This window comes from Lontra canadensis, unplaced genomic scaffold, assembly GCF_010015895.1.
Source record: "Lontra canadensis isolate GAN:19392208 unplaced genomic scaffold, GSC_riverotter_1.0 scaffold12, whole genome shotgun sequence".
NCBI lineage: Eukaryota > Metazoa > Chordata > Mammalia > Carnivora > Mustelidae > Lontra > Lontra canadensis.
Window position 1 is genome coordinate 6827891 of NW_022631006.1, and position 278339 is coordinate 7106229.

Here is a 278339-nt window from a genome sequence, read left to right on the forward strand (position 1 = left end):
AAAAAAAAAACAAACCTCTTAGGAGAAATTCTAACACCTGAGAGAAATCAAATCAGGTTGAACTGGAGTTGGGGGCGTCAAGAGCTTCTACCCCTGAGCCCCCTCCCTCTTGGGGTCCCAGCCCACAGCGCCACCTCCCTGCCTCTACACCTTTCTATATATACATGCTCCCTAGTACTTCTTGGAACCCGAAGGAACACAGTTTGACAGTTACTGCCCTGGGACATAACCTTGAGGGTGGAAAGAGAGTTGAAGAGTGAATTCTTTTCCGTGAATGAGCCTAGGACTCCCTGGCCTGTGAAAGAAAATTAAGTCTGGAGATAAGAGATGGTCTTGAAGCAGTGCTCCCCTAGCCCAGTTTCTGTCTCAACGGCCTGCTTTGGCAGTGGTCTGTCTGTGTAATGTAAGCACCCATTCTGCACCGGCTGAGGCCTTATGTTCAGGCAAGAAAATGCACAGCCGTCTGTCCCATGTTCTGTTTTGCATGTGCCCGTTTCTCTTCCTGGATCTTGGATAAAAGAAAGAATGAATGGAAGAGATGGCGTTGTGGTAGGTGTTCTGGAGAGAAAGTAGAGCAGGGGTAGAGGAAACTGCAAGGGTCTAGGTCCAGTCATGCCCAGCCTGGGTAGTCGTGGCTTCTTGCTGCGTGCTGGCAGGGAGCTGGCTTGGCAGGGATGTCGTATGTCTCCACTGTGTGGGGATGATGGATGCCTCACAGCGCTGGAGAGATTCTGTCGAGTGGAGTGGACCAGTTCGGGGACTCCCATCAGATTCATTTCCCAGTGCAGTCCTCTTGACAAAGGATGATGGAAAAGAAATTGCCTTAAATAGCTGGAAGATTAATTTCTCTTGGCAGTTCCCAGGCGTCCATGGGACAGGGCTCTTTAAGTGATGTCTGACAATTTCTCCTCCTTCTACAGATAGCTCCGTGACACCAAAATCTGACTCCTCAGGGTAGGTAATGGGATTAATCTGATTAAAAAGAGCAAACACTCCTCCAGGTCTGGGTCTCTAGCAGGGAATGCTGTGGGCTTGAAGGCAGATGAGAGGGCTTTGTGGGGGTAGAATGTTCAGGAGGGAGAGGGAAAAGATAGGCGAGGACAAGGGGGAGGGGGAGGAAGGGCACAGTGAAAAGAAATCAGGGACCAGAGCATAATAGTTACTGAGTGTTCCCTCTTTAGGCAAAACCAGAAGGTCAATGTCTCTTGATATCCTCAGCTCGCAAATGAGAAAACTGTCAAAGCCATTTGGGGAGTGGAAGGTTACATCCTTTGAGGGAAAATAAAACAACTGATTTATTCTGGTCCATGGATTCCGTGTGGTCTGTTAGGGGAGAGGAGCAAGAAGTGGGATGAAAAGGGAGTAAGGTTAAGAAAAAAAAAAATGTGGAGGGGAAACTGGGGGGGGAGCAGTTCCCTTGTGTCAGACGGTGCGGAGGATGATTGGGTGAGTGAAGGATTTACGTGAGCGTATCTAATCTGGTGAGTACAGTTAGGGGTTTTGATATTGTTGCTTGTGTGTGTTTCGCTAGAAGAGCCCCTCCCACCAGGGCCAGAGCCAGAGAGGAGGTCCTCTGAAACTGACCCTCAGCAGTGACCTCAGGATATGATTAAGTGCTTTATGATTAAAATATGCATATATTGCAAACAAGCACCTCTGCCTTTTTTTGTTTGTTTGTTTCTTGTTTGTTTTCAAAATCCTGGTTTCCCTTCAGGAAGCCAGAATCACATCAGGAAAGCTTTAATTAGAACAGGCAAGGGGAGAGAGCACACACAGCATCAGCACTACCACAATCAGCAGCTGCCTGTTGCCCCCTCCCTCCCGACCCTGGCAGGGCCCTCCTTCCACGCCCCCTCCCTCAAGTCCACGCACAGTCCACATTCCTGCGGCGCTCCCCAGGCCTAGCCTCTGAGCCAAGTTCTGGCTTCCAGGGGCTATGCCCCACTGAAGCATTTCAATAAAAACCATTTCTAAAATGTCCTGTTCACAGTTGTTAGTGGGTCAGGCAGAAGAAATTCTACCCACGTCAGCTTCTCGGGTTTATTTAACCCAACTTTTTTCTCCCGGAAGCTTTTGCCTCTGAGTGAGGTGCCAAACCTAACTTGGGACTTAACCCTTGATAATCCAGACTCTGCGGTCCTCAGCCACAAATATCCTCCCTAGTTTATTTGAAGGGAAATAAGAGCATGGGTTCCACGTCTTGGGGAAATAAGAGCATGGGTTCCAGGTCTTCTGATGCCTCCCTCTCCAGCCCCCACCCCATCCGCTCAGGCTGCCTGCCCCTTTTCTCTATGCTCTCTCAGCTCAATTCTGTTTTCTCTCTGCTCTCTCACTTTGTAAAAAAAAAATTCCCTTTTCTTGCCTCCCCAGAATTTAAATAAAACCAATCAATAAACCAAGTGCTGCGGTGGACTTTAATGTAACGAGAAAAGGTTATCACTAGCTGCGGGGTACCCAAAGCGTTCATACTGCAGAGGGAAACCCAGATGGAACGAGAGAGAACGGGAGCTAGAGAGAAGCAGACACATGAGAGAAGCAGGAAAGCAAGTCCCCTGCAGCAAGTATGAGAGTGAGCACAGTGGCCATCCTGGCAGGAAGGATGGCAGGAGACAGCGATGGGCAGAGCAGCACTGTGGGGGGGTGGGGAGGGAGGGAAAGGAGACTCCAAAGGACAGTGATGGAGAGAGAGTGGGCAGAGAAACAGGGAGGAAGGAAGCGGCTAGAAGCTAATGCACAATGAAACATGTCCCCCTGGAGACAGATAATTTGTCCAGCCATACATAATGAACACGTGCCCCTCTGTGTGTTGCTCTGTACTGTCACAGTCGCTTATGTTCCGTGAGAATCTCTCCATGTCTGCCCTACTTGTACAGGTTAGGAAGAAGATTTGAGCCCTCAGAAGCACCTTCTCAACCCAGCCAGGCCAAAGACAGGAAAGAACTCTGTCTCACAAGAGGAACTGGGTCACAGATTCAGTCCCTTTTACCTTTTTTCTTTTAGGTTCATGAAGAGACCCTCTCTTACCCCTCTCCATATCCCCCAGCCACACCCATCAGACATGCATAACTCATCCCATTTGTTTTTCTCTAATGCTCACAGGTCAGAGCCAAGGCTGTACAAATGGAGAGAGGAAGGACACAAACTCCCAGAAAGACCAGAATAGTGGGTGTTCCCAAGGAGGGGATGTGTGCAGACCAGAAGGGACCAAAGTCAAGGGGCTGTTTTTGCAACTACTGCAGCTCTTTTCCCAGCTTAGCCTCACTGCCACCGTTGTCCCAAGGACATCATGTGTCGGAAGCTTCCCCATGCATACAGAGTTTCGCGCCATACATAGGCTGTCATGGCATGGTCGCTCATCTGCAGCAGGGATGCAGAGGGAAGCCAGTGAGTGCCAGGGTTCTGTGGGGGAGCTCATAATCAGCCTGTGTCTCTTGAGTCCTGAGGCTGCACCGCCAGCTTAATCTCTGGAAAAGAGAGCAGTGGAGCATTTTAACCCAGAACAACAGATAAAGCATAGTCCCACAGGAGCCCCCGAAGAAGCAAAATGTGCAGAAGGGTGGCTCAGCCTTGAGTCAATAGAGCCTCAGTGTGGTCCGTGGGTAGGGGTAGCAGAGTTCCCCCAACTCATTTAAACAGTCTAAGGCACGTGGCATATTGGAGAGCGTCTCTGTTAGGGTCTCTGGTTACTTTGTGATCTATCTTCCTTTTCAGTCAAACATTTACTATACTGTACTTTCTGTTTGTTCCCCTATGTCTAGCACAGTACAGGCTACTCAGTAGAGATAAGATAATACATGTATTTTATTTTATTTTATTTTATTTTATTTTATTTTATTTAATACATGTATTTTAATGAGTAAATGAATGAATGGATTTCACTATGTGTCCTTATGTCAATGATGCTTTCTTACCTTCTCAGAACTGTGACTCCCTATAATTGTTGAATTTCAAGATGCTGTTTGCTGCTTTGTTTGTCTGTTTTTTAAAGATTTTATTTATATGTTTGCCAGAGAGGGAAAGAGCACTTGCAGGGGGAGAGGCAGGCAGAGGGAGAAGCAGGCTCCCCACTAAGCAAGGAGCCTAATGCGGGACTCGATCCCATATGACTTGAGCCAAAAGCAGACACACAGACGCGTAACTGAATGAACCATCCAGGCATCCCTGCTCATTTGTTGTTGTTGTTGTTTGTTTGTTGTTTGCTGTTTGCTGTTCTTAAACATACTTTGAAACATATATTAATTTTTTTTAAGATTTTTTAAATTTATTTGATGGAGAGAGAGATCACAAGTAGGCAGAGAGGCAGGCGAGAGAGAGGGGGAAGCAGGGGCCCTGCTGAGCAGAGATCCCAATGCGGGGCTTGATCCCAGGACCTCGAGATCTTGACCTGAGCCAAAAGCAGAGGCTTAACCCACTGAGCCACCCAGGTGCTCCCATATATTAATTTTTTAAAAAGATTTTATTTACTTGAGAGAGAGAGAGAGTGAAGGGGGAGGGGCAGAAGGCGAGGGAGAGAGAGAATCTCAGGCGGACCCCAGGCTGAGCACAGAACTGACTCGGAGCCCCAGATGGGGCTCCATCTCATGACTCATGAGATCATGACCTCAGCCAAAAGCAAGAGTCCAATGCTTAACCGACTAAGCCACCTAGATGCCCCTAATTTTTTAATTAAGACAAAATTACTTGCATTGAGGAGTTTTTAAAAAATGTTATGCCACCCCCTCCTTATAAATGCAGACAACTAGGTGTCATAAAAAGCAGTTTTTATTCTATTTTTAAGTAATCCCTACACCCCACATGGGGCTTGAACTCACAACCCCTAGATCAAGAGGCGCATGCTCTGCTGACTAAGTCAACCAGGAGCCCCAGAAAAAGCAGGTTTAAGGAGCAGTCGTGCCCGTTCCCACTTTGCCCAGATTCTGCGGTCCTGCTGTCTTTCCCTTCAAATGATAACATTAGTCTCATACAAAATATGGTCAGACCCTGAAGAATTCAGTTCCCAGGGTAGCTCTGTAGGGCATCTCTCTTAGCATCTCTCTTTTGTTTTGTTTTCTGTTAAATCAATGGGCAGAGGCTTAGTCGATACTCAAGTCTGGTCCCTGGATATCAGGTGCGTGAGCGAGTTGGTCTTTACAAGGGAAGGACTAATTGATGGTGAAAGGGAGGTTCATGTACCACCAACCCCAGCACCTTAAAAACAAAAGCCACTTTTCTTTGGGTTTTGGTCTTTTGCATAATCTAGAATTGTTGCCACTTGTTCTTCTTCCACCTGTCTGTTTAAAAACATTCTTTGACTTTCTAGGTGTTCTTGATTTACATGCTCTTTTAATTTTCTGAAGCATTGTAACAAAGTCTAAAATAATTCAGGGAATGCCAGAGTCCATGAGACCATTTCCTTGTCTCAAGTAAGGGCTGAGTCTAAATATCTAAAGTGAAAACATGATCTTTTTTTTTTTATTTTTTAAATTTTGAAATGTTTCAAAACCAGAAAAGTTGAAAGAATGGTACAACACATGCCCATATACCCTTCATATAGGTTCGCTAATTGATATCATTTTGCCACATGTACGTTATCTCTAATGTATATACCTATTTATTTGTTAATATATATCTTACCGAATTATTTGAAAGTTAAGAGATCATGACATTTTGCCCCTAAATGTGTCTCCTAAGAACTAAGATATTCTCCTGTGAAACCACAATAGCACACCCCGAAGTTTAACATTGATATAATCATATTATCTTGATATCTTGCCCATATTCGGATTCCTCATTTGTCCACATAGTGCCCAGAATAGTTTTCTCGTTTCCTGATTCAGAAGTTGATCAAGGCTCACTCATCACATTTAATTGTCATATCTTTTTAGTTTAGTTTAGAACAGGCTCCCAGGTTTGCGCATGTATCTCTTATGACATTTATACTTTGAAGAGTCCAGGCCATCATCTGTCATGGGCAGCCCAGATTTGTCTGATTGTTTGCTCCTGATTAGAATCAGGTTAAACATTCTTAGCAAGAATATTATCTAGGTGATATTGTATATTCCCCATTGTACTGTACCAGGAGGCACATGTCAGTTTTTATGTTACTGTTGATGTGAAGTTTTTCTGATAGACTTCTCTACTGTAAAGGCATGTTTGTCCTTTGTAATTAATTAGTAAACTAATAATTAGTAGAGTGATCATTTGAGATCATGTGAGTATCCTGTTCTCTGACAGTCTTGCACCCAGTGGATTTAGCAACCATTGATTATCCTTCCTGAAACCATTTTTGCACTGATGGTTGACAAAGGCTGATTTTCCAATTCCTGTCATTTCTTTTACATACATTAGCTGGCATTTATCCTTCTTCTCCTCCTCCTCCTCTTCTTTCTCATTCTCCTCCTACATTTTCACATTTATCTATATTTAATTTTTTTTTGCATTTTAATTGTTTTGATAGTATTGCTTTTTGCTGGCCCTTAAGAAAGACTTGCCAGCTATTTTTTTTTTAAGATTTTATTTATTTATTTGACAAACAGAGATCACAAGTAGGCAGAGAGGCAGGCAGAGAGAGGAAGGGAAGCAGCTCCCTGCAGAGCAGAGAGCCCGATGTGGGGCTCGATCCCAGGTCCCTGGGATCATGACTGGAGCCGAAGGCAGAGGCTTTAACCCACTGAGCCACCCAGGCGCCCTGCCAGCTATTTTTTTTTTTTTTAAGATTTTATTTATTTATTTGACAGAGAGATCACAAGTAGACAGAGTGGCAGGCAGAGAGAGGAGGAAGCAGGCTCCCTGCAGAGCAGAGAACCCGACGCAGGGCTCGATTCCAGGACCCGGGGACCACGACCCAAGCCGAAGGCAGAGGCCCAACCACCTTAGCCACCCAGGCACCCCGACTTCCCATCTATTTATACAATTTCCTTTGCATTTAATAATCAGTCCGATTCAGACATTTTTTTCCTTTAAAATCTAATCTGCCTTGGAGTGCCTGTGTGGCTCAGTGGGTTGATCATCTGCCTTCAGCTCAGGTCATGATTCCAGAGTCCTGGGATAGAGTCCCCGGAGCCCCATGTTGGGGCTTCCTGCTTGGCAGGGAGCCTGTTCTCCCTCTCTCTCTGCTCCTCCCCCTGCTCTTGCTCTCTCCCTCCCTCACTCACTCTCTCAAATAAAAAATAAAATCTTTTAAAAAAAAGAAATAAAATCTAATCTGCCTTCATATCTGCTGCAGCATAAACTCCTTTACTGGCTGTTCCTTGAATACCGTTCTCCGCTGCTTGCCTGTCGTCCTTCTCTTTTCCTTTGCATTATCTTCCACCTTTCTGTAACCTCTTTCATCTCTTCAAACCTCAACTCTTTCAGACAGTTCCCTCTCCAGTGCCTCTGAGGACATACTCCCCACTGACTCTGGATTTCCTTCCACTACTGTTCTAAAATGCTCTCGGGTGTGTTAATGAATGACGGTTGAAGCAGCTCCCCGGCCTCACTCCAGGGGAAGTTAGATTTCACTGTATGGGGAGCCTCCCATGGGATCTCACTGAACAGAAATAGCTTAAAATGAAGAGATCTTCTTGATTTGAAGCCAAATGAGCAGCTTTTCCTCAATCGACAAGTCATCTATAAAGTTTAACATTTGAAATCTCCAGTGTTTTGGAGTTCAATATTGTAATTTTTTTAGGTGAAAAAGGTACATTTTTCTTTCTATTCTCATTACCTAATAGCACAAAAATGCTTTGCTCCAACTTTCTATCAAAGGTTCCTCTATGGCCATAGAAGGAGAAAAGAAAATTAAAATGAAATGGCTTTTCCAACTTAATTCTGGCCTTTGTAGAAATGGACTCATAATTTAAAATGTATCCCAGGAGTGGTGCCGGGGTGACTCTTGGTTAAGCGGCCAAGTCTTGATTTCAGCTCAGGTCATGACCTCAGGGTCAAGAGATCTAGCCCTGGCTTGGGTTCCCCGCTAGGCATGGAGTCTGTTTAGGATTTTCTCTCTCCCTCTCCCTCTGCTCCTCCCTCCCCGCTCCGTACTCTGCCTCTCTCTAAAATAAAACAATAAAATAAAATACACCCAGGAGACATTGGTGGGGGGGGGGGTATGAACATTCTATTGATCCTCAGAGGGAGGACAGCTTATCTTTCATGGACTCAAAACAAGAGACCAAAAGAGAGTTAACACAGAAAGGCAGAGTGGATTTCAATTCTGGCAGAGACTAATGATTGCTCAAGAGCACAGGTGCTGAAGTCAGGAGGCCTGGATTCAAGATCTGACTCCACCATTTAGTGAGCTCCGTGACCTTGAGGTAAATCACCTTCTGTCTCTGAGTCTGTTTTCTCATCAGTAAAAGTGACAGTATAATAGTATAATAGTGACAGTATAATAGTATAATAGTACTTATCTCATAGAACTGATTAAATGAGGGGTGGCTTGATGCCTCAGTCATTAAGCGTCTGCCTTCCACTCTGGTCATGATCCCAGGGTCCTAGGATCAAGCCCCAAATCAGGCTCCCTGCTTGGCAGGAAGCCTGCTTCTCCCTCTCTCACTCCCCCTGCTTGTGTTCCCTCTCTTGCTGTGTCTCTCTCAGTCAAATAAATAAATAAAATCTTAAAAAAAATAAAAAACAACTGATTAAATGAAAGAGAGCCTGGCACCACGTAAAACTTCAATAAATGTCAATTATAATAATTGTCATTAGTAATTCTATTTTTCCTTCATCCTAACATTTTGAAAATGGCCACCTGTATGTTTGCAGATATAAGATGTTATACTTGTTTTTTTTAAGATTTTATTTATTTATTTGAGAGAGAGAGAGAGAGAGAGAGAACGTGAGCAGGGGGAGGGGCGAAGGGAGAGGGTGAGAAGCAGACTCTCGCTGAGCACAAAGCCCAACACGGAGCTTGATCTCAGAACCCTAAGATCATGACCTGAGCTGAAGTCAGAAGCTTAACCAACTGAACTACAGTGCCCCATGGTGTCTGACTCTTGATCTCAGCTCAGCTCTTAATCTCAGGGTTATGAGTTCTTAAATAAATAAATATATATATACACACACATATATTTCCTAGTGATTTCCTGCCTGGCTTGTATTATTTAAAGAAAACATTTTTTTTTTTTTAATGGAGAACATGGGAAAAGAAACAAAATCTGTAACCCTTAAGAATATAAACACTGTTGGAGCACCTGGGTGGCACAGTGGGTTAAGCATCTGTCTGTCAAATAAATAAAAATATAAAAAAAAAAACCAACCAAAATCTTTAAAAAACAAAAAATAAAAGCTATGCAGTGGAGACAGAGAGGCATAATGATTAAGAACTTGGGCTATTGGGGCGCTTGGGTGGCTTAGTCGGTTAAGCGGCTGCCTTCGGCTCGGGTCATGGTCTCGGGATCCTGGGATCGAGCCCCGCATCGGGCTCCCTGCTCATCGGGGAATCTGCTTCTCCCTCTCCCTCTGCCTGCTGCTCTGCCTACTTGTACTCTCTGTCAAATAAATAAAATCTTTAAAAAAAAATTAAAAAAAAAAAAAGAACTTGGGCTATGGAACTAGATCTTCTGGGTTCGAATCCCAGGTCTACCTCTTCTTACCTACATAACCTTAGTCACTTATTACAGATGGCCCCTGACTTAGGATTTTTTTTTTTTTTTAATTATTTATTGGTCAGAGACAGAGAGGGAACACAAGCAGGGAGACTGGCGGGTAGAGGGAGAAGCAGGATCCCTGCTGAGCAAGGAGAGATATATATACCAGTATACCCTGGGATCATGACCTAATACAAAGACAGATGCTTAACTGACTGAGCCACCCAGGTGTCCTCCCTGACTTAGGACTTTTTTGACTTTACATTGGTGTAAAAGTGATACACATTTTGTAGAAACCATACTTGGAGTTTTGAATTTGGCTCTTGTCTGGGGCTAGTGATAAGCAATAGGATACTCTCTCATGATGCTGGGCAGAGGCAGTGAGCCACAGCTCCCAGGCAGCCATGCTATCGCAAGGACAAACAACCAATACACTTACAACCATTCTGTTTTTCACTTTTGGTACAGTATTCAATAAATTACATGAGATAGTCAACTCCTTATTATAAGATTGGCTTGTGTTAGATGATATTGCCCAATTATAGGCTAATGTAAGCGTTCCAGGCACTTTTAAGGTATAAAGCTCAGGTTAGGTGTATTAAAATCACTGCCAACTTAATATTTTCAACTTAGGTTCATCGGGAAGTAACCCCACTGTAAGTTGAGAAAGATCTCTATACCTCTCTGTACTTGAGTCTTGAATATAAAATGGGGATAGGTGTGCCTGGCTGGCTCAGTGGGTAGAGCATGCAACTTCTAATCTCAGCATCATGAGTTCAAGACCCCTGTTGGGAGTGGAGCTTACTCAAAATAAAACAAAATAAGAGAGAGAAATACATCATGAAGTGGGGGGAAACATACTATCCTCCCCACCACTGAGGAGATTAAATAAATTAATATTTGTGAAGTGTTCAGAACAACTCTTGCACAGTAAGTGCCCATGAACTGTTACTGGAGAAGGCACATTCTTGTTGTGGGGTCTGAGTTTCAAAATTTGTGTCTTAGGCTAGAAGAAAATACACTCATTTAATTATAAATGATTTTTTTTCCCAGTGCTTACCAAATGTCTACAATTATGCCAGCTGCTGAAGTAAGAATCAAACAACAACAAAAACAACCAGTTCCTGAATGGACAAAGAAGTTTAAGATACGATCTCTGATCTCAGACAGCTTACTAGTGTGAAATCACTCAAGTATGTGAAACAATCAAGGTTAAGGGCTGCTAACCCCAGAAAGCCTGAAGTTGATGCCGACAGGAGAAAAGGAAGTGGTCTGCGCTGACTGAAATAGCTGAAGAATGGATAAAAACTGACTAGTCAGAGAAGAGGAAACAGGCATTATTCCACGCAGACTGGAGCACTTGAGCAAAGGAATAATTCGGGGTTGAAAAGGTGAGGGCAGTGGGAACCAAGAAGGAACAAGGGTGTGGGGCCAGAGTGCGGGCGGTTTAATGTTCAAGTACAGGCCACAAGGTCCTCATGCAAGAGGTAAAGGGGAGCCATTTTAGGTTCCTGGGAATGCTATTTTAGCCAGGTGAGAAAAACTGGAGACTCAGGCTGAGCAAAAGCAACGCCAAAGTCTATTTTGTCCTTCCCCTTGCTTGAAATGTTCGTTCCTTAAAGAGGGGAGTGTCAAGCAACAGACACGACCCAGGGACGTTCTACCTGGAAATCGTGAGCTCAGGCCGACGCACCAAGCCCTTGATGCCTAATTCCAGTCTGGGATTTTACTGACTAGCTAGCTAACAAAGTTTAGTAAATTGTCAGAAGGAGCTTGCTCACTGAACTGTTATTCGTATTGATGCCGGGGTTGGGGGGGGGGGTCCTCTTTTCACTGAGAAAGGACGATGGGAAAGGGTGAGGAGGGAGAGAAAGTGAAAGGAAAGCTACAGAGGTGGGGAAGGGGATAGATATGAACCCACGGCGAGGGTCCAGCCGGGTGGGCGTCGGGGTCGGGGGTCGCGGGGCCCTCAGGGGCCCCCTGGGGACCGGGCCTCGGGCGCGGCGCGTGTGCTCGCGGGCGGGGCGCCCCCGCGGCCGCCGGCGGCCAATCCGGGAGGGCGTCCGGGGAGGGGCGGGGCTTGCCGGCTCCGGCGCCGCGAGCCCTCCTTTTTGCACACACACGAATACAAAGAGCCATACGACCTTCGGGTATCCTTTTTCCATTTTTTTCCCCTCCTTAATCTTGTGTGTGTGTTCAAAATTTTTAAAAATAGAGATCTGTGGCAGTGCTGGGGTGCGGAAACTGTTGCTAAGGGGAATTTGCGCTTTCCCCCGTTTCTTTTTCTGTCTCTCTTCCTCTTTTCTTTTTTCCTGGTCAAGGTTTTAAATATACCAAGAAGTTGAGAAGCAGGATGGCCGTGTACAACTATTTCCAGCCAAATTTATAGAGTTTTTTTCTTTTTGTTATCACAGTTTAAGAACTGGTAAATTTTTGTGGTCGAGGTATTTAAAAATTTTAGCTGCTTGGGGAGTATAGATTTTTTTTTTTTTTTTTTTTTTTTTTTTTAAGGCGGGGTGAAGGGATAATGTATATTTCTGCCACGGGCAACGTCAAGGGCAACGTTGAAAGAAGCGGAGAATTGAGACTCCCTCACAAAGCTGTTTGCGTGCGTTTTACACACCCTCCCCCAGAACCAAAACCAAGTGGCTTGAATGTGGCAATTGTCCAAGGCCAATAGGTTAAAAATGTTTGGATATTATAATTGAGACACTCACCTCCCCGGGGAGGTGGGCAAAGCCCTTCTTACAAATGTGTCTTACATTTTCATGAAGACATTGTGTGTGTGTGTGTGTGTGTGTGTGTGTGTGTTTGTGTGTATTTTGAAGCAAATGATTTTATAAAGATTTATCTTGGGGTTTTGTGCTTTGTGTATATGTACAGTATGTGTATATGTGCCATATCAGATTTTGTTTTCGAAAGAGATTACCGTTGATTTTATGTGTGCAAAGTAGCCCTTATTAGGCTGTGATTTTTTTTTTCCTGTTGTGTTCCCACATGTGATCCAAACCAGATTTCGTGTGCAAATTAGAGCTTAGAAAATCCTATGCTCCGCATACTTAGGCCCTTTCATTTTATGTGCATTTACTGTATTTTTCTACTCCTCTTTTAAAGTACCAGATTAGTGAATAATTAAATAATTCCCAGGGAGTATATAGTCCATGTGGCAAATAAGGGTAGGCAATTTATTGAATCTGTGGTTCGAAGCCTTCTTTAGTGACTGTTTTGCCTTAAGTGGTTTTGCTTTTTATTGTCTCACGTTCTTAAATGTACAGCTGTGTATATTTTGGCCTTTATGTGTGGTTTGGTTGGTGTGTTCAGAAGGGAAGTTCTCTCTTGGCTTTTTGACAAAATGGTCGTTTATAGGTTGGGATTTGTTCGAAAAGCTCCACAGCTGGCGAAGTGTCAGGAAAATAATCCAGTCAAGTCCAAATCTCAAAAACCATTCATGGTGGTTGTGGTGGGAGAGGGGCAAAGAGGAGGCAAAGGCAAATAATACATAGGAGGGGGATAAGAAATGCATTGTGGTTATCGTGTTGCATTTTTGGATTGAGTAGCCTTCTCCCCAGGTCTAAGAGTCACAGAGAAAAGGGTAAGAAGAGGAGGACAGAACACGCTTAGAGCAAAGTTTCCTGTTACATGAGCCTTCGTCTCACGAGCCCTCGTCTTAACTTCATTCTGTTACTAAGCCACTGTCTCCTATGAGGAGTCATAGGGAAAATATATTTAAATCTGTATTCACAGATTGGAGTGAAAGCATAGGAAGTATATGGGATGATGAGGGAGAAACTGGAATGTCACCAGTGAAGCAGCAATCAGGATATTAAAAAGGATCTACTGTAGAGTTCAAATTTAATTACAACAAAGCTTCTGTAGGAGGATGGAAATACATTTCCATTCCTCAGCCAGAGCCCTACTCAGTTTCAGGTAGTATTTAGGCGCCTAAACAACAGCTTTAGAATTACTTGTCCAGGTCTTGAAATTCATTATAATGAAAGTGGCCCTCTGTGGGCTCTCTGGGCTTCTCACTTGTACTGGGTGTTATTTTTATTTCCTAACAATGCAAGCCAGATCAGTACTTAATAAATACTGTCTCAAATGTGGATCATTCCACAAGTTTAGACCTGCATGCAAATCTCTGAAATCTAGTCAGATTCCAATGACTCTGTGGTGGCAGCAGTGCTGGGAATTTTTAATGGAGTTTTGTTCTCATTCTTTTCCACATCACTGCAGGTCGTCACTTTTTAGCTTCCCCGGGAGAGAGAGCTTGTCCCAGAGAGGTACACAACCCAAGCTTCTGACTTGCTATTTGATTTTTACTAGGAACCTAGGCTCATGCCCAGTGTCCTTGCGTTGAGTCCCACGAACATATCGTTGGTTTGGCCTTCCTACCAAAGCACAGCTAAACTCGGTTGACTTTGGGAATCCCGGGGCTCCTAGAGATGAAAACTTTGAACTAAGGGGAACTTCCACTTTTGCTAGTGGTATCTGAAAGATCCGTAACCAAGGCCGACAGGAATTAAAATCCTTCCACCACCAAATGTTTGAGGCCTGTTAGTGGCACTGAATTTATAATCGTGTACACGCAGCTTTCTAAGCAGCGACGAACAAACCCAAGTAAACAAAACAAAACAAGCCAAAGATGGCGCCTCATGGCCTTGAAAAAGCTTCGCAGTCGTGTCCCTCCCTGAAGTGGCCCCTCCCTTCCCTGGCTCGTTGAGTGATTGTGGATTGCAGCCAATAACCTCCCCGGCCCTGCTTCCCCCGTCGTCCAGTCGCCAATCACCGGGAGCCAGAGGACAGGCGGGGCGGTGCCTCCCCGCGAGCGCGCGTTGGCGGGGTACACGGGCCGGCGCCGCAGTCTTCTTCAGCCGGTCTGCGCGTTCGTGTGGGCGCCGCTGAGTCAGCTGGAACGGCGGAGCGGGGCACACGCGGTGGAACACCGGTGACGGAACACCTGTAGGGCTGCCAGAGGGAAGTTCCCGGTGGCTCTCCGCCCAAGTCCGCAGAGCTTTTGCGGCCTCGAGTCTACCCACGGTGACCCGGCAAGATCCCCGATCGGGCCACGGGGCTGTTTGCTCCTACACCCCTTTCCCCGGAACCCCCAGGCCCCTACTGCGGTGAGGCTCAGGGGCGAGTCGCCCTCACCCGTGCGGCCTGACCCAAGGGCAGTGCTCGAGCTGTGTTCTCCCAGTGTCGGAAATGGTTCTGCTGTCCCTGGTGCCCACCTGTCATCTCTAATATTTAATCAACTAACATTTACCGAGGGCTCGCAGGGCGCATGATGTGGCTTTAGGAGCTAGCTTTTCATTTTTCAGTTGATCCAAAAGTGCAGGACTTGTCCTTTTTGTCAGGCACATTTCTACGGAAATCTTAAACCGAGAATTTTAATCTTAGCCAGTTGCATTTTTAACACATGTAAATAAAAGACCGGCGCTAGGCTAAAAACTCTTAAACCACTCTACAAGTATACTTGGAATCTTCGGATTAGTGGAAGCCTTTTCTTAGAATCTTATTCTCCCCTTAGGTCTACATCTCTGTCTTTTTTAACCCCTGAAAATTAGGTCCTAGACTTTCTCTGCAAAGCAGTAGATGGGTCGATCTTTCAAAATGTAGTAAAGTAGTATTTTCCGGTATTTGCTTTCCTGCTCTGGTGTGATAAAAGGGCTCTTTTTTGATAGGAACAGGTATGCCGTATTGCACCTCCAAGTGGAGGAGCAGGGCTGACCAGCACCGTTGGAGCTTTAAGTGGCCATTTTCCTTTTATTTCTTAAAATGAAAATTACGGTATGAATTGCTGTGCTTTCAGTAATCACATTTAAGGAAGTCCACTGCTAGCCTGACCCTGAATGAGTCAAGGGCCCATTACAAAGACATACATCATCAGAGTGATACCATATCATACACATCTATTAAAGAGTGAGGAAACTTTTATTTTTCATAGTTTGAGGTGAACTCAGTCATGCAGAAAATTCAAACTCAGAATGGGTTGAAAGCAAGCAAGGGAGCTGCCAAGAGGATGATATATTTAGTTCTAACACAAATACATGTGACTGGGGAGGAAAGGGGTAGTTAAGATTATGGACAGTCTCACCCTGAACTGTCTAAAGAAGATGACTTTTCTTTCTTTTTTATCTAAATATTTATGAAGAAAATACCAAAATTATTGGAAAGTACATTTTCTGGGCCCCTTTCACATGTGTTAAAATTAGACCAACACTGAATGAACCCCAAACATGTATTTTATGCAAACTTAAGTTTGGCAGCTGCCATCACTTTGTGTTGGCAACTCATCAAAAGAATAAAGATCTTTTTCTTAAAACTCAATTCTAAAAGTTGATAGCATTTTGCAAAAGACTGTATATTATTCTGTGGTGGTCAACCTTAGTTTATTCCTTTTCTTTTTTCCTTTCTGGAATGAAAATATGAATTCTTGGCTTGCAAATAAATTAGCAATCTGAATTGCAAAAGTTGACCATATTAAAATGTTTGAGAACGATGGTTTAGACACTGCCCACATAATTTACTATATTTAACCATTGGTTTGCCAAACAGTGCATGAATGGCTTCATGTGTTATTCAATTAAAGTTATACATCTTGAGAAGTAAAATAAAGATATCAGAATAAAGTTTATATACCTTAATAATATTGACAGTGTTAAATGGGCTCTAGAACCATAAGCCAGTGCTGGAAAAAAGCAAGAATAATTAATTATGTTAGTTTGGAAGCATTAGGAAAGGATTTAACAGGTTTGTAACAACAGATAATGCTGTACTGTTTATAGTAAAGTTCTATTATCAATTTGGATTATTCATACTGAGGAAAATCTGCCTCTAAGTAAAAAGAGAGTCTTAATACTGTATCTCTTTGTCTTCCTCTCTCCACCTCAATGAATCTTTGCTCTGTATTAATTTTTCTTCTCTGTAGTTTTAGGGAAAAGTTACTGTTCCTTCCTTCTAACATTGGGAGGATCATTCCTAGAAGAAAACTTTAATTCTTTTCTAATATCTTCATCTTTTACTTTCTCACAGCCGCCTTCTTTTAAGTCTTGTTGTCCTTCTTTTCACTTCATTTTATTTTTTAAAGTTTTTATTTATTTATTTGACAGACAGAGGTCACAAGGAGGCAGAGAGGCAGGCAGAGAGAGAGGAAGGAAAGGAGGCTTCCTGCTGAGCAGAGAGCCTAGTGCAGGGCTCAATCCCAGGACCCTGAGACCATGACCTGAGCTGAAGGCAGAGGATTAACCCACTGAGACACCCAGGCGCCCCCATTTTATTTTATTTTTAAAAGATTTTATTTATTTATTTGACAGAGATAGAGAGAGATCACAAGTAGACAGAGAGGCAGGCAGAGAGAATGGCGGGGGGGGGGGGCGGGTGGTAGGAGCAGGCTCCCTGCTGAGCAGAGCCCAATGCTGGGCTCAATCCTAGGATTCTGAGATCTAAGCTGAAGGCAGAGAGGCTTAACCCACTGAGCCACCCAGGCGCCCCATTTTATTTATTTTTCTTTTCTTTCTTTCTTTTTTTTTTTTTTTTTAAAGTAGGCTGCACGCGCAACCTGGGGCTTGAATTCACGACCCTGAATTCAAGAGTCATATGCTATACTGACTGAGGCAGCCAGGTACCATTGGTAGTTCTATTTTTAATTTATTGAGGAACCTCCATACTGTTTTTCCAGAGTGGCTGCACCAATTTGCATTCCTAACAACAGTGCACAGAGTTCCTTTTTCTCCACATCCTCACCAACACTTGTTGTTTCTTGTGTTTTTTATAGCCATTCTGAGGGGTGTGAGATGATAGCTCATTGTGGTTTTGATTTGCATTTCCCTGATGAGTGATGTTGAGCATCTTTCCATGTGTCTTTTGGCTATCCGTCTGACTGTCTTCTTTGGAGAAATGTCTCTTCACGTCTTCTGCCCATATTTAAATTGGATTATTTGGTTTTTTTGTGTTGAGTTATATAACTTCTTTAATTTTGGATACCTTTATTGGATATGTCATGTGCAAATATCTTCTGTCATTCAGTAGGTTGTCTGAGTTTTGTTGACTGTTTCCTTTGCTGTGCAGAAGTTTTTTGTTTTGATGTAGTCCCAGTAAGTTTGTTATTGTTTGTTTTTTTTTGGGGGGGGAGGCAAGGGGAAAGAGAATTTTTTTTTTTAAAGATTTTATTTATTTATTTGACAGAGAGACAGAGAGAGAGCATGAGAGGGGAGAAGGTCAGAGGGAGAAGCAGATTCCTTGCTGAGCAGGGAGCCCAATGTGGGACTCTATCCAGGGACTCCGGGATCATGACCTGAGCCGAAGGCAGCTGCTTAACCAACTGAGCCACCCAGGTGCCCTGAAAGAGAGAATTTTAAGCAGGGTCTACACCCAGTGCAAAGCCTGACCTGGGGTTCTGTCTCACCACCCTGAGATCATGGCTTGAGCCGAGCCACTTAACCTACCGAGCCACTCAGGCACTCCCCAATAGTTTATTTTTGCTTTTGTTTCCCTTGCCTCAGGAGATATATCTAGAAAAACGTTGCTGTGGTTAATGGCACAGAAATCACTGAACTTTTTCTTTCTGCTTTGTAAATATAGTGAAGTTCTAGAGCCTCTTCTGATTTCCTTGTTATTTCCTTCCTTCCTTTCATAACTAAACTCTAGAAAACTTGACGTCATGTCTTGTTTGCATTTTCTCTCCATCAATTCTTCTTTCACCTACTGCTTTGTATTACTTTCACTGAAAAATTACCTCTCTGGTCATGACCAGTGACCATCACAGACAAATAAAATGTATTTCCTTAATTTTCATCTTCTTTAGTCATTCTGCTGCACCTGTCACAGTTGATTAGATCCACATTCTTGAAATTCTTTCTACTTTGGCTTTCATAACACTCTTTTTCTCCCACCTCACTGACCATTCTTCTCTTTTAATGAAGCCTCTTGCACAGATTGGCTTTAAGCGCTGTCTTTGGCCTTTACATTTCACACTTTATCCTTACTCTGTGGAGAATGCATTCACTCTCAGGTTCAACTACCACCCTCCAGCTAAAGATTCTAAATCTGCATTCCAGCTGTGACCTTCCTCTTGGTGTTTTGTTTTCTTTTCTTTTCTTTTCTTTTCGGTCCTAGTCATTTGCTATCAGGACATCCATTTAAAGATGTTGCTATCAGTTTGAAATTTAACTTGTCAAGTAAATACACATCTGGGGTGCCTCGCTAGCTCAGTTGGTAGAACATGTGACTCTTGATCTCGGGGTGGTGAGTTTGAGTACCAAGTTGGGCGTAGAGCTCATTAAAAAAATAATAAATACATACATACATATATACACACACATTTTTTCTAACATGATGGTGCCTCCTCTCAATGTCTTCATTTCCTCTTTTTTTTTTTTTTTAAGGTTTATGTAAGAGAGAGAGTATGTGCGCATGTGCGTACATCAGCGGTTTGGGGCGGGGGGTGGGGGTGGGAGGCAGCGGGAGAGGAGAGAATCTCAGGCAAGATTCTCTGAGCACAGAACCTGATGTGGGGGTGATCCCACAACCCAGAAGATCATGACCTGAGCCAAAATCAAGAGTGGGATGCCCAACCATTTGAGCCACCTCAACATTCTCATTTCTGTCATTCTGTTAATGGTACCATCTGCTGACCGTCAGGTTGATCTTGAAGTTGTCTTTGCCAGTATTTCTGTGCCCATATTTATTAAATAAAAAAATATTTCTGTGCCCGTATTTATTAAATAAAAAAATATTCCGTCAGAATGTTGAACCTTCATATCCACAACCCTCATTCTCAACTCACTTCCGGATTGAAAAGTCTCCTAATACTATCTAACCCTTCCACTTTAGGTGTCTAAGACAGGGGTCAGCAAATTACCATCCATTGGCTAAGTCTGGTCTGCCATCTGTTTTTGTATGGCCCATGACCTAAGAATGGCTTTAATATTTTTTAATGTAAGTGTTAAATATAATATCTTATGACATTTCTGTGTTTATAAATAGATTTTATTGGAACACAGTCATTGTTTATGTATTGTCATGCTTATGTATTGTCCATGGCTGCATTGTGCCGCAAAGGCAGAGTTGAGTAGTTATGACAGCAACCACATGACTTGCAAAGCCAAAATTACTCTGTCTGGTCCTTTATAGGAAATAGTTTGCTCACCCCTACTCTAGGAGTTTCCTTAACATGGCTTTCAGAGTCCTGTGTCAGCTTTCCATACCTTTGCTCTGACCTCGCACACGTACAGCGTGAATTCCTATAATGTTTGTTTTTCCTCTCATCTCTCATGTCTTCCCACCCTACCAGTTCCTTTTATACATTGCCCAAGGTTTGGTTGGAGGTTCTTCTACTGTAAGACCCCTTTCTCATATGATTTCGTTTTGTTGATCTCTCCATTATTTTGAACTATCTCCTCAAGAATTTTTGTCTGCACGCATATTTTTAGGCACTTGTGTATATTCTGTTTTGTTTCTTAGACATTCCATTCTCACATATGCTGTAAGCTTTTTGCATGTAGGGACTTTGTCTTCCCTTCATTTGAGTATTTGGTGGTGGCAATCCATTTTGGTGACTCATCCTTCAGCATGGCCTTGCATAGAGAATTTTTAGAAACTTTTTTTTTCAACTTGTTTTTCTGTAATAGGGATGTATGTAGCTAATGAAATGTGTGTGTTTTGTTTTTAATCCAACTTATCCAGCATTTAGATTGTTATCTGGTTAGGAAATATTATAATGTGAAATATTCCTTTATTACTTACCTACTGGCTCTCCTTTCTTTCCTTGTCCTTTCATTTCAGTGTCTTAGAGCTTAAGTAAATACAGGAGCCAGGAAAATTAAGTCAGCAGGAATGTCCACAGAAACCGAGTAAGGGTTATTTGAATACCCGTTGTGCTATAGTGCACTGTACTGAGTTTATATAGACCAGTTAATAAAAAAACAAACAAACAAAAAAACAACCAATTATTGCTCTGAATGTGACATTCTAAAATAGACATAGTTAGGGGCACCTGAGTGGCTCAGTCAGTTAAGCATCTGACTCTTGATTTTAGCTTAGGTCATGATCTCAGAGTTGCAAGATTGAGCCCCACATCAGGCTCTGTGCTGGGCATGGAGTCTGCTTAAGATTCTCTCTCTCTCTCTTTATGCCCCTCACCCCAAATAATAATAATGAAAAATAAATAAATAAAATGATCATAGGTTTTTTTCTTTTTTAGATTTTATTTATTTATTTATTTGAGAGAGAGAGCACAAGTTGGGGAGAAGGGCAAAGAGAGAGAGAGAAGCAGACTCCTTGCTGAGCAGGGAACCTCACACAGGGTTCGATCGCAAGACCCTGAGAGTGTGATCTGAACCAAAGACTGAGCCACCCAGATGACCCAGACGTAGTTAGGTTAATATACAAAATAGAAAAGCAGAAAGAATTGAGGAACAATATTACAGAGACAGTAGAATTATAATTTGGGATGGGGGAGGGGCAAAGGGAGAGGGAGGGAGTGATTCTTAAAAGCAGGCTTCATACCCAGCCCAGAGCCCAATGTGGGGCTCAATCTCTCAACCCTGAGATCATGACCTGAACTGAAATCAAGAGTCGGACACTTAACTGACTGAGCCATTTAGGCACCCCGAATCATGATTTTTTTAATGTCAACACAAATATGAAAATATATCATTAAAAGCTAGCAAAGTTGTATATTATCCCCAATCTAAAGCCGGTTCATGAGACTAAGCAAATTGCAAATACTTTGTTTTCTCAATTACCTCTCTAATGTATACCATAGAGGCTTTTATATGCATACATGCATCTTTGTAGACTTGAATTTATTGTTGCTTAGAAATTTGGTATTAAATTTAGGGGGGAAATCCCTCAAGTTCCATTTCAAGGCACAGCATTTTTTTTTTCAAGATTAGGAAATCAGGATGGAGCTCCAGGATGGAACACAAAATATTTCGGGAATAATCATCCTACCATCCAGCTGCTATTTGCGGGGCACTGACTGCGTGCCAGCACTACATTACATATGTAATGTAGGTGCCTTACCTACATTACATATGTGTAGTCGTCACCAAAACACTCCAAGTCGGCAGAGAGGAGATCGCTGGGGCTCAGAAGAGGGAATCATTTTTCCAAGTTCACACAGCTGTTAAGTAGTGGAGCAGGATGAGAAACACATATCTTTTTTTCTTTTTCTTTTCCTTTTTCCCTTTTTTTTTTTTTTTAACACTTCCAGTTCAGTGCTGTTTTGGAATGATGACCTAGGAATGACCATTCAAGGGGGAGGGAATGGCTTGAGGCAGGCACAGCACTGGGAGGGGTTAAGGCCCTTGCAAGAAAGAGTAAGAGTTTGGGGCAAGAATGTAGCTGTTGTCATTTTGGTACCAGAAGGGGTACCCACCCAGTGTGCCAACCTGATGCGTCTTAGTATCTGATTTTACAAATACTGAACCCAACTGGCAACCATTTGTATCTTATCTTTTACATAACTGTCTTTTTCTCACAACAGCCGTGTTTCAGGTGAAACTCCTTGCATGATGTTGGTTAAAAACTCTGCAAGAACAGCGAAGGCCCTTATTTAGGAAGGGAAAGGATTTATAAATGCTTCATCCATAAACTGACACTGGACTCGTTTATTGCCTTCCTCTAACCTTTAGTTTCAGGTTAAGCTTACCTTCCAGTGACTCTAATGACAGAGAAGCTGCAAATGGATATGAGTGAAGTTCTTACATGTCAAAACCTGGCACAGAAACATTTTTGTTTGTTTGTTTGTTTTTTATGTATAAAAGGTGGAAAGAGCAAATCAAAGGCTATTCTTTAATAGCCAAATGTAATTAAAATGCATGGTCAGATTTACATTTTAGTACCACAGAGGCATTGATATCACCTGTTTCTGAAATGAGATTGCTGATTCAAAAAAAGAAACCCAAATCTCAATATGTAGAAAATTCTCTTACCGGCCTCCTCTTTTTTTTTTAATTGTGATGTTATGATATCATTTATAGGGTAAGATGGAAATGTATCTCTTGTGGAAACTGTAAACATACTTAAGATTCTATCACTTAGGGAGCTTCAGACAGAAGGATTTTCTTTCCCCTATAATCAAGTATTTAGCAAAGACAACATGAAGCTCCTTGGACTATGCTCAGTCGTACAATCCAACCCTCCCATACCTTTTTTCTTTTTCTCCTAGAGTAGTTTAGTTGCTTACCTACAGTGATTCAAAAGTGAGACACTTTGGTTTATCATCAGTATTTTGGTTTCGTCTTTGATGGGGCTGGTTATGTGGGGACTGAGCTATTTCGACATGCCTTTTGAGCTTTGTCCCTCCGTCAAGGAGCTTGAGAAGTGGAGATGAGGGGCCTCAGAGGTGATTTCTCCGACCTACCAGCTTAGGATTCAGAACAGCTGGATTTCTTTTCAGAGGCTGGAGGCCCAGATGCACAACCGTGAGAGCCAGGGGGCGGGGTGGCCCGTGGTCACCGCAGCTTGATTCTCTGATCCAGCTTTTCCCTTCCTTTCCCTGCCCCATCCCCAAAGCGCCAGTGATAGAATCGTTGAGGTTGGTGACGTGTTGAGGGCTGTCGGCATATTCCTTACTTAGGAGTCTTACTCTGAATGCATGTGTAAGAAAATTATAGAGAGGGTAGAATCGTGATTCTCTATGTCAACAAAAAGTGGTTATCAGTTAAAAAAATAAGCACTAGATTGAAAGTGGCAATAACTGGATTCTGCCGTCTCCCTTGACCTTGAAAAAGATCTATAACTCGTCTGCATGTTTCTTCGGTGGACCTGGGGTAATATGTGTTTCCTAGAGCTTCTGTGTGGTTGAGATAACCTGCAGGAAGTGTTTTGAACTCCTTAAGGAATGATGTCAAGGAGACAAAAGGCAATGACTGTTATTACCACAAAGACAGGGAGGAGGTAAAGACAGATCTGCATTTTCTTCCTTAATCTTCTCATCTTTCCAGATGCTTATGGGTCCTTTTGAGTCCCCTACCCTACTCTGTCCCTCAGGTTGGAGTGGTGGTGGGGTTCCATGCTTGGGTGCAGGAAGAATACCTTCTACCCCTTGACACTGTATTCATCAGGAAGGCCTGTGTAGGCACCACCCTTTGGGTCAGCATTGAGTGGGACCCCCACCGCGCTGTGCTGGGAGAGCACGGGATCTGCAGATAGAAGAAGGCATCTCTCTGCAGGCTGAGGACAGGCAGCCATGGAAGGTATACTCCTTCCTGGCTTGCCTACTCTTCCTTCATCCAGCCCACCGCCTGGTACCCAGGCTCCTCTGGTCACCTGCCATGACACAGGAAAGTGAATCCAAAGAGGCTGGTGCTTCCTACCTGCCTCGAGTGGGGCCGGCTGGGAACACCTTTCTGAGCAGCCCAGCAGTGTGAGCACACTTGTTCACGCTGCCATCAGCCATGTCCTTCAGTGCCACCATCCTCTTCTCCCCTCCCGGTGGCAGCGAGGCTAGATGCTGCTGCTGTGCTTGCAAGAGCGAGACAAGCGCGAGCAGCTCAGGGTCCCAAGGCGGGAACCCTCCCGCCAGCACCCCCATCACGGTGACTGGACACGGTCTGGCCGTTCAGAGTTCCGAACAGCTCCTGCACATTATCTACCAGCGGGTGGAGAAGGCCGTGGGCCTGGCCGAGGCCGCTCTGGGGCTCGCGAGGGCCAACAACGAATTGCTGAAACGTCTCCAGGAGGAGGTGGGTGAGCTGAGGCAAGGGAAAGCCTCTGCCCCCGAGGATGCGGACAGCCGGGCGCACGGCTCCCCGCCCGAGGAGCCGGGGCCTCTCAAGGAGAGCCCCGGGGAGGCGTGCAAGGCGGCGGCCGCGGCGGAAGAGGAGTGTGACAGCGTGGGCAGCGGCATGCAGGTGGTGATCGAGGAGCTGTGGCAGGTGGGAGCCGCCTCGGCCGTGGGGCCCGGGCCCTTGGGCTTCCCAGCCGCGCAGAGAGACGCGCGGCTCCCGGGGTGCCCCCTGGCGGCCGGAGACGCGGCCCCGCTGCTCAATCCCGTGAGTAGGGCCGCAGAGCGGGACGCGCGTGTCGTGGGGTGGCTCCCGAGGGCTTCTCCGGGCCTGTCGCTCTTCCTTCTGCCTCCCTCTGGCTTCTGTCCAGCCTTCAGCCTCGCTTTTGGGGGTTACTTGTGCGCAAACAGGACAGCCCCGGTCGTCCCTTCCCGGCGGGCATATGCAGCCCTCGTGTGCCTGGCTCCCCACCGCAGCCCGTATGGCAGGAGCTGGACTCCGGTGTGCGGGGAGCTGGCAGTGCCCTCCCCTGCCTCTCAGGAGTTCTGCGTGCCACCCTCTCCTCCACAGCTGGCTCCGCTGCTCCAGGGGCTCTGCCTCTCCTGGCGAGGAGGCCTGCCGCGCACAGACGGCTCATTCATATTTTATCACGGGCCCTCCGCCTGCCAAGAGGAATTCAGTACAGAGAGATGGGAATTGAGGGGGGGCAGGCAGAGGTGGAGAGAGAGGGAGGGGGACGGGGGAGGGACGGAGAGGGAGGAGAGGGAGAGGACAAAGGGAACGGAAGGACAGGTGTAGGGAGGGAAGGAGGCAGGTGGAGAGGAAGGGTTGAGGAAGGAGGGAAAGTGAAGAGAGCACAGAGGAAAGGCGAATCTAAATGGGAAGAGAATTGAGGCGGGCAAGGGAACGTGGGGGAAGATGGGAAAGAGGTGGAGGGAAAGGGAAAACATGAGGATGAGAAGTGGACAGCTGGGAGTTCCTGGGAAGAGAGAGACGTCGTTGTGAGAGAGACGTCGTTGTCGGGAGAACAAGGGGAGCAAGCGGGCATATTTTGTGAGCAGGAAAAGACACAGAAGTACACTGTGATATTTTAGTTTCTTTACTGCTCAGGGCCATCTGAGCAGGAAAACCCTGGCTGAGTGGAGTAAAAACTGCAGAGCGTGGCACATGGAAGTACGAAAAGGAGATGGAGCAACTAGGGAGATCACAGAGATGGGAAAGTAACAGATGTGTCACCACTTGAGAGACAGTGGGAGGTCTGTCAGCTCTCCTCCCCCATGGTCCCTCCCCCCCCCCACATCCTCTCTTTCCTCCTCCCTCACACACAACAAGGTCCAGACACCCAGGAAAGAGAGAAGGAGCAGAGCACACAGGGGAGATGGAAGGGAGGAAACTCCCAGCCCATCTGCTAGATCTGAGAAATGAATGTAGAAGCCCCTGTCCCCCTCCAGTGTCACGCTGTGGCTGGTCACTGCTCCCTGAAGGCCTAGCCATGTGGTGGGTGAAGGCCACTGCCGCTTGCCCCATTCAGCCCAGCCAGGACTCTGGAGGGGGGAGCTGCAGGGAGGTAGGAGGAGGCAGGGGGCACTAGGTACCAGGCTAGGCGGTGCCCTGAGCTTTGGTTCTGTCAGGCAGAGAAGGCTTCCAAGCCGACAGGATGGAATTAGATTTCACAGCGCAGAAAGCAGCTCACAGGTCTATAAATCTCAGCCTCCTCCCCCGCTTCTTTCTGTGTTTTTTTTTCCCCCCACTTTCACTGTTTTGTTTTCTTGGCTGCAGAAATCCCCCCTCCTTTCTTCCTTCTCTCTCCTTCCTCCCTCCTTCCTTTCCCTGCCCTGTATGTCCTTGAGTGAGGGCACAGGCAGCAAGTAGATGTCAGGACAATGACAGTCGGTGCGGCCAGGGCAGGATCAAGGTGGGGGCACAGACAGGTCCTGTGAAGGGAATGGAGGGGGGGACAGTTGGTGCCAGCCTCTGAAGAAATTTATGACTTTTTTTTTTTTTAAGATTTTATTTATTTACCTGACAGAGATCACAACAAAGCAGGGAGACAGGCAGAGAGAGGAGAAAGCAGGCTCCCTGCTGGGCAGAAAGCCCAGAGTGTGTGTGTGTTGGGGGGCTCAATCCCAGGACCCTGAGATCATGACCTGAGCTGAAGGCAGAGGCTTAACCCACTGAGCCACCCAGGTGCCCCATTTTATTTATTTTTTCTCCTTTCTTTCTTTCTTTCTTTCTTTCTCTCTCTCTCTCTCTCTCCCTCTTTCTTTCTTTCTTTCTTTCTTTCTTTCTTTCTTTCTTTCTTTCTTTCTTTCTTTCTTTCTTTCTTTTTAAGTAGGCTGCACACCCAACCTGGGGCTTGAATTCACAACCCTGAAGGCAGAGGTTTAACCCACTGAGCCACCCAGGTGCCCCGAAATTTCTGACTTTATATCTCTCTTCTTTGCTCCCATTTTTCTCCTGTTTCTCCTGTTTGTGTTATCATTTTATTTTCTTGTTCTTTCTCTGGCTTGGTGTTCCTTTCTTATCACTTCCTCCCCCAATCCTTTTAGACAAAATATTTGCCTGGCTATGATTCTTACACCCAAGAGCAAATCATAGATGATTCCTCACAAATAGAGCATCAGAAACAAGCTTTGTCCTTGTAATCAGTCCTGTGGGTAACGATTCAACTCGAGAGGCCGTGTATTTCTAAGAAATATTTTCCGACACTCCCGTAGGAGTCCCCGAGAAACAAGCTGTTGACCATTAGAGACTGTGCTGGATTCCCCCTGCTTTCTGCTCTCTCTGTTCACTGCCCTTGGCCAAAGAATGATGGTTGACTGAGTTCCCCTAAGCCTGGATGGCTAATGGACTATTCTTTTTTATGTTCTTAGCTGGTGGATGATTATGTGGCCTCTGAGGGTGCAGTACAGCGGGTCCTGGTCCCTGCTTATGCCAAGCAGCTCTCACCAGCCACACAACTGGCTATCCAGCGGGCAACCTCAGAGACAGGGCCAGAAAATGGAAGCAAGCTGCCACCACCCCGCCCCGAGGACATGCTCAGTGCTGCTGCTGCGCTGGAAGGTGCCTTGGAAGAGTCAGGCCCTGGAGGAACAGGGGAGCTGAGACACTCTCTAGGGTTTACCGCTTCCCCATGCAGGACCAGAGGGAGTGGGCAGAAGAACTCCAGGCGCAAGCGGGATCTGGTACTCTCTGTGAGTGAGCTCAATTCTATACATTTTTCTTCAGTCTGGAGAAAGAAATGAAGAATGAAGTGTGGGTTGATTTTAAACGTCCCATATTGAATGAATGGTGTCCTGGATCCTACTGGAGGGGGAGGGAAAACAAGGAGACAGGCTGGTCCATGGCCCTAAGGATGGGCAGGCCCCCTGCTAATCAGGGAACTTTAAAAAAAAATTTATTTATTTATTTGACAGAGATCACAAGTAGGCAGAGAGACAGGCGGGGGTGGGGGGTGGGCAGGAGGAAGCAGGCTCCCTGCTGAGCAGGGAGCCATATGTGGGGTTCAATCCCAGGACCCTGGGATCATGACCTGAGCTGAAGGCAGAGGCTTTAACCCACTGAACCACCCAGGCGCCCCATTGGGGAACTTTTTAAAGGCTTTTCCAAATAGCTTGAAATATTCTGTTTAAAGAGAAGGGTTTTCTATCACCTCTCCTCCCCATGAACTAATAGTCCTGATGGGAAGATCTTTAAGGGATTGAGCAGACTGACCACTGAAGGGTAGCACGGGGAACAGCCTACAGATAACTGGTGTTCAGGGTAAGCAGCAAGGGACCCCTTGGCAGAATGGCCAAGGAATGCTGAGGTGGCCACAGCCCAAGGGCGCAGAGGGCCCCTCATCTCTCAGCTCGGTTAAAAAGGTTTGGTGAGTCTAGGGATTCCAAGAGCTCTTGGCAGGGAATGTACTGGGCTGAACCAGTTGAGCCTAAAACTTGGGAGTGGCTTGGAGCCTCGGGAGCACCCCTAAACATCCTTCAGTGCACAGGGCAGCCACTCACAATAATTCGACCTAAAATGTCCGTCATGCCAGGGTCAAGAAACCCTACTCTAGGGTGACCATAGTCCCTTGGATTGCCTCTGCATCCCCAGACATCTTTCTGATAACTGTGGGGGTGTTCTTTAGCTAGATCCTGTTCATATGGACTGTAAGGCATTTCCCTTCTCTGGCTCATGGCTGATAGAGTCATTGGAGAGTTCTGAATAGGAGGGGAGTTCACCATTCACACCCACTGGAAATCTCATCACAGTGTAGCCCTGTTCCTCTTGTCACAATATTAATAAAGGTTGAAGCCCACCCAGTACTGTGCTTACCGACTTCATCTTAACTGAAGATTCTTCTTTCATTACTTCTTGCTTCTTTTCCCCTTGTCTAAGGGCTCCTGACTCTTACCCTTCCTTTCCTCTGGTTTGTTTTTACATTAAGGGCTTCTTTTCTTCCCTGGGAAGGAAGACACCATTCATAATCAGAATCAGCTGGTTTCTAACCTTCATTTTAAATTTTGGTTATGTTCAGGGATAGCTCACTTATCAAAAACAGGGAATGGGTTTAGTTTTTCTGTCAGAAACTTCTGGCCCAAGAGGGCAACTCTTGCTGGCAGTGACAGAAATGGAGGCATATACCTAGAAATGCATTGCAAGGGGTTTCCCAAAACTTCATAGTGTTTAAATCATGAATAAATGCATAATAATTACAGTTTGCTTAAAAATGGGTCTTTTGACCACTCCCAGTTCTTTCTACCTCCTCCAGCTAGAGGCTGCTGCCTGCCTTTTGGAGAGCCCAGTGGAACTGAGGACCTTACAGGAGGACAATGTGCTCACCCCTGCTGCTCTGTTACAGATGCTTGAAAGGGCTCTGGAGGACCAGTCAGGGGATTTTGCTGCCCATCCCAGAGGAAGGTTTCAAATGTACTTGTGCCAGACTGGTTTCGAGGGAGAGAGTTAGCTGCAGGCCTTCAGTCTTCCAGCCTTTAGCTCTGGGAAGGAATCAAAGAGGCATCCCTCCAGTCTGCTTGGGTCGCTGGGGATTGCTGCTAGGGATCCAAAAGGACCAAATGGGAACCACAGACTTCTTGGAATGCGGCAGATCCCAGCCACCCCTTGGGGAAATATATTTATTTTTAACTCGCTCAGGAGGTAGGTGAGCCAGCAGCCTTTACAGTCTTAACACTTATTATTGTCTTAGAGTATTTTCTCTTTCCACTTCGAGCCTGGTTTGATTTTTATCAGCTGATCTCTTCCAATCCACTTGAGTTGGAAGCTGTGCACCTCCTCTCCCTTTCTTTTTTTTCCTCCCTCCCTCCCTTCCTTCCTTTCCCTTCCCTCCCTCCCTCCCTCCCTTCCTTCTTCCTCCTCCTCCTTCTTCTTCTTCTTCTTCTCCTTCTCCTTCTTCTTCCTGCAACACTTTCAGATTCTTTCTGAAGCATTCACCTATCTTTTGTGATTCCTTAGGTTGGGACTCTGAAGAGGTAAAATAACCATATCAAATATGAAGCTAATTTAATAACAGTCCTTTTTATAGAGTGGAGGCCCTAACCATAAACACTTGATGGTACTTTCCTAAATGGATATGGTCAGTCAGTCCTAGAGGCAGAAGGGTAAACTGGGGACTCCTCAGCTGCAGCTGACGTCCTGATATGAGTCCATCGGTTTGGGACTGGCAATTTCCACTGACCGAGGGAGCTTGGGATGAAAATACCACCAGAAACACTGGAACTAAATTTAACTGGAAGAAATGTAAAGTCCTGCATCAAAGTTAAAAAAAAAAAAAAAAAAAAAAAAGGTTGCAGAATGGCATAGATAGTAATCCATGTGAAAAAATGGACTCGAGTTGACTGTAAGCCCACTAGGAATGAAAACTGTGACCTTAGGAATAGGGGTGGCATTGCTAAGAAAGGTAATGCCATCTTGGGTTTCATTCCTAGAAGTGTAGTGTGCCACTCAGCGAAGTAATGCTCCCTTTGGCCTGGTCTCCACTGACGCATTAGATTCCGTTCCCACTGCCACGTTGTCCGGGGACACTGGCAAGCCAGAGAGCCTGATGGTTTTGAGAGGCGTCTGTCTGGAAACTGTGTCATGAGGAATGGCTGAAGAGCTTGGGGCCATTTAGCCCGGATAGAAGACCTGGGGAGTACATGAGAGTCTTCAAAGATTTTAGGTGCTGTTAGGGGCAAAACTGGCAAGATTTCGGAGTCTGAGACAAAACTTTTTAACAATCAGGGATGTTCAATAGTAAAATAAGCTGACTCGAAAGAATAGTGAGAACCCATTCTTAAAGGTATGCAAGCAAAGCTGAAAGTAAGCCTGTAGAATGTTGTGAGGTTGGGAGTTGGGTGATAGTGTCTCCAAGATCCTTTGCATTTCACATTTCTGTTACTTTAGGTTTGTGTTTTTTAGACCATGGTGTGTGTACCCTTGAGATTTGTGGTAATGTGCAAAGGAATATACTTAGGGCATTTTCCTGGGTCCTCAATTTTATGAGACATTAGAATTTCTTAGACATTCAGAAGACATTTTTAAAATTTTTGTTTTATTTAAGTTCAATGAATTAACATATAGTGTAGTGTTGTTTTCAGAGGTAGAGTTCAGTGATTCATCAGTTGCATATAGCATCGGGTGCTCATTACAAGAAGACATTTTTAGATTAAAATAAATAGATACATTGTAAAGAAAACTTGAAAGTTTGCAAGAATAGGGGCCCTCAAGGAATGTCCAGGTGCAGTAATCCTGGTGTATATTTGCTCTCTCCTGGTTATTAGGAAGGATTATGTTTGTGAAAATGTCTGAGACCTTTTCCCCTAGTGGATTATATTCCCCAGAAAAAGAAGTGAGACCAGGGATGATCCTGGAGTCCTCGTACAAATTAAATGAAAAGGACCACAAAAGGGAGGACGTTTGAAATACTGACTTGAATAGGCTCTCTGGCTAAGAAGGGGCACCAGCAATGGTGCCCAGCCTATGGGAAGGATTCAGGCAGAGAACCCCATAGGGGTTCAACCCCATAGGGATGATGCCCAGGGGACAGAGGAGGGTTTCATCATATCCACTCCCAGCTTGAATCTGTATTTGTTGTGTTTGTTTGTTTTTTTTCCCCTAGAAATTGGTCCACAATGTGCATAACCACATCACCAATGACAAGAGATTCAATGGGTCTGAAAGGTATGATCCCCTTGAGGGAAAAGAATCACAGGGTACTCTGCCTCTTCCCCGGAGGGCAGTAGAGGGTTACTCCAGTGTAACAGTGAGGCTAAGGTTGCCCCCTGCATCCTGTCCTTGGCCATGGGGGAGTTTATCTCAAAGTTGATTTGTGCCAGGAATCTCTGTCTGGCTTTTAAAATGCTGACTGCCTCGTTCCTGATCTTTTTTGTGGCAGCATCAAGTCCTCTTGGAATATTTCAGTAGTGAAGTTCCTTCTGGAGAAGCTCAAGCAGGAGCTGGTGACCAGTCCCCACAATTACACTGATAAGGAACTGAAAGGTGAGAAAAATTGAATTAACCCCCATCCTTTTTCCACTCACTGTTCTTGGTCAGAGAAGAGTTGTAATGGAGGCGATTTTGAAAATAGTGGACTTAAAACATTGTTTTTGGCTATTCTCACATCTTTACAGGATTGTTTCTCTTCCTTTCTTTCTTTGAGAGAGAGGGAGAGATTGAGTGGGATGGGGGAGAGGGAGAAAATCCCAAACAGACTCATTGCTGAGCACAGAGCCCCAACACGGCTTGATTCCGGACACTGAGAGCACAACCTGAGCCAAAACCAAGTCGGAAGGTCAGCAGACCTTCCAAGCTGCCCAAGTGTCCCTTTTTCTTTCTTTCTTTTTAAAAAATATTTATTTATTTTAATAATTGAATATTTAATTTAAATATTTATTTATTTATTTATTTTAATATTTATTGGGGAAAGAGAGAGAGAGTGCAAGTAAGGGCAAGAGCAGAGAGAGACTCCCCACTGAACATAGAGCTGACTCGGGGCTCCATCTCAAGACCCTGAGATCATGACCTGAGCCCAAATTACTCAACCGACTGAGCCACCTAGGCACCCCAGGATTGTTTCTAATTGCCTTTTTATTCCTCTATCCCACTTGAAATGAAAATAGGAGAAGGAAAGGACTAACACCAGCAGGAATGATATTTCCACAGGGCCTGAATCTAGGGCATTACAAAAAGGAAGTCAGAATCCAGGCCTGCCCTTTTGTCCCTAAATATTACATCCTGGGTTTTCTACTTTCCTTACTCTTCTCTTATTTGCCCATAGCTAACCCTGCAGCATTAAGAAAGCTTCTGCTGAAAAACTGCTGGTAATCCACTACCGGAAGAGTAGAATAGGGATGGGTTTGATTGATCAAGCCCAGGTCGGGGGAGGAAGCTACAGAGCTTGGACTTGTTGAGTGCCAGTGGGAGATATGGGGGGAGTCAGTGCTGGACAGGGAGGTGAGCAGAGACAGCCAAACCAAAGAGGAGTAAATAGATGCTGATGAGTCTGTGAGAAAACCCACCGTCCAGAGTGATTCTCACCTTCCCAGCCAGTAGTATTAGGGCAGAAAAAAAAGGGCTGAGGACCTGCTCTCTGCCTCCTCCCATTTCCTTCCTCACCAGGAGCCTGTGTAGCCTACTTCCTTACTAAGAGGCGTGAGTACCGCAACTCCCTGAACCCCTTTAAAGGCCTGAAGGAAAAAGAGGAGAAGAAGCTTCGAAGTCGCAGATACCGGGTAGGTTTCTAGGCCTTCCTTTCAAGATACTAAACACTAAACCCTACTAAGCTGCAGTGGGACGGGCCAAAGGACATGGCATCTGAGGATAGGGTTGAGATCCAGGAATGTTGGCAGATAGAGGAGGGGGGGGCAGTTCTAAGATGACTTGGGGGCTAGGTTCTCTCAGACACAGATTTTATACGGCCTTCTTCCTACGAGAACCCTCTTCCCAAATCTAATCCACAGTTTGTTTCTCTTCCTGTCTCTACCCTGGGCTCCTTCCTTAGCTTTTTGCCAACCGATCCAGCATCATGAGACATTTTGGACCTGAGGACCAACGCCTGTGGAAGGATGTGACAGAGGAGCTGATGTCAGATGAAGAGGACAGTCTTAATGAGCCAGGTGTCTGGGTGGCCCGGCCTCCCCGGTTCCGGGCCCAGCGCCTCACGGAGCTCTGCTACCACCTGGATGCCAATTCTAAGCATGGCACTAAAGCCAACCGTGTGTATGGGCCTCCCTCAGACCGATTACCTTCTGCTGAGGCCCAGCTCCTTCCACCAGAACTTTATAATCCTCATTTCCAAGAAGAGGAAGACGAGGGAGGTGATGAGAATGGACCTGTCTCCCCATCTTTCGACCAACCCCACAAAACCTGCTGTCCTGACTTGAACTCATTCATTGAAATCAAGGTGGAAAAGGATGAATGAAATCTATAACCAAGAATAACTCTGGATTCTGCCATTCCCCATGTCCCAGGAATGGGACTTCCCAGAATAACAAGATGTCCTCTGCAGTCTGTCTCTCTTCTCACCACAGTCCCCAGTGGAAGTGAAGCTGGCAGCTGTGGTGGGATAAAAAGACTTACCTAGGAGGGGGACCTCCCTGCTCCCTGTGAATGGCAAGCCAGAAAATGCTTATTTCTAAGCACACACAGTGCCTCGGGGAGCCTGGGCTGAGAAAAGGAGGAGGATGAGTCTAAGAAACATGAGGCCTTCTTGACATATGCCCCATCTTGGAGTTTTTTTGTTTTTTTTTTTTGTTTTTTCTGGTTTCACTGAAATCTCGGGGAAGCTACCCTGGTTGCACATTCTGCTTCCCCCTGACTGCTTGTTTGGCTCTGCGGTGGCTGCAGCCTTGGACCAGGCTGGGGTCCTACTGCCCCCTGGTGGGCAGTTCCGTCATGGGCTGGAGTCTTCTGAGCACCACTCCATTCCTATTTGGGAATTGGGAGACTAATATAATAGCTGCTGTTTATTGAATTATGTAAGGCAGATTTTATTATTCCCATCTTCCACATGAAGAAATTAAAGCCTAAAGAGTTCCATGTCCCACTGGAAGCTGCTGTCCCCCTGTGTGACCCAGCGGTATAGGGGGCTTTGTAGGTATTTTCTTTGTCGTGTCAGCCAAGCTGTATTTCAAGGAAGGGGTGAGTGTGTGTGTGTGTGCGTGCACATGCATGAACGTGTGCACACACTCTCGCTGATGCACACACACACACACACACACACACTTGCATACAAACTTTGTGCCTGATGAATGGAATGTGAAGTAAAAATGGCTTTCTGTTCAGTCAGTCATACAACAAATACTGATTACTTCCTAGGTGTCAGGTACTGTGTTAGGTGTTGTGGGTACCCTGTGGAGCAGGTCAGATGCTGATTAGAGGTTTCATTATCTAATCAGGGAGCCAGGCAGTTAAGTATACAGTGAAATGAACTGCGATAAGGGTGATGATGGGGGAGTGTAAGGGGCAGCTGCAGCAGACAGCAGGGCTGGCTGACCTATTCTGGGGGTCTGGAAAGGCTTCTCAGAGAGTGGCGCTTAGACTGGCACCTGAAAGATGGTGAGGCATGAACCAGAGGGTAAGGGTAGGCCGGGAGTCTTCCAAACAAGGGAATAGCAAGGACGAAAGTCCAGAGGCAAGAGAGAGCACAGAGGAGTTGCCATCGTCCTGCAGAACAGTTTGAGGAGGGGCTGGTGCATAGAGAAGCTGGAGAGACACAGAGACCTCGTCAGGTATCTTAAAGAATATAGACTTTAGTTCGAAGGCAGTGAGAAATCATTCAAAGGTGGCTGGCAGGGAAATGAGATGATCAGTTTTGTGTTTGAGAATAATCCCTTGTCCTCGGTAGGAGATGGATGGCAGGGAGGAACCCGGGCCTGGGTGTGGGGCTGCTGGGGGGGTATTCTGCAGTGGCTCAGGAGAGGAGACAGCTGGTCAGAAAGTGATGGTGAGAGGAGGACAGATTTGGAAGTTATTTAAGAAGCTGAACTGAGAGGATTTGGTGACTGACAGGCTTGGTGATGAGAGTTGGTTGGACCTGAGATGGAGGGAGGAGGACAGAGGTTGGTGTTCCTGTTTCGGGCTTAAGCAGCTAAGTGTGTAATGGTGCCATTTCTTCAGGGGACGCTGGGGGAGCCAGTTTTGCGAGGCAGGGAAGGTGAAGTCAGTTGAGAGTGTTGTATGCCTTTGAGACAGCCAAGTAGAGATGCTAGTGGTCGGCTGAGTTTTTAAGTCTAAGACAGTCTGGGCTAAGGGGTGCCTTGCTGGCCCAGTCAATGGAGGCATGCAACTCTTGATCTCAGGGTCACGAGTTCAAGCCCCAGGCTGGGCGTAGAGCTTACTTATAAAAGAAAAAAATGTCTGGGCTAGAAATAAGGATTTGGGAGCCATCTGTGTACACAGTTCATAATTCAAGTCTTGAGGAGAGAGAACAAGGCCTGCGGAGCTCCCGGCTCTAGTCAAGACTACGGAACGGTTATCCTGAGGTCCTAAGCACTCTGGAGCGTGCCTTCAGTGCTTCCTTCCGCCCCTTCACTTGTCTCTGGTTCTTGTTATCCCCTGAAAACACAGGTGGTTGGTCCCAGCTGTGCCCATTGCTGCCACCACCAGCTCCCACAGGGGCTTCCTTTAAAGGCTTCTCAACTTTTCCTAAGGTTCACTCTCCCATCCCCACTCCAAAGTGGGAAAGCTTCCAAATATAAGAGGCTCTGTGGATATTTTGATTGTAAGTAGTAGGAAGGAAGAATCCAAGTTCTCTTTCCCCATCTGGAGACAGGAAAGGCAGGAGATGTCACAGCGGGTTCTGGATGCAACCTGATAGCCCCTCTCTGTTACTAATGCTTTCAGTGTTCCCTGCTTCTAGTCTGATACTGAACTCTCCTCTGGATCAGAGAAAAGCTGTAGGCCTGACAGGGAAAGAGCGAGGCTGGTTCTCCAGAGAGATGAGGTCAGGGAGACAATGCAGCTAGGACAAAGAAGCCAAATAGTTTGTGCCAAATTAATTTCCCCAAAGATATTAACTTCCTTTGCTTCCCCATTCCCTAAGGCTACACTAAGATTATGAAAGGTGTTCAAAATGTTGAAATGAAAATAATATGCATGATTTGTTTGCATATAATTTTCATGCTCATTTACTATCTAAATACAAAGGAATCATTTCCTTCCCCATTCTACCTCCTCTACCCCTTGCCCCTGATATGCTAGTCAGGGCAAAATCAGTTGCACTGGTATTTAATTAGACACGTTTAGCTTCAGCCACCTTTTCTTCCTTTCCTTATTCTTCATTTTACCAGTATGTCCAACACTAGAAGCCGCCTCTTTCCCTTTTCCACCCTGATCATTTTCACTTGCTAGATCGTCTAAATGACATTTCCTTTCTTCCTTTTTAATGCTTACCCTTTATCACAATCTCCTGTGGGCCCACCAACGGGAAGGCGTCCGCTAGCCCTAACACCAGGCCTCCCATCCCCCTTGTCGCCTGAGAGAGTTGCTAAAAATCTCTTTTCCCAACACCAGACACCAGGGGGTGTCTTCTAGTCCTCTATCTGTCCTACCCGGACGGTAGAGATGAGTCCCAACCCTCTTCCTCACTCTTTTTGCATAGACACTAAAGTTCCTTCCCTCCCTACCGTCGCAGAGCTTTGGGTTCAGAAAGTGGTGTCCTTTTATTGCAATTTATCTGTTGGGCTCTCATTCTGTCTGGACTTGCACAAATCTGCCTTTTCCTCAGTCTGCTCAACCTTCGGTCTGCGCACCACCCACGATTTCCTCCCTGTGCTCCAGCTCCCGCTTTCTTTCGCTACCTGTCTTCCACCACTTCTCTACGTGGGCTTCCTCGCCCTTCTGGGCTCTTCCCATTACGTGTCTCTGACCGCTTTATGTATCTACCTTTCTCCCTGACCCCCTCTTTGGGGGTCTCATTACTTCTGTGCCGGTCTCTCTTCATCTCTCCCACAGTCCCCACAGTAGGAACAAAGTCACGATGTTTGCGCAGAACATGCCTCGCGTCGCCCCGTCCCGGACCGCGACATTCCACCGTGCCCCTCCGCGCATTCCAACTGCGAACAAAGAGTTCCTTTCCCCCTCCCCCACTTTTCCCGGTCCCACTTCCTTAGAGATGTAGTAGCAGCTGCCCAAACTGCCCCTCAGCCTCCCCTCGCCTCCGGTCGGCGGGTCTCCACCTCCAGGGCCAGTTAGCACCAGCACCAGCACCACCCTCCCCCTCCGGCGCACCAGAGATCCCTGCGCAGGCACCCCCGTTCCTCTCGCACACAGCGCTCCGCCCCTCCCGGAAAGTAGATCCGGCCAGGCAGACAAAAGTTTGGGAGAGAAGTTCGGTCTGTGCTGAGTGTGAGAGCGAGGGGGGCGGGGGCCGGGGGCCGGGGAGAGTGGGGCGGCCCGGCGAGTGGACGCGTGAACAGACTGACCTGCGGACGGGACAGCCGCGGCCGTAGGCCCTTCTAGCCCCGCTTAACCCCTGATGCGCGGGGGGAAGCAGCCCCTCTCCCTGGGGGATGCTGCGGAATTCCCGGCGCCGGGCATCTGGGCCACCCGCTAACCCCCTGTGCCTACCCCGTGCCCCCGGAGAACCGGAGTCCGGCCGCTGGGAAAGAGAAGCGGCCGCCGAGAAGCTGCAGGGTGCCCGGCGGGGAGGGGGCTGGAGGCCCCAGGCCCGAGGGCATGGAGCGGTTAGGGGAGAAAGCCAGTCGCCTGCTGGAGAAGTTAAGGCTCTCCGACTCCGGCAGCGCCAAGTTCGGCCGCAGAAAGGGTGAATCTAGCCGGTCTGGGTCTGATGGGACCCCCGGGCCGGGCAAGGGACGCCTGAGTGGGTTGGGGGGGCCTAGGAAATCAGGGCCCCGTGGAGCTACTGGGGGACCTGGGGATGAGCCGTTGGAGCCAGCCGGGGAGCAGGGCCCCCTGGACGCTGAGCGGAACCCGCGCGGCTCCTTTGAGGCGCAGCGCTATGAAGGCTCCTTCCCCGGGGGGCCGCCTCCCACCCGGGCCTTGCCTCTACCTCAGTCATTGCCCCCCGACTTTCGGCTGGAGACCACGGCCCCAGCTCTAAGCCCACGCTCCAGTTTCGCCAGTAGCTCAGCCAGCGACGCCAGCAAGCCGTCCAGCCCCCGGGGTAGCCTGCTGCTGGACGGGGCGGGGGCAGGCGGAGCCGGAGGTAGCCGACCCTGCAGCAATCGCACCAGCGGCATCAGCATGGGCTACGACCAGCGCCACGGCAGCCCCCTGCCCGCCGGGCCCTGTCTGTTTGGCCCACCCTTGGCTGGGGCCCCAGCGGGGTATTCCCCTGGAGGGGTGCCGTCCGCCTACCCGGAGCTCCACGCCGCCCTGGACCGATTGTGTGCTCACCGGCCCGCGGGGTTCGGCTGCCAGGAAAGCCGCCACTCCTATCCCCCGGCCCTGGGCAGCCCCGGAGCTCTAGCCGGGGCCGGAGTGGGAGCGGCAGGGCCCTTGGAGAGACGCGGGGCGCAACCCGGACGACACTCAGTGACCGGCTACGGGGACTGCGCCGCGGGCGCCCGATACCAGGATGAGCTAACAGCGTTGCTGCGCCTGACGGTGGGCACGGGTGGGCGAGAAGCCGGCGCCCGCGGGGAACCCTCGGGGATTGAGCCGTCGGGTCTCGAGGAGCCACCAGGTCCTTTCGTTCCAGAGGCCGCCCGGGCCCGGATGCGGGAGCCGGAGGCCAGAGAGGATTACTTCGGTGAGTGAAATAAGTGGTTAGGGATGGGACAGGACGGGACCCATCACCGTCTTCCTTTCCTCACTGCCCCGACGGCCCAAATTGCCGGCGCCGGGAAGTCGGAGGCGGAGACGCGGAGCTAGAAGAGAGGCAAGAGGGATTTCCCCTTCCCACCAGGTCTCAAATGGACCGTGGGCTCATTCCTGCTACACTCAACCCCCTGATTATCTCGTGAGTCCCAGTTGAAGCTTTGGAGCTTCCGTTTTTCGCGGTAGGAGGCCTCGTGGGGAGGGGACCAAGTGGGGAGTGAGAGCATCTCCCCATCCTGCTCCCCCCTTGGCGGCGGTGCCCCGGCAGGCTTCTGCGCGCCGCGCCCCTACCCGGGCCCAAGCTCCGCCCGCAGGAATTCGGGGAATGCGCGGGTGGGGGGCGGGGCGGGCGGGCCGCGTGCGTGCCGGCTCCTGCCCGGGCGCTCCAGGTACCCGCGGGCGGGGCCGGCCGCGCGGCGCGGGGCGGAGGGTGGGGTGAGGTGGGGCGGGGTGGGGGGGTGCTGCTTGCTAACACTCGCGGAGCTGTGGCAGCGCCCGGGGAAGTGGAGCCTGGGAGAGAGGGTGAAGCTCTCGGGGACGGAAAGCAGGGATCCTGCTGTTAGCTTGTCCCAGTCATGCTGGCTTGTTGCGTGCCTGAGCATTTAAGCAGAGACCTGGTGGTGGTCTCCTATTTACCCCATCCTCCGGGGGAGTCAGGGCAGAAGCCATGACCTCCTGGAAACTAGCATCCCTAGCAGGTTAACGACCTTGTGTAACTGCCAGAAATAACCTGGCCTTCGGTTTGGGCCACAACCTGCTCAGAATTCAGGCTAGAAACAGCACGTTATTTTCTGCCTCTGTTAAGGAAACCTGGTCGCTCTGTCTCTCACACGCAATTACCTTTAAGGAGTCTTTTTTTTTTTTTTTTTAAGATTTTATTTATTTATTTGACAGCGAGAGAGAGAGAGAGAGAGAGAGAGAGAGAACACAAGCAAGGGGAATGAGAGAGGGAGCGGGGAGCCCCAGCCCAATGTGGGGCTCGACCCAGGTCCTTGAGATCATGACGGAGCCCAAGGCAGAGGCTTAACGACTGAGCCACCCAGGCACCCCACGTTTAAGGAGTCTTGATTGATAATATGTCTCAGCTACCAGGGGATATTAGGATCTTGAAGGATCTTTTTAGCTAAGACCCACAGCCACCAATTTGTTATAGAAAGAAATGCTAATGCAGTGGGAAGAAAAACAATGGAAGGCCTTGGGCTTATCCTCTCCTTTCCCATCATCATTCATGTTCCTGCCCTGGACCCAGTGCCCTAGACCACCTCTATGGCTAGAAATGTGGCTAGAAATGTAAACAGGGAGAGGAACCTAGCCCAGGAGGGCAGATTGAGGCAGAAGTTGAGAGGTAGCAGGGCGGAAAGGGCCCTTCCTGCCCGGTTCAACCCCCATCCTCCCATCCTAAGAGAGGAAAGCCTAGAGTAGATGATGCTTTGGTTAAGGGAGACTGAGTGACAGGATCCTTTTAGCAGTTCTTTTGGGGCCCATAAGAAGTGGCGGTTGAGTGGAAGGAAGTCTCTTTGGCCAAGCCATCAGAGTGAGAAGGAAGAAATGAGCTTGGACAGAGTGCAATAAAAGGGCAGGGAGAACCTAGGCGTGGATATGCTGGGTTAGAGGAGGCCAGGCGGGCATGCCTGAGCAGTTTGCGCCTGTCTTCCCATAATGTCCAGGGCTTCCTAAAGAAATGGTTCTGATGGGTCCCCCCCTGGCATGGCAATCTTGGTTCACTCTTTTGGGCATTTTGACCCCAGAAGTAGAGGCTGCTTCTCCCCGAGAGTTAGGTTGTCTCCTCTGACAGAATTCCCAGCGTGACTGTACCCTTCTACTTGGCCCCTAGTTAGGGGCCCTCTTCCTTGGCTACAGCCTTGCCCAGCTGCCAGAGGGTGGGAACAGGACAGGCCTGGGCCCATCAGTCACTGCAGCTGCCGCACGGGCTCCGAAGCCCCTGGGCAAAGACTGGGATGGGCCCCAGCAGGCAAGGAGTATGGCAGTGTGCCGAGGGGGAGAGGTGGGGCGGGGTGAGGCGGGCCCCGTTGGGATCTGCTCCCCAAAGACAGGCCCTAGCCCTCACTCATGGGCCTGGAATTGGGGAGTGGAGGGAGGAAAGAACACACCCAGGAAAGGCGGGTGCCAGAGCCAGGTGTATGTATTTGGCAGGGGTGGGGGGTAGGGGGCTGTCAGGGAAGAACAGTTCAGCTCTATCCATCCCATGATAGATTTCAGGGAGACCTTAGGGATTCTGTCACCCTTCCCCCACCTTCCCGTGCAACCTCCAGACCCTGGAACACACCCTACATTCTTAGCAGCCACCTCCCCACAGGAGTCATGCTCACATGGTCCGCTCTGCCCAGGGCCCTCTGCTGAGCCATATCCTTCTTTCCATCCTTGGAAGCCTCGAGGTGTGGAGCAGTAAGAAGTCATTTTGTAGCTATATGGCAGCTCATTTTACAGATGGGGAAACTGAGGTCCCAGAGAGGCTGTCTAGGCCTGGCCTGCTTTCTCTGGGAGTCTGCTCCTGGGCCATGATGGACTGGCATCTCTCTTTGTCCTACACAGTGCAACAGGGGTCATACCCTTGACTGTTAGTCTTGTCTCCCTGACAGAATCTGCACATTTGAAAGTCAAGGATCATATCTTTGACTCTCTCCAATTTTGCACAGTATCAGGCACCATATTTTTGCTAGGCACAAAATAGATGCTCAGAAAATATCTGTTGATTAATCAGTAAACAATGATGGGTCTGCTCAGCCAAGACCATGTCGCATCCCATTTCTTGTTCTCCTCTCTTCCCAGGAGAGAGCCCGTGAAAGGAAGGCTGGGACTGGTGGTCCTCTGGAACAATCAGGAAAGAGCAGTCAGGAAAGATCCCAAATCCCTATTTTGAGCTGGGGGTATGTGGGATATGATGCTGACAACCTCTTCTCTCCCCTCAGGCACCTGTATTAAGTGCAACAAAGGCATCTATGGGCAGAGCAACGCCTGCAAGGCCCTGGACAGCCTCTACCACACCCAGTGCTTTGTCTGCTGCTCCTGTGGTGAGTGTATCCCCTAGGCCTTGTGCAGGGGGCGGGCTGAGGCCTCAAGCATGCCCCACACTCATACACCCTCAGGAGTGCCTAGGGAAAGCAGAGCTTGTGCCTCTTCGGGTCCGCCCCACCCTCATTTGTCTGGATGCCCACTGTTGCCCGCCTTCCCTCCTCTGCTATACCTGGCTCTCCAGCCCCCATATTGCGTCTGCGTTCTGGAGTCAGCCCTCCCTTCCTCCATTGAGCCTCTTTTCCTCCTCTCTGTTCCTCCCTCTTTCTTCTGCTTCCTTGCTTGCCCAGCCTGGACTCCAGCCCAGCCTCGGCCTCTCCTTGGTGGGGTTTGGTCCTGGGCAGTCTGAGTTGCCTGGGGCGACAGTGAAAGACTGGAATGTGGGAAGGGTGGGGGTGGGCTGGGGGAGTGGGGAGCCATGGGGGGCGGAGAGAGGGGTTTTCTCTTGGCTGGTCAGAGTTCAGCCACCTCGCTGGAGTGCAGGCCACAGGGCCATGCCAAGCTGATGACATCACGCTCCAGGAATGCCCGCCACTGTTAGCTCAGGAGGCCCGCCTGGGTGGGGGGTGCTCCCAGCAGCCTTAACTCCCCAGCCCTTCCCTCACCTCCCTCATTACCCCTCCCCACTGCTTGCCCACTCTTGATTCCTTTGCTAAACCTTTAATCTCTTATCTCTGCCTGTCTGACTCCAGCACTCAGCTTTTCTGTGCCCCTACTCCAGCCACCACCACCACCGCCAGCCCCCACCTCTGGCTGGTTCTCTTGGGTTCATCCATCTGTCTTGTGTATAGGGCCTTTTCTGGGTGTGTCTCTTTCCCTCTCTGTACCCCCACTGTGTCTCCTGAGTCTCTAAGTCAGCTTTTCCAAACTTCTGGTAGGAGGTAGAAGAGATTTTGATCAGAAGAGGGCAGAGGAGGTGGCCAACTCGCCCCTTTCTCCACCTTGGGTCTCACTCCTCCCCTCTCCCTGACAATTTAGATACCTTGGAGCAGTTCCTAAGTGTTGGTCACATGCCTTGTCAGCTCACAGAAGATCCTGGATTCTCTGGGTTTCTCTGTGCTTGGGGGAGCTGCCTTGTGCAGCGGGAAAGGGAACTGACTTTGCTCCCGAGAAGAGCACTTTGTCCCCAACAGTAATGCCAATATTTCCTGATCTCTGCTGAGCCTGTCCCTGGAAGAAGACGGACAGGGCTAGGATAGCAGGAAGGCTATACACAGGCAAAGAGGTCCCTAGATTGAAAGGTCCCAGAGGGCAAGGTCCATAACAATGCGACCACCTCCATGGGCATTGTACAGTACCTTATTCCCAGCTCCTTTACCTTGTACCCCAGCCTGGGGTTGGCTCCCCCAACCCCCACCCCTGGGTGACTCCCTGTGCCCTGGAGAGGAAGGCATTCATTGAGGGAGGGCAGGATCTTAGAAAACTGTTGAGGCGAGAACTGGAGGAACAGCGAGCAGAGAGGGGAAGTTTGCAGGAATGAGACCAAAGTAAATTGGAATCGCATCAGATAGGATTTTTGTGTAGAGAGGGAGGACACACAGCAGTGAGGAGCACTGGCACTAAGGTCCAGATTAAATATGTCATCCTACATTGGAGAGCAGTGTTCCTGGGGCGGGGACGCCCTGTACGTGGACACTGGGATGGCTCCAGTCTCTTGTCTGTTGCTCCTAGGGCGAACTTTGCGCTGCAAGGCTTTCTACAGCGTCAATGGCTCCGTGTACTGTGAGGAAGATTATCTGGTGAGTGAGGGGTCCCCTGGGCCTGGAATTGGCTCCCATACTGGGACCTTTCTTGGTGGCCCATTGGGGTTGCACCCATCAGGTCCTTCTCTGCTTATAATATCCTCCCTTGTTCTTTCTCTCTCCCTAGTTTTCAGGGTTTCAGGAGGCAGCTGAGAAATGCTGTGTCTGTGGTCACTTGATTTTGGAGAAGGTAAGCAAAGTATCTTCAACTGTGACTCTCTGTGAGGCTGAGCAACTGAGGGGTAGAACCAGGGGCTAAGTGGGTACTGAGAAAAGGGGGAGGGAGGAACTCCATCACTACGAGTGGCTTTCCTCTCATTCTTCCCCAGAGCAGCTATTTGTAATGCCTTCCCGCTGCTGGTTGGATCAGCACCCCTAATCCTGCCATCCCCACAGCCTCTGTGATCTGGTCCCTGCCTACTCCTGCAGTCACAGCCAAGCTAGGAGTGTGGGGTCCCAGGTCTTAATCCCCTTCCTGCTACTGGCTGGGATCAGTTAGAACTCAGGGTTGTTGTTTTTCCGTAAGCAGGGGGAATAGGATTAGAGCAGTGGTCAAGCCTAGCAGATCACCTGGGAAGAAGTAAAGAAAATAACCAGTGCCTGGGTTGTCATCGGAGACTGTGATGAAAACCTCTGGGGTGAGGCCCAGGCACTGATGGGTTTTACAAGCTCCCTGGGTGAGAACCACTGGCCTGGATGCTAAGACTGTGTTCAAAGTTTCTGCCTCTATTTTAAGCATCCTCTGGGCCCCTCAGATTACAGAGCATTGTTCTTGGAGGAGAGTGGGGAGTTGGAGGAGTTTGGGGGAGCTGCAGGGAGCACCACGGGTAGCTGGAGAATGAGACTGGAGGGAGACTGATTGTCTTCCCACCCCGTGAGCCAGATTCTGCAGGCCGTGGGGAAGTCGTACCACCCGGGCTGCTTCCGGTGCATCGTTTGCAACAAGTGTCTGGACGGCATCCCCTTCACTGTGGACTTCTCCAACCAGGTGTACTGCGTCACTGACTACCACAAGTGAGTCTGCCCCCTAGGGGTGTGGTGTGGGACTGGCCTCAGGGTTCCCCAGCCTCAACTGTCTCTGCCCTCTCTTCTTCAGAAATTACGCTCCTAAGTGTGCGGCCTGCGGCCAACCCATCCTCCCATCAGAGGTCAGTATGCCGGGGTTCTCTTGTGGGGCAGCCAGTGCTGCTGCCCCTGGGAAGGGGGTGGGGACATATGGGCCCGGCTTCCCGCGGGAGGCGGTGGTGTTGAGGAATGTGCTCTGCGAAGATTCCCGTGTGACTCTGCTCTCAGGGTCACCACCCTGACCCTGACATCCGGGCCTGGACATTTCTGACAGCCTCACTGGGTCCAGGCTTCATCCTGTCTGTCCCAGTCCATAGAAGGAGACTTTTCTTTTGAGGTCAAGTCAGCAGATCCCAGATGTAGGGGCTAGAAAAAGGTGGGAAGAATCCTCAGGTCTGGTAGGAAGATGTCAGCAATGATTTATTCTGTGTGTGCTACGTGTTGGCCTGGGGAGAGAATCTGAAAGCCAATAAGGAACCAGACCCTACTGGAACTCCTTGTCCCCAGCTTAGCTTACTTTGCTTAGACTGCCGGCCTCTTTTCCCTCCCCACAGCTCGGAGAGGTAGGTAAGGCCAGAGCTGCTGGACAGAGGGAAAACTGTGAGAGGACAGGCCTTCCTGGAGGCAGTATCAAGGAAGGGGAGGGAGGAAAGTTCTAGTAGGATTTCCAAAGGCCATCTGAAAGCTACAGGTGATTGCAGAGAGTTCTCCCTGGAGGCCTTTGAATGATCTTCGCATTGGGCTGGGAAGGAGCCCAGAGGAGGGCAGAACTGGGGTTGTCATGCTACACTCATCCCATGGGGGCCTGCATCATTTCAGGGCTGTGAGGACATTGTGAGGGTGATATCCATGGACCGAGATTATCACTTTGAGTGCTACCACTGTGAGGTGAGTGTGAGGAGCCAGGGCTCCTGGAGGAGAATCTGGAGAGGGAATGGGGCTGGGGAGGAGGCATGTCCCTGGACTGCTCAAGTCTGTGGGAGCAGTCTACAGCGTGGAAACCAGGAAGGTGCTCCAACCCATCTCCAGTATCTCTGCCATCCTTCATCCACTCTGTCTGGTCCTGGGTGTTTAGTCCTTTCTGCATCTGGCTTTCCCCAAGGCAAGCCTGAACTGGGGACTCCTGGTAACCACTGCAAATGGGAGTCCGCCTCATTATTTCCGCTGTAGCAGCGACACCTGCTGTCCAGCTGAGGTATTTTCTCGGGCTTCTACTCGGAGGCCATCGCCTTCAACCAACCCCACCACCTTTCTTCCAGTCTACTAGGAGGCTGGTGTGGATCAGCACAGTCTCCCAACATGTCCCAGTGCCCGGGCTGAGGTGAACTAGGTGTCCTTCTTTCCTAGGACTGCCGGATGCAGCTGAGTGATGAGGAAGGCTGCTGCTGCTTCCCTCTGGATGGGCACTTGCTCTGCCACGGCTGTCACATGCAGCGGCTCAGTACCCGACAGCCCCCTGCCAGTTATATCTGAACTGTGGTCTGTGCTGCTGCCTTTGCTGCCCCTGGCAAATCCCTCTGGCCAGAGGGCCCCTCTGAGGCCAGCCAAGGCAAGGAACGCACTCCCAGGCCAGGCAGAAGAGTCCTCTGGGGAGGGCCCCGGGGGCCAGAGACCCAAAGATACACATTCCAGATGGACTGTGGAGAAGGAAACTTCCAATTGACATGGGGGGGTGGCGGGTGTGACTGGCTTTCTTTCAGGTGCGCAGCCTGTGCTGTAGCATATACTCAGGCATGCACAGGCAGGTTCCAGGACTTTCTAAAGGTCTGATTCTAGTCTGTTTCTCTAGTACCATTTATGCATAAGCCAAACAACGTTCTGGCTTTGGGTTACAGAAAGAGAGGACACCATGAACACGCCTCACTCTGGCATCCTTCACATGGGTCAGATATGGGGTGCCCAGATTCTTACCACAATGTCTTATCTCTGTATCTGGATGAAGAGGTGGAAACTGGACCTTATCAATGAGTTGTTTCTTGGCCACCTTCTCTCTAAGGACCAGGAGAGCTGCTCAGCCCCATGAAGGAAGGGGGGCAGCTCATGTGGACCTGCTGCATGTGTTGCCTGTGTCTCAGGGACTCACGTGGGCCTGGGAAGGCTGGGTGGGTGGCTGTCCTGGGTTCCTCTTCTCCTCAGCTTGGGGACATGACAGGAGAGTCTTTGGGGGTAGAGGGCCAGGCAAGCCATGCAGGGAGCCTCAGGCCCAGCCACGTACCCAGGTGCAGGCGCACGGAGACTTCCAGCCCACTGTGTACACAGGCACACTCACAGACACACACTCGCTCCCTCACTCCCTTCTTCTCAGGTCACTGTCACCCACATTCCCTCACAGTTGCTCACCACTCCAGACCTGCCACCCCGCAGAGGGATCTAGGGTTCCAACCAGTGCAGCTCCCAAGCCCTGAGGTTCCAGGGAGCCAGAGGGGCAACACACTTTGACATGGTTCTAGTCCACTTGGCTAAAATTGGTCCCTTCAAGCCAATCCAAGACTTACTTACTTTCAGTTTGCTTCACCAGTTTTTTTTGTGGGGTTTTTTTTTTTTTTTTTTTGTGGTTTTATTGAAAATCCGGGGACAGGACCTATGGGCAGAAAGAGCTGCGAAAGTTTACGTCACTTAATTACAAGTTTGCCAAAAGTACGGTTCCCTTTGGGGTGTTTTTACAGCCATTTAGTGTTGGGTTTTTTTTATATTTTGGGTGTTCTAAGAATTTTTATCTATTCATCCGACAGTAGTTCTGAATCATTGTCAACAAAATAAATTTATCAAATTTGCAGCACTTTGTAAATGATATTTTTTCCTAAGTTTATGGAAAACGTTACCTATGTTATCTACTTTTCAGATACTTTCAAAAAAGTTTAAAGTAGCTAGCAATAAATATAATTGGCACAGACATTTTGTGTATCATTTTTTGTGTTTCTTAATATTCCTTTACAAATTAGATACCTTGGAAAAGTTAATGGAGCTCTTAAGATTTTGGTGCTTTGGCCTAACTTCTACATTCCTACTGTGAAAAATGCCCATAAATTCTAAACAATTGAACAAGCATGTAGCATAATCAGTTGACTAACACTTAAAGATTACCCAGACAAGTACAATAAAAAGTGAAAGCATGAGTCTACTAAATCCTTTTGAAATGCTGCAGATTTGATAAATATTTATTTGAGACTAATTGCCCCTGGGTGACTTGATTTTAGGCAAATTAATCTGATAATCTTTGATCCTTAGTCCTCATTCTCTGTCACTTAGAGTTTCATCCTGGAAACGGTGACTTGTGGGAACAACAGTCCCACATTTAGGGGGTTTCTAAGGTAGCCCGTGTCAGCCAAGCTGGGGTCGCGGAGAAGAGGCCTGTGCATGAGGGTATGATCTAGAGAAAGAGCTCACATTCATACCACTGAGTACTGGAGGGGATGCACTTTTGGGTGAGATAAATGTTCTGAAACTGGATAAGTTGGTCTACAGCTGGGATTTCTTCTTCTGAATTATTATTATTAAATAAGTGAATACAAAGACTGTGACTGGGCAGTTTTCTCACCGGGCCACTCCAGGCCTGAGAAATCCAGGCAAACACATATAACTTTATATCTACCCTTTCTTTGACTCTTGGGGGTCTTGTCCACTCCAACCCTGCGTTTCTAACTCTGACTTCAGCCTCGCATCTGTTGCTGACTGGCTGATTCCTTTCTGGGTCTATGCTCATCTATGCGAGCCCTGGAGCTTCCCAAGACTGTTCTTGCTCCCGGGGCTGCTCCCTCCTTCCCAAGGAAAAAAAAGTGCTAACATCTGTTGAGGACAGGCCCAGGGAGGGCAGGCCATGGAGAAAAGCAGCCCCAGCCACCCCTCATCATCACTGGCAGGCTCCCAAGTGTACCCTGCATTGCAAGAGTTTGCCTTCTTGCTGTTCACTGGGACACTGCTTGTCCTTAGTCATGCTGTTTCATATCTATAGCTGATGATTCCTGGGGTGCTGCAAAGGGTACAGTAATAAGTAGACCTTGTTTGGCCAACTAAGCACCCGATTTTCATCAACAGCCACTAGGCCTGAGATGGGGAAAGGGAGAAATGGAAGAATTACAGATCCATTTCGTGTTTCTAGATGAGAGTTACAGTACGGGGTGGGGGGAGGGCAGGCTTTCACAGCCGACATCAGCCATGTGCTCTGCTCAGCCTGTTAAGCACAGGCCTGAATGTGGTTTGTGAGGAATAAGGCTGGTGGTGGTTCTCTCTTTTTGCCTCACTCTTTAGAGATCTGTTTCCCCCTTCACCACCTGGCGCTCTCTAGGCCAGGGAAGCGGTAAGATTCCATTTGTAATCAAGCTGGAGACTGTCCTCAGTCAAGAAAGTAGAGAAAGCTATTTTCAGGCATGTAAAGCCAGCTGGAGGAGGTCCTTGAGACTACCTATAAAGAAGGGCTAACAAGAGGGAAAGCAGAATGGTAGAACCGAGACAAAAGGATTGGGAAACCCAGTGAGCAAAAACATTTTGTTGTTTAGAAGGATCCAGACCCCAGAGTGGGCCTGGGGTCATTTGGAGCCCTAATGTTAGGGGACTCCACAAGGACAACCCCTGTCCGCTGCCTTCTGCCATGCCAGTCATTGGTGTCGAGCTGTCGGGATATCCACACTTGGCCCTGGTTGTGAAGGACTGAGGTTGGACCTTGAAAACAAGAGCAAACTGTCACTGGGACGGATGGATTAGAGCAGTCTAGCTGGTTTTTGGAGTCGTCCAAGGCAGATTCTGACCACCTAGGCTTCAAAAGGACAGCACTGCCCCATGTCAAGGAAGCCAGGGAGCAATCCAAGCAGGGAGACATGGCTTAGAACATCTGAAAGGTACAGATTCAGGTCAAATGCTACAGACTTACAGCCGAGCAGGGTGTGACTTTAGAGAGAACCCAGTGACCTCATTTTACCAAATGAAGAGATAGTAACAGTGATAATGGCATTTACCCAAGGTCATGCAGCTGGAAAATGACTTTCCCACTTTTGAAGACTAACAGCTTATTTCCCCTCTTCCCTCCCACCCCAGCTCTCATCCTCATCACAGGGACTCCCACAGCACAAGCAAACTGTAAATTAGATCAGCCCTTCATTATGATAAATAATTAGATAAAGTTTTAGTGGGAAAGCCAGGGAATCCAAGAGACAATAATGAAAACTTTTGGTTCTTTATAGTGCTTCCCCCACCCCCGACCCACTGATTTGAATTAGTAATAGTCTAAAACACCTTTAAAAGCACACTAGGAGAAGCAAAGGATGGGGCGCCTGGGTGACTCAGTTGGTTAAGCATCTGCCTTAGGCTCAGGGGTCATGATCCCAGCGTCCTGGGATCAAGTCCCACATGGGGCTCCCTGTCAGCAGGGAGCCTGCTTCTCCCTCTCTCTCTGCCTGCCACTCCCCCTGCTTGTGCGCGCTCTATCTCTGTGTCAAATAAGTAAATAAAATCTTAAAACAAAAACAAAAACAGGGACGCCTGGGTGACTCAGTGGATTGAGCCTCTGCCTTCGGATTGGGTCATGATCTTGGGGTCCTGGGATTGAGTCCCACATCGGGCTCTCTGCTTAGCGGGGAGCCTACTTCCCCCCCCCCCGCCCCTGCCTGCCTCTCTGCCTACTTGTGATCTCTCTCTCTGTCAAATAAATAAAATCTTTAAATTAAAAAAAAAAAAAAGAAGAAGCAAAGGAAAGACTCTGCAGGAGAGTCCCTGCCCTTGAGGAGGTCACAGTCTAGCCAGGGAGACAAGTACACACATAAAATACCTTGAGAAGATTACAAGCAACATGTCACCAAGTGCAAAGTAATTGATTGTTACAAACGAAAGACCTAATGCTTCAGGGGACCAATGACAGGGGGAGACTTTGTTGGGCTTACAATGTAGATCAGAAGGTGGCTGCCCCAAATGCATTCTTTGGCCTACTGGGAGTTATTTTTGATAATATCAATTTGAAACCTCGAGGAGGGGGAAAACGCCAACTAACAAATGTAGGAAGAATGACACAATTGGGAGAACAGCATTTTGTGAACTTGAATACATGACTGATCCTGGCAGAGATTACTAATTGGAGTTATGACAAGTGAAATGGTTGGTGGACAGCTGGACATTGCCAAGTAACCTCTCAGCGCATGGTCTTGGCATCACTCATTTCCTGGAACAGGTCTTGGTGTCATTAACCAGCCCACCAGTTCTGGTGTGAGGCAAACACATAACCCCACAGTGTTATAGAGTCTAGCTGCTCCCCTCCCCTCAGAGAGGTGTTAGAGTTTAGAGTTTACAGGCCGTGCTGGGAACAAAGTAAAGGATGCCAAGAGGAAGCAGCTAGATGCACCTAGAAAGGGAGGCATTCTGCAGGGCCACTGGCTAACTCTCTTCAGCAAGTCAGTATGATTTTTTTCTTTTTTTTTTAATTTAAATTCAATAAGCGTGTGCCTTCAGCACAGGGCTCGGGTCATGATCCCAGTGTCCTGGGATCTAGCCCCACATCGGGATCCACTCCCCCTGCTTGTGTTCCCTCTCTCGCTGTCTCTTACTGTCAAATAGGTGGATAAAATCTTTTTAAAAAATTAATAAATTCAATTAGCCAACATATAGTACATCATTATTTTCAGAGGTAAGTTCAATAATTCATCAGTTGCATAGAACACCCAGTGCTCATCACGTTGCGTGCCCTCTTAATGCCCATCACCCAGTTACCGCATACCCCTACCCACCTCCCCTCCAGCAACCCTCAGCTTGTTTTCAAATCCGTATGATTTTTTTTCTTTTTAAAAGATTTTGTTTATTTATTTGACAGCAAGAGAGATCACAAGTAGGCAGAGAGGCAGGCAGGGGATGGCAGGGGAAGCAGGCTCCCTGCTGAGCAGAGAGCCCAATGCAGGGCTCAATCCCAGGACCCTGAGATCATGACCTGAGCTGAAGGCAGAGGCTTAACCTGCTGAGCCACCCAGGCAACCCCCAAGTCCGTATGATTTTCAAAAAATGCAAAACTGCTAGATTGGAGAGACTTAAGCTATCTAATGACGATACAATCCGTGGTCCTGGATTCCCTCTGGGTGACTCAGTCCGTTAAGCTCCGCCTTCGGCTCAGGTCTTGATCCCCGGGTCCTGGGATCGAGCACCGCACCGGGCTTCCTGCTCCTTGGGAAGCCTGTTTCTTCCTCTCCCACTCCCCCTGCTTGTGTTCCTTCTCTTGCTGTGTCTCTCTCTGTCAAATAAATAAATAAAATAAAATAAAAAAGATATTTGGAGGGGCACTTGGGTGGCTCAGTTAAGCATCTGCCTTCGGCTCAGGTAATGATCCCTGGGTCCTGGGATTGAGCCCCGTTTTGGGCTCCCTGCTCAGCAGGGAGCCTGCTTCTCCCTTTCCCTCTGCCTTCTGCTCCCCCTGCTTGTACTCTCTCTGTGTCAAATAAATAAATAAAATCTGAAAAAGGAAAAAAAAAAAAAGATATTTGGAGTCAACTGGAAAATTTTTTATATGGACAGGGGATTAGATGAAGTGAGAATTTACTGAGATGGAAAGGTCAAAATCATTAACAAAATGCCAGTTCCGAAACCAGTACAGGGGACTCGTATTTTGTTTTCAAAATGTCTGTATATGTATGGGGGAAAAAAAAGAACTGAAAGGATATGCATTAAGGTGTTAACAGTGGTGATCTCTGAGTGAGAGAGTCTGTTTTATTGTTGTTGGCCTACATTTTCTATTTTTATACAATGCACGTGTCCTGCCTCTGTAGTAATAATAAGCTGTTGCAAATAAAATAACTGGTTGCCAACATTTACAATTCAGGAGATTTCACATAAAAATCTGGATATTGTATATGAAGAAAGGGGTTTCTAAGGTTTTTTTAATAATCAAAAAAATTTTTACCCCCCCCCCCCCCCCCCCGCCCCCAGTCCAGTGTCCAAAGGCAGCAACTAGGTGGAACCAAGTGATGGTTGCTCCTTTATTGGTGTATTGTCTTCTTCCATTTGTCACGGTCCCTACCACTGTGTGCGCTTCCCAGCCTGCTTACCTGCCTGGCTGCTGTAGATTTTTGATGATTTCCATGATCCTGATAGGCTCTCCATCCACAGAGCCTCCCATTAATAATCATTTGAAGGTTATCAATAAATTAGTTTTGAAATGCTGCCCAAGAAAAGCATCCATTCCAGAATGACCTATGGCTGGGTTTTTCGTCGCTGTTGTTTTAAGATTTGATTTTCTGAGAGAGAAAGAGAGAGTGTGCGCGCGCGTGCGCGCGCGAGCGTACAACTCGAGGGAGGGGCACAGGGAGAGGGAGAATCTCAAGCCGACTCCCCACTGAGTGTAGAGCGCCACACAGGGCTCAATCTCGTGACCCTGAGATCATGACCTGCATTGAAATCAAGAGTCAGATGCTTAATCGACTAAGCCACCCAAGCCCCCTATGCTTGGGGTTTTTTTTAATAAGGCAACCCAGTCACGGGAAATCCAGCTGTAATACTTAATCTACTTAGCTACCGTGGTTGCAAACTGTAAATTAGTTCAGCAAAATTTCTCTTTGCTAAATGGAATTTAGAAAGTGTACTTAATTGCTAACTTCCTCAAGCTTTTGCCTTTTTTTTTTTTTTTTTTTTTTGCCATAACACCTTAATCTCAGGAGGCATTTCAAAATTCACAATGTATGTTCTTCCCAAGAACGAAACTCCAAATGCCCTTTGGTTGGTCTGTTTCTCTCCCTGGTTCTGTTACAGTTTTTAAAGGAGAAAATCTCTTTCATATGCAGCTCAGTATGAGACAGTGTCACCATCAGTTTAAAATCCAGGGAAATACTTTTATCAGCCTGGCCCATGTTTTCTCATTACAGCAGCACACTCAATCCTTATAACAAGAACTGCACACGTTGTGCCTCATGTCTAGCTTTTTCAAAAATGATACTAGTCTTCTTCTAAATCAATTTCCTTTACTGTCTCATATTCCTTTGGTAAAAATTGTTTCAATCTGTCCCATTTTTTGAGCCAAATTTCTTAGCTTCTCTTTGAGATCCAAAATGTCCTATCAGGCCTTATTTATATACTAGTTCACAATGGTGTCGTGTCTCAAAGTAAAACCAGGCTCATTTCAGTTTGTATAACAAAATTTCCATGAAGAGACAGGCAACCCTTGAAGCTACGAGGGGGCTGGGTTTGAAATCCCCTTGGAATGGTTAAGCAATTGAAAAATGGCAAATTATGAACATTTGTTCTAAAATTTTCTTTTGATGTCATAGGTTGATTACATATTTTCTTTATCCACTTGTTTCCTCCTTAAATCATGTACTTACAATGGGCATGGAATTTCCTAGCTTAATCACCAATAGTTGTGTCTCTGAATACCTTCATTTTCCAGTGAACACCCTTGAAAATAATTCTAAAACCTCTTGACTGCCTGTAAATTTTATTCCTGAAACTGGTTTCCGGGTCCATAATACAAAAACATTCTTGCTACTTGTCTTCGGATACTTTCAAAGTGGTATGGCTCTTTTTCTTTTCTTTTCTTTTTTTTAAATTTTCTGAACAATTGCTCAGTTAAGTGTGGTTCCACAGTCCAACAGCTATTTTAACATCCTGGCTTTGAAACTGGTTATTTAAGCCTGAATTTTCCATGTGAGACCATATTCTACCTGAAAGTTTCCATTAGTTTGATAAATAGGATATGTACTAAATACTCACCTGAAATTTCTATCTTTGTGGCACCATTTTGTTTCCCAGCTAGAGTGTGGGAGGCAGAGTTCTTGCAGGTGTTCTCAGCAAATCTCCGTTCTTCTCTGTAATACTAAACAATGCAGCAAAGGAATGTCCAAGTCTGAAAGGTTAAGTAAACTTTTTCTCAGGCTTCCATTTACATTTATCATCAAGTCAAAAACATACGCGTTCATATTTTTTGGATACTTGATCGAGAGCAATGTCTTCCAGAAAGTAGAGCTAAATTGTGGGCAGGGGTTTGCCTAATTTATCTTTCTACGCCCTCCCCCTGCCCCCAATTCCCTGCAGGAATCTAGCTCAGGAACACTTCTGAGCATGTTCTTGGCTTTATCATTAAAGAACACTTAAGACGTGAGCGATTGTATTTTGCATATGGCATAGCAGAATGTGAGATGAACAACACTGATGAAGAGACAGGCCTATAAAGGTCAAGCATTCCACTGAACAAACAAAACTATATAAGGAATTAGCATTGTGGGGGGGGCCAAAATTCACTCCTGCGACAAGTAAGTGCCTCCGGATGCCAAGCACCGGGATAGGTAACTTAGGGTCATGGAGGAAACACCTCCTTAACTACAAACCCAAACAAGTGAAGGTTTTTTAAGAGGATTCTGTACTACGTCTCAGCAATAAAAAGATATGAACTAAAAAAATGGATTATTGATACTAGCAACAACATGTATGAATTGCAAAATTATGCTGAGTGAAAGAAGCCAGACAAAAAAGAGTACATCTTTATTTGATTCCGTTTATATAAAATTCTAGTGAGTGTGGGCTAATCTATAGTGAGAGCAGATCAGTGGTTGGGAGGGGCCCGAGAGAATTACAAAAGCACACAAGTAAGTATTTAGGGGTGATGCCTCTGTTCACTGTCTTGATTGTGGTGATAGTAAGTATGTAAGGTTAAGGTTAAAACTTAATGAATTGTACATATTAAATATTGTGTGTCAAAATACCTAATTAAACTCTGTGTGTGTGTGTGTTTTGTTGTTCTTTGTTTTTATTTTTTTTAGTAATCTCTACACCCAATGTGGGACTCAGACTCACAACCCTGAGATCAACAGTCCCATGCTCTTCCCACTGAGCCAGCCATGTACACCTGTGTGCATGTTTTTTTGTTTGTTTGGTTTTTTAATCTGGGAGGGAAAAAAAGGAGAGAAGACGGAAGAGGGAGAGAAAAAGAGAATTAATTCTAGGGCTTCTCTTGCAAATCTTACTTGCTCAAGGACACCAGATGGTGTGTGATTGTAAGATCTTTTTTCAGTATTTTGCTGCAGTTTTTATTGCCAACATGGTCTATAGGCTCAGTGTTCTAGTCTTACGCAGAACTGGCCTATAAAGCCCCCTTCCCTTCAGCCAGTCCCATCTCCTTTTGAACCCAGAAGGCAACTTGGACTTCCTGTCTCTGCTTCTGCTTGCTGAGGTGTTTCCTCCACCCTAAATGATCCAAATTTTCTCTCTTTTATGCCCAGCTAAGATTGATTTCATAGTCTTTCTTATCCATTCCTGCAGAAAGGATTTTGTAACTTCTCTTAAGTTTCTCAAGTATTTATTTTTTTGAAGATTTTATTTATTTGTCAAAGAGAGAGAGAGATGGCACAAGCGGCGGGGGGCAGCAGGCAGAGGGAGAAGCAGGCTCCCCGCTGAGCAAAGAGCCCAATGTGGGGCTCCATTCCAGGATATTAGGACCTGGGCCAAAGGCAGATGCTTAACTGACCGAGCCACGCAGGCAGGTGTCCCAAGTTTCTCAAGTATTTATAATCTAAACTGCTTTCTTGACACCTTTTTGCCGTGTTGTGTTATTTCCTTTTCATGTGCATGTCTTAATCTTCTCAACTAGATTATGAACTTCCTCAGGGCAGGGACTGGGTCATATTTATCTCTGTGTCTCCCCAAGGCGTGTAATACGTGCTCAGTAAGTGTCAATTTTAAAATACCTCACTCCGATAGTCTTCCCACAGCACTTTCTCAGCCATTATCTCATTTGATCATTACATCAACACTCCGAGATTGGAGGAGCTAGAAATATGTTATTTCCTCCTTCTGACAAATAAGAAACCTGAAGCCCAAGGTTATTGAGAGAGGGAGAGGGAGAGGGAGAGAGAGAGAGAGAGAGAGGGAGGGAGAGATGGAATAGATAATTGCATAGGACGGTTTGATCTGATTCAAGGCTTCCCATGGCTCTCTCCCTCCCTTCCCTTCTACCCTATCTGAAGACAGGCCTCTGCACACTTCTCCCATTCCCCAAGTCCTTTAGAGTTGCTTAGCCAAAGCTTGTAGTACCCTATTATAAAACTGGACAAATATGAGACATGAAATTTCAGTCGATTTCTGATCATCTCTGAGTCACCAAAGCATGCTTGCTATTTTGTTCCAAGTATCGTTTGTTAGGAACATTATGCCTGATATTTAATGATGTCGCACCACAGAGCTGAGGAAGCATAAATGATTTTTAAAAGCCGTAGAAAATGACAGCACTTTAATATTAAGCATGAAAGGTGGCAGCTGACAAGATGACCAGAGATATAAAATTTCTGCTCTGGATCACACTATTCCTCTAAGTATTGCTATTAGAACTCTCTAGTTAGCACAAAGGAAACGATGAAACTCTCTACCACTCTACATGCCTAACCAAGGCTCCTTCCCCACCACCCCAGACTATCAGCTTCTCTGATGCAAGAGATTTAAGAAACTTAGTGTAATTTACTTAGTATCAAATACTATTTTTGAAATAATTCCCTTAATGACTACATTCCAGTCCACTTTGAAAAGAAGGTGGGAGTGGTGTCAGAGGTAATTGTCCCCCTCCTGCCATGCGACCTCCTGCTGGGATCCCTCTTGGCTGACAGCAGTCAGAGAGTATGGAACCCTGAAATACTTACTGGTCTATATAGGGTGTCAAAAAGCAGAATGTGCATCTGGGGGGCAAATGGAAGACATCTAGCTCATTGGTCTAGAGATGGCCAGTGACCCAGTCTGGCCAATGAGACATAGGGGAAAGTCTGCTGGGTAGTACTTTGGGAAAGGGTTTCTTCTCTGACTGAAGGCTCCTCTCCTTCCTTCTTGCTTGGGATGCTGTTGAGTTGGATGTGCTTCTTGGATTTCTGCAACTACCCTGTGACCATGAGGGAAATGCAAAGAGAACTACAAAGAACACTGCCCACAGAGCTGCTAAAAAGCTCTGGGACCTTCAGCTCCAGATTTATTCTTAAGCAAACAATAAATGCTCCTATAGTTTAAAAAGGAGGCAGGGAAGGTAGGAGGGAGGGAGGAAGAGCGAGAGAGAGCACATGTGACAGAGCTAGCAAGCTGAAGGATGAGAGATAATGGAGAGGTTAGAGGAGCCTGGGGCAGGAAATTAGAGAAAAAGCTGACCTAGGGGGCTGTGCCAGAGCTAAGAGACTGGCAGGCTCAGTGTGGGCAACAGGTCTGGGAAGGTTCAGAGGGCCACCGGGTCAAGTTTAGACGTTGTGAGGTGCGACCTCAAACAAGTTACTTAATTTCCTAGCGCCTTAGTTTTCCCCTCTGTAAAATGGGTATGATTGTGACTTCCTCATAGGACGCTGTAGGAACTTACAAGAGATCTAAGCGAGGAATGGCAAGTAAACCCTTGCTTGAAACAGTTCCTGACTCACTGTAGGCCCTCAATAAATGTTAGCAATCATTACCATTTTTCTCAACATTTGCCTTCAGCAAGGGGGAGGTACTCAGAAAAAGGGGCCAAGAACCCCTCCCGGCTCACACTCTAAAAGCCGGGTTCCCAGGCGGTTGAGGACCCAGGGCTCGCGCTCCGCGCGGGGCGGACCCGCCGTTCCCGCCTCGAGCGTGGCCCCGCCCCTCTTCCCCTCGCTGGTGGACTCGCGAGCACTTCGGGCCTTTCCCGTACCTCCCGACCTTCCCGCGCGGTCCTCCCGGGCCTATCTTCCCCCAGCCTAAGCGGCAGGCCCGAGTGAGAAGTTCCGGAGCCCGGGGGCGGGCGTGGTTTCGGTGTCGACGCTTCGGGCCAGCTCGCCCCAGCCGGTTCCGCACGGCCGCGGGAGCTTCAGCTGCCCTCGCGTGTGCAGGTTTGCCTCGGAGAGTCGGCGGGCCGCGCTGAGGGGAGGCGGAGTGCTGGGAGGGTTAGTGCCGGCCCCTGGCCGCTGCGGCCGCCCTCGCCCTTGGGAATCCTTGGCTGCCCAGACGGAAGGGAAGTAGGCGCCAGAGAGCCCGCTCTGCATTTTGATTCATCTCGGGCCCTGTAAGGGTCACATCTTGTGAAAATACCTGTAAAATCAATTTAACGTTCAGTGCAGCGTGTAAAGACAGCTCTAAGAATTTAAAAGACGCCTGAGTCAGAACATTTAAATGCTTGGGTCCGTGTAGCAGCGTTTTAACACGTCTGAGTGCAGAGGGTGGAGAATCGAGCCTGATCGCCCGCCTTCGTTCACTCCCTGTAACATTTTAAAAGGGTGAAGAAACGCACCCCAAGAAAACCCAAGTGGGCAGTTCCCCTAGGGAGGGAAGAACAGCTGACTTTTTTTTTTTTTTAAGATTTTATTTATTTGACAGAGAGAGATCACAAGTAGGTAGAGAGGCAAGCTGAGAGAGAGAGAGAGAGGAGGAAGCAGGCTCCCTGCCCAGCAGAGAGCCCGATGCAGGACTCGATCCTAGGACCCTGAGATTATTACCTGAGCTGAAGGCAGAGGCTTAACCCACTGAGCCACCCAGGCAGCCCCAAGAACAGCTGACTTTTAAAATTTGTGTTGGTCCTCATTTCCGTGTGTGAAATTTGCCTGTAGAACTTAGGTCAATGATAAACAGAATTGTTAAAACACTGGACTTAACTAACTAGTGGCTTTTGTTGACAGGTCGATTGTGTTGTTAATTCTTGGTGTCTCAGCCACGGCAGGATTCATTATCTCCGTTCTGCAGGTGGAAAAAAGTTTGGCATAAAAAACAAAAAACGTTTCCCTTAAATCCACACAGAAGGAACTGCAGAACTGCAAATTAAGTCTTAGCATTCCGACTCCTCATCTGTGTTCCCCTCTGGACGAAGTTGCAAAATAAATGAGTACTTACTTTGATGCTACTCATAAAACGAGGGAGTAAACCAAATGTTCTGTGAACTTAAAGTGTTAAATCATAATAACCTTCGATGTCTTGTGCTTTGGGAGACTCAGCTGCCCTTTGGAGTTGATATCTTACAGAGAGGAGTGGGTGGAGCAAAAAAAAAAAAAAAAAAAAAGAGGAAAATCACCTCAAGGGAAAAATTTAGTCTCCAAAGTCCACAAAGTGCCCACCTTTGCTTCCCCTTTGTGTTGATGTCATACTTTTCAGTGTACTCCGTGTTCTGGCAAAACACCTGACAGCTCCCATCCCAGCCTCAGCTGCATTAACCACACTTTTGCCTTGCTCTTCTGGTACTGACCTTCCTGTCAGTCTTCTTGTCATGCTCTTTCCTTAAGGTGCTCCTTACTAATGCTGTTATGTGAAAAGCAGTTGTAGTTCAAGTGCGGAATGATTTGTCACTCCTGAAGGATGATTCTAGAGTTAATGATCAAAAACTACCAACAGATTTTAGATGAAAGGACAAATTAAAGAAGCTCAAGAAACTATTTTGTGGAATTTGATAGTGGAGTTATTTGACTGGGGGGGGGGAAGCGGACATTGGACCCCCCCGCCTTTCCCCAGTTCACTCATAACTGGAAAGCAGCAGCTCAGGTTTAACTTAGACATAATGTTGAGGGGAGGGGAGCATCCTTCTGTTTAGTGAATTGGAAAATTTTCTTTCTGAAGGAGGCTCCTTTTTCGACAGCTTGGAACAAATGGAAACGTTTATGTGCTTAGAATGCAAATTGTTTTGCCACTTGTAAGTCTGCCCTTAAAACTTGTAGAGGAGGGGCGCCTGGGTGGCTCAGTGGGTTAAAGCCTCTGCCTTTGGCTCAGGTCATGATCCCAGGGTCCTGGGATTGAGGCCTGCATCGGGCTCTCAGCTCTGCAGAGAGCCTGCTTCCTCCTGCCTCTCTGCCTAGTTGTGACTTCTCTCTGTCAAATAAATAAATATTAAAAAAAAAAAAACAAAAAAACTTGTAGAGGAGCTTGGGACCCAGGGTGTGTGATATAGTCTCTCCCTGTAAGAGGCTTCCCTGTGGTTCCTCCCCAGGTTGCAGACAACAGAAATGTGAACCCAAGGTAGTTTTCTTGAAGAAGCCACCCAACTTATTCACTCCTTGTTCTCTTTCACTCAGTTCCACACATTAAGAATTTCGAGAAAATCAGATGGCATCCGGGGATTTCTGCTTACCCGAAGAAGGGATGGAAATACTCCAACAAGGTAAGGAGGCCATTTGAAGGAGGTTTGATGACTTACCCAGAGAGGTCGGAGCCAATTCTTGCTTTCTATTTTGAAAAGGATTTATAAAGTTCACCAGTATGGTTTGTCACATAAAATCCGAAGTTTCTGGGGAAACTAGGATACATGAAGACTCTTGGACACTCTCTTATTAGAAAACAGACAACACCGGCTCCTGTTAAGTACTCCTGTTAAGTACCCACCTGTGCAGTAGACTAAAAACTCAAATTGCTTCCGTGCTGTGTCAGCAGGCATAACCTGAAGAGAAGAGTGGCCAGCAAACTCTGTGAAGGCTTCCTTCCTACCTGGGTCTTGAATTTTCTCATATCTTGTACTCCAAAATCTCAGATCCTTACGTATCTTGAATTCTTCCCCTATCTCAAACCCTTTCTATATCTTGACTCCTTCTGTATCTTGAATTCTTTCCCTATCTCAAAGCCTTTCTATATCTTGAATCCTTCAAGAACTTGAATCTTCTATATTTTGAACATTGCCATGTTGATCTTTCAGTGCCTGAGGGGGAGAAAAAAGAGAGAGTTCTTATTTTCCAAAAGGACTTTCTCATGGTCCAAAGAATGAAAGTTTGATTGTTTGGTAAGTAGGAATGAAACAGAAGACCACAGCAGAAAGTATGTAGGAATAAGAGATGGAAAGAGAGGCCCTTGGGCTGATGGAATAACTACAGGATCCCAGTTTCTTGCACTTTTTCTCATGTGTGTGCTGCTCTGAATCCACTTGGGTTACTCAGCTCTCTTTACAATAAGAACTTAGTTCAGTTTTTCAGTTAGTCCTGAGTATACCTTCTTGCAGTCTTGCTTATGCAACTAGAGAACACATCCATAGTTGGAACTTTACCTTTGGGGTTTTTTTCCCCCTTCCTCAAGAATTCTAGTTATTCTGTGAGTGAGACATTTGGAGTACTATGGTGACCCCTACTAAAAGGTCCCTTTTTCCTGATTGTCTCTGTCTATTACTTTCCAAATATACTTCATTTTCTAAGCTCTTGGTTTCATTAGTGACTCATTCCCTAATTCTTGATTAATATCTTTATGTGTATGTGTTTGTGTGTATGTATATATAGGTGCTTGTTACCTTTGAATATTGCCTCGAGTTTATTTGTGGGGTTTTTTTTTTTTGAACATTTTGTTATATTTTGAAAACTTCCCTACCAAAAAGCAAGAGGTTTTTGGAAGTGAGTATTAAGCCAAGAGTGATACTGAATTAATATAATGATATCTTCTTTGCTTTTTTTTTTTTTTAAATTTCTTTTGCTCCTGTGGGGGACATCCCATAAAGTGTGCAGCAAACAGCTTCCTCCTTGTAACCTGAGTGAAGAGGACCTGTTACGGAACCCACACTTCGGCAAACTGCTGCTGGGTCTGTCACAGCACATGGATGAGAGTGGCTTAAGCCTCACCCTGGCAAAGGAGCAGGCGCAGGTAAGAGCCCTGGGAGGAGGGATGAGAGGAGAAAGGAAAAATCTTTCAAGAGAGAAAGAGGTTCCTACCTGGGATTTTTTGGTTTCCTAGGCATGGAAGGAAGTTCGACTCCATAAGACAATATGGCTGAGGTCTGAGATTTTACAGAGAGTCATTCAAGAGCTGCTTGTGGACTACTATGTGAAGACACAAGACACAAATTTAACTTTGGACGACAAAAAGGTGAAGCAGGAGAGATGCAGTAGGGGGTGCTTACCACCTGCAGGAATGACCAAGCCAACTATGGCTTCACCTCATTGTATGCTCTGGGGGAAATAGGAGCTTCGAGTAATAGTTATCAAAGAAGAAATGGACCCGGGGGTCCTGGCTGCCTCGGTGGGTGGAGCTTGTGACTCTTGATCTTAGGGTTGTGAGTTCAAGCCCCACGTTGGGTGTAGAGATTACTTAAAACACAAAATCTTTTAAAAGATGAAGAAATAGACTGTGTGTCTATTGTAGTTATTTTGTAGTTATAGCAGAAGAGGTGGGTGTGTTGTCAAGAGTTTTGAAAAGAAAGATTGATAGGAGAAGGTACTGGCAGCTGAAGGGGATAACATGTTTGAGGACTTTGAAAATGTGTGAAGAACTGGTTTATGAGGATGGAGGAGGTGGAGTGGGAGAAGTTGTATAGTAACTTCTTTTGTTTTTTATTCTCTCTCAGTTTCACGAGACCCTTGAACAGCGGCTACTCGTGACTGAACTGACACGACTCTTGGGTCCCAGCCGGGAGAGGGAAATGCCTCCACTGCTGGGGCTGGAGAAGGCAGACCTTCTGGAGCTCATGCCCCCCTCAGAGGTGGGGGGTGAGCAGATACTGGGATCAAAAAAGTGAAATGGCTTAATTTCTCCCATATATTTAAACTTTTTTTGTTACACTTTATTGTTTTTGTAAAAATGATACACATTCGTGAGGGCCAAACTCAAATAAATAAGAAAAATGTTAGACAGAAGAAAGTAAAAGCTGAAATTCTACATTTAGAAATAAATACAGTATATCATATACAGCTCAGCCTAAGTGGATTGTAGCCTCTATGCTTGTATAGTGAATGTAATCTGTTTTCACTTAATATATTTGGGACTTTTTTCAAGTCAATAAATAAATGTAAATAAGATGATAACTTCTAACGCACACTTAACACAGTGCCAGGCACATGGTCTGTGCTCAGTGTTCTTTTTATATCATAAGTTTATTTTTAAAATTATTTATTTATTTATTTGAGAGAGAGAGTTCAAATGAGGGGAGAGGCAGAGGGAGAGGGAGAGGGAGAGAGAATCCCAAGCTGACTCTCTGCTGAGCCTGGAGCTGACTCAGGGCTCGGTCTCACAACCCTGAGATTATGACCTGAGCTGAAATCACAAGTCAGATGCTTGGGCACCTGGCTGGTTCAGTTGGCTAAGCAACAGCCTTCCGCTCAGGTCATGATCCCGGAATCCTGGGATTGAGTCCCAAATCGGGCTTCCAGCTCCATGGGGAGTCTGCTTCTCTCTCTGACCTTCACCCCTCTCATGCTCGCTCTCTCTCTCTCTCAAATAAATAAATAAAGTCTTTTTTTTTTTTTTTTAAGATTTTATTTATTTATTTGCCAGAGAGAGAGAGGGAGAGAGAGCGAGCACAGGCAGACAGAATGGCAGGCAGAGGCAGAGGGAGAAGCAGGCTCCCTGCCGAGCAAGGAGCCCGATGTGGGACTCGATCCCAGGACGCTGGGATCATGACCTGAGCCGAAGGCAGCTGCTTAACCAACTGAGCCACCCAGGCGTCCCTAAATAAATAAAGTCTTAAAAAAAAAGTCAGATGCTCAACCAACTGAGCCACCCAGGTGCCTCTATATCATTAGTTTAAATCACTGATAGGATTCCATTGTATGGGGGCGCCTGGCTGGCTCAGTGAGTAGAGCTTTCAGCTCTTGATCTCAGGGTGATGAGCTTGTGCCCCACATTGGGGGAGGGGGTACAGATTATATTTAAAAAAAAAAAAGGATTCCATTGTATGGATGTAGCATAGTTTGCTTAACCTTAATGACAGATATAGTTGTTTCCACATTTTTGAGCTTAGAAACCACACTGATAGTAACAGACTCGTTCATAGGTGTATTTGCCCATGTATGATTACTGGTCAGAGGATATATACATTAAACATATTGGTATGTATTGCCAGTTCCCCACCTTTTCTTCTCTCTTTTTTTTTTTTTAAAGATTTTATTTATTTATTTATTTGACACAGAGGCAGAGAGAGAGAGAGATCACAAGTAGGCAGAGAGGCAGAGAGGGGGGAAGCAGACTCCCTGCTGAGCAGAGAGCCTGATGGTGGGGCTCCATCCCAGGACCCTGAGATCATGACCTGAGCCGAAGGCAGAGGCTTAACCCACTGAGCCACCCAAGTGCCCCCAACATGGGGTCTTGACCATCATTTTGTTCTTTGCAAATTTGATAGGCCAACAAAAATGAATCTCCCTGTTGTCTCTTGATGCATTTTTCTTGGTTATCATTGAGAGTGTTACCATCCTGTACTCACTGGCGGATCTTAGTTTTAACAATCTATTTGCATCTCTCTTTTTGCTTCTGTGGTTCTAGGATTTTGTATGGATGAGAGCTCGGCTCCCACTGGAAGTGGAGGAGCAGCTCAAAAGGAAATGTTTCACCCTACTCTGCTACCATGACCCCAATTCAGGTAAGGATTGGCACTCTGCTCTGTTCACAGCTGACCTTCAGGGTCCCTGGTCTGCTCTTCTGCGAATAGTGCTTTGAATTTGAGATTTGGGACAGAAGCTAGGAAGCACTGGAGATGCTTATTTGTTTGCTTCCTTGCTGGTAGAATACAGGCAAGGAATTGCGTGAGAACTTTTATTCAGCAAGGTACCAAGTGTCCTCTTACTGCAGGGAAGGATGAGTTCATTCGTCTCTAGAGAATTGGAATGGAATAGGGAAGAACGTTCAGGCTAATAGGTATTCCCTTTATCTTCATTTCTATGCCTTAAGAATGAAGGGCCAAATCTGGTCTTAAAGGTAGGAGTGAGGGGTACGAGGCTGGCTCAGTTGGAAAAGCATGTGACTCTTGATCTCGGGGTTATGAGTTTGAGCACCATGTTGGGTGTAGAGATTATTTAAGTTAAAAAAATAAAATAAAAAATAAGGGTAAGAGCGAAGAGAACTTTATGAGAACTAGGCCATTTTAACAGGACACCAGGAGAAAACCTAAAGAGAATTTGTAGGGCTAGATATGGGATAGTACGCTGAAAAATAGTCTCAGAAGGGCAGTAGCAATTAGGGTTTTCCTGTCTAGTCTTCTGTCTGTCTGTCTGTCTCTCTCTCTCTCTTTTTTTTATTTATTGGGGCACCTGGGTGGCTCAGTGGGTTAAGCCTCTGCCTTCAGCTCAGGTCATGATCTCAGGGTCCTGGGATCAAGCCCCTCACGCATGGGCTCTCTGCTCAGTGGGGAGCCTGCTTCCCCCACCCCCCGCCTGCCTCTCTGCCTACTTCTGCTCTCTGTCAAATAAATAAATAAAATCTTTAAAAAAAAAAAGAAACCTTCAAAAAAATTTTATTTATTTGAGGGAGAGAGAGAGTGAGCGAGGGAGCAAGAGAGAAAGCACAAGTGGTGGTGGGGGAGAAGCAGCAGATGAAGAGGTAGAAGCAAGTGCCCCACCGAGCAGGGATGCCCATGTGGGGCTCAACCCTAGGACCCTGAAATCATGACCTGAGCCAAAGGCAGACGCTTAACTGACTGAGCCACCCAGGTGCCCCAGTCCTCTGTCTCTTTGCCTAGATTCAGACGGTGAAACCTTGAAGGCAGCAAAGGTGTGGAAACTGGCAGAGGTCCTAGTGGGTGAGAAGCAGCAATGCCAGGATGCCAAGAGTCAGCAGAAGGAGCAGATGGTGCTGCTTGAGAAGAAGAGTGCCACCTATTCCCAGGTTTGTCAGGGGACTGGGATAGCCCCCTCTGTCTTTTATCCTGGCCCTAGAGGATCTTTTGGGGGAGCCAAGGAGTTTTGATTTGCCTTCTTTTCTACTCACTTGTGGTTTTGCCTTCTCCCTGCCTCCTGGGGGTTCAGGTGCTTCTGCGCTGCCTTGCCTTGCTGCAGAGGCTCCTTCAGGAGCACCGGCTGAAGACTCAGTCTGAGCTGGACCGCATCAATGCCCAGTACCTAGAGATCAAGTGCAGTGCCATGATCCTTAAGCTGAGGTGAGCCATATGACTCTTGTGGGTCTCAGGAACTCTGTCTCACATACCAACCCGTCCAACCCTCTCCCTCAACTCTCTTTCTTCTCTATGGGTCTTGGGTTAATGCCACACAGCAGTGGTAGCCATTGGATTACCCAGAAGTGTCCCAACTTTTTTTTTTTTTTTTTTTAATTTTGGGACTCCTGGGTAGCTCAGTCAATTGAACATAAGCCATCAGCTCAGGTCATGATTCCAGTACCCTGTGATTAAGTCCCAAATCAGGCTCCTTGCTCAGGAGGGAGCCTGCTTCTCCCTCGCCTGTGGCTCCCCCTGGTTGCATGCTCTCTCTCTCTCTGGGAGATAAATGAATAAAATATATATATATTTTTAAATATTTTATTTATTTATTTGACAGACAGAGATCACAAGTAGGCAGAGAGGCAGGCAGAGAGAGAGAGGAGGAAGCAGGCTCCCCGCTGAGCAGAGAGCCCGATGCGGGGCTCGATTCCAGGACCCTGGGATCATGAACTGAGCCGAAGGCAGAGGCTTTAACCCACTGAGCCACCCAGGTGCCCCTGAATAAAATATTTTTTAAAAAGATTTATTTATTTTGAGGGGCACCTGGGTAGCTCAGTTGTTAAATGTCTGCCTTAGGCTCAGGTCATGATCCCAGGATCCTGGGATTGAGCCCTGCGTCAGACTCCCTGCTCAGTGGGAAGCCTGCTTCTCCCTCTCCCACTCCCCCTGCTTGTGTTCCTTCTTTCACTGTCTCTCTCTCTGTCAAATAAATAAATACAATCTTTTTTTAAATGAATAAATAGATGGGGCACCTGGGTGGCTCAGTGGGTTAAAGCCTCTGCCTTCGGCTCGGGTCATGATTCCAGGGTCCTGGGATCGAGCCCCGCATCGGGCTCTGCTCAGCAGGGAGCCTGCTTCCTCCTCTCTCTCTGCCTGCCTCTCTGCCTACTTGTGATCTCTGTCTGTCAAATAAATAAGTAAAATTAAAAAAAAATAAAAAAATAAAAAAAAAAATTTTTTTAAATGAATAAATAGAGAATCTCAGTTAAAAAAAAAAGATTTATTTATTTTGAGAGAACACACAAGCATGTGTGGTAGGAAGGAGCAGAGGGAGAGGGAGAGAGAGTCCCAAGCAGACTCAGCGCCGAACATAGAGCCCAACTATGGGTTCTATCCCACAATGCTGAGATCACGACCTGAGCCAAAACCAAGAGTCAGATACTCGACCAACTGTGCCACCCAGACCGACTGTGCCACACCCCCATTCAACATTCTTGAATCTTCTTTTATTTTTAAATTTTATTTATGTATTTATTTTAGAGAGGGAGCATGCCAGCAGGTGGCTGGGGAGGAGGAGGAAGGAGCAGAGGGAGAGGGACAAACAGACCCTGCGCTTAGTGCAATTTGGAGCTGGATCTCACCACCCTAAGCCAGAATCAAGAGTCGGACGATCAACCGACTGAGCTACCCAGGTGCCCCTTGAGTTTTATTTTAAAGCTTGAAATAGGTGCTTTCTTGTGAGATACATTACTCAGGAATTCAGAGGGATCTTGCTTTTCCGGTCACTGCTTAGCACACGTCTTGACCATGGGCAGGTACCGTGTCCTGTTCCTAACTCTGCTGCTGTCAGGGACCCTCAGCATTTCTTTCTTCCCTCTGTCAGGATGGAGGAGCTAAAGATCTTGTCCGACACTTACACTGCTGAAAAAGTGGAAGTTCATCGTCTCATTAGGTGAGAACTCCCAAGGGCCTGGTCCTGCTGCTCAGGGTTGGTCCCACACTCTCCATACCCGTTCATGTTAACATATTCACATTCTTGTCTGCTTGCTGAGGAGCCAGATCCTTACGTTGTATCTTCTGTTTCCCGGGCATATAGGGACCGTTTGGAAGGGGCCATTCGCCTACAAGAGCAGGACATGGAAAAGTCCCGACAGGTCCTGAGCACCTATGAGGTCCTTGGGGAGGAGTTTGACAGGCTGGTAAAAGAGTACACTTGCCTTAAGCAGGCAACTGAGAACAAGCGCTGGGCCCTCCGGGAGTTTAACAAGGCCTGCCGCTGACCGCCACCTCGCAGGGGTCCGGAGGTGGACTTCCACACAGGTGCGGCCTCCCCCTCCTCCTGCTGAAAGGACCACCTCCACCTCAGGCCCACTTTCACTCTGGGAGTGTGGGGATGCTTGCTTGAAACACTGCAGTGGGCTAGGCACCATCCTGGTTTTTCTTCCTTGTTTACAGTGACTGAGTCTCTTCTGGGAAATGGAGCAGATTTATATAATTCTGTGTGCAACTATTTGTCAGTGTCAGCCCTGTGTTATATTTGATTATCTCCTGAATAAAGTGATGATGCTTCCTTCAGGCACAGATGAAAAAAGAACATCAAAGACTAGGTGGGTGAGGAGGGGAACTGAGTGGATCCAGACAAACAGATGTGTAATGCTTACGCTAAGAGTGGGAGGTGGGAGTACCGGCCTGCCTGCCCAGAGTCTTAGAGGCCTCATTCTTGGAGAGCAGACATGGATTAAATCTGGGCTTGCTGGGGCGCCTGGGTGGCTCAGTGGGTTAAGTCTCTGCCTTCGGCTCCGGTCATGATCCCAGGGTTCTGGGATCGAGCCCCGCATCGGGCTCTCTGCTCAGTAGGGAGCCTGCTTCCCTTCCTCTCTCTCTGCCTGCTTCTCTGCCTATTTGTGATCTCTGTCTGTCAAATAAATAAAAGTCTAAAAAAAAAAAAAATTGGCTTTAAAAAAAAAAATCTGGGCTTGCTTTCGAAGAACTGTAATATCCAGAGGACGGCTGGACGCCACAGTGGATAGGGGTAGGGGATGATTCTGTCACCAAGGCTCTCAGTGGGGCGGTTAGCATAAAGCAGCAGGGCATCTAGCCCTGTTACAGGGAAGGACGCAAGCCATTTGTATTCCTGGTTCTTGCTGGTGTGATTTGAGGGTCACTTTTTTCTCTGAAAGCAGACAGTGGGAAGAGATCACCCCAAGGAACCAAGTTTCCCAGTCCACTTAGCTTAGAGCAAGGCAGGGCCCTGATGGCATCAAAGTCAGAAACTGAGAACAGAAGCAGAAGACCTCCACCCTTATTTAGAAGAGCTTCTCAAACTACCTTTTTTTTTTTTTTTTTTTAAGATTTTATTTATTTATCTGGTAGAGAGACAGTGAGAGAGGGAACACAAGCGGGGGCAGTGGGAGAGGGAGAAGCAGGTTTCCTACAGAGCAGAGAGCCCGATGTGGGGCTTCGTCCCCAGGACCCTGGGATCATGACCTGAGCTGAAGGCCGATGCCTAATGACTGAGCCTACTTTTTATTTTTATTTATTTTATTTTTTATTTTATTTTAATTTTAATTTTTTTAAATTTTTTATTTATTTTTATTTTTAAGTAATCTCTACACCCAGTATGGGGTTCGAACTGAGCCACCCAGGTGCCCCTCAAACTACTTTCAAGGGAGACTGTCTTGAGGTGTTCTGCTACAATAAATAATGATGGTCTTGGATTGGTTCATAGAAAAAACTAAGGTCTTTAACATAATTTAGATTTTTTTCTATAAATGGTACTTACTGCCATTTATCTACAAGGAAATGTTGGCCTATATGAAATTCACAAATCACAAACAGGTTAATGGAGAAAGTCAGAAATAGTCAATATTGCTTAGTTTTATATGTTTTCTTTTCCCCAGAAAAGTGGGGTAGTTTCAAACTTACAGAAAAATTAAAAGAAAACACCAGGATAGTCTTAGCAACTAAACACCAGCATAGTTTTAGCAACCCAGATTCAACAATTATTAACATTTTTCTTTTTTTTTTCTTTTTTCTTTTTTCTTTTTTTTAAGATTTTATTTATTTATTTGACAGACAGAGATCACAAGTAGCAGAGAAGCAGGCAGAGAGAAAGGAGGAAGCAGGCTCCCTGATGAGCAGAGAGCCAGATGCGAGGCTCCATCCCAGGACCCTGAGATCATGACCCGAGCTGAAGGCAGAGGCTTAACCCACTGAGCCACCCAGGCGCCCCTGCTTTTTTTTTTTTTTTTTCTCTCTCTCTCCCTCCTCCCATACAAACTGATATATAGTTATACAGACTTTTTTCTTTCAGAGCCATTGTGTATAGTATTTGTAGATGTGATATATCATTCCTTAAATACTTAAGCAGGCAACTTTTTTTCTTTTCTTTTCTTTTTTTTTTTTTTTTTAACATGTAATGTATTATTTGCTGCAGGGGTACAGGTTTGTGAATCATCAGGCTTACACATTTCACAGCACACACCATAGCATATACCCTCCCCAAAGTCCATAACCCAACCACCCTGTCCCTCCCACCCACCCCACAGTAATCCTCAGTTTGTTTCCTGAGATTTAGAGTCTCTAATGGTTTGTCTCCCTCCCCATCCCATCTTGTTTTATTTTTTCCTACCCTACCCCCCACAACCCCTGCCCTACCTCTCAAATTCCTCATATTAGAGAGCTCATATGATAATTGTCTTTCTCTGATTGACCTTTTCACTCAGCATAATACCCTCTAGTTCCATCCACGTTGCAAATGGCAAGATTTCATTTCTTTTGATGGCTGCATAGTATTCCATTGTATATATATACCTCCTCTTCTTTATCCATTCATCTGTTGATGGACATCTTGGCTCTTTCCATAGTTTGGCTATTGTGGACATTGCTGCTATAAACATTGGAGTGCACGTACCCCTTTGGATGACTACATTTGTATCTTTAGGGTAAATACCCAGTAGTGTGATTGCTGGGTCACAGGGTAGCTCTGTTTTCAACTTTTGAGGACCCTCCATACTGTTTTCCAGAGTGGTTGCACCAGCTTGCATTCCCACCAACAGTGTAGGAGGGCTCCCCTTTCTCTGCATCCTTGCCAACATCTGTCATTTCCTGACTGGTTAATTTTAGCCATTCTGGCTGGTGTGAGGTGGTATCTCATTGTGGTTTTGATTTGTATTTCCCTGATGCCGAGTGATGTGGAGCACTTTCTCGTGTGTCTGTTGGCCATCTGGATGTCTTCTTTGCAGAAATGTCTGTTCATGTCTTCTGCCCATTTCTTGATTGGATTATTTGTTCTTTGGGTGTTGAGTTTGATAAGGTCTTTATAGATTTTGGATACTAGCCCTTTATCTGATATGTCATTTGTGAATATCTTCTCCCATTCTGTCAGTTGTCTTTTGGTTTTGTTAACTGTTTCCTTTGCTGTGCAAAAGCTTTTGATCTTGATGAAATCCCAACAGTTCATTTTTTAGCAGGCAACTCTTAAAAATAAGGGCATTCCTCTGTATAACTAATAAAATTATTATACCTAAAATTAATAATTTCATAATATCTATTATCTAGGTCATATTAAAATTTTCCTAATTTGTTTTCTTGGTCTAGGGTCCATTGAAGGTCTGGGTATTACATTTGGATGTTAGATTTGTATTTTCGGTGTGTGGTTTTTTTGTTTGTTTGTTTGTTTGTTTGTTTTTAAAGATTTATTTGTTTATTTATTTGACAATGAGAGAGCACAAGCAGGGGAACAGGAGAGGTTCAAAGCACACTCCTCTCTGAGCAGGGAGCCTGACGTGGGGCTTGATCCCAGGACCCTGAGATCACTACCAAGCCAAAATCAAGATGCTTAAGTGACAGACACTTAACCAACTGAGCCACCCAGGCACCATGTTTTCTTTTGTTTTTAATATGCTCTGTGCCAAATGTGGAGCTTGAGCTCATGACCCCAAGATTGAGAATCACATGCTTTACCAACTGAGGCGGCCAGGTGCCCCTGGATATTAGGTTTCTTTAATATCTTTTAAAATAGAACATTCCTCCTACCATTTATTTATTTATTTATTTTTGGGAGGGGAGAGGAGCAGAGAGACAAAGAGAGAGAATCCCAAGCAGGTTGCATGCTGAGCACAGAGCCCATGTGGGGTTTGATCCCACAACCCTTCAATCATGACCTGAGCTAAAATCAAGAGTTGGACACTCAACTGACTGAGCCACCCAGGCATCCCACCTAAATTTTTTTTTTAAAGATTTTATTTATTTATTTGACAGAGATCACAAGTAGGCAGAGAGGCAGGCAAAGAGAGAGAGATGAGGAAGCAGGCTCCCCGCTGAGCAGAGAGCCCGATGTGTGGCTCAATCCCAGGTCCTGGGATCATGACCCCAGCCGAAGGCAGAGGCTCAACCCACTGAGCCCCCCAGGCACCCGTAATTTTTTTTTTTTTTATTGAAAGTGGTTTTTTAAAAAATCCAGTCTGGTTACTTTGTAGAATGTTCCATTGTCCAATTGTTTCTGGTGGTGGTAAACTTGATCTTCTCCTGTTCTGTCCAATATAGTAGCCACTAGCCACATGTAGCTATTTAAATTCAAATTTAAGTTAATTAAAATGAAAATTAAAATTCAGTAGGTTGGTGGTTACTGTATTGGGTGGTGCAAAAATAGAACATTTACATGATTATAGAAAGTTCTAGAGCACCTGGGTGGGTCAGTTGTTGGGCTTCTGCCTTCAGCTCAGGTCATGGTCCCAAAGTCCTGGAATTGAACCCCATATGGGGCTCCCTGCTCTGTGGGAAGCCTGCTTCTCCCTTTCCCACTCCCCCTGCTTGTGTTCCCTCTCTTGCTGTCTCTCTGTTAAATAAATAAATAAAATCTTTTAAAAAAACTTTAAAAAAGAAAAGTTCTAGGGGCTTCCAGCTGGCTCAGTTGGTAGAGCACATGACTCTTGATCTTGGGGTCATGAGTTCAAGCTCCATGTTGGGTTAGAGATAACTTAATAAATAAACACTAAAAATAAACCAACTATTAAAAAACGGTTCTATTGGACAGTGCTACAAGCCTACATTTCCTGTAAACTGGAAGTAGGTCTACAGGCTTTATTTGATTCAGGTTAAACGTTTTTGCAAAGAATACTTAATAGATGATATTATGTACTTCACATTATATCACCCTGGATCCATATCAGGTTGGAATGTCTCACAATTAATTATGCTGAGTTTGATTGCTTGTTTAAGGTGGTAACTGCCAATCTCTCTTATATATAGAATACATTTTCCTTTTGTAGTTAGTAGCAACTAGAGATGAACAACAAAAATCTCAAAATAGTTTTTCCTGATATTTATTATGGCATTCAGCATTTCCTCGTTTAATTAGGTACTCATCTTAAACCAAAGTAGGTTTTAGTATTTGAAATAATAAGGATAATAATAAAAAAGAAATGGATCCTGTCCTCAAGGTCTAAAACTTAATAGTAGACACATAAAACAGTCTAAGAATATAAAGTAATAGGAAGTGCAAATGAATATGGTTGAAAACCAAGAGAAGTGAATCAGGAATTATAAGGTGGAGTCTTAGTAGGGAAGAGAGCTTTAGTTCATGCTTTAGAAGTAAGTTTGGGATGGCATTTTGGAAAAAATGACAAAGACAAAGAAGGGAAGGGGTAGTGGGGGAAGGCACAGGGTTATAAATGAGTAAATCATGTGCCAAGGAAAGACTTCATCTTAAATAACCAAAATTTGTGAAAAATATCCCATGGCTTCAATCAAATCTCTGGAAAGCTGGGGTCTGAGAAATGTCTAGATTTCCAACTACCTGTTGGAAAATGAGAAACCAAAATGGCTTCCAAAGCAATGGTTCCCAGCCCTCACTCCCTAAATGACATGGAGCTGGACAGCTAGCTGTTCCTTGTGTTTCCCAAAACCCAAATAAGACCGATAATTTGCTTGCAACCGTGCTGCCCAACTATATAAAAAAATATATTTATTGGCTTAACTACAACAAAATGTGTTTTATAAAAATGCTCAGACAAAACAAATACATAATAGTAAAAAGTAAAAGATTTACCACATCCCCTGAGACACACACACACAGCCCTTTACCCCAATCCACTATGCTACAGTAACCAGAGTGATTTGGTGAATATAATGCCAGAGCTTTTTCTAAACATTTGCAAACATATGTACAGCAATATTATCTCATATTGCTGTAGTATGGCTACATCATAATTTAACCATTCCCTTCAGGAGAGATATTTAGATTGCTTCCAGTTTGCCCTACTACAAAATGCTTAATGAATATCATTGCATCTGTACCTTGTTCAGGTATCTTTGCTTTTTTGGTATTACAGAAAGTATATTAATTCTAGTAACTTCATGAAAAAGTAGTTACCGAGCTTATGAATATCGCTTGGTAGGAAAAGCTTCTCAAAAGTGTGCCATGGAGGTGGGAGAAGGGACACAAGAGGTGTTCAGTGCTGCCTGAAGTGGGCATTACAGCGGTTTGTCCTGGTCCTTTCATTCCTCACAGTGACAGGAGATGGCAGGAAGTGCCCTACGTGTGAGGTGTTGGCTATTGTGGAATAGGTGGGAAGGGGATTGGAGGGCCAGTGGAGAGGCTGGGTGATAGTGACAGCTGAATGATAGCGTCTTGGACTTCAGTTGCCCTTGCTCCCCCTCACACTTTTCAGAAAAGGCTTATATTTGCTGCCTGTCCTTTCTCTCATAGGCATCTCTCTCTTCACTTGTCTTTTACCCCATCTGACCAAGAACCCAGTCTTGGTGATTCTTCCTCTATAATGAGAAACAAAATAAATCACCTCCGGAGCTCGAGATAGGATTGTTCTCCATAAGGAAACTCTGGGGCTCTTGGACAAACACAACCTGTCCCCTCAAGGTTCTCAACAAAGGGTGACTATCCAGGTCTCTGGAGCGGTGACCCTGCCTTCTTCCTCAGCCAGCACAGAGGAAATCTAGCGCCATGTAGAGGCCAGCCTGATGCTCCCGAAAAGAGAGGGAAATCCCTGAGGTCCAGCCTCTCTGTGATGTCCCTCACCCCTGAACAGTCTTTCCACGTTACCCATCTCGAAGGACCTAGGCTAGGTTTTGTTAAAGGAACTGGTAGATTTCCTTATATATTGAGACAGTGAAAATTTAGGAGTCAACTGATAATGGACAAGATTAGCAATCTGTAGAAATATTTTACTGTGAAAAGTGGTTTGTATTTGAATGGTTGAAGTCTAGCCTAAGTGGCTTTCCTGGTCTAGAAAAATACAACTGAAATTTAGAGAGACCTAAATGTGCCAAGCCTGGCTGAAGAAAGAACATATAATCAAAAGTAAACAATCAGCCTAGAATTTAGAAAAGAGTTATCTTATAAAGAGCAAGGTCAGGGTTCTCCAGAGAAAAAGAACTTATGTTTTATATTATATTGTATTATTATTTTTTCTATTTATTGTATTATATAATATGAGATTTATTTTAAGGAATTGGCTCATGTGATTTTGGGGCTGGCAATTCTGAAATTTGCAGGGCAGGCTATAGGCAGGCCACTCAGGCAGAAGTGGTTCTTGCTGTCTTGAGACAGAATTTCTTCTTCAGTGGGAAACCTCAGTTTTTGCTCTAAAGGCCTTAAACTGGGGTGCCTGGCTGGCCAGATCAAGAGCATGCAACTCTTGATCTCAGGGTCTTGTTAGGGACCCCATCTTAGGAGCAGAATTTACTTAAAAAAAAAGAGAGAGAAAAAAGGCCTTAAACTGATCAGATGAGACACTTTTGCGTAATCAAGAGTACTCTACTTAAAGTCAGCTGATCATAGATGTTAACCCCATCTACAGAACGTCTTCACTGCAGTGCCTAGATTAGTGTTTGCTTAAATAACTGGGTCCTGGGGCACCTGGGTGGTTCAGTTGGTTAAGTGTCTGACTTTGGCTCAGGTCATGATCTTGGGGTCCTGACATGGAGCCCCATGTCAAGCCTCCCTGCCCAGCGGGGAGTCTACTTGTCCCTCTCCTCTGCTCCTCCCCCCCTCAAATAAAATCTGAGCACCTGGGTGGCTTAATTGTTGGGCTTCTGCCTTTGACCCAGGTCATGGTCCCAGAGTCCTGGTCAGCGGGAGGCCTGCTTCTCCCTCTCCCACTCCTGCTTGTGTTCCCTCTCTTGCTGTTTCTGTCAAATAAATAAATAAATAAATAAATAAAATAATTACTTAAAAAAATAAATAACTGGGTACTATAGGCTAGCCAAGTTGAAACACATAAATTCACCATCACACAAGTATTCTGGTTTTCTTCTAGCCCTAAACCTGTTTGAAAGAGACACTGAACTGGGGATATAAGTTAGGTTACTGGAGAGAGGGGCTCACTAGGGGCAGGAACAAGGCCTGATTGCAAGCTCTCTTCATAAAACAAGAGCTCTGAAACCTTATTAGGTGCCAGATAGGATTTCTAAGTACTTTGTGTGTAATAAGTCATTCGATTATCACAGCAAACTTCCGAGGTGAGTACTATGACCATCCCCAGCTTACAAATTGGGAAACTAAGTAAGGTATGGAGAGAGGGGGTAACTGTTGCAATGTCACAAAACTTGAAGAGGCCTGGCATGAACCCATACAGTCTGGTTCCAGAGCCTGCTGTCCTAAGACCCTCTGGTACCTTAGGTCCAGGTATGTCTTTTCCAAGCAACAACATGTTTACTGATTTGCTTATCCCGGACTCTGGGACGAGGATGCCCCACACATCAGATGGACATCCCTTCCACTAGAAAGTGCTATCCTCCCAAGTACATTGACACAACAGTACAGATACTGGGCTCTAGTGAGTGCAGGGAGTTGAAGACACAGGGGACTACTGGCAGATGCTCTGGGTCTACGAAGCTGAGGCCAGATCCTGAAGACCTCGCCAGTGTCCTCCTGCCACCCTATGAGGTTGATGGACACCTTTCCTGCCACTGCCCCATCCTATGCAGGTCCTCCTTTAGAGGCCTTACCAAGTGTCCTAACTGTCCCTCCTCTCATACCCCTCTGCCGGGCCAATTTTTATGATGATTCTAATTTGCTTTTCTTACGTATTTTGTAATTTTCACTTTGTTTTGTCATTTCTACAAAGAGAGTCCCCATGGCTTAGCTGTGGATTCAGGTCCTTGAGGTGAAGCTCCACTTTCCAACTTTTACCCCAGTTTTCACTCACCCCTCACCCTCTGCCACCCCCGTGGGCTTCCTCACCCCTTCATACTTTCCTGTGCTTGTTACAGTTCTATCTACCTGGCAGAACTCTTAGCTCATAAAATCCTAGCATCTCTGAGGCCCACCTCAAGTTCTGCTTCTCCATTGTCATTCCAGGTGGAAAAGGTCTCCCATTTAAATCCCCACATCTTGGGCGCCTGGGTGGCTCAGTGGGTTAAGCCGCTGCCTTCGGCTCAGGTCATGATCTCAGGGTCCTGGGATCGAGTCCCGCATCGGGCTCTCTGCTCAACAGGGAGCCTGCTTGCTTCCCTTCCTCTCTCTCTGCCTGCCTCTCTGCCTACTTGTGATCTCTGTCTGTCAAATAAATAAATAAAATCTTTAAAAAAATAAATAAATAAATCCCCACATCTTTGTCACAACTTCTTTAAGGGGCTTGCCATGTGAGGTGCTTGAATTTGCATCAAAATATTGGGAGGTAAGGTTATTGATTTATCTATTTCGAATGGGTATGGTTGTATCCCAATAACACTTTTTTTGCAAAAAACAGGCAGCACGCCAACTTCCAGAGTTTGCTAACACCTGCCCCAGGACTCTTCTGGCATTGGGAAAAATAGGTCACCTTGACACTTATTTCTTCTCAACTCGTTACCCACCCTCATGCCTCTGCCTTTATGAAGGCAGCAGTCTCCTGCATGGGGATGGAGAACAGAAAGCAGATACCACCCATTTCGCCTGGTGGTTCTTCCAGGATTACATCGGGGCTCTGATAGGGATGGAGGCCAATGGATAGGGAACCCAATCCAAACCACCTGATTTCTTTTTAAAGTATCGAGACAGGGTGCACTGGAACATTTTACCCTCGAGAGGGTCAGTGCCCTTGGGAACTCGGGGAGGTATGTTTCATCCTATCTACAGCATCAAAAGTTCTTGGTGGGGGCACCTGGGTGGCTCAGTTGGTTAAGCAACTGCTTTCAGCTGAGGTCATGGTCATGGAGTCATGGGATTGAGTCCCACATCAGGCTCCCAGCTCTGCGGGGGAGTCCGCTTCTCCCACTGACCTTCGTCCCTTTCATGCTCTCTCTCAAATAAATAAAATCTTACAAAAAAAAAAAAAAAAAAAAGAAAGAAAGAAAGAAGAAGCTCTTGGAGGGCAGCTGCTAGTAAACCAAGGGTTCTCAATCTTTCTGATCTCAGGACTCCTCTACTCTCAATGATTTTAAAGGACTCCAAAGAGCTCTGTTTATATGTTTTATCTGTAGATATTTTTCATATTAAAATAAAAATGGAGGGGTGCCTGAGTGGCTCAGTGGGTTGGGCCTCTGCCTTCTGCTCAGGTCACCATCTCAGGCTCCTGGGATTGAGCCTGACATCGGGCTCTCTGCTCAGCAGGGAGCCTGCTTCCCCGCCCCCCCCCCCACCTGTCCCCTGCCTGCCTCTCTGCCTACTTGTGATCTCTACCTGTCAAATAAATAAATAAATCTTTAAAAAATATCAAAATGGAGGGACGCCTGGGTGGCTCAGTCAGTTAAGCGTCTGCCTTCGGCTTCGGTCATGATCCCAGGGTCCTGGGATCAAGTTCCAAATCGGGCTCTCTGCTCGGCACGGATCCTGCTTCTCCTGCCTGCTGCTCCTCTTGTTTGTACTCTCTCTCTCTCTCTCTCTCTGACAAATAAAATGAATAAAATCTTTTATTTTTATTTTTTAAAGATTTTATTTATTTATTTGACAGATCACAAGTGGGCAGAGAGGCAGGCATAGAGAGAGGGAGGGAAGCAGGCTCCCCGCTGAGCAGAGCGCCCAATGCGGGGCTCAATTCCAGGACCCTGAGATCATGACCTGAGCTGAAGGCAGAGCCTTAACCCACTGAGCCACCCAGGCACCCCTAAAATAAATAAAATCTTTAAAAAAAATGGAGAGAATATCAACAGTGATCAAAAAAGTTATTTATTTTTTTTAATTGAGCATGGAGTTTCTTGAATGTAACCCTTTGCCAAGGTGGAGTCATATAGTATCCAAGTTCCATTAAGTCACAACTGCTTTGATCTTTAAGTATGATCTTGGGGCACCTGGGTGGCTCAGTCGGTGGCTCAGTTAAGTGTCTGCCTTGGGCTCAGGTCATGATCTCAGCATCCTAGAATCTAGCCCCACCTCAGCAGGGAGTCTGCTTCTGCCCCTCCTTCTGCTCTACTCCTGCTCTTCTCTCTCTTTTTCTCTCAAATAAATCTTCTTGAATATGATCTTTTTTTAAAAATAATGATTTTTTCCCTTAACTCTTTTTTTTTTTAAGATTTTATTTATTCATTTGACAGAGAGAGAGACACAGCAAGAGAGGGAACACAAGCAGGGGGAGTGGGAGAGGGAAAAGCAGGCTTTCCACTGAACAGGGAGCCTGATGTGGGGCTTGATAGGACCCTGGGATCATGACCTGAGCCAAAGGCAGATGCTTAACAACTAAGCCACCCAGGTGCCTTTTGAATATGTTCTTGATTAGATCTCAAGTTTGTGAACGTAGTACGTAGTCCCTGGTGGCAGACATAGAACCAAAAGGACTTTCTGCATCATGTCAGAGGGGAAAAAACAGTAAATAATGAGTAAGGGCTGAATAGTTTTCTAGTATTCATTGAAATTCGATTTCCTTCTTCCTATTACAGATAAAATGCCATGTAGTAATATCAAATATATGAATTTTAAGCCTATGTCTTAAGAACAGAAACTTTTTATTCAGAAAAAGTTGAAGATAGGGATGCCTGGGTGGTTCAGTTATTAAGCATCTGCCTTAAGCTCTAGTCATGATCCCAGAGTCCTGGGATGGAGCCCCGCACCCCCCACCCCGCCTGCCTCTCTGCCTACTTGTGATCTCTGTCAAATAAATAAAATCTTTTAAAAAAAATAAAGAAACTAATAAAATATAGAAGGGTCTTAGTTGTCATTGTTAGAGAAGAGCAAAGAAAAAATCCAGGTAATCTAAATTGGACTTTGAATTGTGATTGGATATTTATATATTGAAATGATGTATCTGATATTCCAGACATTCACAATAAACTGAATAAACCGAATATTTTCCCAATCAAAAAAATTAAAACTGAGAAAATTTTAAAGAATTTATTAATTCATTAAAAAAAAGCTCGTTGCATGTTAGCATAAATAATGCATTTTTAAAAGATTTTATTTAGGGGTGTGGGAGGTTGGGGGAGCCAGGTGGTGGGTATTAAGGAGGGCACTTATTGCATGGAGCACTGGGTGTGGTGTAAAAACAATGAATACTGTTACGCTGAAAAGAAATAAAAATAAAATAAAATAAAGATTTTATTTATTTGAGAGGGACGCCAGGGTGGCTCAGTTGGTTAAGCTGCTGCCTTCGGTTCAGGTCACAAACCCAGGGTCCTGGGATGTAGTCCCGCATCCCATCGGACTCCTTGCTCAGCAGGGAGCCTGCTTCTGCCTCGCCCTGCTGTTCTCCCTGCTTGTGCTTGCTCTCTTGCTCTCTCTCTGACAAATAAATAAAATCTTAAAAAGATATATTTTATTTATTTGAGAGAGAGAGAGAACGAGCAGAGGGGAGGGGCAGATCGAGAGGGAGAAGCAGACTCCCTGCCGAGTAGGGAGCCTGATACAGGACTCAGTTCCAGGACCCTGGGATCATGACCTGAGCCGAAGGCAGACACTTAACCAACTGAGCCACCCAGGCACCCCAAAAATACATTTTAGTAAAAGAAGTATATTTTCCGAAACAAACAAAATTTAACAACAAGAGTAACATTGTTTTTTATTTTTATAAATCTCCTTGATACCTGGTTTAATAGAAGACAAGTGAATTCCTTTATCTTCTTTCTGTGGTGGTACATGGCTTTGGTTGAATAAAGAAAACTTGGCCTCACACAGACATGTAGGAGATCCTTAAGCACCTCCTGAAAAGGGTCTCAGGGAGCCCCAAGGTCCTTGGACCACATTTTGGGAAAGGTAAAAGAAAAAGCAGTGAGCTGGGAATTAGAAGAACTGGATTCTCATTCTGGCTCTACCATTTAACCAAAGCATAACTTCATTCAAGATACTTAATCTCAGTTTTCTCATCTACAGAATGGGTATATCAGTAATTCTTTCCCCAGAAGATTATGTCCTGAGGATTAAGTGAGAAAATATATTTAAAGTGCCTGGCATAGGGGCACCTGGGTGGCTCAGTGGGTTAAAGCCTCTGCCTTCAGCTCAGGTCATGATCCTTGGCTCCTGGGATCGAGCCCTGCATTAGGCTCTCTGCTCAGCAGGGAGCCTGCTTCCCCCTCCTCGCCTTTGCCTGCCTCTCTGCCTACTTGTGACCTCTGTCTGTCAAATAAATAAGTAAAATCTTTAAAAAATAAAGAAAGAAAGAAAGTGCCTGGCGTAGAGATAGGACTGAACAAATACTAGTCTGTGTAGGAGGGCTATTTTAGTGCTTTGAGGTGAGAGTAACTGCTGAAGATGGGGCTTTAGGGGCCTGGAGACAGGGAAGGGGTGGGGTCTTCAACAGAAAGAAGGATCTAAACAAGTAGAAAGCCCAGAGGGAGGGCACAGGTCTTATACTCTTTTTTTTTTTTTTTAAGACTTTATTTATTTGACAGAGTGAGAGAACACAAGCAGCAGGGAACAGCAGAGAGAGAGGGAGAAGCAGTCTCTCTGCTGAGTTGAAAGCCAGATGTGGGGCTTGATCCTAGGACCCTGGGATCATGACCTGGGCCAAAGGCAGATGCTTAACTGACTGAGCCACCCAGGCACCTTGGTTTTATACTCATTTTTAAAAATGTCTTCCCTAAGGGAGATAAACCATAAGTGACTCTTAATCTCACAAAACAAACTGAGGGTTGCTGGGGGGAGGGGGGTTGGGAGGGGGGGTGGGGTTATTATGGACATTGGGGAGGGTATGTGCTATGGTGAGTGCGGTGAAGTGTGTAAACCTGGCGATTCACAGACCTGTACCCCTGGGGGAAAAAAATATATGTTTATAAAAAATAAAATTAAAAAAAATATTATTAAAGCCATTACAAAAAAAAATGTCTTCCCTATAATATAAACATGTTTATTACAGAAAATTTGGAAAATACCATTTTTCCCCACATATCAAAGTCATTCTGTATGTACAGTTTGTAATTTGTGTCAGAAGAGCATATCATTGAGCGCCCCTCCATGTTATTAAATTTTCTCTGGCTACATTGATTTTAATGGCTGCTTAAGATTTCATTGCATGGATGATTTATTTAACCATACCTCTATAGGATATCCAACTTGTTGTTTTACATTCTTTGTAATCATTTAAAAAATGTTACACTAAGCATTTCTCTTAATTAATCTTTGTCCTAGTTTGTGCAGATTGTCTAGAATAGCTTTCTGGAAGGAAAATTATAGCTAATATGCCTTAAGGTTAAGATCAAAGGCTCCAGAGTCAGTTGACCTAAGTTTGCATCCCACCTAAACCCCTTCTTAGGGGGGCAACTCACTTTATCTTTCTAAGACCAAGAGAATAATACCTCCTACCTCACAGAGTTCTTGCGAATGTAGAGTGCTTTTCATAGAACCTGTCACAAAATAAGGGCTCAGTACGTTAGCTGGTTTTATTATTACAAATCAAATCATATATTTCATCACAAACATGTATACACATATAACTGGTCTGTTTCTGGGCTGCTGGTTTAGCTCTTTTAGTCTCTCTATTCTTAAACCAACTGCACATTGTAGCCCTTTATTTATTTATCTACTGCTTATTTCATAAAGGGTTTAAGGCAAAGGGCTTAAAGTATAGAGTCAGTTCCTTCTCCTTTCTCCTCCTTTTTTGAATTTTCTTTGCTTTTCTTGTCTGATTTTTATTACAAATGAACAGTAGAATCATTTTATCAAGTACAAAAGATTCCATTAGAGTTGTGATTAGATGTTGTAAAAGTGAGAAATTAATTTGGTAAGAATTGACATCTTTATAGGATTTTTTTTTAAAGAACATGGTTTGTCTCTCCATTTTATTTCTGTCTTTCAGTTTTTCTCTCAGCAAAAGTTTGTAATTTTCTTTATATAGGTTCTTCACATTTTTCAGGAAGGCTCTAGCTAAGTATTTTATAGCAATGTTCTTGTTATTGTTGTGAATGAGGAAAAAACTAATCATAGTATTGAAGGCTTATTATGTGCAGGGTAGGTTCTCAATGCTTTAGTATTTGTAACTAATTTACACTTAACTAATCCTGGGGTGCCTGGATGGCTCATTTGTTGAGCACCTGCTTTTGGGTCAGGTCATGATCCCAAGAGTCCTGGGATCCAGCCCCTCATCAGGCTCCCTGCTCGGCTTGCTTCTCCCTCTCCCACTCCCCCACTTGTGTTCTCTCTCTCACTGTCTCTCTCTCTGGCAAATAAAGAAATAAAATCTTAAAAAAAACCCCAACAACCCCAAAACTTAACTAATCCTCTTAACAGCTTTGTGAGTTAAGTACTATTATTTACATTCCCATTTTATGGACGAGGAAACCGAGGCCAGAGAGGTTATGTTCATGTAGTTAGTAAGTGGATAGACAGAGCTTTAACCATCTGGCTCCACAGTCCATTATCTTAACTATCATGTTGTTGGGATATTTTTATTAATTATGTCTTTTGATTGTTGATTCTCAGCATTTGAAAGGCTACAGATTTGTATTTGTCTTGTATCAAGTGACTTTTCTGAATTCTGTTATTAATTCTCATTTTAAAATTGATTCTCATGGATTCTCTATGTATACAATCATATCATCTGCAAACAGTGATAAATTTGTCTCTCTTTCCAAAAGTTACAACCCTTTCTTAAAATTTCCAGATTCTTCACAGTAATACTAAATGACATAGTGATGAGACTAGACATTCTTGTTTTTACATACATTGTTGACTTCATATATATACATATATGCATTTATATATGAAGAATATTAAGACTATTAGGAGTGTTTACAGCAAATGGAATTGATTTGCCATGTTCTGTTTGGTGACTCTTAAAAATGATCAGATGTTTTTCTTGTTTGGTTTATTTTTGATCTTTTATTTAAATAAATTTCTTCAGACCTAACCTTAAGTCCCAACATTAAACCCCAATTGGTTTTGGTATGTAATTATTATGTTAATATACTGCTGTCTTTTATATGTTAAACTTAAATATTTTAGGATTTTTACATATATATTCATAAGTGAGATTGTTCTATAGGGTTTTTTTGGGGCAGGGGGCTTCTTCTGACAGGTTTTGCTATTCGGTATGTTCTGGCTTTGTAAACAAATCGGGTAATTTTCCATCTTTTCCTGTGTTCCAGAACAGTTTCTACTTTCTATTCATTTTGACAGATAAACACTGTATAATAGAGCTGACAAGGAAGAGAATGCAAATCGGCACAGATTATTTTGCCTCAGTAACTCTGCCACTTTGGTAGCTGCAGGACAGCCTTGATTGTACAGAAGCAATTGGGAGCAGTAGGAGGGTCAAACGGGCCATTATTTTGGTGTTGAAGAGTCTAGCTGGCTGGGCAGGCACAGAGGTGAGTGAAGGGGTGCTGGGGAGGGAGGTAAGTGCTGAAGGAGGAGCTGAGCACCAGAGATGAAAGGAGTGTTTACAATGGGCTGGAGGTGTTTAAACAAGGTCACAAAAACAGGATCAGGTAAAAGAACTGGGCTTGGAGGTGAGGAATGTGAGGGGAAGGGGGTGGAGGGACAAGGGGAGAATTCTCTGCAAGAGGATACTCTTTCCTTTCCAGAGAAGTTTCCAAGGGTCTGCCTGTTGGTCACTGGCTCCTGTTGGAGAAAGTAACATTATTTCTCAAATACCCAGGGTATTCGCTCTGACCTACCATCTCCCTACCTTTTCATCTCAGCAAAGGCTTGCATCCAGTAGGCGTTCCAGTCAGTGATTTACATGCTTCTGAGCACAAGAGTTCAGCATGGAGGGCGGGGCAGAGGGAGGCTGAACAGAAGACAGACTTCTTCACTAGCTCTGACTTTACCAGGTACTCTATTTCTTTTTCACTCCTTTGCTTTTGCTTCTCTCTGGCTCATATAGGCAGACTCATAGTACCTGCTATTTCTAGAAGTCACAGGAAAGTGCTGTCGGAAAGGCGGGGAGCAATGCGGTATGGAATTACTGGGAACTGTTCAGCATCATGCTTGCCATAGACCTGGGGCCATTTTGAATGGAAAAAAAAAAAAGAAAAGACATCACAGACAAATGAAATTCAGTCCATATGAAGTTATTTTAAGGCCAGCCAGACATTCCAGGCTCTTTTTGCACAAGTTCTTTCGAAAATTATTTTAACCAATGGCAAAACTTACATTACTGTTTCATAGATATTCCTCCTTCACTCTTACCCATGGATGGGTTAGTTAACAACCAACAGAGCAGCCACCAGCTTGACATCAGGAGGAAGATGCCAGGAGCACAGACGGTCCACAGCCCAGATAATTAGCTTCTGAAGAAGAAACAACATCTAATAAGTCTTCTCTGAATGTAGAATTTGGTTGGGCACAGCTGGGGCACAGAACAAGCAGGCCTCCTCCAAACTCTCTTTTACCTCTTACAGTGTTGGTAGAGCACTCACCCACTTCCTTTGGACAGTCACCTACTCATAAGACCTGCAGGGAAGAATTCCAAATAAATATTGTTGACACTCCACCCTAAAGGAGGGCCAGCATAACTCCCTACCCCTTAAGTATGGGATGCACATGGTGACTTCCTTCCAACGAGCACAGGATGGAAGGGGGTGGGGAGAGTGTAATTTTACAGTAGAGGAACCTGATAAACACTACTTTTGCCAGGTGATAAAGGTAAACATCAATAGTCATAAATGATGTTGATAGTACCTACTATTGACAAGACAGTATGAAAATGACACTTTATCTCTGTGATCTTCCTCCCCAAACCCATAATCCCAGTCTCATCATGAGAAAACAATCAAACAGATTCCAATAGAGGGGCATCCTATACTATGCCTGACCAGTATTTCTCAAAACTATCAAGGCCATCAAAAATGAGGAACAACTGAGAAACTTGACACAGCCCAGAGGAGCCAAGGAGACATTAGGTAAACACTAAGGAAATCTGTATAAACTATAGACTTTAGTTATTAAAAATGTGTCAGCATTAGTCCATGAGTTGTAATAAATGTACGATATATGTTAAGATGTTAGTAACAGAGAAACCTGTGGGGAGGCATATGGGAACTCCCTGCACTGTCTGGGCAACTTTTGGGTAAATCTAAAACTGTTTTCAGAAATAAAGCCTGGGGAAACCTGGGTGGCTCAGTGAATTAAGCCTCTGCCTTCAGCCCATGTCATGATCTCAGAGTCCTGGGATTGACCCCCACATCTAGCTCTCTGTTCCGCGGGGAGCCTGCTTCCCCCTCTCTCTCTGCTTGCTGCTCTGCCTACTTGTGATCTCTCACCTCTATCAAGTAAATAAATAAAAATCTTAAAAAAAAAAAAAGCAAGCAAGCAAGCAAACAAGCCTGGGTGGCTCAGTCAGTTGGATGTCTGCCTTTGGATCAAGTCATGATCCCAGGGGATCAGGTCATGATCCCAAGGTCCTGGGATCCAGTCCTGCATCTACATGGGCAATGGGCTCCCTGCTCAGTGGGGAGCCTCCCCCCCCCCCCCCCCCCGCCTGACACTCCTGCTTGTGCTCTCTCTTTGACAAATGAATAAATAACATCGTTTTAAAAATAAAGCCTAGTAGTAGTTGTTGTTGTAGTAGCTTTAGCAGTAATATCTGCAAAAACCAAATGAAGACTAAGATGAGACAAAAGCACTTCCAACCCCTTCAGGCTTCATAGATATTTTCTTAACTTGTTTGGCTTTCAGAATTTCATCCTTCTGGAGCACTTACATTGCACCCATGGCTCTTTACAGCTTATCCTATCCAAACCCTTACCAAGGACTTTGTCCCAGACGAGCCAGGATGATCTCATTCAGTCTGGTGGCTTCTGTCACTACCTCTTTTCTGGCCATTTCCAAATCTTGTCTGGTTCACCTCACTGTACATCCAACTCTCTATTACACAGCGCCCCCTAGGCGTCCAATTAATTCAGCTTTCCAAACCCGACTCTGACTGTCCCTAAACCCACTTCTTTCTTGTTTCACTCAGAGGCCAGAACCCAGACTCCTCTTTCTTAAGGCTCCTAGGCAGGCAGTTCCGAAGTTCTGTCAACGCCTCCTCCTTCGGGCCTTTTGTACTGTGCTCTCCTTTCCATCTCCGCTGCCAGGCCCTCAACATCTCTGGGCTCCCTGCCTTCGGGGGTACTCTCTTCCCTGTGTCTTTCCTGGCTTCATTCCTCTCCTTCCGTTCTGTCCCTCTAACAAGAATGAAGATATTTTCCCAGGCCTCCGCTAGGCAGTTCATGACTCCTCTCCGCTGTAATGCTTCACTGTGAAGGAGTGCGTGCGTGCGTGTGCGTGTGTGTTTACCTTTTGTGTTTTGAGATTTAGAATCATGAGGAATTAGTGGCTGAGTTGCCACAATCTATTTGTAACTATACTAAGGCCCTACAAAGCCCATTTTAAGAGCACCAGCCAGAGCCCCAATTTTTTCGAGGTTTAGATGGACCCAAGCAGTGATACAAGACCAACTCTGAATTAACGGAAAAAAGCTGATATAGATGGCTGCAGAACTCGAATTACGACCTGAAAAGTGAAAGCGTGAAGAACAAGAAAACTTCGGAAAGTGTTAAGGAAAGGAAGAGAGACTTAAAAGATCCTGCTTCGCACAACATGCAATAAAGAAACCTTAGTCCCACCGAGCCAGCCAGGAGTCGAACCTGGAATCTTCTGATCCGTAGTCAGACGCGTTATCCATTGCGCCACTGGCCCTGAGACAATTACGCTTCTTTCCACGATGTTACTTCAAGCTTTGACTGCAGGGTTTCATGGGAGGTGTAGTCCCTCAACAGAGGCCCATGAATTCACGAAGCATTATGGGAGATTGAAGCTCGTCGAGAATCAGACCCTGAGATTGGTGGATCTTCCGGAGCCACGTCGTACGTCACTGTGCAGCCCGCGGATTGGCGGGAAGAACCACTCCCCACCCCTACGCCTCCTGCTCTGAAGCCCTAGAAGACGCTCTGGTTGTTAGGGCGACTTATCCCGCCTTCCGGGGGCTTTTTTCTGGCTTTGTGATTGGCTGCTAATAGCAAGGAATCCCGGCGTGGACAACGCGAGGGAAAAGATGGCGGCGATGGCGGTCGGAGGTGCTGGTGGGAGCCGCGTGTCCAGCGGGCGGGACCTGAACTGCGTCCCCGAAATAGCTGACACTCTGGGGGCTGTGGCCAAGCAGGGGTGAGGGCCCAGACCTCCGCAAGCGGAATGCGGGCTCCGAACTCGGGGTCGAAGAGGGACAGACTAGTCATCCTCAAGAGGCAGGGGTTAGGGGGTCGGAGTGGGTAAGATTAGGGCGGGAGAAACCATTACTCCTTGGGGGAGGATCGAGAAGCCTTAGAGCCTGGAGTGTGGGGAAAAAAAGAAAAACAAAACCCAACCAAACAAAAACTTGCTGGGGCATATGGTCACTGAGCCCCAAAGTCAGGGGAGTTGTCAGGTAAACTCAAAAAGGGGACTACAGACCTCCAGGGCCCCGGAGAGCGGGATTATAGTCTGCGAGTCGGGGGAGTGTTAGAGGGTTAGGAAGAGAAGAGGTAAACCCTGAGGGGGAAGGCATGGGCGGTACTGGGGCAAATCTGGATGTGACAGTCTTGGAAAACCCAAGACAGCAGAGTAGAAAATCCACTTGGCGTGGTTTTTATCTTTTCTCCTTTTTCATGCCTATGTTGTGGGAAGAAAGTGAGGCACAGTGCAGCGGAAGTGATAGGCACCAAGGTGGGCTGAATTTAGCAATCCAGTCGGGTGACTGATGGTGGCTAAAAGGGTTGTGCAGAATTGAGCTAGCCTAATCCAGTTGCTTGGATTTTTTGGGCACTGCTACTCTCTTTACATGACGATTCTGGGTCTGTCGCGGTTGTAGGTTTGATTTCCTCTGCATGCCTGTCTTCCACCCGCGTTTCAAGAGGGAGTTCACTCAGGAACCTGCTAAGAATCGGCCGGGCCCCCAGACACGATCAGACCTACTGCTGTCAGGAAGGGGTAGGGACCATCCCATATGCCCCTTAATTATTAGAGGCAGTAACAATTGCTCTAACAGTGCCCTTATTCTCCTTTCCTGACTTGGATATATTGATTAGTTCTGGGACATAGATAACTCTTGTTTTCTTCTTGCTTACCTGCTTAAAAAGCCTTAGTTTATTCTGCATCGGGCTATCCCACATCTCTGATAGAAAAAGTCTCTGTCTCTCAACTCTACTCTCTATTTCCTGTTAAGAAATAGAAATTGAACAAGTGCTGAACCTCATTTAGTCTTTGTCTTTCTTGGATGGGGGGAGTGCAGACTGGAATACGCTAATTGTGGGAAAGCTTTCCCCATGGATTCGTCCAGACTCAAAAGTGGAGAAGATTCGCAGGAACTCTGAGGCGGTAAGACTGTTTGACCTCTCCACTGGATCTTTTCTAGAGATCAAGTCCTTAACCCGGCTGGGTGCAGAGAGCCTTTTTTTTCCTCCCATAACTTAGTAAATCTAATATAATGCAGTCAAAGTTATTTGGGTTGCTAGCTCTTAACCTTTTCCTCTTGATCTCCATTCCAGGCCATGTTACAGGAGCTGAATTTTGGGGCATATTTGGGCCTTCCAGCTTTCCTGCTGCCCCTAAATCAGGAAGATAACACAAACTTGGCCAGGGTTTTGACCAACCACATCCACACTGGCCACCACTCATCCATGGTATGGCTGAGAACCTCATTTCCTGCTGCATATTATGGTAGTCAGGCTATGCTAGGTACCTTCTTGTTCCTAGCCATTCAGTAAAGGGTGCATTTGGCAGAACTGAAATGTCAGTACTGCCTACCACCATCTAAAAGTAGTAAGCAGAGGGGTAGAAAACATACAGAATGTGCAATTATTTCTAGAAACTTACAGTTGCAATTAAGAACAGGACAGATATTTACATAAGGATATATACAAGATATGAGTATGGGTACATATAATCACAAGTTGGGAAACACATATAAAAGGATTAACTTGAGATCTGGATCAAGATAATTGAAGGAAGCGTTCTGGACCCCATGAGTTCAAAATAGAATTCTAGGGGTACTTAGAACTAAGGGTACTTGTTCATGTGCAGTTCTGGATGCGGGTACCCTTGGTGGCTCCAGAGGACCTGAGAGATGATATCATTGAGAATGCACCGAGTACACATACAGAGGAATATAGTGGAGAGGAGAAGACATGGATGTGGTATGTCTCCTTTTGCTGCTGTACCAGGGCAGAGGGGAGGAGGAGGGAAAGTACAGGGTAGAGCCTGTAGGGTAGTCTCCTCCAGCTATGGTGATTAGTGGACCATATATATTTGATTGTATTTTTGTGTATTTCACCCTGGACAGGTGGCACAACTTCCGGACCTTGTGTGACTATAGCAAAAGGATTGCGGTGGGTAAGTCTACAAGGGTCTTGGGTAGGTTTTCCTTCTCTGACCTCCTGTGACTAAGAATCAGGAGTTTCAGAGATGCCAAGTGGAGTGTGTGCATTTTTGATAACTCTGTACTTTTGGTGACTTTACAGTTTGAAATACTGCTTTTTATCAATTTTTATAAAAAATGCAGAATTTTGTTTTACTCTTTTTTAAAGCTATATTGTTAGCACACAGAACACTTCATTGTTGTTTTGGAGGAAGGGCATATGTCACTAATAGAATATCTCCAAAGCTAGATTAATACTGGGAGAGTGGCATGGGGAGGGGGAACACCTTCCCTTCTAGTTTTGAGAAGCTTCCTCTTGGTTCCCAGGAGAAGGGATTCCTTTTTTTTTTTTTTTTTAAGGATTTTATTTATTTTTTTTTGACAGAGACATAGTGAGAGGGAACACAAGCTGGGGAGTGGGAGAGGGAGAACAAGCTTCCCATGGAGCACGGAGCCCAAGGCAGGACTCGATCCCAGGACCCTGGGATCATGACCTGAGCCAAAGGCAGACGCTTAACGTGCCACCAGGTGCCCCAGAGGAGGGATTCCTTGATGTTGATACATATTAGCCACCTTGGCACAGATGCCTTGTGGTGGGGAAAAACTAAAATTCATTTTTTACATCCTCTTTTCCCCTCTATGCCTTCAATAGACCTGACTCCCTTAACCCAGGGACCTGTTGGAACCTGACCCCAAAACGTTGTTCCTAGTATGTCAAACAATATGGACTTTGGATTATCACCACAGAGGTGGCATCCCTCAAAAGAGTTCCTCTTTTAGCTTGTGGATCTTCAGATTGAAAATTCTAACATTTTCATTTAATTTCTTGAAAGTCAGGGTCAGCTTGTGAAAAGTTGTTAAACAACATGCTAAATGTGAACTGTCAACCTGCACTCTAAACTTTCCCTATTCAGAGCATCACATCTTTGGGATTTACTGTAGCTCTCTGATTTTGGTAGTCCACTGAGGAAGAGAGTTTGAAAGTAGTTGTATACTGTTGAGGATTGTCTGCCCATGTCCTGCCTGAAATGACCATGATTGTTTATGAAAAGTATCTTTAGTGAAGCTGGATACAGCTAAAAAAAAATCAGGAGTTTCATGTATACTTGGCTGCTAGGCAGTTTTGCTACTCTGTGCCTCAGTCTGCCTTGCTCTTAGGTAGTCTACAGATCTTGCAGAAAAAAGCACAAAGGAAAGCTGTCTTGCCTAGCAGTAGGTTAAGTGGTCTTTCTTTATCTTTTCATAGCTCTTGAAATTGGGGCTGACCTCCCATCTAATCATGTCATTGATCGTTGGCTTGGGGAGCCCATCAAAGCAGCTATTCTCCCCACCAGCATTTTCCTGACCAATAAGAAGGGATTTCCTGTTCTTTCTAAGATGCACCAGAGGCTCATCTTCCGGCTCCTCAAGGTGGGTGGTCAAAGGGTTTCAGAGGTACTCCAGCTAATCCTCTTGCCTTACTCCTATATGTGTGATGTTTTTTTTCCTGTGGGACTGATTGTCTTCTTCTCTGGTTTCTGGAGAGCAATTTCAGCAAAGTTGGAGGTCTTGAGAACAAAGAGGCAACTGGCAGTAGGAGTCCCAGAAACATTTCAAAAGGAACTAGATCTTATGAGAACTTCATAGAGGGTTTCATTTAAGATGTTACAGCGAGGATCCACGGGGCTGTTTGAGCCATGATGATGCTTACATGACATAGGAGGGACATAGAAGGGCTTTTTGAGTTTACTGAAGCCTCATGCTGCTTTGTTGATATCTGGAGGGATTTGTTGAACTGGAAGACTGCCAGTCCAGGCCTTATTTTATACTAGGGTTCTCTGGCCATAACCCATACAGTATCCCAGAAGCTTGGTTCAAGGACTGTGTCTGATTGTCTGCCCTCTCTCACAGCTGGAAGTGCAGTTCATCATCACGGGCACCAATCACCACTCAGAGAAGGAGTTCTGCTCTTACCTCCAGTACCTGGAATACTTGAGCCAGAACCGCCCTCCACCCAATGCCTATGAACTCTTTGCCAAGGGCTATGAAGACTATCTGCAGTCCCCCCTCCAGGTGGGTCTGGAGTGCGCTGAGAGGAGGGAGCCATGGGGAAAATGTCTCTGGCAGTAGGTGCCCTAAAATCCTACCAAAGCTCAGGAGGCAGTGGGAAAGTTTTTGGTATTCTGGCACAGTGCCCCTGCCTGAAGCGGGCTGCCTCACTTTGCCTTTTGAACCTCCGTTTTCATCCCTTTCAGCCACTGATGGACAATCTGGAATCTCAGACATATGAAGTGTTTGAAAAGGACCCCATCAAATACTCTCAGTATCAGCAGGTATAGTTTGGGTCCGGGTCAAGTATAGGGCCGGGTTGACCTGGGTGAAGATGGGATTATAGCCATGAATTCTTCTCTCCCTCCTTGCCCAGGCCATCTATAAATGTCTGTTAGATCGAGTGCCAGATGAAGAGAAGGATACCAATGTCCAGTGAGTGCTCCTCCCCATAATCCCAAAGATTTGCATACCTACTTCTTCATCTGCCTAGTCAGTTTGACCCTTCCCCTTTCTTTCTTAGGGTGCTAATGGTGCTGGGAGCAGGCCGGGGTCCACTGGTGAATGCTTCCCTGCGGGCAGCCAAGCAGGCTGACCGGCGGATAAAGCTGTACGCTGTGGAGAAGAACCCAAATGCCGTGGTGACGTGAGTAGCAACCTCCTTGCTGGGAAGTTTGTGTCCAGTGCCAGTTTTTCTTTTCAGAATCCTCACTCGCATTATCTTTATCTTAGGCTAGAGAACTGGCAGTTTGAAGAATGGGGAAGCCAGGTGACAGTAGTTTCATCAGACATGCGGGAATGGGTGGCTCCAGAGAAAGCAGACATCATCGTCAGTGAGCTTCTAGGCTCCTTTGCTGACAATGAACTGTCGCCTGAGTGCCTAGATGGAGCCCAACACTTCCTAAAAGGTGCCTCCAGGCTGGGATGTACTGAGTAGGGGGAATGGATTATCAGCTAGAAGGCTGTAGCAGGTTGTGGAGGGGGAGTGTGTGTGGGGGGGTGGTATAGGGCAGCAGCCGTGGAGGAGGTTACACAGTTTAGGGGAGGGGCGCCTGGGTGGCTCAGTGGGTTAAAGCCTCTGCCTTCGGCTCATGTCATGATCTCAGGGTCCTGGGATTGAGCCCCGCATCGGGCTCTCTGCTCAGCGGGGAACCTGCTTCCTCCTCTCTATCTCTCTGCCTGCCTCTCTGCTTACTTGTAATCTTTGTCTGTCAAATATATAAACAAAATCTTTAAATAAATAAACAAACAGATAAATAAATTTTAAAAAAAGATTTAGGGGAAGGTGGGTTGGATGTGGGTCAGTGCCCTTAGCAAATAAAGCAATCTTTCTGAACCTCAGCATTTCCATCTGTAAATGGGAGGAGTGGACTAGAGCAGAGATTGTCCGTCTGTCTGTGGATTCCCTGCACTGACATGAAATGTACCTTGGGCTTAGCTTTCATACAGATCTTAAGGATCTTTATTGACCCACAGAAGAACCACTAGATTAGAATATCTTGAGTTCTTACCTAGAAGTAGCATCTCCTATGACAGGACTTGGGGAGTAGGTTGGCCTGGGAATGTGATGACACGGAGCCGACTAGGTCTGTTTTGTTTTTTGTTTTTTGTTTCGTTTTTTAAATTTTATTTTAAGTAGGCCCCAGTGCGGGGCTTGAACTCAGGACCCTGAGATCAAGGTGCTTTGGGCTGGTTTGTTTTGATGTGGGAGGTTTGAACCTGCATTTTCATCCCTTGGGAACTTATATGACCCTCCTGCTCTGCAGATGATGGTGTGAGCATCCCTGGGGAGTACACCTCCTTTCTGGCTCCCATCTCCTCCTCCAAGCTGTACAATGAGGTCCGAGCCTGTCGGGAAAAGGACCGAGACCCTGAGGTAAAAAGCCACTCTCTTCTGGAGAGCTCTGTTTTCTTTAGTCCTCTTTTTTTTTTTTTCTTCCCTATATTAACATCAACTATTTTCTTCCACTGGAGAAGGTGAAGAGGTGAAGGAGATGGGGATGTGGGAGAGTGGTTGAAGTGAAAATGTTTTTATCTTTTTCTGTGTCCGGGAGGCTCAGGCTTCTTTCCCTGGGAGAGTGGTGTGTCTTGCCTATCTGCTCTACCTCTTGCTCGGTCTCTCGGGACAGGCCCAATTTGAGATGCCTTACGTGGTGCGGCTACACAACTTCCACCAGCTGTCTGCGCCCCAGCCCTGTTTCACCTTCAGCCATCCCAACAGAGGTGGGTTCCTTTGTGACTGTCCTCTGACTAAATGGGTAAGAGCTTACCTTCTGGTTTCTTGCTATCCCGGGTCTGCTCTCTCTAAGCTTCCCATGTTCTTGCTATTACTTTACCAAGTTATCTAGAACTTCTGGTCCCTTGTCATCCACACAACTCTTCCCTAACAGATCCTATGATTGACAACAACCGCTACTGCACCTTGGAGTTTCCTGTGGAGGTGAACACAGTACTTCATGGTTTTGCAGGCTACTTTGAGACTGTGCTTTATCAGGACATCACCCTGAGTGAGTGTCTGGGGGTAGTGGATGGCAGGGTATGAGTATGTTACCTGGGCAGCTTATGTACATGCTTCACTTAGAGTCACAGGGAGCCCAGGACATCTGTGAATGTGTGTCTTTGATTACTTATTTCTCTGTTCACAAAAGACACTCCCCTCAATCCAGGCAAAAAGTAGACTCACAGAGACCACAATTTTTTCATTTCTTTTTCACATAGGTATCCGTCCAGAGACTCATTCTCCTGGGATGTTCTCATGGTTTCCCATCCTTTTCCCCATTAAGGTAGGAATCACCTTCTACACTCAGTGGGTTAAGGAAGTAACTTTTGCCATCGGTATTCTGCCCCTTCCCTACTCTCAGAATGATGCTTGACTGTGACCCATGTTCTGCTGCTCCCACATGCTCCTGGAGCCCTGTTGTAGGTCTTGAGTTATCTTCAGTGCCTTCTACTTGGCTTCCCCACATCTCCTCTGTCTACTCTTCTGTCTAGTCTCTACCTTTTTTTTTTTTTTTTAAAGATTTTATTTATTTATTTGACAGAGATCACAAGTAGGCAGAGAGGCAGGCAGAGAGAGAGGAGGAAGCAGGCTCCCTGCCGAGCAGAGAGCCCGATATGGGGCTCGATCCCAAGACCCTGGGATCATGACCTGAGCCGAAGGCAGAGGCTTTAACCCACTGAGCCACCCAGGCGCCCCTGTCTAGTCTCTACCTTAAGCAAGAATCATCTTTTAAAAACCCAGATCTGATCATGTCTCTGTCCTCCTTAAAACCCTTCAACAACTTCGGGCTGCCTGGGTGGTGCAGTTAAGTGTCTGACTCTTGCTTTCGGCTCAGGTTGTGATTTTGGGATCCTGAGGTTGAGCCCAGCATGGGTGTTGGGCTCCACACTAAGCATGGATTCTACTTGGGATTCTTTCTCCCTCTCCCTACCCCTCTGCTTGTGCACACAAGCTCTCTTTCTCTCAAATAAATAAATACATCTTAAAAAAACAAAAACAAAAACAAAACCCAACCCTTCAAATGACTTCCTACTGCCCTCAGGATAAAGATTTAACATTGTAAGACTTGGTATGATCTAGTTTTAGGTGGTTTTTTCAGCTGCTGTCCCCTTGATTATATTGCGTCAGCCCTATGGATCTTCTTTTTTTTTTTTTTAGCTGAAATATAATTAACAGGATTACATTAGTTTCAGATGTACAACATAATGATTCAACAAATCTGTACATTACTCAGGGCTCATCATGATTCTAATACCCTTTTTTCCTGCTTCAGGCATTCACACCTTTCTTCTTTCTGGAAAGTTCTTTGTTTACCTTTTCACCCAGTGCACTTATCTTCCAGGTCTCCTTAAACATTCCTCTTGTCCAATAACTTTCCGGGACCACCGGGACTAGGTGCGCGCTCCCTCTCCTAGGTGCTCTTGTAGCGCATGTTCTCTGCATGTTCACGGCACTCATCACACTTTGGATGATCTGTTCAGTGTCTGATGGTTCAGTTCTGACTAGTCATTCTGAAAAACTTCAAATAAACTTGATGAGGGTTGGAATGTCACATTTTATCCTTTTCTCTCCATGCTCAGCTCAGCAGTACATTGCCACAGAGAGTTCATAAGCTCTACTCTGAACCTCCCTGTCTTTCTTCTTGCAGCAGCCCATTACGGTACGTGAAGGCCAGACCATCTGCGTGCGTTTTTGGCGATGCAGCAATTCCAAGAAGGTGTGGTATGAGTGGGCTGTGACAGCACCAGTCTGTTCTGCTATTCACAATCCCACAGGCCGCTCATATACCATTGGCCTCTAGCCCTGCTGCAAGTGTTCCAAAGCCTTGGAAGTAGCTTCAAGTTCTGCTCCTGTGGCACAGAAAGTACAGTACATCTGTCCATCAGAGCGGAGCATTTCGGTCTGCTTTCCTGCCTTCCATCAAGGTGGGCAAAGGATGAGAATTAATTGCAGGGCTCAAGCCACCAATCTGAAGACTTCAGGCGAGGGTGGGAGGAATTAGTGCTGGATCTGAAGCTGTTCCAACAGGTGCTGTGCCTCAAGTGCTCCCTGGAATAGCCCTGAGAATGTGCAGATTGAACACATTTTCAGCCCTTTCCCTGCCCATCTCTGTTCCTGTTATGATGGTTTTGTGTGGGAGGAAATACAAATAAAGTGAAGTTACAGCTTTTCCTGCTCCAGCCCTGCTGCCCTGTGCCTCTGCTTTCCCATACTCTACTTAAACCTATGTGTTTTCAAATCTATGCCTTTATCCAAGACCCAAAGGGCCCTCACTTTGTTTCCTATTTAGGAATTTTATTGGTCACTCTTGGGACTCCTGGGTGTAGGTTTTTCTGACCACCTGCAAGGAGGTGTTGTCCATTTAGATTTGTGATTAGGCTTTTCTCTGGGGAGAAGAGATTGCCCCAGTGGAGAAAGATGGGAGTAGTGAGTGAAGCCAGCTCCCCTTCCACTTTGCTGAGCCATTGTACTGATAGCTACCTCTTGGGAGGGAAGCTGGAAACCATGCAGGTATCACCAGCAAGAAGCCACCTGTTTTGTTTGAATAAAGTCACATGGTTAGGGGCACCTGGGTGGCTCAGTGGGTTAAAGCCTCTGCCTTTGGCTCAGGTCATGATCTCAGGGTCCTGGGATCGAGCCCCACATCAGGCTCTCTGCTCAGCGGGGAGCCTGCTTCCCTCTCTCTCTCTGCCTCTCTGCCTACTTGTGATCTCTCTCTCTCTGTCAAATTAAAAAAAAAAAAAAGTCACATGGTTAGAGTTCGAAGTCATGAGTCCTATTTCCATTTTAAGGAATTTGAAACTGACACAAAAATGTCATGTTAGTATTCAGATCTAGACTGGAACACAGATCCCTGGCTCTCTCGATGTTCTAACCAGCTACGTTTCTGGCAGCTAATAGATGGGAAAACTAAAGTATGGGGATTCTGGAAGCCGTTGGAACTTGAGAGTGGACATCAGTTTCTTCTCTTTCTGGGTAGTGGGCTGAGTATTGCTGCACCCAAAGAGTCACCGAAGAAACTTCCAACTTTACTTTTGCAATGGGAGGTGTGTGGCTGTGGAACCAGGCAATAACCATTAGACAGCGTGCGAAATATGTGGCAAGACTTGTGTTTCCTGGAACCCAAGCACAGAGGGCAGGAGGAGATAGGAGGGTTGTGTAGACAGCCCGCTCAGAATGGGGATGTCTGGTCCAGCCTCCTTCCTGACAGGAGACAAATGCAGCTGCTTATCCCGAAGCTGTAGCCGCTAAGCAGGACCCGTGACTCTTAGGATATCAGGAGCGGTGTGTAGCACAGAAGTCACTTGTACCTCCTCGTTGGCTCCGCCCACGGCGGTGGCCTAGACACCTGGAGCCAGAAGTGGGGCAGGAGAGTCCTCGCTGGTTCTTTGCCCGCGTTCTCCGCCTTCCGCCTGTCATCTAACCAATGAGAATGATGGGCGGCTGCCTTAGGACGTTTCCACTCCCGGAGAGGTTAGCCAATCCGTGGGAACTTGGTGGTTGCTAAGAAACATTTGAGTTTGGCTCCACCCATGCTAGGGTTTCGGCCAATGAAAATCTGTACTTTGGACTGTTGCCGCGAAACCAGTGTGATTAGTTCCACCACCTGAGTGTTTCGGCGCCTGCGCAGATTGGGGAAAGTTCTGGAAGACGGCAGAGCTGCCGCCATTTTGCGGGAAGACGAGTGGCTCTGACGGCAGTGCTTGTTTTACTGCTGAGACTCTGGAAAACAGCCGTGCTTCGAGCCCCCAACACACCCAAAGGGACGGCGGAAACCGGGACCCCCCCTGTGGGGACCCGGAACTGGTGAGAAACCCCGAAACCCGGTCCTCCCGCGACGTCACCTATGCGTGACGTTGTCGCACGGCGCCTCCCCCTGACGTCACAGGCAGAAAATGGCGTCAAGAGCAGAACCAGGCAAACTTTTAAGACAATATTGTTGTTTACTTTGGTCTGGAAGTGTACTCTCCCTTAATGTAGACCGCTGGCATGACTTTAGGGATCGGCACTCTTCGTTGCTCTGTCTCTTAAAGATGAAGATGCTGTCTCAAGGATCCTAGTGACCGATCTCTTTCCAGGTCCCCGAAGCCCTGACGTTTAGGGTCGCCCGTACTGGGGCGGGGATGGGGGTGAGCATCGATTCAGCCCGTTATGAGAGGGCTCGCAGGATGGGATTTCAGCACTTAGTGCCAGCACTCCGAGAGAGGTTAGGGAACTGAGACTTATTTCTCAGTCGTTAGGCTCTGGAAGACTCCTGTTCATTGTGTTGGCCTCTGAGGTTTTCCCTGGGTTTTTTTTGTTTTGTTTTGGTTTTGTTTTGTTTTGTTTTGTTTTGTTTTTTTGAGCACACGTTCCGTGGCGGTACAGGAGTATAGTGAGGCCACATATGAGGTTTTAGCATTGGGACACTGGCCCTCGCAGGGACAATGCGAATCGGTTACTTACAGGACCATTTTTTTAAAGTGTAGCCTTGGCTTATTGCACAGCGTGGGAATGTATTTTACCTTTCTCATTATTCCTGTTCTTGATTAAATTGCCTTCAGTTTGAAGGTGTTTTTGCCCAGCTCTGTGACTGGACCCATTACCACATGGGTCTCCGCATGTGGTGAATTTTGCCTGAACTGAGCCGACAGCGGTTCTTGACTCTCCTTTGTCCCTTCAGCAGTGAGGCCTAAGCGCTTGTTGGGGTTCTTGACTGTTGTGACAAAGTCCAGACACTTGCATGCACCCCTAATGCAGTTTTTGGAGCAGGGATGGAAGAAGGCTCTATGGTTTTTTAGTGGATAGGGTTGATGGACTTTGACCTTAATTTAGGACATGGGAAGAGTGAAAACTACCAACCTGAAAATGCAGTGTGTGAGACTTTACTGCTTGTAGGACACCTGAAGAGATACACCAAACAGAGTGAGGTTTCAAGTTTCAAAATATGCTTATGTTCTGTATGTCTGTGCTTAAATAGATTTCATTCATTTCTGAGTACCTGTGGGAAAACTTTACTTCATAGGTGGTGGCTCATTTGTCAACTTGAGTGAAAGTTTTTGTGCATGTGTTGAATTACTCCTACTCTGTACTAGCAGTCAACAAAGAGCAGTTGTTGAAATCAGAAGCATTTCATTGGGGAGGAAAAGCAGATTTAAAAAAATAAAGAGCTGTATGACATTTAGAAAACTTGTATAGACTTGGCAGGGAAAAATGACTGGAAAGAACAGAAATGATAGATTGGAACGTTTTATTTTTAAGAAGCAGTTTTCCTCAGTCGGTCAAACAGTATGTGTTACAATGAGCTTGGTTCCTGATATTTTGAAGTTTGAAGTATATGCTGCTTCCTATCTAGAAGCCACACAGTAAGGTGTGACTAATGGGACTAATGCTTTTGATAAACCTTTTAGAATAGTAATTCCTTAGATGAGCGCATATTTTAAAGGAGACATCTTGGGGGGCACCTGAGTCGGCTTAAGCCTCAGTCAGTTAAGCAGCTGCCTTCAGCTCACATCATGGTCCTGGGGTCTTGGGATCGAGTTCTGCAAGTGGGGAGTCTGCTTCCCCCTCTCCCTCTGTCTCCCAGCTTGTGCTCTCACTCTTTCTCTCTCTGTCAAATAAATAAAAATCTTTGAAAAATGAAAATAAAAAATAAAACATCTTGGGGTGCGTAGCTGGCTTAGTGGGTAGAGCATGAGACTCTTGATCTCAGGGGTTGTTAAATTCGAGTACTACAGAGGAGGTAGAGATTACTTAAAAACAAAATCTTAAAAAAAAACAAAAACTAGATCATGCTGCGTGCTCTTCTTTTTAAAATTTCTTTTAAGGCTGAGGTATAAAGTACAAGAGAGAGACTTATAAAGTACAGGAGGGAGATAGAATGGATAAGACATTAGAGTTTGGGTCAGGAGACCTTAATCAAGAGTCAGCTCCTCCATTTAAGTTTTGTGATTCTGGGCTGTTGACAGAACCTCAGTTTTTTCATTGTGCATTGGACCTGATAGCTGCTTATAGCATATATTACCTTCGATTGTTAAATGAATGTACTGTGTCACTGGGGCTCTTGGGTGGCTCAGTTGTTGAGCATCTGCCTTTGTTTGGCTCACGTCATGATCCCAGGGTTCTGGGATCAAGCCTCAAATCAGGCTCCCTGCTCAGTGGGAGGCCTATTTCTCCCCATCCCCCTGCTTGTGTTCCCTCTTTCGCTGTTTGTCAAATAAATAAAACTTTATTTAAAATTTTTTTTTGGAAATATATAGGATCTTTATTTTTATTTTTTTAAGATTTTATTCATTTATTTGACAGAGAGACACAGCGAGAGAGGGAACACAAGCAGGGGAAGCGGGAGAGGGAGAAGCAGGCTTCCCACCAGGCAGGGAGCTGGATGCGGGGCTGGATCCCAGGACTCCAGAATCAGGACCTGAGCCGAAGGCAGACACCCAATGACTAAGCCATGCAGGCGTCCCTAAAAAAAATTTGTTAAAAGTGTACAATGTTATTATAATAAGAGATTGAGTTTACTGTTTTTTTATTTTAAGATTTTATTTTTAAGTAATTTGTACACTCAACATGGGGTTGGAAGGCACAACCCTGAGATCAAGAGTTGCAAGCTCCACCAACTGAGGCAGCCAGGCGCCCCAAGTTCACTGGTTCTTAGACACACCTATTTGATTTTGATTTGATTTCCTTTTTTTTTTTTAAGAGTTTATTTATTTACTTGACAGAGATCACAGGTAGGCAGAGAGAGAGAAGGAAGCAGGTTCCCCACTGAGCAGAGAGCCCGATGCGGGGCCCGATCCCAGGACCCTGAGATCATGACCTGAGCTGAAGGCAAAGGCTTTAACCCACTGAGCCACCCAGGCGCCCCTTGATTTCCATTTTAAGGCTTAAATTTGATTCCAGTTAATTTTTGTTTGGCTCTTTCCAAGAGTCTTGTCTCTGTAACAGGCTTAGTACAGTGCCTAGGAATGTTAGGTACCATAGGAGTGATTAGTCATATTTTTATATTACTTATTTTGTATTAGTTATTACTTTTATGCTCCTGCTTTACTCTTAAATCACCAAATCTGAGGGCAGCATCATTGGATGATACATTAGCTGCTTTGAAGAGGAAAAAGCTCAGTTGCCTGGGTGGCTCAGTCGTTGAGCATCTGGCTTCCGCTCATTTATTTGACAGAGAGACAGAGCAAGTGAGGGAACACAAGCAGGGGGGGTGGGATAGGGAGAAGCAGGCTTCCCGGAGAGCAGGGAGCCTGACTGACCTGGGGATCCCTGGGATCCCAGTCCCTGGGATCATGACCTGAGCCAAAGACAGATGCTCAACGACTGAGCCACCCAGGTGCCCCAATAAATAAAATCTTTAAAAAAAAAAAAAAAAAAAAGGATAGGGCACCTGAGTGGCTCAGTGGGTTAAAGCCTCTGCCTTTGGCTCAGGTCATGATCTCAGGGTCCTGGGATTGAGCCCCACATTGGGCTCTCTGCTTGGCGGGGAGTCTGCTTCCCCCTCTCTCTCTGCCTCCCTCTCTGCCTACTTGTGATCTCTGTCAAATAAATAAAATCTTTAAAAAATTAAAAAAAAAAAAAAGGACAAAGCTCTTGTGGATATGGAAAGTCTGATTATGATTAACCTCCTTCCACAGAAGTTTTTCAGATTAGTTGGGAGTTTTTTTGGTTTTTGGTTTTTAGTCAGCTTTATTGAGGTATAGTTGACATAAAGTAAAGCTGTACACATTAAGGTACAAAGTTTGATGGGTTTTGATGTTTAAACACCCATGAAACCATCACCGTTAAAAGTTTCTTCTGCTCTTTTGTAATCCTTTCTTCCTAGCCCCTCTCCACCTCCTGCTATCCCTAGGCAACCACTGATCTGCTTTCTGCCAGTACAGGTTAGTTTACATTTCCTAGAATTTTTTCCTTTAAATGGAAGCACACTGTATACTTTTGTCTTTTTTCTTTCACTCAGCATAATTATTTTGAGATTCGTGCATGTTTTGTATATTGATAATTCCAGACCAATATTTTTAAATTATTTATCCTATTGATCTTGTTTGATATTTTGTTTTTCTTTTTTCTAATTTTTTTTTTAATATTGTACTTATGTATTTGACAGAGAGAGCTTGAGTGCACGCACAAGCAGGGGGAGCAGCAGGCAGAGGGGGAAGGAGAAGCAGGCTTCCTGCTGAACAGTGAGACAAGCAGGGGCTCAGTCCCACGACCCTGGAATCATAACCTGAGCTGAAGGCAGATGCTTAACTGACTGAGCCATCCAGGCATCCCTGATATCATCATCTTTTTTTTGGTCTGGCCTTTGGTGGACAGACTTGGGAAAGATGATTGCTAGGTGTGAAAGCTTGGAGGAGGCAGGAAGTATTACCCTTCCTGCCTAGACAGGCTTCAGGGTGAAATTGTTGAAGGTGGTCTTAATCATTATCTTTCGGAGTTAGCTGAATTCTAGTTGGTATTATATGGGAAATGCTTAGTGCTGAGTCTTCTAATGTTTTGATGTTTATGTGGAGGATGTGGAGAAGAGCTTAGGCCCGATTTGCTTTCTGGTGTTATTTTGTCTTGTTCCTGATTTTTAGTCTTACATCCTTTTCTTTTTATTGGAAATACATGTTTATTTCTATGATTTAAGCTTAAACCAGTTATTAACACAGAATTTTGAACTATAGAATGGCGGTCTAGTCCATTGTCAAATGAATAATAATTTTGAATGCCAACACTTTTCTCTTCACAGGACAGAGTGTGTATTATATTTTGTTTCTTTTTTTTTTTTTTTTTTTTTTAGTTTTTTAAAAGATTTTATTTATTTATTCGGCAGAGAGATCACAGGTAGGCAGGGAGGCAGGCAGAGAGAGAGGGGGAAGCAGGCTCCCTGCTGAGCAGAGAGCCCATTGTGGGGCTCGATCCCGGGACCCTGAGATCATGACCTGAGCTGAAGGCAGAGGCTTAACCCACTGAGCCACCCAGGTGCCCCTATATTTTGTTTCTATCTAGATATTTATTTTCCTTCTAGACACTTGACTTTTTAAAAGCTACAGAGTGAAACTAGTTCAGATTTAAAATGTGCAAAAATAAACCTAGAGTAAGCCACAGCCAGGAAGATCCCTTTGGAATTCAAGAAACAGAAGTCTGTGTCTTGGAGGAGGAAGGGAATGTGGGGTGCCAGCAGGGATAGAAAAATATGAGGTTCTTACGTATCCATGTCCTCTCCTCAGATCTGCTACTATGGCATCCGATGACTTTGATATAGTGATTGAGGCCATGCTGGAGGCGCCCTATAAAAAAGAGGAGGTAATATTCTCCATCTCACTCCTGGAATTGGGTTGGTAAGAAGAAGCAGTTATAGATCATAAGTTTCAACACTTTGTAAATCCTCTTTCCCGGCATGTTTCCTGTGTATCGTGGCTAGTCATAAAAGTCATATTTTTTTAGTAAGCGCCACTCCAGCTTCTGTACTCAAAGGCATGCTGGCAGAGAGGGTCCCAAAGCAGGGGAGAGGGCTGGGAGGAGGTTGGGGTAGAACGTGCTGGGAATAAGTGCTTTGCTCTTAGCTCTCAATGACAGAGTAGAAAGTCAGCGTATCTCAGATGTAAATAATTTCTCACTCTTTTGGGAAATAGATTGTCAGTGCAACAAATGTCAAGTAGCTAAAGTTTTGACATTATAATCTGTCACTCTGATCTCTTCTTTTTGGGTGGTTTCCTTCCTTCTTCTCTTACTCCCTTTGTCAGGAGATCCAGGTACTCACAAACTGGCCAGATAATTGTGAGCTTTGATTTCATAAGCTTTCTTCTCTGTCCACTTTTGTTCTTCTCTTGCCCAATGGAATGTGTGTGTCTACCACCTTGTATCTGGTGACATTTTTCCTGGCAAACCCCTCAGGAGGAACAGCAAAGGAAAGATGTTAAAAAAGATGGCCCTAGCACCACCAGCATGAGCAGTACCGGCACCAGTGGCACCAGTGGGAGCAGCGCCGGTGGGGAGGCGAGCAAGTAAGTGTGGCATGAGGAAGCAGCTGCGTCTGTCATTGGAGAAACAGCCAGAATGGGGAGGTGGATTTTTAGTGATGCAGATTTTTAGTGGTGGCTCCGCTGGGTCCTGGGAATCACAGTGACTTGGTTTAATGATCTTCTCCTCTTCATATTCCAGCATAGGCTTGTGGCTCTGTTCTAGCATCTTTCTGTTTCAGTTGAAGAAAACAGCCAGGGACCCCTGATTTGGAAACAGCAGCTTTTGCTGCGCTTTGGGGGGAAATGGCCACTTCAGATGCCTGACAGCATTCAGGGCTGTGTGCAAGTTGGTGTTGCTGTGAACTACTGCCAGGTCACCTGGGGCTCTTTGGTCTTTTATCGCTGTTCTACCCTGGCCTTTCTGTCACTCCTTTTCCTTGGGGGAAAGGAGAAAACCTTCTTGATAATGAGAATTTATCCCCTCCTTTACAGGAAGAAGAGGAGTCGGAGCCATAGTAAAAGCAGGGATAGAAAGCGCAGGTCAGTTGTTCTGGGGGCTTTTGTGTTTTGAGAAGTCTTCTGAATGGGAAGATAGCAGGGAGAGCTATCCTCAGAGGCCAGAAGAGGCCAGAGTGCCCTTTAGCAAACTCAGTAGTGCCTCCCCCTGTAGTCGCAGTCGGGACCGGGACCGGCACAGGCGGAGGAGCAGTCGGAGCCGAAGTCGAGACCGGCAGCGGCGCCACCGCAGCCGGAGCTGGGACCGGCGGCACAGCAGTGAGTCCCGCAGTCGTGACTGGCGGCGTGAGGACCGTGTGCGCTACAGGAGCCCGCCACTTGCCACTGGGTATCGCCTCTTGCTCATACGATGGCGTTTGTGTTGGAGTCTGGGTAGGCCCTGTGTGCTGTGGTTCCTGCCTGCGGGTGCTCGCAACCCACTGTGGCGGGCAGGAGGCCCCAGGACCAGAAGGGTGGTGTTGACAATTCCCATGTGATGAGGTGCTGGAATCTAGCTTTCTCGTGCTGGAAGTCCAGGCATTGGACTGATGTGGGTGAAATCGGATGACACGATTTTCCATTTGTCGTTGTCTGTTCCACAGGCGCAGGTATGCACACAGTAAGAGTCCTCATTTCAGAGAAAAGAGCCCGGTCAGGTGAGTTGATAGTGGACGGTCTTCCAGGGACTGTGAGGTCTGACTAGAAAGCCGCTTGAGCCGGAGCCCAGGAATGCGTGGTACTTGAGGGGAGCTGGAGAGCAGTAACTGTGTATCAAGAGCGGGTGTCTCACCGAATTGCACTCGCTCTTCAGGGAGCCCATTGATAATCTGAGTCCCGAGGAGCGTGATGCCCGCACTGTTTTCTGTATGCAGTTAGCTGCCCGTATTCGGCCTCGGGACCTGGAGGACTTTTTCTCTGCTGTTGGCAAGGTAACCCTCCCCCACCCTTACCTGTCTTCCCTGTATAGCTGTCTTCTGTCTATCCTCTTTTATGCCCAACTCAGAATTTTCTCCTTGCTCTGGATAGGTTCGTGACGTCCGAATCATCTCTGATCGGAACTCCCGTCGTTCTAAGGGCATCGCCTATGTGGAGTTTTGTGAAATCCAGTCCGTGCCGCTGGCCATTGGGCTGACCGGGCAGCGGCTGCTTGGAGTGCCCATCATTGTCCAGGCTTCACAGGTGAGCGAGCTGTGAAGCTGACAGGAGAAAATGGGTTTGGAGGGAGGAGGTTTGGGATGCAAGCTATGGGTTCCTTCTCGCCTAGGCTGAGAAAAACCGACTGGCAGCCATGGCCAACAACCTGCAGAAGGGCAGCAGCGGGCCAATGCGCCTCTATGTGGGCTCCTTGCACTTCAACATCACGGAGGACATGCTTCGGGGCATCTTTGAGCCGTTCGGCAAGGTGAGTAGAAAGTGATGGAAACCTCTGAAGGGAATTGGGAAAAGCGGGGAGGGTAAGCCTGCCTCTTTGTTCTGTCTGACCACAATTGGCCCACCGCACCTGCCAGAATGTGCAGATTGTCCGTGCCATCGAAGTGAGGCTCCATCTGTGCAGTCAGAGTGCTCGGTGCGCACGTGAGTCCAGCACCGGGAGCTCAGATAACGGGGTCCAGATTCAGTAAGATGAGCAGGGAGAGGTGTTACAGAAAGAGGTGGCCTTTGTCTCTTTTTAAAGTGATTTGGAGAGTTAGAACTAGTTGGCTCCAAAGTTAGAGATAGTTAGAACTGGCAGGAAAGATCACAGGTGCGGGTACCCCAAAACTGCTAATAATTTGTCCTCCTCTTATAGATTGATAATATTGTCTTGATGAAGGATTCAGATACAGGCCGTTCTAAAGGTTATGGTTTCATTACGGTGAGTCTCTGGTCTTTAACTTCGGAATTTCATTGTGGTTTGTCCACTTGTCTGATTTGCAGCTTAGCTTCGTCCTCCTCCTTTAGGAACTGTCTAAATGACCCATAAGCCCCGGTGCCTGAAGCCTGGACTAGCCTTCTGCCCCTTGAGATGAGTGCATTGCTTGAGATCTTGGCTTTGCTCCTGCACACTGTCAGTGGCCCTGGTGTGGGTGTGTCCAGGCGTTCAACCAGCCTCCCTCGTGCCGCATCTTGCTCTTTGGGTAATAGAAGTGACTTCAGGCTGCAGCTGCAGGGCTGGGGGCCTGAGGGAGGTTAGGTGTGGGCTTCTGTAGATATGCTTTATGAAATTGGTATGTTTTCATGATAGGAGCAGGAATAGGGATTTTTTTTTTTTTTTCACCCTGGTCCTACCCCCATTAAAAGCAGTTTTTCCATTCAGAAATATCTTTATATTCAGGGACCGCTGTAGGGAGAAGAGCGAGGCCACATCTTACCTTTTCCTGACACTCCCAACACAATTGCTTCCAGTTCCCATAACTGGTTCTTCCAGCCCTGTGTGACTCCAGGTTGGGGACTGGCTGCTAGCCCCCGAGTCTCATGGAAGCCAGTATTTTCTAGGTTCAGTCCAGGCAGCATACACCCCCCCACAGTTGCCTGCAGGGCTGAGGAGAGTAGGTTGTGTTCCACCAGGGGCATTGCTCACCTCAGAAGTATCCGGTGAAGGCAAGCCACCTACACCGCCTGCCTAGGAACTGTCAGTACTGCATGCCAGGCCCTAGGGCAGGTGCTACCAGAGGAAACAAAGCCAGCTCCGGTGCTCACAGTGGCAAGTACCTCTTCTATCTCCTGGGTGACTCAGATGCAGAAAAGCTTTTGAGGCCTTTTTGCCCTTGTGCTGCCACCTTTTTGGTCAATATCCTTGACACGTCAGCAGCAGACTGGAATCTTCCCCATAGCAGGCTGCTCTGGTGCTGCTGGGCAATAGAGCCCTATGATCAGCTGCACTGGTGGAGGCGTAGGGCTGGGGTGCCGTCTTGCTCTCCATGCCAAGGTGCACTCCCTCCTACAGTGGGGCTTTGGAGTTCCAGATTCCTACCTCTTGGTTGAGAATTGCAACGGACGAGCCCTAAAGGCAGAAATAAAGGAAGCTGGACTCTCAGGCTGTCTTACTTCCGTTGCTGTGCTTGTTTGTGCCACAGCCTGTGCCACCCTATAGATAATAGACTTTTTGCATTATTAGGTTCTTAGTGGAGCTGGAAGATTGAAGTGATTGCCATTGAGTCAGTTGGAAAAGGTCCTTTTCACATGATCATTTTGGGGGCTGGGGATCTTTTGTCACATTCCCTGGGACAGAAGAATTTGTGCCACAATGAGCATGCATTTTTCCTGGGATAGCTTGGCTAGGTGGTGGTAGTGGGGCTTGGAGAGCGTGTCCGCGCCCAGGAGGTGACTGATATGGCCTGGGTTTCTTGTAGTTCTCAGACTCTGAGTGTGCCCGGCGGGCCCTGGAACAGCTGAATGGCTTTGAGCTTGCTGGTCGACCTATGAGAGTTGGCCATGTGACCGAGCGTCTGGATGGTGGCACAGACATCACTTTTCCAGATGGGGACCAGGAGCTGGATCTGGGATCAGCAGGTGGACGTTTGCAGCTCATGGCCAAATTGGCAGAAGGTGGAGAGTGTTTCTCTGCAGAGTGAAGAAGAGGGGTGGGATTTTAGATCAGGGGTTGGGACTTAATGCCAACTTCTCTTTCCCTTTTAGGCTCTGGAATCCAGCTGCCTACCCCAGCTGCAGCTGCTGCCGCTGCCGCTGCCCAGGCTGCTGCTGCCTTGCAGCTGAATGGGACGGTGCCCTTGGGGGCCCTGAACCCTGCGGCTCTGACCGGTAGACTTGGACTTGGGAAAGGGAGGAGGGGTTAGGGCCTGGAAAGAAGAAATGCTCTGTGCTCACTAACTTGTGCCTCTCTCTGTTGTAGCTCTGAGTCCGGCCTTGAACCTCGCCTCCCAGGCAATTGCCTCCCAGTGCTTCCAGCTTTCCAGCCTCTTTACCCCTCAGACCATGTGAGTCTCAGGGTATGGTTCAGTTTAGTCTTTGGTCGTTTTCTTTCCTTTAGCTTTCCCTGATCTCTTCTCCTTGCCATAGGTAAATCAGTGGTGCAGTACACTGCCTCCCTGTGCCTCTGGGTCCTGCCACTCCCTTCTCCACATCTACCCTTCCACGGCCCCTTCTCCATTTTGCGGACCAAGCCATCCTGAGCGCGTGGATGTTGACTGTGCAGGAATTGGGGCCACCCTTGAACTCAAGAAGAGCTCCTGCCCAGAGCCCCATTGGAAATGGACTCTGCTGAGCAAAGCCACTAGTCAAAGAGGACAGAATCTGCACCTGCGTTGAACACCTGTTTCTCCATGTATGTCGTCTTCTAGGATGACCTTCATTGCTCTTTCCAACCACCTCTTAGTGATTCCTCGGTTCCTCCCCTGTTGGGAAGGCCATAGGGCATTAACTGAAGGAACTAACCTCTCTTCTCTTCCTATACCTTTACCCTACAGTCTGTTGAGGAAAACCCTTAAGACCTCTGGTCCAAGAGGACTTTGGAGTCTAGTGGGGGGAGAGTGAACGTTGAAGGTGCTGGCTTGCTGCTGCACAGGTCCCAGAAGATGGCAAGGACATGCATGTTGTGAAGCCTGCCTTAGGCCTCACTTGGGGCCAGAATCGCTCCTGTGGGCTCAGCATCTTGCTGGGAGGTGTGGGAATGATCTGTCCTGCCAGGCATTTTGGATGTCTTAGGGGCGGGGCTTTCAGGAGTTTAGCGAAAGGTGGGATACCTTTCTAGTATCTTCTATCTTCTTTTGTATAGTTGTCCTTCCTCCCAGGTCCTTCCTGTCGCCCAGGATGGGAGGATGGAGAGGAGGCTGCTACTCTCTACCATTTCCCATGTGCCTCTACTGTGGGCTCAACCCCATCTGTTAAAGCTGCTCCTGTCCCCTACCTGGGCACATGTGAGCCCTTTTCACTGGATTTTATACCCTTGTGTCTGTGTACATAAAAATATATGTATATGCATGTGTACATACATGTGCATATGTACACATACACGTGCATATATGCATATAAACTTTGTATAAAAGGCAGGTTCCACTGTTGTGGCCGCTGCCCATACGTGTGTGGTCTCAGTCAGTTGGTGTGTTTGATGCTAATAACGTCTTATGAGCCAAAACCATGAATGGTTCTAGGGATAGAAAGCATTTGTAAAGCTTTTGTGTTTTTTCCCTTTATTTTAATTTTGTTTTATCTAACCTTGCTTAGAAATTAAAATGGATGGAAGGCACACACCTGGATGGAGTTCCCCATCTATCTGCATTATACTCTCCACCCCATGGGTCTCCTCCATATGTCTTCATCTTAACTATTTCCTTTTTTTTTTCCTCCCCACCCACCCATCCTAAATATTTCCAAACCTACCTTGTCATTGGACACATGAACAGGCTGTCTCAGTGCCCAAGGACAGATCTTGTCTTTCCACCAGATGGCAGTGTGACGGTAGTACATTTTTGCACCTTTGGTTAGAGGTGTTTTGTGATCTTGAGTTTAAGTACCAGAGAAGCCTCCTAGGATCACCAATCTTACCATTAGCCTCTCTGCCCACCTGTGGCTCTCTTTGTAGCAGAACTCCCAGTCCAGTAACCAGAGTGGTTGGGGTATCATACATCGGGGCTCCCCAGGCTTGAAGTCGGTTATTCCTCAGTCAGTCCCCTCAACTGTTGTTTTCCATATAGGACTCTGCTTGGCACAACACGGGCTTGGGACCAGTGAATTCCAGAATGCTGAGTATTCCAGGAATTGCCCTGAGGAAGGGGAGGCGCACATCTTCCTCCACCTGCTTTGTAAGGCTTATGACAAGGGGCCTGCCATAACTCGGCTTGCTAGGTAGGGACCAGTCTAGAGAAGAAGGTCTGAGGTTCAGGGGCAGAGTTCTGTGGGACTCCTCCATTCTCTACCAGTCTCTATGGCAACAGAATGTTAAGATTTTATTGTAATGCTAAAAATATGGATAATTGCTGTTCGGTTTTAATTTGTCAGCTCTTAGACTTCTAAGCAGAGCAAAGGTTTACTGGTGATACTAGCTTCTGCTGTTGCTTTTCACACTGAAATATTAGGTACTTGGCGCCTGCTTGTGGCAGAAAAGGCCACTGGGACCCAGAACTAGCTCTTGATCCCCCCACCATATCCCCCTCCCCCTCCCCGGGCTGCTGCAGCCTCAGCCTCCCTGCTCCTGGTGCCTTTGCCGCCACCCCCACCCTTTCCCTGTCCTGGTTTGCTCTCTTGGCCTGGGGGAAGGGAAGGAGGCTGCACTGATTTTAGGTAGTAGCTGGCTAGGGCCCAGTCCCCCTATAGTTATTGATTTGGCTGCTAATGCATCCTGAAAAACAGCGTGGACCATTTTTGTTAGTTATCCTGAGGCTCAGGACCAGGCTTCCTCATGGTGGTCTTGAACTTCTCCAAACTATAAATAACCACAGGCCTTGCCTGCCTCCCTGCCTTCATCAGATGGGTGCCCGTCTCTGTTTGGTTTCCTTTCGTTCCCATGCTTGCCTACTTTGGCCTGCCTTCACTTTGCTTTCTTTCAGCTTAGTTCTCCCACCAGTCCTTTGTTCCTCATACAGCTTCTTGCTGGGGGAGAGATAATGGTGGAAGTGAAACATCTAGGACAACTACTCTAGTCTTAACCCATATAAGGTGACAGCATCTAGTGGGTGACAGCCAGAGTCACTACATGTGACTCAGTGCCTCTAGTTACTCATTTCTGCATTGGGGGTGAGAGGAGGGGGTAGCAAACAGCCTCCTAAGGTAAAAGAAACCTTCCTGAGGCTCTGTTGCCTGGGCATAGTGGCTCAGGTGTGGGTAGAGGAGAGACTGGCCCAGATCCTCTTCTAGCATAGAATTGCCCAGCTGTCCTCTGTTCTGAAATGACATTCACCTGACTTCTGACTTATAGCCTATACTTCTGTCTTCTTTAAGGCAGTGGTATTTCCTCCTTGTTCTTTAAACTTACATGTTCTTAGAATTGGGTTTCTGCCTACGTCCTTCTTAGGCTCCCAACAGCCCCCAGATGTGAGTGACCAGAGGAAGCAGGGGTTTGCCATTTGAATCTTTAGTCCTAGAGGACTAAAGATTAGTCCTCCCTTGCTTAGGAGGAAGGGAACTGAGTTAACAACTTGAAGGGAGATGGTCATCCACAGCCTCTCCTTTCTGTTTATGGAAGGTGTGTGGCGAGAGTCTGGAAGTAATGGTTGGACAGTGAGGAGGGGCTGTGCTGGCTCCGAAAAGTGGGAGGTGGTACAACGGTAATTGTCGACACGGGCACAGGGCTGTCTCGGGTTAGGCATTGTTATAGTCACTTGGTGTGTACTAAGTTCTTAATCCTCACAACAACCCTCTCACCATCTTTGCTTTGTGAACAAGGAAACGGGATACCCAAAGAGGGTAAGTAACCTGTAATCGCGGGCGATTACACAGCAAGTTTGGGATTCCAATCCAGGCAGTCTAGCTTCGGATTCCTAGATCCTAATCTCAGCCTGCCCCTCTGAGAGCCAAGGCCGGGGAGTTGCTTTTTCTACCTCTGTACCCTGAGTTCTCAGTACGTCCTGCGCTTTTCCACTTCCATGTTTATTCATCTTGTTCTCTCTGCCTGTCTTCTGCTGGTCAAAATCCTGTCCTCTAAGACTCTGAAGCTTTGCTAGCTGATTTCCCTTTTCAGGATTGGTTGTCCTGTTACAAGTCTCATTCTGCCTTTATGTACAGTTCTTTGTAAACTCTTACTAAAAGATGATTACAGCCCGATGAGGCCAGCCACAGACATGTCTTCTTCATTATTGCTTTGCTTTGCACATATTAGGTGTCTGTTAATTCCCTCTCTGTTCAAGTCAGAGCTAAGCTTTCCGACACCCTTCCTTTCTGGCCTGCATTCCCTGGCATCCTCCATTCCTTCCTCACCCCTCCAGGAGAGAAGGCAGCTTTACTCTTTGGTGTTACCATGGTAGCCTCTGATGCTTCCTGTCAAAAAAGTGCTGCCTGCCATCCAACAGAGACTGATGTTTCCATGGCAACCAGGTGATGTGATAGGTGCTAGCTGGCTGCAGGAAAGAAATTCTGGTCTCAGAACTGGGTCTGAACCTTCAGGCTTCAAACATCCCTTCTCTTCCCTCCCAACTTCTGCACTTTGTATCCAGGACGTATTTGCTCTCCATGTGCTCTTGGTGGAGAGTGTTCTGTGAGCGGTGAAGCAGACCAACCGATTTAGAACATCTGGGAAGGTGGAGGCAAGGAAAGAGCTGATCAAAGCTCACTTTTAAAAGTTGGATGAGTTCTGTTAGCTTTCCCACATGATCTCCTCTCAAGAGCCCTTAAGGAGTTGGCTGCAGTTCCTGGAGGGCCATTAAGCAGTTATTTTTGAGGGCAGTGGTAGATGGATGAGGGGCCTGAAGACTGGCAAGGAGCCAGTCAGTGCTGGCTTGCAGGGAGGGGAAGCAGTGACCTTGGAAATCAGGGACTTGTCAAACTCTAGCCAATGTTCCAGAATGGAAGGCAGCTTTCAAGCATCGTGAAACCTCCTTGTGTAGAAAGGGAATGCCAAAAATTAGCCTTTTCTGAACTCCTGGGCCCGTCTAAGCCAGAGGGCTTTCACCCTGCAGCAGAACGGTCACACTCTGGAGCAACACCGTGGGCTGCAGATGGCTCTGCTGTCCGAGAGCAGTTGAGTAAACTGGGGGTTCGTCCCTCTGTGACTCGGACTCCTCATCTGTGAAAAGGGAGAGCTAACAGAGCTAACAGCAGCACCTGTCTCTGGGACGGTGTGAGGCTGAGATAAAACAGCCAGTGGAGAGGGCTCGGAACTTGAGATCTTGTTATTACTACTGGCCATCATTATTCCCACTTCCTTCCTGACCTCAGAATGCTCCGCATGTGCAGGGAGAAAAGTGAGGGTGAGGCAGTGGTGGAAGCAATTCTTCCTGGACTGAAGTCCCCTGCTCACAAGGTCCTGGGTCACAAGCAGCCTGGATTCAGAAGAACAAGTCCCACTGGTCAGTCCCTTTTTGTGCCTGAAACTGTACATCAGAGGGGCCGCTTAGGGGGCCCAGCCAGTTCAGTGTATGCCTTCGGCTCAGGTCATGATGCCAGAGTCCTGGAATGGAGTCCCACATTGGGCTCCCTGCTCAGCCGGGAGTCTGCTTGTCCTTCTGCAACCCCCCAACTCATGCTCACTCTAAAAGAAAAAAGAAAAAAATACATAAAATCAGATAGCCATCAGATGGCTTCAAAAAGTCAAAGTGATTCTCTCCTCAGCCACCCGGTCAGGTACCTTCAGCAGGACTCCTACCATTTGCTTTGGCCAGGGAAACCTCGAAGTGTTCCCTGCTACCACCCTTTGCTTAGCGCCCCTCCTCGCCTGCCACAGGTGTCTGCTAGCACCTGCCATCACTGCTCTCCAGGGCTCTGACGACTTCCTTTCAGAGAAAGATTTTAAATCAGCTCAGGTCCTCTAAAGACAAATCATAACTGGAACAAAAAAATGGAAAACTGCAGTATAATACCATCACTTGGGCTTCAGTTGCCAGTCTTTCCCCCTGTCCCCCAGTATTCCTCAAAACAATAAATCTAGTAATGGGGGTCCATTGGAGGCAAGTTGGACCTTTGACAGACACAGCAAGAGAGAACACAAGCGGGGGAGAGGGAGATGCAGGCCTCCTGCCAAGCAGGGAGCTTGATGTGGGGCTCGATCCCAGGACCCCGGCATCATGACCTGAGCTGAAGGCAGACGCTTAAAGACTGAGCCACCCAGGCACCTCATCTATTATTTATTTCTTTTCTTTTCTTTTTTTTTTTTTTGGATTTTATTTATTTATTTATTTACTTATTTATTTGACAGAGAGATCACAAGCAGGCAGAGAGGCAGGCAGAGAGAGAGAGGAGGAAGCAGGATCCCTGCTGAGCAGAGAGCCCGATGCGGGGCTCGATCCCAGGACTCCGAGATCATGACCTGAGCCGAAGGCAGCGGCTTAACCCACTGAGCCACCCAGGCGCCCCTATTATTTATTTCTTAAAGATTTTATTTATCTGTTTGAGAGAGAGCACGAGCAGGGGGAGGGGCAGAGGGAGAAGGAAAAAGTAGGCTCCCTACTAAGCAGGGAACCCAATGCGGGACTCCATCCCAGGACCCTGTGATCATGACCTGAGCTGAAGGTAGACACTTAACCGACTGAAGCACCCAGGTGCCCCTCTTTATTTTTTAAAGTAATCTCTACACCCATTGCGAGGCTCAAACTCACAACCCCAAGATGAAGAGTTACGTGCCCCAACAACTGGGCCAGCCAGGTGCCCCCTTAGATTTGCATCTCCGGGGTGCTGATGTGCCTTGAGAAGTTAGTAAGCTGTCAGGTACCTGAATAAGGGATCAGGACACGGATCATGGAAAAAAAAAAAAAATTCCAAGGCTCATTTCTATAATGTTTGACAAATTACAAAGATGTTTCCATTTGCATTAGTTCTCATGACCATCCTACAAGGTAGGTATTGTTACCTTTATTTTATAATTGGGAAAGCTGAGGTCCAGAAAGGAAGGGAGATTGAGAGTGACTCTGCATCCAGAAAATAGTGGGACTAAGTACTAATTAAAGTGCTGGCAAGGCTCCCATGGAGTCTGTATGGGCACATAGAGTCTACCAGGCCACCAAGCCATGGAGTATGTCTTTTAGAGTCAAATGGATAAGGGACACTTGGCTGGCTCAGTTGGCGGAGGGCGCAACTCTTCGTCTCGGGGTTGTGAGTTTGTGCCCCACACTGGGGGGTGAAGATTCCCTTAAAAAAAAAAAAAATGACAAGTACCTTGAGCATATCCACCAGAGAGCCACCAAGATGATAAAGAACTAAGAAGCAGGATGCTCTTACCTGGTGTTGGAGTCCCTTAACAACTGGGCTATACCATCCCCTCAAGTTTTGCTGCCTTCTTACAGGGAGAGTGTCTATCTCACACGCGGGACTGCCTACCCTGTCCCATGTCTCCTGTGCACTTGTTCACATAGTTTCTCCACAGGGAGTTTCTTCTTCCCCCAATCTAGCCTGCATATATCCTTTAAGACCCAGTTCCTAAAATTTGTCTCCAAATTCTGTTTCTTCATTCAGAATTCTTAGAGGACATGACATAGCTCCCAGATAGATAGTCAAACTGTGGTCCAGTTTGTCTCACATTTCCAGCTCAGTTGTAAGCTCCCGGAGGGCAGCAGTCATGTCTTAACCTGTATTTGTTTTTCCCATAGGGCCCAGTGTGGTGACTGGCATTTGGCAGTACTTGAGGGGAACAACAAGGATTTGTGAATGGATGTCCAGGAAAAATGGACTTAGAGTGATGTGGCTAGAACTATGTTAGATTAATAAGATGATGTATGCATGGGTGGGCTTTCTGGGAGTGAGGGTTTAACCCAGAAGACTTGTGAAATCCTCTTCCATGACTGGCAGGCTTTTAGAAGAGGAAAGACCCTGCCCCAGTCTCTCTAGAGAGGGTTAGATGCAGCGGGGCATAACAGCCCACCTTGGAGCAGAGCCCCCGAGTAGAAGGATGCCCTCTAAGATGCAGGACTGGCCTCACCTCCGGCCCTTCCCAGCAGAGCGCACACACTTCCTGTTGTGGGCCCCTGAGGATGCCTTGTGGGAGTGCGGGGCTGGGAGCGGGGAGGGGCAAGGGCTGGCTCCTAAAGTGGCACAGACAAAATTGCATGCTTAAGAGGAGCACGAGGGTGGAGAAGCCTCGGCTCTGGCCCCAGGACTCTTCGCTGATCTCTCACACCAGCAGATCAGCCCCCATGGGCGACTCTGTCTTGCCCAGAGAGAGGGAGAAGAATGGCTCTCAGAGAAGACCCTACCTTCCAAGTCTGGCGGGAGCCTGGCTTCAGCTTCTGTCTGTTCTGAGCTCATCCCTGTAGGCATCTGGAGGGAACGCACAGATGGGTTGGGCTGATGGGGCTGGCTGAGCGAGGGGGAAGGATGCTTATGGTGTGTGTGGCACCCCTCACGGGGGAGGCCCTGCTATCACCATCTTCAGGATGCATATTTGAAGCTTCAGACACATGAAAGGCACTGGGCCTTTTTCCTCATCTTCCCCTTTGGCCACATTTAACCATTGGTGGTAGTCTTTCCTTGGAAAAGCCCTTTTCCTGGGGCGCCTGGCCGGCTCAGTCAGTAGAGCATGCTACTCTTGATCTCAGGGTGGAGAGTGTGAGGCCCACTGTGGGCAGAGAGTTTACTTAAAAAAGTGAGCCCTCCTCTCATGGCAGAACCACCGCAAGTTCTAGTCCAGTTCTTCTGCTGCCTTGGTGGTGGCTGGGTCTCCACCTTCCTCATCTCCTTATCCCCAGGACCCTGTCTCTGGGCTCTCTTTCTCTGCAACATCAAGACTTTGTTTTAAGTTATTTTGTTTTTGAACAGTAATATGTGCCATTGTCAAACATTCAAACAGAAGAAGGATATACAATGGAAAGTAAACCTCTCACACCCATTCTCCATGCACCCAGTTCCCCATCCTGGCAGCCATCAGGACCATCAGTGGTTTGTAATTTGTTAGGTCACAGACCCCTTTGGCAACCTGAGGAAATCTGTGAACTCTGTTCTCAAATGTGCCACTGCACAAACACATCAAATTGTCCCACTTCACAAACATCACAGACTCCTAAAGCCCATGTGTGGTTTGAGGTTAAGGATCCCAGCCTGTATTGTATTCCCTTCCTTAGTGCCTCAGCATAATTTGTGGGTCCTGATGCAAAATAAAAACGCAGGGCTTGGGGCACGTGGGTGGCTCAGTTGCTTAGGCGTCTGCCTTCAGCTCAGGTCATGATCCCAGGGTCCTGGGATGGAGCCCCATATCGGGCTCTCTGCTCTGCGGAGAGCTTGCTTCTCCCTCTCCCTCTGCTGCTCCCCCTGCTTGTGCTCTCTCTGCCAAATAAGTAGATAAAATATTTTAAAAATAATAATGCAGGGTTCCTTGTTCAAAGACATTCAAGTCTGCAACAGCAGTGCCTCAGACCCAGCACGTGGTGCTGTGTGACTGCACTTCTTCCTTCTAGCTCCTCTATTACCATCTTTACGTGCATTATTCTCACAGCTGTGTCTCTCACCCTAACTTGTTCTGAATTTCAGGGAGCAGCTGTTCAGGGAGCTGCTGAAACTCCATATGGATGTTTTTCTACCATCTCAAATTCAAGGGTCTCCAAAATGGAGCCATTTACCCACATCCTCCTCTGCCCCTTAACTCTCAGTTCCTCACCATCCTCCCACTACCTGTGACTCCTGCCTGTACCCAGCTGCTCAGTTGCCAAGTTCCACCAATTCTGACTCACACTGCTGGTGCCTCTGCTTGCCCCCACCTTCTCCCTTGGGATGGCCCTTCATTACTGTCCATATGTATATGACTGTTAATCGTCCCCTCAGCTTAACTCTTCAGGCCTTGCCTCTGCTGCTCTAGTCCATGCACACCTCTCCCAGCCTCCTCCTTCCCAAGGACAGTCCCGATTGTGTCACTTTGATACTCAAAGACCTTTGGTGACTCACTGTCTGCAGGCTTGGGCACAAACTCCTTTGCTTGCCATTTAAGGTACTTAATTTAAAAGTAAGCTTCCAAACCTCCTACTTCATGCTCCTCTCCTATCCCTCCTCTTAATGTCCCTGAGGTTTCAACCCAACCATCGGTCCCCTCAAGCGGCCAAGTGTGCTTTTCTGCATTTTACATTATGAAGTGCCTCTGTTCATGGTCCCCAGGGTTTAGACCTGGCTATTCCCCCATAATCACTTAATTTCTCTGGCCCATTCACCACAGCACCTACCCCTGGCCCTGCCCATTGCTTCCCTTACATTTCTTCTAATGACCTTCTTCCTCTTCCTCTCCTTACTAGAAGGGGAACCTCAGATGCAAACTTGAATAAAATCATTAAGTATCAAGCAGATATGAGTGGGATCCCCGCTCTGTTGCTTACTGACCCCAGGCAAGTTACTTAAACTTTCTTCCACAATAAAAGGTGCAATAACACCTTATATAGTCATTAGAGAATGAATAGAGAAAGGGAATAAAGTTCAAAGGGTAATGTCACTATTCATATTATCGTCTCATAACCTCCCATGCTGAGCTGGTCCCCCTTGGCTCCTTCCCTGCTGTAGGGATCAGGAGACCTCTCATCCCTCTTTCCATCAAGTTCTGGGAACCTGGGTGGGGTGGAGTGGTCTGGCCCTCAGGTGCTCGAGTAGCTGTGCTGTAGTCTGGGGTGAGGGGAGCTGCTGCCTCTGCTCTCTTTGTTCAGACTCTAATGGCTCAGGCAGCAGTAGGCGTAGGCGTCCCCAGGGGAGGCACTGACAGCTTCAGTTCTCACAGGGCTTTGCAGGTGACAGTTGGGGTGGTGGGGGCCTGTCAGGGGAAGTGCGGGCCATCTTCATCATGCCCCAGCTGATGGGCCTCCTTGGTGGATGTGGGCCCCTCCTGAAACCAGCCCGGGGCATAGCTCGGGGTAGCTCTGGGTGCTAAATGTGGCCTCCAGCTCACTCTGCAGAATAAGGGGAGGTAAGGTGATGAGGTCTAGGGTGTGGATTTGGTCCCATTGTGTCAGGAAGTTACTAAACCTTCTAGCAATTCTTTGCTCCTCTCCAGGATTGTTTGCTCATCTGCAAAGGGACGAGTTAGACCCAGATATTTCCAAGGCCTGTGGCTCCTTTCTTAGACTACACCAGGACTAAAGTTCTGGAGCCTCCGTGGAGATTTAGGTTCCTTGCTCCTCTAGGCCTAAGCTTTGTAACAGTTTCCATCTACAACTACCCCTTATGCGGGGCTTTTGAGAACAGAGTCAAAATGAGCAAATGTAGAAAAGTTCTTTATTGAAAAGGGAAGGGTGGCTCCCTCGCTGGGGGCTCCTGGGCCCTGGCCAAAGGGGGCGGTGCCACCTGCTCAGCTCTTCGCTGTGGCCTCTGAAGGCAAAAGTCTGTCCCAACCTTACCTTTAATAACCTTAAAAGGGAAGTGCCCTGGTGTGGTGGTGAATCACAGAATCAACTCTGATGAACAGCGCTTCCAGGCCTTTGCCTTTAAGAAGTTCTTAAAGGCAAAGTGGACAAGTGCCGCAACTAAGAACCAGCACGTTTTAGGAAAAGTCTCAAAGAAGCGTCTCCGTGTCTTTACCTTTAAGGATCTCTTAAAGGTGAGGCGTGCTCGCGCGGAGTATAAAGGTGGAGAACTGGAAAGGGGTCTACGAAGCACTTTCCCTGTTCTCGCTTTTAGGATCTCTTTCCGGGAGAGGTGGTCAAGCCGTGACTTAATAATTAAGTCAAAACAGCTGGCGGAAGTATAGCCCCTCTGGCCCTCCAAAAGCCGCCTTGGCCCTGGCCGCAGCGCGTCCGCCCGCAGGTCTGCGTCCTCGCCTTCTAGGCGCTCTGGGGCGGAGAGGTAGCCGGGGCGCGCGCGGTGGTGGAGGGCGCTGGAGGAGACGCGGGCGGGTGGCTGGGCGCCCTGGGCGTTTTTGGTTTCCTAGAAGGTATTCGCAGAGGAAGCCGGACGGGGGCGGGGCAGGGCGAGGTGGGGACAGCAGAGGGCGCGGTGACCATGGCGACCGCGGTGACCATGGCGACCGCGGATCAGAGCACGGAGAGGTCGTGACACGACCTGGAGCGCTGCTTGAAGAACTTGGCGTTGCGCGGCACCAGGTTGGCCAGGAAGCGCTTGGCCTTCTTGGTGAGGCTCTCTCGGCGCGCGGGCGGCGGGGGGCCGTCTGGACAGCCCCACTCGGGCCGCGGGCCCCGGGCGCGGCTCCGTCCCCGGCGCAGCCGGATCTGGCGCACCGCGCCCTCGAAGAGCTCCCGCGTGTTGTGGTGCAGCGCGGCCGACGTCTCGATGTGCTTGCAGCTCAGGGTCCCTGCCAGGTGGCGGCCTTCTGCGGGAAGGGACGGGTTGAGGCGCCCGCGGGCTGCACGGGATCCCGGGCGGGGTGGGGGGTGGGGTCTGGGGGAGGAGGAAGTGCCGGGTGCCGTAGAGAGGGGTCGTGGCGTGTGAATCTCCAGAAACCGAGAACAAGGCAGGGATCACGCAGAGGACCGTGGTGGTGCGGAGGGCGTAAGAGACAGAGGCCTTGGATTGGAGAAGAGGGGAGGAGTGAAGGGAAGGCGTTCTCCGGCCCTAGGCGTGGGCACTGAGAGTCTGTCCTTAGCCTGCTAAAGGGTAAAGGCAATTGTTTGCACACCTGGAATGGTAAAAGGGCCCTGCGGAGAAGAGGCTACCTGGAAGGGAGAGATCTCAGGTATGAATGAGGTACAGGATACTCACCCTCCAGTGAGACCTCCCGGGAGCGGGCCAAGTCACTCTTGTTTCCCACGAGGATGACAGGGAGGTCGTGGTGGGGCCTCTCAGCTCGCAGCCGAAGTAGGGTCTCTGGAACTTTGGAGAAACTTCGCCGGTCGGTGACTGAGAAGACGATGAGAAAGGCATCCCCGGTCTGAAGGCAGTGGTCCCGCAGCCACCCCCCTGCGTCCCCCTGCATATAGGGCAGAGAGTGGTGGAATGTCAGGGTTGGAGGCAAGGGAGCACCTGTCCAGCACCTGCATCTCAAGGATGAGGAATCTGGGTGTGAGGGAGAAGCCACCTGCTTAGGACCATAGAGCTAGTTAATGGCAGAATCTGCATAACCTGGAGGGTGCTTGTGGAGGAGAGGGTGGTTTATAATGTGAGCCCCAAATGGGAGAATTGGGGACACAGGGTCCTAGACCAGGATAGCCCATCCTACTTTCTTACGCTTAAGCTCTTAGTTTAAAAATGAATACTCTTCATCTGTATGTAATCTGGCCTCTCATTTCTATGTAGTAATCATTTATGTTCAAATATTCACAAATCCTCACTTTCCCCCCCTTCCCTGGTATTCCAGAGCCCTGAGCTCTCCTCCTGTCAGATCAGAGTCTTCCAGGCTGGAAAATCTATGGATGGGGTTGGTTTGAAGGTGTTCAGCCTCGCTCACAGCTGCAGGGTTTGTCAAATTCAGATCCTCACTTCCCTCCGGGTCAGAAGATCCCAGAAAGACAGAGGCACTCAGTGCCATGGCATGCACATTGATGTGGGCCTCTGCTCTCTGAGATGATCCTTGTGAAAGGCCAGGTTCTAGAACATAACTGGAACCAGGGCCTGCAATGCCACCAGCCTTTGGCCAGACTCTGCCCCTCCCCAGCTCTCCTAGGTTCTTACCTGTTCCCAGATGTCATAAACAATTAGAGTCACTTCCTCCTTATCCACCGTGATGCGTCTTTCATAAGTGTCCTCTGTTGGGAAATAAAGACAGAATAGAGCCCATTAGGAGGCTCCCCAACACTTGTGAGACCTGGTAACCAGGGACCCTCTCCAGGGAGGTTGCCACAGAAAAGCACTGGAACAGCTTCTCTTAGGTTCTGGCCTCCAGGGAATGCCCTTGCCTTGAGCTCTTCCATCCCTGACTAGGGCTCCACAGGTGTGCCCTTGACCCTTACAGGGCTCCCCCAAATACCTGGGTTCTCCGGCTCATGAGCACTGTCTCCCTGGAGACCACCGAAAGTGCCTGCTAGGGTGCTCTTGCCCACGCCGCTCTCCCCTACCAGCATGACTTTGAAGATGCCATCCTTTTGGGTGGGGCCTGCCTCCCCTGAGCCCAAGGAGTCAGAGGAACCAGAGGATGAGGCTTGAGGTGGCCAGTCAAGTTCATCTATGGCCTGGGCGCGCCGCAGCTGGTGCTTGTAGGGGACAGGCATACTGCCTCTTCGTCTGGGGGCCCCTGGGGCAGGGGGTGGCCCACCCCGGTCCAACCCTGCCAGCAGCTTCTCTGGCTTCTTCAGCAGTGAGGCATCTGTTTCTGGGGGGGGGGGGGCAAAGAGAAGGAAGCTATGAGTGGGGGTATGCCTAGCCATCTGTAGAGGGCTCAACCCTGCCTGCTGTGGCCTCAGAGCCCCAGTGGATGGCGACAACCCAGAAGGAGCTGAGAATGTTTGGCCTGACCTCTGACACTGAACTCCCCCAGAAGCCTGAACTGTTAGGGCTCAAAGGAGCCGAACTAGAGGCTTACGCAATGTGGGTCCAGCCACAACATGTTCAAAACGTGCCCCATGCAGGGGAGGCACCTGTGTGTAGGCTTGCACGCCCACAGACCTCACGCTGACACACAGGCACACCCCCAGACTAGGCCTCTGGCCCCGGGGGGTTCCCCTCCTTCTACGGAGAGGCCCTGCCTTCTACTGCCTCCCTATCCGGGTAATCCCCCCCAACTGGGGAGGCGTGAAGGGGATGAGAAGCTGATGCTGCTGCCCAGGATCTGGGGGGGTGGTGGCAAAAACTTTGTGGGAGCCTGTTCCCAGGGAAGGGACTTTGCTAGTTATGATGTGTGCAGTGCCCCTGCCCCTGTGCGTGAGAAGAGCAGCCTCTTCTCATGGCCCCACGGGTGAGAATCTCCCAGTGCATAGTTGTGTGTGAGAATCTTTCTGGATCTCTGGCAGTCCCTGTGAGTCCCAGAGAATCTTCTGTTCGTGGTGAGGTAGAGGGAGGGAGGGAGTGGGGGAGAGAGTGAGAGTGCGGGAGCATGAGGCATGAGCGAGAGGGAGAGTGACAATGCATGGGTCAGGGTAACTGGAGGAAGAACGACAGACACAACAAAGGGGGATGGCGAGAGGCTGGAAATAGCCCAGGATCAATAGTTGGCTGGCAGCCAGGGCCTCCAAGAGCCAGTGAAACCCTTCGAATAGGTCCCCAGGGCAGCCCCCAGCCGGTGATTCCCAGGCTGGTGGGCTACCCCTTCCCTTTCCCTCCATCCCTCCTGCCCATCCCAGCCTCTTAGGAGTGAGGCTGACCTAGGGGCTGAGCACCAGTTTCCCCAGCGAAGCCCTGGGAGTGATGGGGGAGGGGGCGTTTAGGCAGGACCCCGGGGGGCCCCCAGCCCAGCCCTGCCTCAGTCCTGGTGTGAGCCGGAGGCTTCCCCACTTCCTAAGTTGCTCTTCCCCTTTGCTGTTTGGGTTCAGGCTCCGTCAACCCCCAGTTCTGACCTCCCCACCAGAGCTTCAGCCCCCACCCCCATGGTTTTAGCTGGAACCTACCCAACTCAGTCCTCACCTGGTGTGGGCGTCCCTGGAGGGGAGGCCTGGTGGCTGCCAGAGGGGCAGAGTGCTGTGGTTTCTGTGTCCGTGTCCATGTCGGTGTCGAGGTCCGTGTGCATCCGTGTGCGTGTGCAGCCCCGCGGCTTGCAGTACCCACTCCCTCACTCAGCAGCACTGTCAGCTTTTCCCTTAAATACCACCCCCTTGCCCTCCTCCCCCGACACCTGGGGAAATTGTCCCGCCCCCTGATGAGGTCACACATGCTAATGAGCAGTGATGTCAGCGGGATTCCCTCCTTTCTGCCCCCCTCCTTCCTTTGTGTCGCTTCCCTCTCGGAGCACACACACTGCGGAGTCTGGTTAAGACCTGACCAGAACGAAGTCAGAGGGGCAAAAGAGACAGGGGTTCAGAGAAGCTGGGTGAGGGTCTGGTGGGTAAGGGAGCTGAGAATGGCAGGAGGCAAGGACCCAGGAACTGGGAGGTCTTTCTCCAGGTGCTGGGACTGTGAGTCATTTTTCTGTGGACTTCCCGCCTCCAAGTCCTGTGTCCAGCTCAGAGTGGGTGCTCAGTGGCTAAATGGACGGGCTAGAGGCAGAAACCAAGAGATTTGGGGTCACCCTGGCACCAAGTTTCCCCATCATCCTCTCCTTCCCCATACCACCCCTTCTGGGCTAAGACCCACCACAGTAGCCATTTCCCAACTTGGCCCCTAGGCAGATGGGGGCTCTGAAGAGGAAGTGATGGCTGCCTGCTTCAGGCAGCTTCATTGGTCACTAGGTTCAAGCGGGTACAAACCATGGGGGGACTGCCTCCCCTTCCCTCCCGCACTGCAAGGCCCACCAACCTAGTGTTAATATGGGCAGGACAGAAGAGGGAGGTTGAGCTAAGCCCTCTAAAAGTTCCAGATCCCCAGTGCCAGCCCCGCTCTCTGTGCTCTCTGGGGCACCACCAGCCCTCTGGGCCTGCACAACGTTCTCTGCCCCTTTGTTAGAAGCCAGGATTGGCTCTGCTGCTCCTTTTCTGCCTGGGTCCATTTCCCTTCAGGCTCCAGCTCTTCTCTTTCCTTCCTGACAGGGCAGGCACCCACACAGACCTGACAGCTCCCTGGCTCCTCACACTGTGTCTGTTGCCAGGTGCTGCGCTAAGCTCCCTCCTGAGTTTTCTCCTTTCATCCCCATGACCTGAAGGCTCAGAGTGGTAGGTGTCTGTCCCCAGTGGTCGGTGCCTGTCCCCAGATGGATTGTGCAGCTGGAAAATGGGGACATCAGGATTCCCACTCTGATTTTTCCAATACCAAAGACTGTTTTTCGTCTCTTAAGTAGCCTTGTCTTAAATATTCCAGTTGTCTCCTATTATTGGTAATAATGGTATGTATATGTATAATAATTACTGTATGGTAATCTTTGGAGGACTCCTCCAGTGGAAGAGACATAGAGTGATCTTGGACTGATGTGCAGGGATCACTTATCTGGATGTGAACTACAGGGCGACGTTCAGGGTCTAAGGGGAGCCAAAAGGACTCCTGAGAACTACCATACTTTCGCACCTTTCTCAGTGGATAGACTCTCCAGTCCTCAGTCACAGCCCACTTGTCTTTCCTTACTCGCAGTTTCAGAATGTCCCTGCGTATCCCCATACTCAACATTTAGAGTTGCAAGGGGCCCCTGGTAGCCTGGCAAGGGAAGCAACACTTCAAAAAACTTTGAAAGCAGGCAGAAACATTTAAAAAGTGGTCGAAGGGCATTTGGCAAAAAGGAAAACCGCTTCCCTGACACTGTGACAGCCTCTGAAAGCAGCGTTATGGAGAGGCCACTGGTTTCTCTGAGGGATCCTCAGCGCTCCACAAATGTATAGCCTATTGCAGAAGTGCTGAAGAGCAGTATGCTTAGAATGATTTCCTTCCAAAATGAGTTTTAAAAGTTTCACACTGTAGGGGCGCCTGGGTGGCTCAGAGTTTAAAGCCTCTGCCTTCTGCTCAGGTCACGATCCCAGGGTCCTGGGATTGAGCCCCGCATCGGGGTCTTTCCTCGGCCGGGAGCCTGCTTCTTCCTCCTCTCTCTCTCTGCCTGCCTCTCTGACTACTTGTAATCTCTACCAAATGAATAAATAAAATCTTAAAAAAAAAAAAGTTTCACATTGTAAAAGGGTGAGCTTTGTGTATCTGGAAAATTCACTTAGGTGGTTGGATTCACTTCTAGGATATGAGATGAGAATAAGTCAGGGTATCGCAGACCCCAGCAGGACTCAGCCAGCTTTGGGTCCTAGGAGCAGGCTGGCTTTCACCTTGAACCACCATCTCTCTTGTCCCACTAGCAAGAGGTTGCGCACTGGCCCTGTCCCGGCTTCCTCAGGAATGGGAGGTCCTGTGGAATAGTGGGGGCAAAGGTAGAGATTTGGAACTGAACCAATCCAGGTTTCACTCTGCATCTCTGTAGAGGCTGGGTTCATCTCCTATCTCCTCAGAGAACTTGTGAATTGGGTTGATGATGCTCATGGCACAGCCTTGTTATGAGGGTTCACAACGCATGAGAAAGGATCTGGCACTCGGCAGGTTACCCAGCTCTCTGGTGCTCCCACAAAATTAGGTTGTGGTCCCTCTCCCCTTGAAGCCAGGCCTGGGGCTTGGTAGATTCTCAAAGACTGAATTCTGGTCTGTGCTGTTATCTCAGAGTCCCAGGCTGATCTCCATCTCGTGGTGAGAACACCTCTCTCCTCCACAGGCAGAGCCTTGGCAAGAGTCCCACACCCTGACACTGAGCACTTTGGATGGCGGTGTTTCAGTCCTGATAGATTGTGAGGTGGTCCCGTTTCTTTTCCTTAGGCCATGGTGCAAGTAAACTTGGATGACTGCTCCCCAAGGCCCACCTCTCCTGAGTGGATCCTCTTAGTTTCCCCATGCTGCCTGCACAAGGCTGATCCCCTCTCCACCGACCTGGTGTCCCACTCCCATCTTCTAGAGCATACACCCAGCACCTAAAGAAACTTCTTTGAGGCTCAGGAATCCAGACACACAGCCCTTCCCAGTGAACTCTACCCTCAGGTCTTCCCTCTCTGGCTTTCTAAAGCACTTCATCCTGAGGAGCTTTCTTTTACCTTAAGTCTTTCTCCACATTCAAGTTACAAATACTACCCAAGAGGTAAAAGGTCTGGAACAGGACAAGGGATGAAGCTATGGCCTGAAGGTTTTTTTGGAAGGCTATGAAGAGAGGAGCAAGGGAGAGGCACAGACCATTGATGGGGAGGTGTGGGAGGGAAATCAGCACTCCCTGCTTCTCTGGGCCTGACACTGGGGGAACCCAGGGACTGTGAGCACTCAGGAGGTCCCAAAGGGGCAAGAGTCAGCAAGGATGGGGATCTCTGAAGGCCCTTCCCCAGTCTCTGGAGAGTGGAGTGAAAGGATTCTGGCTCTTTCCCAAATCAAGATCCCATGATCCTATGACTATACCACATTCACCCTCTGCCACTCCTCTAGGCTCTTGCTCCCCGGGAGGAGGAAATATGCGGTTGGGGCTGGGTTGTGAGGATGCTGACAGGCTGTGATCAATAGGGCCCCTCCACCAGGGTGGGAGAGGCCAGGCCTGCCAGGAAGGGTAAGGGCGAGCCTGAGGGAATTCTGCTTCTGTGGGGGAATGCCTCCTTTCCAATCGTGGGGCACCTGTGCCCACCTTTGGATTTGGTCAAAATGATGCCAGCATCTTCACACCCCAAATGATTATGATTTTTCCCTTGATTTTTGTCTCGCCTAGGACAGACTGTAACTGCTTGGTGGGTGGGGTGCAGGGTGGAGGCCAGGAGTCGTGGCTCCTGTCTTCCTCTAGGGACATTCTGCTTCTGTGATCTGTGTTCTAGGAGAACTCCATAAACGGGAACCTTCCCAGCTACACAGCTCAGCTGGCTCACCAGACTTCTGGCCTGGCGGTGAGTAAAGAGGCTTGGTGCTTATGCCTAGTGTCACTCACTATAAGAGCTGAGCCCCAGGGGTAGGTGGGGGCTGTGGAGAGAGTTGGTCCCTAGGGTTCTGGGAGCTTTCTTACCCTTGGAGTGGTATAAAAGCCAAGGGTATGTGGTTAGAAAGTGAGTAGGAAGAGGGCAGGAATGGGAGGGCAGACCAGAGGCCTTCGTAGGGAGGAGCACAGGGAGGCAAACATAAGTTGAGATGGGTAGAGATGGGGCTGTGGTCATAGCTCATTTACAAAAATCTGAGATTTCTTGTTCTTTTATTTTCAACCTTGACTTGCTGGGCAATGACCTAGCTATGGGACAAAAGCATTTTTTTGTGCTCTTTTTATGAGCCAGGCCTGGTAGGAAGGATTATAGTTGGCAAAGCCTCAGGCTCTGCCCAAATCCTTCCCCTGAGGGCTGGAGGTCTCCAGCCAATTGACATTCTGGTGCTTAAAGGCCACTTTTGGGTAAGGGTTTGGTAAGGATGGAGTGTCCAGGCCTATAACCCTTTAAGAAATTTACTTTTTAAAAACAGCCACATGGGTGGTGGTGGTGTGGAGAGACGGTGGTGGTAGAGACTGCGGTCTTGGGCATGTGCAGAGGGAGCTCTGTGGGAGCCCTTTCCCTGCCTGAGGGATACCTAATTTTACAGCAGCTACACAGGGTCAATAGGAGGCTCACCAAGGCCCCTCAGACGGAGGGTCAGGGAAGGAAGTAGGGGAAGGGAAGCCGAGCTGCCCTCTAAAGGGCTGTCGTTATGGCGACCAGAGCCCCCATGGGTGCTGGGTCACCTCAGGCAAGCAGTGGCTCGTCCTCCGCTTCGACCACCCAGACCCCCGGCTCAGCCAGTGGCAACAGAAGCACATCATCCTCGTCCTCCGGAGAAAAGACTGTGCTGTGGGGTTCAGGTGGGGTTCGAGGTGGTCCTGGGGGCCGAAAGCTGGGCAGGAGGCGGCCTCGCAGGGCCTGCACCACTCCAGACAACAGTGACGGCTCTAGGGGCATGGAAGGCAGTGGCCCTGGGGCCTCGGAGACAGTAGTGGGGGCTGGAGATGCGCTGGTAGGTGGAAGGGGAGCCTTGACAGGCAGTGGGGGTGCCTGTTCCCCATCCTGCCCACCCACCGCCCCACCCTCACGGGCAGGACCTGTGTTGCCATCCGGAGACTCAAGGGGAGCGGAAGAAGGTGTGACCTGTGATCTGGTCTCAGGGCTCCGGGCCGGGGGATTGGCTCGAGGAAGCAGGCCCCAGCGGCGGAGCCGGCGCACCAGCCTGCGCACAGAGCGGCCCCGCTGGCGGCGGCGGGCACCTGAGGCACCCCCTGGAGTCATGTCCTGCCGCAAGATCTGCAGCAGGGAGCGCAGATTGCCGAGCACTGAGTTCTGCAAGGAGAGGAGGCAGATGCCAGGGTCAGTTGCGGGGAGGGCCATAAGCCTAAAGAAGGATGGTATGGTGGTGGGGCCTGGAAGGCTTGGAAGCAAGAGGGATGAGGGCTGGGAGGTCACTTACATCGTTAGGGTTCTCTGTAGGGAAGTCCTCTACAGGTGGGATGGCGCCCTGGGCAATGAGCTGCCCGTAGGAGGGTGGCGCCTGCTGCTGCACGATCTCAGCCTCCATCCGGGACAGGGGGGCAAAGATGCTGGAAGGAATGAGGGCTGCTCAATCACAGGTGGTGCCAGCCAGAGCAGCCTCTCTGAGCCCGGCCGCGTCTCTTCCCTCCCCACCCAGGCCAGGACAGCTGAGCTAGGCCCTGGCTTTCCCAGAAGTCCTCTAAGGTTCCCCTCCTTCCTTGAGATTGCTTTCAGCATCAAGACCTGTCCTCAGAGGAGCACCCTGTCCCCCAGCTGGACAACTCCAGGAGCCAACCCATAAGCAGGTCCCCAGAACATGTCCACGGTGCAGGCACCGTCACAGTCTCGCCCTGGGTCCCCCACTCCCCAATGGCTGGGTGCACCCTTACTGACCTGTACTCCTGCGTGCGAATGGCATAGAGCTTGCAGGTGCAGCCCAGGGCGATGACCAGCAGCAGGCCGCATACCAGGCTGCCAATGACGGCGGCTGTGATGACCTTGCGTGGTAGGGCGTAGGAGCAGTCCCACTCATCGCTGCCGTCGGCGCAGTCTGGCTGCCCGTCGCACACCCAGGTCTCATACACACACTTCTCATCCCGGCAGCGGAAGTTGCCAGGTTGGCAGTGCCGGCAGCGTCTCTCGTCCGCTCCGTCGGCGCAGAAGGTCTGGTAGTTGCAGCGGTCTGCAGGCAGGTAGCAGGCGGTGGCCCCAGGGGTGCCGGGCGCCCCGCAGGGGAAGTGTCCGGGTGGGCAGCTGGGGCAGTTTTCCTCGTCCGTGCCATCGGCACAGTCCCAGGAGCCGTCACAGCGCTGCGCCTCACTGTAGCAGCGCTCCCCCAGGCCCTCGCTGGCCCCCAGGCTGGCGCCCAAGCCGCAGGGTCGATCCCAGGGCAGGCAGTAGCCCCGCACATGGTAGGTGGCGTTGAAGCCGCGGCCATTGCTCCAGGCAACTGTGTGGTAGGCCACGATGGCCTGGCCGGATAGCGTCTCCACAGTGACAGCCTTGCCGTTGCTGAAGTGGGTGAGGCTGCGCAGCAGCCTAGAGGTCTTGGGAGGCCCAGGGCCATCATACACATGTACCGCATCTCCGAGGCCCAGGTCCAGAGCCGTGAAGCGCACTGCCAGCCGCCGACCGTCATGGGGGTCCAGCAGCCAGAGGCAGGACTGGGGGTGGGAGATGGAGGCCAGGTGTGTGTAGCCCGGGGAAGAGAAGACCCCATAAAAGTCTTCCAAGGTGTGATTGCAGGGTGGGGTGGGGACAGGGGCTGGGGTCAGGTCAGGGAAGGGGTCTGAGCTGCAGCCTGCCTCATCAGAGCCATCGCCACAGGCATCGATGCTGTCGCAGCGGTGGGCCAAAGGCACGCAGCGATGGTTCAGGCACTGGAACTCTTCGGGCAGACACATCAGCCAATCTGCAGGACGCATGGAGAAGGTGTGAAACGGGAGCTGGTGGCATCCTCCCCTCCTCCCTAGGGCTTCTACTACCTGTTCTTCTACTTCTAGAGACCTCCCTGTCTGGCGTACCTTGGCTGTAGGAGAGCAGGAAGCCCTGGCCCAGGGGTGCTCTGGCCCCGGCATAGCTGTAGGTGATGGTGACGTTGCCCCCAGGAAGCTGCAGGGGGCTGGCTGGTGCCTCACACAGGGAGATCTGTGGCTGGAGAGGGGAGCGCAGAACTAAGCGTTCTGAGCCACAGGCCAGGTGTAGTTTTTGGAACCTACAGGAGTGGAGGAGAGTGGGACAGGATTTTTTTTTTTTTTCATTTTTAATATTTTAAGTAACCTCCACACCCAATGTGGGGCTCGAACTCACAACCCAGAGATCAAGAGTCCCATACTCCACACACCGAGCCATCCAGGCGCCCCATGGATGGGAGATATTCTTGACCACCACTAGCTTCTTCCACTCCCGGTGCTGTCAGGTCCTTTCTACCTCAAGAAGCACAAACCCCTGCTTATCCACAACCCAAATCAAACAGCCAAATGAACTCAGCCAAATTTCTGCAGTTAATGGCAGTAGTCCTAACAGAGGCCAATGGCAGCATGGCGTTCTGCTTCCTTGATCTCTTCCCAGACAGCCCCCTTTGCCCTTTCTGGGTAAATTCAAGAGAGTGACTCTATGAAGCAAATGGCTAGGTACTTAACATGGGCCCTAATCCTATGGTCAAAGTCAGAGGAGACTGGGGAGACCTATACTGCTTAAAAGATATGGGGGGCTGAGGAAGGTTCTATGCTAATTAGGAATAGCTTTTGAAACCTAGGCGAGGATATGCAATGGATTGAAGGACTCCTCAGAGCACCCATATTGGAGCCCAAGGATTGTTTCTGGAGTGCCTGCTGTCCTTCAGAGAGGGCCAGAATCCAAGCTAGATGTTGGCCCCAGCTCAGCTCCAATGCACTATGTCTGGGCCAGAACTGGCCAGGCTTTTAGGGCAGACTCGGCCAAATCAAATTCTACTCTTCCACCCGGTGACAGGGAGGGAAACTCCATGGAGAAGTAATTCCTGAAGGCTTTCCCATGGTGAAGGAGGGAAGGTGATAGGGTCTTGCCCTGCTTCTCACCTCACTGTTACGGTCTGCTCCCTGCTCCCCAGGATAAGCCAGGTGCAGTTGGCAGGTGCACTGTGGCTGTCCCGGCCTAGGGGCCTCTGTAAGGTGCCCTGCACTTCCAAGAGCACTGCCGGAGGGTCCTCACAGGCTGGAGAGGGAGAAAGGTATAAGGACACTGGTTGAGAGCCGGTTACTGTTATACCCCTACCCGCCACCCCCCCCGGGTCCCCCTTGAGGGCTCTAAGGGCCTGAGCTCTTTAAGGAGCAGAGAAACTCCCCCTCTACACCCACACTCTAGAATCATAAGGGCCCTCTAGAATCATAGTCTTTAGCAGGCCCCCTTCTTTCCCATAGTCATTAATATCAACACTACAAATGAGCTGAGGTCTGCTTTGTGCCAGCCACTGGGCCAGGAGGAAAAGGAAATACTGTCTCTACAATCAGGGAGACTACATTCTGGCTAGGGAGATCAAGAATGGATATTTGGAAAAAAAAATAGTATGTAACTACCAGGTGAGAGCTCACACTGGGTCTGTTTCCCCGTTTTTAAAAGAAGGATGGATGATCTCCATTCTAAAACTATGGTAGATGCCAGAGGAATTCAGAGAAGAGAGAATCCTCATAGGTCTTCTCTTATTCCCAAGCCCTTGGGGTCCCAGCCGCATCATCCACTCACCGGGATTTGGGAAAATGATCCGGTCTGGATGTGCCAGAGCGCCTCCTAGAGGAAGAACGAGAAAGGGCCGGGGAGTAAATCGGCCCTAGTTTTCTTCACCTGAGCAACTCAAGGAGGAAAGAAAGGGAGCCATCTGGGACTTCCGGGTAGTTTAAAGGAAGGGGCAGCGGAGCAGGGGGAGGCTGCGCTGTGTGACCTCGAGGGAAGGTACGGCAGCACGGCCTGGGGGGTGGGAATGGCGATCGAGGGAAGCCCGAGGGAGGATGAGGGCTGAGGGGAGCGGCTGGCAGCTTCCCGGACGCTGGGGCAGGCAGCGTTGGAGGCGGCGGCAGGGGCTGGGAGACACAGGCAGGCAGGGGAAGTGAGGGGCGGCAGAGGAGGAAGGCAGTGAGCTCCCGGGCTCTGTGACAGCCCTAGGGGCGGGGTGCCGGGTGAGTAGTCTCGTTTCGGTTTCTTACCCAGGAGGAGGAAGAGGAGGGTGGTGGGCAGCATCCTGAGCCGTCCGGAGGTGCAGGAAGAGTCCCGGAGCTTCCTTCGCCTATCCCGTGGGGAGGTGTCGCCGCTCCGGCAGTCCAGACCCCCCGCTGCCGCTTCCCCGAAGGGGCTCCATGGCCCGGACTCCCCCACCCGTGCTCTGGATGCCAGGGCTGGGGGCGGGGAGGGGGCGGCCGTCCGGGAGCAGGGGCGGTGCCTCTCTCCAACTTCGGAGTTGTTTTCCCCGGCCGCCGCCGCGCTTTCCCCCAAGGCCAGCTCGCGAAGTCCCGGGAATCGGTTCGAGGCCCGGCGCTTGAGCGCGCCTTCGCCGGCAGTCCGCCCGCAGGCCGCGAGCGCCCCTGTCCAGGCCCTGCCGCCACCTGCCGGGGCTCGAAGCCACTTCCTCTTCGGGCCAAACTTTAACGACGGTCAGCCCCCAGGGCCGGCCGGGGCGCGGCACAACTTCTCCTGCGCGTCCAGCCGGCGGGACGCGGCAGGGGATTGGGGGAGGGGGACGGGAGGCTCGGCCCAGTTCCCCGGCCCTAGCCGGGGCGGTACCCCCTGCCAGCCCAGAGGTTGGAGAAGCCGGGGCGGAGGGAGGGGGCGGGTGACGAGCCTGGCCCCACCCCTGCCAATCAACGCGCGCGCCCCGCCCACCCGCTCGCCTTAACCCCTTTCTGGCCCTGCCAGGACTCGTCAGACCCGCCCTCGGCGAGGCGCTCAGACTCCTCTTTGAGCTCTGCTCTGTTCCCGTCCTTTCGGGGTGGCACGTTTGTTACAGGACATGTTAGTCAGAGATCCACTGCTTGTTCCGTAACTGTCATGTCTTTCCTTTGGACCCTTAAGCTCTCAGTGTTTGTTCCAGTGTCTGAGATCCGGCAGCACTTTTTGTTGTGAGCCTCTATTCTAGCAATTACCACACGGTGTTCGAACTATTTGTTTACTCCTCTTTCCCGCCCCCGCCCCGCCCCGCCCCTTCTCTGGAAGCAGAAACTTCCTGTAGGTTGGGGCCTAGGCTGTTTACCTTTGCACTCACCGGGTTTCCTGCTGAGACACCGTAAGAATTGCCAATAAATGGTAAATAAACGAGTAAAGTTCTTTCCCCGCGTGCCGACTCTGTGACCTTGAGAAAAACACTTAACCTCTCTGTGCTTCTTGACTGTAAAGTGGAATTAATAGTGAGACTCTCTTTTAAGGTTGTCATCAACGCTTAAGGAGGTAATGCAAGTTGAGCATCTAGGAAGTGCTCTGTACCTTGGAACAATTATTATGATTAGTCCCAGAAGATCTTTCTTATTTATGTGGGCTGTTATTACTTCTTATTCCTGTGGTACTAATAGGTATTATTAGTAAACAGTAACAATAGCAAATAACTTTTTGAGCTTTTTTCACATTTCAGGCACACATCTAAGCACTTTTCAAGAATTTGCTCTTTTTCGGGGCGCCTGGGTAGCTCAGTGGGTTAAAGCCTCTGCCTTCCGCCTGGGGTCATCGGGGCTCTCTGCTCAGCAGGGAGCCTGCTCCCCCCCACCCCCTGCCTCTCTGCTTACTTATGATCTCTGTCAAATAAATGAAATCTTAAAAAAAAAAAAAAAGGAATTTGCTCTTTTAATTCTCCTCACAGTCTTTGTGAAGTAGAAACTATCTTACTCCCATTTTACAGATAAGGAAACTCAGGCACAGAGAAGTTAAGGATTTTGAGCAAGGTCATGAATCTAGTAAATGCTGAAACAAGGGTTTGAACCTAGGCGATCTGGCTTGGGACAGGGTGTACGTTTGGATCCTTACTACTTTCTCCTCTCAACAAATAGTACAAAGCACTTTTTTATCCATGACATTTGTTGTTGGCATCAGTTTTTATATTTTCAAAACTTGTACCACGAAAGGACCTGAAGCCATAGAGTTGGCCATAAAAAGGCCCTTCTTCCACTTGGACCTTGGTCCTGTGCCAAGGGATTTGGGTCCCTCAGTCTCTCTGTGCCCTCTGCTGTGCTCCCTCTCTGTGCAGCTCTAGGAGTGAAATAGGATCCTGAGTATGGGAAAAGGATGTTGAGCAAAGGAAAGCAGGGTGAAGAGGTTGGAAAAATAAAATATTTAAGTTCTAAAAGTGATCATGAAGGTTTTAGTTGAGTGCTGGCTCCATGTTCTCTATGCTTCATGGATGCCTGAAATTCTTTTTTTTTTTTTTTTTAAGATTTTATTCATTTGAGACAGAAAACATGAGCTGAGGGAGAGGCAGAGGGAGATGGAGAAGCAGAAGCAGACTCCCCACTGAGTGGGGAGCCCAAGGACAAGGATGAGATGATGAGATGATGAGATGTGCGGCTGGATCCCAGGATCCCAGGACCCAGAGATCATGACCTGAGCCAAAGGCAGCCGCTTAACCATCTGAGTTACCCAGGTGCCCTGGGTGCCTGGAACTCTTAATTTGTTTCACTTGAACTTCAGGAGTTTACTGTCTACTTGGAAAGAGAGGTCAGATACACAAATGAGAAGCCAGACAGCCTTGGGGAGTACCCATGGGAGTGGCATGTGGGGGAATGAGGAATTATAGAAAGGAAATGGAAAAGGTGGTCCTGAATTGGAAAGAGTTGTGGGAGGCCGGGAAAGGAGGAAGGGAGCCCATGGTCTGGGATGCCGAGTAAATGAAAATTGGCCAAAAAATACAGTCAAGGTCTAGTCTATTGGGAGTGGTCATCATCATCAGGAAGAAATGGCACCAGTGTAGAATAGACTTGCATTCTGTAAATATTTATTAGAGTGCCTTCCAAGTACAAGGCACTAGACAGTGGGGACTCATATTTAAGAGTGAATTCAAGCCCCAAGATGATAGGAAAAAATTAAAGAGGACTTAGGTGCTTAAAATGAATTTAAGCTTTAATTAGTCTAGTGAGTTTCAGTGTCCGGGCCCATATAAATCACACCCTAGACCATCAGGTACACTTACGAATGGGCCTGTGGAGATGTTCCTGGAAATCTTTGAGGAATTATAAAAAATAGTGGAAACGGGCAGATGTTTGGTTTTCAAAATGATAATATCTAACTTTGGTAGACTACTTGCCTGTGGCAGGCACTGTTCAAGCACTCCATGTGTATTATCTCAGTTAATCCTCATCACGCCTCTAGGAAGTAGGTGTTATTTTTGCCCTCCTTTTATAATTGAGGAAACTGAGTCATAGGTAGGTCATATAACTTCCTCAAGATGAAACTAGCAGTACATGCAGGAGCCAAGCTGCTATGGTCTAAATGTTTGTGTCCCCCAGCCCCCAGATTCGTATGTTGATTTCCCAAAGATGATAGTATGAGAAGGTGAGCCTTCGGGAGATGACTCTGAGATGGAGTCCCTGAGATGGAGCCCACAATGGGACTAGTGCCTTTTATAGAAGAGGCCTGTGCACTATGAGAGGGCACAGTGCGGTGGTGTGGTAGTGAATCAGGAAGAGGGCCTTCACCAGCGGGTGCCCAAGCTGGTGCCTTGACCTTGGACTTCTCAGTCTCCAGAACTGTGAGCAATAAATCCACTCAAAATACCAAAATGGTATTTTGGTATATCAGCCCAAAAGGACTAAGAGTCAACCGAGAAGTTGGGGTGCTGCTGTAAAAAAATATTTAAAAATGTGGAAGTGGTTTTAGAACTGAGGAATGGTCAGAGGCCAGATGTGCGTGCTTGGAGAAAGCCCTTGCTGTGGTGAATGGACTGTTAGGGGAGATTCTCGTGAGGGCTCGGAAGAAGAGAGCTGTCTGGACCTCAGACTCCTTAGATTACCTCAGTGGTAGTGCACAGAATGTGAATAGAAGTATAAGTATAGTTGGTCAAAGTCACTTTGACTGGGTCCCAGATGGAGATGAGGGACGTGTTAATTGGAAACTGGAGGAAAGGAGATCCTTGATACAAAGAGGCAAAGAGCTTGGCCAGATTGTGTTTGTGTCTTAGTATTTGTTGGAAGGTAGAACACACGATTGATGAAACTGGATATTTGGCTGAAGAAATTTCTTTTTTTTTTTTTTTTAACTTTTTTCTTTTAAGATTTTATTTATTTGACAGAGGGAGAGAGAGAGAGAGATCACAAGTAGGCAGAGAGGCAGGCAGAGAGAGTGGGGGAAGCAGGCTCCCACTGAGGAGAGAGCCCGATGCAGGTCTTGATCCCAAGACCCTGAGATCATGACCTGAGCTGAAGGCAGAGGCTTAACCCACTGAGCCACCCAGGCACCCCTGGCTGAAAATGTTTTGTAGCAAAGTGTTGAGGAAGGTTCCTGGTTTCCCTTGGATACTTTTTTTTTTTTTTAAGGTTTTTGTTTATTTATTTGACACAGAGAGAGACATGGAACACAAGCATGGGGAGTGGGAGAGGGAGAAACAGGTTTCCTGCCAAGCAGGGAGCCCGATGCAGGGCTTGATCCCGAGGACCCTGGGATTATGACCTGAGCTGAAGGCAGTTTATTTTTTTTTTTTTTTAAGATTTTTTTTTTTTTTTTGACAGATCACAAGTAGGCAGAGAGGCAGGCAGAGAGAGACAGGAGGAGGAGGCAGGCTCCCTGCTGAGCAGAGAGCCCCATGCAGGACTCGATCCCAGGACCCTGAGATCATGACCTGAGCCGAAGGCAGAGGCTTTAACCACTGAGCCACCTAGGTGCCCCTGAAGGCAGTTTTTTAACAACTGAGCTATCCAGGCACCCTTCACTTTAATCTTATAGTAAAATGCAAGAAGAGAAAAATGATTTAAAGGGGGAATTGTTCATCAAAAAGGATGCAGAACTAAGATTTGGAAAATTCTTATCACTATCTAATATTCTGTATATATTTTACTCATTTATCATGTTTATTGCCTGCTCCTCCCACAAGAATATAAGTTTGCTGGGGCAGGGATTTGTTGGTTTGCTGGTGTATCCCCAGTGCCCAAAACCATGTCTGACAGAAAGTAGGTACTCAATAAATATTTGCTGAACGAATGCCAGTCCTAGGCATCACACAGATTACATCCTTGAACTCACTCAACTACTCTTTCAAGTATTAACCCCATTTTAAAGATGAGGAAATGCAAGCACTGTAAAGTTACCTAATTTGCTGGCCTCCAAACTAGTAAGTTGTAAAGACTGGAGTCACACTTGGCTTGTGTGACTCCAGAGCCGTTGTTCCTAACCATTATGTGACATGGCCTCTCTCTGTGCTGCAGGCGATGTATTAAAAGATCGATAAAATGGGTTGCCTGGCAGCTCAGTCAGTGGAGCACAAGACTCACTGCATTGTGAGTTTGAGCCCCACGCTCAGTGTACAGATGACCTTAAAATAAAATCTAAAAAAAAGATTGATAAAATGAATCAATCTGGAGGAGGGTGTTAGAACTGGTGAGGGGTCTCTAAGCCATGTCATATAATAAGCTGTTTATGGAACTAGAAAGTCTTTTCACCTAAAGAAAAGCTTAACTTGAGTGAAGGATTGAATATATGAAAACTAGATCCAAATATTTGATGAGCTATAGCATGGAACAAGAATTGGTTTGTTTTGTGCAGTGAAGGGCAGAGCCTGGAATTAACAGAGCAAATAAAGAAAATTAATCTATTCCCTGCCTGAGGTTCAGAAGCTCAGGGTACAGGTAGGGTTAATGCAGAGGGACAGATGCCTTGGACCTTCAGGATTCCTTGGCAACTCTGTGAATCGTGAATTTCACGATGGCATAACTTCCCAGAAAACAAGGGCAAAGAAGCTTCTAGAAGCAAGTTGTGTATGATGCTAACAGGAACCCAACACAGTGAAAGTAGAGAAAAGATCTGGGGTGGGAAGAAAGAGGTCATGAGGGCCCTTCAAGGAGAAGTTTCAGTGCTGAATTTGGCAGCACATATACTAAAATTGGAACAATACAGAGAAGATTAGCAAGGCCCTGTGCAAAGATGACACAAATTCATGAAACACTCCATATTTTTATTGTACACCTGAAACTAATATAACACTGTATGTTAATTAAACTTCAATTTTTAAAGAAAGATTATTTATTTATTTTGAGAGAGAGAGAGAACATGAGCATTGGGGAGGGGCAGGGGGAGAGGGAGAAGCAGACTCCCTGCTGAGCAGGGAGCCCCAAGAAGAAGACAAGGACAGGGCTAGATCTCAGGACCCTGAGATCATGACCTGAACTGAGGGTAGACATAACCTGCTGAGCCACACAGGTGCTTACCTCTCCCTTTTAAAAAAAAGATTTTTATTTATTTATTTGACACAGAGAGAGAGAGAGAGAGATCACAAGTAGGCAAAGCAGCAAGCAGAGAGAGAGGGGGAAGCAGGCCCCTTGCTGAGCAGAGAGCCTGAAGTGGGGCTGGGGCTCGATCCCAGAACCCCGGGATCATGACCTGAGCTGAAGGCAGAGGCTTTAACCCACTGAGTCACCCAGGCGCCCCCCTGCTTCCCCCTTTTTTAAAGAAGTTTCAGGGGTGCCTGGGTGGCTCAGTTGGTTGGATGTCTGCCTTGCACTTGGGTCATGATCCCAGGGTGCTGGGATTGAGCCCTGTGTTGGCCCCCTGCTTATGTTCTCTCTCTGTCTCTGTCAAATAAATCAACTAAAAATCTTAAAAAAAAAAAAAATAGAGGAGAAGTTTGAGTAAATGCCTGGGTTGCTTCCACAGATATAGAAGTTAGTTTAAAAAGAAATGACTGGTTGGGGGGCCTGGCTGGCTCAGTCAGAATAGCATGCCACTCTTGAGCTTGGGGTTGTGAGTTCGAATCCCATATTAGGTATGGAGATTATTTAAGTGAATAAATAACTTTAAAAAACTTTTAAAAAACGACTAGTGAAGGAATGCAGACAGCTGTTGACAGAAAAGGGGGATATGAGGGAAATAATTCAAGACTGCAACAGTATCCAGAAGAGCTTTTCAAGATGTGGAAACCTCTGTTTGAAGGAGTGGGGATTAAAGACCCTGCCATATGGTTATAGGAGCAAGTTTCCTTGTGCTTTGGAAAGAATGAGATGCTGGGTTGGAGACACACTCGGAGGTTTGGAGCAACCTCAAATCATGTCCATTTTGGGGGTATCTCGTATATCACAAAGTTAAATACTAAGACAGTTTCAAAGATACTTTGTATGTTTTATTTATTTATAAAGATTTTGTTTATTTATTTTTAAAGATTTTATTCATTTGGAGAGAGCAAGAGCGAAAGAAATCACAGAGGGAGAGGGAAAAGCAGGGAGCCCAATGTGGGGGCTCTATCCCAGGCCCTGAGATCATGACCTGAGCCAAAGGCAGACGCTCAACCAACTGAGCCACCCAGGTGCCCCAAAGATTTGATTTGATTTTTTAAAGAGATTTTATTTATTTGACAGAGAGAGAGAGAGAGAGAGAGATATCACAAGCAGGCAGAGCAGCAGGTGGGGGGCGGGGGAAGCAGGCTCCCTGCTGAGCAGAGAGCCCAATGTGGGGCTTGATCTTAGGACCCTGAGATCATGACCTGAGCCAAAGGCAGAGGCTTAACCTACTGAGCCACCCAGGCACCCCAAGATTTTATTTTTTAAGTACTCTCTAAACCCAACGTGAGGCTTGAATTTAACAACCCTGAAACTGAGAGTCACATATTCTACTTGACTGAACCAGCCAGGTTCCTCAATACTTAGTGTATATTAAATGTTCCTATTTAACAAATGAAAACTCTTAAAGATTTTATTATTTATTTGACAGACAGAGATAACAAGTAGGCAGAGAGGCAGGCAGAGAGAGGGTGGGGGAAGCAGGCTCCCTGCTGAGCAGAGAGCCCACTGTGGGGCTTGATCCCAGGACCCTGCGATCATGACCTGAGCCGGAGGCAGAGGCTTTAACCCACTGAGCCACCCAGGCACCCCAACAAATGAAAACTCTTAGCATAAACACAGCAATAATATGGTGATAGTTACAAAATACCTACAGGCATTTTTTTTTTTTTCAAGTACAAAATTGAAAAGCTCTATAAATGTGAGACTTGGATTAAAAGATCCTCCTGTGGTAGGGATGAGGTTAGGAGGATGGGTGCAGGTTAGAGGAGCCCCAAGAGGGGCATGATCTCCAAAGGCCTCAGGGGAGTGACACAGAAATGCCCACTCTGGGGATAAAGGAGTCAGGGAGGCCTGCTTGCCTTGGCATGAAGGAGTTCTGTCAAAGCATTCCGAGGTGGGGGCCCAGGGGAAGGGCATCCTGGGGCGATCAGTGTCTGAGGCCTCCACAGGGGGGCAGCGTGGCGACTCGGAGGAGCTCCGAGAGGCACCCCATAGTGCCCCCTTACTTCCTCCTGCACCCCCTCAACTCCACTCCCTCTTCCTTCCCATTGTTATTTGAGGGCTGCCCACCAACCCCTGCACAGGGACAGATGAGGGAAACTCTGACTTTTTCTTCTGGGCAGCTGGAAGACTAAGGCTTGTCATCCCGTTGCGCCCATAGTCCCACCCCTGTAAGTACAGGTGTCCTGGGTGGAAACATGGAAAGTGGAAAGGGGGAAGGAACAGGCTGGCCAGTGGCCTTTGTTGGGGGGCTGTCTTGGCCCCTGCCTCGCTCAGGCTTGGAGTGCAGTGCCAACACCCAGCACAAGGGGGCGCAATCGTCCCGCAAACCCTGCCCGGCTGGCCTCTGCCGCAGAGGGGGTGTGGGGGTGTGGCCAGCCGGAGACTGGGGTGGGTGTTCTTCTGGGCCTGTTGTCCAGTTTTCCTTCACCCAGAATTTAGATGGCGTTTTGTGCAGGCAAGGGGTGGGGAGCTCCGGAGCACGGGCCGGTAAAGTGGAGGAGAGACTTTGGGGGCAACTGGCATGGAGCTTAGAGAGGTGTCAGGAGGAGAGACCTGGGTGTGGGCCCCCTAGGTCAGGATCTGGGAGCAGGCTGGCCTGAGGGTGCAGTCTGTAGGATTGGCATTTCCAGAAGCTCTGGGTTAATACAACCCAATATTGATCACTCCTAGATTAAGGGCAGGCTGTGGAGGACACATGGGGAAACCATAGGGACAAAGTAGTTGCTTAGGAGTTATGGAATCCATGACATTGATATATTTCTCTCTCTCTCTTTTTTTTTTTTTTTTTAACTTTTAAGATTGAGGTGGAATAGGGGCACCTGGGTGGCTCAGTGGGTTGAGCCTCTGTCGTCAGTTCGGGTCATGATCTAAGGGTTCTGGGATCGAGCACCTCATCGGGCTCTCTGCTCAGCAGGGAGCCTGGTTCCCCCCCCCCCCCTCTGCCTTCCTCTCTGCCTACTTGTGATCTCTGTCTGTCAAGTAAATGAATAAAATCTTTAGGAGAAAAAAAGATTGAGCTGGAATAGACAGTCAAGCTCATGAAGTGTAGTAAAACCTACAGCTTGATGATCTTTTTTTTTTTTTTTTAAAGATTTTATTTATTTATTTGACAGAGATCACAAGTGGGCAGAGAGCCCGATGTGGGGCTAGATCCCAGGACCCTGAGATCATGACCTGAGCTGAAGGCAGAGGTTTTAACCCACTGAGCCACCCAGGTGCCCTTGATGATCTTTTGACCTTACATATACATAACACTTGTGTACATACATGTACAGTATTTACACATTTGTAGCTACAGCTGTTGGCTTGTGTAATTCACAGTTTTCACTGGCAATTTAAGTCAACAAACTTTTTTTCCCCTTTTTTAAAGATTTTATTTATTTCTTTGTCAGAGAGAGTGAGATTGAGAGCAGGAGCAGAGGCAGAGGGAGAAGCAGGCTTCCTGCTGAGCAGGGACTCAGTCCCAGGACTCTGGGATCATGACCTGAGCTGAAGGCAGCTGCTGAAATGACCGAGCCACCCAGGCGTCCCTTTAAGTCAACAAACTTTCATTAAGGGGCTTTTGCGTGCCTAGCACCAGCCTACTCCTTTGTAAGGAAGTGAGGACAGAACGTGTTTGTCCCGTGGCCTCAGTGGGGACAGTATTATTATGAATCATAGTCATTCCTTGATAGAACTATCCCATCAGTGCCTTGCAGGGCTGTGGCGGGCTGTGTGAGCTGCTTGCAAGTGGCCATATTTTTGGGATCTAAACTCGGATGAACTGTCTGCCATACATGAACACACAGTGAACGTGAATACATAAATGCACAGAGCCTCAGGAAGATATTATTATTGGATCCAGAATATACCGTCAGGGCAGCCACGATCCTAGTGCAGAGCCAGACGCTGAGTGGCCAAGGAGAGCATTTTTGGGAATTGATTTTGCTCTCTGGCCTAGTGCTCCAAGTCTCTGGAAGCTGAGAGAAGGGTGACGTCTTTGACCACAGGCTGGATCAGAATGAGCTGGAGCTTGTCGCGTGTGTGTGAATCCGCTAGGCCTTCGGAGGCACCGGTCTTTTCCCCTCGCTTGTGGTCATCCTGGCCTTGCCCCACCCAGACCCCATCCTGCCCCAAATCAGGGAAGTGTCCCTATTGGGAAGTGAAGTGTGTGAGCAGGAAGTGACCCATGATGAGGCAGCTCCCAGACCTGGTCTGGTCCCTGAGTCAATGAGCTACTTCAGGCACTCAAAGGAAGTCCTTCCGCCAATTCACTGCAGTGTGGACACCTCTTCTGTGCCCTCTATTGGTCCTCCCCACCCAGGTGTGGGTCTCTGGGGACAGGAAACTGGTCTTCTCCTCCTCTAAGCCACAAAGGGCCCATTGGGGAAATAAGGTACCCTTCTGGAGGGTAAGGTGCTGCCTCAGCATGGAAGCAGGGGAAGCTGCAACCTTGGGGTGTGGCAGTAGCCCTCTTTGGGGTGCCTGATCCTGCTGTGAAGCCTCGGTTCCAGGATTGGTGAGGGACAGCGGAGGACAGAGGGGGCTGGGCCTGGCTGGGGAAGGCTGGCCTGGAAGGCGCTCAGCCTTCGGCCCTGGGCCAGGGTGGAAAGTATGTGTGTGAGCTCATTTGGAAGGTGGCTTCTGGCCAGTCAGGCCTGCCTCCTCTCCAGGCCTCAATTGCCCAGCCCCCTTGAAGACCGCCACTGGGTCTCCCCAGTCTTCCAAGACTGTCTGAGGGAGGAAGGCTGAAACCCCTAGGTTAAGTGTGCAGCCCCTGGTCTCCTAAAGAAAGTGAATTCAGATTTGGGAGGTGGGTGAGAAGAGAGTACAGGGACATCAGGACAATGGATTAGCCTTGACTGGGGTTTCCTTGGAGCCTCAGGGAATGGGAACTGTCCTCCTAGGCCCTTGCACAGCCATTCGCCACCCCCACCCCATCCCTCCCCTAGCTGCGACCACTGGTGCCACTCAGTCCTTCTGGAATCTGAGTCCTTCCTGCTTCTTCCTTCTTTCCCTCAGAGGGGGACCTGTTCCTGTCCCCCCAAAAGGAGGTGACTGCAGGCAAAGTGGGTTTCTGAGGAAGAGCCCTTCTCCTGCTGCATTTCTATGCCCCATGCTGTTGCTGCCGCATGGAGTAAGAAGCAAGTACTCATGGGCTGTCAGATCCCCAGAACACACACCACCACACACACCCAGCCAGGCAGGGGCCACATTGGAAAAGACACCCAAAGACAAGGGCAGAATCTACCCGCACAGGGAAAAAAGAAATCAGACAGACCTGGGTTTTCATTTTGGATTAAGGAGCTACGACCTTAAAGAAGTCTTATTTGGGTCTCAGTTTCCAAACCTGTAAAACAGGGGCAGTGATCGTGCCTGTGTCATTGGGTGTCATGAGGAACTGGGCCAATGTTGGTTTATTTTACCACCTCCCTTTGGCTGGAAAGGGAAGTGGGAGTACGGAGGGGAAAGAGGACTAGGAAATCTGTCAGTGTCCGGAGAAGGGGGCCCCAGGGGAGGGACAGTGGAGTTCCAGCAGGGCTGGCCAAGTTTTTGCTTGAGGGGTCACCCTGCTCAGTCCTCCCTTCTCTAGAAGGCCCAGCTCGTTCTTTGATCCTCGATTCTCATGTCGCTGACCCAGCACCTGGCTGGCAGCCTTGGAGGTGTGGGCCCAGCTGGTGGCAGGACCCCTGGGGAAGGGCTCAGACGTGTGGGGTGCCATGGGGGGCAGAGCACTGCCTCTGCTCAGCGCTTGCCCCTGCCGCAGGCTCCTTTGAGGCCGTGTCCCTGGGTTCTGCCCAAACCTCCTCGCAGATTCCCCTTGGCTCTCCCCGGCTGCTCTAGCTCCATGTGCTGCTTTCGAATACAGGAACTTGGAACCTTAGAAACTGGGTCAGGCCCAATGGACAGAGCGGGGTAGGGCCAGTAAAAGCAGCATTTTCAGGTCTCTCGGGAGCCACAGGGACCTCTGTTCTCCCCTCACCCCGCCTAACCCTGTGCGATCAGCAAGGCACCTCCCAGCGTCTCTGGGTGGCCTCCCTAGGCTGGACCCCTCAGGCCCAGGGCATGTCAGAAGCACGGGACCTTGCGGGCCTCCACCCCACATTTCTCCCTATTCGGGAAGCCTTTTCCGCCTCTTTCCCCCTTTGTCTCTGGTCCTCCATTCCCATCTCTCCCCCTTGGCTTCAGAGAGCATCTTGTGATTCCAGAATCAGGGCCAAACAATTTCCTCGTGATGGGGAAACCGCACTCCAGCCGTGGCAGCCCTAGGCTCCCCCTCCTCTTCCCTCTGGCAGTCCCCCCTCCCCAGGCTCCTCCACTGGCTCCAGCTGTGTTTTGCAGAACTCCCACTGGATAACATCTGTAATTGCCTCCAGATGTGGGCCACAAAAACACAAAGGGGCCATGAGCTCATCTTCGAGCTCCTTGCATCACGCACAGCCCCCCGCCTCCCCTCCCCGCAGACAACCCCTGACTTTCCCATGCCAGCTTCCCTGGGTCCCCATCCCCTCTGGTGAGGGTGGCTGGGAGGTGTCCACATCCACTGAGATACATAGGCTGTGCCAAACAGCTGTTGGCGGGAGAGGTGGAGGAGGCCAGGCGCAGGGTCAGGGTTCCTGGCTGGCAGAGAGGTGGGGTACCCCTTCTGCCAAAGCAATCACACCGGCCAGCCCTGAAGAGCAGCTGGAGAGAACCGCTGGCCTACATGGGGCCAGCGCTCTCGTGGAGGAAGGCTGTGGAGGGGGCCTGGGCTCCAGCCCAGGGAGGGCTGGGCTAAGGCAGGAAGGGAAGGGGAGGAAGAAAGAGGGCCTGCTCCCCTTCAGCTGAGCTGACTCAGCAGCTGAGCTATTCCTCCCTCCAGGCTGGTTTCGGAGGAAGGGTGGGTCAACAGCCTGGGAACCCTGTCTGGGGCAGCAGTTTCGGAGAGACAAAGCCTTGTTATTCTCCCCTTCCGCCCTGACCATCCTGCCTCTCCTGGGCAGTCCGGTGAGATTCCTGTTTTGCCAGAGAGAGGCTGCTCCTCACTGGCCATGGGACAACTGTTTGGCCTTCCTGGGTGTTCCTTCTGCCCCTACGGCAGAGCCCCCTAGGCCTGGAAGAGGCTTAGATGCACGCAGGTCTGGGTTAACGGGCTCAAAGACATCCAGGGAGTCCCCAGCAGCAGAAAGAGAGGTCTGAGGAAACAGAGGGTCTGCGGCCAGATCACAGGACAGGGTAATGCAATTTAGGAAGATTTTCCATGTGGCCTCAGCTTGACCACTTCCTCTTGCTCTGGGCCTCCAAGGTAACCTCTTGGCTGGGTAGGAGAGAGCCCCTGGGCTCTGGGGACCACTTCCCTGCCGCCACGGAGTGTGTATGCCTTCCTTCCCAGCTATGGCCCTGAACCCTCACTGTCCACCAGGGATAAACATATTCCTTTATGAAAAATACCGAAACCCCAGGTCACAGAAAACACAGGTTATGGGCATGCTTTCCATTCACCTCTCTGAGAGAAGGCAGCCACACAAAGAATGTGAAACACCATTTATTCTTTGTGGAAAGGTTGAACAAGGTCAAAAATGTCCTTAGAGGGCACTGACCCAGCCCCGCCCTGCAGGTTCCTGGGGTCCGATGCCTCTGCACCCCCCACCCCCACCCTTCCCCTGCCCCTTGTTAACAAAAAGGAACGATTTGAAGGGAATTCATATATAATAATTATAATAAAAATATACATTAAACGAAACAAAAAAAAAAAACCAAACAAGACAAATTTAGCCGAACTGCCAGCACCGTTCATCCCACACACCCCCACCCCTCCGGAACTCCCCCACCCCTAACATCCCTCTCCTCTCCCCGTCCCCACAGGGTCTCACTCTCTCAAGTCCCAGGTACCATGACCACCTGTGGTGGCCAGAGGAGACTTCGAATGGGCGGGCTGGGTGGGGGAGAGGAGGCAGGACATGGGTAGGAAGGGACGAAGACGAGGGGTGGGGGTATCAGGCAGTGAGGGGCTAACCTGACAAGACCCACCCAGGCACCTGCCCCCTCACTGAAGCCAGCTGAGGCTGCTGAGTGCTGTCAGCCCCTGGTCACCTCCCAAACTAGGTGGCCACCCTCATGAAGGTCCCAAGTCACCAGTCCCTGGATGTGTGTCATCTCTGCTCCTTTCTCTGGGCTCCCTACCCTTCCCATACTTGTATGCTGGCTGGAGGAAGGACACCAAAGTGGAGTAGGTGTGCCCTTCTCCAGCCCCTCCTCAGACCTCCAATAAAACATGGCCTCCCCTGGGGACCACTGCCCACCTGGTGGAGTCCCTGCTGGCCTGGCCCACCTGGCCCCCCTCCCCCCATCCCCTGGCCCTCCACTCCCACTGCACCTCCCTGGTTAGCCTTTTGGTCCTGTCCTATCCCCCTGACTGCTCTGCCCCTTGGTCCCTATCCCAGCTGCCTGCATTTGAGTGAGATTCTTCTTGTCACCTTCACGCTCACCCCCGGGGTCCAGACAGTCCCTCTCCTTGGCCCCAGCCATCCTACCCTGGGAGCTGCAGCCTGTGCTCTCCACTCCTCTAACCCAGACATCCCCAATCAAGGCTGACATTGTGGGGGTAAGGCATTTGTGGGGGTAGGGCCGTCAAGGGTTTTTACAGCCCCTTAATGGCTCAGGCTCCTGGGGATGTCCTTGGGGCCAGGTGGGGCAGAGGCAGATCTTTGCAGAGGGGACTGACTCTGAGCTTCCCTCCCAAGGTCTTAGGGTGGCTGTGTGGCCTTCCCCCCCCACCACTCCTACTCTCTTAGGGTCTCCCCTCTCAACAAGATTAGATTCCTTTAAGCCAGAAAGAGTGGTAGGAGGTTGCCACGGGGGTGCACCAGGTGGGGGGGGGGCTTGTGGGGCTGGAGTGCCCAGAGCCTCCTGAGGTCAGAGTTCAGAGGTTAAAGTTATATCAGGGAATGGAAAAGGAGCAGATGACCCCATTTGACCTTTGCCAGCGAGGTCTGAGGGTCCTGCCTTCAAGTGCAGAGCCAAGACATTCAGATGGGGCTGGGCACACACCAAGCTACAGAGGCCCCTGGGGGGGAGCAGGGGCTGAAAGGGGCAGCCCCTGATCAGCCCCCAGGGGACTCCATCTAGGGAAGAAGCAATGCCAGGGTTGAGGTGGAGAGAGGCAGTCAGGGGATAGAAAACAAGGGAGGTGGGGGGCAGGGTAGGGAGAGGGCCTGGGACAGGTGGAGCAGCCCACCCACCACCACCTGCTGCCACTGGCCTTCAGAGGCAAAGTCCTCGTGGTAGGAGTGGGTGAGCGGCCGTGGGGGTCAGACCTTGTCCAGCAGGGAACGCTGGCAATAGAGCAGTCGTTTCGGGGTCCCATGGCGTCTGAAGAAGAAGACGGCGAGGCCCACTGCCAGCACCAGGAGCAGCAGCAGCACGGGCAGCACCACGGCGGCCGCACTCACCGCCCCGCTGCCCTCTTCGTCCACCTCGATGATGATCACCTCTGTCTCCTCCTCCGTTCCCTCGTCCGGCCGGCCCCCTGACGTGGGGCAGCCCATCCAGTCCCGCAGGGCTGACTTGGGGTAGCCTGGCTCTACTTTCAGCTTCTGGTTGTTGAATTTCCAGTATTTGTTCCCCTTGTAGAAGTACGTGAAGACTGCAGTGGTCAGCAAAAACATGGCAGGGAAGACCCACAGGGAGGAGAAGAGCGGGAGGGAAATCTGTGAGCCATGCAAGCTGGCTGAGTTAATCCCTTACCCTCTGTGAACACAAGTCACCTTAGCTGTAAACCGGGGTAGTTCTAGTACCAGGCTAGTAGGGCGCTGGGGATTAGGGATCCAACATGCAGAAAGCACTTTGCTCAGAGCCTGGCATGTGGCAAGGCTTCCAGCCCCCTTGTCATCACTGCTTTCCCCACCATACTGTTCTGTCCGGCTTTCCTCCTGTTCTCCCTTAATCCGCTGTCCCCATCCTCCCCTGATGGACACCTCCCTTGCCCCTCACCTTCATCGCTGCCCATGAATGACCCTCTGGGAGACTCGGGGATTCCTTCCCAGACCTTGATGTTTTTGGGGTACTCGCTGTCCACTGCCCTGAGCTCCTCGTTGAAACGGTAGTACCTGGGAGACAGGAGGGGAAGGGACGCAGTAGGGCACTGGGCCTGTCCTCAGAGGGCAGCAGGGCCCAGACTGAACCCACCAGAAAGCAAAGGGTGCCGACGGACGGGGTGCGGGACCAGGGTTTTGAGTAATGAGGGCCTGTGGCTGAAAGTGGCGGAAGGTGGGGGTGGATGGGAGGTCCCAGGCTGCAAGGAGCCACCGGTAGCCTTTAATGACAGTGCCTGGCTGCTGGGGTGGAGGCACCGTGCTGGGGGCAGGAGGCGCCAAATGACCGGGTCTGAAATGGTGACCCGGTCACTTCCCACTCACTCAGCACCTAATGGAGGCCGTCTGTTGCTAGGCAATGGCAGAGGCTCAGCCAGCAACTAACTTCTCCAGGGTAATATCCCAGGGAGAAGTGGGTCTTTCTCCCCAACTGAGGGAATCAGTGGTGGCATCTGAGGAGGGAGGCCTGGGGTCAAGGGGCTGAGGTCTCACTTGTTTCCCCGGAAGAAGTAGGTCTTTCCATTGGGCATCCAGAAGAGAGCGGCGTCAATTTTGTCAGTAGGCAGTCCTCGGCCCAGCTCCTTGATATGCTTGGGGTAGCCAGGTTCCAGGGAAGCTTCGTCAAACACCCAGTGCTTGTCTCCTGGTGGGGAGAGGGAAGGGCAGGATCAGGGTTCCCCTCGGGCTCTTGTGTCTTTGGAGGAGTCAAGTGGAATCCAGTCCTCCAGGGAGACTCTCCGCACACCTGGAGAACTAGGGCAGAATGCCCGGTTACCTTTGAAGAAGACAAACTTGCCATCCTTCCTCTCATAGGCAGTGTTGATGGATGCGGGCAGGCCCCGCCAGAACTGGCCGATGGGCATGGGGTATCCATCCATCACTTGGTTATTCCTCACCCTCCAGAACCAGCGCTCCTAAAAGGTGTCGAGGTGGGGATGGTACATTTTGTCTTACAGGGAGTCCTCTGCCTTGGTCCCCAAAGCTTCCCATTGTCTCAGTTCTAGTTCTTAGTCCTCCTGCTGCTGTTTCCACCCAGCCTGCTGGGCTTGGAACCCTCCCATCCCCTATACTGGCCCACTTCTTCCTCTTACCTTGAAGACAAACATCTCCCCTCGGAGCACAGCCACAGTGTCGAAGTTACCATCACAGATGTTGGGCCCATAGGTGGGGTTTTTGGGCTTATCGGGGACAGAGGGCCTGGAGGTCGTCCTGGGTTGCGGCGGCATCTTGGTGGGGGACCCTGACTGGCTCCCTGGTATAGAGAACATGAGAGTCACTTCAGACTTTGTGGCAGAGGGGGCAGAAAGAACAGGTATATGGGCAGACAATCCCCTTGGAAAGGTGTGGATGGCCCTATGGGGGAGGCTGAAGCAATCAGGTGGGAAAGGACAGAAAAGGTGGAATCAAAAGTGGGAGAAGAATTAAACATGTAGGAGAGATAATGTGAAAAAAAGAAAGTGAGAGTAGGTGGTGGGTGGAGGCAGGGTCAAGTGGGGTTGGGGGTAGATCGTAGGGCATGGGGGAAAGGAAGGGATGCAGAGGTCAGAGAGGAAGAGCAGAGGAGGAGCAGAGAGATGTGGGCATAGATTACTCACCGTAAAGTTGCTGGATGCCCCGGCGGTCGTCATCAGGCAGCACAAAGTTCTCTGTGTCCATCCACTGGTAAAAGGGTGCCATGATGGCTGAGGGATCATTGGAGTGCTCAAGGCCCAGGGCATGGCCCAGCTCGTGCACAGCCACCAGAAAGATGTCATTCCCTGGAGGGATAGCGATGATTATGAGGGCAGCCTGGGTCCCTTACCTCAGAAGCCCTGCTTTCCCACCAGAGGCTTGTTTTTCACACCTGAGCCTGCCTGTCACGTTTTCCACCCAAAAAGCCATGAAGCCAATCAGCAATCTATTCTGGGCAGAGATGAGAGGGTGCTCTGGGGACAGATCCCGATCCCAGAGAGACATGTATTAAGGGAAGCTGAGGTCCCGTCTGGGCCCCAGGTTCTGCCAGGAGCTAGAGGTGACATTTTCCTGGAAAGTGGGAAGTCTTTGACTGGGAAGTCAGTTATTGGGTGAGAAAGGGACCAGACGTAAATGGAGCAAAATAAGAATCCTGCTTTCACTGGAAGTCAGATTAGGAGATCTCTCTGTAGTCCAGAGACTTGGGGGTTTGAGGTTTTGGGAGGAGGCAGGATAAACAACCCCCCAAATGATCGTTGACTCTCCCCAGAATAAATGAGTCCCAGGGCTACTTTGCTCACCATTCAGATCCTCATTCCTGACAGTCCAGGGCTCAGCAGAGTCAAAGTGGGTATCCCCTCCGATGTTGGGGCCCGGGAAATAGGCATGGGCCAGGAAGCCACCCTCGCCATCGAAAGGTGTGCTGTCACCATGGAAACCCTCAGCGAAGAAGATCATGATGTCTGCTTGCTTCTCATGGCCCTCGCGGATATAGGCATAGGGCACCTCTCGGAATCGAAGTGGTGTGGCGCTCTCCCACACGCGGAATGCCTTGCGAATGGCCTCGAATGTGGCATACTCACCTACCTTGGGCGTGTAATTCTGGATGCTGAGGTCCAGCCACGTTGGGGGGAGAAGGGGAGCGTGTTAGCATCACAACGAATACAATTCTCCTTCCCTGTACTTGCCCAGGTCTGACTGAACTACCCAGCTACCTCTGCTGCCCCGGCTCTTCCTGCTGCCTCATGATGCCTCTGCACCAAGAACTGAGGGCTCAAGACCCCCCGCAGGCTTCAGCTTCCTGGCCCTGGGGCACACCCCCCACAGGCTGCACCTTCCTCCAGGATTACAGCCACGTTTCTCCCCACTCCCAGGGATGCTTCCCAGGGACAGAGGTGAGTAGGATAGGAGGCCTCTAAGTCTATGAGCACAACTGATAGGGAGGGAGACCCTGATGTTCTGAGGAAGGCAACTTGCCTGTTGGACTCACCAGAAAGTGATCTCATTATGCTGCCATTTGAGGCCCTGGATAGCATAGCGCTTCCTTCGAACATTGGCCTTGATCTCGGCCCCAAACTTATCTGGAACGCCACAGCGGGGACGCCTCATGGCCCTGGGGTTTGAGAATTGTGGCCATTAAAGAGAAAGGTCTTCTGAGGAGAGGGGGAGTGCCTGGCTTAGGGTCAGTGTGGAGAAGGGGAGAGGGCAGGAGTCGAGCGCATAGGTAGCAAGGTCTCTGTGCTCAGTGTTGTCACTGGGAGGTGGGTGCCATGCAGGATTCCCACCAGGGTCTGGCACTTACTTCATGGTGTCCGCATCAGCCTTGCCCGTCACGCGCAGACCGTAGAACCTCTGCATGGCAGCGATGGCAGCTGAGAAGGACTGGGGTGAGCGGTGTGTGTGCGTGCGCAGGTCCCCGGGGGGCAGGTAGCCATACTGTTGCAGCCAGGCCTGCAGGGAGAAGAGCGTGGCTTAGAGCATCTCCACTTGGCCCAAGGGGAGCCTCTGCCTCCCCCTGCTATCTGGCATGCACCCTTGGCTTAGGAGAAAAGGGCAACAAGCTCCCAGCCTGGCTCTGGCAGTGGGGCTGGAGGAGTTCCCAGGCTGGACCTGCACTCTGGCCCAGGCCCCAGTATGACTTGTCCTCTCGGGGCTGTGGGCTCAAACAGGGGTGGGGAGCCATGGCTCCGGACTTTGGCTGTAACTCTTGAGAATGGGAGCCCAAATGGCTTAACTGAGTCCTAGGATAGCTTCTCAGAGCTGATTCCTTCCAGCACTTTTCTTCTCTGTGTCAGTATTCTTGTAAATATAGCACGTCCTACCTGTGAGTGGATTGTGCCCATGGTGGATAGAAGCAGGGAGGCTGAGGGGGGCTCTCTTTTGGGTCCCGTATGAGACCCTCTTGGGACAGGAATGCCATGCCTCTAGGACCCTCACAGCTGACATCTTTTTAGAAAGGAGGAAGCAGAGCAGGAGCTAGGGCTGAGGCTGGCTGATGAGACAGGACGCTGGGACCTTTGGAGGTGGTGGGCTGGGACCCAGCCACAGAGCTGGGATCCTGCCACTGTCCCCATCCAAGCATCTGACCTAGGGCTTGGGACCCAAAGGCCCATTTGAGGTTCTCAGGAGAGGGAGTGGGAGATGGGGGTCATGGTAGAGACTTGGTGGCAGCACTGTACTTGAGGTATATTGTGAATTGTTCATAAGATAAAGGTTGGCGTATTGCTTTAACATAAAGTTAGGTTTTCGGTGTTCGATTGAAAGGCACACAAAATACAAAGCCCCATTGGGGAAAAAAATCCAGCCTTTATTTTCAGAACAATGGAGAATTTTCCTAAAGCCTGAAAAGTAAAGCGAGCCAAGTTATACATGGGATATGAAAACGCTCGGATTCTCTGATGGAGATACTACGTTGGTCCCTGCTCCAGCTTTGCCTTCCTTAGGAGTTCGGAGGGGGCCTGCAGGTTGCTTAGGATGGAAGTCTGGAGGGCAGAGTGGGTAGAGGCTGCTGCTGGGTGCCACAACCCCCATCCCAGGTTGTCACAATGGATCTTCCTGACGCCCTTCACCTCTAGGCCCAGGCCCTGCTGGCGTAGCAGTGCTCCTGCATTGGGGCTGGGGGTGATTCAGGAGCAGCTGACTGGGGACATGTGCCTGTGGGGCAAGAATTGCAACAGGGTTCTGGGAAGTGATCCCCTAAGGCTGATGGGAGTTAGGGCCCAAGATGTAAACAACCTAGCTTTCCCCCAGCCAACAGGCCTTGTCAGAGCAACCTTAGCACCACCCGCCTCTGAGAGCCCCTCCTCAGGGGTAGAGGAGGGAGCCAAGTTTAACCTCTGGGAGACCACAGGGGAGGAGAGCAGGGTGCTACAGAACCTGGTTGATCTCCCCAGGAGCTGTGGTCGTGCCCTGACCTGTGCTGGCTGATGCCACAGCTAGTGCCCGCGGGAGGCCTGCTGTGGCCTGTGCCCAAGTATGCGGGAAATTCCCTTTGCCCTTCGCCTCACCTGTGGTGTACACACACACCCCAGGCTTCTGACCCCTGGTGAGGGAGCGGCTGCTTCAGCTTTGGAGAAGGATGGGAGTGGCCTGCTCCTGGAGCTGGAAGTCAGGAGGACTTAAGTCAGGCCTCCTCAAGCCTCAGGGAAGGAAATTGAGGGGAATTCTCTTAGGGCTGAATAACAGAATGGAGGGTGGCAGAGAGGCGAGGAGAATCCACATCCAGGAGCTCTGGGATAAATCCCTCTTGAGAAAGTAGGCAGGTCTAAATATTCCCACCCACAAAGTCCACCCCATACACGATAGAGAAAAATGGAGACTTAGGCAAGAAAGGGACTTCCCTGCATTCAAGAGAGCCTCGAGGCCTGGAAAGGAAGTGCCCCCATCCCTCTCCTCCCAGGCCTAGGCTCTGAGCAAAGCAAGAACCACAGAGAAGACTAGGAGGTGAGGTAGGAACCACAGAAGAGAAGACTCTTGTGTCTGCGGCTGGGTGGGGGAAGGGCCAAGTGCCAGAAGGGGCTACCGGGAGGAGAGGGATGTCCTGGAGCTGGTGCAGGACTCTGGAGGCCTGGTGGGAGGAACCCGGCTGCCTGAGGCCTGGCCACCCCAGCTTGCCCTCTAGACTGGCCTGGAGAGGGAGCAACTATGTTAGGTCCAAAAACTCAGTTGGCTGGCTTTGTCTTGAAAACTGAGTGGTCTGGAGGTATTCCCCGAGAGGGGGGAGGTCCAGAGAACCCCTCCCACCTCTGGCCTAGAAGTCCTGGAGAAGTTGGGTGGGTTGGGGGAAATGCTGGCAACCTCCAGCAGGTCCTGGATGAGAGCCTCTGAGCTTGCTCCTCCCTCCCTCTGCCTCCCACCCCTCCATGGCCCAGAAGCAAATGGTGGTTCTGGCACTGGGACTGCCCATGACCCACTTAGAACAGAGCCAGGGCTGCTGCCCCTCCCCTAGGGGGCCTTGTGGGTCAGGGGAGGGAGGGCAGGGCAGGCTAGGTTGGCAGTGGGCAGCCCCCTGATGCCCAGGCTTATTTTGTTAGGAGTTTTCCTTGCAGGCCTGCGATGAAGACTCCAGGCCAGGGGTGAGGATGACTCCTCCTGCAGGGCCCTGTCAGGCTTAGCCCCAGGTCAGAGCTGTACTCTCCCTGGTCACCCCCACTCCTAGGGCCACACTTCGCTTTTTAGCCTCAGATCCCTTTGGGACAGAGAGAGTGTGTTCTTTCTGGAGATGTTTCCTCCAGGGGTGGGTCTGGGGCCAGGACGGAGAGGGAGGAAGCCAAGTCCAGATCCCCTCCCCCTTCTGGGGCCCTTCCCAGCCCCTCCCGACCGCACCCAGGCCCTGCCTGGCTGAGTGGGTTGAGATGGCCCAAAATAAGAAGCTGATCAAATTCGTCTCCCACCTTCACCCCAAAATAAGAGAGAGAGAGCAAGAAAGAGAGGAAAAACCTCCCTAGACAACTCCCACGCGGCTTCCTCCCAGGCGGGTGGGCCAGCGTCGGGGAATGGGTTGGGGGGGCGCCTGAGACCTGTGCGGGTGCCCTGGGCCCGGCCCTCTCCCCACTCCCCAGTGCGATGCCTTCAGTCTTCCTGCACAGAAAAGCAATTAACAAAATTAACAAAAAAGCAATTAACAAAGGCAACTAGAAGAGCCTAAAGGCGCCACTGGCGGGGGGTGGGGTGGGGTGGGAGGTTTGGGGTGGTGAGGGGGGTAGAGGGAGGAGGCGGCCTCCCTGCCGAACCCCCCGCTCACAAGGAAAGCTTTGTCTGTACGGAAAGGCGGCCGGGGCGCCAGCCCTGCGCGACCTTCGACGCCAGGGCTCCGGGCCGCGACACAGAGGGGTCCGAGCGGGGAGGCGGAGTGGGGCGGGGGACTGGACCGCTCGGCGGGTCTAGCCCCGACCCCACCTGGTGGCGGCTGCACCCGCGGAGGGCCGGGACCGCCCGGGAGGCGCGCAGCGTTGGGGGGCCCGGAGCCGCGGCGCGGGCCACCGAGCCTCCCCGGCTGGCGGGTGCGGGCGGGAGAGCGCTGGAGGGCTGGAAAGTTGAAGAAACAACGGACTGGCGCATAGGACAAGAAAGCAGGGCAGCGCAAGGGCTGAGCGGAGTCAAAGTATTTACCAGGCTCCCTCCTGGTTCTGCAGCTGAGCTCAGAGCCCCGGGGAACCGGGGACGGTGGGCCCCAGCTGTAAGGCTCTTCCCAGGAAAGAACTGGGAAAGAAAGGCGGGGGGGGGGGGGGGGGGGGGGGGGGGCGGGTTGGGGAAGACAGAAGTTGGATCGACTTGTTAGTTTGGAGATGAGGAGGGAAAGCAAAAGGAGCGGGTTGCTGCTGCCCGGAACGGCCAAACGCCCGAGCTTGCTGCTCTCCAAGGAGGAGCCTGTCCCTTTGGAGACCCCCGGCTCGCCTCCCCGGCGGGCGCGACTCCCGGCTGGGCCAGGGGAGCTCACTTACTTCGGGGCTGAAGCTGCTCTGGGCCGAGCTGAGGGAGGCGAACGCGGTGGCGAGCGTGAGCAGGGGGAGCAGCAGACTGCCGGTGGGCCGTGGGGCAGGAGACATGGTCCGTGACCGTCCCGGCAGCCAGCCGTGCAGGCTCCGCGGCGGGGGCCCCAAGCCCTGGGGTCGTGCCGCCACTCCCTTGGGGCGCCTTTGTCTTCGGTGGGCACTGAATTTGGATTCCTAGAGCGCTGTCCGCTTGGAGATGGGGGGATTGTTCTTGAAAGTGCCTGTTTGTTCGTCCGCTCTTTCCCGTTTTTTGATCTTTCTTCTGCTTAGTCTGCGAACTGCATCGCGAGTCCTCTCTCACTCCTCTGGTCCCTCCCTTCTCCCACAGCCTCTCCGCCCCCGCCCCAATGCCCTCCTTTCCCGGTGCGGACGTGGTTGTTTCAGCCTGAATCCAATTACAGCCAAGAGTCGGGTTAAAAAAAAAAAAAAAAAAAAAAAGAAAGAAAGAAAAGGAAAAGAAAAAAGCAATAACAACAAAAAAAACCCACCCTAAGTTGCCTTTTTGTGGTGGAGGCTGCCATCTGCAGGGGTTGAGGCCACAGCTAAGGATGGGGGTCTGTGTGTGTGTGTAGGGGGGTACCTAGGGGATGGGATGTGGGAGACTTTCTCCCCCTAAGCATATTTTAGGTGGCTTGATTCCCCTGGTATTCAGCGTTTGTCTCACCTCAGAGTGGGAAGTACTGGGAGGCTTAGTGTCCCAGGCGGACAAGTTGAGAGTCTGGGATGCTGGTGGTGGTCTTCATGTCTACCACACCTGGGTTGGAGATTGTCTGCTGGGACCTGTGGCTCAACCAAACTGAAACATTTGTCCCTTGTTCTTGACAACCACCTCCATCCCTATCCTGCCCCAAACATGCAATAGTAACAAAACCCAACTATCGACCGACAAACTCCACAGCCACATTGGTCCCGTCCTTGCAGAAAAGACAAATGCCGTCCCTTAAACACCATCATTTGCAATCTGGCTATTCCTTATACTGGCTTGGGAGGAAGGAGGTGCAAGGCCATGGAATGTGGGGAAAGGCAAATCAAGTTCGGGGAAACTGTTAGACAAGAGAGACTGGGAGTTTGTGGACTTTGGGGTTTGGTTTTCCCCTCTACAGTGAAAAAAGGCAATTCCTTGAGGAGTAAAATGTTCATGGACTGAAAAAACAGAGAACAAAAGGTGGAGGTATGCAGGGAAGGGGGAGGGAGAGCTGAAGCTGACAGCGGGGAAGAGACAGATAAGAGGCTGAGAGCTAGATCTGGAAAAGCCGCCCAACAGAAGCAGGAAAAGTGTGGGAGACAGAAAACTCGACCATCAGCGAAATCTAAGATCCCAGAATTGCATTGGTCAGCGAGAGAGGAAGGAGGTAGTAGGGGGAAAGAAGGGAGGGAAAGCCAAGCAAGGAATAAAGGAGGCTGGAAAGAATTGAGGTCAGGTAAGAAGCTCCAGCAATACTAGAGATCTGGAACTATTACAAGTTTGTGGCAGAAAAATGGAAAGCCCAGTGCTCTGTATTATAATGGGAGCAAAGGCCCCTTTCTCCCAGAATCCATGATCAGTAACAGGAAAGGTTTCCCTGCGTCCTGGGAAGCTTATGGGTTTGTGGGAGATACACATGGATATTGGATACCTATGCCACAATGACTGATTGGGGGCTGAGCACCTCCAGGGCTCCCCTACACAAATTGGGGTGGAGAGGTATAGATCTCTCTCTGACCAGGCTCTGGAATTCAGCCAGAACCACAAAAACCTCAAGATCCTACTCTTCAGACATGCAACACCCAAGTCTGGTTCTTCCCATGTCAGCCTTCCCAGTGGGGGTAGCCTCTTGGGCCATCTATCTGAAGTTTAGGAAAAGTGACACCAGTTGTTTGCCAAGAAATGGACCTCAGCCAGAAAGCCTTTTTCATCAGAACATTTATTAAATGAGTAACTACATGCAGTCTGAGCTGTGTATAGGCCGTTAAAGGCCTGAGTGCCGAGCTAAAACCAGGAGAGCTGCTGCCCCATTTTCATGTACGGAGAGCAGCTGCTGTTCTCAGTTGGGCCAGTCCTATGGCCTGCAAAGGTGAGCAAGGATCCCAGAGCAAGATTCCACTGAACTGGAATGGAGCCAGGGATGAGGGCACTAAGCCAGCTCCTCCAGGCAGTGATCTTACAGGCGGTTCTTCCCGGTGTCCACGTTCTCGTGCTCTGAAGACAGATGGGGAACGTGAAGGCTCTCTCTTCTGGCTGGGGATGAGGCATGTAGGTGATAGAGAAGAAAGCCAGAGAGAGGCCGGGAAAGGGAGACAGGAACTGCTTTTTATTGATTTGGTCGTGGGTTCTGCAGGAGAGCCCCTTTGGGTTTAAGAGCATTTTTCTGCTTCCTTTCTTCTTCCTGCAACTTCTCCTGCTGCCTGAGCTGCCATGCCTGTAATCCAGCATCCATTTCCTGTGACAGCAGTACAACTCGTCTCTGAAACAGACAGGAAAACAGGGTGGATAACATCTGGGGCTGGAGCTCTACACCATATATCCTTTCACTCACAGATCAAAGCTGGAGGTTTCAGCTGGAAAATGACACTGCTGACTGGGGAAGGGGACTGGGTCTTGGAATGGGAAGCGGAGGAGGCAAAATGGGTAGCAGAACGGCTCTACTACTGGTTCCCGCCCTGGGAGTGCCCCACTCTCTTCCTCCCTTCTCCCAGCTGTTAAAATGCTGGTGAAGGGGCCACATGTGAGCTTAGGTGTCAGCACAGCTCAAGCCAAATTAAAATGTTCATTTTTTTCCCTCCTAGTACACACAGGTTGCCCTGACTAGGCTCTAGCCACTCACTGCAAACTTCTCCCTTTGGGCTTTTCTTCGAAGTTGGCCTCTCATTGGAGGTGCGGGGCGGCCATCTGTAGATGGAAGTGAAGAAAAAGATAGGTATTAGAGATGGCTGGCAGCACCCTGTGAAGGCACTGGGATAGGAACAAGGGAAGAAACAGCCGCTAGTTCCTCTCTCCCATTTCATACCCGGGGTGGCTTCATTCTCCAAAAACCCGTCCCTCAGTGTCAAGGGTAAGGCATGCCAAGAATAAACTCTTAAGGCATAGTCCTACTCTATTTCACTTACCCCTCGTTATCCTGGAATGATCCTTTGTAGGGCTGAATCTCTTATCTCACACCCCCAAGTTTTTATTTGAGAGGGTGGGCGGGGGGGGGGGGGGGCAGAGGGAGAGACTCTCAGGCAGACTCCCTGCTGAGTGCAGAGCCCGACCTGGGGCTCATTCTGGGACTCAGTCTCAAGATCTCAACTGTGATCATGACCTAAGCCAAAATAAAGATTCTGATGCTTAACCGACTGAGCCACCCAGGTGCCCCTCTCCTGTTTTATCTTTAGAAACCCCCTACTCAGGCAATCTGATCACTGTTCTACTCATCGTGAGTCTTTGCTAAATTCCATCTCACTCCTCAATGAAATGCTCTTTTCCTTTCCTTTCAGCCCAGTTCTCGTACTTAGGCCCCCCTAAAACCCTATCTGCCCAGAAATCCTCCTCAGACCTCTTTAACTCTGTGAGCTCTCTCCTGAAAGAAGTGCCTGTCAGGGTGCCTGGGTGGCTCAGTTGATTAAGTATCTGCCTTCGGCTCCGGTTATAATACTGGAGTCCCTGGATGGAACTCACCTCATCAGCCTCCCTGCTCAGCAGGAAGTCTGCTTTATCCTCTCCCTCTGCCCCTCCCCCTGCCTGCGGTCTTTCTGGCTCGCTCCCTCTTTCTCTTAAATACATACATAAAACTTTTTAAAAAGTGCCTACCAGTGGGGCACCTGGGTGGCTCAATGGGTTAAAGCCTCTGTCTTCGGCTCAGGTCATGATCCCAGGGTTCTGGGATCGAGCCCTGCATTGGGCTCCCTGCTCAGCGGGAAGCCTGCTTTCCCCTTTCTCTCTGCCTGCCTCTCTGCCTACTTGTGATCTCTGTCAAATAAATAAATCTTAAAAAAAAAAAAAAAAGTGCCTACCAGTGATTTAATATTCATCTAGTTGCCTTGGGACATTTATTGTACTTTTTTTTTTTTTTTTGCCTTATTTGGCTATCTCAAATTCTTTTAAGCTACTAAATCTGTGGTATTTTTTTTACCAAAACAATGGAAAATTAATACAATTTCCATTTCAATTTCTAATAAATGTGAAGTATTATTATTTTTAAAGATTTTATTCATTTGACAGACAGCATCAGTGGGGGGAGGGGCAGAGGGAGAAGCTGACTCCCCACTGAACAGGGAGCCCAATATGGGACTCAATTCCAGGACCCTGACACATGACCTGAGCCAAAGGCAGACGCTTAACTGACTGAGCCACCAAGGCACCCCCATTATTTTCTAAAATGTCCATGCTGTTTTCCCAGCTAGATTTTACAGATTATGTCCCTAGGTTTCACTGTAGTATAGTGCAGACACACAAGCATATCACACAAATTCTACAAATATCTGCTGACTTGGTGAAAAACATAGTATCTGACCTTAAGTCGTTTATAATGAAGAAGAAAAAAAAGGACACTTACTTTCTACAAAGTAAGAAACAGTGAAAACTCTGCCCAAAAGTTTTGTGGAAACGGAGAGGTACAATTAAGTAACATGTCCAAGACCACAGTATCAGCAAGTAGAGAAATCTTAAATAAGAATCAATTCAAGTCTTTCCAATATTCCATACTACTTTTAGGAGACGCTGGGTTTCCTGCAGTAAGTAGCAAGGGGAAAAAGTCTTTACCATCCTTCTTGGGATCATACTCCTAAAGAACCCAATAGGGTATGAGTATCCAGGTCTCTGTGCTGTGGAAGAGGGCCTCGCCCCTACCCCGTTCTAGTCCTTGCTTTGCGATCACACACACCTAGGTGTGTGATCACAGGAACTCTAAGGCCCCAATTTTCCCACCTGTAAACTGGAGTCCCATATTGGGTGTGGGGAGTGGCTTCAACTTTTCTAAGATCCATCCCTCTCTTCTAGGAGTAATAGCTATATTTTCTTTCTTTCCTTTTCCTTCCCCTCCCTCCGCCCCAAGTAAAGAGAAGAAACTTCTGAAGGGAGCTCTTCATTCTCAATCCTCACCCTTCTAACCCCTCTCTCTGCAATGTTCATTTAGGCAAGTTTTCAAAGAGCTCACCTTGCATTTGGTACCAAATTTTCAACAATGTACTCACCACACTGAACGTTGAGTCTTTCTAACTTTTAAAAAACCATTCCACCACGAGAAATATAAAGATCTTATCACTCCCTCCACCGGGGCGTCCCAAATTAGAATTATCTTCTGCTCATCCTCACAAGATCCTGAGCTAGCTTTACTTTCCATAGGCGTAGTTTAATTTACAAAACAAACAACTGGGCTCCTTCCCCCCGAACTCCAAATATAAAGTTCAGGACAGCGGCGCCTGGGTGGCTCAGTCCTTAAACATCTGCCTTGGGCTCAGGTCATGATCCAGACTCCTGAGATTGAGCCCCGCATGGGGTTCCCTGCTCTTTGGGGACCCTGCTTCTCCCTCTCCCACTCCCCCTTCTTGTGTTCCTTCTCTCACTCTGTCAAATAAATTGAAAAAAAAAAAATTTTTTTTAAATAATAAAAATTTAAAAAAACCCAAAGTTCAGTACGTTGGCCACTCAAACACATGCCCACCTCGACCCCCTTCTCCTCCCCCCGCCACCCCGGCCTCGCTCCGTCTATGGGCGTCCCCTCTGGGAGAAACTGAGTTAACTGTCAGGTCAGCGCTCACCCGCGTAAGACCAGTCTGGGAGCTCCGTAAGGGGCCCGTAGCCGGAGGGGTTGGCAGCCAGGCCCTGCCTGGGTGGAGAAAAATAGTCGGGTGAGGATTCGGCCCAGCTTCCGGCTTCGCAGTACTCCGCGCCCCAGTACCCCCCCAGACCCGCACTAGACCGTCACTCACTGGAGTCGCCACTGGCTACCCGCCTGAGCCGCCACACTGCTGTGCAGCCTCCGGACACCTGCAGGAAAAACAGAGCAGAATTGGAGCAGAGGCCATGGAGTCATTTCAGGGGTCCTAGACCTGCCCCAGCGGGCTCCCGAGCCCACCGGCCCCACACCCACTTACTCAATATCAGAGAACCTAAAGCAGCCATACTGAGGCCGCGGTGTCGGAAGTAGGCGTGGCCTCGGTGGCTACGCGCGACGCTGCAGGGGAAGTCGGAAGCCGCCATCTTGAATCTGGGATTCAATCACGGGCCCCGCCATCTTGGGGCACTGTACGGAAAAGAGGACAGAACTGCGACCGGGGTTTTGGGGGGCAGAGTGATTGGTCTGCGTGTGAATCGCCAGTAATGATTACATCCTGTGTGGAAGTCGTGTCCTAGACTGAACCATTTGAAACTGCTCCAGCCACCTCTGCGCAGCGATGTCTAGTCCTTCGGAATATATGTCTTTGTCTTAGAGGAGTATTTACCTCATTCTGCCTTCTTCCTCATCACTCTAACGTTTTTCTGAGCCTAAGAGTCAAATCTAGAATGAATAAGAAAATCTGAGTTTCAGTCCTTATTTATTCAACAAAATTGAAGAGCTTATATGTGACAAGCATTTTATTAGGTGCAGGGGATTCTATGGAGAGCAAAACAGACGTCATCACTATTCTGATAAGAGCTCCGGGTCTAGAGAGAGAAGACAAAAATAATCACACACATTACTGTAATAGTACCGCTGAGATTGTAGAGGGTGCACAGGGGTGCAAGAGCACCTGGCCGCAGGGATCCCAAACAGACTAGGTTCAGCCACTTGCCACTGACAAAATCCAAAGGCTGAAAAACTAGTGGTGAAATAAGAAAGGAATTCATTTCAGTGTGAAGCCAACATTGGGAAGACAGCAAACTAGTGTCTCAGAGACTGTCTCCAAAGTGCCAAAATACTTTGGGATTTATATAAGGAAGATGAGGGGCAAAGGTGGGTGAATAGATGCAGGTGGGCAGTGAAGGTCAAATAAATTCTTGTCTTAGAGTCATTCACAAGTGGGATCTTGCTGGCTCAGGACAGTCCTTATTTCTTGAGGGGTCATTTCCTTCCCCTAATAGGTGGCTTTGCCCTCAGGGTCTTCCATCTGAGCCCAGAGTGGAGCTGGAAAGAAGAATCCAACTAGGAAGTCTGAGGCCAAAATGGGCGGAGTCATCCTCTTTCAGGATGAGTGTTGGGAAGGAAAGTACTCCTTTGTAGCTACAATGGAAACTTGATCTAGAGAAGGCCATTAAAGAAGGCTTTCTTGAGGAAGAGGTCTTGAAGCCAAGATCTGATTTTATCTTTGTAAGGGCTAACACCACATATTATCTAGAATAATCCGTGCAGGGCACCTGGGTGGCTCAGTGGGATAAGCCTCAGATCATGATCCCAGGCTCCTGGGATGGAGTCCTGCATCGGGTTCTCTGCTCAGCGGGGAGTCTGCTTCCTCCTTTCTCTGCCTGCCTCTCTGCCTACTTGTGATCTCTGTCTGTCAAATGAATAAATAAAATTAAAAAAAGAAATTGAATAATCCGTGCAGCCACCTGTGAGGCAGGTAGAGAAGTTCCCCCCTTAACCATGGTTTGGCTTTCCATGGGTTTAGTTATCCACATTCAGTTGCTCTGTGGAAGCAGATGATTTTTTTTTTTTAAGATTTTATTTATTTATTTGACAGAGAGAGATCACAAGTAGGCAGAGAGTCAGGCAGAGAGAGAGGGGGAAGCAGGCTCCCTGCTGAGCTGAGAGCCCGTAGCAGGACTCAATCCCAGGAGCCTGGGATCATGACCTGAGCTGAAGGCAGAGGCTTAACCCACTGAGCCACCCAGGTGCCCCAGTCTTTCTGACAAATCATGGGAAGGCCAATAGTAGTCTAACGCTAAGTTCCAATGCCTAAATCATTCACTTCTCTTCATCTTATCATCTACAAAAGAAAGATGAATACAGTCCAATAAGATATATTTTTAAAGATTTATTTATTTATTTGAGAGAGAGAAAAAGCACAAGTGTGAGGGGCAGAGGGAGGAGGAGAGATAATCCCAAACAGACTCTGTGCTGAGCATGGAGCTAGATACTGGTCTCATTCTTACCACCCCGAGATCAGGACCTGAGTAGAAACCAAAAGTAGGATGCTTAACTGACTACACCACCCAGGTGTCCCAGTACAATAAGATATTTTGAAAGAGACCACATTCACATAACTTTTAGTACAGTATATTGTTGTAATTTTTAATTATTGTTGTTAATCTCCTACTGTGCCTAATTGATAAATTAAACTTTATCATAGGTATGTCTGTATAGGAAAAAAACACCCATAATATATATGGAGTTTGGTACTATCTACGATTTCAGACATCCCCTGGGGTTCTTGGAAAGTATTCTCTGTGGATAAGGTGGGACTATGCTGTATTAGTACATAGTAAACCCAGATCTGTGATTCCTTCCCTCTTTTTAAATCATTATTTGTCTTGGGGAATTAATTTATTCTTAATTTCTTCATTAAAAAACCCTTAACATATCACATTTCTGAAAACATTAAAAATGATAATGTAAGAGCAAATGCTTTATAAATGATGAAGCTCTTACAGAAGTGCCCATTACTTTATGCTAGGCTAGACACTTAACACGGGGGGCTGGGGGGAAACTGAGGGAGTGGTGCAATGGCCTATCTGGAAGTTTATCACTTCCTTCTGCAGGACTGGGAAGTTTTTCCACAGGAGGTGGCTTGGAGCTGTGCTTTGAAAGAGGGGAAGGGTGGATCCTGGTTTAAGAAGTAAAAGCAGCTGTTTCAGTAACAATAATGGTATAGGCTGGGGCTGAACCAGAAGAAAGGATGGGAACAAAAGAACCTTGGCTCTAAGCCAACAGATGGATCCCCAGAATGAAGCAAGGGCAGTAGGACAATAAAGAACTATCAAAGAACTATCACTGTCTTACCTTCATACACTTCATTTTCACTTATGGAAACACTTCTATATAAATGATTTCACATGATTTTCATAAAAACCTGTAAAGTAGATTAGACAGCCCAGGAAGCAATCGCTGTACAGATTGCTTGTAGTTTTCAGAAATCAGGAAATTTAATCAAAACGTGGCTGTGGATTTATTGTTTTAGAGTTGCAATCATGATTGAAGGCCACTTTCCCGGGCCTGGCTTCATATACCTTTGGCTTCATATACCATGGCTGGTTCTGAGATACACGGCTAAGGTAGACAGCACCTGGAATCCCATTCCATAGTTTACAGTTGGCAAGTCAAACGGTAGAAGGTAAGGGCTGGAAAAATAACCTTAGTGTCAACATTCAAGATTGATAGGAAAGATGACAAGCTAGACTACCACCAACATGATAGAAAGTAATCGAAGCAGCAATACTCCTACCTTCCAGAAGCTCACACACTAGGGGGACACCAAATTATAAAAGAGGGCACACACAAAATAAGGTGAACAAATACCGTGAACCATGTAAGTTCTGAAGGCAGGAATGAATGCATGTGATAGTTTAATAGCTGTGGGAGTCAAGGAGTCAGAGCTGGAGAACTTTGGGGGCAGGATGGGAAGTTTAATTGGGAAAACTGAGAAATCTGGGAGGGGAAAGGTCTTTGGAAGGAAGACAAGTTCAGCCTTTGACGTGGTTGGTGTGATGTGGACAGCTCGTGGGTTGTAAATAGCAGGAAATATGGGTGAGGATTTTGAGAGCGAGAGAGAAAGAACATTAGTGCTGACAGCTAACATCAGCAGCATTCTCAGCGACCTCATGGAACACCGTGGCAGGGGTGGGGGGTCTGGCAAGTGGACAGCACTCCTTAATGACTTCACTAGACTCAAGCCACAGGAAAGCAGCTTTCTCATCCCAAACTAGATGTCTTTCAGCCTCTTGACTTCATCTGGGAAAGCCTGGCGTTAAGAGCAATGAGAAGCATTAGGAATCTGAGCTTCATGTCTTTCCTCTCTAAACCCCTTTGCCTCTCAAGGGTGTCACAACCTGTATTTGGTTTTAATACTTCATTGTCCATTAACTTTTGTACAAGGGCACTGCTCTGAGAATTAGGTGCTTTTAATTTTTAATTTTTATTTATTTATTTTTTAAAAAGATTTTATTTATTTATTTACTTGGCAGAGAGAGAGAGAGGGAGGGAGACAGTGAGAGAGGGAACACAAGCAGGGGGAGTGGGAGAGGGAGAAGCAGGCTTCCTGAGGAGCAGGGAGCTTGATGTGAGGCTCCATCCCAGTTCCTTGGGATCATGACCTGAGCCGAAGGCAGAGGCTTTAACCCACTGAGCCACCCAGGTGCCCCTAAAAAAATTTTGAATCACGTAATCACTGTGCCCAACGTGGGACTCAAACTCAGGACCCTGAGATCAAGATCAAGAGTCACTGACTAAGCCAGCCAGGTGTCCCTGGGAAATTAGGTGCTTTTTTAAATTGTTGAGATGAATAATAATGGCATTGGAGAAAATGTCACTGAAGCTGACTCAGGGTGGCCAATTCCATGTCATTTTGTAACTTGTTCTCCTTTTTGCATGCTTCTCACCAAAGTGAAGTTTTGAGAAGAACAAACTATTTGGGAAGTGGCTTATTTTACATTCCTTCATTATTTTCCTCCTTAGGACAGCTCAACAATTAAATCACTGTCACCCCATGCAGGAAGTGTGGGAGCTAAAGGCTAGCCCTCACATAATACATTTCTTTGCTTATTATTTCCTTATCACATAATTTATTGGTAACATATTCCCTTTCTTTTCCCATGGCTGCTAAATCAGTTCTGGCTAAATTTTGTGTTAAATCATCCAGCTTCAAGATGGGTAAATTATGACTTCGGACTGCACTCTTTTTTCTTGCCTGGCAACTGGGAAGTCTCTCAGCTGTGTGCCTTTCCACCACGCTGGGCTTTCAGGTGGGTGGCTCTTTGTAAATCTCTGCAGAGTGACAATGCTGGCTTTAAAAATGCTGGAGTTTGACCGGAAGGTGTAAAAAAAAAAAAAAAATCACAGTATTTACAAGTCATCTTTTAGCCTTAAAACATGGTGAAAGGGGGCGCCTGGGTGGCTCAGTGTGTTAGGCCTCTTCCTTTGGCTCAGGTCATGATCTCAGGGTCCTGGGATCTTGCCCCACATCGGGCTCTCTGCTCAGCAGGGAGCCTGCTTACCACCCTCCACCCTCTCTGCCTACTTGTGGTCTCTCTCTCTCTCTCTGTCAAATAAATAAATAAAATCTTAACAAAACAAAACAAAACAAAACAAAACAAAACAAAACATGGTGAAAGGAGTGTTTCCAGATCCTTTTCCTTGAATCAGCCCAGCAACAACCTCTTTTGTTGTGTCCACGCTGTCAGTAGGACTCTTTAGACGGAAAGATACTTTGGGGACTCCAACCTCTCTGGCACCCTAAGACAGGATATTTTTGGTTAAGTGCTGCCTCCTGGCGGCGGCTCTACTGCCGACACCTTCCCGGCCTGGTGGAGACCACTTGCTTTTAGCTGGGGATCTCGGAGCTGATGCAACACCTCCCCAAGGGGGCGGAGAGTTGAAACGTCCATCCCAGAGACCCCTCCCCTGGGTCCCGGCGGGCGCCGCTCCCTTCCCCCTCCCCCACGGGCTTTGCAGTCCAGAGTCCCTCCCGAGTTTCAGCCTGGCGTCTCCGGACTGAAGGCGGGGTTGCCACGGTTTGGGGCTCCTGCCGGGACCCCCGTCGGGCCGCCAGCGCGAGCAGGACTGGGAGGGAGGGAAGAGGAAGCTGAGCGGTCTTGGGGTGGAGGACGCGTCTAAGGGTATCCGCAGTCACTTTCAGGCAGCGCAGCTGTACCTGAGTGAGGAGAAGGCAGGGGAGCGGGTTGCGGGGCCCCTGGGTTCTCGGACCCTGGCAACCTTCGTCTACACGGTCCCCTTTCCCCCCGCCCCGGGGCTTCCCGGAGCCCGGACGAGGGCTGCTCCGCTAGGTGTAAGGAAGGAAAGGAAGGGACGCCGGGTGGGGTGGGTTCCTGGCCCCCCCAAGGCAGACCTGGACATTGGTGGCGACCGAGCTCTTAAGAGGGGCATTGGGGGAGGGTGGTGGCTGGGTCGGGATTTGGGAAGGTCTCCGGGCTTGCCGACTCGGAACAACCCGGGGTTAAGGGAAAGATGTTAATAAAGGGACCGGCGGGGGCGACGTTAAGGGCCGGGCCGGGTCAGGCGAGGCGGAGAGGGGAGGAGGAGAGCGTGGGAGAGAGGGGCAAAGGTGAGAGGCCGGGCGGCAGCTGGGCGGAGGCGGAGAGGTGTGGGGCCTGGGTCACCGGGAAGGGAAGGGCTGCGGGAGAGCGTCCGGGAAGAGGTCACGCTTAAGGTTTTGCGGTTCCACCCTTGAACTCGCCTGCATGCTCGTGAACCTGAGCCCTAGCCTCGCTCTGCCTCGTCCGCCTTCTTGCCGCACCTAGATCGGTCACCTGAGCCGGAGTGTGGGACAGCAGCGGTCCCAGAGGGCGCGTGAGATAGTGGCTTTTTGTTTTTCCGCGACTGAAACGAAACGTTCATTTCAAACTATTCTAGGCCTCGCAGTCAAACTGAAAATCATACCCTCCCTCTCCCTTCAACCCATTACTGTCAAAAAGGATAAATACTTCCAGATACTCCTTGCTTAGTTGAGGAGCCAGACCAGCCGCAGCATAAGTGGGCCAGAAGGGCAAGTTCAAGGAGGTTCCCAGAGCCCAGGCTCCTGGGAAGTCAGTCTAGCGGGAACAGCGTTGTTCGTTCGTTCGTTCATTCATTCATTCATTTATTCTTCCAGCAATTTTTCTTGACTCTGTGCATGTGCTCTGCCCTGGGGACACAGGATGAAGAGCAAGCGCTCTGGTGGGGCTTGCATTCTAGTGAGGGAGATGACAACCAACAGAACAATGAGCTCTGAATGGTGGTGCCCTTGCAGAAAAGTCTAGAATGCTGAATGAATGAAGAAGGAAGAAGTTGCCCCTTCAGAGACTCCTCAGGGAAGGCCTATGGTAGTGTGGTGTTTAAGCACAGTCCTGGATGGAGTGAGTGAAGGGATGAACAATGTCGCCAAGCATTTATGTTGTGTGGTGACAGCAAGGAGGTGGCCAGGGTGCTTGAGTGGAATGACAGTGCAGGCGCCATGTCAAGGGGACCATGTTAGGGTGGTCATCCCAGGACTTCCCTCCTGTACATCGTGGGCCTGACCCAAGAGGGGAATGAAGGGGCAGGCCATCTGGGCAGTGGCCTGGGTGTAAAAAGGCACTAAGTGATCCTTGGAGGAATTCAGACGTTTGGTGCCAATGAACTCCTATTTCTGTCTCTAGGTGAGTGGTTAAGTTGGCTCCCATCCGCAGACAGAACTCTTGACGACTGCTTACCTGGACTGTCTGTCTCTAGGATAATTTTGCAACACGCAGGTACAGGTCTGAGTTGCAGGGTGCAGCCCTGAGACTGGCCAGCGGGTAGTTGTAGGGAGGCAGGAGTCACAGCTGGAATTCTGAAAATGCCCCATGCACCGTGAAGTGCCATTCCCCCAGAGACATTTCCTGAGACATTTATGCTCTTGTCTGTGATTTATTTTTATTTTTATTTTTAAAAGATTTTATTTATTTATTTTACAGAGAGAGAGACACAGCCAGAGAGGGAGCACAAGCGGGGTTGGAAGTGGGGGTAGTGGGAGAGGGAGAAGCAGGCTTCCTGCTGAGCAGGGAGCCTGATCATGACCTGAGCCAAAGGCTGACGCTTCAGACTGAGGCACCCAGGCACCCCTCTTGTCTGCAGTTTAAGTGGTTTAACATGCGCACTGAGAAACTACTTCAGAAAGTTGTATATAATGAATGTAATGAATTCATAGAATAAGCTCTCCTTTTGAATAGGAAGAATGAGTCTTCCTGTTTTGATTCCAAGAAAATCGGTATTCCTCCACCTCCGCTAAGTCGACATTCAACAGATATTTCAAGGATCCTGGTTTGAAGGGGTGCCAACTCATTAGCTTGCCCAAGGTGCCAGAGCTGGCTCTTCGGCGGCATGTGCCTCCCCTGAACCAACTGGGGACCTGAGCTGTGAGTGGGCTTGTGCTGCGGCATCTGGCTGTACTCACACAAGAGGTCTTCTTGGCATGTGTTGCCTGCCATAGGGGCTGAGTTCCAGAGCCCTAACGATGGAGCTGATGCCCTCCGCAGGACCAAGGATAGTATGTGAGTGGGAGATGAGTAGGAGACAGAATGAGGGGAACAGGCGAATAGGAGGGCACTGTCAGTCGCTGGGAGAGCTTTAGTGCTTAGGAAACGCAGGGCAACAAGGAAGATTGGGGCTGAGGTAGGGGAACAGGAGCTGCTGAGACTGGGTAGAGAAGGTGCCTAGAGGAGGGCAGGCGACGAGGTCCTCTGGGTCTGACCAGGCAGTCCCAGCTCCAGCCCATCCCCTGGCCCCTCCCCGCTGCCGGCCAGAGTCACACATGTGTTTTCCTGTTTTCCATTTCTGTCCCCGTCACCCTCTGCCTTTTCTGCTCCTCGGAGTCAACAGCCGCTGCTGCTCGAGCCTTAGCCGGCTTCCCTTCCTAGCACCTTCCCCTCCCCCACCCCCCAGGGTGCTGGTAGCCCCTCCTCCTCGCACCTGCCCAAAGGTCACGGGACAGGTAAGAGGTGGGAGAGGAGGGACTATGGGCGAGAGGGGAAGTGCTGGAGAAGGATGTAGTGAGCGTCCTGAAAACTGGCTCACTGGAGACTCAAGAGCCTGTTGTATCTCGGTCGCAGTCCTAGTCCCGGCTCTCCCCAGGCAGAGCCCTCTGCCCAGAAGCTTCAGCCCTACGCTAATGGGAGCCCTGGCCACAGGAGTAAACGATTTCTTGTTTCACTTTTTTTTTTTTTTTTTTAAGGGGCTATCGTAGCCACAGTGGAATATAGAAAAACAAATGGAGAACTGGGCAGGGAGGAGCTGAGCTTCCAGCTTGGGGTGATGGGGGCATCCAGCTGAACCACAGTGTAAGTGTTTTCTGTTTCTGTTGTTAGGGGAGGCAGCACAGGCCAGTTGGAGCTAGGAAGGCAGGACATGGGGTATGTGGGGGGTAAAGTGGCTTCTCACATTTAGCACTTGAGCTTGACCCAGGAGCCAAGACCCTGGACTTCAGGCTGGTTCCTGGAGGAAGTATGCTTTGGCGTTGCCATTCATGGGTGGGTTTGGGGGCAGGGGCTTCAGTGGCTGTTGTCCTGGGCATGGCACACTGGGGGCCCTGTGCCTGTGTTCTTTGAACCCCTGAATCTGAAACTTCACCCGTAGGCTGTAGGATGAGTGTGTTGTCCTGTAACCTCCACTAGGTCCTCAGAGTTGAATGCATCTCAGGCAGGAAGAAAACACGGGGTGCTGTGTATCAGGAATGCTGCTATCTTCTAGGGTTCCAGACTCCAGAAGTTTCTCCCGTAAAGCCAGGGGTGGGAGAGTCCCCTGGGAGAGGTCCTCCTGGTCCCAGGCTCCCTGAATGGTGGAAGCATTGCCTGAGAGCCAGAGTCTCCGGGAGGAACGTGAGCTGCCAAAGACGGTGCCTTCCTGCCCACAGCCTCCGGTGCTAAGCCGTGGTTGAGGAAGGAGGGCGCATCTTTTCTCTGAAGGACTACCGCCTCTGTCGTTTGTGTAGACTGAGCAGGCTAAGGAGATTCCACTGGCAGCACTTCCTGGAGAGGCCGCTAGGGTGTGCTGTCTGCTGGAGTGTGGGTTTCACAGCCCTCCCCCGCCCCACCCCGCTCCCTCCCCGTGGGTTTCCGTCTCAAGGTTCCCTGATGTGGACTTCGCTTTCCCGCAGCGGGGGACTGAACCCTGCACGCTTCTTCCCCACCCTCCCCACGGGGTCCCCTTCCTTCGTCCATCCTTCATTTCTTGCTTTTATGTTCCATTAGGACATCCGTCCACCCCTTGGTGCCAGTAAATGTGGTCTTAAAATGGCAGGCGGGATGATGTGTTTCCGTGTGTTTTTGTTTGCTAAGCAGTGGGCACCCTAGCAATAGCGTCGCTGCCAAGAGGACTTGGGTGATTGCCTCTCATCCGTGCAGACGGATGAGAAAGGGGAGGAGCAGCCGGGAAGGAGATGGACCGGCTTTTTTCGAGTCTTGAGCCTAGCCTGCAGGCTAAAGGATGGCAGAGGCTTTCTGTTTAATCTAATCACACCCTCCCCCAGGTAATTCAGGAGGGAGCCATCTGAAGTGTTTTCTTGTCTGAGGGCTAGGCCTGGCGGTGGGGCAGGTCTGAGCAGGTCGGAGCGGGTGGGAGCTGTGCGCCGCGGGGGAGTTATAGCACCGGGCCGTTTTTTTCCGCTCTCTGCTGGAGAGCCTGCCCACCTCCCTCGCTAGTTTGGCATCCTGGCACTGGGTCACAGGCAAGGTTGGCTGAGATAAGGCATTTGGGTGCTTAGTGATATGTCTGGCACCGGGTAAGTGCTCCATAAAAGACAGCTATCGTTATAGGAGCATGGAGGGAGGCAGCTGGAAGACACGGACAGGCTCCTCTGGAGGGATTTCCAGATGTTTGTGAGGATGGCTTGGGAGAAGTATGATCTCTGGGAAGGCTGACACCAGGATATGCCTCTCTGTTAAAAAAAAAAAAAAGAAAGAAAGAAAAAAAAATCTAAGGGTCTTTAATGCAAAGATACAGGGTAGAGATAAGTCCCCCCACCCCGGGGGATTTTTAGAACTTCATTCTCAGGTTGTAGGGTTAGAAGGAGTGTGGGAAGGGACTGACAGATTTCAGAATGGATAGGGTGTATTTCTGTTGGTGAAAGAGACCCAGAATACCAGATTGAAGTAGACTGAAGATAGAATATTGGATTTCCAAAAAAGTGCTTAACTTTCTCTGTCTGTTCTGGGCTTGTCTGTCCAGGATAGCTCAGTGAAATCTTAATTCTCCATATGTTTAGGAAATTGGACTAAACTTGTATGTGGTGAAGGTGTTTATAAGAATTGATGGTTTCCTTTGAGGATGAAAGGACACAGGAGTAGGGAGGGGATGCAGCCAGGGGTTGGAGTCTCATTTCTTGACCTTGTTTCCTTGGACATAGCTTGACGCTCAGCCTTGGGGTCATGGCTCAAATTTGGGGGCCCCCCGAGGGGAAGTGTGCAGAGTTCCTCTCTTAGGACACCCGTCACGAGGCCACCGACTGTGGGGACTGCACTTACACTTCCTCTAATCTCAGCACAGCAACAGGCCTTTGTGGCACTCTTGCCACCTCCCTGCTTTTCTCCTAGGGCGGTGAGAGGGGAGCGGGGCTAGGGTGGGGCCCGGAGGATGGAGGGCTGTTCCTTCTTAGCCACCAGCCCAGTCCTCTGCTCATCGCCTGAGGGCCAGCTACCCGGGGCTGCAGAAATGGCACCCAGCGACCGTCCTTTCTTCTGGGCCGTCAGTCCCGAGCTGCGCTGACAAAGGAGATTCCTGAGAGAGTGCCTTCTTATCACGGAAAGTGCTGAGCCAGGAGCTCCTAGCTGCCCCTTTTGCAGATGTGAAGGGCCCGTGAACCTTGGACCCAGACAGTTGCTTAACCCTCCTTTCCCCCTCCCTCTCCCCCTCCCTCTCCCCCTCCACCCATCTTGACTTCTCGATTTGATTTAAATCCATAAGCATTGCGCCTGGCCTTTCCTTTTACTGTTGGCTGAAGAGGAGGAGCGGTCAAGCCACACTTCCCAGAGGCTGTGTCTTTGTGGCTGCTGCCCAGGGGAACCTGCTAGAACCTGGGCCCAGGGTGTGAGTGTGCTTCCCTCCTCCCCCATTCCCCTCTGCCTGGCCCACCTCGCCCACCTGCTGTGCTGCTCTGCCTTGACCAAAGACTTCCTCGCCTGGGGGCTCTGGCGCTAGAACTCTCCCTTGGCAGGGCCCGAGGGCCCCTCTCTCTCTCCCTCCCTGCTGCTCTGCTGGGTGGGGCCGACACCTGTGGACACTTCAGCGGCTTCCTTGCCTCGGCTTTGCGTCTTTGGGTGCCTTTGCGGCTTTGGGTGCCAACTCTCCAGCTGCAGCTCCTGCGTGGGGAGCTGTTATCAGCTGCCTCCAGTCACCTCGGGGTTGGGCTGTCCCTTTGGATCACCCTTCTCTCATTCATAATCTTTTGGGTGATGCGTCTCTGTTAATGTGAGGAAGTTGACAGCAGGAGGCCTGGAAGACCAGGGGCCCGGGAAAGAGGTCTGGGAAGGAAAAGCAAGGAAAAGAGACTAATCTGTCGTCTTTCTTCCAGGGTGGGTTGGGGGGTTGCCGGTACTGCTTGGTACTGCTTGGGCTGCTGACTTCACCTAAGGGTGGTTAAGAGTGGCTCCCTGAGCAGGGGGAGGGTTGTAGGTTTCCAGCAAGAGGTCCCCAGGGCCTCCCTTTAGGTTTGCTAGAGCCGGTGTCCTTGGGGAGGAGAGAAGTTTGTGAGGAGAACCCAGAAAGGCTGCCTGCAAGGCTGGTTCCTCACGTTGCAGCTTCGCACGTGACAGGTGAGGCTGAAATTAGAGGGAAGACAGCCCGTTTGGGGATGAGGCCAAAAAACGCAGATTCAGATCATGACGGTTATACCCGGGAACTGCCAACTTGCCTTTTGTCACAGCAGATTCAGATAGAACCAGGATTTAGTTTTCTCTTCTGTAAATCTGGTGGGCAGCCCCAGCCTAATGAGGAGAAACAGCTGTTTTCTCTCTAGGAAGTGAGGGCCTTCCCTTAACAATTTAAGTTGGGGTTATTTTAATGAGCCAGCTGGAGAAGAGGAGGTTAATGGGAGGTGGGAGGCCAGAGAGAGCTCTCTGAGCTTCGGCAGGGTGGGGGGGGGCATTGCCCATATCGACCACTGTGGGCAAGAGTTCTACGTAATTGCCAGCCCCTGATCTATATTTTTATCTTTCTTCCTTAGAAGGCGATGCCAAGAAGCTGGTGACGACTTGCTTCTCTGCCATGGCCGAGGGCGTTAAGTATGAAGTGGCCTCCCAGCGGGAGGGGGATGGCCCCCCTTCGGCCGATGAAGCCAGCCCAGGGTCTGAGCAGGTAACGCTGAAGAAGGAGATCTCACTGCTCAATGGCGTGTGCCTCATTGTGGGGAACATGATTGGCTCGGGCATTTTTGTCTCCCCCAAGGGCGTCCTCATGTACAGTGCCTCCTTCGGCCTCTCCCTGGTCATCTGGGCTGTCGGGGGCCTCTTCTCTGTCTTTGGGGCCCTTTGTTATGCGGAACTGGGCACCACCATTAAGAAATCTGGGGCCAGCTATGCCTACATCCTCGAGGCCTTCGGGGGATTCCTTGCCTTCATCCGACTCTGGACCTCACTCCTCATCATCGAGCCCACCAGCCAGGCCATCATTGCCATCACCTTTGCCAACTATATGGTGCAGCCCATCTTCCCGAGCTGCTTCGCCCCGTATGCTGCCGGGCGCCTGCTGGCCGCTGCCTGCATCTGTGAGTGGGGCCGGGACGGGAGGTGTGGGCTGGAGCACCTGCGCAGGGGTGGGGATGTGAGCCCAGGAAGCCAGGGAGAAGGAGCTGGAAGGGAATGCTTCTGACAAACACTCTTGTTGTTTTTATTTTAGTAGTATTTTTAAAGAGTTTACTTTTAAGTCATCTCTATCCCCCAATGGGGTAGAGATCCAGAGTTGAATGTTCTACCGACTGAGTCAGCCAGGTGCCCCCCTTATTATTTTTACATTTGTGTATGGTTCCTGTGAAAATTCAGATGGTAGCAATGTGTAAAAACAAGCAAAACAACAAAGAACAATTTACCTTTCCCCTGTTTTCCCATGTGAGGCCCATTAGCAGTTTGTAGGCCATTTGTGACTTTTTCTCGTTCCTTTAAGAAGTGTGTTTTTGGGGCTCCTGCGTCGCTCAGTTGTTGGTCATCTGCCTTCGGCTCAAGTCGTGGTCCTGGGGTTCTGGGATTGAGCCTGGATCAGGCTCCCAGCTGGGCTGGAAGTCTGCTTCTTCCTCTCCCACTCTCCCTGCTGGTGTTTCCTTTCTCTGTGTGTGTGTGTGTGTCTGTCAAATAAGTAAAATCTTAATTTTTAAAAAAAATTTTATTTGACAGAAAAATCTTTATTTTTAAAAAAGATTTTGACAAGAGAATCTTTTTTAAAAAGATTTTATTTATTTATAATAAATGAGCCAACCCGAAGGCAGACACTTAATGACTGAGCCACCCAGGCATCCCCTAAGTAAAATCTTTAAAAAAAAAAAAAAAAAGTGTAGTGTTTTGGTTTCTTTTGACTGATTGATTAATTAATTAGTAGTCTCCATACCCAGCATGGAGCCCAGTGTGGGGCTTGAACTCATGACCCTGAGATCAAGACCACAGCTATAGACCAAGAACCAGATGCTTATCTGACTGATCACCCAGGTGCCCCTCAAGAAGTGTAGTTTTGTTCTGATGTTTTTAAAAAATAGGATCATAGGGGTGCCTGGGTGGCTCAGTTGGTTAAGTGACTGCCTTCGGCTCAGGTCATGATCCTGGAGTCCCCGGATCAAGTCCCACATTGGGCTCCCTGCTCAGCAGGGAGTCTGCTTCTCCCCCTGACCCTCCACTTCTTGTGCTTTCTCTCTCTCTCAAATTAAAAAAAAAAAAAAGAAAAAAAAAGATCATAATAAACATATAATCCTACAGTTTTTTCTTTTTTCTGCGAATTTACCAGTGACATTTTCTACTTAGAGATCTGCTGTTTTAAAAAAAAGCTTCATGGCTTCCATGTACTTTCAGGGCTGTGTTTCATAGCAAATCAGTCCTCTGTTAGTGGCCACTTAACGTTGGTTCTGGTTTTTCCGTTGTACGGGTAATGCTTCGGGGAATATCCTGTTGCATTTGTATGAGTTTTTCTGTGGGCTAGATTCCTTTTTTTTTCCTCTTAAAAACCAGATATATTTTTGAAAGATCATGCCTACAGTAAGTATATTATGTAGGGATGGAACATTAAAAAAGTTGATGATCAAAAGGCACATTCTAAGAGTTTAGGAGTAGAAAGTACAGAAGTGTTCTTAGAAAAGGGAAACAGGTATATTAAAGTTATTTTTTAGGTGAAGGTTTCTGTCAATTGAAGCAGTTCACATTGGCTTCTTTCCCCCCGGTCCAAAGCAGTCTTTTCTTTCTTTGGCTTCTGAGAATGTGTTTCATCTTCCGCTGTGGAGAGGTGACCCATGAGAGCCACCACGGGTGCTGAGATGGCTGGGATCACGCAGCTGGTCCACCAGCTGGAATTGGAATCAGCAGTAGTAATGAGAGTTTCCGAAGGCTTGGATGCTCTGTCATCCGGGTGAAGTTGCCCAATGATGTACGTTTTGGACGTTTCCTAGCATCTGTAGGTGCCCCACATGCTCAGAACTTTCGGTAGCGTCCCCTTCGACTTGTTCCCTTAACGTTTCTTCCGCAGAATCAGGCAGATTCTCTTGCTGTGGTTGTGCTTCTGGGTCCCTTCCAGGGTGTAGTACTCGACAGTCTGATCCAACCGTTTCGGAAGGCGGCAAGCCTTAGGCTGTGTAGACACCAGCGGAGCCAGGAGAAGCAGAGTGCGCATCTGAGCTAGCCAGGCCCAGGACAGGGCGTTCCCAGGGCTCCTGCTCCCTGCCCAGAGCAGGACGGTCCGCCCCATGGAGCTGTCCTCTCCTGCCTTTTTTTTTTTTTTTTTTTTTTAAAGATTTTATTTATTTATCAGAGGGACAGGAATAGGGAGAGGCAGGGAGCCAGATGTGGGACTCGATCCCGGAACCCTGAGATCATGACCTGAGCAGAAGGCAGATGCTTAACCGACTGAGCCACCCAGGCACCCTGTGGTCTAGATTCTTTCAGTCTCCCTTGACTTTTGCTGTGTCTCATAAATCATGCATGTAAGCCTGTACAGTCCAGCAAAGCCACATTGGAGGTACAGAGAAGCCGATCCTCTGTAGCCGCATCCCTCAGGTGCCTCTGTTCTGGCCTTCCTTGCCTGAAACCTTGGAGACCCTTTCCATGCTGCAACTGTGTTCGGAAGGTCAGAGCTGCTGTCATTTCACGGAGTGACTACCCAGCAGCAGCAGCTGTGGGTTGCAGTCCTTTGGTACCGGGTGCAGTTGCCTATCCAGCCAGCCTCAGGTTTTTCCACTGCTTTGTCTTACTCCTCAGCTTCCCCCAGCCTCCCTGCTTTCACTGTTGTGGAGATGTGGGTGTCTCTGTGGGGCACCCCCGTGCTTTGTGTGTCCATGTGTGTGTGGCTTAGACTCCTCTTTGTGTATCCTCGTGTAGGGGGATGTTTGTCCTGCGTGGGAACAGTCAGGGAGGGTGGAAGGCACTGCCTCTGTTACAAGAAGGACGTTCTCCCTTGAGGTCCTAAATGTGTTCTGTAATTTCTCTTGCATCATCTACAGATGATCTGGTAGGTTGACTTACTGGTGGAACTAATTTTAGATCTGTCAGGCTTGAAGTGCCCTCAGATGTGGGTATACAGTACATATCTTGTGTGGTGTAAGGATTATTCCATCTAACTAAAATTTCCAAGTTGGCTACATCCGTTTAAGCCTTAGAATCCTATCATGTTTTTTGCAGCCTCTTTTAAAACCAACGATATGTCTGCTTGCCTTCCTAACTTGACATTTCTTTTGATGACTCAGAGTCACCATTGTGCATCTCAATTCTTGTATCACTGTGAGGGCTTCCCAGGCCATTGGGGTGACGGGGTATGTTGTCTTAGTGGCTTCAGAGTGCTGGCCTAACTTGAGTTCATCAGGTTTCATTCTTTATGGTTTTGATCTCTGTCAAAACGGCTGTCATCTGACAGCTGCTCCTGGCTTTTGGCATCACAGCTACCTCTGTTTGTCACCCCCTTTTAATTTGCTGCATCTACCTGGGGAACAGAGATGTCCTCAAACTCTGGTATTCCCTTGTAAGAAGATGCGCAGAGTAGCCGTGGCTATGATTAGTCTGCAGAGCTCCTTGGTTAATGAAAGACACAGTTGTGTGCGCAGGTTTATGGCATATATTGGACACAACTCTGGTAGAATGACAAGTACACCAGACTTGTGTTTGTGGCTGGGCTCAAGACCCGTGTGACCCTGGGTGAGATGCAGTTACTGTTGTATTCCAGGCTGCTGTGTGGATGAAGTGAGATTCAGTGAAAACCATAAATCATGACTCAAGTCCAAAGTATTGGTGAGGATTGTGTTTGAAATGACTCTCTCTCAGCTGCTTCTAGGACTTTGTTCTGTCTTTAATAACTTCCAGGGAACTTAGAGATCTGGAAGAAGGTTCAGAAGGGCAGCCAAGATTGTAAGAAAGAATTAGGGACATACGATTCATGAGTTTATTCCTCCAGCCATTGTCTGATGAGCTCCCAGTACATGTCAGGTACAGGGACCTGGGAGGACGCTCTGTCCATGTACCACCTATGCAGTGGTATGTCGTTTATCTAATCGTAGCCATTCAGGAGAAAGCCAGGAGGTAGGCCTAGAAGCAGCCAAGAAAGAGGTAATTTTAAACATAATAATCATCAATATGTTACACTATTATGTACCGAGCCCTCCCTCAAACATAGGTCTGGTGCACTTGTCACTCTGCTAGAGTTGTCAAATATATGCCAGAAGTTTACGCACAAAGTAAGGACAGGCTAAATCTTCAAATTCAGCAAGAGAAGGGGTTTACTACAGAACATTTCTTTCATTCAGGGCGCATTTAGGGTCTGCTATGTGCTGATTATTCCACCTAGTGCTGGGAAACAGAAGAAAAAGGTGTGGCTCTTGCCATCCAAGAACTCCTAGTCGATGTGGGAGACAGATATGTTGACCAGTCATTGTTGTGCCGTATAGTAAGTGTGGGGTTAGAGGCGCCATGGGAGTGAGCAGGACAGCTTTCTTCCTGTGGGGAAGAGCGCTTAGGAAGACGTCACAGAGACCATGAGGTCTAAACAGTTTTGGAAAGATCTGCCGCTGTCTCCTGCAACAATTCTCACAGAAGGAACTGCGTGTGAAAAGGTGTGGAGGTGCAGAAAGGCATGGGATGTTCAGGGAAATCCCGGTGGTTGGTATGGCTGGAATGCGGGGTGGGACTGGTGAGAAGGTGGAGACTGGAAATGTAGCCCAGGGCCAGCTCCAGGACTGGTTTATACAGTGCCTAAACAGGTTAGACTTTATATAGAAAGTCGGTGGTGGGGGGGGTGCTGTTGCTTTTAAGAGGGGAAGCAAAATTGGAATAACTTGAGAGAAGAACTCTGGTGGCCACGTGGAGTGTTTTTGGCAAGTGTGAGAAGGTGGGCAGACTGGTTCAGGGAGCTGAAACCTGAGTCCACATGAAGGATAGTGAGGCCTGCGCTGTGGGCAAGGACTTTGGACCAGAGATGGGGGCTGGATAAGGAAATAGTTATAAGGTGGAATTTCTAGGACTTCTGGATGGGGGTGAGTGGGGGAGCTCTCAGAGGTGATGCTAAGGGTTGAGGCTTGGACAGGTGGGCAGTGATGGGGCCTCCATCTAAAACAGGGAAGGTGAGCCAAGCGATGAGCAGAGAGGCTTCGGGCGTCTGCTGGGAGGTGTATGGGGCCCTTCCCTGAGCAGTGCCTTCCTTGGGTCTTCACGACTCAGAGTTGGTCATTTTCCCATCCACGGAGTCCTGCTTACCTAAAAAAGAAACTGATGGCAAACGATGTTGCCAGTCTATGACCATACAGTGGTGAGTGTACTTGTGAAATTTCTAATGACCAGGTGGTGTGTATTTGCTCTCCAGGCTTCCTAATACCATAGCCCCTAGGAAACCTATCGAGTCATCAGGGAATTGCCTGCAGGGCATGGAATCAGAACAAAGGAAGAAAGTTTTGATCATGGGAGAACAATTTACTGAACGTGAGGGGCTTTGTAGAATGTGGAGCTAAGAGGTGGAGCAGGGAACTCATGGTGTGGTGGTGGAGATCGGCAAAAGTCGTCAATGAAACCTAAGATCTACGGTCAGACAGGGCTGGGAGGCCGTGGAGAATGCCTTCCTCAGGAGATGTCTGCTTGCAGCAGGGAAGGATGAAATGGAGGCCTGGCGTGGCTGGAGTGCCCATGCAGCATGGCCTGTGAGGCCTGCTCCATCTCTCTTCTCTCTGACCTCTCTCTGTTCCAGCTACACCAGCCCTCTTGCTTTTCTTCCACTTTGCCTGGCGTGTTCCTGCTTCAGGGGTTTTGTACTTTGACCTTCCTTCTGCTGGGAAGGCTCTTTCCCCAGATACCTTCGGAGCCTACCCCCAGCCCCCACTCCATTCATGGCTTTGTACAGATATTAGCTCACTGGAGACTCAGCCTGTCTAAAGTGGTGGCTCTCAGTTTCCCAGCCTGTTCTGTTTTCCTTTATAGCCCTTGTTACCACCTGACAGTAAAATTTACTTGCTTATTGTCTGTCTTTCCCGCTAGAATGTAAACCCCACAAGAATAAGTGCTTTGTTTTGCTCGCTGCTGAGTCTCCAGCATCTAGAACAGTGCCTGATCTGCTAGGTACTCAGTAAAATTGTTGAATGAAGGCTCAAGAACATTCTCGGCACAGGGATGGAAAGGATAGGCAGTGTAAAGCACAAAGGGGAGAAAAAGTATGGGGTGTGGGGTGTGTGGGGGCGATTGTGGGGATGTGAGGGGACAAAGGGAGGCAAGGGGCTAGAGCATGAGGCAAATAAATGTTCCTAGAGAGTTTAGGTTTTACCCTAAAGCATCTGAGGAGTGACTGAGGGGTTTTAAGCAGGGGAACAGTGTAGCTGTGGTGGGATATCAGAGCGAGGCTGGTGGCAGAGACACAGATTAGGAAGCTCTGTGGCAGTCCAGGCAGGAAGTGACAAAAGCCTGAACTAGAGCCATGGAGTGGGAGTGTGACTTGCTTAGGAGGTGATGTCTCCAGGAAAGGAGAGGGAGGGGAGCAGATTAGAAGGCATAATCAGTATAACCAATAATACTCATTTGGATGTCCAGTGTGGGAGAGAGGTAGGTGAGGAGGAAGATATTCAGCAGTCTGTAAATCCTGAGCTACAGGGGCTGAGCCTGTCTCAGGAGTCCCTGTATCCCCAGCAAAGAAACAAAGAGAGGAGCTTGATAAAGATTGCTTGAATGAGCTGGGGTTTCTGGTTTGGGCGATTGGTAGGTGGTGGCATCATTTACGGGGGTGGGGAAGATGGAATCATGTTGAGTTTGAAATTTATTTGTAGGATAGTAGGTGGATTTGCCCATTCGGAGCTCAGGAAGGAGATGGGGCCAGAGATTGGCAAGTGCTTCGTGACTGTTGGATGTTCCTTTTCCCAGCACTACCCTTTGTCTTTATGGAGCTCTTGGGGTGTGTGTGTGTGTGTGTGTGTGTGTGTGTGTGTGTACGTACGTGCATGTGCATGAGCATGCTGGGGCTGGGGCAGGATGGGCAGCCCAATACAAGATTACAGTGGATTATGATGAGTGTTTTGATTCCTTAGGCACAGGGGGCCACAGGAGGAGACCTATGCTAGCCGCAGAGTTTAGAAACTCTTCATAAGGAAGTTTAAGCTGACACCTACATGAATGATAAATTAACCAAGAGTAGATAGGGTAGAGGAGCATCTCAGGCAGGAAGAACAGAATGTATGAAAATTTGAAGACAAGAATAATTTTTTTTAGAGGTTTAATTTATTTATTTGACAGATCACAAGTAGGCAGAGAGAGAGGGGGAGCCTGTTGCAGAATCCCAGGACCCTGAGACCATGACCTGAACGCAGAGGCTTAACCCACTGAGGCACCCAGGCGCCCCAAGAAGAACATTTTTGAGACTCTTTTCAATAAAGGAGTTCAGGGTGGGCTTCAGTATTGAGTTTAAGGGGGGCACCTGGGTGGTTCAGTGGGTTAAGCCTCTGCCATGGGCTCAGGTCATGATCTCAGGGTCCTGGGATTGAGCCCGGCATCTGGCTCCCTGCTCAGTGGGGAGCCTGCTTCTTCATCTCTTTCTGCCCCTCCCCCTGCTTATGTTCCTTCTCCCACTGTGTCTTTCTCTGTCGAACAAATAAAATCTTAAAAAAAAAATACTGAGTTTAAGGTAGGAAAAGTTGAGAGCTGGCTTGCAGAGAGTTAGGTGGAAACGGTAAGACAGGTTGTTCAGGACTTTATAAACCATTCTAGTTATTATTGTTATATAACAAACCACTTAAAACTTAGTGGCATAGACTAACAGCCATTTCATTCATTCATTCATTTTTTTTTTTTAAAGATTTTTTTTTTTTAATTTATTTGACAGATCACAAGTAGGCAGAGAGGCAGGCAGAGAGAGACACAGGAGCAGGAGGCAGGCTCCCCGACGAGCAGAGAGCCCGATGCGGGGCTCGATACCAGGACCCTGAGATCATGACCTGAGCCGAAGGCAGAGGCTTTAACCACTGAGCCACCCAGGTGCCCCCATTCATTCATTTTTAAAGTAATATCTCCCTACCCAGAGTGGGGCTTGAACTCACAACACCGAGATTCAGAGTCATGTGTTCTACCATCTGAGCTAGCCAGGTGCCCCACAGCCATTTTATTCTTTTATGGTTTCTATAGCTCAGGAATTTGGGAGGGCTAAGTGGGGCAGTGCTGCTGGCTTGGGGTCTTATGTGGCTGTAGTCAGATGGTGGCAGGAGCTAGAGCAAGGAGGCGCTGAAGAAGAAGGGGACTAGCTGGGCATCTTTTTCTCTTCAAGTTGTGCTGGGTGTGTCTTTCCATGGAGTCTCTCCCTATGGACTGTGTTGAGTTTCCTCACATAATGGCAGCCCCAGAGCAATCAAACTCTTTACTTGGCAGCCGAAGACTTCAAGAATGAGTATGTCAGCAACGGAAGGAGAAGCTACACTGCCTTTTATGACCTAGCCTCTGAAATCACAGGGCGTGCCTCCTGCTGTACCCTGTAGGTAGAAACATTCACAGAAGACCACCCGTTCCTGAGAGAAGAGGCACAGACCCTATCTCTGGATGGTTAGAGTGTTAAAGTCACATTGTATGAAAAGCATATGGGTTGGGAGATCTTGTTGAGACATCTTTGGAAGATACAATCTGTTGCACAGACCATATTAAGGAGTTTGGTGGGCTTTCTCCTAAGGCAATGAAAAACCTCTCTAGGTTGTAAAACAGAAGAGTGACTTGCATCATTTGTGATTTAGATCTTAGAATTTGTGATTTTTATTTTTTAATTATTTTTTGTTTTTGTTTTTTAATATTTATTTGTGGGTGAGTGAGAGAAAGAGCACAAGCAGGGGGAGCAGCAGGCAGAGGGAGAAGCAGACTCCCTGCTGAGCAAGGAGCCCAGTGTGGGACTCCATCCCAGGAGCCTGGGTTCATGAACTGAGCAATGGCAGATGCTTAACTGACTGAGCCTCCCAGGCATCCTGAATTTGTGGTTTCTAGAAAGGTTATTCCAGAGAGCCTGGGTGGCTCAGTTGGTTGAGCGACTGTTTTTGGCTTGGGTCATGATCTCAGGGTCCTGGGATAGAGCCCCATATTGGGCTCCCCCTGCTCTGCAGGGAGCTTGCTTCTCCTCCTTCTGCCTCCCCCCTGCTTGTGCTCTCCGTCAAATAAATAAATAAAATATTAAAAAAAAAAAGGTTATTCCAACTTCAGTTTGCAAAAAAGCAGGGAGACCAGTTTGGAAGCTGTTACCATGATCCCAGTGATGGTGGCTTGGATTAGAGTCATGGGATGAGAGAAGAGGAGACTGATTTAAGACTTGGCTACTAATTAGATATGGGTAGAAGCTGAGGAGGATAAGATGGCCAGGTTTCTGGCTTAGGCAACCGGATGGATGGAGCTGCCAGTTACAGGGAGTAAGACTGGAGGAGAAATAGGTTGAGAGAAATTGATAGGGTCTGTTTGGGATAGGTTGAGTTTGCTCCTTCTGATGTCCAGTAGATGGTTGGATATTCATACATATCTGAAATCCCGATAGGTGGGCTGGTGATACACTTTTGGGAATCATCAGCGTAGAGATGGTCATTGAAGTCAGCAGATGAGATTATCTTGGGACAGGTTGTAGCAAGAGAGAGGGAAAGAGCTTAGGATAGCATTCTCAGGAATGCCAAGATTGAGGGAGAAATACTCTGCAAAAAGGAGAAGAAGCATCTAGAGACATAAGGGGGAAATGGGATACGGTGAGTAGAAGAGAGCAATCTGAGGAGGAGCTGGTGGCCAGCAGAGTGCAGTCTAAGAGGCCAAGCTAGGTATGGAGGGCGTTGGCTTGGATTTATCAACAGGTCACTGTGACTCTGGAGAGGGAAATTTCAGGGCAGTGAGGGTATTAGAGTCAGATTTCAGAGAGCTTGTTCATTTATCCAGTGAAATCTGAGAGTCTGCTATGTGCCTACCTCTGAGCTAGGCCCTCGGGATCCGAGGATGATGGTTCCCCAGTCTGCTCTCATGTGGCTTCCAGTTGCTGGATGAAACTGTTACATGAAGCATTCTATGGCGGTGTGGCTAGTGTGGGGATGTGGGAGCCCAAAGCAGGGGCAGCGTGCCCAAGGGTGGTGGGTTTATGCTCGAAAGTAGCCTTTGTGGAGGAATTGTTAAGATAAGGCGTGGAATGTCATTTGGAATTGGCAAGCAGGAGGTCAAGGAAAACTGTCTTTAGTTGGAGTGGTGGAGTGGCTGTTAGTCGAGAGAAGGGGAGAGAATCTAGAGGTACCATCCAGAAGGCTGAATCTGAAGACAGGAGTGGTGGTTGTTAGTGGGAGGGATCAAGGTTGAGGGAGGAATTTATGGGAAAGACTTAAGTCTGCCTTAGGTGGGTTTGGGGGTATATTTCTGGAAAAGTTGGATGAAATATCCTTAACAAGAAGGTCTTGCCCGTGGTTGGAATGTTTGGGTGCCCTGAGTCAGCATTTCTCTCCCTTGACCAGTGTAGAGGTTCCCCTCATTCCTTCAGGAGGCAGCAGTGTGTGATGGGGAAGAGGGTGGCATCAGGCCAGATTTATTAGTCTCAGGTTCCTCATCTGTCGAACTGGATCTCTGTCTCATAGAGGCATGATTTACGTTTTTGCCATACTTGCCTCCTTTTCTATTCAAACGGTGGCCTTTTCAAGCAGATGGAGTTTCTGCTGTCATGGTGGCTCACTGTCCTTTTCTAGGTATAGTCTTCCTTTTCAACAGCTGATGAACTCCAGCCCTGGATAGGCTAGTGTTGCTACTAGACCTTAAAGTCATTTACTGATTATTGCTTAAGTAAGTTTTTTTCTACACGTGGCTGACTTCACTCATTGCTGATTTCATTGTCAGGGGAATCACGTGCTGTCCTCTCTGCCAGGAATTTGTCCTCTCCTCTGTCCTCCCCCAGCCCTAGCACCCGCCTCTGTGTGCTCAGTCCAGGTAACACAGTGGTCCTGGTACCCACCTGCACCTGCTTCCCTGCCCCAGACTGGATGTGGTGCCACACACTGACTTTCAGAGCACCCAGTTCTTACCCATATTCACTTTTCTGTGAAGGCTGGGGACTGGGCCTGTACAGGGCCTGGAGCACAGCCGATGCTCAGTACGTGCTGGCTGGCTGCACAAATGAATGAATGAATGGATTAGGAGTTCTGAAGGAACCTTGCTGTCCTGGTTACTGTTGGGGCGCCTGGGTGGCTCAGTGGGTTAAGCGTCTGCTTTCAGCTCAGGTCTTGATCCCAGGGTCCTGGGATGGAGCCCCACTTTGGGCTCCTTGCTCTTCAGGGAGTCTGCTGCTCCCTCTCCCTCTGCCTGCTGATCTCCCTCTTTGTGCGCTCTATCTCAAATAAATAAAATCTTAAAAAAAAAAAAAAAAAAAGGTTACTTCCTAACCAGAGAGGTATGTGGATGGACCCTCCTGAAGCCAGTTATTCTGGAATCTCAGGGTTCTTTGAGGATTGGTCCAGTTTCTGCAGCCAGAAGGCCCAACACCCCAGGGAGACGTCATCCCATATTCTTGCATGCAAATGGGGAGGCACATAGTGTTCTGGAATGTATACAGGCTGTGGAGGCAGCCACGGACTGAGCGGTCTCCGTTTTCTCTATCATAAGATAAAGACAGTCGGCCTGCTCTGTGCGATTAAAGTTAGATGATCTGTGTGAGAATGTAAGTGACCTAACACTTTATTGTCAGTCACAAATGGTCTCTCCTGCTGCAAATTCTTCAGTCATGTGCATCTTATTAATTCACAGTCACAGGTGTCTTACTAATTTCCGGATACTTTCTACATTGTCTTTGGATGACCTAGGAGCTGTTTTAGGTTTACAGAGATCAGAAGGGAGGGCTGAGACCCTTCTTCCTCTTTGCCGGGGAGGCAGAACTTTTTTCTTGACGGAGGTGGGGCTGGGTGTCCAGAAGTCTCGCTCCAGCTTCCCCTTTCACTAATGGGACATTTTTCGTCCTGGGTTCTTACAGGCGGTCTGTCCGCGCTGTACCCGTCAGCCAGCAACATCTGTTCAGGCTCCTGTGAACAGAGCGCTGGTCTTTAGGGATCAGGCAGAATCTTCACGTCCCTGACGCTTGACCCTAGTGGCTCCACACGTCCCTGATGCTTGACCCTAGTGGCTTGCATGGAGCAAGTCCTTCGACAAATGGCCACTGGATGGATGAATGGGAAATAGGCCTCCAGCTGCAGCTTGGCCGAGAAGGGCATTGCGTGCTTTGGGCTCTCCGGGGGCTTTCAGCTGACGGCTGGGGCGACTATGGGAGCAGGGCACAGGGGAGGGCAGATGCTCCTCCTGAGTCTCCCAGAGCTGCCTGTGGGCTATAGAGGACTTCGGATCTCAGCGTGTTTGTCTGAGAGCTTTGGCCATGGGTCCCCGTGGAGCTCCTTCTGATACCAGATGACTGACTTCATGTACTTGGGGCTAATGAAGTGGAACAGCCAGGTGCTGGGCCCCCAACTGATTTTTGCCCTTTGAACTTTCTCCTTGGAAGCTAATTACTTTCCCAGAGGAGTTTTCTCAAGAGCCACTTTAGGTTGGAGGTGAGGAAGCTTACATTTCATGTCCCATATTCACAGCAACAAACAGGCTGGGGTCAGAGCCTAGGGTTCTTTGTTACGGGGTCGGTGTAAACTTTGGCACAACCTTAGCAGCGGTGAGAGGGTAGAACTCTGTGTTGGTCTGATTCCCAAGGCTCTTCAGGGGTTCACTCTTGGTCTCCTCCTTTTTCTGTTTTCTTTCTCTCTGCCTCAGAAGAGACTGAGGGGATAACCTAAAGGGGACTGGGGAAGGAGCTGGGGACATTGGGTCCCCACCCTGGCTGTACATTGGAATCACCTCAGAATTTAGAAAAATGCTAATGGCCCCTTCCCCTCCCACTTGTTTCTCCAACCAAATAAATCCAAACCGCTGATTAGAAGAATGGGAATTGGGGATGCCTGGGTGTCTCAGTCAGTTAAGTGTCTGCCTTCAGCTTGGGTCATGATCCTGGGGTCCTGGGATCGAGTCCTTGTCGGGGCTCTCTGCTCAGCAGGGAACCTCCTTCTCGCTCTCCCTCTGCTGTGCCTTGTGTTCGTGCTCTCTCTCTGTCCCTCTCTTTCTCTCTCACTGACAAATAAATCTTAAAAAAAAAAAAAAGGGAAATTGGCTTGGAGAAGGAGAATTGGGGAAAAGTTGCCGCTGAGAACTGATGGGGACCTTGGAAAGAAAGGTTCTCAGTTGGCACTGTCCTTTAGAATTATGTGGGGAGCGGGGAGCTTCAGGAACGTGCTCATGCCTGGGCTCTACCCCAGAGTTGCTGACTTCTTTGTCCAGGGCAGGCCGGAGCCCTGGACTTCGTTAATGCTTGTCAAGTGATGCCACTGTGCAGCCTGGATAGAGGGGCACTGCATTAAGTGAAGGGCTTGAGCTTGTTCTGCTCAAGGTGGTTTTGTAGGTGATGATTTCTCTTAGTGAGTGCCTTTACCTAGCACATCCAAAGCAAGTAGGTCATCAGACTCCTTCAGGAAACCCTGCCTCAGGCCTCCTGCAGTAGAACTGCTGGCTTGGAGCCCTGAAGCTTTAACATTCCCCAGGTGATTCTGATGCTCACTCAGGCTTGGGGTCCTGTTTCTGAGGACCTGAACTGGACCTGGATGAGCAAACCAAGAAGGAGCTGATGGACAAGGGCTAGCCAGCTTTAAGAAGGGAGCAAATAGTGTGGCTTAATAGAAGGGCTTCCTGGTGCAGACTGTCTGCTCCCTCCTTCAGAGTGGTGCAGAGCTATGGCGACCGACATGCTGGCTGAGTTCCAGGAGGCAGAGAAGGAGGCCCCTGGTCTGGTGACCCATAGGGTTTATACTTGGTTTGTCTTCTTGCCACATGCTTTCACCCATGCTGAGTGAGCAGAATGGTTCTGTAGCCTGAAAGGTAAAAGAATTTGAGGACCATCTGTCTGAGACCTATAACAGCACCTAGGAAAGGTAGAAGAAACAACACATCAAGGAAGCCAGGAAGAAAAAAATGTGTGTGTGTGTGTGTGTGTTTGTGTGTGTTTAAGAGTTTATTTGACAGAGAGAGCGAGAGAGAGAGAGAATACAAGTAAGGGGAATGGAAAAGGGAGAAGCAAGTCTCCCAGTGAGCAGGGAACCTGACGTGGGTCCTGATCCAGGACTTTGGAATTAGGACCTGAGTGGAAGGTAGGTGCTTAACTACCGAGCCACCCAGACACCCCAAGAAAAATGATTTTTACGGCGTAGAGAGTATCCTAACCCAGCATGAGACAGCACAGACAGACATATAGCAGAGAAAGGGAGGAAAGACTTGAAATTTATAGGGTTAGGCAACAGACCCGAAGCTTTTTCAGAGAGCTTACATGTGGTTGTTCTGAGGAAATGACAGTGATAGAACGTTCTGGAGACATCTGGGTATAGCAGGCCTGAGCAAACCAGTTAAGAGACTCAGCGGCTCCCCAAAGGCTGTGACTCTGACTGTATGTAGACCAGCCTAATGCAGAGACATGCGGTTTTCCCTGGAGCAACATACCACAAAGCTTGCTTGAGTCAGTTAAGCCCACCGATGGCTATCCTTTTGCTGTCCTTTGGGTTGAATGATGTCACCACCGGTCAGAAGATACCTGAGGTATGTCTCTGGTAACTTTGAAGTTCAAGATAGAGAACTGAGTGGGAGGTAGCATCTTCATGTCTGTCCATTGAAGGCTGTGCATATGAAAGCAAAAAGAGAACCTAGAACAGAGTGCCCCACTGTGAATGCTAAGATAGCAGAAGGCTAAACTCTGGCAAGGGATAGAGCAGATATCATAGAGACTGGGGGAGAGATGTTTAATACAGCTTTCACCTGAAATTTTAGAGGAAAGGAGAAAAATGCACAGATGAAAGTATAAATCTGGGTATTCTGGAGGCTGTGAGGAATTATAGGGAAGAATAAAGGTGGAAAAGTTGCTGAGTAATGCATTTGGAAAAACAGGGTAGAAGATTGGGAATGATGCTTTTGGACTCCTATTCTATAAACATTAAATAAGGCCAATAAACATTTGCTTTTTACTTTTATTTGCAAGGGGGAAAGAATTTCCTGTTTGATTAGAATATGACCGGGAAAGCCTATATACCTTGTTGAGAAATGGCGGGTTTCCTAGAAAAGCTGAAACTGATGTGGTGCGTCAGAGAGAGCTTTGCCTGTATCAAGATCTGCTGTAGAATGAGATGATGCTTGCTCCCTCTGGGCAAGGTCGAGTTTTGATTCTTTGGATTGCAGTGAGAGGGAAATTTCAGTACTCCCAAGATACAGAGACCTGTCAAAGGATTTTACTTCCCCGTTTTTTCATTCTGACAAATGCAGTGAACAGTCCCACCGTGTGCTGCCTCCGGCTCGCTGCCTGCAGATGGATTTCTTCTTACAGCTCATAGAAGTCTTTCTTCTCTCACCCCGGGCCTCACAGATATGTGGCCCATCTCTTAGGGAACAAAGACACTAGCCTCTGTTAATCTGTCCGCTTACCTGGGGAAGAATTATTACATGGTGCTGTCAGAGACTCTCAGGTTCCAGTTGGGGAATCTTCCGGAAAGTCTCCTATAGCATAGTGCATGGAAATAAATTCCCATCCTACGGGAAGAAGCATGGTGGAGAGAACAAGAGGATAAAAGCAAAAAGAAGGAGGAACGATGTGATTGTAGGTACAAACTGCACACCATCGGATCAGAGGGAGGACAAATAGTTTGCTTTCCTAAAAATCATGACAAAATTTGTACAAAAGGGAAAATAAGGCAGTGATGGAAGTCTCAGTTCCTTGAGCATTTTTTGCTAAAATCTTTTTCATTCCATTAGAAGCAGTACCTCTATAATTTAAAAAAGTTTATTATAAAACAGTTCAAACATACGAAAATAGAGTGAATAATGTGATGAACTCCCAGGGTTCAAGCTGGTTCACCAGCGTGAATGATTAATCACCCTTGTTTTATCTATACTCCAACCACTCCCTCCCCTTATCCCACTAGATTATTTAAAGCAAATCCAAGACATTAGACAATTTAACCTGTAAAGGCTTTAGTATGAATTGCTAAAGGATAAGGATGTTGCTATTGTTTTAGTATTACTAATTTAACGTAACAAGGGGAAATGTGAGATCCTTGTGTGAAGGTGACTCTGCGTACCCAGAGTTTGTACCTCCCAGAAGAAGAAATCGTGTATTTCTAAATTTGGGCAGAGATTGCAGAAAAGTTCAGGGAAAACAATTTATAATCTCATAGCTAGGGACTAAAAAAAAAAAAAAAAAGGACCAGTAGCTTCTCCGAATGAAATTTTCACCTATTTTACCAGAATTCTCTTATTTAGGAAGAGGAGAACCATGTGAACAAACTGGTGACTGAAGCTTTTTGATAAACTTAGATTTTTAGAAACAAGATCCATAAGAGATGGTGAGAGGCGGTATAATGAGGACTAAATGCAGGAGTGACCCAGAACTGTAGAAGAACACCGGAAGGTCGGTGCCCAGCATCAGCCTAGATCTGTAGAACCGACTGCAGAGGATAAAAAGCTCTAGAAGCAACAAACAGAGTGAGAACAGCAAGGGCAGTTAGTTCTGTAACAGCAGATGGTGGAGAGAAAGGAGAAGGCCATAGTCCCATTTTCCCTATCGTTACGTAGCAGAAAGATTGCTAACCTAGTAAAGAGTCAGTAAAAAACAGATCCAGGCCAACAAAAAAACCAAGACCAGGAGAACTGAGGAGATAGTAATAAAGCATGGCATTGTTTTAAGTGTTCCTAACTATCCACTTGCAGACAAATGGAAAGAATTTATAACTAGCTCAGGCATTCTCCATGAGGCATCTCCCCAGTCTTGAAGAACAGGAAGGGTGTGAAAAGAAAGCTGTTGAGTGAGGTATTAACTAATTTTCCTATTGCTGCTGTAACAAGTTCTGACCAATTCGGTGACTTAAAGCAACACAAATTTAGGGGCACCTGGGTGGCTCAGTCAGTTAAGTGGTTTTCGCTGGGGTCAGGATCTCATGGTTCTTTTTTTTTTAGATTTTATTTATTTATTAGAGAGATCACAAGTAGGCAGAGAGGCAGACAGAGGGGGTGGGGCAGAAGCAGGTCCCCCGCTGAGCAGAGAGCCTGATGCAGGGCTGGATCCCAGGACCCTGAGATCATGACCTGAGCCAAAGGCAGAGGCTTTAAGATCTAATGAGTCTTGAGATGAGGTCCTGCATCAGGCTCCATGCTCAGTGGGGAGTTTGCTTGAAGATTCTCTCCCTCTGTCCCTCCCCGAATTCCCATGTGTGCATCTACTTACTTTCTCTCTAAAATAAATAAATCTAAAAAACACACAAGTTTATTATCTTACCTGTAGAAGTCTGAAATGGGTCTCATTGGGCTAAAATCAACGTATCAGCAGTGTCATGCTACTTTCTGGGTTCTCTAGGGAAGAATCCATTTTCTTGCCTTTTCTGGCTTCTAGAGGAGGCCTGTATTCCTTGGCTCTTGGTCCCCTTTCATCTTCAAAGCTAGCAGTGGCTAGTCAGGTCTTTCTCACATTGCATCACGGTGACACCAACCCTTCTGTGTTCCAGGGCCATTATTGTGCCCACAAAAATGATAATCCAGCTTTCTGAGGAAGAGGTGGATTCTGAGCATTCTCTCTCTCTTTTTTTTTTTAAAGATTTTATTTATTTGACAGAAAGCGATCACAAGTAGGCAGAGCAGCAGGCTCCCTGATTCTCCGCATTCTGCACTGAATAATTTGAAGTTGATTCCAGTCTAAATTCTAGACTCATCTGTTAAACCTGGTTAGCAGTGTATGAGGAAAAGAAAGGAAGATCTCTAGTCACCTTATGGATTCACTAGTAATAAACCATGCTAAGCTAACCTCATTTTTTGTTCAATTTTGGCCTCATTTTGGCTTAATTTTAATTTTTTATTCAAGTATAATATAAAAGGAACAGTGCATGTGTCCTAAGTGTACAGGTTGATGCATCTTCACAAATTCACACACCTGTGACCATCATCCACATCAAAAAGCCAGCCCCCCCGAGCCCCTCTTGTGTTCTCCCAGTCACTCCCTCTTGTACCCCATGCACACACAAAGGGAAAATGCTATCCTTCTTAGTAGCATAGATTCGTTTTGGCCATTCTTAAGTAAGTGGATATACAGGATATGCATTTTTTTGTGTGCCTGACTTCTTCACTTAATATGCTTGTGAAGTTCATATTTTTATAGTTGTAGATACTTCATTATTTAGTATTCCACTGTATTTAGCCACTCTACTGTTGATTGGCATTTGGGTTGTTTTCTAATGATTATTTTTGCAATTATTATTATTATTTTTTAGAGATTTTATTTATTTATTTGACTGAGAGAGACACGGTGATAAAGAGAACAGAAGCAGGGAGAGTGGGAGAGGGAGAAATAGTCCTCCTGCTGAGCAGGGAGCTCAATGAGGGCCAATCCCAGGACTCTGGGATCCTGACCTGAGCCGAAGCAGAAGCTTAACGACTAAGACACCCAGGCGCCCCTCAATTATTATTTTTAACTAAACTCTACACCCAACATGGGGCTTGAACTTAGGACCCTGAAATGAAGAATCATATGCTCTCGGGTTCTTGACTGGCTCAGCTGGTAGGGCATGTGACTCTTGGTCTCAGGGTTCTGAGTTTGAGCCCCATGTTGGGTGTAGAGATTATATTTTAAAAAAGAAAAAAATCACATGCTCTATGGAACTGTGGTTATTTCTAAAAAGTGAACATGCTAGTGTAAATATGTGCTATTTCAATTTGGATCTTTGGATATGTCATTAAAATGCAAGAGCAGAGACGTATACGGATTTTAGAAAAGTTCTTGGCAAATTCTCATATTCTTTTTTAAAATTTATTTTTTATTTTATTTTTAAAGATTTTATTTATTTGACAGAGAGACATATATTTATTTGACAGAGAGAGAGAAAGTACAAGGCCCCGGGGAGGGAACAGCAGGGAGAAGGAGAAGCAGGCTTATGCTGAGCAGACAGCCTGGCATGGGTCTCTATCTCAGGACCCTGGGATCATGACCTGAGCAGAAGGCAGATGCTTAACCGACTGAACTATCCAGGTGCCCCTCTCATGATATTCTGGTTGAAGAGGTAGAAAAAGGTGGACTAGATAAGAGTAGTTTGGTGGATTCTTGATCGATGTAGAATAATGACAGCATAGGGGAAGGTCTATAGTGATGACTACAGAGCTCTGCCTATCTAGTCAACATTTTTGTCAATGACTTCAGGGAAGACCCAGAGAGTGTGCTAATCAAATTTGCAGATTTCACAAAATTGAAGGCTTTTGGCATGCCTGATAAAATTAAGGGGGAAAATCCATTTTTAGTCGTTGGGAATGATCTCTAAAAACTTCAGAGCAAAGTTGCTAGGAATAAATGCTAAAATCTCATATTTGGGATTAAAAAAATTACTTTTGGGGCATCTGGGTGGCTCAGTTTGTTAAGTGTCTGCCTTTGGCTTGGGTCATGATCCCTGAGTCCCGGGATTGAAGCCCACGTAGGGCTCCTTGCTCCCTACTCCTTGCGGGCAGTCTGCTTCTTCCTCTGCCACTCATCCTGCTCATGCTCTCTCTCTCAAATAAATAAAACTTTTTTTTTTTTTTTTAAGATTTTATCTATTTGTCAGACCGTGAGAGTGCATGAGTCAGAGGTGGAGGGAGAAGCAGGCTTCCTGCTCAAGAGTCCGATGCAGGGGAACTTGATCCTAGGACCCTGGGATCATGACCTGAGTCACCCAGGCATCCCTCAGATAAATAAATAAATATTATTTTAAAAAAATAAAATCTTTTTTAAAAATCACTATTATAGGCCCAAAAGGGGGATAGGGAAATGCTCATTAGTTTGAGGTGGAATTGTAGTTGACAATGAATTCAAACTGAGACCCCTTAGTCTGCAGAAATGTCTGGAGTGTTCTCTCTGGGTCTCCTGTTTCAGGGACATCCTGATAAAGTGAAGTGAATGCAGAGGGGAGAACCTCGGTGGTGAGCAGCCTGGAAGCCACATTTGCACAGTGGAGGCTGAAGAAACTGGGTTTTTAGTCTGAAAGGGGGAAGCCTCCAGGGGGACAGGAAGTTAATCTTTGATGATAAGAAGGGCCATTATGTGGATGCAGAGTTAGCCAACTTCTGTGTGGTTCTAGAGGCGAGGTCTAGGACTACTGGGTAGAAGTGGTGAGGAAAAAGTTTTTGGCTTTGTGGAAGAAAGAGCTGTTGATCTCTTTAAAAATGGGATGAGTTGTCTCATAAATAGAGTACTGAGGTTTTATAGTCCCTGGGAATTTGAAGCAGAAAATACGCTGAATAGTGGCCCAAGTTTTGTGTTCTGTTCTCTGAATATAAAACTAACAGTGCTGGAAGAAAACAAAACAGCCCCAAAACTAACAGTGTTGGGCTGGGCCTTAGAGCTAGGACTAGCCCCCTCGCTCCTCCAGGAGAGCCCATGAGCATTTAGGAGCATCTCCCCGCCCCCCTCCCATTTTTTTAAGATTTTATTTATTTGAGGTGCCTGGGTGGCTCAGTGGGTTAAAGCCTCTGCCTTCGGCTCAGGTCATGATCCCAGGGCCCTGAGATCGAGCCCTACATCAGGCTCTCTGCTCAGCAGTGAGCCTGCTTCCTCCTCTCTCTCTGCCTGCTTCTCTGCCTACTTGTGATCTCTGTCAAATAAATTAAAAAAAAAAAAAATCTAAAAAAAAAATACTTACTTGGAGAGCAAGCAAGAGAGCATGAGCTGGGGGAGGGGCCAAAGGAGAGGAAGAAACAGACTTCCCACTGAGCAGGGAGCTTGGTGCCAGATTCCAGGATCCTGGGATCACGACCTGAGCCTAAGGTGGGTCCAAGTGACTGAGCGACCCAGGGGCCCTGAGCATCTCTCTTTTTTAAAATAAAGATTTATTTATTTAAAAGAGAGAGAGTGTATGCATGAGAGTATGAGAGGGTGGAGGGTCAGAGGGAGAAGCAGATTCTCTGCTCGGTGGGGAACCCAACCCATACTTACTTGAACCTGGGACTCAGTCCTGGGACTCCAGGATCATGACTGAGCCGAAGGCAGTTGCTTAATCGACTTAGCCACCCAGGGGCCCAGAGCATCTCTTTAGAGGACTGTGGGAGTGGCTCCTTCAAAGCGTCTTCCTCCAAAGCAGGTCAAAGCAGGAATGGAACTGCACGGGAGTCAAGGGTCCAAGGTGATTTCAGGCCATCTTCTTGTGGACTTGGCCCAATGTTGGGTGGAGACGGAATTACACCTAGAGGTAGGAGGGTAGGGCATTTCTGTCCTTGAAGCTGACTTGCAGTTGCCTCCGTATTACTCTAACGCTATGGTCACCTCCTTTCCCTGCCTCTGAAACAGGAGGTTGGGCCTCACTGTAGGAACAGTACACTAGGCTGGGCTTTGGGGTCTCCGGTGAGCTGTGTCAGCTGTGGGTGATGCAAAGAGCCCAGTCAGCGGTGCTGCCTGTCATACCCATTCCCTGCCCCCGTAGCCAAGAGGCCCCAGAGGAGGCTGGGTGCTGGAGAAGGTGAGAGCCAGCTGTCTTCAGGCAGTTCCTCTGCTCCTGGTTTCTTTCCAGAGGAAAGGTCTGGCCCGAAGATGGGTCAGTGGCTGAGAAATAAGGCTCAGGTATTGGGGAGGGTGAAAAACCGGCAGGTCAAAGGAGGGGTATGAAATGGATGGATACACAATTTATGTAGAGAAGCGGTAGGGATGAAAATGGCAACAGTCCATTATTTTCATTTCAGAATTTGTTGTAGTAAAGGGTGATGAGTTGTCTGTTTGCTGCCCACAGGCCTTGGCAAAGCTGAGAGCAGCTCCCTGTGGCACATGGCTGTAGACTGAGCCAGAACTCAGCCTGTCCCGGCTTGGTGTTGTGACTGTGGGTCCCTGAGGGCTAACCATCTACCTCAGCGAGGTGATCCCTTCCCTTGTGAATAGTGCAGCATCAGGTGCCACTGGTGTTTTTTTTTTTTTTTTTTTTTTTCTTCAGTAAGCTCTGTACCCAATGGGCCTTGAACTCCGGACCCCGAGATCACGAGTTGCGTGGTCTACTGACTGAGCCAGCCAGGTGTCTCCCCCTTTTTGTCCCTGGTCTGTCTGTCTTTTTAAAAATTTTTAAAAAGATTTTTTATTTATTTCAGAGAGAGAGAGAGAGGGAGAGAGAGAAAGAGTGCAAACGAGCAATCCTGAGCAAGGGGAGAGGGAGAAGCAGGCTCCCTGCTGAGCGAGGAGCCCAAGGCAAGCCCTGATCCAACGTCCCGAGATCATGACCAAGCCAAAGGTTAAGGGATGGCAGATGCTTAACTGACTAAGCCGGGCAGGTGCCCCTGTCCCTGGGGTTTCTAATCAGAAACCTGGGCTGGGGGCCACCTGTACCTGGGTGGCTCCGTTATTAAGCGTCTGCTAAGCGTCTGCCTTCAGCTGGGGTCATGATCCCAGAGTCTTGGAATCGAGCCCCGAATCGGACTCCCTGGTCCCTGTGGGGCCTGCTTCTTCCTCTCCCACTCCCCTTGCTTGTGTTTCCTCTCTCGATTTCTCGGTCAATTAAATAAATAAAATCTTAAAAAAGAACGAAAGGAAGAAAAACCTGGGCCAGGTCCTATTTGTAAGGCAGCAGCAGAGCCCAAGGGTGAGGCGTAGGGGCCACACAGTGGAGAGAAGTTGCAGGAGGGCTGATGGCTGGCTGGAAACAGAAGTCCAGTGGTGATTAAAGGGTGGGTGATTGACTGCGGAGGATTAACAGGTCTGAAAGATTTGTGGAGGGTGAGATACAGGCTCTTCTGTCACTTTGTGGGGTGCTAGTGGAGACTGTGCGCTTGTCTTTAATTATTAACTTAGCATTGAGGAATTATGGGTGTAGTCCTGCCCAGCCCTGTGATAAGGTTTGGTTGTTTATTGTCTTGTTTATTAGGTAGAAAGGCAAGTGTTTGTATATGACTAGGATGCCCTTTCTAGGGAAGAGGAAAAAAGAGCTTGGGCAGCCAGGAGACGAGGAGGGGTGCAAAGGAGGGAGAGGGAAAGACAGAAGATGATCCAGCTGTTCCCTGAGGCTGGTCTTTCCTGCTTCTCAGGATGAAGATGTTTCTGGGCCAGTGTGGGGAGGCCAGGACACAAGAAAACAGGAGGATTAGGGACAGCGAAGGACATGCCTCTGCCAGAACTGAGACAGGGAGGAGGCTTCCTGTGAAGCATGCAAGCCCAGCACCGGACCTCCCTTTCTCTACTGGGAAAGAAGGCAGGCTGATTCTGACCTTGCCCTTGGAGCTCTTGTAAGGACTGGCAAGCCTTCCTCCTCAAGCTCCTGTGGCTGAGCTGGGAAGGCAGGGGCAGTGAGGTGATTGGCTTCCACAGTGGAGGTGGGCTGAAGGGGCCCGCCCACTTCAGATGCTGGTGTAGGATCCAGAACATTCAGTGGGCTCTCGGAGTCCTTTCTTTTCACTTTCTTCCCAGCCACATCCTGGGACTACGGGGCAACCTCACAGCAAATGTGGGCTTCCATTCTTGAATTTCTTCTTAAGTAGTGGATTGAAAATTTTTTGGGGGGAAAACAGATTTCCCCGAGATTCTGACAAAGGCTATGGACCTTTTTCTTAGAAAAAATGCATATTCTTTGGACATGTGTACTTAACTATTTACAAGGAATTTCAGGCCTTGTGGTAGCCCTAGGTTAAGCACCCTGGCTCTAAGGGTGATCCATGAATTTTCCCAGAGCTCGTAGGGGTAAAAGTATTGCCTCTATCCCAGGGTAGGACTTAAGGAATGTTTGTGGCTCACTCTTTTGCATTGTCCGTCAGGAAAAATGCCATTCCCACTCTATAGGAACCTTGGCTCCAAGGATCTTTCCAAGTACGAAAACAAGTGGCTGAGCTGGCAGGCGGCGCAGGAAGTCTGGCCCCCATTCTAATCCTTGGCCACACGTCCTGACCTGCTGGCCCAGCACTGGATAAGTCAAAACAGGAATCGCCAAGGTTAACAATACCACAGATTGCTGAGTCCTGGAGGCTATATCAGGAGGTAAAGGGGTGCAAAGCTGGGAGGACAGTGACTTTTCAAAGCCTATCGATAGCCAGAGAACATCACTAATCCTGTATGGCTGCCAGTCACCTCCCACTGTTGAGTGTAAGCAAATCCAGTTACTTTGTTTCCTCCCGATTAAGTGCTGAGGGTATATGTGGTGCTGCCTACACAGATGCTCAGCGGGGCCTTTGAATGCTAATGCTGAGGACCTGCTGGGCAGAGGTTTTGAATAGCTCAGGTCTTTGGCCAAAGGGTCTGTTTTGATGATTGCTTCTGGAAGTAATGCTTGGGGGTCCAAGGCTCTCTGGGTGGTAGGGTCATTCACTGATCAGAATTCTCATTTTTTCAGGTCTCTTAACCTTCATTAACTGTGCCTATGTCAAGTGGGGAACGCTGGTACAGGATATCTTCACCTACGCTAAAGTGTTGGCACTGATCGCCGTCATTATCGCGGGCATTGTTAGACTTGGCCAGGGTAAGCCGGAATAGCAGTGAACTCTTGTGCATTTTCTTTGCGTCCTACTTCTTTAAAAGCCTTTCGTGCATTCTCATTTGCTGGGTGCCATAATTTACATTTTATAGAGGAGGAGACTGAGGCTGCAGAATTAAGTATCTCGCCCAAGTCCCTAACTCCTGGTACGTCAGTGGGGATTTGTACACAGGCTGACCTCAAACCTGTCTTCTCTGCATGCCCCCAGAGGCTGATCTTGGCAAAAGGGCTGATCGTCATGCCCTGGGAGTTGGCTTTAGCTGACTGTCCAGCCCAGTGCTGTGGCTATGTTTGGTCTACCCTTGGAAGTTCTGCAAGGGCAGAAATGAACTCCTTGTACCCACCCCTCTCCAATTTCCACGTAGGAACACTAGTCTGCCCCGCTAGTCTGTTTCCCTGGGCATAAGAAGCGCTGTCCTTCTTCCATCCCGTACCAGCTGTTTGTAGTGTTAGAAAGTGGGTAAGAATGGGGCAGCTTACAGGGCAGGACAGAACCACATCACTTCTGTTCTATAGGCCTTCTGCTCTGTAGTGGTTTCATACCCTAGCAAGCTGCCCCAGTCTTTCCTGTCAGGATCCCCATGCTGTCTCCCGTTCCGTTTTACCAGTGTCCTTGCTGCGGAAGGGGTTCTAAGCCCCTCACTTGCTGTGAGCTCCATGTTCTTCTCCTTTTCCGGATCACTTTGAAGCTGGGGGTAGGCCACTAATCCTTCTGCCTTTGCATGTTCTCTGGATTCTAGGAGCCTCGACTCACTTTGAGAATTCTTTTGAGGGCTCATCATTTGCAATGGGTGATATTGCCCTGGCACTGTACTCGGCTCTGTTCTCTTACTCGGGCTGGGACACGCTCAACTATGTCACTGAAGAGATCAAGAATCCTGAGAGGTAGGTATCTCCCCTATCAGTTTTCCATAGCAGTAAGGATAGCTATCATTTACTGAGATAGCTCACCATAGCCACCAGGACAGATTTTACCAGCTCCACTTGAATAGATGCCAGGCCTAAAGGCCGGAGAGATAACTTGTCAGGGGTAACCGCAGGCCTTTTTCATCTGTCCCTTCATTCCTCCAGTAAGTACAGCAGGTTGTACCTGTTCATGTGTGCTTTCTCCTGGGTTTTCCTTAATATTCACCTATCCTTATTCCCACATAATTTGAGGTCACAGATGCCCCCAAACTTTCCTGTTTTCCTTTCGAGCCCTTCCTGGTTTCTCAAATTTGTACTGACATAGTGGTATGATGTCCGCATTTAACAGCATTATTTCAGCCTTGTTATTCTAAATTATTCCACAGTTATGCAGAGTGACGAGAGCACTGGACAGGGAGTCAAAGGGTCTGGAGCCTGTCTTCCCACTGATTTGAATCCGCTGCCAAGGCTGCCAGCTTCCTTATCTGTAAATTGAGGGGGTTGAATGATGTGATCTCCAGAGCCCTTCCTGGCTCTCAAATTCAATGATTCTTGGAACTAAGATGTAGAATGGAGTGGAGTTTCTGTAAATTTTTAAGTCAAAACAATAAACTCCTCTTGGTGCACAGCCAGTGTCGCAATCCAGGGAGCAGATGAGAGAAGTAGGACTGAGGCCCTGGCTCAGTGGTGGTGCTTCCACCTACTGGACAGAAGCTAAATGACTTGAGTATGCCCCCTCCCCCGCACTGTGAAGAATGTTTATGAAAGTCATAGCTTTATTGCTTTAGAGGACCTTGTCTTTGTGTCTTTCTCCTAGCCACTGGTTAGGATAGCACCCAAGGTTCTCAGACTGATTAAGGGGATGGAGTGAACCCAGTTCCCAAGGTGCTTATTTAGATACACACATTGTTCTGGTCATTGAGGACCTTACTCTCGATTTCACAATTTGCATTCCTAATTTCCTCTTATATTTCTCAACCTTAAGACATATTTCCCAATGTTGGCAATCTTGTAAAGGGAATTCTGACACCAAGAGGTTTGGGATGTTAAAAAAAAAACAACAACAACAAAAACCCACTAGCCACCTCCCCACCCCCACCGTCTTCTGTGCTATTACACAGTGACATTGTTTTTTACTAATCCTTTTTCTGCTGGTTAGCCTTTTCTCTAAATGTGATATTTCTTTCCCTTGATGCTCTTTAAGCTCTGAGCTCAAGAATGAAGTTACTATTGTACACAGCTTCAAAAGCAAAAGCACTGGGGAAACAAACAGGAGGACCCATCCCTGGATTGGTGTAAGAGTCTGAGGATTAAAGGATGTGACCCTGAGACTAATGTCTGCATTATTCTGTTTGGCTGTAGGAATCTGCCTCTGTCCATTGGCATTTCCATGCCCATTGTCACCATCATCTACATCTTGACAAATGTGGCTTACTACACTGTGCTAGATATGAAGGACATCCTGGCCAGTGATGCCGTTGCTGTGGTAAAGGATTTTCACTAGCAGAAGGCTGAGGGTGTGTTTGTGGGCTTTTTGGAGTATTGTAGGTCCTGAAAGTCCTGGAAAGGGGGTAGTCCTTGAAAGGACTATGCTTAGGGGTACCTAGCTGGCTTAGTTAGTTGAGTGTGCGACTCTTGATCTTGGGGTTGAGTTTGAGCCCCATTTGATGTAGGGAAGCTAGGCTTAAGAGGTTGTCACCCCAGCTGTGGAAGGAGGGTTGGTTAGATTAGGGACCACTGGGGGCATACTTTCATCCTTTTTAGATCCTAATGACCCTTCCATTCCTTTCCTTAGACTTTTGCAGACCAGATTTTTGGAATTTTCAACTGGACAATTCCACTTGCAGTTGCATTGTCCTGCTTTGGTGGCCTCAATGCCTCCATTGTGGCTGCTTCTAGGTAGGAGTGGTGTGTTTTATGGGGGGTGGGTGTTGTGAAGAGCTATGGCAGGGGAGGGTAGGACTTACAGGACCCAGAGTTCAGTCACTATGTTCCCCAAATCGTATTAACCCCTTTGTTCTTGTTTCCATTAGCAGCCTCCAGTTCTCACTCATCTCAAAACTGAACCCCATTCCATATTATTCACACTCTTTTGAAGGAGGGGAGGGCAGCAGGAGTGCTAGGAGGCATGTGAACCAGCCCCACCCAGTGTCCCACAAGTTTCTCAGCCTCTCTTATCTTACCCAAAATAGGCTTTTCTTTGTGGGTTCAAGAGAAGGCCACCTCCCTGACGCCATCTGCATGATTCATGTTGAGCGGTTCACGCCAGTACCTGCATTGCTCTTCAATGTAAGTAACCTCAAGGATGGGGCTGAAAGGCAGACTGGGGGGAAATGCTAACAGAAGAAGTGGGGGCACCTGGTTAAGTGTCTGACGTGATTTCAGCTCAGGTTATGGTTTCACGGTTGTGAGGTCGAGTCCCCACGCTCAGCATGGAATCTGCGTAAGGCTTGCTCTCTCTCCTACCACCATACATAAATCATAAAAACCAACAAAAACCAGCAAAGCAACTGTTCTAGCTTTCCCAAAACCTCTGAAGAATTTAGTAGAAAAACTATCTTCTCGAAAAAGAAAAATGGTAACTCTTCTGGTCTAGGATAAAGCATAAAGTACACTGATTCTAATGAAATGACTGCCATGATCGTAAATGACATAGTGTTTAAGGGAAAAATGATCTTCTGTGGGAGTAGAAGGTAAAGGCGGAAAGACTTCTTAGACAAAGTGCATTTTTTTTTTTTTTTTTTTTTAAAGATTTGAGAGAGAGTGCATGCTGGGGTGAGGGACAGAGAGAGGGTCTTTTAAGCAGACTCCATAGGGAGGGCAGAACCGGACATAGGCTTGAACTCAAGACCCTGAGATCACAACTTGAGCTAAAACTAAGAGTCAGATGCTTAAGTGACTAAGCCACCCAGGTACTTCTTCTAAATTATATATTTATATATATATAATTTTTTTTTTTTTTTTTTTTTTTTTTGGTTAAAGATCTTATTTACTTATTTGACAGAGACACCGTGAGAGGGGGAGCGGGAGAGGGAGAAGCAGGCTTCCTTCCAGGCAGGGGGCCTGACATAGGGCTTGATCCCAGGACACTGGGATCACGACCTGAGCCAAAGGCAGATGCTTAATGACTGAGCCACCCAGGTGGCCCTAGACAAAGTACATTTGAAGTGGATTTTTAAGGTTAGGCTGCAAAAGGTGGAGATGGGCTTTAGGTTAATGAAACAGTATGTGGGGAGGTAGATGGGGCACCTGGCTGGCTCAGTCAGTGGAGCATGCCAACTCTTGGTCTCAGGGTCGTGAGTTGGAGCCCCATGTTGGACATAAAGATTTCTTTAAAAAAAAAGGGCATTAAAGAAACCCAAAGACTATATCAGAGTCCTAGGGCAAAGCAGTATGGAGTTGGGTAGTAGATAAAAGCTGAAAATGTAGGTTGGAGCCATTACAGAGACAGGTTCTTCAGCAAAAGATTTGTGAGGAATTGTACTGATCTGTGCTTTACAGAGGTTAACTTGGCAAAGGTTTGAAGAATGGGCCTGAAAAACCAATTGAGGCCACTGGCTAACTAGAAAAGGAAGGAGATACTGTAACTAGGGTGCTGAAGCTTGTGGGAACAGAAGAGGACAGATGCAGGTGAGCGTGGCTTCAGTGACCAAGGCTGTGAGGAGTTGACCTGGGCTTGTGTCCGCAGGGTGTCATGGCACTGATCTACCTGTGTGTGGAGGACATCTTCCAGCTCATTAACTACTATAGCTTCAGCTACTGGTTCTTTGTGGGGCTCTCCATTGTGGGTCAACTTTACCTGCGTTGGAAGGAGCCCGATCGGCCTCGTCCCCTCAAGGTGATCCACCTCTATCCTATCTTTGCCTGGGACCTGGGGGTGGTTGGGTATGGAGGTGAAGGGGTTGGAAAGGATCAGTGCTCTCATCTTCCCAGAAGAAACTGTTACCATAACTGCCTAACCTCTGTTTCCTGTGCCCTCCAGCTCAGCCTTTTCTTCCCCATTGTCTTCTGCCTATGCACCATCTTCCTGGTGGCCGTGCCACTTTATAGTGATACCATCAACTCCCTTATCGGCATTGGCATTGCCCTCTCGGGCTTGCCATTCTACTTTTTCATCATCAGAGTGCCAGAACACAAACGACCTCACTGCCTCCGAAGGATTGTGGGTAAGCCTTTGGATCTTCAAGATGATTAGCTATTGTCTGGCCTTTTCCACCCCTCCACATCTGGTCCCCCGCCTTCCAAGTCAGCTTTGCCATAGGGCCTTCTGGTTGTTAGGCTTAACTGAATTATCCCTCAGGTCAGCCCCGTTCAATGCCCCTTGAACTGAGTTCAGCTGACCTCTTCTTAGTTCTGACGCACATATCTCTTTGTAGCATCTGCTACATGGTACCTCCAGGTCCTGTGTATGTCAGTTGCTGCAGAGATGGATTTGGAAGATGGAGGAGAGATACCCAAGCAACGAGATCCCAAGTCTGACTAAATACTGTCTAGAATCAATCCTGAGATGTGGAAAGCAGGGGCCTCTCCTCCCTTACTGGCTGGAGCCAAGGAAGGTGAAAAGGAAGGTACACTTGGTTGAAGCTGCTCAGCCCAGGTTTCTGGACAGATGCCTTCAGTTTTCGAACCTGCCTTTTAAGAGATGAAAAGTAATTTATTTGTTTTGCTACACATTGCTTTATTGTCCCTTTAAAAAAATCTGGAACAGACAGTGGTGGGGAGCATGTCAGGTGTGGGCTTGATCCCCTGTGTTAAGACTTTTACTCACCTCTGGGTGTGCCTACCCACTCCTTTTCCTTTAAAAGAGCCAAAAATGCTCCGAAATTCCTGTCTCCTTTAGAGACATGAAACTGTCACAGGTGCTAGATAATAAAAGGGTTATGTTCTAAACTTTGAGTGATTTCATTTGAGAACGGTCCCAGAGACCTAAGAGGAACACTAAAAACAGTCTTGTGCTTGAAAGTATGAGTATTTCTTTCCTCTCAAGTCAGCTGATGCAACCACTCTATACAAGAGAACACACGGAAGCTGCTCTAGCAAAATGAGATTTTTCACTAACAGCCTAATTATATCTAAGAATTCTGAGCACATGTACTTCTTGAATATTTATAGCATCCTGAGATAAATGTGGATGGAAAAACTCACGTATGGGGTGGGAGTGTAAGCTTGTAATGCCAGGTTACAATGCTGAGGCACTTCCTAAGAGCATGGGCAGGAGCAGTCCCCAGTTGATGTAGTCTTCAGTTTTCTGGAGCACACCATCCATTTCCCTGTTTAATAAGTATTCGGAAGCAGCATGTAGTACAGAGGTTTACTGATTCTGGGGCTGGCAAGATCACTTGGCTCTTTAACACTTAGGTTTGAGTCTGTAAAGGAACCCACTTTTAAAAGGAAGAGCTCTATGCCCCAGGGCTTCTAGGTCTGGGGCAAGGACTCCGGGTCCAGTCTGCTCTGACGCCGAGTCTGAGGAGAGCGCTCCCACCAGTCTGAGCAGGAACGGACTTCAGCCCAGTGTGTCACGCCAGGGCTGCTTTGGCTTGGCACTGCTGCTGTTCGGGGTGCTGGGAGGCTGATTCTTCCCATGCTGCAGCAGCGGGTTGTGGGTAAAGGTCTGTCGTAAGGGACCTAGGGCAAGAGAAGACAAACCTTGAGGAACGAAGGAAAGGAAGAAACAAATCAGAGAATCGAGCCTGCAAGGGTTATTTACCCCTGGCGGCTAGCTCCAAGTGATTCTGCATGCGTCGTTCGCGCTCCTGGAGCTGATGCGCCAGTTCAGCATTCTTCCACCCTGTTGTAAAGATGAGGAAGACACTGGGTCCGATGCCCATTTTTAGATGACTTTCCCCCAGTCGTGTTTCACTAAGGACGTGTTTCAATAAGGGCACTTACCGCTTTTGAAGCTTTTTATAAAACCTTCCCGTGGCGGTAATTTGCTAGAGTCATGCACAACACGCTGGGGGATATTAAGTATAGTCCGTACGGCTGGAATCCGGAGGCAAGCCACTTGGACCAGGGAAAACATATTGGAGGAGAGCCAGTACATGAACACCGCCTGGAGGAGAAGAAAGAGACAGTACTCAGGAACTGTCCTCTGCTGTCAGCTTGATGGGAGATGGCTGGGCTAGATGGAAAGGCTTGGAGCCAGTTCCTAAACTATTACCTACCGTGGGGAAATGGATAGTTATGGGCAAGACGGCTAGGGGCATCACTCTGAGCACATTTCTCATCAACTGTAGATCAGAACTTTGCACACCGGTCTCTGCACCTAACTGCCAAAAAAACCAAAAACAAAACAAATGCATGTCATTTCTAGAGAATGTGGCTCAGATTTCAACCCATCAACTCTACTTTCTTCACTCTCCACTTCGCAGGCCTGGCACCTAGCTAACCTGAGCTTACCTCAAGGACACCCCACATTGTAGCAGTGACCACCAGTGGTAATATGTAGGTGGGGTCAGACAGTGTGAGATCCTGGAACCACAGAAGGCCACCTGTCTGCAGGCTGGGCACAGGAAGGTTGGCCATTTCTCTCAAGGCAATGAAGAAGGAGATGAAGATCGGGGCCTATTACACAGGATAAACAGTATCAGTACCCTTTAGCAAAGGAGACATTTTCATTTCTCTATTACTGAAAACCCTATCACCACCACTTGTTTTTTGGGGGTTTAAGGCATGGGAAACAGGAGTTTATCTGACTGGTATAGGATAAAATAAGGAAAATGTTTTTGCTTACCTGAGTCAGAGGTAGAATAAGAGGTCTAAAGAATTTAACATCATGCTTTTTCTGGTAAAATGTCATTTCCGAGGAGGCCTTGTAAACTGTAAAGGAGGGGAAGTTAATGGTTGGGTTAATAATTACACTGATGGGGGTGACCATCCTTACCACCTGGCCCATAAAGTTTCTATCTGACCCTGGCCAATCACTGGAAACATTAGGCCCAAGAAGCAGGTAGATCTTTAGAACTTGCCCACTTCTAGCAACTCCTGATATATGCCATTCCCTTCCCTCAGCAGAGTGCCAGGAGAGTGTAGATGTGGTCCTCTCCTGTGCGCATTCTGCAGTTGACTCACACTCAGCATGGTCTCCAGCCAACTTGGCCTCTCTGATTCGAGTGGAAAACTTTTGGATCTCTGGCATGTGGTTATGGATCTTGGCTGCTTCTCGCTGGCCCTTCACGATGAGAGGAAACACCAGGCAGCGGGCAAGGACGGTACCTGGAAAACACAGACAGGACTGGAATGAAATCCAAGCAGTCCTGCAGTTGGAAGGTTGAAGTTTTTTAGGTCCTCACTAAAAGGGTCTTTTTTATTCTAGTTTTTTTCAATACTGTGACACCTGCTGAAGGAACACGTAACAAAGGGCAGGGATGACTTGGTTCCTGCAAGGCTTAGTCCTCTGCTTTGACCTCACAAAAATCTAGCATTAACTTCTATAAGGAATGGCCAGGGATACTGTTTATTTCCTTGAACAAAAGGAGGTGAGACAAGATACTTTTCTAGATAGTGATGTCTGAAGTTTTCTATTATCAATGGAATCTCCCTACCCCCAACTCTTTAAGTATAACCCCAATATACATAAGGGATAAAATATAAGAGATATATAAGAACTGCTCCGAGAGAGAGAGTAGTCTGGCTACAGAACTATTCAAGCTCTAGCCTTTGCTTTTCTCAGAGGCACCATTATAGATGTCGGGGGCTCCGAGGAATGAAGAGTGAAAGCCGCTATCCTAGAAATCCCTAGGGTAGGAAGTAATCTGGTGGCTTACTGCTTTAGTTCCTCCCTGTTTCTTATACTTCCTATTTCCTGATCATTCAAAAAATATTTAGTTTATCTGTAGACAAGGAAGGTGGTCTGGGCTGAGAAGAGAGGGTGGTGGTGCAGTGGGGAATATGGGATTAGGCTTTATCAACCTTACCATGGTTGATATGGGGTGGGAAGAGAAGGGAAGCTAAGGATGAAACGGAAAATACTAGCCCTGAAGGAGTAGACTGAGAACTGGGCAATGGCAGTGGAAAGATGTGGTTAGAAAGACCAGAAGAAAATCAGGAAAGATGATCACAAAGCCAAGGGAGAGATTTCAAGGTCTAATGTGTCTAATTCAGACCCTAGGCCCAAGGGGATCATAATGGAGGAGGAGGAAAGATCCTAGGCTTACATCCTCTCAAGAATATACCAAAATCTACAATTCCATATAGAATTACCTCTGTATAAAGAACTTTAGCAGAACAGATCTTACACACCTAAGGATATAAAGAAAAAGTCATTTTGAGTTGGGTAGGAGGCACAGACAGGGTCTAGTCAGGACCCACAGTGGCAGGGATTTCACAACCAGAGAGATAGACACTGTGAAACAAGAGGTCCAAGCCCCATATTGGGTTCCCAGCCCTACAACACCTGGCTTTGAAAATCAGCGAGGCAGGGCGCCTGGGTGGCTCAGTGGGTTAAAGCCTCTGCATTCGGCTCAGGTCAGGGTCTCAGGGTCCTGGGATCGAGCCCCGCATCGGGCTCTCTGCTTGGTGGGGAGCCTGCTTCCTCCTCTCTCTGCCTGCCTCTCTACTTGTGATCTCTATCAAATAAATAAATAAAATCTTAAAAAAACAAAAAAACAAAACCAGTGAGGCTTACACCTGGGCCACACGTGAAGGAGATTCACGGACTAATTTTAGGGCATGCTGGCAGGGCAGGGATCTGTTGGAACATAATCTGGGGATGGAAGAGCTGGCAGGCACCATTTCCGACATTCTCCATCTACTGTGCTAGCACCAGCTTGTCCAGCCCAAGTGACCCACAGGCCAAGAGCCCTTAAGTGGCTCCCTGCCCCTGCCACACCCAGATGGCCTGAGCCTGCACCAGAGCCACTCCCCCCAACAAGCAGCCCCTGCCCTGCATATACTAGAGCACCCACAGCAGCTGGACCCCACGGTCAGCCACACAGGAGGCCTGGCCTCCCCATCAGTGGAATACAGCTGTCACAGCTGGGCCTTGTAGCCAGTTGTGCTGAGACCCACCCCCGACACTTGCCCACCCAACAGCAGCCGTGGCTGGACCTCAGACAGGATGGGGGACAGCCCTGCTTACCAGCATACCTGAAGAAGTTGTGGCGGAGCCCTGCAGACAGCTGTCAGGGGACAGCCCTGCAAACCACTGAGTTTGCACCAACAGTGACCCAGCCATAAGAGGAGGGTGCATGCAGCCCACACAAAGAACCCCTAGGGCACCTGGATCAGGTGACTGCGAAGTTTGCACTACTGAACCTCACAGGACGCCTACAAAAAGCTACTCCTTCAAGACCAAGAGACAGAACTGATCTAATTCAAAGAAACAGAGCATGTTATAAATGAAATAAGACAAAACCTCAGAAAAACAACTAAAGAGATGAACAATCTACCAGATAAAAAGGTCAGAGTAATAGCCATAAACATACTCACCGAACTCCAAAGAATGAACAAAATGAGAACTTCAACTGTGAAAAAAAAAAATCAGAGCTGAATACAGTAACTGAAATAAGTCCACTAGAGGGATTCAACAGCAGATTAGGTAATGCAGAAGAACAAATCAGTGATCTGAAAGGTAGTGGAAATCACCCAAAGGAACAGCAAAAAGGAAAATACGACAGTTTAAGGAACCTGTGGGGCAACATCAGGTCTAGCTAACATTGGCATTATAGGGACCCAGAAGGAGAAGAAAGAGAAAGGGACAGAAAACTTGTCAGCTGAGAAATTCCCTAACCTGGCAAAGGAAACAGACATTTAAGTCCAGAAAGCACTGAGAATCCAAAAAAAGATGAGCCTAAAGAGACTCGCACTAAGACTAGTTATCAAAATGCCAACAGTTAAAGAATCTTAAAAACAGCAAGAAAAAAAAACCCAAAACCTAGTTCCATACAAGGAACCCCCATAAGGCAATCAGCTGACTTTTCAGCAAAAACTTAAAAGGCCAGAAGAGAGTGGCATAATATATTCAAAATAGTGAAAGGAAAAAACTTACAACCAAGAATACTCTACCTGGCAAGGTCATCACTCACACTGAAGGAGAGATAAGGAGTTTCCCACATAAGCAAAAGCTAAAGAGTTCACCCACACTGAACCAGCCCTGTAAAAGAAATGTTAAAGGGACTTTTCAAAACAGAAAAGGCCCTAATTAGAAAATTTATGAAAAAAAAAATCTCACTAGTAAACATATAATAAAGGTAGTGGATAATTACCTACAGAGCTAGGGTGAAGGTTACAAAAGTAGTAAAATCATCTAGACCTACAATAATTAGTCAAGGGATAAAAAAGTATTAGAATATCACAAATATCTTAGAATATTAATTCTAAGATACAATGTTAAAAACAACGTGGGAATTTTCAAGCCATTTTTTTGTATAACCTACCCATTCAAATTATTACACAATTATTTCACAGGCTTTCTAAATAAGTTTTTAAAGCTTGGGGGGAAAAAACCCCATAAAATGTGGGAAGGGGGGACTAGTATTTTTAGAATCCACTTGAATTTAAAGCAACCATCAACTTATACACATTTATATAAGATTTCTATACATACAGTGTTAAATAGGAACTTAATGGTAACCATAAACCAAATACCTATAATAGAACACACAAAAATAAAGAGAAAGGAATATAAACATAACACTAAGGCATGTCATCAAATTACAGGGGAGAAGACAGCAACAGAGAACTACAAAACCACCAGAAATCAATACAATGGTAAGAAGTAGGAGTGCCTGGATGTCTCAGTCAGTAGAGCATGTGATTCTTGACCAAAGGGTCCTGAGTTCAAGCCCCACATTGGATGTAGAGGTTACTTAAGAAAATGGTAGGGGCTCCTGGGTGGCTCAGTGGGTTGGGCCTCTGCCTTCGGCTCAGATCATGATCTTAGGGTCCTGGGATCGAGCCCCGCATCCAGCTCTCTGCTCAGCGGGGAGCCTGCTTCCCCTTTCCCCTCTGCCTGCCTCTCTGCCTACCTGTGATCTTTCTCTCTGTCAAATAAATAAATAAATAAAATCTTAAAAAAGAGGAAAATATGGTAAGAAGTATATATATCTATCAGTAATTAGTTTAAGTGTAAATGAACTACATGTTCCAACCAAAAAACCAACAAACCAAAGAGGGCAGCTTATGGTGGTATAGGCCTATCTTGGGAAAGAAAAATCTCAAAACAATCTAACCTTACTGCTAAATGAACCAGAAAAAGAACAAAACCCAAAGTTAGTAGAAGGAAGGAAATAATGAATATTAAAGCAGAAACAAATGAAATAGACTAAAAAAGCAATGGAGAAGATCAACAAAACTAGAAATGGTTCTTTAAAAAAGATAAACAAAATTGGTAAGGCTTTAGCCAGACTCATTAAGAAAAAGAGGGCCCAAATAAAATCAGAAGTGAAAGAATTTAACAACCAACACCACCTAGGAAACACAAAGGATTGCAAGACAGTACTATAAACAATTACATGCCAACAAATGGGACAACCTAAAAGAAATGTATAAACTCCCAGAAACATAAAATCTTCCAAAACCAAATCTGGAAGAAATAGAAAATCTGAACAGACCAATTATTAGTAATGAAACTGAATGGGCAATCAAAATCCCAACAAAAAACACTCCAAAGACCAGATAACTTCACAGGTGAATTCTACCAAACATAGAGTAGTTAATACCTATCCTTAAACTATTCCAGAAGACAGAAGAGGAAGAAAAGCTTTCAAACTCGTTCTAACAAGGCCAGCATTACCCAGATACCAAAAGCAGACAAAGACATTAAAAAAAGAGAAAACTATATGGGCCAAAATCTGTGCTGAATATAAATGATGCAAAAAACCTCAACAAAATATTACCAAACTGGGGCGCCTGGGTGGCTCAATCGTTAGGCATCTGCCTGAAGCTCAGCTCATGATCCCAGAGTCCTGGGATCAAGCCCACATTGGGTTCTCTGCTTGGCAGGAAGCCTGCTTCTCCCTTTCCCACTCCCCCTGCTTGTGTTCCCTCTCTCGCTGTCTCTGTCAAATAAATAAAAAAAATTAAATTTTTTTTTTTTACCCAAACACTATAATTTACACAATATATCTAAAGGATGATTTAATACATTTGATAACACATTTAATAATACATTTAAAGGATGATTAACCCTGATCAAGTGAGATTTATTCTGGGAATTCAAGGATGGTTTAATATTCACAAATTCAGTGTGATTTACCACATTAACAAAATGAAAGAACAATGTTTAATCATCTCAACAGGTGCAGAAAAAGCATTTGACAAAACTCCACATCCATTCAAGATAAAATCTCTCAATAAATTGTGTTCAGAGAGAATATACCTCACTATAAGAAAGGTCATATATGAAAAACTCATATTTAAGGGGCACCCGGGTGGCTCAGTCAGTTAAACATCTGCTTTTGGCTCAGGTCATGATCTCAGGGTCCTGGTATTCAGTCCCGAGTGAGACTCCCTGCTTGGCAGGAGGCCTGCTTCTCTCTCCCCCACTCTCACTGCTTGTGTTGTCTCTCTCTGTCAAATAAATGAAATCTCTGGGGGAGGGGGGAAGGATGTGGAAAAGAGAACCTTGGTGCACCACTGGTGAGAATGCAAAATTGTACAGCCCTGTGTCCAACTCCACACTCAGTGGGGAGTCTGGAAAGACGCACTTGCTCTTTCTCTTAAATAAATCTTAAAAAACCCCCCAAAACTCCAAGACAAAAATATATTTGCACCTGTAAGTTCACTGTAGCATTATTTACAATCGTGAAGATATGGAGGTAACCTAAATATCTGTAGATAGATGAATGAATAAAGAAGGTGTGGCATATAAACACACAACAGAGTATTAAGCAGCGATTAAAAAAAAAAAAGTGAGGGGCACCTGGGTGGCTCAGTGGGTTAAAGCCAGCAGCATAAATAAACAAAATCTTAAAAAAAAAAAAAAAAAAAAAAAGTGAGCTCTTACCATCAGTGACACGGATGGACCTATAGGGTATTAGGCTATGTGAAATAAGACAGAGAAAGATAAATGCCATATAATTTCACTTGTGTGAAATCTAGAAAACAAAACAGACTCATAGATACAGAGAACAATCTGGTTGCCAGAGGGGAGGGGACTAGAGAAGATGGGCAAAATGGGAGGAAATTAAAAGGTACAAACTTCCAGGGGTGCTAGGCTGGCTCAGTCAGTGGAACATGTGGCTCTTGATCCCAGGGTTGTGAATTTGAGCCCTACACACCCAATGTGTGGGTCAGGATCATGACCCTGAGATAAAGATCTGCACACTCCATCAACTGACACCAGCTAGGCACCCCAGGGACTGCTTAAATAAACTTAAAAAAAAAAAAAAAAGTACAAACTTCCAGTTGCAAATAAAGATGATCCAGGGATGCAATGTACAGCATAGAGAATTACAGTTAACATAACAACTTTATATGGTTACATGGTGATCACTTCATAATATATATCTTGAATCACTATGTTGTACCTCTGAAACTAATGTAATATTGTATATAAACTACAATAAATTGGAAAAAAGTGTCTAACACAGAAAGATCAAGTATGAAAAATGGGTTCAGTAATGATGTCACTGACAAAATGAGGTGGTTTTAGTAAGTCAGATTGCTAAAAAGAAAAGGTCACATTGCTGAGTGTCAAAGAGTGGAAAGAAAGAAGTCCACTGCATGCAGAAGTCTTTTAAATAAGAGCTATGAAAGAAGAAAGAACTAAGAATGAAAAGAAGGGACTTTTCCTCAAGAAATCCATGGTATACTTGAACATGTTTATATTTTCAAAATAGGGCAGTAAAGAGAGAGAAGCTGAAGGCCTAGGGAAAAGGATGATCACCAGAGCAAGGTGCAGGAAGAACAGAATTTAAAGTATAGTCTTAGCCTGCAAGAGAAACAATGTGGGCACCTTCCAACTGGTGGGTGCGTGGGGAGAGGTCTAAGCACCAGGCCTGATCTATCACCTAAACCAGGGCAGCTTCATCACTGTTAACAAGGTCTCCTTACTCTAACCCCATGCTCACATTAAATATCTACACTTGCTGAATCCCAGGTGATCTAGTGGTTTTATAATGTCCTTTAGGAAAGAGAAGTAGCCTGTATCTAAGGATCAAGAGCCTCTATTCCTTGTCTGAATCCTCTGCTTTTCTGACCCCTAAACTTCTGCAACTACAGTTGACCCTTGAGCAACAGGGTTTTGAACTCTCTGGGCCAAAGCATACGTTGTTGTTGTTTTTAAACAGTACTGTACATGTATTTTTTTCTTCCTTTATTATAAGAATGTAGAATACATGTAACATACAAAACACGTATGAACTGTTTGTTATCAGTAAGGCTTCTAACAGTAGGCTATTAAGTTTTTGAGGAGTCAAAAGTTATGAAATTTCAACTGCTGGAGGGGGTTAGTGCCCCTAACCCCCAGGTCGTTCAAGGGTCAGCTGTATTCCCTCCACCCACTTACAGAAAGGCTATCTTTAAAGTTCTACCCCTAAGTTCCCATTTCTTCTACCCTTGGCCAGGATGTGTTTCCCTTACATGCAGCAATGGCCCCCCACCAAGGTAGGCCTAGGTTAACATGCATAGATTCCAGTAAGTTCTGGATCAGTCCCACTGGGGTGTATGACCCCAGACCCAGTTCAGCGAAACTCTGTTCTGCAGCAGCTTGGACGACATCTGTGGTCTCTCCAGAAGCCACCTCAGGTACTGCTGTGGGTGAGGGAGTTGCAGGAGGGCTCTGAACCTGTGCAAAAGGAAGTCATGTGTAATACTCAGTAGGGGGGACATACAGAAATCACAAGCCCCCTAATAACTAGTATCAGGTTGTTCTATTGACTTTCTACTTCTTGTTCTCCTGGTTAGTCTACACTGTAGACTACACAGAATTCAAGGCTTAAAAAGGACATCTTACTTTTTCCTCTGGACAGGAAGACAATTTACTTACTTCCTGACTTTCTTTCCTATTAGGAAGTTATTTCTTCTATCAGTGTTCCAAACTTCACGGTCATTTGAGTTTCACTGGCACAATTTTGCAGATACTGAAACTATCATAATTTTCATTTAAAACAATTCAGTTTTTAAGACCAAAATATTCACTTGGTCTCATCATCAGAAATATTAATACCCAAGAAGTCATTCATTTGAAATTTATAACTTTTCTAACACACACGCACACCTGGAATCGTAGCTCATACACCATCAGGGGCTTGCCACATTATGGCCAACAATGCCTTGCTTATAACATCAATCTCTCCTGCTGTACTTTCAATTATTTCCCCACTGATACGAAAATCTATCCGAAGCAGAGATGCTACAATTTTGGGAGCTGCATAGAGTGTGCCACATCCCTCCTCCTTGTAAACAAAATAAAACCGACCAACAGACACTACTCCTAACGTCGCTGGGACGAATCGCCTCTTACCGGGGCTTCTGCGAACAAGATCACGGAGGTACTGAGGCCCCGGGGTCCAGAGCCAGCGAGGACGACATAGTGCGGGCGCTCGCAGCACTGGCGGGTTGGAAAGAGGAGCCCCGCAGTCAGCGGTTTCCGCGGCCAATGCGAGGGCCCTGCGACGCTGTGGAACTGAGAGGGTAAAAGAAGGATGGAGCCCCTTTATTAGGAGCAGATGTCACTCATCATGTTCATTCGCCACGAAGCACGCAACCTTCTACCACAGGTGAAGTCACTATTACTCTCCGCGCGCAGACTGCAGGCCCGAATGCATGCACTTAGTGCGGCCTGGCTCTCGGTTACCGGAGGCCCACCTCGGAGCACAGAGGTCGAGCTGACGTTTCCGTGGCAGGGGTGACATCGGGACCCACAGACAATATGCGACAACAATATGCGGCCGCTGAGCCCGCAGGGTCGGGGACGTAACCCTCCCGTGTACTCATGCAAGCCGAGGTCAAGAGAGGCAGGTCCCGGTGAGGTCAGCGTCTGCTCAGGCTGTTCCTGGCATGAGCTGTCTCTGGCTGGGATCATGGGGACAGGGCTGGGTCCTGGCGCTCAGCCCTGGGGTAGCCTTACCTGACGCTGTGACCGTAAGAGGCGCAGAAGCTCCCGCCGACCGTACATCAAACCTACCGCCATTTTGCCGTGAAGTGGGCTGAGTGCGCTTGCGCTTGCGCTTGCGCACTCAGAACTTCAGCCTCGCGGCACGAGGCCCTTTTGGAAATGGGCATGAAGCCAGAGCTGTTGCTATGATCAGGTGGTAACTGAGACTGGAACTCAGCGGCCATATTTGAAGTGGGTAAGAAGACTCTAAGGGCTCTATTAACAAGATCGCGCAGTGTGTTGGGAAGATTGAGAGGAAATTGAAGTTAAAGGCCACTTGAAGGGCTGTCAGGGAGTGACTTCAAAATCCTAGGGATTTCTTGGCTGTCAGCTCCCAACCCTAACATCTGAAATGTACCTGACAGAAATGGTAAATATAGGCAAAAAATATAATCCAGATTTAGTAATAGTGGGGGTTATCACCTATCAATCACGTATGTTGGATACTATTGTAAATAAGATTTTAAAGTTTACTTTGAAAAATTAATACAGTTACAGGTGATGACAGATATACAACTACAGGACTCTTGGGGGAAAAAAAACCCGAACTGTTACTTTGGTGCCCCCAAATGAACCATCTGTCACAGTATTTACAGTGGCCTTGTACAGCCACTATGGAAAACAGAAGTTTCTCAAAAAATTAAAAATAGAACTACTATATGATCCAGAAATTCCATGTGTGGGAATATATCTGAAGGAAACAAAAACACTACATCAAAGAGATGTGTGCACCTTCATGTTCACAGTAGCATTATGTATAATGGCCAAGACGAGGAAAGAATCCAAATATCTGTAAGAGGATGAATGGAAAAAAGAAATTGTGGTATAAATATACAATTACAAATGTACAAATAATTCAGTCATAAAAAAGAAGGTGATCCTGCCATTTGTGACAGCATGGATGGACCTTGAAAGCATTACGCTAAGTGAAATAAGTCACACAGAGAAAGACATATACTGTATGATCTCTCTTTTATGTGGATTAAAAAAAAAACTCATAGAAAAAAGAGATCAGATTTGTAGTTATCAAAGGCAGGGGGTGGGGACATGCAGAATGGATAAAGGTGGTCCAAAGGTCCAAACTTCCAGGTATAAATAAGTACTGGGGATATAATGTACAACATGATGACAATAGGTAATATGGCATATTGGTATGGTATATTTGGAAGTTGTTAAAGGAGTAAATCTTAGGAGTTCTCATCACAAGATAAAAACCATTTTCTTTCTTTTTTTGTATATGAGATGATGGGTGTTAACTAACTCTATTGTAATTATTTTGTAATATATGTAAGTCAAGTCATGCTGTACACCTTAACTTAAAATTGACTGTGTGTCATTTTACCTCAATAAATCTGGAAAAATGTTCTCGACACACATAGATTGTTACTTTGCAAGGTGATGACTATGCTAACTAACTTTATTGGTAATTGTTTTGCAATGTATATTAAGTTATTACATTGTACAATTATACAATATTATATGCCAATCATATCTCAATAAAGCTGGGAAAAAAGGAAGATTTTGAGGAATATATAAAAAAATTCTAGGGGTGTTTGGGTGGCTCAGTCAGTTAAGCATCCAACTCTTAATTTCGACTCAGGTCCTCATCTCAGGGTCATGAGATTGAGACCCAGGTCAGGCTCTGGGCTCAGCTCAGAGTCTGACTGAGATTCTCTCTGTTTCACTCCCCCTCTGCACCTCCTCCTGCTTGCCCAGGTGCATGTGACTGCTCTCAAATAAATAAAAAAATCTTAAAAAAAATTCTACCAAAACAAACATGTAAATTAGGCAAGTTTGCTGGATACAACGTCAATATGCAAAAAATCTATTTCTATACACTAACAATAAACAATTGGAAAATAAAAAATGTCATTTACAAGAGCATCTAAACCAAGAAACATTTATGAGTACATTTAACAAAAATGAGTGTAAACAAACAAACAAAGGAACGCAAAATATGTGTCTGACTTGTATAGTGACAGCTACAAAACATTACTGAGGGAAAATTTAAGAGGTTTAATCAAGTGGAGAGATAAACCATGTTGATGGATTTTAAGACTCAATATTGTTTAGAGTTTGATTCTTCTCAAAGTGATTTATAGCAATCTCAATAAAAATCCCAGCACTTTTGTAGAAACTGACAAATAATTTATATGAAATATTTATATGAAAAATATAAAAGATCTAGAATAGACAAAACACTTTTTGAAATAGAAGAACAAAGTTGGAGGAATTACAGTACCAGATTTCAGGACTTACTATAAAACAACAATAATGAAGGCAGAGTGGTACCGGCATAAAATAGACATTTAGATCAAAGGAACAGAATAGTGTTCAGAAAAAAATCCACACATACATGATCAACTTATTTTAATAAAACTGCCAAGGCAATTCAAAGGGAAAAGGAAATCTTTTCAACAAATGATGCTGGAATAACTGGATATCCCTATAGGAAAAATTTGATCCTCAACTCTTAGCTTGTACTATATATAAAAATTAACTTAAAATGGGTCATAATCCTAGGCTTAAAAGCTAAAACTATAAATTTTCTAGAAGAAAGCACAAAATACCTTGGAGTAGGCAAATATTTCCTAGACGGAATACAAAAACACAAGTCATAAAAGAGAAATTTGATAAATAGGACTTCATCAAAATTTAAAATGCTGGCCCTTTGAAAGGCATTAAAAAAATTAAAAGGCAAGCATGGACTGCAGAAATAATCACAATACATACATCTAACAAAAGATTTGTATCTAGGATATATAAATGACTCTTTTTATAATTTAATGATTAAAAACAATGTAGCCCATGAAAATTGGCAAATGTTTTGAACAGGCATTTCATGAAAGAAGATAGTAGAAAGAATAGCTAGAAATCAGGGTGCCTGGGTGGCTCATTTGGGTGAGCATCCAACTCTTGATCTCAGCTCAGGTATTGATCTCAGGATTGTGAGCTCAAGCCCTGAGTTGGGCTCCACACTGGACATGGAGCCCACTTAAAAAAAAAAAAGAAAAGAAAAGAAAAGAAAAGAATAGCCAAAATCACATGAAGAGACATTCAAAATAATTAATCACCAAGGAAATGCAAAATAAAACCATACCAACTTACTTCTACATACTACTAGAATTGCTGAAATTAATTGATGGATAATACCAGGTATTGGGGTGGATATGTGAAGCAAGTAGAACTTTCATAAATTGCTGGTAGGAATGCAAATGGTACAATCACTTGGCAGATTCCTATAAAATTAAATGTACACTTACTAAATGACCAAGCAATGCCACTCCTAGCTACTTTTTCAAGAGAAATGAAAATATCTGTTCACAAGAAGACTTGTACAGGAGTATTCACAGCAGTTTTATTCATAGTAACACCAAACTGGAAACAAATATTCATCTGTATGTGATTAGATAAATCCCGGTGGGATGGAATGCACTAGCAATAAATAGGAATGGACTACTGATACACACGACATGTGTATGCTGACCAAAAGAAGCCAGGGACAAGAGAATCCATAATTCAGTTTCATTATCTGAAGTTCTAGAGCTGAAAAATGTGACAGAAATGAATCAAATGTGACAGAAAGCAGATCAATGATTGCCTGGAGCTGTGGGTGTGTGGGTGAGGGTAGAATTGACAGCTGAGAGGTTAGAGGGAACATTTTGTGATGATAGAAATATTGCACATTTTGATTGTGTTGGTGGTTTTATAGGTGAATAACATTTATCAAAAACTCAGCAAACAATTCACTTAAATGGGCACATTTTATGTGTTATACATCAATACATTTCATTCATAAGTAAAAAAAGTTTATAGAAGTCATTGTTCTGTCAAAATAGTTTATTTGCTTCAGTTATCCATAAATTTCACATAGAAATTTTTAAAAATTAATTTTCTGGGGGCGCCTGGGTGGCTTAGTGGGTTGGACCTCTGCCTTCGGCTCGGGTCATGAGGGAGCCTGCTTCTCTCTTTCTCTCTGCCTGCTGCTCTCCCTGATTGTGATCTCAGTCTCTCTGTCAAATAAATAAAATCTTTAAAAAAATTAATTTTCTGGTAATTATTTTACTTTTTCATCCAGCGTAGATATTCATTCTTTGGTGTCTTTGAGATATTTGGTGTCTTTGTGAGATACACATAATGTGCTTTAGCAATTCTGTGGAGAGATTGTTTCTAACTAAGAGAACACCAGGGATGGCTTCATGGAGGAAACCTTTTTTTTTTTTAAGATTTTATTTTATTTTATTTTATTTTATTTTTTTAAGATTTTTATTTATTTATTTGACAGACAGAGATCACAAGTAGGCAGAGAGGCAGGCAGAGAGAGAGGGGGAAGCAGGCTCCCTGCTAAGGAAGCCCAATGTGGGGCTCAATCTCAGGACCCCGGGATCATGACCCGAGCCAAAGGCAGAGGCTTTAACCCACTGAACCACCCAGGCACCCCTAAGATTTTATTTATTTAGGGTCACCTGGGGGGCTCAGTTGTTAAGCGTCTGCCTTCGGCTTGGGTCATGATCCCAGAGTTCTGGGATGGAGCCCTGCATCGGGCTCCCAGCTAAGTGGGAAGCCTGCTTCTCCTTCTCCCATTCCCTCTGCTTGTGTTCCCTCTCTCTCTGTGTCTCTCACTGTCAAATAAATAAAATCTTAAAGATTTTATTTATTTGACAGAGAAAGAGACAATGAGAGAGGGAACACAAGAAGGGGAAGCAGGAGAGGGAAAAGCAGGCTTCTCGCTGAGCAAGGAGCCCGAATCGGGGGTAGATTCCAGGACCCTGGGGTCATGACCCGAGCCAAAGGCAGATGCTTAACAACTGAGCCACTCAGGTGCCCGAAGGAAACCATTTTTAATCTTGGCCTTAGATTAGTTAATAGAAACAGAGAAAGGGGTGCCTGGGTGGCTCAGTGGGTTAAGCCTCTGCCTTCAGCTCAGGTCATGGTCTCAGGGTCCTGGGATCAAGCCCCAAATCAGGCTCCCTTAGCAGGGAGGCTGCTTCCCCCTCTCTCTCTGCCTGCCTCTCTGCCTACTTGTGATCTCTGTCTGTCAAATAAATAAATAAAATCTTAAAAAAAAAAAAGAAACAGAGAAAGAGAAATAAAGATAATGATATGGCATTCCAGGCAGAATGGACAATAAAGCAAAGCAGTATTGTCTTTTGCAAAAATACAGTGGAGAGACTTCGAGTCTGTACTTCACTGTTTATTATATCATGTCTCTATATCAAACACCTATATGCAATTATCTGTAACTTTTAATTATGCACAGATGATTTTTCCCTATGCAGAATGTTCCTTAGGCTTAATCAGGAAATCTTTTAAAGAGTCATCACTAGGAATTCATTAACTTAAAAATTGGCACTGGCTATAACTAAATATTAATAACATTGGAATTATTAATGTAATTACTGTACAGCAATTTACAGTACCACATAAAAGGGCATTCATTTATTCAACAAAGTGTGTGTTGAGTGCCTTTAATGTACCTGGCGCCATTCTGGGCAATAAAACCCCTCTGTAATTAGAGTGAAAAACCATTTTAGGTAGAGTATGATATCAGCAGTCCTATTTAGTCTTCCTTTAAAAAAGATACATATTTATACATAAATATTGGTCTTCCATAATTTTTCTTTTGTTCATTTTTCAGCACTAAACACTCTAAGACACAGAAAAAACCCACAGAGAAATTCATAGTCTAGATTGGGAGAAAATACAGATGCATGACGTGATTAAAATACTTTAAAAACAAATTTACAGTGAAGTTTTTGGTAACAAAATACAGACTAACTGGGAGTGCAAACTTAACAGGGTCACAATAGGGAAATTCATGAACGAGGACAGTGGATGAGATTTTGGTTGGCACTTGGAGGAAGAGGGAGCCAGACAACAGCACAGACAAAGCAATGAGTATGGTGTGTGGAGGACACTATGAACACTGGTCCGCAATTGAGTTTAACCCTGTAATTCTTTTTTTCCTTTTAAAAATATTTATTTATTTTATTTTAAAAGATTTTACTTATTTATTTGACAGAGAGAGCACAAACTGGGGGAGTGGCAGAGGGAGTGGGAGAGACAGCCATGCAGGACTCGATCCCAGGACCCTGGGATCGCCACCTGAGCCGAAGGCAGATGCTTAACCAACTGAGCCACTCAGGCGCCCCAGATTTATTTATTTTAGGGAAAAAAAGAGAGATGGAGCTCGTGCACATATGAAGGGGGAAGGGGCAGAGGGAGAGAATCTTCAGGCTGATTTCTGAGTGAGCGTGGAGCCTGACCACAATGGGGCTCGATTCCATGACCCATGAGATCATGACCTGAGCTGAAACCAAGAGTTGGACGCTCAACTGACTGAGCCCCCCAGGCACCCCAACCTTATAATTTTTTCTTTTTTAAGATTTTATTTATTTATTCGACAGACAAAGATCACAAGTAGGCAGAGAGGCAGGCAAAGAGAGAGGAGGAAGCAGGCTCCCCGCCGAGAAGAGAGCCCGATGTGGGGCTCGATCCCAGGACCCCGGGATCACGACCCGAGCTGAAGGCAGAGGCTTTAACCCACTGAGCCACCCAGGCACCCCTATAACTTTTTCTTTTCAACCTTATAATTTTTATAAGGACACTGGTCATATGAAATTAGGGCCCACCCCAAATACCTTATTTTAACTTTTTTTTTTTTTAAGATTTTATTTATTTATTTGACACAGAGAGAGAGCACAAGCAGGGGGAGCAGCAGGCAGAGGGAGAGAGAGAAGCATGCTTGGCTCCCAGCTGAGCAAGGAGCTGGATGTGGGACTCGATCCCAGGACCCTGGGATCATGACCTGAGCCGAAGGCAGCAGCTTAACCAATTGAGCCACCCAGGCATCCCTACCTTATTTTAACTTAATCACCTTTTTAAAGATCTTATCTTCAAATGTAGTTACAGCCTGAGGTACTGGGGTTGTTAGAATTTCAATATACAAATTTTGGGGAGACACAATTCAGCTTACAACATTATTTAAAAAATAATTACTCTATTATTGGTGAGCTCAGAAACAAAAAATGGGGTATGCTTGGCTGGCTCAGTTGGAAGAGCATGAGACTCTTGATCTCAGTTGTGAGTTTGAGCCTCATGTTGGGTGTAGAGATTACTAAAATAAATTAACTTAAAAAGAAGAAAAACAAGGAAAAAATGGGGTGAATATGAATAGAGGGGATGTGGTAGATAACTGGAAAAGTAGATTAAATAAAACAATGATATTTTATTATGTGCTGGGTATTGTGCTACATTATATTCACTATCTCACTAAATCATTGATTTATTATTTATTTATTTATTTTAAAAGATTTTTATTTATTTATTTGACAGACAGAGATCACAAGTAGGCAGAGAGATAGGCAGAGAGAGAGGGGGAAGCAGGCTCCCCACTGAGCAGAGAGAGCCCGATGAGGGGCTCGATCCCAGGACCCTGAGATCATGACCTGAGCCGAAGGCAGAGGCTTAACCCACTGAACCACCCAGGCGCCCCAATCATTGATTTAAACATTAATTTAAATCTGGCACCAGTTTCAGGAGCGTGTTGAATCTTGGTAAGCTGTGGGCTTTGGGTTTTATTGTATGGACATGAAGAATAATTTGAAGGCAGGAAAATGACACAAGGAAGAGTAGTTTAGGAAGATTAGTAACAGAATGGAGCAGACTAGTCCATTTCAAGGGTCAGCAAACTTAACGTATAAAGGGCTGGAAAGTAAATGTTTTAGTCTTTGTGAGCCATATGGTCTCTGTCACAAGTACTGAACTTTGTCATTGCTGTGTGAAAGCAGTAAACAAATGAGCATGGCAATGTTCCAATAAAACTTTATGTACAAAAATAGATATGGCCCATTGGTCAATGTTTGCTGACCCCTGGAATAGACATAGACAGTACTGGAAAGAAACTGGCCGTTTCAAGACCAGTTAGGAGGAGATTATTGCAAAAATTTTATCTGCAGCGAGGAAGGCCTGAATTAAGCTAGGCCAATAAAATGGAAAGAGACAGATATTAGAGACATTTCAAAGGAAAATCACAAGTATCTCAAGTTGGGTCCAACACTGGATGTGGGACTTGAATACTGGGGATGTTGAGCAGAGAAGCCAGGAAAACGGTGGAGCCACCGACATAATTGGTTATATTAGTGTGCCGGTCATTTGTCTTGTTGCTTTCAGATCTTTCTGTTTCTTGTGTTTTTTTTTTTTTTTTTTTTTTAAGATTTTATTTATTTATTTGAGAGAGAGAGTGAGCAAGGATGAGTGGGGGTGAAGGTGGGGAGGGGGAAATGGGGAGGAGCAGAGGAAAAGAGAGAAGCAGTCTCCTTGAAGAGCAGGGAGCTTGATGCGGGGCTCGATTCCAGGACCCTGAGATCATGACCCGAGCTGAAGGCAGATGCTTAATGGACTGAATCACTGAGTTGCCCTGATCCTTCTCTGTTCTTAACCTCTTTGTCTTGTATCATGTAGTACTGCTTTTCTTTGCCCTCTGGCTTCTGGATAGGTCTGCAGTGGATGGAAGTCATTGCCTGTAAAGGAGTGTAGGGACAAAAGACAGAGAAACTAGAGTATTTCCTCCTCCTTTCTCTGCTGCCTGCATTATTTCTAGCAGCTGTATCTCCTTGGCCAGACAGCCTTTCTCTCCATAATCCTGGTTCCCTCCCTGCAGACTTGATTCTAGTGCCCTCTGGATGCCCTTAGATTCTGGGCTCCAGTAACACCACCAGCTCTCACTGTCCCTCCAGCCTAGGGCAGGATAGCAGCTGCCGTTGTCAATTTCTGGACTGCTTTGCTGTGGGTCCCTTTTTGACTTCATAGCTCTTCTATTGCCCATACACCAATCAATTCCTTGTGGTACAATTCCTCTGTCGTACTTCTAGCGGTTTCTGTTTCCTGGCTGAACCCTAGCTAATATAGCTCAGAAGCCTTGTCACTTATCATGTAATTGTCTCCTAGTTCCAAACCTGACTGCTTTGCGATGCCAGGGTTGGCAACCTCCTGAACTGCGTTTCTGCCTCACCAGCTGGCTCCCTTGTTCAACTCTGCCAACAAAGGGCACTAGGGGGAGACTGAAAGGCTGGAGGAGGGGGAAACGACTGGATCCTTTTAGTTTGTTCCACGTGGGCTTCCTCTCTAATTGCATTTCCTGTGAACAGCGTCCCAGCAGTGCTTCTTCATCCCAGAAGTCCTTTTGGCAGAAGTGGAATCCAGCTTTCCATTTTCCCTCAACACTTGCAGAACCAGTCTTATCCCCCTGCCGAGACACGGGCTCGAGTTGTCTGTGCTCCCTCCTCAGATATCTGAATTTCACTTCTGAGGGGGACTTCTCTAAGCTTCCAACTTCTAATAACCCCGCCTTCTTCCCTTTGTTCCCTCAGTGTGGAGTGGCAGCTGCTTCTGCACTTGCTACTTCTGTGATACTTTTAGAGTTTTCTTTTCACCCTTTGGGTTACACAGTTAACAACATTAGACCCACTTAACCATTCTTTATATTCCCCTCCAAATAACTGGTGTGGTTTCTGGCTCTTGAAGGGATCCTGACTTTCACAGAAGTGGAGCTGGAGTTTTGCAAAGGGGTCAGGTTTGGTTTTGGATATACTGAATTTGCAGGGATGTGGGGCTGCCCTGTGGAGGTATCTTGTACTCAGATGGAAATGTGGCACTGGAGTTTGTAGGAGAGATGGGAGCTGCAAATGTTCTATCATTGTCAGCATGAAGGTGATGGTGGAAACTATCAGATCTCTTGGATTCTCTGGCTGAGGGGTGTTGGGGAGTCAGGAACAGATGGTTGGTTGGCAGTGATCTTATGTATAATCACAAAGAAAAAGCAACATAATTAAGAAAAAACCACAAACTTGGAGATACGATGATGATTAAATGATAAAACAGTAAGTGAAGCTCATACGAAGATTTTTTTGGGGGGAGGGTACTGTTACTTCTTGCTCAGCCTGGGTTTCCAAGCCTATCCCAGTACTGGGGCTATATTTACAAATACAAGCCTTAGAACCCTGGAAGTTTTTTTATTTAAGATATTATGTATTTATTTGATAGAGAGCTAGGGAAAGAGCACAAGCAGACAGAACGGCAGGCAGAGGGAGAGGGAGAAGCAGACTCCCCGCCGAACAGGAACCCCAATGCGGGGCTCAATCTCAGGACCCTGGAATCATGACCCGAGCCAAAGGCAGACGCCCAACCAACTGAGCCACACAGGTGCCCCCCGGAACTCTTTTTACGTTTCCTCCAGGATCTTTGGGGAAAGCCTCCAGGTCACACTGAATGTGGTGACGTACTCTTCCTTCTGTTTTTTAGTTTTACAAAATGTTACAAGAATTATGTGGAATTAGGATGTCTGGGTGGCTCAGTTGTTTAAGCAACTGCCTTTGGCTCAGGTCATAATCCCAGAATCCTGGGATCAAGTCCCGAATTGGGCTCCTTACTCAGCAGGGAGCCTTCTCCCTCTGCCTGCAGTTCCCCCTGCTTGTGCTTGCTCTCTGACAAATAAATAAAATCTTCAAAAAAATTTTGTGAAATTTTGATTATTGTAACAAATTGTGGTTTTTCCTGTGACTTGACAATTACTTTTCTCATGTCTTATCAATTTTTTTTTAAACTAAAGATTTTTATTTATTTATTTGACAGAGAGAGAGAGAGAGATCACAAGTAGGCAGAGAGAGGCAGGTAGAGAGAGGGAGAAGCAGGCTCCCTGCTGAGCAGAGAGCCCGATTCGGGGCTCGATCCCAGGACCCTGAGATCATGACCTGAGATGAAGGCAAAGTCTTAACCCATTGAGCCACCCAGGCACTCCCATGTCTTCTCCATTTGTTCAACCAGTGAGGGCCTACTTTGTATTCTGTGTTAGTTTAGGGTCCACAGTTGTTCTGGACTTTTCTCTCCTCAGTCCCCTCTGGGTGCCCCTTTGTACCCCTACCTTCTTCTTCTTTAAAAGGGGTTCTTACCTACTACTTTCCTGACAAAATGAAGAAAAACACCATGTGAGATGAGCCTTTTAATCCATTCCAAAATAACCCCGTATCTGTTTCTTTCTCTTTCGTTATCTCAGATGAATTAAGCTTCAGCTTTAACTATCCTTGTGCCTTCAATTCTGTTTTCCCCCTTTCTCCCTTGTGAGTGCTCTAACATCTAGAATCAAAGATTTTCTCCCTTAATGATCTCCATTTTACCTTTAATTTGCTTTTCTTTCCTCTGCCTGCAGACATAATCTTTCTTCCCTGTGCTGAGAAAACAAAAACAAAACCCAAAAAATAACACCCAAAGCCCCCAAACCTTCACTCGACCTTGATGCAACTCTTAGCCTATTTTCCGAAACATCCTTTTGTTATTGAATGTTCAAGGACTGAACTCCATTTTTCCAATGCTCAGTCACTCTTAGTTCTGCTCTCTTGACTCCTCCTGTTTCCACAGCCCCTGTCCCTGTCATTCCACTGAAGGACAATCCTGTCTTCCTAATCACCAGGCCCAGTGGATTCTTCTCAGCCTGCATTCTCTTAGCTTCTCTACAGCATTTGACACCGTTGATTACCCTTTTTTCTAAAGCTCTCTCGGCTTTCACGGTACAATGTATGATTTTCTTCTCATCCTTTTGCTCTAACCTTTTCAAAACAGTTTGGATGACTAAATATACTGAGCTTAATTTCTAACATATCTACTGCAGTTTGAAGAGGGCATGAAAAAATAGTGGGGGGTCACCAAAGGCTGATTGCTGCTCAGACGGGCTTTGTAGGATGTTGTCCAAGGATGTTAAAAGCTTCCTTAGCTTGGAGGGTCTGGATGTTTGATTGTGTCTAAGGCTGGTTAAAGTAAGCAATCTCATAAGAGACTAAAGTTCTCTCCATAGTCTCTTCCCTGCACAGTGCTAGCTAGCCAGCTAAACTCTGGCTGAGCTTGCCTTTACAATTCTCTTTATTTCTCTCAGTTTCAACCTTTCAGTTTCTAATCTCTTAGATATATTAATTCCACTGTTTAGGCTGGGTCAAGCTCTCAATTCAGACTTTTACTTCTTATGTCCTAATGGTATGTGTTGATTTTATTTGTCTCATTTTTAGAGTTCTGCAGGTGCTTACTGTAAACTTTACATGTAATTCACAGGGCTCTATAGAAGAAAAAAAGCCCAGTCTGACAGCCTTTCTCTCTTGTTAAAGGTGGGAGTTATTTAACATACTCTAGATTTTGAAAAGCAGAATACTTCTTTTATGTTTGGTATTTAAGATGCAGAAGATAGAGTTCGTTGTTGTGCGAGAAGAATAGTCTCTCTATAAATAAGAAGTACTCGCTGGAAAAACATCCTCGTACTGAGACTGGATAAGAATAACAACAACAACAACAAGATAAATAAATAAATAAACAAATAAATAAATAACCTGATCTCACAAATCATTTCTTTTTGTATTGTGCTAAGTTATAAGGTGAACTTCTACTTGCTATTGCTGTTAGTTGATACCACAGAGCCTTGGTTAGGCTGAATGGGAAGAGAACTGAGAGTTATGAGTTGATGGAAAAAGAAGCCTCCCTGGCAAAGGAAAAAAGAAGCCTGAAGTTATTTCTCTGTGAACTCGAACCCTTATTTATCCCTGATTGCAAATGCGGCAGATTTTCGCAGAGCCTTAAAACTTATCCCTGCTGGGGCTCCTGGGTGTCTCAGTGGGTTAAGCCTCTGCCTTCGGCTCAGGTCATGATCTCAGGGTTGTGGGATCGAGCCCCGCATCGGGCTCTCTGCTCACTGGAGAGCCTGCTTCCCCCTCTCTCTCCGCCTGCCTCTCTGCCTCCTTGTGATTTCTGTCTGTCAAATAAATAAATAAAAATCTTAAAAAAAAAAAAAAAACTTATCCCTGCTGTGGTCGTTGACTTTGAGTTAACCATTTATAGCTGAAACTTAGAGATACAAACTAGGGAGATTGCTCTACATGAGGTTCCTATGTTCTCTGCATTTTCTTCTTTTTCCTCTTCGGTTGTACTGCCTTTTCCTACACATTTATTGTACTCGGGTACATTGTGTAGTTCAAATGCACAATTTGTTTTTACTTCAGTATAAGGGGATTTTAGAGTATGAGATCACTTGGCTAGTAATAAGTCAGGGGCAAGATTTCATCTTGGATCTCCTACTACCCAAATCCGGGACAATTGGAGCCTCAAAATTAATAGTGATAGGAACTTCATAATCCACTAAGTGAAATAAGAATCTGCAAATCCATGCTGACATACACAGATGAACAAGTAAATATGTAAAATGTAGAGAAGGGAAAATCTCTTTCCAGCAGAATGCCAACCAATAAATATGACACATGAGGAAGGAATGGTGGAATTAGAAAATCACCAGTTGGCAATGACCATATTAATAATTGCTTCAGGCAAGAATCATCAATGGAAGATAAAATTAGTGGGCAAAGTTGGCTGAGGAACGTGATACTCACATAGTCTCAAATTATCTCCCCTAAGTTTAGCTAGTGACTACAATGGGAACACTAGAAACTTTACAGTGGTACAATCAGGTAGTCACTGCCTTAAGCGAATAATCAAAGTTAATATTACCATTGATGGGACCAAGTAGAATCAGGTACCTCAGATGTGATGCACTGACAAGGACATAACATAATTTTTGCAGTGTTCTTGCCAAAACTGCATAAAGCTCAATCTTAGCACAAGGAAACCTCAGACAAACTGAAGGATCATTATAGCCAACTGGCCTGTGGCCTTCCAAATAGTCGAGGTCCTGAAAAACTGATGAACTGCTCCAGATTAAAAGAGATTAAAAAGACATGATTACTGGGGCATCTGGGTGATTCAATGGGTCAAAGCCTCTTGCCTTCGGCTCAGGTCATGATCCCAGGGTCCTGGGATCGAATCCCGCATTGGGTTCTCTGCTCAGTGGGGAGCCTGCTTCCCGCCCCCCTCTGCCTGCCTCTCTGCTTATTTGTGATCTCTGTCTGTCAAATAAATAAATAAAAATCTATAAAAAAAGACATGATGACTAAATGTAACATGTAATTTTAGAACTGGAGACTATACTTAAAAAGGGGCAGGGGGCAAACCCTCTTGGGTTTCCTCCCTCCTCAGGAGCTTGATACTATCACTTTGCTATTGCTCAGTAAAGCTTGCTTTGTTGCCCCCCTCCGGAAAAGGCATTGTTGGAACAATTGGTGAAATTGTACTATGGACTGTAGCTGAGACAATGGTATTTTGATGTTAAACTTCCAAATTTTGATGACTGTACCTTGATTATCTAAAAGAATGTCCTTGTTCATAGGGAATGCACATGATGCATTTGGGGCAAATAGGTATGACAGCTGCAACTTAATTTCAGTCCAGATAAAAATGTACAGATACATACACACAGAGAATGATAAAGCAAGTGGGACAAATGTCAGCCCCTGGTGAATCTGGGACAAGAGTATACACGAGTGCTTTGTATGATTCTTGCAACTTTACTATACATTTGAAAGTACAAGAGAATAAAAGGTTACCAAATAAATCCAATCCTGAATTTTCTGGGGTGAATTTTAAACAAAAACTATGAAGTATAGTATGCATACAGAAGAGTGTACACACCAAAAATGTAAAGCTTGATATATTTTTGTGAAATGAACCCCTCATGTAATTGTGATCCAGATCAAGATCTAAAACATTACAAATATTCTGGAAGCATTTTTCCCAGTCATTACTCCATCCTTTCTCCATCCTTTATTTGACTCCTTTTATCACAGTTTAGTTTTGTCTGTTTTTTGAATGTTACATAAATAGACTTATACCATATAATTCTTCTTTTGTGTGTGTGCCATTTCTTCCAATATTATGTTTATGACAGTCATTTCTTGTTTCAAGTAACTGCAGGTAATTTGTTTTCTTGTTCTTTAATATTGCATATAGTGTATTTAAATAGATCATAATTTATTCACCCATTCTATCATGTTGGACATCTAGGCTGTGAGGTAGGCAATCTCTAAGATGACCCCTGATAATCCTTGCTTTTGGTTATTCATGACCTGTATCATCCTGTCTCCTTGAGTGTGAGCTGGACCTAATGATTAGCTTCCAATGAATAGAATATGGCAAAAGTGATAAAATTTCACTCTGGGGTAAGGTTACAAAAAGACTGTGGCCCCAGTCATGGGTGCTTTTTCTTCCTTTGCTTACCTGAGGGAAATCAGTGCCATATCATGAGGCAGTGCACGTGGTGAGAGAAAGAGGTCTTCTAGCCAAAAAGAGTGAGCTTGGAAGCAGATTCTCCAGCCCTAGTCAAACTTTGGGATGACTGAGCTTTGGCCAAGAGTTGACTGCAACATCATGACAGATCTTGAGCAGGGGTCATGAAGCTGTCACACTGGTTTCCTGACTCAAAGAATTTGTGAGCTATAAGTGTGTTATTAGCTGCAAACTTAGGGAGGTAATTTTTTTTTATAGTAATTGATAACTAATACAGATTCCCCCTTCCCACCCCCTAGTTTTTGTCTAGTACAAATAGTGCTGCTTAAATTTTCTTGTATGTGTAGAGCACCTGTGTGGGCATTTCTTTTGGGGTGTGTACCTAGAAGTAGAATTAGTGGGTCATAGGGTATATTTATGTCAGCTTTAGTAGATATTGCTTTACGGTTTTTCAAAGTAGTTGTGCCAGTTTATACTTCCACCAACAGTGTATGAGAGTTTGTTTGTTTGTTTGTTTGTTTGTTTATCCGAGAGAGAAACAGGGCACAATCAGGGGAAGCAGCAGGCAGAGGGAGAAGCAGGCTCCCTGCTGAGCAAGGAGCTGGATGTGGGACTTGATCCCAGGTCCCTGGGATCATGACCTGAACTGAAGGCAGATGCTTAACTGACTGAGCCACCCAGGAGTCCCTGTATGACATTATGCTATTCCATACCCTTGACAACACTAGGCATTATCAGTCTTTTTAGTTTGAGTCATTCTAGCATCTCGTTTTAAAAACCTCTATTAAAAAATCTTATTTTGACATAATTTTGAACTTAGAGAAAAGTTATAAGAATAGTACACAAAACTTGCATATTCTCTTTACCTAGATTCCCTAATTGTTAATATTTTACCATATTTCTCTCTTCCTTTAATATATTTGAAGATTCTTGAGGCACGTGGGTGGCTTGGTCATTAAGAGTCTGCCTTTGGCTTGGGTCATGGTCCCAGGGTCCTGGGATTGAGCCTGTGGGAAAACTGCTTCTCCCTCTTCTGCTCCCCCTGCTTGTGTTCTCACTCTTGCTGTCTCTCTCTCTGTCAAATCTGAAAATTATTTTTTAAAAAATATTTCTTTATTTATTTATTTGAGTGGGGGAGAGGCAGAGGGAGTGACAGTCCCAAGAAGGTTCTGCAATGAGCACAGAGCCTGATATGGGGCTTTATCTTGCAACTCTGAGATCACAAGCTGAGCAGAAACCAAGAGTTGGAGGCTTAACCGACTGTGTCATCCAGGTGCCCCATGATGATTCTTCTCAGAACAAGCTGGAGAACAAATTGCAAGCATGATGGCCTATCCCTTAAATATTACAGTGTATTTTCCCCCAAACAAGAACATTTTCCTTTATAATCCCAATGTAACCATCCAAAATCAGAGAATCAACATCCATGCCACACTGTTTATTATTCAGTTCACAGACCCTGTTAAAACTTTGCTTACTGTCTCATTCCCTCTCTCCTTTTTTTCTGGCCTAGAATCCAATCCACTGCCATTTTGTACTGAGTTGTCGTGTCTCTTCAGTCTTCTGCAATCTAGATTAGTTTCTTAATATTACCTTGTCTTTAATGACCTTGATAGTGTTAAAGAGTATACACTTTTGATTCTGGAAATATTCTCTCTTGGGTTTGTCTGATGCTGCCTAGTGCCAGACTTAAGCCATGTATTCTTGGCAGGTGTAGCCCCCAAAGGATGATGTGCTCTTCTCAGTACATCACATCAGGAGACATATGATGTCAGCCAGTCCCACCGCTATTGACATTAACCATGATCATCTGGCTAAGTTGTTATCTGCCAAGTTTCTCCACTGTGAAGTCTTTATTTTTACATTGGTAATGTGTTTGGTCCAAGACTATTCCAATATCTTATTCCTCATCAAACTTTACTTACCAGTCTTTTTTTTTTTAAGATTTTATTTGTTTATTTGACAGAGATCACAAGTAGGCAGAGAGGCTGGCAGGGGTGGGGGAGTGGGCTCCCTGCTGAGCAGAGAACCTGATGCAGGGCTCGATCCCAGGACCCTGAGATGGTGACCTGAGCTGAAGGCAGAGGCTTAACCCACTGAGCCACCCAGGCACCCCCTCACTTACCAATCTTAACTCCATGGATGGCTCTTGCCTGAATCAGCCACCAATATGATCGTTGCCACATGTGATTTTAAAAGTCTAGGTGCCTGGGTGGCTCAGTGGGTTAAAGCCTCTGCCTTCAGCTCAGGTCATGGTCCCAGGATTCTGGGATCGAGCCCCACATCAGGCTCTCTGCTCAGCAGGGAGCCTGCTTTCCCCCTCTCCCCGCCTGCCTCTCTGCCTACTTGTGATCTTTATCAAATAAATAAATAAAATCTTAAAAAAAAGTCTATCATTCCTTTTAAATTATTAGATGACATTATGCTGTAAGGAACAGCTTTCCCTTATTCTTATCATTTGCTTATTTTATCAGTGGACTTACGGATTCCTATGTTAGTCGATAGTTTAGGATCTGTTACTCTATTATTATTTTTTTTTTTCCAAAGATATTATTTATTTATTTGACAGACAGAGATCTCAAGTAGGCGGAGAGGCAGGCAGAGAGAGAGGAGGAAGCAGCCTCCCTGCTGAGCAGATAGCCCGATGCGGGGCTCGATCCCAGGACACTGAGTTCATGACCTGAGCTGAAGGCAGAGGTTTAACCCACTGAGCCATCCAGGTGCCCCTACTCTCATTATTATGATGATCCGATTGTCCCGGATTTGGTACTGAGAACCCTCTCAGGCTGAGTCCCATGTTCTCTGGACATATCCCCTCACTCTGAGCACTTCCTTATTTTCTGTTACAATAGGATGTTCCAAGCTCATCTTATGCCCCAGTCCTGGACTCAGTAATTTCTCTAAGGAGTCCCCATTCCTCTTAGTGGAGGATGGTATTTAGAAAGCTGGGTGCTTAGCATGCTTATTGTAACTATGTGTAACATACATTCTTTGATACCTATCATCCATCTATCTTCCTCTATCAAGTATGAGCTCACATCAGTATCTCCAGTTCCAATCTAATACCTCAGGTTTTTTTTAGATTTCTCCCATTCTGTATGTATAAATCCCTCCTCAAGCCCTGATGAACTTGGCTCTCAACTTCAATTTATTTACTTACTTTTCAGTCTTCTTTTAAGTAACCAATCCCCTAATCACAGAAACTTCCTCCTCAGCTGGGCTTCTTGGTCTTGTCGATCCAGGCCTGATGTCATGTGTCTTTGGCCGGCATTGCCCTTAGTTGCTGCCTCCTTGTGGTTGCCTCTTTGGTGGCCAAATTGTCACTTTCAAAGGATGGGTAAAGAAGGGCAGGGAGGAGGGAAGGAGAAGAGTCATCCTGTTATCTTGACTTTTAGACCAGTGTTTTATTCATCTGGTTCATTTGTGAGATTCTAACACTTTTCAGGAATTGAGGCACACCGAGAGTTTGGCCCCTCAAGATATCTCAGTGTGCCAGTTTATTTCATACTTAAAATGACTAATATTTGCAGGATTAGCATTGTTTAATGAGAATGAGGAAGGAGAAGCAGCCGGAACTGAAAGGGTAGAAAATGTGGGGAAGAATAAACAATCACCATTTCAGCTGGTCATAACAGAACCTGACTCCAATCTGAGAATGATTCCCTTTAGTGCTCCGTTTAGTGAGTAGTAGCTTCCAGCAGGTCCCTGACGGCTTGGGAGCAGTGCTCCCACTCGATGCTTGCTCTCTAATGAAACTAGGTCTTCTGCTATGCTATGTTCATTTTCACCCTTGAGCCTTGACTTACCAGTTTCCTCTAGCCAGTCACCTTACTCGGTCTTCCCTTCCACCTCTTTTGTATTTTATTCATCTTTGTGTCCCAGCAACCAGTCAGTGACTGGTTAGCAATAGCAATCAATCATTATTGTTTTTGGTGAATAGATGAAGGAAGGAATGAAAGAAAAGGGTTGGTTAGGCTTAGGCAGATCTGTAAATGGGGTGGGGTGATGATCACAGTGGAGAGGGACAAAGGTTATGAAGAATGACTAAACAGGGTAATGACTGAGAGGGATGAGTGGAAACACCGCCCTTCACTGGTGTGGTATCACTGGGTCTCTCATAGTCAATTATGTACGGACAAGATAGGCGCCCTGGTTTGCTGACTATATGAGCATTTAAAAAAAAAAGTTTTATTTATTTATTTGACAGACAGAGATCACAAGTAGGCAGAGAGGCAGGCAGAGAGAGAGGGAGAAGCAGGTTCCCCACCAAACAGAGAGCCCAATGCGGGGCTCGATCCCAGAGCCCTGGAATCAAGACCTGAGCTGAAGGCAGAGGCTTTAACCCACTGAGCCACCCAGACACCCCGAGCATTTTTTTTTTTTTGAAGAATTTTTTTTAAGGTTTTATTTATTCATTTAACAGAGAGAAAGAGTACAAGCAGGGAGGGCAGCAGGCAGAGTGGGAGGGAGAAGCAAGCTCTCTTCTGAGCCAGGAGCCAGATGTGGGACTTGATCGCAGGACCTGGGGATCACGACCTGAACTGAAGGCAGCTGGTTAACGAACTGAGCCACCCAGGCGTTCCAAAAATGAGCATTTTTAAAAGAAGGAGGTCGAGGTGCCTGGGTGGCACAGTCCATTAAGTGACCAACTGACTCTTGGTGTCCATCCAGGTTGTGATCTCAGGGTCATGAGATGGAGCCCTACATCAGGCTCCACGCTCAGCACAGAGTCCCCTGTGCTATACCAGGTGCTATGCGTGAATGATGGGGAAGGACACCCTGGGCTTAGGTAGAGGAGATCATAATATTTACTCGATGTTTGGCAACACTAAAAGTATTTTTCAGTGCATTATCCTGTTTTATCCTCACGACAACCCTGGGAGAAAAGTATATACTATGAATAATAAAAATAAGTTTCTTTGTTTGGAAAAGCAAGTATTTTTTGTGGAAAATTAGAACATATAGATACACTAAAAGAATAAAAATCACTCTTAAGGCTATCACTGCTAACATCTTTATACTAGCTTCTCAGCGTTTTCTATTCATATTTTTTTATTTCTCAATAAAAAAATGGGATCATACTGTATATTTTAGCTTGCTTTTTACCTAGGGCATTGTAAACATATTTTCATGTCTTTAAATGTTCTTCCATGCATGAGTATTAATGGCTGCATAATATCCCATGGTCTGCCTATTTTATACCAAAATTTACTTAACCAGTCATTTATTGCTAGCATTTAGTCAACTCTGGTTTTTTTACTTTTATAAACAAGGTTGAGATGAATGTCTCTGTAGTTAGGTCTGTGCACATACCTTCAATTACATTCTTAGGATAACTGTCTAAGAGTAGAATTACTGGATCAGTAGTTCTGCATATTTTAAGGCTTTTTCCCCTACATTCCCAGACTATGCTCCCAAGGGATCATACTAGCTATTGGAAAGCACGTGTTTCTCTGAATCTTCTACAACTTAGGGTATTCTAATTTTTGTGTGCACTACTTTTAGATGTTGAAGTAGACATTATTTTTGTTTTTAAAAACAGCAAACAAGGCTGAAGGAGGCTATGCATGATGCCGGGTGGATAGGAGGGCCTGAAAACTCCCAGGACAGCTCATCAATCTCATGCACTTTCAGTTTCTTCTTCTCCCAGGGATGCAATCACTAGAGGGCCATGTTTCTTCCTGCAGGTAAAATAGGTTCCATTAGTAGATGGGACTGGTAGGAGTCAGAGAGTACTTCCCTTTCCTTAGCTCTGGTCAGAGCTTTCTTCATGCACTGGGTTCAGTTTGAGGCTATGTAACTAAAACAGGACATTTGCAGGGCGCCTGAGTGGCTCAGTGGGTTAAGCCTCTGCCTTTGGCTCAGGTCATGATCTCGGGGTCCTGGGATCGAGCCCCATATCAGGCTCTCTGCTCAGTGGGGAAGCCTGCTTCCTCCTCTCTCTCTGCCTGCCTCTCTGCCTACCTATGATCTCTCTCTCTGTCAAATACAATAAATAAATAAATAAATAAATAAATAAATAAATAAAAAACAGGACATTTGAAATAGTCCATAGATAGGTCATAAAAATGATCAAAGAATTAGACAAGAGGATCTAGGAATAAAATATCCTGGGTATTGAATTATTTAGACAGGAGAAGAAAGGGCTAGGAGGAACTTTGATCTTGGAAGAGTTGATGGCTTGAGCCTGAGAACCAGAGGGAAGAAACTCTTAGCGAGCCTGGAGTGTTCAGGTGACAGAGGAAAATACATTTTGTGAGTGGGGTAAGGATAAGGTATGCTATGTTTCTTGGAAGTCTCAAAGAAAAGACCCCTACACTGTTTCTTACCCTAATATGTCCCTGGTATGACAATTGCCTCAAAGGCAGGGGGAGAAGATAATGGCTCGTGGGACTGTGTGTGGGTAAAAGAGTCATGGTGTATCTTCATGTGAACTTGGCAAGGCCCCTTTCATGCTCTCAGTGTCATCTGGATCTTTTTATCAGTAGCTACTTTCCTTTTGTGTTTGTAGCATTTCTGGGAGATGCAAAAGGTGTACAAGTGAGAAGGTAGTTGGGTAGGAGGGGGAGCTTGTGGAAGGTAGGGAGGAGAGGAAAAGGAAGGGCCTGGAGAGATCTGGAACATGGAGCTTCTCAACTACCTGACTGACCCCTTGGTTTACATCTCTCTGACCAACTGGCAGGTCCTTCTTTGGTCTTTATGAGAGGAAGGTAAAACTTCTGAAATGAAATTCTAAATGGCTGTGTTTCAAGGTAATGGGTTAGAAAGAGCACAGGCCTGAAAGTCTTGGGTTTAGTCCAACTCAGTCACTGCAATCTGTGTGGCCTTGGGCCACCATTTCAAATTTTTAAAGTTTCAGGCTTCCTTTTGGTTTTTGTTTCCTCTCCTAACAACTACAACATCCATAACAATGTATTGAATGTTTACCTTTGAACCAGGCACTGTAAAATGAAGGGACTAGAATAGAACAAGGGCTTTAAGTTGGTACTATGGGTAAGCTTCCAGGTGTCAAAGAAAACCAGAAAAAGTTCAAAACCAGTGGGCTAAATGAGCTCTAAGGTCTTCCCACTCTTGACCCTCTAAGTCTTCTCTTCAAGAACATGTGAGGTTGCCCCTGAGAAAGAGCTTCCTTTACGTGCCCACTCTTGGGAGATGTTAGGTGGGTGTTGATTGTGGGTGCAGAGTTGAGAAGAAGCCTGGGAATAGAAGTGCGGACAAATGGGGCAGAACCTAGTGTTCAGAACCACACTATCCGGTTTAAACCAGATACTTTAAACTAGATACTCCACCTTGTCACTCACTAAATAACTTGAGTCAAGTTACATTGTTCTGAGCCTCAGTTTTTTCATTTGTAAACTGGGATAATACTATGCCTTACTCTCGATGTTGTTGACTTATGTAAAATGTTCAGAGCAACACCTAGCAAATAGCAAGCATTATTTAACTGCTGTTATTATTGAAGACAAATGTATGTGTCTAAAAGTGAAAATATCTGGAACAGAGTGTGTGTGTATGTGTGTGTGTGTTTATGAGGGGCAGAGTATATCAAAGACTACTTGGGTAGTAGAAGGATATGAATTCTCAAACAACTTTTATGTGAAAAATTGAATTTATTCTTTCTCTTTTTTCTTTGCATCACAAATCATTTGAAATATATTTTTTTAATTTATTTTTTTTACTTTGGCAGGGAAGAACAGGGTAGAACTCCATTTCCCACCACTCCTTTGCTCCCAGGATTAGCAATCAATAGGACTGACAACTTTGGTGCCAGAGATTTTTCCCATCCAGGAGATGCTGAGATAAGCCCATTAAGGACAGTGCTGCTGTGAATTTCATCATTTCAGGACCCCATGGCTGGACTGGATCAGAGACTTCATCATCTGATCCTTGGATCCTGGCCTGAGTGGGAGCATGGACTCATTTGGGCCAGAGCCCTAGAGTTAACTGTCCAGGCACGAGGAGCTTAAAGAACACCTGCTCCTGTCTCAAATGCATTCTATGAGAACACCATTTGATGTTTGTAGGATAAAGGGCACCCCTAGAACCTTGGTGGAGTGGGGGAAACCATGCCTGTGCTTGTGCTTCGAGGTTTCCCTGAGTAGCTGGAACACTGGCAGCTGGGGCAGTGAGGATGGTGTCTCTGCTACCCTTGCAGACCATAGCGGGCTCTGTTGGTCCACCATCTAAACCTCGCTGGAGGTCTTTCCTTTGTTCTTTTTATTTTATTTTTTAAAATTTTTAAATGATTTTATTAATTTATTTGTCAGAGAGGTAGAGAGAGTACAGGCAGGCAGAGTGGCAGGTAGAGGCAGAGGGAGAAGCAGGTTCCCTGTGGAGCAAGGACCCCGATGTGGGATTTGATCCCAGGACCCTGAGATCATGACCTGAGCTGAAGGCAACCGCTTAACCGACTGAGCCACCCAGGCATCCCTTATTTTATTTTTTTAAAGATTTTATTTACTTATTTGAGAAAGAGAGAGAGAACACGTGAGCGTGTGCACATGAGGGGAGGGCCAGGGGAGGAGGGAGAGGGAGAAAGAGCATCTTAAGCACAGTCTGTGCAGAGCCTAATGTGGGGCTTGATCTCACGACACTGAGATCATGATCTGAGCTGAAACCAAGAGTTGGACCCTTAATTGACTGAGCCACATAGGCACCCCTCCTGTGAGTCTAGTTTAAACATATAGAAATTCCTTTAGAAACTTCCTTTATCTCTACCCCCCGAGATATGTTAGCAATTATCCTCCAAGCATATGACCCACTGATACACATCTAAAGGGTCTGTCATGACTGAGGTTTTACTAGTCAGTAATAAATGACCTTTTCCTAACAATAGCTATCCCCCTCAAGGTCCTGGATCCCTTGCTTCCAAAATTCCTTAGAGACTTACACTATCTTTAACCTCTTCCCAACTTGAAAGTGTATAATCTGTCCCTCATCACAACCCCAGTGCAGCTCTTTCTGCACATAGGCCCTGTCTCTGTGCTTTAATAAAACCACCAATTTGCACCAAAGATGTCTCAAGAATTCTTTCTTGACTGTTCACTCTGAACCCCAATATTCCCACATCAACTCATGTTGTTGTGTGTATCAGTGGTTTATTCCTTTTTATTGCTGAATAGCATTCCATAGTAGGGATACTCAACAATTTGTTTATCTATTCACCAGCTGATGGACAGTTGGATTGTTTCAGATTTGGGCTTTTTTTGAATAAAGTTGCTATGAACATTTGCATATAAGTCTTTGAATAGACATATGTTTTCATATCCTTTGGGTAGACCTGAAAGTGGGATTGTTGGGTTGTATTGCAAAAGTTTGCTTAGCTCCATAAGGCATCGTTAAACTGTTTTCCAAAGTGGTTGTGTCATTTTGCCTTTCTGCTGGCAATGCATGAGCATTCCTCTTGTCTGTAGACTCTTCTTGGGGTCTATCACCTGCATACCTTTCTCTTTCTCCACCGCAATGGGTCGTTAATGGTGAGAAGGTCTCCTCTACTGCGAAAGCTCCAGGTTTCATAATCTGTTTCAGTTACTCATTCTAATGGTGAGCATAACACTCTCCACTGTTAGGAAGCTCTCCTGTTCAGAAATAGAGAATATCGACTCCCAGTCTTCTTTGTCTCTGGCTATTATTCATCACTCCTCTGATTTCCCTTTATCCTCTTTATTAAGACAACCAAAATTAACAACTTTGGGCAACTAACCCATCATCAGTGTCCAAGATTTTATCTTGATTTTATTTACTTGTTTTTAAGAGAAAAATGCATTTCTGGGACTTTTCTACTCATTCTTGAGTTTTTCTTTATCTGTTCTCTCTGAGTTTTAGTTTGTAGACAAAAGCACTTTCTGGTGATTTATCTTTCCCTTCAGTCTGACTCTTGTTGGAGGGTCTCCCTGTCTTTCCCCTCCTCAGCACTGTATCTCTCTTGCCTCCCCTACATTCTCTGCCTTTGGGATGGTGGTAGCATCTGCTTGCATTGGTTCCTTGCACCAGGCCAGTGAGACTTTGGCTCATTCTTAGACCTCCCTGCATACAGCATTTTTGCTTCCTTTTTCCATGTGGTAGCGAGAAAGAGAAAGTTCCATGATGCTCTGGCTGTGTGTGTCCAGGAAAGGCTCTGTGATCATTGAAGCCCTGGGTTTTTATTATCCAACTAGGGGGAGGTATTCATTTCCAGTTGAATAGAGGCACGAAGCTCTTTTTGAGACCGGAGCTGGCTGTTTTGCATAAAACAAAGAGGTTATACATCAGCATGGGGTAACTGGCTTTTCTCAGGAGCGCTCTAACAATGCCTAGAGACAAAGGTTTAATTATAAGCTACCACAGCTAAAAGATTCGTAACCCACACACAATATCTTATCAAAATTTCACCATTCCTTTCGAAAGAGATTTAAACTGGTTTGTGGATCTAATGAAGAGCCTACTTTGTCCTTTGCATTTCAAGCTTATTTCAGCCTCTGGCCTTTGCCAAAGCTGTTCCCACAGCCTGGGCTGCCTTCTCCTCCTTTCTTTAGCTTATCTGTTACTTATTTTTCCTTCATTTCAAGCACTTCCTCCTGTAAGAAGGCTTTTTGTTTGCTTTTCGCTCCTCCCGCCCCCACAACTTCAGCTCATTCTGAGCCCTACTGTCTATGAAGATTTGTTTCTAGGACACATGAGTTTAACTCATTATTCTTCAGTTGTATCTATCAGTGATCTTGTTTTCTCTGCAGAAATGAGCTATTTAGAGAGTAAACACCACGGTTTACTTGTATTTTTATTCCAGCCCCTAACACAGATCCTGGGAACGCAGAATTTCGTTGAACCAATGAGGGAAGGAACGTTAGGCAGATGTGAGGTACCGAGGAAGGAACTATTGATTGATTATGGGGCCATTGTTGGAAATGTAAACCTTGTCATGATTGGAAATACCGTGTAACCTCGTCCACAGTATCACCACTGTCCGCAGTATCACAGTGTGGGTCAGCACTGTTTGCAGAGGTCAGTAAGAAACTACACCCCACCCCCATGTCTTCCTCCAGCATTGACTCCTTTCTTCTTTCCTCTCCCCTTCAGTGATTTTTGGACAACAAAGAGGTAAATTTGGACAGTAAAAACCTAAAAGGAAAGAGGATACGGAGGATTAGAAGGGAAATATTTTACACTAGTTTATAATCTTATTATAAATTGTATTCTTCTTCATGGGTCAAGAATTCTATTTCATCACGGTTGCATGAGACATATGGACAAATGCTGATGGACCGGCAAGGTTTTGTTTACAGGCAGTTGGCAAAAACCACCCAGTGCAGTGGGCCTATTTCTAAATCTTCAAAAACTTTATTTTTTTCTAGTAATTTCTACACCCAACATGGAACTTGAACTAATGACCCTGAGATTAAGAGTTGCATGCTCTTCCAACTGAGCCAGCCAGGTGCCCTTAGAGCACATGATTTTCTAAGAGCGATTCCTCAGTTGATCCTGGGTGCCTTGTCTGGCCCAGCTCAGGCTCTTGGTGTTAGGTGTAGAGATTACTTAAAAATAAAATCATTAGGGGCACCTGGGTGGCTCAGTGGGTCAAGCCTCTGCCTTTGGCTCAGGTCATGATCCCAGGGTCCTGGGATTGAGCCCCAAGAGTCGGGCTCTCTGCTCAGCGGGGAGTCTGCTCCCCCCAGCCCCCCCCCCCCGCCACTGCCTGCCTCTGCCTACTTGTGATCACTGTCAAATAAATAAATAAAATCTTTAAAAAATAAAATAAAATAAAATAAAATCATTAGGGACACATGGGTGGCTCAGTGGTTAAGAGTCTGCTCAGTGGGGAGCCTGCTTCTCCCTCTCCCACTGCCTCTCCTCCTGTTTGTGTGCTCTCTCTCTGTCAGATAAATAAAATCTTTAAAAAATAAAATCTTTGTGGGGGGGTTTAGGGGATAGGAAAAGAATAAATGAAGTAAGATAGGATTGGGAGGGAGACAAACCATAAGAGACTCTTAATCTTGCAGAACAAACTGAGAGTTGCTGGGGGGAGGGGTTCGGGAGAGGCTGGTGGGGTTATGGACATTGGGGGGTGTATGTGTGTGCTGTGGTGAGTGCTGTGAAGTGTTTCAACCTGGCGATTCACAGACCAGTACACCTGGGGCTAAAAATACATTATATGTTTATAAAAAAATTAAAAAATTATAAAAAAAATAAAAATAAATGAAATCTTTAAAGAGAGGAAAAAAAAGAAATCATATGATTTTGGAATCAGCAAAGGACAGACATTACGGATTGAGGTAAGGCCTTTGGGTTTTCTTCTTAGATTGAAGGGAAACTACTAATGAGTTGGAGACAGGGAAGTGACCTGCCCCAATCTGTATGAAAATTAGCCATTTACAGGTTAGACACCGGGTAGAGCAAGATGTCAATATCCTGTTGTTTCTGGGACAGGAAAAACGGAGTCGGGATGAGCTCAGGCCAGGTCCTGAGGCAGCCGGGTGGGAGAAGCTCAGCCTGTGGCGAGCAAGCTTCACTGTCAGGTCTCAAGAAAATCAGATGTCAAGGGCAGTTGGAGGCTGGCGTAAGTCCTGAGAATTAGGATTGGCACCTATGAATTTGGACAAATGTTTATGGACAGAGTTGGTTTCCTTAGGCCTCCTTTGGAGGCCTGGGACTCACCTGCTGTCCACTGACCCTAATAATTACAATGATCTGTGCAACAGTGAGAGAGAGTCAGCTTCCAAAGAATGAGAGTGCTTTGCCCTGGTTGTTTTTAAAGCAAAGCCTGGATAACATCTTTTAACATCTTTCATTGGCAAATTCTGTGATGAGGGCCATTTTTTTTTTTTTTTTTTTTTTAAAGAGTGTTAAAGCCCGTCTTGGGTATTTGGGTTTCCAAAAATGAAAAACCACAAACTTGTGAACTCTAGGAATTCTTCAATTCATGACGGGGGAGGAAGATAGTTTCTCATGGGGGTCATCTCCACCACACACTCTGTGAGGCCCTTCCAGCCTGAACGCCACAGCACAGATAAAAGAGCTGTCTCTGGGGATAGATTGGGACTTTGCACAGCAAATGTCATTACCAAAATTTCAGAGGCCCCGCTCGAGATAGTGCGAACAGTCGCAGTATTTTCATGCCCGTAGGTGGGTTGTTTCCTGGAATCTGAGTGAGGAGATCCATGGAGTGTTCCATAGGCTGGAGGGAATTCTTCCTTGGTGGGGAGGGGAGGCAGGGAGCCTGGATAAGGCTGATTCAGGCTTGGTCCTGAGCAAAGCTGCGAAGTTGGTCAAAGGTTCTTCCTATTTCTCTCTCTCTCTCTCTTTTTTATTTTTTTTGAAAGATTTTATTTATTTATCTGAGAGAAAGAGAATGAGAGAGAGAGAGAGAGAGCATGTCAAAGGGGGAAGCAGACATCCTGCTGAACAGGGAGCCTGATGTGGGACTTGATACTGGAACGCCAGGATCATGACCTGAGACGCCCAGGTCCCCCTCTATTTTTCTCCATCTCCTAAGTCTACATTCCCCTCTGGTAATTCCTTTCTGGCCACAGGCTTCTGTGTTGCCTGCAAGGAGAGCAATACCACACATTGCAGGGGGCCACTAGGCCTGCGATCAGAACGTCTGGATTCACGTTCTGACTCTGCCACTTACCAACGGCTGTGTGACCGTTGGCATGTCCCTTAACCTTAAAGATTCTCAGCGTCCTCTATTGAATGATGGAGAAACACCTCAAACAGGTGTTACGATATGTTATGAACAGGGTCAAGTGATAGAGTACTTGTGTAAGTGACTTTTCAATAGTATAAGCTCTCTACTTACGATGAAGACTTATCCTCTTGAGAAATGACCTACTGACCACTCCGAATATAGTATTTCCATTTTCCTCCTATCCATCAAACTCCTATTCCTTTACTGGAACAGTCTTCAGTCAGCTTTTGGCAGGATTATACGTGATTACTGTAATTCTCAGCAGCGTGTGTGCCATTATTAATTTTGGCTTAAGGAGCTTCTCATGGGGATTTTCATTTTATTTTGTTTATTTCTGAAGATTTTATTTATTTATTTGAGAGAGAGAGAATGAAAGAGAGAGAGAGACAGAGAGAGAGAGCATGAAGAGGGGAAGTTCAGAGGGAGAAGCAGACTCCCTGCTGAGCAGGGATCCCCATGTGAGACTGTCCTGGAAATCCAGGATCATGATCTGAGCTGAAGGCAGTTGCTTAACCAACTGAACCACCCAGGTGCCCCTTATTTTATTTAAGAATTATTTTCCTGGGGCATCTGGGTGGCTTAGTCATTAAGCATCTGCCTTTGGCTCAGGTCATGATCCAGAGTCCTCGGATCGAGCCCCTCATCAGGCTCCCTGCTGGGCGGGAAGCCTGCTTCTCCTTCTCCCACGCCCCTGTTTGTGTTCCCTCTCTGTCCAATAAATAAATAATATCTTTAAAACATTTTATTAAATTATTTTTATTAAACATTAAACACATAAAAATATTTATAATCTGTGTAAGACAAAAGAACAACATTAAAATGAACACATTTATGCCTGCCACCTAGACTAAGAAATAGAACATTATTAATTCTCTTGATGACCCATGAGTGCCTTCTCCAACTTCATTTTCCTCCCCTACCTGAGTTAACAGCAATTCTGAATTTGGAGTTTACCTTTCCCTAACACTTCTTTATAGTTTTACTATGTGTATATATTTCTAGTCAATATATATTTTTTTCTAGTCAATATATTTTTTTTTGTTTTGGCACATTTTTGAACTTTATAAAAATGGTATTGAATTGAGGATATTCTTTTTGTGACCGCAATGTTATGTTCCTGACAGTCATCCATGTTAAAACAATTGGCTATAGTTAATTGATGTTCACTCTTGTATAGTATTCCACTGTGTGAAAAACTCCTTTATGGAGCACCCGGGTGGTGCAGTCCATTGAGCATTTGACTCCTGGTTTGGGCTCGGGTGGTGATCTCAGGGTTGTGTTATCCAGGCAGCGTCGGTCTCCATGCTCAGCAGAGTCTGCTTGACTTTCTCTCTCCCTCTGCCCCTCCCCTTCTTTCTCTCTCTCTCTCAAACAAGTAAATCTTAGAAAAAAACAAAAAAAAAACCAAACACAAAACCCAAACTACTTTGTCCCTTCCTTCCTTTCTTTCTTTCTTTCTTTCTTTCTTTCTTTCTTTCTTTCTTTCTTTCTTTCTTTCTTTCTTTCTTTTTTCTTTCTTCTTTTTTTTAAAGATTTTATTTATTTATTTGACAGACAGAGATCACAAGCAGGCAGAGAGGCAGGCAGAGAGAGAGAGAGGCAGAAGCAGGATCCCCGCGGAGCAGAGAGCCTGATGCAGGGCTGGATCCCTGGACCCTGGGATCATGACCCAAGCCGAAGGCAGAGGCTTTAACCCACTGAACCACCCAGGCACCCCACTTTGTCCATTTCTTATTGGTTAGACATTTAGATTGCTTTCAAGGTCATCCCTCCTCTCCCCCATTTCTAGCAGTGCTGCCATAAAAGTTCTTAGGCGTGTCTCCTGGGCACCTGTGCAAGAGTTTCTCCTGGGTATGTGCTTGGGCATGGTTTCGCTAGGTGGTGGTTTATGCAAACTTTCAAATTTATTAGATAATACAAAAGTGTACCTGTTTGTCTTTTCACCAGCAGTTTATGAGGATTCAACATCTTTGCCAATATTTAGTTATGTGAGACTTTAACATTTTTGCCAATCAGGTGGTTGTGTAGTAGCATTTCCTTATGCTGTTAGTGTATACTTCCTTGATTACTAATAAGATTGAGGAGAGTGTGGGTTGCTGAGTTGGTTAAGCGCCTGCCTTTGGCTCAGGTCATGATCCCAGAGTCCTGGAATTGAGTCCAGCATCGGGCTCCCTGCTCAGTGGAGAGTCTGCTTCTCCTTTTCTCTCCTCCTCTGCCTCTCCCCCTGCTTTTGCTTGCCCTTTTTCTCTCTCAAATAAATGAAACCTAAAAAAAAACCCCCCCCCAAAAAAAAAACCTAATAAGATTGAACATATTTTCACACGTTTATTGGCCATTTTTTGTTTTTTTTGAGCATTTAAAACATTACATTGGGTTGCCTGGGTGGCTCAGTCTGTTGAGCATCTGCCTTCAGCTCAGGTCATGATCCCGGGATTCTGGAATCGAATCTGCATCGGGCTTCTTGCTCAGCAGGAAGCCTCTTCTCCCTCTGCTTGTGCTCTCTCTGTCAAATAAATAAATAAAATAAAGAAAAAAACATTACGTTGGTTATCTCTTTCTTAAAGACTTGTAAGTTTGGGCGCCTAGGCGGCTCAGTGGGTTAAAGTCTCTACCTTCGGTTCTCTGCTCAGCAGGGAGCCTGCTTCCCTTCCTCTCACTCTGCCTGCTTCTCTGCCTCCTTGTGATCTCTCTCTGTCAAATAAATAAATAAAATCTTAAAAAAAAATGACTTGTAAGTTTGGATTTAATGAACAGTCCCTTAAATTGGTTTTAGACTGCTTTTTTCACTTTATAGCTTGTTGGTTCACTTTCTGTATTTAGATGAAGGAAGTCTCAATTTTTTTTTGTTCCTCTTGAACAAAATGAATTAAGATACACAAAGACTTAACAAAAAACTAAAGAAAAATTTCATAAAAGGCTTAAGTATCATTGAAACCCGCAGGCAATGGCTGTCTGCTGATACCGTGTAGCAGAAGTTGGGCACACACAGGCACTCAGCAATTCAAGTACAGTAGCTTGCCCCTTGACCCCCAATACTGGTTTTGGTTTCCCTTTCCGAGGTTTCAGTTTCCCAGAGTCAGCCCTGACCCGGAAGAAGATGATCCTCCTCTGATGTATCATCTGGTCAGTTGTCACCTAATGCTAGGTCACAGTGCCATATCATTCACCTGATGTCATCTCATCATGTGGGGTGAATACAGCACAAAAAGATATTTTGAGAGCAAGAGACCACATTCACATATGTTTTGTTACATATATTGTTATAATTGTTTTATTATTATTGTTGTTAATCTCTTATGGTGCCCAATTTATAAATTAAACTGTCGTAAGTTTATACATATAAGAAAATCATAGTATATGTAGGCTGGTATTATCTACAATTCAGGCATCCACTGGAGGTCTGAGGACGTACCCCCCACAGATAAGGGGTGCTGACTATATCTTTCATTCTAAGCAAACCCGAACTGCAATTTCTCATCGAATGGGCTGCTAATAGAGGGAAAATGTCTGTGGTTTCAGATTTACTGTAACACATGTAAGGGGTCTTTGTGTTAGAGCTGCCACCTGTTAGTGGGTCATGTCTCCTGGTAAAGTGAGACAGCCCACACCAAGCTACAAGGCACTCTCCACAGCAAGCCCCACAAGAAGATGGGGACCTAGGTCCGAAGAAAAACTAAGTGACCCCTGTGTAGTAAAGTGCAGGGGAAGTCAGTGACCCTAACCCCAGACTCTGGGGAATCAGAGGATGCATAGGATTACCTGTTGTAGATGTCAGAATTTTAGATGGGGATCTAAGAGCACACAGTAGCAAAGGAGTGGGTGAGGGGATTTCGGGAAGGGTGTGCTCCAGGGGATGTGAAGGTACTGCTATTCAGGTAGTCTGGAAAATGGATGGGAATATGAGGATATCACTGAAGACACAAGTCCCATTGGGCTTCTCAGTCATGGAGTAACATGACCAACTGGTTTTTCAGACTGACCCTGCCAGGTGACCATGCAGAAGACATTGTACTGGAGATGACCCCAAGGTATACTCCACTCTGGCCTACCTAGAAGCTACATGGGCCCAAAGTTCTCTAAAGCACAAAGAACTATCTTTTAAAAATCTTTTAAAAAATATTTATTTATTTGAGAGAGAGAGAGAGAGAGAATGAGGGAGAGCATGATGGGGGAGGTCAGAGGGAGAAGCAGACTCTCCATGGAGCTGGGAGCCCAATGCGGAACTTGATCCTGGGACTCCAGGATCATGACCTGAGCTGAAGGCAGTCACTTAACCCACTGAGCCACCCAGGTACCCAATAATTAAATAATCTTAAAAAAAATTGTTCCCGACCTCAAAGCAGGAATTTATTCTCCCATACAATCTTTTAGAACTTTTATAGTTTTTCTCTTTTACATTTAAGTAATTAATTTTCTTGGAATTGATTTTTTATTTTTTTTTTTATGTGATGTGAGAGAGGGATCCGATTTTGCTTTTACTCCTAGAGAGAAGAAATTGGCATAGTGTTCTTCTCATTACTCTTCTGCAGTACTAGTTGTATCCCCAATTAAGTTTCTATAAATGTTTCTGAGTATTTCTGGGTTTTATATTGTTGTGTTGGTCTGTCTCTCCCCGCACTGATATCCCACTTGCTTAGTTACATTAGCATTATAATAAATATTTTCTGGCAGGTTACATCCTTTAGTTTGTTCCTTAGGGCTGTCCTTTGTTCGCTGCTCTTTCATGCAAATTTTATGGTAAGCTTGACAAGCTTCTTGAAAACCCTCTCAGAGTTTTGATTGGAAATGCACTGAATCTACAGCTAGCCTTTTAAAACGTGCTGGGGGTGTCCTCAATCTTTGCTTGCTTTTCTTCTCTGGAATAGCTGGGTGAGGATAGAATAATGGTTCCGTTATCCGCTGCTGCATAACAGCCACCCCACACTGAGTGGCTTAAAACGACAATCATTTATTTTGTTCACGGATCTGTAATTTGGGCATGGCTTGGTGGGCGGCTTGTCTCTCTTGCATGTGGGGACAGCTGGGGCAGCTCAAAGGCTGGGGCGGGGGAAGGTGAAGCTGGAATCATCTCAAGGCTTGTTTACTTATGTGTCTGGCATTTGAGGATGGCTGTTGGCTGGGACCTCAGCTGGGGCTGTTGGCCGCAGTACCTATGTGTACCCTGTCCATGTGGCTGCTTGGCTTCCTCTCAGAACGATGGCCGGGGTCCAAGAGCAAGCATTCCCAATGGGCAGAGAGTGGAAGCTGCCTGTCTCTTTAGGTCTGGTCTGGAACTTACACAACAAGTCCAGAATCAAGGGGAGGGGACACAGAGCCCACTCCTTGGTGGGAAGAGCATCATAGAATTTTGGAACTATTTTTAAAATTTGCTACAAATAATGTCAGTTTTCGAATTCTTGTTAAAACTTGCCTTTGACGCTGTCTGGGGTTGATCGTTTCTTGTGGGAAGTTTAACCACAGATTCAATTTCTTTGTTTTAGGACCAACCGGATTTCCTATTTCTGAAGCCATTTTGCTGAGTTATATTTTTCTAGGGATATGTCCTTTTAAATCCAGTTTTTCAAATTTATGCACAGGATTCTTTGGCTATAATATTCTCTTAGTATAGCTTATCTCTCATTTTGTTTGTTTTATTATTAATTTGAAAAAATCTTTTCTGTCAAAAGTTTTCAATTTTGTCTTTATAAAGAACTGAACTTTGATTTTGTTGCTTTTTTCTGTTTTATCTCTTTTCTGCTTCATTAGTGTTTATTCTTTTTCTATTATTTCCTTTTTCTTTTCAGTATGTATTTTTTTTTTCTGATCCCTGTTTCTTGTTTCTTCAGCGAGATGCTTAGCTCATGAGTTTCCTTCTTTTTTCTTTTCTGAGGTTAACATTTTAATCACAGATATCCTTTTTACTTTTGTTTTATTTTTTTTTAAAGATTTTATTTGTTTATTTGACAGAGATCACAAGTAGGCAGAGAGGCAGGCAGAGAGAGAGGGGGCAGCAGGCTCCCCACTGAGCAGAGAGTCTGATGTGGGACTCGATCCCAGGACCCTGGGATCATGACCCAAGCTGAAGGCAGTGGCTTTAACCCACTGAGCCACCCAGGAGCCCCCACAGATATCCTTTTTAAAAAGAATTTATTTATTTGAGAGAGAGAGAGAGTGAGAGAGAGAATGAGCAGGGAGCAAAGGGAGAAGCAGGTCGATCCCAGGTCCCCGAGATCATGATCTGAGCCAAAGGCAGACTCTTAACTGACTGAACCATCCGGGAGCCCCCACGGATGTCCTTCTAATAACACTAATAAGGTTTTATGTAGGTAGAATCATCATTATTGTTCAGTTTAATGTGTTTCTAATTTTCAATATAGGACTTCTTTGACCCATGAAATGGTTAGAAATATTTAAAATTAAATATTAAAAAACTAAAATTTCAAAACTTATGGCACTTTTTCGTTCTTTGTTATTAATTTCTTAATTTTATAGTGGTCAGAACATAGTCTGTATAATGACAATTTGATGTGTTAGAGAAATTCATGTGTTATGGCCTCATATGTGGTCAGTTTTTGTACATGTTTCACCTGTTCTTTCAAAGACTGTGTATTTTCCAGTTGTTGGGTATGATATTCTTTATGTGTTCATTAGATTAGGCTTGATTTTTTTTTTTTAAGCCACCATGTTGAGGTGTGATTGACATACCAAAATCTTACATATTTACTATATACAACTTGGTGATTTTGGAGACCTAAGCATACATCTGTGAAACCATCATCACAGTATGCCACAAACTCATCTCTCACATCTAAAACAGGCTTGAGAATTGTATTATTTTTTTATCTGCTTCAGCTATTAATAACTAAAATAATTACGTTACATATTCCACTGTGATGATGGTTTTGTCACTATCTCCTTTTGGTTCTACCAGTTCTTGCTTTATATCTTCGGTGACTCTTATTCAGTGATTTGCACTTTATGTCATTTAAAATAATGATCATCTTCATTTTTTGTAATACTAGTTTTGTCCTTAAAGTCGATTTTACCTGATATTCGTAAAAGGATGCTGACTTCCTTTTGGTTAATGTTTTTCTGGTTGTTATGGTCTGTTTGTGGACTCCTCCTTCCCCGACACTTCCTATGTTGAAATCCTAACTCACAAGGTGACAATATTAATGTAAGGACCTATTTAGCCAGAGCGACTCCATCTTGGTTAAAAGCCATTTTGTTGTTTGTGCAGTAAAACTTAAACTGACCCTGCCCCCCTTCCCCCAGAGAAACTTACTTAGAAGCAAGTCTGGGAAACCAGTAAAATATGGTCGGCTAGTTCCTAATAACAGAGCCCAGAATACAAGGCCAGGTTGGCCAGTTCCTGGTAACAGAGTCCAGAATACAAGGACGAGTTGGGCCAGGTGGAGACATCCAATCAGTGAGAAACACACATACCTTTCCCCTAACCACCAAAGAATGTAAACCCCACCGTTTGGGCGCCAACCTTGAGCACCAATTCTGACCAGAGTAATAGGTTAGGTCAAATAGTTACTATAGGGTAAATTGTAATTCAATTGGCCACCTGAATGTGACCTAACATGACTACAATCTCATTGGCCACCTATATGTGGCCAGACTTTTGCTCTATAAAAGGTAGTCTGTAAACTGGGGGTGGTCGCTGTCTTCGGAGGCAGCCCTGACCTGTCAGTCAGTCGATTCTTGAGCATAGAATAGAGCTTTGCATAACTTTCACTTTGTCTCAGTCTCATTTTCGTTTAATAAAGGACCTAACAATTAGGAGGTGGGGCCTTTGGGAAGTGATGGAGTCCTGAGAGTGGGGCCCTCATGAATGGGATTAGCGGCCTTATAGAAGAGACCCTAAAGAGATCCCTTGCCCCTTCCACCATGTGAGGTCATGGTGAAAAGATGACCATTTATGAACTGGGAAGCAGGCTGTCACCACACACTAAATCTGCTAAGCCTTGACCTTGAACTTCCAGCCTTCATTACTGTAAGGAAGTAAATTTCTGTTGTTTGGAAACCACTCTAAGGTGTTTTGTCTATAGTATTTTTATTATAATACCCCAAATGGACTGGTGTATCCTTTTCAACTTCTACCAGTTTTTCTGTGTTCTAATGTTTTAGTTTTACCTCCTATAAATAGCTTATAGCTTAGTTTTAAGTTAAAAATTCAATAAAAAGACTTAGTTTAATCCATTTATAGTTATGTTGTCTACTAATATGTTTGAATTTATTTCAATTTTATTTTATGGTTTGTATGTGTTGTTTTTGTTTCCTTTTGTCTTTTCTTATTTTTTCTAAGGATTTTTTTTCTTTTTAAAAAAGATTTATTTATTTATTTTAGAGAGAGGGGGTGGGGGAAAAGGCAGAGGAAGAAAGAAACAAGCAGACTCTAAGCTGAGAGTGGAGCACAACACAGGTGGGACTCTATTTCACCACCCTGAGATTGTGACCCTGGGATCACGACCTGAGCTGAAACCAAGAGCCAGATGCTTAACCGACTATGCCATCCAGGCACCCCTTTTTCTTGTCTTCTTCTATTTTTATTTTTTTTATTTTTTATTTTTTTTTTATTGTTAAAAACATTTATTTTGATACAGTCTATGATAAGTCAGTAGAGGTTCCACTCTGCCACAGATTCATCTGAGAAGAGCCCTGTGTCATTCAACTGGTGAATGTCTGAACGCCGTCCCATCTCTTATCCCAGCCAGAGCGCACACCTTCCATGTTGTTCCTGTCCATTGATTGCTTCAAAATCCAGATGACCTTTATCCCCAAAGTAAGCTCAAAACAGTTGGTTCAGGCATTCCAGGATCTGCACCCCTCTTGAATCCCAGGTAAATCACGAGAGGAATAAAGCCCCAGCGGATAGCAAACTGGCCGCCCTTAAAAAGCTGCTGCAGCCTCTGCTTGGCCTCTTTGCTCAACTTCACCATTGCGACAACCTGGGCGGCGTAGCGAGAACCCTCAGCACCAGCCGCGGCGTAGAGAATCCGAAAAAGAAAGCTATTTTTTATTTTTTTAAAAAATATTTTATTTATTTATTTGACAGAGAGAGAGATCACAAGTAGGCAGGCAGAGAGAGGGGGAAGCAGGCTACCCGCTGAGAAGAGAGCCCAATGCAGGACTCCATCCCAGGACCCTGAGATCATGACCTGAGCCTAAGGCAGAGGCTTAACCCACTGAACCACCCAGGGGCCCCTCTTGTCTTCTTTTGAGTGATTACAGTTTTTAAAGTTCTTTTTCCTTTGTCTACTGATTATGAACTGTATATGTGTGTGTATATATATAATATATATATGTACACATACATATTTATTTATTTATTTTAGAGGTTTCTTCAGAAGTTTTAATATGTACAAAGTTTAAATACCATCAATATCTTTATTCTACTCTTATCTAATATATGAAACTTAGAGTACTTGTTTTTGATTCTACAAATTAAACATTACTATTTTTTAATGTAATCAATGCCTTGCTCACATTTGTTTTTTGCCTATTATTTCTTTCATCTGGGACTATATTTTCTATTCAAATTATTTATTTATTTATTAAAAATTTTTTTAAAAAGATTTATTTATTTATTTGACAGAGAGAGATCACAAGTAGTCAGAGAGACAGGCAGAGGGGGAGGGGGAAACAGGTTCCCTGTCAAGCTATCCCAGGATCCTGAGATCATGACCTGAGCTGAAGGCAGAGGCTTAACCCACTGAGCCACCCAGGTGCCCCTAAATAATTTATTTTAGAGAGTTCCATTAATGACCTGCTCTCTTAGGTCTTGTTTGACTTAAAATGTCTTTAGTTTGCTATTGTTCTTGAGACAGTTTTGCTGAGTTTGGACTTCAGGTTGATAATTATTTTATCTCATTATATTCCACTGTCTTCTGGCTTTTCATTGCTACTTTTTAAAGATTATTTATTTATTTATTTGACAGAGAGAGAGAGAGAGAGAGAGACCACAAGTAGGCAGAGAGGCAGGCAGAGAGAGAGAGAGGGAAGCAGACTCCCTGCTTAGCAGAGAGCCCAATGCAGGACTCCATCCCAGGACCCTGAGATCATGACCTGAGCTGAAGGCAGAGGTTTTAACCCACTGAGCCACCCAGGTGCCCTCATAGCTACTTTTGATTAGCAAATAGTCTAATTGTTCTTTTACAGGTGATATATTTTTTTCCTTTTTGTTGCTTTATTTTAATTTTTATTTTAAATTGAGGTATAGTTGAAGGCAGCAACCTCTTTGACCTCAGCCGCAGCAACTTTTTCCTAGGAACATCGCCAAAGACAAGGGAAGCAAGGGCAAAAATGAACTATTGGGACTTCATCAAGATCAAAAGCTTTGCACAGCAAAGGAAACAGTTAACAAAACCAAAAGACAACTGACAGAATGGGAAAAGATATTTGCAAACGATGTATCAGATAAAGGGCTAGTATCCAAAATCTATAAAGAACTTACCAAACTCAACACCCAAAGAACAAATAATCCAATCAAGAAATGGGCAGAGGACATGAACAGACCTTTCTGCAAAGAAGACATCCAGATGGCCAACAGACACATGAAAAAGTGCTCCACATCATTTGGCATCAGGGAAATACAAATCAAAACCACAATGAGATACCACCTCACACCAGTCAGAATGGCTAAAATCAACAAGTCAGGAAAGGACAGATGCTGGCAAGGATGGGGAGAAAGGGGAACCCTCCTACACTGTTGGTGGGAATGCAAGCTCGTGGAAAACCACTCTGGAAAACAGCATGGAGATTCCTCAAAAAGTTGAAAATAGAGCTACCCTACAACCTAGCAATTGCACTACTGGGTATTTACCCTAAAGATACAAACGTAGTGATCTGAAGGGGCACGTGCACCTGAATGTTTATAGCAGCAATGTCCACAATAGCCAAACTATGGAAAGAACCTAGATGTCCATCAACAGATGAATGGATAAAGAAGTTGTGGTATATATATACACACACAATGGAATACTATGCAGCCATCAAAAGAAATGAAATTTTGCCATTTGCGACGACGTGGATGGAACTAGAGGGTATTATGCTTAGCGAAATAAGTCAATCGGAGAAAGACAACTATCTCATGATCTCCCTGATATAGGGAAGTGGAGATGCAATGTGGGGTGTTTGGGTGGTAGGAAAACAATAAATGAAACAAGATGGGATCGGGAGGGAGACAAACCATAAAAGACTCTTAATGTCACAAAACTGAGGGTTGCCAGGGGGAGGGGGTAGGGAGAGGGTGGTGGGGTTATGTATATTGGGGAGGGTATGTACTATGGTGAGTGATGTGAAATGTGTAAACCTGGCGATTCACAGACCTGTACCCCTGGGGCTAATAATACATTATATGTTTATAAAAAATAAAAAAATAAAAAAATTAAATTGAGGTATAGTTGACATATATATTATATTAGTTTCAGGTATACAACGTAGTGATTCAATTATTATATACATGATAAAATATTCACCATGATCAGTGTAGTTGCCAGCTGTCACTATACAAAGTTATTACATTATGGACTATATTCCTTATGTTGTACTTTTCATTCTGTGACTTACTTATTTTATAAATGGAAGTTAGTGTCTCTTAATCCCCTTCAGCTATTTTATCTATCACCTACCCTCTGGCAACTGCTAGTTTCTTAAATACAGAGTGTTCTCTGTATTTATAAGTCTGTTACTTTTTTTTTCCTTAAATTTTTATTTAAATTCTAATTAATTAACATAGTTAACTATGTACAATATTGTTTTTTTTTTAAATTTTTATTTATTTGACAAACAGAGATCACAAGTAGGCAGAGAGGCAGGTAGAGAGAGAGGAGGAAGCAGGCTCCTTGATGAACAGAGAGCCCGATGTGGGGCTTGATCCAGGACCCCAGGATCATGACCTGAGCCAAAGGCAGAGGCTTTAACCCACTGAGCCATCCAGGCACCCCTGTGCAATACTGGTTTTAGGAGTAGAAGTTAGTGGTTTATCACTTACATACAACACCCTGTGCTCATCACAAGTGTCTTCCTTAGTGCCCATCAGCCATCTAGCCCATCCCCCACCTACCTGTCAACCCTCAGTATGTTCTCTATCAAGAGTCTCTTATAAGTCTGTTTCTGTGTCTTGTTTGTTTGTGTTGTTTTTAGATTTCACATATAGATGAAACCATATGGTATTTTTCTTTATCTGACTTTTTTCACTTAGCAGTATGCACTCGATCTATCCATGTTGACATGAATGGCAAGATCCCATTCTTTTTATGGCTGAATAATATTTCATTGTGTTTATATACCATATTTTTTTAATTCATTTATCAATAGATGGACGCTTGGTCTGCTTTCATATTTTGGCTATTGTAAATAATGCTGCAGTAAGCACAGGAGTGCATCTATCTTTTTGAATTAGTGTTTTTGGAGTTACTGGGTTGTATGTGTGGTGTTTCTATTTTTAATAGTTTGAGGAACCTCCACACTGTTTTCCATAGTGGCTGCACCAATTTACATTCCCCCAACAGTGTATGAGGGCTCCCTTTTTCCACAGCCATGCCAACATTTGTTATTTCTTATCTATTTGATACTACCCATTCTGACTGTTGTGAAGTGATATATCGTAGTGATCTGAAGGGGCACGTGGATTTCCGTGATGATCAGTGATGCTGAGTATCTTTTCATGTGTCTGTTGGTCATCTGTTTGGCTTATTTAGAAAAATGTCTATTCAGGTTCTCTGGCCATTTTTAAATCAGCTTATTTTGTTTTGTTTTGTTTTGTTTTTTGGTATTGAGTTGTATGAGGTTTTTTTTTTTTAAGATTTTATTTATTTATTTGACAGAGAGAGACACAGTGAGAGAGGGCGAAGCAGGCTTCCTGCCAAGCAGGGAGCCCAATGCGGAGCTCGATCCCAGGACCCCAGGATCATGACCTGAGCTGAAGGCAGATGCTCAATGACTGAGCCACCCAGGCACCACAAGTTTTTTTTTTTTTTTTAAAGATTTCATTTACTTATTTGACATAGAGTGAGAGAAAACAAGAGAGTGGCAGAGGGAGAAGGAGATGCAGACTCCCCACTGAGCAGGGAGCCCGACATGGGCTCGATCCCAGGACACTGAGATCATGACCTAAGCTGAAGGCAGATGCTTAACCAACTGAGCCACCCAGGCACCCCTTGTCTTTTCCCATTTAGTATGATGTTTACTGTAGGTTTTTCACAAATACCCTTTATTGGCTTGAGGACATTCTCTTCTATCCTAATTTTCTAAGAGTTTTTTTTTTTTTTTAAATCATGTATAAGTGTTGAATTTTGTTAAGTGCTTTTTCTGTATATAGTGAGATGATCATGTATTTTTTCCTCTTTTATTCTGCTAATATAGCTAATTACAAGACTGATTTTTGGATGTTGAGCCAATCTTGTATTTGTGGGATAACCTTCACTTGGTTAAGGATGTATTATTTTGCTATATTATTGGAAATAATCTGCCAAAGTTTTGTTAACATTTTTTTCATTTATATTCCTGAGGGATATTCATAATTTTCTTTGTTGATAATATCTTTGTCTGATTTTGATATCAGATTGAAATCAAGGTTTGATACCAAATAACGGTAATGTTAGCTTCATAGGTTAATTTGGATAGTTTGCAGAGTACTGATATTATAATTAGTAAAGTTAACCAGTGAGGCCCTCTGGGTCTGAACTTTTCTTTTTGGGGGGTTTTAAAATTACAAATGCAATTTTTAAAAAAGACATAGGACTATTGAAGTTATCTATTATATTTTGGTTGAGCTTTAGTAGTTTGTGTCTCCCAAGAAATTTATCCATTTCATCTAAGTTGTCATATAAGTTGACACAGACTTGTTCATAATATTCCCTTATTACCTTTTAATGCATATAGAATCCATAGTGGTGTCCACTCTCTTATTTGTTACTCTCTTACTGGTAATTTGTGTCTTCTCTTTTTTTCCTGCATTCTTCTACCTTCAAGTCCAGCAGAGAGAGTTTCTCTTCCATCAGTTCCTCTATCTCTGAATTGAGACTCATTTGGTTTCACTGGGCTGATTTTAGTCGTGTAGCAATAGCTGATAAGATGGCCATGCTCTGATTGGTTGGGGGATGAAGTCAGCATCATCTTAGCTACATGGACTGAGAATGGGAGGAGGAAAATCAGAATCCTTTAATTTTAAGAATGAAGAATGGATGCCAGGCAGTAGAAAGCACATATGGTTATTATATCATTTACAGGTTATTTTTTTTTCCTGAAGAAGTCTAAAAATTTTCAATAACCAAGTTTATAAACTTTTTTTATGTTTCTTTCATTAAAAAACTCCCTCCATATCTTTAATAAGACAACTTTTACTTATATTTTCTTTTTTAACGTTTTCATGGTTTATATTTATCTATTTGATTTATTTTGAACTTACTGGAATTTAAGGTCTAGCTTCACTTTTTCTTCAAGATGCTAGATGATTTCTTAATTTACCTTCATTTATTTAACTTATTCCTTCAGTAAAACATAAAACCTGTTTTTTAATGTGTACTTGGTCTGCACCAAGCCCTGTGCTAAGCATTATTACAAATCTTAATGCATTAATGTTTATAAGGATTCTATGAGGTAGACACTACCTCAAATATTATACATATATCTATCTATACTATCCATATATAAAACTGAGATACAAAGAAGTATTGCTTAATCAAGATTCAATAGCTAGTAGATATCTGGGATCTCAACCTAGGTATTAGGCTTCCAGTACTTTTTGAGGGGCTTCCAATCTCTGTACTATACTGCTTCTCAAAATGATTGATGTCCACAACATGCCTTGTACCTACTCGCTTTGTAGCTAGTAGACTTCTGTAGTACCCACCAACTGGTTTGTACCAAGAATCAGTTGTTTGTTTCCAAATTTTGACTTGATAATTAGACTTGTTATTATATTCACATATATTCACTAAATAAAGATAAACCGATGAAATATGAGTATAAAAACAAAGCTGTCTCTATGAAAACCAAGTTGATTCCTTTCAACAGATTCCATAGAGCCAAATAATGAAAAAATGTGGTTGATTGAGGTGTGGGCAAGAACTGTGAAGACTGGCAAACAAACATAAAACAAAAGTTCTAGAATTCTGTTCTCAGATAGTTTCCCAAGCATCTTTGAGACTTTTGTATTACTGAAACAAAGCCTGATAATTAGAGAGGGTGCATAATGAATGTGGTTTAAATAAGAAAGACTACAACAACATCACACTCATGCTCATAGAAAAGGATATTTTTAGATTAGTGAATACATATTTGCTTGTAGGCTTAATTTCAAATAAGTACTTAAGGTGTGTATCACTTTTAAATTATTCTTCTGCTTTAACTTCCCCTTCTTCCCCAACCAACCAACCAAGTACTAATTCTAATCTTTCTGAAAGGAAAGTTTCTACCCGGTTAGCCAATAGTCTTGACATCATTTATTGATTTGAACTCCTTTTTTTTTTTTTTAACTGATTAGAAAGCCTACTTAATCATTTATTAGATCCTTATGTGTATTGTATTATCTTTTCAGATTTTATATAGAGTTTGATTTTTCTATTTGTTAGTTCTTGATTTTATGTTTTTTTAAAAAAGATTTTATTTATTTATTTAACAGAGAGATACACAGCGAGAGAAGGAACACAAGCACAGGAAGTGGGAGAGGGAGAAGCAGACTTCCTGCTGAGCAAAGAGCGGACACAGGGCTCGATCCTAGAACCCTGGGATCATGACCTGAGCTGAAGGCAGATGGTTAATGACTGAGCCACCCAGGCACACCTTGATTTAGTGTTTTAATATTGATACTTTTTTTTAAAAAGAGATTTTATTTATTATTTGACAGAGAGACACAACGAGAGAGGGAACTCAAGCAGGGGGAGTGGGAGAGGGACAGCAGGGTTCCCACTGAGCAGGGAGCCCGAAGTGGGGCTTGATCCCAGGATCCTGGGATCAGGACCCCAGCCGAAGGCAGATGTCCAACGACTGAGCCACCCAGGCTCCCCTACTTTCTTTTTTTAAAAAGATATTATTTATTTATTTGAGAGAGTGAGGAAGCAGAGAGAGAGAGAGTACCAGGTTGGGGGAAGGGTAGAGGGAGAGGGAGAAGCAAGATCCCCACTGAGCAGGGACCTTGATGTAGGACCGGCTCTCAGGGCCCTGGGTTCATGACCTGAGCTGAAGGCAGACACTCAACCGACTGAGCCACCCAGGTGCCCCTTATACCTGATACTTTCTTCACTTTATTATGTCTTGGATATTTCACATCATTAAGTTTTCCATATATGTCTTACTTCTGAAGTTTATCACCAATATATTCTTTTTTTAGAAAATATTTTATTTATTTACTTGAGAGAGAGTGAGAGAGAGAGCACGAGAGGGGAGAGTTTCAGAGGGAGAAGCAGACTCCCGGCTGCGAAGGGAGCCCAATGTGGGACTCGATCCCAGGACTCCAGGATCGTGACCTGAGCCAAAGGCGGTCGCTAAACCAACTGAGTCACCCAGGTGCCCCTCATGAGTATATTCTTTTTTTTTTTTTTTTAAAGATTTTATTTATTTATTTGTCAGAGAGAGAGAGGGAGAGAGAGCGAGCACAGGCAGACAGAATGGCAGGCAGAGGCAGAGGGAGAAGCAGGCTCCCCGGTGAGCAAGGAGGCCGATGTGGGACTCGATCCCAGGACGCTGGGATCATGACCTGAGCCGAAGGCAGCTGCTTAACCAACTGAGCCACCCAGGCGTCCCTCATGAGTATATTCTTGTTGAGGATCTTTTTATCAGTTATGAAAGGCTCTAGTGAAGATGGTTGCTCTTTGTCATTATAACTTTTTAAAAATATTATCTATTTATTTATTTGAGAGAGAGAGAGAGAGTGTGCGAGCAGGGTGGGGAGGAAGGGGGCGGGAGAGAATCTCAAACAGACTATGCACTCAGTGCGAAGCTGAACTTGGGGCTTGATCTCATGACCCTGAGATCATGACCAGAGCTGAAGTTGAGTCAACTGTTCAACCAACTGAGCCATCCAGGCACCCCCGTTTATTGTTATAACTTAAAATGAGACAAAACTGAGAAATTCAGATAAAGCTCAGGGTCAGAAGCATGAACACATACCAACATAGCAGTGGATACTGAATTTTCTGTACGCTCTGAGATTGCATGAGCCAATAATACGTGTGAGAAACCACTGTAGATTACAGCACATGGTAAAAACTGTCAAGAAGGAGGTAGTTCATGGGGATCAGGACAAGACTGCCTGTTTAGAGGTTTAGGCAAGGAGATAAACTTGCCCTCTCTCAGGCCCAGCTCATTTTTATGAGAGGAGCTTGCTCATTCGCTCTCTAAACACCTGTTTCACCTGTTTGTTCCTCAGAGTGTAGATGAAGGGATTGAGCATCGGGGTCACCACGGTATTGAGCAAGGCCACCACCTTGTTTTTGTCCTCTCCCTCATTGCCCTTCCCTGACCGGATGTACATGAAGATGCAGCTGCCATAGAAGAGAGACACGACAATGATGTGGGAGGAGCAGGTTGAGAAGGCTTTCTGCCTCTCCTTGGCTGAGGGGATGCGCAGGATGGTGTGGAGGATGTGGCCATAGCAGGTGGCCGTCACGGACAATGTGCCCAGTAAACTGACGTTGGCCGTAATAAAGCCCAGGAGCTCTATCAGACTCGTGTCTGTACATATGAGCTCCAGGAGTGGGAAGTTGTCACAGAAGAAATGATTAATGACATTGGGGCCACAGAATGGCTGTTGAAAAGTGATGAAACTTGGAAAGATGATGAGAAGGAATCCCGTCATCCATGAACAAAGAACTAGCTGGACACAGACCCTTTTGCTCATGATGGTGGCATAACGCAAGGGGTTACATATGGCCACATACCTGTCAAAGGACATCACTGCCAGTAGGAAGAACTCAGTGGTGCCCAGGAAGAAATAGAGGAAACTTTGTAGGAAACAGCCAGGGAGGGAAATGGTTTTGTATCCAGTCAGGATGTTGGTTAGCATCTTGGGGAAGATGACTGAGGTGAACCATATCTCCAGGACAGCAAAGTTGCGGAGGAAGTAGTACATCGGGGTGTGGAGGCGCCTGTCCATGAGGGTGATGCCCACAATGAGGAGGTTCCCCAGCAGAGTTAGTAGGTAGGTCAGGAGCAGCCCCAGGAAGATGAGCATCTGTAGCTCACAGGCATCTGAGAGCCCCAGGAGGACAAACTCAGTGACAGTGGTGTGGTTCCTCATGGCTCCTCTGACATCCGCTGGGGGTGGCCAATCAGAGGTGTGCAGCATCAGGATTTGTGGTGTTCTGGGTACCTGAGGGCACTTGGAACTGAAAGGAAAGAGGGATGAGTGTTCCATTTTCAGCTGAAGGAGCCCTTTGTTTTCATGAGGGTGGTATCTTCCTACTAGTCACTATTCAGGCTTGTTGTGTAGATACCCTGGGGATTTTTGTCTCTTGCTTGGTCCCAGGCATTTTTGTGTTGGAGGAGAAAATGGTGGTTTTCAGGGTGCTGTAAGTAAGGCCCCAACGCAAAAGTTATCCTTGCTTACTTTTTTAAAAAAGATTTAATTATTTATTTGATAGACAGAGATTATAAGTAGTCAGAGAGGCAGGCAGAGAGAGAGGAGGAAGCAAGCTCCTCGCTGAGCAGAGAGCCAGATGTGGGGCTCGATCCCAGGACCCTGAGACCATGACCTGATCCGAAGGTAGAGGCCTAACCCACTGAGCCACGCAGGTGCCCCTCTTGCTTACTTTTTTTTTTTTTTAAAGATTTTTGCTTGCTTACTTTTTTAACCCAACAAAATTTCATTCTTGATACTGAACAAATCCCTTTACCCCTAATATTATAGTCTATTTTCCATGCTTTTTATTCTTATATTTAGTCCAATAGTGGATCTTTACAAACATAAAACAGTTCATATTTGAGGGTAGGAAATCTTTTTGTTTAACTTAGCCATTCACTGCACAGTTACATATACTCAGATAAACTGATTTAGAATGTATAGAACTCTATTGCTTTTCAAGATTACCTGAAAATGTGATGCCTTTCACTAGTATTTAGATTAATAAAGAGAGAGAGAGAGAGTATTTATGAGAGAAAGACACAACTCTTACAAATCAAAATAGCATAATTTGAATAATGTGTTTATAAATAAAAATTTCTAAGAGGGTTTGTTAGTTAGGTCCTTAAGGATCTGTTCTCAGATGGTATATCCGTGTTCTTCTCTCAACATTTTCTTGTAGGTCTTAGATAGAATAGACTCTTTACAATATCTTAGTTCCATTTTATGCATCTGTGTTTCTGCATGTGACATTGGTTCGGCAATTATTAGCCTTTCACATCCTATTTATCCTTTAACTCTCTCCTTAAAAAGTGCTATCATTTTTATGAAACCTCTTCTGAATGAGTGATTCTTTCCTCTGTATCCCCCATAATTTTATTATATCTTGTTTGATTTTTATTGAATTTTATACTTGTTTTTCATTTGTTGCTCATTGGGTCAAAAAATGTCTACTAATTTGTATTTGTTACAGCCCTTAGAACAAGTTTTCTGAAATAATCAGCTTCAGTAAACATTTACTGAATGAGTGAACAGCACCTCAAATGCCTGAGAGAGCAATGGGGTGGCATTTGACACAGAAGAGGTTGAGGACACGTCATTTATATCGTACTTCCTAGGGGCCAGCAACCTTGCAGAGTCATATGCCAACTAATCTTAAATTGGCTCATGTGAAGAGAGCTTGCTTTTCCTCATGAGAAGGTGGAAATGTCTCCCCACAAACATTCTCTAAGGAGATATTCTCCATCTTTGAGACAGTCTGGGTTTTGAGCTAGTAAGTGGAGCTCTGGTTATGTCTGCCAAAGTGCTCCCAGCAGCAAACCCCCCCCAAACCTTAAAAGGGTCTCTTTTTAAAAGTCAGCATTCCCTAACAGTGCCTGGCTGGCTCAGTTAATAGAGCATGATTTCAGGGTTGTGAGTTTGAGTCTCATGTTAGGTGTAGAGATTCCTTAAAAATTAAAATCTTAAAGTCAGAATTCCTGTAAGTTTCCTCCCTTAGACATTATCAATTACAACCTTAATTACCTTGCAGAGCTGTAGCAAGAATTATTTGCCAGTCACTGGAGAATAAGATTGGGACCTATGTTAGGTACTTGGGATGAAGGAAATGCTAGGGGATACCAGTAGAAAGGATGAACTGGTAAACTGTATACACTTTTCCTTTTGTTATGGTTTTATCTTCTTTTTAGCACCAACCACACCATTCATTCTACAAACTACCACTATATCTGACATTTGTTCACAGTTATTAACACAAAATAGTTGATTAGCCTCTGAGGGCATAACGACAGCTATTCCTCAGTGTTATTCCTAGGCTTAACGTTGTTTAGATTCTCAGCCATTTGAAAAAGAGGCCTATGGGGAGCCTGGGCGGCTCAGTTGGTAAAGCATTTGACTCTTGATCTCAGGCTTGTGCATTCAAGACCCCCACTGGGCTCCATGCTGGATGTGGAGTCTACTTAAAAAAGAGAGAGAGAGTTAGAGAGGTTGGTCTTTGAGGTGCAAAGGTGAGCCTGGGGGCCAAGAAACTTACTCAGCTGTTCTGGAACAGAAGCAAGATCCAACATAAACATGATACCCGGAAGCAGGATCCAACATGAATATGATACCCAGAAACACCATCAGGAGCTAATAGAATGAAGGCTTTTTAGGAGAAGTCCTGGTGGGACACAGTGGAAGAAAGATGGAATAGAGACTAAGATGAGGAAGAGTTGGATGCAAGTGTGAGGGGAGGTCAAAGCTCTGGCTTTACACTAAATCATAATCTTAACACAGACAAACCATGAAAACACTGTGACCAGCCCAAGGATTTGGGACATGGATAGTGCTGCTGATAATCTTCTGGCTTTTTTCCTATTTCTAACCAGAAGTCAACCTCTGGGGGGAAGGGGAGTCCAGATAGGATGGGAAATTGGCCACATCTCGAATCCTAGGCATTTCCTCTTTTATCTTATATACTTGGTGAATGAAGACACTTTCCTGGCAGCCTAAAAGCCTGAACATGCCTCACCATCTACCTAGAGCATTCACTGTTTTAAGTTAGTTATGCAGTGCCCAGTGGGGAAATCTGTGTATCTCCTGGAGATTCGTCCTACTATGCTGGAATTGCATGGTCTCTGGACAGTTCATTTGAAAGGAGGGTGAGATCTTTTCCTTCTAAGGAAAAGCATTAAAGGTTTCACCCAGACTCAATAATGTCCAGAGCTTTGGGTTTTCCAAGGGCCAATTAACTAGTGTACAGGGTGGGACAGACAAAATTCCTCAATGTGAGTGAGCGACTGAATGAATAAGGAGGTCTGCTGAACTTTGACCTGGATGGTGGGTGGGGCTAAAGTTATACCATGTGTATGTTCGATGTGCCAGTCTTATAAAGGAATATAAGAACAAAGTGCATGGAATAGGAGGGTTGAAGAAGTCACTTTGCCATGCCAAGGTGGAGGTTAGCCCACAGGTCCAGGTCAGGGGTCTAGTAGCCCTCTGGGGAAGTCCCAATCAGGCCATGCCAAGTACATTACTCACAGGATAGCAGAAGATACCTGGTCCTCATGGGTACTTCTTGAGGTTGCAATATTGTCTAAGGCTCTACATGGGAATCTTACGCTGTTAGTGTGAGATCTTCATCTCTCATGAATTCCACAGCATTCTCTAAGAACACCTGTCTTTCCCCAAAGCATCCTGAATGATCAGCTGGCATTCCCTGGGTAGGAGGGTTTCCCTGAACTTGAATCCATTCATCCTCAGGTTGTAGGATCTGCTGAGCACAGAATGTTGAAGTCTTCCATTTTCAGCAAGACCATCCTGGGGGAAGCCTTGGAAAAATATAGTTATCATTTGGTGCATTTCTCCTTCATCCTCCTCTTGGACTAATGGGGGTGATTTTGACTGATAGAGACTTTTATTACATCTTCGTATTGGCTCAATCTCTGGGAGATGATATTTCTTCCGTGGACAATGGGGCTCTAGGGGAGAGTGGGTGAGCTATTCCTGGAACAAACACATCTCTTTGTGGAGGTGACATCAGGGTTGAAAGATTTAGGTTTCATCTTTGTTTTCCTAAGGGATCTACTCTTCTCCAAAGTTTGATGGGGTTTGGGATCCCTAGATAATTAGTATAATGAGCCTCCCTCAGCCTCTTCCCAACTCTCTTGGCTGTTACTTACTACAACTTTGCAAACAAAAGTTTCTGTTGTTTGTTCAGATCAAGAAAAACAGTTACTTAAAAGTAGAGTAATATTTCTAGAAATAGAAGTATTTCTAGAAAAAAAATTTTCTAGAAATATTTCTAGAAAAAATTTCTAGAAAAAGCTAGAGTAGTATTTCTAATTATGCCTCCAAAACAGGGGACTCCTGTCTAATATTAGGCAGTCCTATTGTTACAGGGATGTAAGGAGCCAACAAAAGTAATAGAGACCCTTGGTTAATTCTATCCTGACTCCTACCTTACTGGAAGATGGTGAAGATGGGGTCCTGGAGGGAGGGGAGAAACAACAGGGAAGGAAATGAAAAAGTTAGGGTTAAAAAAATTTCCCAACTGTATTGAGATATAACTGACAAATAAAATGGCATCTATTTAAAGTGTACAATGTGATGACTTGATATACCATATAGTGTGAAATGATTAGTACAATGAGGTTAATTAACATGCCCTCACTCACAGAATTACCATTTGTGTGGGTGTTGATAACACCTAAATTTTACACTTTGTGGGGTGCCTGGGTGACTCAGTTGATTAGGCGTCTGCCTTCTGCTCAGGTCCCTGAGTTGGGCTCCCTACTCAGCAGGGAGTCTGCTTCTCCCTCTCCTTCTGCTCCACCCCCCTGCTTGTGTTCTCTCCCTCTTGCTTGTTTACTCTCTCAAATAAAAAAATAAAACCTTAAAAATTTTTTCCATGTTGCAATACACAAGTGTATAAAATCAGCATGTTGTACATCTGAAACTTGCACGATGTTATGTCAGTTATATTTCAATAAAAAATAAAAACTGTTCAGTTTGGGGAAAGAAAATTTATTCTCTTAGCAAATTTCAAGTGCACAATATAGTATTATTAACTACAGACGCCATGCTGTAACTTGCATCCCCAGAACTTATTCATCTATGGTTAGAATTTTGTACTCTTTGACCAACATGTCCCCATTTCCTCCACTCCCCAGTCCCTGGCAACCACCATTCTGCTCTCTGTTTTTATGAATTTGACTTTTTATTTGTTTGTTTAGATTCCACCAAGAAATGATACCATATAGTATATGTCTTTGTCTGGCTTACTGGCTTATTTCATTCAGCATGATGCCTTCCAGTTTCATCCATGTTGTCGCAAATGGCAGAATTTCCTTCTTTTTTAGGGCTGAATTATATTCCATTGTGTATATGTATGCACCACAACTTCTTTATTCATTCCTCCAGTTTACATTGTTTTCATATCTTAGGTACTATGAGTAATTCTACAATGAACATGGGAGTGCAGACATCTCTTTAAGACACTGATTTTATTTCCTTTGGATATATACCTCAATGTGGGGCTGCTGAGTCATATGGTAGTTATATTCTTTTTTAAAAATTAACATATAATGTATTATTTGCATCAAGGGTACAGGTCTGTGAATCATCAGTCTTGCACAATTCACAGCACTCACCATAGCACATAACCTCCCCAATGTCAATAACCCAGCCACCCCCATGCCTCACAACCTCCCCCCAGCAACCCTCAGTTTGTTTCATGAGATTAAGAGTCTCTTAAGGTTTGTCTCCCTCCCTGGTCCCATTTTGTTTCATTTTTTTCCTCCTTTCTCCCCATGACACCCACCCCCTGCCTCTCAAATTCCTCATATCAGAGAGATCATATCATAATTGTCTTTCTCGATTGACTTATTTCGCTTAGCATACTACCCTCTAGTTCCATCCATGTTGCTGCAAAGGGCAAAATTTCATTTTGTGATAGCTGCATACTATTCCATTGTGTGTGTGTGTGTGTGTGTGTGTGTGTGTGTGTGTATATACACCACATCTTCTTTATTCATTCATCTGTTGATGGACATGTTGGTTCTTTCCAAAGTTTGGCTATTGTGGACATTGCTGCTATAAACATTGGAGTGCATGTACCCCTTTGGATCACTGCATTTGTATCTTTAGGGTAAATACCCAGTAGTGTGATTGCTGGGTCACAGGGTAGCTCTGTTTTCAACATTTTGAGGACCCTCCATACTGTTTTCCAGAGTGGTTGCACCAGCTTGCATTCCCACCAACAGTGTAGGAGGGTTCCCCTTTCTCTGCATCCTTGCCAACATCTGTCATTTCCTGACTGGTTAATTTTAGCCATTCTGACTGGTGTGAGGTGGTATCTCATTGTGGTTTTGATTTGTATTTCCCTGATGCCAAGTGATGTGGAGCACTTTTTCATGTGTCTGTTGGCCATCTGGATGTCTTCTTTGCAGAAAGGTCTGTTCATGTCCTCTGCCCATTTCTTGATTGGATTATTTGTTCTTTGGGTGTTGAGTTTGATAAGTTCTTTATAGATTTTGCATATTAGCCCTTTATCTGATATGTCGTTTGCAAATATATTCTTCTATTCTGTCAGTTGTCTTTTGGTTTTGTTGACTGTTTCCTTTGTTGTGCAAAAGCTTTTGATCTTGATGAAGTCTCACTAGTTCATTTTGCCCTTGCTTCTCTTGTCTTTGGCGATGTTTCCAGGAAGAGGCTGCTGCCTGTGTTCTCCTCAAGGATTTTGATGGATTCCTATCTCACATTGAGGTCTTTCATCCATTTCGAGTCTATTTTTGTGTGTTGTGTAAGGAAATGGTTCAGTTTCATTCTTCTTCATGTAGCTATGCAATTTTCCCAACACCATTTGTTGAAGAGACTGTCTTTTTTTTTTTTTTCCCATTGGACATTCTTTCCTGCTTGTCGAAGATTAGTTGACCATAGAGTTGAGGGTCCATTTCTGGGCTCTCTATTCTGTTCCTTTGATCTGTGTGTTTGGTTTTGTGTCAGTAGCATACCATCCCATAGTATGTATGTATGTACCATACCATACCATTCTAGGTATACTTTGTAGTAGAGCTTGAAGTCTATAATCGTGATGCTGCCAATTTTGGTTCTTTTTCAACATTCCTCTGCCTATTCGGGGTCTTTTCTGGTTCCATATAAATTTTAGGATTATTTTTTACATTTCTTTGAAAAACATTGATGGTATTTAAAAAATATATATTTATTATTTGACAGAGAGAGACACAGCGAAAGAGGGAACACAATCAGGGGGAGTGGGAGAAGGAGAAGCTCAGTGGGAAGCCCGATACGGTACTCAGTCCCAGGACTCTGGGATCACGACCTGAGCCAAAGGCAGATGCCTAAAGACTGAGCCACTGAGGCACCCCATTGATGGTATTTTGATAGGGATTGCACTAAGTGTGTAGATTGCTTTGGGTAGCATAAACATTTTCGCAATATTTGTTCTTCCAATCCATGAGCATGGAACATTTTTCTATTTCTTTCTGTCTTCCTCAATTTCTTTCATAAGTCCTTTATAGTTTTTTGAGTACAGGTTCTTTTCCACTTTGGTTAGGTTTATTCCTAGGCATCTTATGGTTTTGGGTGCAATTATAAATGGGATTGACTCCTTAATTTCTCTTTTTTCTGTCTGTTGTTGGTGTAAAGAAATGCAACTGATTTCTGTGCATTGATTTTATATCCTGACACCTTACTGAATTCCTTTATCAGTTCTGGCAGTTTTGGAGTGGAGTCTTTTGGGTTTTCCACATATAGTATCATTCATCTGTAAAGAGTGAGAGTTTGACTTCTTTGCTGATTCGGATGCCTTTCATTTCTTTTTGCTGTCTGATTGCTGAGGCTGGGACTTCTAGTACTATGCTGAATGGCAGTGGTGATAATGGACAGCCCTGCCATGTTCCTGACCTTAGTGGAAAAGCTCTCAGTTTTTCTCCATTGAGAATGATATTTGCTGTGGGTTTTTCATAGATGGCTTTGATGATATTGAGGTATGTACCCTCTATGCCTACACTGTGAAGAGTTTTGATCAGGAAAGGATGCTGTACTTTGTCAAATGCTCTTTCAGCATCTGTTGAGAGTATCATATGGTTCTTGTTCTTTCTTTAATTAATGTATTGTATCACATTGATTGATTTGTGGATGTTGAACCAACCTTGCAGCCCTGGAATAAATCCCACTTGGTCGTGGTGAATAATCCTTTTAATGTACTGTTGAATTCTATTGGCTAGTATTTTGGTGAGAAATTTTGCATCCATGTTCATCAGGGATATTGGTCTGCAATTCTCCTTTTTGATGGTGTCTTTATCTGGGATCAAGGTAATGCTGGCCTCATAAAATGAGTTTGGAAGTTTTCCTTCCATTTCTATTTGTTGGAAGAGTTTCAGGAGAATAGGTATTAATTCTTCTTTAAATGTTTGGTAAAATTCCCCTGGGAAACCATCTGGCCCTGGGCTCTTGTTTGTTGGGAGATTTTTGATGACTGCTTCAATTTCCTTACTGGCTATGGGTCTGTTCAGGTTTTCTATTTCCTCCTGATTCAGTTTTGGTAGTTTATGTCTTTCTAGGAATGCATCCATTTCTTCCAGATTGTCAAATTTGCTGGCATATAGTTGCTCATAATATGTTCTTATAATTGTTTGTATTTCTTTGGTGTTGGTTGTGATCTCTCCTCTTTCATCCATGATTTTATTAATTTGGGTCCTTTCTCTTTTCTTTTTGATAAGTCTGGCCAGGGCTTTATCAATCTTATTAATTCTTTCAAAGAACAAGCTCCTAGTCTTGCTGATTTGTTCTACTATTCTTTTGGTTTCTATTTCATTGATTTCTGCTCTGATCTTTATTATGTTTCTTCTCCTGCTGGGTTTAGGCTTTCTTTGCTGTTCTTTCTCCAGCTCCTTCTGGTGTAGGTTTAGGTTGTGTACTTGAGACCTTTCTTGTTTCTTGAGAAAGGCTTGTATTGCTATATAATTTCCTCTCAGGACCACCTTTGCTGTGTCCCAGAGATTTTGAATGGTTATGTTTTCATTTTCATTTCTTTACACGAATTTTAAAAAACTCTTCTTTAATTTCCTGGTTGACCCATTCATTCTTTAGTAGGATTCTCTTTAGGCTCCATATATTTGAGTTATTTCCAACTTTCCTCTTGTGCTTGAGTTCTAGTTTCAAAGCATTGTGGTCTGAAAATATGCAGGGAATGATCTCAGTCTTTTGGTACTGGTTGAGACCTGATTTGTGACCCAGGATGTGATCTATTCTGGAGAACGTTCCATGTGCACTAGAGAAGAATGTGTATTCTGCTTTGGGATGGAATGTTTCTGAATATATCTGTGATGTCCATCCAGTCCTATGTGTCATTTAAAGCCTTTTTTAAAAAAAGCTTTTATTTACTTATTTGACAGAAAGACACAGCGAAAGAAGGAACAGAAGCAGGGGGAGTGGGAGAGGGAGAAGCAGACTTCCCACTGAGCAGGAAGCCCAATGCAGGGCTTGATCTGAGGACCCTGGGATCATGACCAGACACTTAATGACTGCGCCACCCAGGTGCTCCTTTAAAAATAGTCTTCATTTTCTTGTTGATCTTTTGCTTAGATGGTCTGTCCATTTCAATGAAGGGGGTGTTAAAGTCCTGTGCTATTATTGTATTATTGTCAATGTGTTTCTTTGATTTTGTTATCAATTGGTTTATATAATTGGCTGCTCCCATGTGAGGAGTATAGATATTTAAAATTGTTAGATCTTCCTGTTGGCAAGACCCTTTAAGTATACTATAGTGTCCTTCCTCATCTCTTATTATAGTTTTTGGCTTAAAATCTAATTTATCTGATATAAGGACTGTCACCCCAGCTTTCTTTTGATGCCCATTAGCATGGTAAATTGTTTTCCACCCCCTCACATTAAATTTGGAGGTGTCTTTGGGTCTAAAATGAGTTTCTTGTAGACAACATATTGATGTGTCTTGTTTTTTATCCATTCTGATACCCTGTGTCTTTTGATTGAGGCATTTAGCCCATTTATATTCAGGATAACTATTGAAAGATATGAATTTAGTGCCATTGCATTGCCTGTAAGGTGACTGTTACTGTATATTGTCTCTGTCCCTTTCTGGTCTACTACTTTCAGATTCTCTCTTTGGTTAAAGGATCCCTTTCAATATTCCCTGGTTTGGTGTTTGCAAATTCTTTTAATTTTTGTTTGTCCTGGCAGCTTTTTATCTCTCCTTTATTTTCAATGACAGCCTATCTTGATATAGTATTCTTGGTTGCATATTTTTCTCATTTAGTGCTCTGAATATATCATGCCAGTTCTTTCTGGCCTGCTAGGTCTCTGTGGAAAAGCCTGCTGACAACCTAATATTTCTACCATTGTATGTTATATCAGGACCTCTTGTCCTGATCTGCTTTCAGGATTTTCTCTTTGTCACTAAGACTAGTAAGTTTTACTGTTAGATAATAGGGTGTGGACCTATTTTGATTTTAGGGGTGTTCTCTGTGCCTCCTGGATTTTGATGCTTGTTCCCTTTGCCATATTAGGGAAATCCTCTACTATAATTTGCTCCAATATACCTTCTGCTCCCCTCTCTCTTTCTTCTTCTTCTGGGATCCCAATTATTCTAGTATTGTTTTGTCTTTATGGCATCACTTATCTCTTGAATTCTCCCCTATTGGTCCAGTAGTTGTTTGTCTCTCTTTTGCTCAGCCTTCTTTATTCTCCATCATTTGGTCTTTTTTTTTAATATTTTATTTATTTATTTGACAGACAGAGATCACAAGTAGGCAGAGAGACAGGCAGAGAGAGAGGGAGGAAGCAGGCTCCCTGCTGAGCAGAGAGCCCGATGTGGGGCTCGATCCCAGGACCCTGGGATCATGACGTGAGCCAAAGGCAGAGGCCCTAACCCACTGAGCCACCCAGGCGCCCCCATCATTTGGTCTTCTATATCACTAATTCTTCTGCCTCATTTATCCTAGCAGTAAGAGCCTCCATTTGATTGCACCTCATTAAGAGCTTTTTTAAAAATTTCAACTTGGTTAGATTTTATTTCTTTTAGTGCTCCAGAAAGGGATTTTATTTCTCCAAAAAGGGATTCTCTAGTATCTTCTGTGCTTTTTTCAAGCCCAGCTAGCACCTTCATAATCATCATTCTGAACTCCAGTTCTGACATCTTACTGATGTCCATATTGATTAGGTCCCTAGCTGTCAGTACTGCTGCTTGTTCTTTTTTTTTTTTTTTTTTTTGAGGTGAGTTTTTCTGTCTTGTCATTTTATCCAGATAAGAGTAGGTGAATGAGAGAACAAAATACTAAAAGGGTAGCAATGACCCCAGAAAACACTAACCAAATCAGAAGAGACCTGAAACCAGGGGGAGAAGAAAGGAGGAAAAAAAAAAAAATATATATATATATATATGTGTGTGTGTGTGTGTGTGTGTGTATGTATATGTATATGTATATGTATATAGACTGGTGAATAGAACAGAACCACACACTTGATTTTGGGTGTATTTTGGTTTGTTAGAAGAAACTGCCCCCCCATTTTTTTTTAAAGATTTTATTTATTTACTTGACAAAGATCACAAGTAGGCAGAGAGAAAGGGAAGCAGGCTCGCCGCTGAGCAGAGAGCCCGACGTGGGACTCGATCCCAGGACTCGATCCCAGGACCCCGAGACCACGACCTGAGCCTAAGGCAGAGGCCTAACCCACTGAGCCACCCAGGTGCCCCTGACCCCAAAATTTTAAAGAAAGAAAGAAAGGAAAAAAACCCCATATATATCTTTCTTTCATATATATATGGGTAAACACAGTGGAGGGATGGAATATGACTATAAAGATGGCAATTAAATAGGATTCTAAAAAAGGAATTGATAAGATAAGAAGTTGGTTGAAAAAGGAAAAAAAAAAAGAGTAAAGAACGTGATCAGGCTGGAGACTAGAACAAAACCATGTGCTAGATTTAGGGTATATTTTGATCTGTTAGAAGAACTATATCCCAAGATTTTAAAGAAAGAAAAACCTATATGTATACAAAAAAATAAGGTTAAATATAATGAAGGGATAGAATATGACTATAACAATGAAAATTAAAGATTTAAAAAAAAGTATTGATAAGATAAAATAGTTTAAAAAGGTTAAAATAGGAAAGAGGAAAAATAAGAAAGTAGAATAAGATAAAATAAAATAAAAAAATTTAACTTTGAAAGACTAAAGAATCATGGGAAAAAAGTCATGAATTCTATGAGTTGCATTTCCTTAGCTCTGGAGTTCTGCAGTTCTCATTAATAGGTAACCTTGGTCTTGGCTGGATGTTCTTGCTGATCTTCCGGGGGAGGGGCCTGTTGCAGTGATTCTCAAATGTCTTTGCCTGAGGCAGAATTGCATTGCCCTTGTCAGGGGCCAGGCTAAGTAATCTGGGAGCTTTTTTTCCCTGAACGCTTTCCATAGAGCTCTGGAAGATGGGAATGAAAATGGCGGCCTCCCAATCTCCAGTCCTGGAGGAGCTGAGAGCTCAGGTCCTTACTCCTCAGTGCACCCTCAGAGAAAAGCAGTCAATCTCTCCTGTCTCCCTGGTTCTGGCCACACTCTGTGCTCACCCAGCCTGTGACTGAGTGTTTCTGTCTCTGGTGCACAGCCCCATTTGGAGTCTCCAACCCAGCTGATTCCTGCAGTGCTCCCATGCCACTCCTCCCAGAGGAGGAAGGTGTCTCCTGGGTTCTGCCACTTGTGGGGTCCCTGCCTGAAGAGCAGTGGCCCGACTGTGCCTTGTATCATGGTTTAAGGTAACCTTGAGCTGAGAGCCCACTGCTCGGCTCTGTCTCTGTAGCTGGCTTCTCCACCTCAATACCTGGCAGCTCTGCCACCCTCAGACACCCCCGGTCTTTTGGTGACCCCGTG

The 278339-nt window shown here is 46.5% G+C and overlaps 13 protein-coding genes, 1 long non-coding RNA gene, 2 other non-coding genes and 1 pseudogene across 32 annotated transcripts; 7 read left to right on the plus strand and 10 right to left on the minus strand.

The window, feature by feature from the left end:
• The first annotated feature begins 11642 nt into the window (after positions 1 to 11642).
• CUNH14orf93 (chromosome unknown C14orf93 homolog) lies at positions 11643 to 33974 on the plus strand. Of its 3 annotated transcripts, XM_032856391.1 has the most exons (7): positions 11643 to 11701; positions 23621 to 24550; positions 27157 to 27477; positions 31380 to 31441; positions 31656 to 31759; positions 32879 to 32991; positions 33261 to 33974. In XM_032856391.1, exons 2-7 carry the CDS (start codon positions 23954 to 23956, stop codon positions 33678 to 33680), a joined length of 1617 nt encoding a protein of 538 aa, XP_032712282.1. In that variant the 5' UTR covers positions 11643 to 11701; positions 23621 to 23953; the 3' UTR covers positions 33681 to 33974. The 3 variants fall into 3 exon arrangements, with proteins under 3 accessions (XP_032712282.1, XP_032712281.1, XP_032712283.1); XM_032856390.1 differs by lacking the exon at positions 11643 to 11701 and having other exon boundaries at positions 22490 to 24550; XM_032856392.1 differs by lacking the exons at positions 11643 to 11701; positions 27157 to 27477 and having other exon boundaries at positions 22492 to 24550.
• Positions 33975 to 37629: 3655 nt separating this feature from the next.
• AJUBA (ajuba LIM protein) lies at positions 37630 to 46771 on the plus strand. The gene is made up of 8 exons (XM_032856388.1): positions 37630 to 38972; positions 41971 to 42072; positions 43745 to 43812; positions 43943 to 44005; positions 44699 to 44829; positions 44912 to 44963; positions 45700 to 45768; positions 46228 to 46771. Exons 1-8 carry the CDS (start codon positions 37937 to 37939, stop codon positions 46351 to 46353), a joined length of 1647 nt encoding a protein of 548 aa, XP_032712279.1. The 5' UTR covers positions 37630 to 37936; the 3' UTR covers positions 46354 to 46771.
• Positions 46772 to 58479: 11708 nt separating this feature from the next.
• Positions 58480 to 68945, plus strand: HAUS4 (HAUS augmin like complex subunit 4). Of its 3 annotated transcripts, none has more exons than XM_032856395.1 (10): positions 58480 to 58652; positions 60808 to 60898; positions 62213 to 62355; positions 62446 to 62577; positions 63056 to 63190; positions 64966 to 65062; positions 66158 to 66303; positions 66444 to 66574; positions 68235 to 68303; positions 68448 to 68945. In XM_032856395.1, the coding sequence occupies exons 2-10, from the start codon at positions 60844 to 60846 to the stop codon at positions 68629 to 68631; spliced, it is 1092 nt and encodes a 363-aa protein (XP_032712286.1). In that variant the 5' UTR covers positions 58480 to 58652; positions 60808 to 60843; the 3' UTR covers positions 68632 to 68945. The 3 variants fall into 3 exon arrangements, with proteins under 3 accessions (XP_032712286.1, XP_032712284.1, XP_032712285.1); XM_032856393.1 differs by having other exon boundaries at positions 58480 to 58649; positions 60813 to 60898; XM_032856394.1 differs by lacking the exon at positions 58480 to 58652 and adding an exon at positions 58685 to 58703 and having other exon boundaries at positions 60813 to 60898.
• A 4215-nt stretch (positions 68946 to 73160) lies between these two features.
• On the minus strand, positions 73161 to 88362 carry LOC116867063. Of its 2 annotated transcripts, XR_004382550.1 has the most exons (6): positions 88289 to 88362; positions 86078 to 86111; positions 85848 to 85948; positions 85345 to 85586; positions 81308 to 81454; positions 73161 to 73188 (listed from the first exon to the last, which is right to left on the minus strand). It is a non-coding gene; the product is annotated as an uncharacterized LOC116867063 (long non-coding RNA). The 2 variants fall into 2 exon arrangements; XR_004382549.1 differs by lacking the exon at positions 73161 to 73188 and having other exon boundaries at positions 81257 to 81454.
• On the minus strand, positions 88268 to 88340 carry TRNAR-ACG. The gene has a single exon. It is a non-coding gene; the product is annotated as a tRNA-Arg (tRNA).
• Positions 88363 to 88662: 300 nt separating the features above from the next.
• On the plus strand, positions 88663 to 97740 carry PRMT5 (protein arginine methyltransferase 5). Of its 5 annotated transcripts, none has more exons than XM_032856396.1 (17): positions 88663 to 88805; positions 89488 to 89606; positions 89908 to 89993; positions 90164 to 90298; positions 90699 to 90811; positions 90958 to 91007; positions 92279 to 92442; positions 92923 to 93084; positions 93267 to 93344; positions 93437 to 93495; positions 93584 to 93706; positions 93793 to 93968; positions 94827 to 94936; positions 95190 to 95283; positions 95451 to 95567; positions 95779 to 95843; positions 97209 to 97740. In XM_032856396.1, exons 1-17 carry the CDS (start codon positions 88696 to 88698, stop codon positions 97359 to 97361), a joined length of 1914 nt encoding a protein of 637 aa, XP_032712287.1. In that variant the 5' UTR covers positions 88663 to 88695; the 3' UTR covers positions 97362 to 97740. The 5 variants fall into 5 exon arrangements, with proteins under 5 accessions (XP_032712287.1, XP_032712290.1, XP_032712291.1 ...); XM_032856399.1 differs by having other exon boundaries at positions 88698 to 88717; XM_032856397.1 differs by lacking the exon at positions 88663 to 88805 and adding an exon at positions 88820 to 89064.
• A 1407-nt stretch (positions 97741 to 99147) lies between these two features.
• RBM23 (RNA binding motif protein 23) lies at positions 99148 to 111182 on the plus strand. Of its 4 annotated transcripts, none has more exons than XM_032856402.1 (14): positions 99151 to 99367; positions 104758 to 104833; positions 105425 to 105534; positions 105985 to 106032; positions 106163 to 106336; positions 106590 to 106643; positions 106799 to 106916; positions 107014 to 107166; positions 107252 to 107389; positions 107777 to 107842; positions 109320 to 109515; positions 109606 to 109728; positions 109820 to 109904; positions 109987 to 111182. In XM_032856402.1, the coding sequence occupies exons 2-14, from the start codon at positions 104768 to 104770 to the stop codon at positions 109988 to 109990; spliced, it is 1335 nt and encodes a 444-aa protein (XP_032712293.1). In that variant the 5' UTR covers positions 99151 to 99367; positions 104758 to 104767; the 3' UTR covers positions 109991 to 111182. The 4 variants fall into 4 exon arrangements, with proteins under 4 accessions (XP_032712296.1, XP_032712293.1, XP_032712295.1 ...); XM_032856403.1 differs by lacking the exon at positions 99151 to 99367 and adding an exon at positions 104513 to 104669; XM_032856405.1 differs by lacking the exon at positions 109987 to 111182 and having other exon boundaries at positions 99148 to 99367; positions 109820 to 109908.
• Positions 111183 to 120733: 9551 nt separating this feature from the next.
• REM2 (RRAD and GEM like GTPase 2) lies at positions 120734 to 126317 on the minus strand. Of its 2 annotated transcripts, none has more exons than XM_032856407.1 (5): positions 124984 to 126317; positions 123395 to 123736; positions 123100 to 123173; positions 122191 to 122398; positions 120734 to 121798 (listed from the first exon to the last, which is right to left on the minus strand). In XM_032856407.1, the coding sequence occupies exons 1-5, from the start codon at positions 125084 to 125086 to the stop codon at positions 121506 to 121508; spliced, it is 1020 nt and encodes a 339-aa protein (XP_032712298.1). In that variant the 5' UTR covers positions 125087 to 126317; the 3' UTR covers positions 120734 to 121505. The 2 variants fall into 2 exon arrangements, with proteins under 2 accessions (XP_032712298.1, XP_032712297.1); XM_032856406.1 differs by having other exon boundaries at positions 120734 to 121801; positions 124984 to 126311.
• Positions 126318 to 129167: 2850 nt separating this feature from the next.
• Positions 129168 to 134764, minus strand: LRP10 (LDL receptor related protein 10). Of its 2 annotated transcripts, XM_032856408.1 has the most exons (7): positions 134159 to 134764; positions 133701 to 133745; positions 133037 to 133172; positions 132002 to 132192; positions 130872 to 131889; positions 130417 to 130546; positions 129168 to 130289 (listed from the first exon to the last, which is right to left on the minus strand). In XM_032856408.1, the coding sequence occupies exons 1-7, from the start codon at positions 134190 to 134192 to the stop codon at positions 129702 to 129704; spliced, it is 2142 nt and encodes a 713-aa protein (XP_032712299.1). In that variant the 5' UTR covers positions 134193 to 134764; the 3' UTR covers positions 129168 to 129701. The 2 variants fall into 2 exon arrangements, with proteins under 2 accessions (XP_032712299.1, XP_032712300.1); XM_032856409.1 differs by lacking the exons at positions 132002 to 132192; positions 133701 to 133745; positions 134159 to 134764 and having other exon boundaries at positions 133037 to 133129.
• A 5228-nt stretch (positions 134765 to 139992) lies between these two features.
• Positions 139993 to 140096, plus strand: LOC116867567. Its single transcript, XR_004382616.1, has one exon. It is a non-coding gene; the product is annotated as a U6 spliceosomal RNA (small nuclear RNA).
• An 8256-nt stretch (positions 140097 to 148352) lies between these two features.
• On the minus strand, positions 148353 to 157967 carry MMP14 (matrix metallopeptidase 14). The gene is made up of 10 exons (XM_032856410.1): positions 157863 to 157967; positions 153722 to 153870; positions 153410 to 153532; positions 152721 to 153028; positions 152064 to 152225; positions 151560 to 151720; positions 151244 to 151382; positions 150961 to 151111; positions 150368 to 150483; positions 148353 to 150020 (listed from the first exon to the last, which is right to left on the minus strand). Exons 1-10 carry the CDS (start codon positions 157965 to 157967, stop codon positions 149686 to 149688), a joined length of 1749 nt encoding a protein of 582 aa, XP_032712301.1. The 3' UTR covers positions 148353 to 149685.
• A 1831-nt stretch (positions 157968 to 159798) lies between these two features.
• On the minus strand, positions 159799 to 164052 carry MRPL52 (mitochondrial ribosomal protein L52). 3 transcript variants are annotated; one of them, XM_032856414.1, is made up of 5 exons: positions 163968 to 164042; positions 163803 to 163860; positions 163632 to 163699; positions 160718 to 160782; positions 159799 to 160357 (listed from the first exon to the last, which is right to left on the minus strand). In XM_032856414.1, the coding sequence occupies exons 1-5, from the start codon at positions 163993 to 163995 to the stop codon at positions 160205 to 160207; spliced, it is 372 nt and encodes a 123-aa protein (XP_032712305.1). In that variant the 5' UTR covers positions 163996 to 164042; the 3' UTR covers positions 159799 to 160204. The 3 variants fall into 3 exon arrangements, with proteins under 3 accessions (XP_032712305.1, XP_032712306.1, XP_032712307.1); XM_032856416.1 differs by having other exon boundaries at positions 160248 to 160357; positions 160711 to 160782; positions 163968 to 164052; XM_032856415.1 differs by lacking the exons at positions 163632 to 163699; positions 163803 to 163860; positions 163968 to 164042 and adding an exon at positions 162428 to 162536.
• Positions 164053 to 175495: 11443 nt separating this feature from the next.
• On the plus strand, positions 175496 to 207443 carry SLC7A7 (solute carrier family 7 member 7). Its single transcript, XM_032856412.1, has 10 exons — positions 175496 to 175540; positions 176676 to 177215; positions 201507 to 201632; positions 202388 to 202532; positions 203916 to 204039; positions 204349 to 204452; positions 204746 to 204842; positions 206242 to 206391; positions 206536 to 206719; positions 206930 to 207443. The coding sequence occupies exons 2-10, from the start codon at positions 176717 to 176719 to the stop codon at positions 207034 to 207036; spliced, it is 1536 nt and encodes a 511-aa protein (XP_032712303.1). The 5' UTR covers positions 175496 to 175540; positions 176676 to 176716; the 3' UTR covers positions 207037 to 207443.
• Positions 178814 to 179389, minus strand: LOC116866976 (annotated as a pseudogene).
• Positions 207444 to 207814: 371 nt separating the features above from the next.
• On the minus strand, positions 207815 to 218670 carry OXA1L (OXA1L mitochondrial inner membrane protein). Its single transcript, XM_032856413.1, has 10 exons — positions 218566 to 218670; positions 217960 to 218121; positions 217077 to 217281; positions 209625 to 209768; positions 209287 to 209372; positions 208953 to 209117; positions 208718 to 208822; positions 208443 to 208605; positions 208261 to 208341; positions 207815 to 208178 (listed from the first exon to the last, which is right to left on the minus strand). The coding sequence occupies exons 1-10, from the start codon at positions 218626 to 218628 to the stop codon at positions 208057 to 208059; spliced, it is 1296 nt and encodes a 431-aa protein (XP_032712304.1). The 5' UTR covers positions 218629 to 218670; the 3' UTR covers positions 207815 to 208056.
• A 37297-nt stretch (positions 218671 to 255967) lies between these two features.
• LOC116867425 (mitochondrial import receptor subunit TOM7 homolog) lies at positions 255968 to 256375 on the minus strand. The gene has a single exon (XM_032857063.1). It carries the CDS (start codon positions 256330 to 256332, stop codon positions 256165 to 256167), a length of 168 nt encoding a protein of 55 aa, XP_032712954.1. The 5' UTR covers positions 256333 to 256375; the 3' UTR covers positions 255968 to 256164.
• Positions 256376 to 264704: 8329 nt separating this feature from the next.
• Positions 264705 to 265634, minus strand: LOC116867361 (olfactory receptor 49). The gene has a single exon (XM_032857039.1). The coding sequence runs from the start codon at positions 265632 to 265634 to the stop codon at positions 264705 to 264707; it is 930 nt and encodes a 309-aa protein (XP_032712930.1).
• Positions 265635 to 278339: the final 12705 nt, after the last annotated feature.

Coding starts and splice junctions, on each gene's coding strand:
- CUNH14orf93 (XM_032856391.1), top strand. CDS start 23,954: ATGTCCTTCAGTGCCACCATCCTCTTCTCCCCTCCCGGTGGCAGCGAG. Junction 24,551..27,156: donor CGGCCCCGCTGCTCAATCCC/GTGAGTAGGGCC, acceptor TTATGTTCTTAG/CTGGTGGATGATTATGTGGC. Junction 27,478..31,379: donor AGCGGGATCTGGTACTCTCT/GTGAGTGAGCTC, acceptor TTTTTCCCCTAG/AAATTGGTCCACAATGTGCA.
- AJUBA (XM_032856388.1), top strand. CDS start 37,937: ATGGAGCGGTTAGGGGAGAAAGCCAGTCGCCTGCTGGAGAAGTTAAGG. Junction 43,813..43,942: donor ACTGTGAGGAAGATTATCTG/GTGAGTGAGGGG, acceptor CTCTCTCCCTAG/TTTTCAGGGTTTCAGGAGGC. Junction 45,769..46,227: donor TTGAGTGCTACCACTGTGAG/GTGAGTGTGAGG, acceptor CTTCTTTCCTAG/GACTGCCGGATGCAGCTGAG.
- HAUS4 (XM_032856395.1), top strand. CDS start 60,844: ATGGCATCCGGGGATTTCTGCTTACCCGAAGAAGGGATGGAAATACTC. Junction 63,191..64,965: donor AGCTCATGCCCCCCTCAGAG/GTGGGGGGTGAG, acceptor CTGTGGTTCTAG/GATTTTGTATGGATGAGAGC. Junction 66,575..68,234: donor GCCATGATCCTTAAGCTGAG/GTGAGCCATATG, acceptor TCCCTCTGTCAG/GATGGAGGAGCTAAAGATCT.
- PRMT5 (XM_032856396.1), top strand. CDS start 88,696: ATGGCGGCGATGGCGGTCGGAGGTGCTGGTGGGAGCCGCGTGTCCAGC. Junction 91,008..92,278: donor TAGCAAAAGGATTGCGGTGG/GTAAGTCTACAA, acceptor ATCTTTTCATAG/CTCTTGAAATTGGGGCTGAC. Junction 93,496..93,583: donor GAGAAGGATACCAATGTCCA/GTGAGTGCTCCT, acceptor TTTCTTTCTTAG/GGTGCTAATGGTGCTGGGAG.
- RBM23 (XM_032856405.1), top strand. CDS start 104,768: ATGGCATCCGATGACTTTGATATAGTGATTGAGGCCATGCTGGAGGCG. Junction 107,843..109,319: donor AAGGTTATGGTTTCATTACG/GTGAGTCTCTGG, acceptor GGTTTCTTGTAG/TTCTCAGACTCTGAGTGTGC. Junction 109,729..109,819: donor GAACCCTGCGGCTCTGACCG/GTAGACTTGGAC, acceptor TCTCTGTTGTAG/CTCTGAGTCCGGCCTTGAAC.
- REM2 (XM_032856406.1), bottom strand. CDS start 125,086: ATGCACACGGACCTCGACACCGACATGGACACGGACACAGAAACCACA. Junction 122,399..123,099: donor TTTATGACATCTGGGAACAG/GTAAGAACCTAG, acceptor CCCTATATGCAG/GGGGACGCAGGGGGGTGGCT. Junction 121,802..122,190: donor CCGGGAGGTCTCACTGGAGG/GTGAGTATCCTG, acceptor CCCTTCCCGCAG/AAGGCCGCCACCTGGCAGGG.
- LRP10 (XM_032856408.1), bottom strand. CDS start 134,192: ATGCTGCCCACCACCCTCCTCTTCCTCCTCCTGG. Junction 132,193..133,036: donor GAGCAGACCGTAACAGTGAG/GTGAGAAGCAGG, acceptor CCACTCCTGTAG/GTTCCAAAAACTACACCTGG. Junction 130,547..130,871: donor ATTCGCACGCAGGAGTACAG/GTCAGTAAGGGT, acceptor CATTCCTTCCAG/CATCTTTGCCCCCCTGTCCC.
- MMP14 (XM_032856410.1), bottom strand. CDS start 157,967: ATGTCTCCTGCCCCACGGCCCACCGGCAGTCTGCTGCTCCCCCTGCTC. Junction 153,871..157,862: donor AGAGCAGCTTCAGCCCCGAA/GTAAGTGAGCTC, acceptor TTCTCCCTGCAG/GCCTGGCTGCAACAGTATGG. Junction 151,721..152,063: donor GGGCATCCAGCAACTTTACG/GTGAGTAATCTA, acceptor TCTCTATACCAG/GGAGCCAGTCAGGGTCCCCC.
- MRPL52 (XM_032856414.1), bottom strand. CDS start 163,995: ATGGCTGCTTTAGGTTCTCTGATATTGA. Junction 163,700..163,802: donor GGTAGCCAGTGGCGACTCCA/GTGAGTGACGGT, acceptor TTCTCCACCCAG/GCAGGGCCTGGCTGCCAACC. Junction 160,358..160,717: donor CCCAAAGGGAGAAGTTTGCA/GTGAGTGGCTAG, acceptor TGTCTGTTTCAG/AGACGAGTTGTACTGCTGTC.
- SLC7A7 (XM_032856412.1), top strand. CDS start 176,717: ATGGCCGAGGGCGTTAAGTATGAAGTGGCCTCCCAGCGGGAGGGGGAT. Junction 177,216..201,506: donor GCTGGCCGCTGCCTGCATCT/GTGAGTGGGGCC, acceptor TCATTTTTTCAG/GTCTCTTAACCTTCATTAAC. Junction 206,392..206,535: donor ATCGGCCTCGTCCCCTCAAG/GTGATCCACCTC, acceptor TGTGCCCTCCAG/CTCAGCCTTTTCTTCCCCAT.
- OXA1L (XM_032856413.1), bottom strand. CDS start 218,628: ATGGCGGTAGGTTTGATGTACGGTCGGCGGGAGCTTCTGCGCCTCTTA. Junction 208,342..208,442: donor TATAAAAAGCTTCAAAAGCG/GTAAGTGCCCTT, acceptor TCTTTACAACAG/GGTGGAAGAATGCTGAACTG. Junction 208,179..208,260: donor CTTGGAGCTAGCCGCCAGGG/GTAAATAACCCT, acceptor CTCTTGCCCTAG/GTCCCTTACGACAGACCTTT.
- LOC116867425 (XM_032857063.1), bottom strand. CDS start 256,332: ATGGTGAAGTTGAGCAAAGAGGCCAAGCAGAGGCTGCAGCAGCTTTTT.
- LOC116867361 (XM_032857039.1), bottom strand. CDS start 265,634: ATGAGGAACCACACCACTGTCACTGAGTTTGTCCTCCTGGGGCTCTCA.